General features: G+C 40.9%; 6 protein-coding genes and 2 long non-coding RNA genes across 19 annotated transcripts; 3 read left to right on the forward strand and 5 right to left on the reverse strand.

The window, feature by feature from the left end:
* The first annotated feature begins 19,656 nt into the window (after window positions 1–19,656).
* LOC146513492 (voltage-dependent calcium channel subunit alpha-2/delta-4-like) lies at window positions 19,657–128,536 on the forward strand. 5 transcript variants are annotated; one of them, XR_014875403.1, is made up of 41 exons: window positions 19,657–20,638; window positions 35,562–35,643; window positions 40,841–40,957; window positions 42,355–42,414; window positions 45,209–45,371; window positions 45,463–45,594; window positions 47,122–47,182; window positions 50,999–51,149; window positions 52,617–52,691; window positions 52,932–53,021; window positions 54,860–54,973; window positions 55,433–55,511; window positions 55,586–55,719; window positions 55,923–55,940; window positions 58,997–59,074; window positions 59,444–59,524; window positions 59,608–59,682; window positions 59,854–59,940; window positions 62,765–62,836; window positions 62,934–62,995; window positions 63,571–63,638; window positions 63,795–63,840; window positions 63,994–64,091; window positions 64,209–64,299; window positions 64,519–64,611; window positions 68,642–68,763; window positions 69,867–69,935; window positions 95,187–95,248; window positions 100,802–100,816; window positions 100,935–100,979; window positions 101,080–101,142; window positions 114,617–114,687; window positions 114,813–114,888; window positions 115,071–115,123; window positions 117,510–117,565; window positions 119,370–119,390; window positions 119,475–119,592; window positions 119,730–119,850; window positions 120,175–120,252; window positions 121,176–123,058; window positions 123,094–128,536. XR_014875403.1 is itself a non-coding variant. In XM_085168742.1 (40 exons), exons 1-40 carry the CDS (start codon window positions 20,511–20,513, stop codon window positions 121,269–121,271), a joined length of 3,321 nt encoding a protein of 1,106 aa, XP_085024868.1. In that variant the 5' UTR covers window positions 19,657–20,510; the 3' UTR covers window positions 121,272–128,536. The 5 variants fall into 5 exon arrangements, 4 of the variants coding, with proteins under 4 accessions (XP_085024868.1, XP_085024870.1, XP_085024869.1 ...); XM_085168742.1 differs by having other exon boundaries at window positions 121,176–128,536; XM_085168745.1 differs by lacking the exon at window positions 19,657–20,638 and adding an exon at window positions 20,652–21,356 and having other exon boundaries at window positions 121,176–128,536.
* LOC146513493 (leucine-rich repeat-containing protein 52-like) lies at window positions 62,715–84,903 on the reverse strand. Of its 2 annotated transcripts, XM_085168760.1 has the most exons (4): window positions 83,619–84,903; window positions 74,295–74,428; window positions 73,278–73,943; window positions 62,715–73,029 (listed from the first exon to the last, which is right to left on the reverse strand). In XM_085168760.1, exons 2-4 carry the CDS (start codon window positions 74,338–74,340, stop codon window positions 72,560–72,562), a joined length of 1,182 nt encoding a protein of 393 aa, XP_085024886.1. In that variant the 5' UTR covers window positions 74,341–74,428; window positions 83,619–84,903; the 3' UTR covers window positions 62,715–72,559. The 2 variants fall into 2 exon arrangements, with proteins under 2 accessions (XP_085024886.1, XP_085024885.1); XM_085168759.1 differs by lacking the exon at window positions 83,619–84,903 and having other exon boundaries at window positions 73,278–79,020.
* Window positions 124,328–140,436, reverse strand: afg3l1 (AFG3-like AAA ATPase 1). Its single transcript, XM_085168747.1, has 16 exons — window positions 140,180–140,436; window positions 137,541–137,625; window positions 135,850–135,929; window positions 135,430–135,579; window positions 132,724–132,795; window positions 132,015–132,139; window positions 130,257–130,524; window positions 129,356–129,493; window positions 129,128–129,281; window positions 128,937–129,044; window positions 128,588–128,713; window positions 125,999–126,109; window positions 125,780–125,895; window positions 125,469–125,669; window positions 125,179–125,373; window positions 124,328–125,047 (listed from the first exon to the last, which is right to left on the reverse strand). Exons 1-16 carry the CDS (start codon window positions 140,309–140,311, stop codon window positions 124,820–124,822), a joined length of 2,289 nt encoding a protein of 762 aa, XP_085024873.1. The 5' UTR covers window positions 140,312–140,436; the 3' UTR covers window positions 124,328–124,819.
* A 4,480-nt stretch (window positions 140,437–144,916) lies between these two features.
* Window positions 144,917–149,092, reverse strand: LOC146513495 (5-hydroxyisourate hydrolase-like). 2 transcript variants are annotated; one of them, XM_085168792.1, is made up of 4 exons: window positions 148,984–149,092; window positions 146,415–146,548; window positions 146,097–146,232; window positions 144,917–145,625 (listed from the first exon to the last, which is right to left on the reverse strand). In XM_085168792.1, exons 2-4 carry the CDS (start codon window positions 146,540–146,542, stop codon window positions 145,536–145,538), a joined length of 354 nt encoding a protein of 117 aa, XP_085024918.1. In that variant the 5' UTR covers window positions 146,543–146,548; window positions 148,984–149,092; the 3' UTR covers window positions 144,917–145,535. The 2 variants fall into 2 exon arrangements, with proteins under 2 accessions (XP_085024918.1, XP_085024919.1); XM_085168793.1 differs by having other exon boundaries at window positions 146,415–146,545; window positions 148,984–149,085.
* Window positions 149,093–149,570: 478 nt separating this feature from the next.
* On the reverse strand, window positions 149,571–240,442 carry LOC146513496 (uncharacterized). 6 transcript variants are annotated; one of them, XM_085168773.1, is made up of 8 exons: window positions 239,509–240,430; window positions 227,686–227,758; window positions 195,627–195,677; window positions 170,743–170,921; window positions 165,295–165,408; window positions 159,773–159,924; window positions 157,540–157,585; window positions 149,571–155,644 (listed from the first exon to the last, which is right to left on the reverse strand). In XM_085168773.1, exons 1-7 carry the CDS (start codon window positions 239,543–239,545, stop codon window positions 157,553–157,555), a joined length of 639 nt encoding a protein of 212 aa, XP_085024899.1. In that variant the 5' UTR covers window positions 239,546–240,430; the 3' UTR covers window positions 149,571–155,644; window positions 157,540–157,552. The 6 variants fall into 6 exon arrangements, with proteins under 6 accessions (XP_085024899.1, XP_085024898.1, XP_085024897.1 ...); XM_085168772.1 differs by having other exon boundaries at window positions 149,571–155,696; XM_085168771.1 differs by having other exon boundaries at window positions 149,571–155,647; window positions 239,509–240,428.
* On the reverse strand, window positions 187,809–194,069 carry LOC146513497 (uncharacterized). The gene is made up of 2 exons (XR_014875405.1): window positions 189,782–194,069; window positions 187,809–189,702 (listed from the first exon to the last, which is right to left on the reverse strand). It is a non-coding gene; the product is annotated as an uncharacterized LOC146513497 (long non-coding RNA).
* Window positions 199,732–200,890, forward strand: LOC146513498 (uncharacterized). The gene is made up of 2 exons (XR_014875406.1): window positions 199,732–199,816; window positions 200,817–200,890. It is a non-coding gene; the product is annotated as an uncharacterized LOC146513498 (long non-coding RNA).
* A 9,707-nt stretch (window positions 240,443–250,149) lies between the features above and the next one.
* LOC146513499 (fibulin-7-like) lies at window positions 250,150–261,489 on the forward strand. The gene is made up of 7 exons (XM_085166830.1): window positions 250,150–251,085; window positions 253,042–253,192; window positions 253,387–253,557; window positions 253,637–253,897; window positions 254,041–254,178; window positions 254,268–254,403; window positions 260,454–261,489. The coding sequence occupies exons 1-7, from the start codon at window positions 250,987–250,989 to the stop codon at window positions 260,812–260,814; spliced, it is 1,317 nt and encodes a 438-aa protein (XP_085022956.1). The 5' UTR covers window positions 250,150–250,986; the 3' UTR covers window positions 260,815–261,489.
* The last annotated feature ends 2,484 nt before the right edge of the window (window positions 261,490–263,973 follow it).

The raw sequence follows: 263,973 nt of genomic DNA on the forward strand, positions 1-263,973 counted from the left end.
CTGCCACTCTGAGAGCCTCTTGTGCGTTAATGGTCTGCTCGATCTGTAGAATCTAAGTGTTGTGCCAAGTTGGAATCCTTTTATTGATAGTTTGAAGAGGCAGAGCGGGAGGCCATGCCTGTGCCAGAGGTTTAAAGTTCAAGCTTGGTCTGAAGCCAAGATTGCTGTACTGGAAAAGACCTCTGACCTCTGAGGGGGACGATGTAGGGTTGAATCGGACTTTCCTGAGTTTGTGTATATTTATCTGTGAACTGCTTTGTGTATAGTTGTTTTCATCACAAATCTTTCATCTTATTTGTTACTGTTGAACAACAAGTTTATTAAGTCAAGTAGTAACATCATAAGCAAGGCGCGTACAGAACATCCCACCGAAGCAGGTTCTTGGAATGAGGCAACTCTTCGCCATCATCGGGTTGAGGTCACAGTTTCTTTGCAAAAACTGCATAAAAAGCACTTGCAGCAACAAAAACATAATATTCCAGAAACACGCTTTGCCGATCCGATCAGCTGTTCATAACACTTCCCACGTTGGAATAGACGTCAGCGCAAACTTGCCTGTCCACCATGACCTGCCCGAACCCGGAAGTGACGTCATTTTTCGCGGAAATGTAGTTTTTTTTACCATCAGGGCCTCATGAGCCTATACTGGTGTTTTTAAAAGTTATCTTTGACTTTATGACTTTCTGTGTCGTTTCTGGGATGCTTAGGACTCATATTGCACTGCTGGAAATAGTTTATTTTGATGCATATGCTGCTTTTTTGCAAATTTGCATTATAATATTTATTTTCGTTTTTCCTGCAGTATATAAAAATTGGTGTGTTTCAAAAATATAACTATTAAGACACTCAAAATAAATTTCCTGTGGTGGGAAACTATTTTGTGCAACTTTTTTGTATTTACAGTTTTGAGGGATAAGCCTCTTAAATTTCTCTAACTAGAAATATATGTTAAAAAAACAAAAACAAGTTTCAATTTCTTTGTAGTTTATTGCACTTTTTTGCAATTTATGTAATTACTATGCACTTAATGCAGACATATTATTAAAATTTGGGCTATAATGGTTGTATTGATGTATAGCAACTTGAAATGCTCCCAAAAATGGCTCCACAGCATGTAAAAATATAATATAAGCTCTGGCGGACTTGGTTCTATGGTAGGTCTTAAAGGGTTAAAGGTCAAAATGCATGTATGAGAAAAGACATCTTGGGGTTTTTTCAGGTGTGTACAAAGATACAAATTATACTTTGAAATAGCATTGATAATTCTCCCCCCAAAAACCTTCAACAAACTGGCATCAAACAGGCTCTACTGCATTGAAAACATTAATGTTAACATGGTGGTGATATGTCCTGCTCACAAAAAGCTGACTAAAGCATCAACTGTTACATGGCTCTGTTTGAAATACGTTAGTTAAAGAGAAATGTTATTCCATCTGCAGTATTTTTATTGTGTCTGTGGCTGTTTTGGGACCTTCCCATCCAAAAGTGCACATACATGTAGAATAAAAAGGTAAAAAAGGTGCAGGTGGCAGCAGCAGCGAAGCAGAGGACAGAGCCTGACATATCAGAAACTGCATGGAATAAATGAAGTGGGTTACAAAATAGCTTGCACAAGTAGCAGCCACCAAATGCAGATTGAAGCAGTTTAATTAAGAAGTATGGCACATATGAGACAAGCAGCAGGATGATCCAATACCAGCCTGACCTCATGGCCAGAAGAACTAATGTGATGCTTAATTTACAGCCATATTTTTCGCTCATAGCATGACAAGTTTGCTGATAAAGTGCCGCGTTCAGATGGATAAAAAAAAGAGAAAGTCCAGAGTTAGCGTCAGCTGTCACCTCTAAAAATACTTTAACATACTGAAGAGGCAAAGCTTCTCTGCCCTGATTCTAACATCACTTTTACAGTAAAATGGCACAAATGTTGCAGTTTTCTTAAAGCAGTTTGTTTCCTTGTGGAGAATAACTGCATTGGGCCCACAGCACTTTTATCAATCCTCTTCTCTAACCTGGCCCCCACTGAAAATAATACCATCCATCTTAAGTGACACTATAAAAGAAATGTTTAGCCTGGCTGAGACACAGTATGACTGTTTGTTTCCTTTAACAGGTGAGAAAAATGGTATTGATCAGCAGTGAAAGCTTTGTCTTGGGGCTAATTTGTCTTTCGAAGTTCAAAACCATCTCTGTGTGTCACCAACACACACACATGTCCAATGATAACACACTCTTTAACAAGGTGTTTTTATGCATTGGGCAAGTGGTGCCGCCACGAGGCTGAGTTTACAAGTGACCACACAAGCAAGCCACGGAGGGGCCCCAGTCGTTACTGAAAGCCTCTTGGGGGGCCTTTATACGGCCTCTGAAAACACAGAGAGGATAGGTAGATACGAGGATTAAGTAGACCAGGTGGAGTAGTGTTGGTGCCTTTAGGTAAAGGTTAAAGTTTAACAGATGCCACAATTTTACATGTTTAAACTCAGCAGATCATCATTGCTGTAATGACCTTTCCTCCTCTGTTGAGAGAAGTATATGTGACCCTTTTTCCAGCGTAGACCAGCGTAAATGTTTTCTGATAAATATCTATTTCAAATTGTCAAAACCTACAAAAATAAGTGTGCCGCACACAAAGGTTTATATAATAAAACTGCAAAGGTTAACTTGTTGCATAATCAGTTTCAATCGGCTTAAAATTGAATACCCCATATGACTCCAGTATTTCACCACAGTCATAACCCATTGTGAATATAGCAGGGTATCAGTAGCAGTGTATATGCTAATATAATATGTCAGTTTATTAAAATTATTTCAGGTTTATTTATTTGTAAAGTGCCAAATAACAACACCTGTCGCCTCAAGGTAATTTACATTGTACGGTAAAGGCCCTGCAACAATACAGAGAAAATCCCAACACTCAAATAACCCTCTGAGGGTTATCTATGGAGAAACACGGCCTCAAGACCAGACAATACTTCAAACCAGGCATTTGCATTGCACACCAAAATCATGTCTACCACTGGCGACTGGAGCTTTTTATTCGAAAATCCTTGAATGTTTAAAGAAAAATGTTTAATCGATCGTGGCTCAAGAGTTGGGAGTTCGCCTTGTAATCAGAAGGTTGCCGGTTTGAGCCCCGGCTTGGACAGTCTCGGTCGTTGTGTCCTTGGGCAAGACACTTCACCTGTTGCCTACTGGTGGTGGTCAGAGGGCCGATGGCGCGATATGGCAGCCTCGCCTCTGTCAGTGCGCCCCAGGGTGGCTGTGGCTACAATGTAGCTTGTGGCTACAATGTAGCTTACCATCACCAGTGTGTGAATGTGTGGATGACTGGATATGTAAAGTGCTTTGGGATCCTTAGGGACTAGTAAAGCGCTATATAAATACAGGCCATTTACCATTTAATATTAATAAAGCCTCTGTGGATTTGAAACGGGGATAGCCAGCATCTGAGGGAGTTCCAGCTGTAACTTATACATTAGCATGATAGGAGGAGCAATTACAAAATAACTGGAGCAAGTTTATAAAAAACCTTGCCTGGTTTAAATTTGTCTGAACTCCTACTCAAGGTTGTCTTCTTGGGCATGCCCAGGCAGCTTCCAGTGTGGCTGCTATATTCAGATCCCTTTGTGGCAGTGTTGCCAACTTAGCGACTTTGTCGCTATATTTAGCGAGTTTTCAGACCCCCTAGCAACTTTTTTTCTAAAAAAAGTCGCTAAAAAAAGACGTGAAAGCGCATATCGCTTTTACTCTCAACAAGCAGCGGGTGCTGTAACGCAGTCAGTTCTGCTTTTACTCTTATGCTGTTTTGTGGATCACAAGGTTTAAAACTACTTATAAACACACACACACACAAAGTAACTCCACCAGAGTGCCTATTTCGGGTCACTTTTGCCGGTCCAAGCCCGGGTAAAGGAGCAGGGTTGAAATTGTGACATTAAAAAAAACAATAATTGCTAAAATAAATTTAATTTGTAGTTCTAAATAAACTCTAAATGCATTTAGGACGTTTTTTGCTCACTTTATGTCTCTTCCACGATGTTATTTCTCTCTCCAACAACGTAGGTTACAATTACATTAGCATGACCAATTATGCAAATTAGGTGATGACGTCATTTAGCGACTTTTAGGACAACCAATAGCGATTTTCCTTACTGAGGAGTTGGCAACACTGCTTTGTGGAAGTCTAACATTTACTCTGTGGTTTCAGCACAGATCCCAAACTCATGCAGAGAGCAAACCAACTTCTGCTCCATTTCCAAGCCTGAAGTCGTGTCAGTTGAGACCAAGACCTTAGAAATTAAGATTACCAGAATTTTAAAGATTGTGTTTGGGAGCATGTGACATGAGACTGCATATATACTCCTAAACATTTGAATTCCATTCGTATTGCTGAAGATAGTTTGCGCCAGGCTTTGGATTTTGACTTTTAATGTAAAATCAGTGGCTAAACTTCAAAACCTGCATCAAGTTTGAATCAAATTCATGGTGTTTTTGGTTCTCTGCAGACTATCTCTGAACAGCAGAAGCAGCAGCAGAAGTGAAGTGACAGCTCCAGGTGGTCATGGGGGGCTACAGAGAGGACAAGAGGCAGAACAGCAACTGTTGGCCCAAGGCCGGCAGATAAATAATAAACCAACTGTGAGCTGAGTGTTGCTTGTCAAGACGAACAGAGAACAAGAAGCGACGCAGACGGAGGAGGAGGGCAGCAGCTTAAACCTCTGCACTTGCGGTTTGGCACAGATTGATCAGGCCGGGATTTTTGATTAAACAGATGTCACCATGAATATATCAACTTTTGAGTAACACGATATGGATGTTGGTGGTGTAATCTTTGGATCAGCCACAGTCACACTACTGCAGAAATTCTACACATAGAGAGATCTTTCCCTTTGGTGGTGCATTTGGTGCACCAATTCAATTTGCCCTCAAGGTTTGCTTTCTCCAGTGGACAATATCATGTGACTAGAGTTAGACCATTTCTGTGACCAGAGATGGGCAGTAATGCGTTACTGTAATCCAATTACTTTTTTCAAGTAACGAGTAAAGTAAGGGATTACTATTGCAAAAACGGTAATTAGATTACCGTTACTTTCCCGTAGGAACGCTGCGTTACTGCGTTACTAAAACCGTGATTTTTTTGCGAGAATGTCTCATGACAGTGACGTAAGCGAGTGCGACGTTCGTGACAACAGCTGCCTGCAGATCAACAATGGATCATATATCGAGTGCAGAGAGAGTATGAGCGTGCAGCGTTTAAAGCGTGGAAGTACTGACCTTACTTTGAGTTTGATTCCATAAAAAGTGACAAAAACATTAGTGTCCGTTGTGCGTGGGAAGAAAACTTCTTTTTACAGCGAAAAAAACCCCTAAACTTCCGAGCAAGCACCGAGTAGCTACGACGTAATGGGAAACTCACAGAGAAACTCGCGGATTCTTCCACTGACCGCGGCACACCTGCACCAGGGTAAACCTCCGCCTGCCTCACTCCTGCTTTACAGGTGAAAATAGAGCAACAGGACCGCTAGTCTTTGACTTTATTTATTTTCTGCTGTGTTTTACTTGCATCTATTTGAAAGACTGAGTGTAAACACAAAAAATATTTTATTTTATGTGCTGGAATGTGCAGAAAATAAGTTTAAATATTAAACAAATTTCTTCCAGGCAGAGAATGTTGCATATAATTATATTTTTGCTTGATGCATAAAGTTAAAAGATCAAAACTAATAAAACAAGTTTTAAAAAGAGACTTTTCCATTTGATTACATTTTGTATGATGATTATGCAGAAAAAGTAGAATTGGGCTGAAAGATCTATCACTTTATCACCTATTCAGGTTGTAAATCGTGTTTTTAAAAAGTAACTAAGTAACTAAGTAATTAATTACTTTTGAAAATAAGTAATCAGTAAAGTAACGGGATTACTTTTTTGGGGGGAAGTAATCAGTAATTAGTTACTGATTACTTTTTTCAAGTAACTTGACCAACACTGTCTGTGACTTTAAACAGTATAAAAAACAAACTAAGTGTTTCATTAGTACAGAAGATGGAAAAATAAAATCTGTTTCTTTGAGATTCAAAGCGATAAGATGCAGTCTAATCCAGATGAGCTCTGTCCTTATAGGAAAACTGGGACCTTCTCTTATACAGCAGTGTGCCAAATGAGCAAGAGACACAGTGATGGAGTGAGATGTAGTAAGAATGACATTTAGCAACAGCCAACAAGAAAAGGTGCATCTTATCAGCGATCGACTGGATCAAAGGATCGACTGACATAGACTGGGTGCGTTACCAATGCAACGAGGTGCTGGAACCTCTACTGACGACCAGCCTGCCGTCACAGAGTGATGGCTGATGTGTGTGGAACAATAGGCGCAGGTGCTAGGACCAAGCAGACCTGGGGACCGTGCCAGAAACTTTAGAGCTCCCATGGTGTCAGTGTCATGACTCGTGAGTACTTTCAGTTTTACATAGATCTACTGTGCAAAAAGGACAAAACATAATGATGAAAACAGAAATAGTGGTAATATCATAAACTTTTAATAAATGGGGGCTTTATGCAGAACCTTTGCTCAGAGAGAGATGACCAGGAAGGCCAAGCTTCTGGTTTACTGGTTGAAACGTTTTCTGGCCTCTTTTTAGAGACCAAAACAATTACACTGAGGGCAGAACAGGAGTTTAATTCATAGTTTAGCTGAGCTCATTGTCAGAGAAAGGGAAGAACTTAGAGATCCACTGGAGCAGATGTGCTGCTCTAGTAAAAAGGAGAAGGTTTAAGTTGTTTTGGGCATCAGGATGCATCCTTGGCCTTCGTTTAGAGGATTTCTGGGCCACGGTCAGCTTAGAGGAGACCTCAAGTAGTAGGAAAACCGTCTGCAGAGGTTACACACTTGCTGACCATCTCTTCAACTGCGAATCAAGGCAAATATTCAGTCAACCAATCACATGGCAGCAACTCAATGCATTTAGATGTCAAGGTTGACCTGCTGAGGTTTAAATCAAGCATCAGAATGGGGAAGAAAGGTGATTTAAGTGACTTTGAACATGGTGCGGTTGTTTGCAGATCTGAGTGTTTCAGAAACTGCTGATCTTCTAGGATTTTCCCTCGCAGCCATCTCTGTTTACAGAGAGTGTTCCAAAAAAGAGAAAATGCCAGAAAATAAGAAAAAAGAAATCTCTGGGAAATCTGTGACATTCGAATGGTAGGGTTATAATTCAGTTTTGTGTTTGTTAAATGATCTCTGCTCTGCTGTGTCACTGTGTGAGACGCATCCTATAAATATACAACTTGGATTTCCAGTTATTTTTATTCAGAACATCATCAAAGGTGCATGTGTGTGTGTCAGCTGGACAAATCCAGTCAGGAACCAGTCTGGACAGGACGGTGTCCCCACAGAGATCATGTTTTATTCATCAGGCATATTTGCTCATGTATCTTGTCGTCTCTTGTTGCACACATTAAATGCAGCACATGTTTTTTTAGTTAAAGCGTTTACTTTTATTTAGCAGGAAGTGAATAACTTAAGATTGTCAGCATCTACTACACCCACGCTGTCACAGCTTCAGTAGACGCTCACATTGTACAGCAGACTGTGGTTACTATGGAACAAACAGAACACGTTCCTAAAGAAAACCTGGAATTTTCCCTGGGAAACCTGCCATTTACGATATCTGTCCTACTCCCCATAACGTTCAAATTAATAGCCCTAGCATTAGTTCACAAGGCTTTTACTGTGAAACATTAGCAAACTGCTCGACTACCCTTTCCTCACCCCCGAAAGTTCACAGCAGATGGCCCCGCCCCTCCCTGAGCCCAGTTCTGCTGGAGGTCTTTTCCTGTTAAAAGGGAGTTTTTCCTTCCCACTGTCACCAAGTTCTTACTTGAAGGGGGTTGTCTGATTGTTAGTCATTACCTTACAATATGAATCACCTTGAGATGACTGTTGTTGTGATTTGTCATTATATGAATATTCTTTTTTTTGGGGGGGGGCATCCACTGCATGAGCAACACGTTCTCACTCCCAAAGCGTAACATTTTACGCTAGGTGACAAATCGTCAACATATTACGTTTTCGGCTACCCACCACGTTCCTAAATGACGACCTCGGAAAAATGAGGAAATATGAGAACCGTATGGACTCAATCTACACATGTTCGCCCTTTTTCTTCAAATCGCTCAGAAACACGCTATTTAACATCATTAAAGTCCTGGTTAAGATCAGGAAAAAGGTTATGGTTAGGGCTAGGGATAAGGTTAGGTTTATGGCTGGAATACAGGGCTGGAACATCTATTACCGCGGAAGCGTCATTGCACTGGATTTCGGCCATAACCCGCCACGTACTATAAGAACGCCGAATGTCTCCTTTTGCGTTCCTCAGGAACGCCGCGGGACGTGACAAAACGTCGGCATGTTACGCCTCGGGAGTGAGAACGGGCTGGCATGAGATGAGGCTTTTTTTAACTGACTGCTTTGTTTTAGTTCAGGAAATATAGTGTGTATATATTTTTGAAGTAATACGCTGAGAAAAACAACCTTCTATAAAAACGAGAGTCATCAACTAAAGAAGCGTGTCATATTTTCTCTTTCTTTGTGGCTCAGAGAAGGAGCTGTGAATCTAGGCTTCATTTTTATTGATTTGTCCTGTTTATTTACCTGCTGTTACAAAGACAGTTTATTATTATATCCCTGAAATATACAAAGTATTCCCTATAAGCTGGCAGGCATGAGTCACCTCATTTGCAAGAGAGATTGACAGCTGCTGCTTTTGAAGCTTTGATTTGACGGCCGATCACGTGTTGGTGATATAAAAGGCTTGACGCTCAAATTGTGACACGTTCCATTGAAGCAGCTGGGTGACGTGGAGCCCAGGGGTTACAGGGGAGCGTGGGGGTTCGGGCAGCTCTGTTGGTGTTATAGAGGTTGTTACCCCCACACCACCTTCCACTTTACCCCCCTTCCTCCAGATGCCCTGCGATGACAGAAGCCCCCGCCATCGGCCGCACCAGGACACTTGGCATTGATGTGAGTTGTCGGTTCTCCCCGAGACCGGAGCGTGCCAGGCGACAGCTGCAGGGCTCAGGGTCTCAGTGCATAACAACCCCCTCGACCAAAAAACATCCCCGCCATCCCCCCAAACTCCTCCATAACACTCCATCCATGCCAGGCCACGTGGGGCAATGTCCTCCTCAATGCAGCCATTGTTGTGCTCGGGGCTGGCTAAGCCCTCCGTATCACAGGGATGAAACCCCCTCCTCACATGCACACACACATAGTGTTGGTCATGAGTGTGCTGGTGTGTTAACACGAGGCCAAAGATGATGGACTGCACTTTGATAGCTCAACAGCTGCCGGGGTGGGGGGGCAGGCAATTCACTATTCAAAATACACAAAATTGTGCAGAACGATAATACGTTGACTTTAAAGTGCAGACGTTTACACGTGGAAGTCTTACATAAAGTAGAATGCGCTCTATAATGACTCATCACAGCTCATCATCTCTACCCCCACCTGGTAGAGGTTTATGGTTACCCATCCCTAAACCTGGTTCTGATGCTCTTTTCCTGTTAAAAAGGAGTTCTTCTTCCCAACTTTCACCAAGTGTTTGCTCATAATAGATCATCTGATAGTTCGTATCGTTTGGCGTTTTATTTCATTTTCAAGCTTTGTCACTTGAAAATCCATTAGCTAATGATCATAGCTTGTAATATACTTGAGAAGGCTGCTTTTTAATAATACAGCTTCTGCCCTTGAAGAATCGGACAATAAGACAGCTTTTGTATCCACATTATACTGTATACTGGCCAGGATATAGTTGGACAGCTGCGTGTGGAGAAAGCCAGCCAGCAACAACGGCCTGAAAAGGCAAAAGCACAAATAACCGAACTCTGAACCACTGCGTGTGTGTACCATGTTTACAAATCTTTTTGGGGACCAAAAATTGGAAGTTTACTATACCTGTGGGGACCAACAGCCCTTATGGGGACAAACTCCCCATCCCCACGAGTTTGAAGACAGTTTTGAGGCTCAAAATGTGCTTTTGGTGTCAGGGTATTAGGTTAGGTATTCATTTTTGATGGTTAGGGTTAAGGTAAGCGGCTAGGGAAAGCATTATGTCAATTAGATGTTCCCACAAAGATATGAAAACACGAGTGTGTATGGGGATGGGTTCGCGCAGCATGCTGGGCAGAACCAGCGACCAGCTTATGTTACAGGGATAAACAGAGCTTTTAATTATAGCACCTGTGCATTTTCTGCACGGAGAAGTAGGCTGAATTTTACGAACGTTTTTAATAAAGCTTTGGTACTATATCTAATTTTTTTACTTTTTAAAAAGGGATTTTACCAAAGCGGAATAAAATAAATGGATGGATGGGACTTCATCTCGGCACAGGATGTGCTTTCCTCGTGCCCCAGCCAACATTTTTGAGGAATATGTTGGCTGGGGAGAGAAACATGAACCCGTAACTTCGTTAAGTGGGAAAAACTACAGTTCCTCTAATATCCACCAACCTGTCCCTTGTTTTTTTTGTTTTATTGTGGGGGAGGGGGGGTCTATTGTTGCACTCTGGAGCATTTTAAAATAATTATATGACAAATGATTGTGGCTTAATGTTAACATAACTATGAGCCATGAGCCTTTCCAACACAGGAAGACTTCCTCCTCACTGGTTCAGAACGGACTTCCACAAACCAGCGGATGATGTTCGGATTACTCCTCACCCCCTACCCAACCCTGTGGCTTGTCACGTGCTCCAATGTTGTATTGTGGACATTTATGTGCTCTCTGTGCAGAGGAGTTTTTTTGTTTCCTGTTCTCATGCTGTCCTCCCATAGGTGCCCAGCATGAGTAGAGGTCTCTTTTTTTCCTCTTGTACTTTCCCATCGTTGTGTAATTTTTCAGTGTTTTTCTGTAATGCTGCCGATCTCCAACCTGTATTCCCATGTGATGTCTATGTTGTCTATGTTGTCTTTCATTCATTCAGAGTGGTTATGTTCCATGTTCGGTCAGTAATCCTCTACAGACGTTTGGAGCAAACTGCTGTTTCTTTAACCCTTTAAAGCCGGTCAGAGCGGGCACGCCGTTTTGCGTAACTATTTTTTAAATCCCGGTAGCTCTGCAACCACGTAAGCTAGCGCAATAATTTTTTTTTGCATATGAAACCGGAGGAGTTGTACTTACATCTTATGCCATCAGCTTGTCCTCGGTCACAGTTTCCTTCCACGTATAGCTTTGCAAAAACTGCATAAAAAGCACTTGCAGCAACAAAAACATAATATTCCAGAAACAGGCTTTGCCGATCCGATCAGCTGTTTGTAACACTTCCTACCTTGGAATAGACGTCAGCGCGAACTTTTGCATGTCCGCCATGACCTGCCCGAAACCGGAAGTGACGTCATTTTCGCGGAAATGTAGTTTTTTTTACCATCAGGGCCTCATGAGCCTATACTGGTGTTTTTAAAAGTTATGTTTGACTTTATGACTTTCTGTGTCGTTTCTGGGATGCTTAGGACTCATATTGCTCTGCTGGAAATAGTTTATTTTGATGCATATGCTGCTTTTTTGCAAATTTGCAGTATAATATTTATTTTCGTTTTTCCTGCAGTGTATAAAAATTGGTGTATTTCAAAAATAAAACTATGAAGACACTCAAAATAAATTTCCTGTGGTGGGAAACTATTTTGTGCAACTTTTTTGTATTTACAGTTTTGAGGGATAAGCCTCTTAAATTTCTCTAACTAGAAATATATGTTAAAAAAACAAAAACAATTTTCAATTTTTTTGTAGTTTATTGCACTTTTTTGCAATTTATGTAATTACTATGCACTTATTGCATGCATATTATTAAAATTTTGGCTATAATGGTTGTATTGATGTATAGCAACTTGAAATGCTCCCAAAAATGGCTCCACAGCATGTAAACATATAATATAAGCTCTGGCGGACTTGGTTCTATGGTAGGTCTTAAAGGGTTAAGTGAATGAAACTCACACAAAGAATCTTGACTGATCAGCACTGATCTTAAGTATGTGGGAAGGTTGTTACGCAACTGCCCTCTTCCTGAAGACACCACCTGACCTTTGACCCCAGGATAGGATTTGATGAGCCCAGTGACGCTGTGGCATGTCACACTATGTGTCACATATCTCAGGTATCACATGTCCAACTGCTGCTGGGGGGAGCACGGTTACTCTGAGCATGTGCAGATCTCTGAAATATGTCTACAGGTTTCCTTCACTGGATCCTTTATGATGTGTTTAAATTCATCAGGCATGATGAAAATGTAGGTCTCACTGTCAATTATTCAATGCCACGAAGACAGGAAAGAGTGTAGAGGTCGTTGGTCCAGATCACTTACTTTACTAGGCTGTTTAGCACAGTCTTGGAACGTGAGAGGAAGTCTGGGGAATTGGCACTGATTTTCAAGGAAAAGGTTAATGTGCAGAGCTTTAATAACAGTAAAGGGTTACACTGAATGAGCCAAAGCATCGAGATACAGGAAAGAGTTGTTGAAACTAGGTTAAGGAGAGAGGTGATGATCAGTGAGCAGTATATCTTTATGCCGAAACTTCACTTCCTGTTTGCGGCTCGAGAAAAAGCATGTGACAGTACCAAGCGAGCAACAGTGGCACTGCGTGAGGAAGAGAATTATGTGAAGACGGTGTAAGTGAGCACAGCGGGACAGTGGTACGAGTGACAGATGGGTTCAAAGTCTCTACATTTATCACTTAAAGCATTTATGACAAAGCTAACGGTAGCGAGAACCTGATCTTGTGCATTTTCTCTTGTTCTGAAGTGAATCTTTTCAACTCTGAGATGGCCGAGTGGAGGGCATCTGATGAACTGACACGGAATGTGCTGAAGTAAATTTAACGTGCATTCTTTTTAACGACCAGCAGGGGGCTGTGATTTACTCTCTGCTCTGACACTGAGAACACACTGTTACCAGATCCTCAACGCCACCCGGAGGAGCCGAAACCCACCTCATCAGCACCTTTACACACACACACACTTGCAGAGTGCTGAGGCAAGTCCCAGTGAAGAATGTGCTTATGTGAGGAATCAGTTGTTAGCCATAAAAAATGACGAAGGCAGTTTGTGTTTTAAAACCTGATCCACATCTCCACGACACCTTCATACTCTTAATATTTTGATCAGAAAATCCTCCACAAAATGAATTCAGATATGCTCAGAGGCGATCACCAGCATTCATACATATCGATTACGAGCTAGGTTACACTTCCCCTCATGCTGGTTACACATGCTTCTTAAATAATCACACAGTTGTGTTTCTGTTTGTTGTGCTTGGTCTCTCAATCTTCATCTTTACTTTACTACTTTACTTTAACAAGCTTATGATGAAGGTCCTGAGGATGATTGCAATGCAAACAGGGTATCATACAGCTGATCATGCTGTTTTCCTTTCTGGAGGCTCCACGTCATCACTTTGGTTGAAACTCAGTCGTCCTCTTTACTTTCCTCTCTGTCCCCTCACGCTCCAGCTGAGCCCAACAAGAAGCTGGACCTCCCTGAGCTTGGTGCAGCAGATCTCTTCCTTTTAGAAAGGACTTCCTCCTCACTTTCACCATACTTTCTCATAGTGGATCATTTGATTGTTGGAGTTCTGTCTTTAGCATTGAAGAGGTTTTACCTTGTAAAATATACATTTCCTTTATCTTAATACATAATAAAGGTATTTCTTTCAGTTTTGGAGTTTGTTTTAGCCATTAAAATATAATACGATGAATATTCTGTCAGAATTTGCTGTCACTTCCCAGGAGAAGCACTTTCTTTTAACACCAGTGTAAACTGTCCAGCAGATGACAACACTTCTATCTTTCTAGTGCTGCAGTTCCTACACTAGAGGGAGCTGCTGGCTCATTATTATTTCTTCTTCTTCTTAGGGTCTTACGTGCATAAGAAGAAAAACTATCTCTTGAAAATGCTGAGGCCATTTTGCATGCCTTGACCGTCTTTCAGGTTGATTATTTCAGCCGTCTCTCCCACTGCCACAACCAAAATTTCCTTCTTTTGCTTCATTTTGTTCAGACTCTGCCACCAGGGTTTGAGAAGTGACCTTGTGACCTCTTTTAGCCTCCTGTGCTGGCTCACAGCATTTTTCAGAATTGAATTTAAGACTTAATATCAACTTTAAGGCTTTTATGAGCCAGCCTGTGTGATCTGTTCCTGAGGTGAGCCCCAAAACTATGAAATTACCTGCCTGAGCAAATCCAAAACACAGTCTCAGTGACCCCTTTAAAAACTCTTCAGGTAAACGCACTTCAATCCGTCAGCCAGATTCTTGATTTTTTTCCATCTAGTTACATTTCCATCGTTTCTGTATTTAAATACCTGCTTGTGTTTATGTGTTTATCTGTAGGACTTTTTGTAGTGGTTGCCCTGAGCTTATTTAAACATGAGACTGTGCTGGGGAAAAAATTACATCCAATAACCGGCAACTAGGCAGCATGGTGGTCAGCACTGTTGCTGCACAGCAGGTCCTGAGTTCAATTCCACCATCAGGCTGCCACTGTGTGGAGTTTGCATGTTCTCCCTGTGTTTGCGTGGGTTCCCTCCGGGTACACCGGCTTCCTCCCACCGTCCAAAGTGAGTAAAGACATGCAGCTTGTGGGGATAGGTTAATTAGTCCAGGGTGTACCCCGCCTCTCACCCTATGACAGCTGGGATAGGTGGAAGCGAATGGATGGAACCGGCAACTATTTTTAATAGTTAATTAATTTTAATTGTGTGGAGACAGCAAAATGTGGATTGTGAAGTTGTTTTAACAGAATTACCCTTCATTATTTTTATCTTGCCTCTGAAAAGTTTTTACCTACAGTAAGTTGAGTCATGACGGATGCTTTAGAGATACGATCAGTGTCGTTTCTTAATGGGTTAAAAGGGTAAGACGGCGCTGGCACGGCTGGCAGCCTTAACCCAATTTCCCTCGGGATGAATAAAGTATGATCAATCAACAATAATGGATTGCATTTCTAAAGCGCTTTTCAAGGCACCCAAAGCGCTTTACAATTCCACTATTCATTCACTCTCACATTCACACACTGGTGGAGGCAGCTACAGTTGTAGCCACAGCTGCCCTGGGGCAGACTGACAGAAGCGAGGCTGCCATATCGCGCCATCGGCCCCTCTGGCCAACACCAGTAGGCGGTAGGTGAAGTGTCTTACCAAGGACACAACGACCAGGACAGAGCGAGCTGGGGGATCGAACCTTGCGGTTACAGATGAGCTTCCCAACCACCTGAACCACAGTCGCCCTCAACACAGAGTGGATGTGATGCGGTCACAGCAGTGAAGGTTTAGCTCTTCTCTGACACTCTGATCTATTGATCACTCTGTGGTTATTCTTGTGACGCTGATCAATAATTAATGGGCGTCTGGAAACTGTGAAACCACCAAACTGCTGCCAACAGACCTGCACTTACAGTTCACTTTGATTTCTCCACCTGAGCACCTGACAATTCTGCTCCTGAGGGGTTTTTAGATGATCCGAGATGACGTCTCAATGTTTTCAGGAGCATAAAACTTTCGAAGTGGAGACACTCGCCCAGAAGGGAAGTAAAAACAAGTTGCAGGACTCTTAATGTGAAAGTCAGGATGGGACAGACGTGTGCAGCAGGATGAACTGCGACTTCAGACTGACTCAAATTTCAGATTGATACGAGGCAGACAAACTATTTAGAGAGCCAACATGATGTGATATTTTTTGCCTCCCCGAAAAGTTATTTTTACTTCATGTCACCTTTCACAGGCAGGGGCACAAAATGAGTCAGGAGTTTTATTCTTAAAATAGTTTACCAGTGTTTAATAGTGTGTGTGTAACATAGATAATATTTTAGTTTAAATATCCTTAAGCATTAAGGGTGTTTGATGTAGTCTGTTTTTAAAAAATAAGGTTCAGGCTGAAGAGTTTCCTGAGAAAGCCAAACTAAATGAGCTTCACTTGAAAATAACAAATCTTACATGGAAACCGTCTGGAGCTGGTGTCTGACTGTTGCCCTAAAATCAAACTAACATGTTTTTCATCAGGTCTTTAGCGCTCTTTATTCATTTACATTTCATTCATTCATTCATTACATTCATTTATTTCATTTACATTGTTCAGGGTGTAGTTGTCTGACTGATTTTTTAGGTCGACCTGTAAAGATGCTGTTACAGTAATCAAGCCTACTAAAGATGAATGCATGGACTAGTTTTTCCAGGTCCTGGTGAGACATCAGATCTTTTATCCTTGAAATATTCTTGAGGTGATAGTAAGCTGATTTTGTTATTGTCTTAATGTGTTTTTCTAAGTTTAGGTCTGCATCCATCACTACACCCAAATTTCTCGCCTGGTTAACGTCAGGAGCTAAAAACGCCGCTATTGTCAGCCATTTTGTCGGAAAACCTGTTCAGGTATATGTATATTAAGCACTTTATTATTTTGGTTTATTATTTAGCTTTTCCTTCCACATTTATGTGCTTTTTGTGCAGAGGAGTTTTTTTGTTTCCTGTTCTCATGCTGTCCTACCATTGAAGCACAGCATGAGTAGAGGTCTCTCTTTTTCCTCTTGTACTTTCCCACTGTAGTGTATATTTCAGTGTTTTTCTGTAACGCTACCGATCTCCGACTTGTATCCCCATGTAATGTCTGTGTTGTGTGTGTAAGGTCGGGGGGGGGGGGGGGGTCCCATTTCACTGCAGGGCAACCTGCATGTGGCGAATAAAGCTTTGATTGATTGATTGATTGTGACCCCCTGGGGATTATATGAGTGAATTTGCATCCCCTTTGGACTTATGAATGCCCCTGCAGCATTTCAGCACTGTATGGAAGAGTGCGTGGATGGGCTGCGCGACAACATCTGCATCCCCTATCTGGATGACACATTAGTTTACAGCAAAACATTCAAAGATCACTTGGAGGACGTGAGAAAAGTGCTCCAGAGATTGAGAGGCTTTGGTATAAAGCTTAAGCCAAGTAAGTGTGACATGTTTAAGTCTGAGGTGCGCTATTTGGGCAGAATAGTGTCTGCAGAGGGTAGTAAAGTGGATCCTGCAGACTTTGAAGCAGTCAAAGCACTCAAAGGTATAAAACCACAAAATGTTGGTCAGCTCAGAAAAATGTTAGGCCTTCTCTCCTACTACAGACAATACATAAAAGACTTCTCCAGAAAAGCAGGTTGTTTGTATGAACTGTTAAAAGCTGACAAAACCACAGAGAACTCAAACACCACAAAAGGGACAAGGGCAAGACCAAAGAGAGCCAGTCAAGTTGTGCCCTCCTCAAAACAAATCGTGTGGACTGACCAGCATCAAAGTGCACTTGAGGAACTAATAGACTGTTTGCTCCACCCACCAGTGCTGGGATTCCCAGATTTCACACAGCCGTCGATCGTACACACAGACGCCTCACACAAAGGGCTAGGCGCCGTGTTTTACCAGAGACAAGATGGTAAGCTGCGAGTTATTGCTTATGGCTCCCGTACTCTAACAGCAGCTGAAGAAAACTACCACTTCCATGCAGGCAAACTGGAATTTTAGCTTTAAAGTGGGCCATCACGGACAAATTCAGAGACTATTTGTACTATGCCCCAACTTTTACTGTCTATAGTGACAACAACCCACTAACGTACATTTTGTCAACAGCCGAACTGAATGCAACCACATCAAGATGGGTCTTGATGTGGTGGCACATGGACATTTGCTGGACTTCAGCAAATGTAAGTTGACACTTTTTCACTTATGACTTGAAGACTGTACCTACGGACTGTCATCAAGAAAAAGACATTAACTTTTCCCATCTGTGGATTATAACCATAGACAAAAGACTTTGTGAAGACTCACATATGGACTGGTTATAGACTTTGTCTTCAGTCACCAGTGATAGACTGTGGTGTTAAACCCATAGAATTGAGGACAATGGTTCACTCTACTGTTGATACCCTGACTACAAGAGAATATAGACTGAAAAGCAATTTGTTGGTATAATGTCGGGACGACATTTTTTGAGTGGGGGACAGGATTTTAATAGTTTTGCAATTTTCATTAGTTTATTTAGTTTTGACTTCAGATTTTCAATTTTATATCAGTTTTAATTAGTTTTTACCAATTGTTTGCTAGTTTAGTTTAGTTTTTATTTTTTTGAAAATCCTTAGTTTCAGTTTAGTTTTGATTAGTTTCAGTTATAGTTTTAGTTGTGTTTGCAATAATTAAGTGTAACAAAATCCCAGTTTCATCATATCAGTCATTCTGCTCATCCTTGGGTGTGTTGCTATTCCAGCTACCATACTGCACCCTGGACAGGTCGCCTGTCTGTCGCAGGGCTAACACGCAGAGACAGACAACTCACATTCCCACCTATGGGTTCTTTAAATAAATAAATAAAGGCAGATGAACAACCATTGATACCAGGCAACTATAAAATGTATATCTTGGCCCCAATGAGACTATTAACTCTCGCAGCACCGGGTGTTCGTAATTTTGGTTCAAGTGAATTGATAAACTTTTTGAAGGTAATTGACTCACACAGTTGTGTAGATATCCCCGTCCTGTTGTCTCGGGATGCATCACGCTGCCTTGCCTGGGGTTAGCTTCTGTTTCTGGGGATGAGGGTTGAGTGTGCTCCCTTACCTTCTCAAGCTAAGCTAGGTTAGCCTTCTTGTGTGAGCTTTTCAAGTGCACTTTAAGGTTTGTGGGATTTTTTTCCCTTTAGAAATGTCCCTCATAATTTGTCTGTTTCCACTACAAGACACTTGCTTTATCCAAAACACAGTCATATTCAAAGTAATCCCAAATTGGACTCTGGCTCCCGACTTTTCCTGACATGATTCTGCGCGTGGACGGAGCAGCAACACAGATGACTCGACTAACGTGCTGCCACCTGCTGGCATAATGAGACACAGCAAGAAAAAAATCTGGAAACTAAACTTCATTTTCACCCTTGACTATTGTATGACACGCACACATCAATGAAAACTAAACATATTTTTGCTATAAATTCAGTTAATTTTAGTTAGTTTTGTGAACACTCATTCTAGTTTTAGTTAGTTTTCCTTTTTTTGTTTTTATTTTTATTTCCGTTAACGAAAATGTTTTTTCACTTCTAGTTTTCGTTATTTCGTTAGTTTTCGTTAATGATAATAACCTTGGTGGGGGAGAGTGTGACAGGTTACTGTCACAATACTAATTCATATCAGTTGATATAAGGACAAAAATAACGTTATTATGGTAAGAAAATGGTTAAGAGGTTATTATTTTTCATGTTATATTAATGGATTTCATGTTATTTAAGAGAACTGCAATCTATACATCACTGATCGGCTAGTAAGCCTTTTCTGGGATCGATTAGTAGTGTCTCTATTCTCCACTAGGGGGCTTTCGCGCGTTCTCCTCCTCTAAACGACTGCATGAGAGACGCTAGTCATAATCACTCTCGTGATTCTTTCCCCCCTGTTTTCAGGGGTGTAACATTTGCACCTCTTTTTGCCTTTTCCAGTTGTGGAGATAATGTTGTTGATGGGTTGGGATGACGATGGTGAGCCGTAATTGGTCAGCAGCTTTACCTCTAAGTGGGTTTTTATCAGCTTACTGAAGGTTTAAAGTCTTGGTTGGATCTGGATCAGACAGTAGAGTGAAACCTTGGACTGTGTGTCTCTGTGTGTGTGTCTGGTTTAGCTTCATGACTTTAAAGAGTGTCAATAAAATGTAATTTATGTGAATGCTTGAGTGTGGGGGGTTTTTGTCAATCAGCTGATTATCTGAGTGTGTGTTGGGGCATTATGCCTTGTTAGCTGCTCTCTCTCTCTTTCTCTCTTTGAGCAGCCAAACTGAGCCTGTGCTTTTTTTTCTTCTTCTTTTTTTCTCTCTACAGCAGCTGTGATTGGCTGCTGGGGAGTCTGTCTCCAGAAATTGCTCTAATCCTCTCTGATAAAACAGAGCCTGCATCCAATCCCCTGCTCCAATCCCTCCCCACTCATCTCTCTCTCTCTCTGTGACGCTCTCTTCCACGAGGAAGAGGAGTTTTTAATCCAAGTGGATTACACCACAAATTGGGCGACAGGAAAGGCAAGTGGCCGCAGTGTCTACTGCAGACAACCAAGCTTTATGTTTTCTTTAATATCTGCAAGGTGGTGAAATGAGCCCACTCACTGTTCCTGGTTCCATAAGGAGTAACCTGGAGGAACTTGCTACAGAGGTCTTTCCTGTGGACAGTAGGATGGATTTTTAACTCTTTGTCCGGGTGTGCAATGATTTTGAGTCTCTCTGGATCTCTTAGAAGTTGCTCTGATGAAGATGAGAGGCTGAAGCAAACAGACAAGATGCTGGCAGCAGGACCAGTTTATTCAGACGTGATGGAAAGAGTTCAGGGTCAAAAGTCTGTAACTGTAAATGTCACCGTTTCCTATCTTTAGCCAACATGAGGAAACCGTTTCCAAACTCTTTATCATCTTCTTGAACATTCAGAGCTTCTCCCAGTTTGAGAATCTTCCTTTAAAGTCTCTTTAAAGGAGCTCCATGTCCGGACTTCAGGGATACAGGATGGACAGCATTAATGTTTTGGGAATGAGGACCCTCTTGAGGCTAATGGGAATTTTTTGCCTTTTGATCACAGCTGAGGCTCAGATGAAGATCCCACCTGAGACGTAAGTGCACAATGTTTACGTCTCATAATCTGCAGAGGGTTAAATATGTTTTTTTAAAGGCCTGCATTATTGTAAGACTGTAGATATCGTTAGAAACCCATGGATGGGAAAGTTGAATGTCATTCGCAGTTATGGTAACATGACATGTTAATATGAACACATATAGAATATAGTAAGCGTGTAGCTTGTAGAAAATAGTCCTGAATGGGCTTATTCCAGCTTCTGATAGTCAACTCCCAGAATGCACTGCGCTTTCATGGAGGTCCCGAGAGAATAACTGTGTTTCAGCAGGCTGTTTTCCCTCAGGACTCCCTGAAATCTGTGCTCCACTGTCTTTGATATTTGCAGGTGTGACAGTTAAACGTGATGTAACACTTATAAAAACTCAGATTTAGGAAACTCAAAAGCTTATTTTAACTCAGCTGTTCAACATGGGTCACACAAACTGGAGTACAGCATCCAGTTTGGCCAAAAAAACAGTTACTTTGCAATTAGGTTCTTAGCTGTGTAGGTTTTTTGTGTGGTTTATTTTGTTAAAATAAGAAATACATTGCATTGCACATTTTTGACTACATGTTCCTGCTCTCCTGTATGTGTGGGACCTGTGGGAGGCAACTGGAAAAATGAGCAAGGAGCAGAAATAACCTTCTTTGGAAAATGCCTGGTCTCACTCTTGGAGAGAGGTTGAGGAGCTCATAATAGAACTACTTTGAAAGAAGTGAGTGGAGAAGGTTCAGACATCTGACTAGGATGCTAATTGGGTGGGTCCTAGGTAGAGATGGACCGATCCAATATTACGTATCGGTATTGGTCCGATACTGACCCAAATTACTGGATCGGATATCGGAGAGAAATAAAAAATGTAATCCGATCCATTAAACATCAAAAAAGCACCGCACAAAACTTGCTACACAGCGTAACTCGGCTCATAACCTTAGAACATCGCAGCAGTGTGCATCACGTGATAGAGCGGCTGTGTGTATTTGTAGCCTCAAACCAGCATTTCATCTCCGAGGAAGTTTTCCCAGAGAGAAGTAAAGCAAGTGTGCAAGTTCATCTCTGAATGTCTGTAAAGCATTCCCACGTTAAGCTTAACAACCGATATATGGAGCGACTGCCTCTCTCTCTCTCTCTCTCCTGCTGCTACTTCAATGTGAAACTGATCAATGATCAGCTGATCGGCTTTTCTGTCGCGAGTCCGTCTCTCTTCTTAGTTTTTGGCCCACTTCTCACCAGAAAGAGGAAACCAGCGGCTGAACAACAGCAGCACGTTTAAGCTTGATCAGCTGTTGTTAGAATTTATTTAATATTATTTCTACACCAGGATCTTTTTCTACAGCTGACGTAACTGTGCAGGGGCGGATCTAGCAAAGTTTAGCCAGGGGGGCCGATAGGCCATGAACAGGGAAAAGGGGGCACAAAGACATACTTTTCTTTCTTATTCTCATTTAAAATGTCGAGCTTTTAATAAATAATTATCTGACTCTTACACCCAAAGTTTTAATCTGATGTAAAATATATAGAAGTCCATTACTGTATATAGTAACTGTTAAGTCTAATATACCCTAGTACTTTTTAGTAGTAGTACTTTTTCCTTTGGGAAGGTACCATCTGTGCAGTCTGCAATTCTGTTGAAGAAAGATGTTGAATCTATTTAATTATTCTTGAAAAATAATTTATTTCTGTACATTTTCCTCCCTGCATCAAATTAAAGTTGATTACATTGATTAAGCATCATGAGGAAGAGGGTGGTTCCCTATTTTCTTTTGCTGGGAGTTTGCAACCCTATTAGTTAGGTTGCTTAATATTTCTGCTAAGTACTCTTTAAAATACCAGAATAGGGAGGATGGAGCAGGTTTAACTTTATTAGATTGATCAGTTTTGCTGAACTATGAAATATTTTGGCCGCAGTGTATTTTTTACATACAGGTGTAACAGAATAGCTTTAGTGTTGTTATTTATTTAAACTTGAGTATAAACTTATACAAAATGCAGCAAGATATTAAAAAAACGTTTTATTGATTAAAAAAAACACTATATCGGATTCATATCGGTATCGGCAGATATCCAAATTTATGATATCGGTATCGGACATAAAAAAGTGGTATCGTGCCATCTCTAGTCCTAGGTGAGAAGTTTCAGACATATCCAGGGCAGAACCAGGCCTTTCAGCTGATGTTTCAGCAGCTTGAAAAGGTTTGGGAATTTCTGCATTGATTGTTGCCCCTGCAACCCAGGCAAGCAGGACAATATGGATGAATCGAGGGTTTCCAGTACATTTCTATAGTTTTCATCATACGAATAATCTCCACTATGGTAGACTTCTATCCCCTGATTTTTTTCTGATTTTGACTTTCTGGTTTAAATGATTGTTAATATGTGCAGAGGAGGTCAGGAGAGAACTGCAAGACTGAGTCTACATGTGTAAAACATGCTGGAGGCTTTGTTTGGTTTGGGCCGCGTTTCAGTCAGTGGTGTCTGAGATCTTTCCAGAATTTATGGAGTTAAGAACACAGATTTTGATCGACCAACACAATCTGGAAAGTGTCTGATTGACAGTGGCTTCATTTTTTATTGTGACAATTATTCCAAACACTGCCAGCGCAATAAAAACACCGGGATAGAAAAACACACTGGAATACTTTAAGCCATGGATTGGCCTCCGCAGGGTCTGGACCTCAAGAGAGCCTGAAAAAAGGCAGCCAACATCCAAAGAGCTTTGAACACCCTTCAGAGAACAATTCCTGAAGACTACTTAAGGAAATACATAAGAAAGCTGCCTAAGAGAGTTCAGGCTGTTGAAGAATAAAGCTGGTCGTACCAAATATTGATTTTCAAGCTCATTAAAATTGTAGCAACTTTGCTTTTCTCTCATGTACTGTTTGTGACATGCAAAGCTCTTGCAGTGTGTTTATCTACCCAACATGTTTGTGGTTTTGCGTTGTCTGTTTGAAGCTCATTATCATGAACTGTGAGGCAGTTCCCTCCGCATCACCATCTGTGGGCCAGCATGGCTCGCTGGCCACGGTCACCTTTCCAAGCCTGACCCACATTCTTCACCAAACCGCCATAGGCCTGGACAAACAGGGCCACGTCACCTGGCTACAAATGCACCTAAACCCCTGCAAATCCACCTCAGCTGCTGTGACATGCAGAGCTAAAGAGGCAGGACTTTGTACCAGTGACACTCAGTGAGCGGTAACCGAGGTAACGCGATACTGTCAGACTTTCTGGCAGGCCGTCACAGATGGCAGCACCAACGAAATGAAATAAGAAGCTGCAGAGTTCACTCTGCACCTTCACTGGCAGTTCTGATGTAGAAGATCAGGCGTGTATTTCACACACAATATTAATATTTCTAGGATTTACTTTACATGAACCTTGCAAAATAAATTAAGTATCGATCTATTGAATGTTTTGTTTTTCATCCAGCCTGCTGCTGCTTGGTTGCGTGCTCATGCACCCATGCATGGATCAAAGTAGGAAGATGCTGTGCTGATGTAGTGACCAGTTCTGCCTCATTACTGGTCACATTACCACTTGACCAAAAGTGCTTCACTCGATTAAACTGACTGGTTTTTTGCCCCTTTTGTAAAGTTTGTGTTTCGTCGTTTGTTGATGTTGGTGATTAATGGTGTCTGTTGGCTGATATGAGCTAGTGTTGCTAACTGTGATTCTATAAGATGGCAGATGAGGTTCACAGAGGCAGGAGCGAGGAGAAAAGTCTTGAACCCAACCTGCACACAGTCTACAGGCTGCTAGAAGCAGCCAAGAAACTAGAGGAAAGTCTTATTTTTTGGTTGTGTTATAAACACTTAATATAAAGCAATAAAACAAATATTTAATGCAAGTGCTGCATAGTAGGGCTGGGTGATATATCGAGTTTTTAAAAAATATCGATATATTTTCATACGAGATATAAGATGTGACAATATCCTTTATATCGATATAGTCTATGTTACGTTATAATTATACTTGTGGAGCCACAAGTTTGCCTCTTTCGTCCGCTTTTGTCTCTGCGCAACATTACTCGGCCTCGCCTCTCCTTCACTGAACACAACTCCCCCTCCTCCCCCATAGCTTCACCTGCAAGCAGCGACAAGATGGACACGGCAAATCTCCGTTAGCGAGTTGTGGGGCTGGACGGCGTCAACGTGTTAGCGAGCTAACTGCGCTAACGAGCTAACCACGCTAACGAGCTAACCATGCTAACGACAGCCCACAGGGGCTGCACGGCCTAAAATCCCTTCATTTTCTCAAAAGTTGACAGCGCGCCTTACGTATGAATTCTGGTTGTGCTTACTGACCGCGAACCGATTTTAGGTGGTACACGGCGCTCAGCAATCTGTCAAAAAATGTTTTAGTACGACTTTGCTAAGCTACGGAGCTGCAGCGCTTGATGGATTGTCGGAGCATTACGGCTACCGTAGTCTGGAGCCTCGCGGAGTGATACGTACTGTGCTTCAACGTAATATTACCGTATTGTGTGTGTATAAGGGCCATAAATGGCACCTGTTAAGAGACAGTGTTACAAAGAGGATTTCAAACTCCAGGCTGTCAGTCACGCAGTAGAAGTTGGGAACAGAGCAGCTGTGAAATCTGTCTTTGTTACTATGCTCAGCGTCTTTTAGTTTACATTTTGACTGCACAATTATGAGCTCTTTGTTATGCACAAAAACAACATTGTTTTCTTTTATTTATGGAGCATTATTATTTAATAAATGCTGATAATTTCTTTTTGAGTAATTTCTTCATGTAAATCTATGCTGTATGTAAATAAAAATGCCTGTGTGACATCTGGGACACAGTGTGACTAAGAACTCTCTTTTTGTTCTTAACTTATGGCTTTAAAAAAATATCGAGATATGAATTTTGGGTCATATCGCCCAGCCCTACTGCATAGTGCACAGTTAACTGTAGCTTGTCTCCAGGCTTAATCATAAAGCTGTCTTATCGGCTGTATTAGACAGTACATTAACCCGATTTTTTGCCATACATCACCACAATGAGTTAGATAAGCAGTTAAAAAAAACCTTTGACATCGCTCCAGGTCGCTGTCTGGACTGCTGACCTTTGACCTGGTTGTGAAATGAAATGATGGCTGTGTGTTTTCTGTCAGTCAGTCTGCTGGGCAGATCACCCTCGGCACAGGGGATTAGCTGAATAGACTTCAGAGGTGATCTTGATGGAGGATTTATTTTGGGAGCATTTTTAGATTGAATTGGAGACGGATGGGAGAGCGTTGCTTTCATACATGCTGCGGCATTTTAGGACTGTTAAACCTAACAGTGAATATAAAGTGATCAGCTGGTACTGTTAGAAATGTGAGAAAATAAATTGCTCTATAGGGCTCTGCCCCCTCAGACTTATACTGGAAGCTGTTTTCACAGGTGGACTGCAGCCCAGAACATTTCTACACGTTACCCAACATCGACGCAGGCGAGAGCAAGTAACTGTCCAGTAACTGCACAGTATGGCGTGGACTCACCTGAACCGAAGAGCGTGCTTCTGGTTCTTTTTTGGACTGACCTGGTTTTGCCAACATTGCCTGGAGTTCATGAACCATACAATCAGACTTTCAGTAGCAGGAATACTAACCCAGTATCTCAGTTGCTTCCATTCATACCTCTGCACACATGAAATACACTTTAACATTCTTATTTCTATTTTAAAGGCTCCCATGCCTGGCAGTACTTATGTTAATGTATTTTTACATTTTTATTTATTTATTTATTTATTTTGGAAAAGGCTAGTAAGTAAAATTATGACGTTTTAAACAATGTGTCAGAAAAACAAGGAAACTCGGAGCAGACGAGTTTACAGGGATATAATGAGCACTACCCATTCTTTGTTATTGACAACTCCCAGATGTTTGACATTTTACGTTTACAGGCAGTGTAGGTGATTCATTTATTATTTATTTTTTCAGAACTGGCACAATTTGTATTGAAAATGAAAACATTTTTATGTTATAACAGGTAGAAAAATGTCAGAGTAATCATTGCTACCTGTTCAGTGCGAAGCTCTGGTAGGAGTGTTGAATAAATGAAGTTTATAGTTTCGATTAGGGATGCACCGATACTGATACTGGTATCGGGTATCGGGGCCGATACTGTAAAATGTGTGTGTACTCATACTCGTAAAAGTTAACCGATACCATGAACCGATACTAACTTATTTCATTAATCAGAGGGTGGCTTGTCATTTCTGTTGTAGTTTTTTAGATTGGCCACTAGGGGGCCAATTATTTTATTTATTATTTATTTTATAATTTTTTATATTTTATTATTTATATAATAATAATTATTTTGTTTGTTTACAATATGGACACTCTGCAATAATTTAAAAGTTTATTTTATTCTCAAACCTAATTTGTATTTATTTTATTCCAAACAGAAGTTTGTTTATTATTCTGAAAGCTCGAGACAATAGTTCAGTGATATTTTGTAAAATTACAATGTGGAGACTCTGCAATAATTTAACAGAAGTGCTTATTTTTCACTTGAAATTTTTTTGTGGTCATTTTTATTAAGATTTTATTTTTTATTGGCAGGGAATAAAATAAAACCTGTCTCCCAATTAATTGTATTTGTGTGTGTGTGTGGTAGAAGTATCGTTTTTTGTACTCTGTATCGGCAAGTACTCAGATCCAAGTATCGGTATCGTATCGGTTTGAAAAAATTGGTATCGTTGCATCCCTAGTTTCGATCAATGATATCAGTCAAATGATTTGGAACACAAGGGTGCTGACAAAAACACAGAAGGTGGAGATAGAGGGGGTAGAGATGAAATGGTAAGATTTTTCTTGGGAGTCACTTGGATGGACAGGCTTAGAAATGAGTATATCTGCGGGACAGCTCAGGTTAGAGACAAAGTTGAAGAGTTGGGGCTGAGATGGTTTGGATATGTGCAGAGGAGGGATAGTGGATACGGTGGAAAAAGGGTGATGTAGATAACGCTGCCAGGCAGGAAGAAAAGGGTGTTGAAGGAGGACAGGATGAGCGACTGAAGTGTTTCAAAGGCAGCAACTAAAGTCAAACGTAAATCTGCAGAGAGCTGAAGGACAGAGAGATTCATCAAGGATTGTTGCTTTAAGTTAAACCAGGGGTGTCAAACTCCAGGCCTCGAGGGCCGGTGTCCTGCAGGTTTTAGATCTCACCCTGGGTCAACACACCTGAATCAAATGATTAGTTCATTCCCAGCCTCTGGAGAACTTCAAGACATGTTGAGGAGGTCATTTAGCCATTTCAATCAGCTGTGTTGGTTCAAGGACACATCTAAAACCTGCAGGACACCGGCCCTCGAGGCCTGGAGTTCGACACCTGTGAGTTAAACCGTTTGGAAAACTAAAGGCAGATGCTTATCAAGGCATGAACACCAAAGGCATAGTGGACTCTGATGCACAACCAGAAAGAGGCTGAACTGATCAAACTCAAGACCTTTATTGATTACAAGAAGCACTGATTTTAAAACACAGAATAACTTCCATGGGGAAATTTCTCTGGGATAGAGGACACTGGCAAAAGCGGAATTCCTGAGTTTGCAGTTAGACGAAGGTTCACTGGGAGACAGCTGGGTTCGGGAGAAGTAAGGACTGAAGGTGCAGGCTTACACGTGAGGGTTGTTGGTAAGGTCCAGGAGGGGTGCCAAACACCCAGGGAAGGTCACAAGGAAGGGTTTGAATACCACACTGAAAAACAGACAATTGGGCAAAGACTGGATGTGTGAGCTGGTTTTGAAATACTTGGAGACAGGAAAATAAGCAACAGGTGTGGATGCTGGTGTGCAGGAGATGGTGGCAACTCCACCCAAAGGTAGAGCTCCACCTGCCCAACCCAGCCAAGGCCTGAGAAAGACAACAGGAGCGAGACAGAAACACAAGCAAACCAGTGCCTACCATGACTCCAGCTCAGTCTTCCAGCAGTGTTCATCATCTCTCTGAGCTCAGATTGAATGATTTGGGTTGTTTTGCTGACTGTTACGTTTTAAAATACGTAACTATAAGATGTTGTCCAGCCAGCCTACTGATAACATGTTCCGGGGTCACATTTTTATTCTATTCATGATGGTCAAAATCTGCCATTTGTGATGCGTAAAAAAGTAAAGAGAAAATGGAGAGAAGAGTTCCTTACACGGGTAAACATGATTCAAACAAAATTATTGTTATTTTTAAAATGTTATACTGTCAAGAGTTCCAGGATTAAAGAAAAAACAGATAAAAATCTAAGAAAAAAGGGCAAAGCATCGAGCACTTAACCCTGTAAAACCGGTCGGAGCTGCACGCTCCGTTTTGTGTAACTATTTTTAAATCCCGGTAGCTCTGCAACCACTTAAGCTAGCGCAATAAATTTTTTTGCATATGAAACCGGAGGAGTTGTACTTACATCTTATGCCATCAGCTTGTCCTCGGTCACAGTTTCCTTCCACATATAGCTTTGCAAAAACTGCATAAAAAGCACTTGCAGCAACAAAAACATAATATTCCAGAAACACGCTTTGCCGATCCGATCAGCTGTTCATAACACTTCCTACATCCATCAGCACGAACTATCGCATGTCCGCCATGACCTGCCCGAAACCGGAAGTGACGTCATTTCGCGGAAATGTAGTTTTTTTACTATCAGGGCCATATGAGCCTAGACTGGTGTTTTTAAAAGTTATGTTTGACTTTATGACTTTCTGTGTTGTTTCTGGGATGCTTAGGACTCATATTGCACTGCTGGAAATAGTTTATTTTGATGCATATGCTGCTTTTTTGCAAATTTGCACTATAATCTTTATTTTCGTTTTTCCTGCAGTATATAAAAATTGGTGTATTTCAAAAATAAAACTATGAAGACACTCAAAATAAATTTCCTGTGATGGGAAACTATTTTGTGCAACTTTTTTGTATTTACAGTTTTGAGGGATAAGCCTCTTAAATTTCTCTAACTAGAAATATATGTTAAAAAAACAAAAACGATTTTCAATTTTTTTGTAGTTTATTGCACTTTTTTGCAATTTATGTAATTACTATGTACTTAATGCAGACATATTATTAAAATTTAGGCTGTAATGGTTGTATTGATGTATAGCAACTTGAAATGCTCCCAAAAATGGCTCCATAGCATGTAAAAATATGATATAAGCTCTGGCGGACTTGGTTCTATGGTAGGTCTTAAAGGGTTAAATCACATGATCACTGATGATATCGGGAGTTTTAACAAACTACAGTTTTGGCAGCTCTTTGCCACTGAGAGTTGCTCATATATAATAAGACGTGTGCATGATGGTACATAGCATTTCATAGTTTAAATGATTCATCAAAGGAATCCAGCACCCAGAATTTAAATGAACAGTAATTAGTTACATCTGTAGCAGAGCAGTGTGTCTTACATGGGTTATTGTCAAACCTGTTACAAGCCCACAGTGTATTTACTGTGTGTGTGTGTGTCTGCACTGAACTTAGAGGATTAATATCCAGAACAGATGGAGCGTTACCCTCCTTTTCAACACATGCTGGGTAAACTCTCTCTCTCCTCTGTCTGTCTGTGTGAAGTGCTGTGACTGAAGCACTTCACGCTGTCTTCGTTATGTGTAATTATTCATCACCTGGACCTGGAATATTCTGATGATTTTTTCTCTCAGAATGGTTAAAGTCAAGTCAAGTCAAGTCATCTTTATTTATATAGCACATTTAAAAGACATCAAGTGTCGGCCAAAGTGCTGAACAGAGGGATAATATAATAAAAGAGTTAAAATAGAAAGAAAACATTTAAAAAAAAAAAAAAAGAATTGTAAGACATGTAATGTCAAAGAGATCCGAAAGCCTTGGAAAATAAGTAGGTCTTGAGATTCGATTTAAAGACTTCCAAGGATGAAGAGAATTTTATGAAGGGGGGGGAGACTATTCCAGAGTCTCGGGGCGGCAATGGAGAAATCTCTGTCACCTCTAGATTTGAGCTGGGAGCGTGGAACTGATAAAACCATCTGACTGGAGGAGCGCAGAGATCGAGTGGGTAAGTGCAGGCTAAGAAGATCTGAAATGTAACCTGGAGCCAAACCATGGAGGGCTATAAAAACAAATAATAAATCTTAAAATCAATTCTATGTTTAACTGGTAGCCAATGTAGAGATGCGAGTACCGGGGTAATATTCTCTCTCTTTCTAGTCCCCGTCAGGAGCCTTGCAGCTGCATTTTGAACAAGTTGCAGGCGCGACAGGCTTGAGTGACAAATGCCTAAATAGAGAGAGTTACAATAGTCAAGACGTGACGATATGAAAGCATGGATAACAGTTTCCAGGTCTTTAGATGACAGGATATTTTTGAGTTTAGAAATGCTCCTGAGTTGGAAAAAACTCCCACGAACAACTGAATTTAGTTGCTTGTCCAGCTTGAGAGTGGAATCAAAATGAAACCAAGATTTTTTACATGGGGATGTACATTAGCTGATAATGGGCCCAGATTGTCTAATAGAGTCCTGCTTACCGAAGATTATAATGTCGGTTTTGTCATGATTTAGTTTGAGAAGGTTCAGAGACATCCAGCAATGTATGTCGCTAAGACACGCTGAGACTTTCTGCAGCATACTATCAGCACCTGGTTTTAGAGAAAGGTAGAACTGTGTATCGTCTGCATAAGAGTGGTAAGAGATCTGGTGTTTCTGAAAAATGGAGCCTAATGGGAGCATGTATAAGGAGAATAAGACTGGACCCAGTGAAAGTGAACGTTGTTCTCCTAATCTCCAGATTGATATTTTTGCTTTCCAATTCCAGGGGTAACTTTGAATAATTCATAGTTCAAAACGGGCCTTCAGGTCATCCGGTGTCTGAAACAAACTGTTTAGGCTGTGTTTCTGGATCATGTGCATCTATGACATGATGGAGCTTTAACCAGCCTGTGTGCATGGTCTTAGTTCACAATCAGTGATCATCAGCTTTGAGACATGGCTGAAATGCAGAAACCACGACAAAGCTTTCACTGGTTTTTACAGATGGTTATAGTACTTCACTCGTCTACATGTCTCCTGACCTCCTCTGTACATATTTTATTATATTATATTTCTATATCATATGATAGAAACATTATAGTGTCTGTTGTGTTAATTGTGCGTTTTGCTGTTGCGACACAAACCAAAACTTTAACTTGCATCTTTGTTGCGTTGCCTCGTTGCATTGCTGTGAGTCTGTGCCGAGTGGACCCCTGCAGCTCTCTGCTGTGACCCAGATGAGGAGCAGATTATCTAAATCTCTTTCATCACTGTCATATTTAAGGGCCTTTTTCTGCTGTAACGCACCGCTGCTGAGCCAAGCGTTGTCATGGAAACACACGGGAAAGCTTACGCTAAACACCTGACAGCGCAAGAACTTTACCTGAGAATGAAAAGTTCTGTTGTTAAGTGGTGGTATAGTATCAACAAAGGGTCCCTGCCTTTCTGTTATAAAGACCGTTGATGAGAACGCTCCAAGCTCAGTACGAGTCCAGTTTGTCTGAGTGCACCGATGATTTTTCGCATGCAGTGGCTAACAGCAAATTTTAAACATGGGCTTCTTTCATGACCATTTTGCTGCGATGCTTTCCTCATCTAATATTTAAATGTTTAATCAAAGAAGTTAGAGGAGAGCGTGTATGTAACAGATGGAGATCAAAAAGTCCAGCACACTGCGTTATTCAAACCCAGCTGGCATCGATAGCAGCTCAGACAGGTGCTACAAATCAGGCCAGCCAACCCAGGTGGTCAAACGCGATCCACATGAATCAGGAAACCAAGCAGGATGAATCATATTATAAAGGAATAAAAACTGATAAACCTCATATATTCAAATCGGTAAGTACACAGTGAAGCTTAACACAAAATAATATGTGGCATGACAATATATACACACTGCTCCGACAAATTGAAAGAACACTGGAAAAAAAAAAAAATCATGCGGCCTGCATGCTTGTGTGCATGTCTGACCCGGGCCGTGCTCGTATTGAGATGATGGATGGTGTCAAACTCAAATACACAGTGGGCCAAAATTTAAAACTGGATCAAAGTCGTGGGCTAACATTAATATTCATTGAAAAAAGTCTTCCTCCAAATATTACAAGGAATCTTTTTTATGGACTCAAACAAGTTTTGCTGAAAAACTGAATATGGAACAAGCAAAGCTTAATACTAAACAATATATATAACTTATATAAACGTATATATAACTTAATATTGCACACACACAAAATCAAAATTCCAATTAAACAACACATCAGTGGAATTCATTTCTTAAATAAAAATTGTATTTGCAGCCTTGTGAATTAAATTTGATCATTTATCAAATTTTCATCATATTCTCCCACCTGTCCAGAAAGTACGGAGCCCCGCAGGGACATGGGAGAAAAAAAAATTAAGACGGACTTTCGCAAAAGTTTTGCGAGATCTCGCAAAACTAACTCGGGATCTCGCAAAACTTTTGCAAGATCTCGCAAAACAAACTCGGGATCTCGCAAAACTTTTGCGAGATCTCGCAAAACAAACTCGGGATCTCGCAAAACTTTTGCGAGATCTCGCAAAACTTTTGCGAGATCTCGCAAACGTTTTAGCCGCATTCTTTGGACGCTGGCTCGAAGCCGACCGGGAGGTCGAGGCACGATGTGCCGGGAAAGCGGTGTTCCTCCCGGCTGTAGTAGGTCTCGACCTCCCATTAGCTCGAAGTTAATGGGAGGTCGAGACCTCCCGGTAGCTTCGAGCTAATGGGAAGAATGCGGCTAAAACTTTTGCGAGATCCCGAGTTTGTTTTGCGAGATCTTGCAAAAGTTTTGCGAGATCCCGAGTTTGTTTTGCGAGATCTCGCAAAAGTTTTGCGAGATCCCGAGTTAGTTTTGCGAGATCTCGCAAAAGTTTTGCGAGATCTCGCAAAAGTTTTGCCTGCCTTTCTTTTTGCCATTTTGTTATAGGTAGCATGGCAGTATTTGCATGGTTGCTATGACTATGGTCAACAGAGGAGAGGGTGCTAATGGGTCCTGTCGTGACTGACAAAACACCAACAGAGCATTCTGGGAATTGTAGTATTAGCAGTACATGCACTTTATAACACTGGCAGGCCAGCTCTAATAGTAATTTTGTATGGCTTGCGGGCCAAATTTGGCCCGCGGGCCAGAGTTTGACACCTATGTCCTAGAGGATCTCCTCCCTCATTTTGATGGCAGCCACACGTCTCAAAAAGTTGGAATAGGGCCATGTTTCCCACTGTGTAGTATCCACACTACTTTTAACTCTACTTCTGGGAGAGGACAGTTTTCCCATTCTTGTCTGATAGCAACACGTTCTCACTCCCAAAGCGTAACATTTTAGGCTAGGTGACAAATCGTCAACATATTACGTTTTTCGGCTACCCACCACGTTCCTAAATGACGACCTCGGAAAAATGAGGAAATATGAGAACCGTATGGACTCAATCTACACATGTTCGCTCTTTCTTTGTTCTATTTTTGCTTTCTTGATGCTCCAAATGTTCTCACACAGTGAAAGGTCTGGACTGCAGGCAGGAAAGTTCAGCAACCAAACTCTTCTACGATGAAGCCATGCTGTTCGAGTAGATGAAGTATGCGGTATAAGATTATCTTTCTGAAATATACAAGGCATCTCTACGGAGCCCCGCAGGGGACATGGGAGGAAAAAAAATTAAGACGGACTTTTGCGAGATCTCGCAAAACAAACTCGGGATCTCGCAAAACTTTTGCGAGATCTCGCAAAAGTTTTGCGAGATCTCGCAAAAGTCCGTCTTAATTTTTTTTTCTCCCATGTCCCCTGAGGGGCTCCATACATCTCTGACAAAGACATCATCTGTAAAAAAGTGTATATTTCTGTCAGCATTGATTTCACCTTTCTAGATTGTTGAGCTGCCAGTTCCAGACACTAACGCACCTCCGTACCATCAGAGAGGCGGACTGAGCTGAATGCCGATAATGAGCCGGCTGGTCCGTGTCCTTGTTGCCTGCAGTGTTCTTGTTTCCAGCTAATGTTTGGCTTAATTGTTCTAAAATTCACGCTTTCCCTTGATAAACAGTTTGATTACATTCTCACATTGTTTGAAAGTTTCAGAGTCCAACAACGTTGGTGAAACTTTCTTTGAAGTGGATGTAACAGTGGCTAATAGCAAAAACAGCAGAACTTAGCAGGAGAAATCGCGGATATCCTCAACAACTCACCGATGGCTGTCATCAGACAGAAATGAGCTCCTCGGAGTCATCGGCTTGTATCAAACTCGTTTCACAATGTTTTACAGTCCAAATAGACATGGACACATTGACAGCTGAGGTAAGCAACAGCCTAAGAGCCTACACTCACTTTACAGCCAGAGCTGTTTGTCTTGGATGATCTGATATTGTCGTGTTGGTGTTGTTCCCAGATCATCATGAAAATGTTGTTCCAGGTTCAACATTGCAAGTGACCAATCGCATTATTGTGACGTTATTCTTTTGCGCACCAACCCATTCGTGCATTTATGAAATTCCAATGTTGCAAGGACAATATCAATTCTGCTTAGCGTTTATTAAAGGGTTAGGGTCCGTTGATCGGCGGACAAAGGCGGTTTCTCGCAACTTAAGTACAGTTTTTTGTTTTACGCCGGTTTTTCCCAAAGTCGCAAAAGTATGACATCACAACATTGTGATTGGTCACTTGCAATGTTGATCCTGGAACAACCTTTAGTATGATTATCTGGGAACAACACCAACACGAGGATATCAGATCGTGCGTTTGTCTTACAGCAGCCATCTGAGTTAGGATAATACATGAAGTTCATTTAACTGCAATCTACTGATATCTATTGGTGAGATTTTCTTTTCTTTTTGCTTGTTTGTTTTATTTTGTTTCCATATCTTTTGTTTGCGTCTCTTCTTGTGGTTTTCTAACAGTCTGTAATGTGAGTCCTTGATATTGTCTGTTGTCTTTCTGTCTTGCAGGGTGCAACAGTGGGCGTTGACATTCTCTGCAGAACTTCAAGAGTTTGCAACCAAATACTCTGGATCTCTGCTGCTGCAGAAGGTAAATGAAGCCAAAACTGGTAAAAGCAAATTTCAAATTCAAAAGTCGTCCTAAAAAAAAATGTTCTAGGATTTGTCATTTCGACAAGCCTCGGACTTTTCTGGTGTTGTATTCATTTGGGTTGAATTTTCTTTTAATAATTAAAACATGGCCAAAGTCTACTTTAGATATGAGTTTCTTACCATCAAACTGGTCCTGAGGCTTCTGACTGTTTGAACTGGAAACAAAGAGCAATCGGAAGAGTTTGGATGTGCATTCGTGTATGTTGGTGAGTGTGCCTATCATTGTGTGTGTGTGTGAGTCTGTGTGCACATTTATGCTTGTTTGCCAGGACAAACACACACCCAGGGATCATGATAATGCCCAGATTGAGGACTGAGCCCTCTTTACCAGCGTCAGGATTTGCGGCCTGTTCTGATTTTAGACATTCATCCATTTATCTGTCAGATTTAAAGCCGTCAGAGGCAGTCAGCAGTTTGTATGCTTTTAAACACACATCCACCTCCTGCAGAATAAACAACATGCATGTATAGGAACCAAAATAACCTCCAGATAACATTGTTTTCTGTCTTGCGGGTTTCATGTTGTTTTCATGTACGTTTTCTCTGGCCATGAATGAGAGATCAAATACAGCAATCGTTGGAGGATAGCTATATGAGCAAATCTATGAATGTATCAGACCTTCAAGATCATCCTGTATAATAACCATCCCATAAACTCTATGGCATTACTTTATGTGCCTCTTTATCCTTCTCACCTCAGTGATATTTGAAAGGTAACACAAAGAAATAAAAATAATTAAACAAAGATTCAAACCACATTTTATCCACCATAAATTTAAAAAAAACCAATGAAATGCCAGTTTCAGCAATAGTAGTGCTAAGCACATTAATAATGGTGAGTTGTGTTTGTGTGTTGTTCACACTTAAAGTCTGGTTCACTCGCAGAGACGAGTAGGGTAGAGCTACTTGAAAGGATTCAGGCCACGACTGGGACCAAAAAATGATTGAAACATCCCCAACTGGCTGATCAAGAAAACTTTTTTTCAGGGAGTTTAAGCCCACATTACATCATCAGCATCACTCTGTGCATTTCAGCAGTGTGGGGGGAAGACAGGAAGCCAGAATATCCTGAAATAAATCCAGTTTTGGAAACTAGCATTTAAAACTAAGAGCACATGCAGCTCAGTGCCCTAGCACAGATTTATTAGGAGAAGAGTGATGCTACGGGTAATTACAAGGATGTTTTTGGTAGTGTTTGCATCCATGTGTCATCATTCTGTAAACATCACAGCTTAAAAAGGTTTGAATGATCTTGTGATAAAACTGTAGGGGTGTAGAGTGGGGTCATGTTAGCAGTCCATTCAAATCTGGCTTACATCCATCGAGGTTTTCGAAGTCAACTTAATGATTTATTGGTCACAATTTAACAAAACCAATTTACAAAACTGCAATAAATGTCATACATGTAATATATCCACATAAATGATAGAAAATAATTGCACTTAAAATGTCGTCAAGTATATTTAATTTGTTTTATAAGAAGGCAAATTTTAATAAAGCCTGGACTTTGCACTGGTTTTTACTGCACTACAAACTTCTTAAAGTACATTTGGTTTGCACTCTCTGAATGCTTCTACTTTTCAACATCGTTTTAATTTTTGTGTTGGATCCCTGTTTTGTAAAGCTCGGTGCTAGGACCAGTTCTGTTAACATTATACATTAGGGGTGGGCAACTCCAGGCCTCAAGGGCCTGTGTCCCGCAGGTTTTAGATCTCACCCTGGGTCAGTACACCTGAATCAAATGATTAATTCAATACCAGGCCTCTGGAGAACTTCAAGACATGTTGAGGATGTCATTTAGCTGTTTGAATCAGCTGTGTTGGATCAAGGACACAGCTAAAACTTGCAGGACACCGGCTCTCGAGGCCTGGAGTTGCCCACCCATGTTATACATGGTTTCCCTTGGCAGGATCTTCAGAAGGCATAGCATACATGTGGCAGTATAATGTCCTCGTAAGTGGATATCAGGCCCTTGTAGAGCAAGATTTAGTATTTTGGTCTAGACAACCCAAAATGGGATGTCCACATATGTGGACACCAGGTCCTAGGAGGTTAAAGACCTCATAGTACCGTATCACACCAAAGGAAAGTACTGTTGCTGTACAGCAAGAAGGTCCTGAGTTCAATCCAACCATCAGGCCAGGGTCTTTCTGTGTGGAGTCGGCCATCTTGGATACAACTTTTGCTTTTTCAATAGCAAGAGGGCCATGTGACACATCAAACTTATTGGTAATGTCACAAGAAAAACAATGGTGTGCTTGGTTTCAACGTAACTTTATTCTTTCATGAGTTATTTACAAGCTTCTGACCACTTATAAAATGTGTTTAATGTGCTGCCCATTGTGTTGGATTGTCAATGCAACCCTCTTCTCCCACTCTTCACACACTGATAGCAACACCGCAGGAGAAATGCCAGCACAGGCATCCAGTATCCGTAGTTTCAGGTGCTGCACATCTCGTATCTTCACACCATAGACAATTGCCTTCAGATGATCCCAAAGATAAAAGTCTAAGGGGGTCAGATCGGGAGACCTTGGGGCCCATTCAACTGGTCCACAGGATGACCAATCCACTTTCCAGGAAACTGTTCATCTAGGAATGCTCAGGCCTGGCACACATAATGTGTTGGTGCACCATCTTGCTGGAAAAACTCAGGGAACGTGCCAGCTTCAGTGCACAAAGAGGGAAACACATCATCACAGCAATTTCAAATATCCAGTGGCCTTGAGGTTTCCATTGATGAAGAATGGACCCACTATCGTTGTACCCCATATACCACACCAAACCATCACTTTTGTTGTTCCAACAGTCTTGGAGAGATCCATCCAATGTGGGTTAGTGTCAGACCAATAGCCGTGGTTTTGTTTAGTTAACTTCACCACTTCACATAAAAGTTTGCCTCATCACTGAACAAAATCTTCTGCTGTTAACTGAGGGTCCTTGTTCCAGTTTTAGTTTTGCCCATTCTGCAAATTCTGTGCGCCGATCTGGGTCATCCTCGTTGAGATGCTGCAGTAGCTGGAGTTTGTAAGGGTGCCATTTGTGAGTAGCTAATATCCTCCGAGGGGATGTTCGACTAATGCCACTCTCCAGTGACATGCGGCGAGTGCTACGCTGTGGGCTCTTGCTGAATGAAGCTAGGACAGCCACTGATGTTTCTTCATTACTGACAGTTTTCTTGCGTCCACATTTTGGCAAATCCAACACTGAACCAGTTACACGAAACTTAGCAAGCAGTTTGCTAACTGTAGCATGGGAGATGGGTGGTCTCGTAGGGGGTCTTGCATTGAAATGTGCTGCAATGACCCGGTTACTGCGTTCACCAGATATCAACACAATTTCGATCCGCTCCTCATGTGTTAACCTCTTCAACATGTCAATGGCTGTGAACAAAGAGAAACTTGTAAATAACTCATGAAAGAATAAAGTTACGTTGAAACCAAGCACACCATTGTTGTTCTTGTGACATTACCAATCAGTTCGATGTGTCACATGGCCCTCTTCCTATTGAAAAAACAAAAGTTGTATCCAAGATGGCAGACTTCTAAATGGCCACCATGGTCACCACCCATCTTGAGGAGTTTGCCCCCTCACATATACTAATGTGCCACAAACAGGACTTTAATATCACCAACCATTCCCATGTTATCACGGTGTATCCATATAAATTGCCCACCCTGTACAGCAAGTGTGCAGGACTGAGATAGAAGATTTTCACAGAGGTTGGACTCAATGTTTGGCTCTGCTTGTGTATTTGCTTCAGTTTGGGCAGCTTGAACTAATTTACTAAACGAATTAGGGAGTGACTTAATGAAGAGATTCAGAGTGTAAATACCCAGACTGGGCTGACCCTCCGCACACTCAGCTGGTTGATCCACCTCGAGCTTCTTGATCCAAAGAAAGTGACCCAATAACCTCAGATATCCCCTCAGTATAAGAATACACACAAGCACACACACATACAGAGAGAGACGCCTCCATTGCAGTTGATTTAATCTGAATTATCTCATAAAAAAGGCAGCTGCACTTTATTTATACTGTAAACACAGGATAAGACATCAGACCTTGTTGGGAATATGCTGAAATGTCGTAATAACTGATGACACTCCGCAAGTTTGTCTTTCTAGAGTTAATGTTTATTTAATATACAGATTCAATGTTTTTCTTTGTTGTTACCAGAACGGTATGGGTATTTTGGTGGCTGCAGCTAGGGCTGTGCGATATGACCAAAATCTCATATCCTGATATAAGACATCTATCGTCCCGATAACGATATAAATCACAAAAATGTAGCATTTTCTGTAAATTCTGTGAATCTCGGGCAGCTCGACTGGGAAGTGTTTCCAGCTGCGCGTCATGTAGCTGGAGTCGAGTGTTTTAATCGATGCATGAAACGATACATTTTTAGACATAAGTTGTAACAGCCGCCGTTTCCTGTATTTATTACACGGCGTGCTGCGGGGAAAAGCCTGTTCTAACGTTTGAGTCTAAGGTTTATTTTTTAGCACCTGGCGGCTCTTTTTTTACTTCTCATCCATCAATAATTTGCTCTTTCACGTGATTCAGTTTATTTTAAAAAGTCTCAACAGGATCTTGAGCTTTATTGTGAAAGGTTTATGTGGAACATAAACAAGCGGACACGCGATGGTGTTACCGTTGTTGTTGCTAACGACAACGCATAAAAACATGCGCTTGTCCGTCCGTAGTGTGGTTATATTAAATATAAGAGAAAGAGAGAACTTTAAGACATTAATATAGCCACTACAGTGACCATCAAAACCATGAAAAAATATTGCAACAGTTTATTTTGCGACACCACGAAACAAACGATAGCGTAAAATGAAACGATAGACGTTTTTATATCGTCATCCGATATATATCGTTATATCTAACAGCTCTAACTGCAGCTCAGGAGCTGGAGCCTTGGCTGCTCCAAGGTGCTCTCTGATGCATTCATCTAAGTGTGGATGAGTTTAAATGTTAGATAGAAAAGCAGTTAGATGTTGAAGAAAGTGCTTGTAGGAATGTGTGTGCATGGGTGAATGGGGGATATTAAATATGTTATATGTGTTGTTATTGTATATTTTAAAAAAAAACTTCTGGTGTTTTTGACTCTGTCTTTGTTTTTCTCTCAGAAATTGAAGGATGTGGAGCCAATCATTAAGATCGTAGAGGTGGATGGACAAGACCTGGTGAAGGACTACTCTGATGAAATCGAACGAATGTTGGGAAGTAAGATGAAGTCGGTGAAGGTGAGGATCATTAAAAGGAGGTTTTTCAGGACTATTCCTGGGAGACCGAACTAATTTGAACCCATGATTTTTTAAATAATGTGATTCCTGCTTTTGCGTCTTCATTACAAGATTGTGTTTTTTAGTACATGCTGTTATAATTTGTGTCATTAGTTTGCTGCCTGACAAAATACAGCAGAATGATCCGTTAGACAGTTTTCTTTGTGGGATGAACAATATCACTGTTTGTATAAAGTGCTGCACACTTTATACAAAGTGTGCAGCTGGAGCAGTTGAAGTAGAAGTAGTTGGGTCTGACTGGTCTCATGGAAAAATGTGTGATGGTCCTAAATGTATTTCAACTGGAAGAATGTTTCATGGCTGTGCATCAAGCTGGAAGCTCAGAAAACCGAGCTTTAAAAAAGCCTCTGTTATTTATGCATTCAAATCATGATCTGTTTCTAACTGTCATGATAGGCTGTGTGGCAGGCAGGAAGGAAGAAGGACCCAAAATGCAGGACTCTCAGAGACGGGACTGGAACTGAAAACACAGCTTAAACGCTGGAAAAATCTCCTTATAAATAACTCCCACAAAAACAAAACAAAACTCAGAACAGAGGAATTGCACCACTGGAACGCTACAAACACACAGCATGTAGAACGTATGACGCAACAAAGGCCAAAGGCCAACACAGGGCTTAAATATGCAGTGGAGTAATCAGGGAATGGAAAACAGGAGGGAGACACAGCTGGGAGAAATTAGGGCTAACGAGACAGGGGGGAGTAAAACTGAATACACTGACGTAGGACTGGAACTATCAAAATAAAACAGGAAACAATTTACAAAGACGCAGACTTGACAGAAAATATAACCCGTAATACAAAATCAAACCAGCGCAACTCAAGAATCAGAACATAAATCATAATCTAGAAAAACACCAAAACATAAGAAACAGAAAAAGCTGGGTCAAAATGACCCAGAACTGTGACACTAGCCTTGATAAGTGCTTAAATGTTGCCTTTGTTGATGAATTCCTTTGTGTTGAACTCTGCGCTACAGTAACTAATTCACTTTTTCCCCAACACAGCTAAATCCAGATGTGCATATTCCTTTAAAGCCATTCACATCTGAATTTTTCTTAAAGGAAGTGCTTCTCATATTGTTGTGGCTCTAAGGAGTCCTGATAATATTGATAATAAAAATGAAAAGAATCTGCTTTTCTTTCTATACTCTTTTAAGACTGTATTATAATAATATTACTAATACTAATAATAATTTCTTAGCTCATTGTAGCTAATGAACCTTTAAAATGTGGATTTTGCACGTTTCATAATTTTTCACTGGTTTGCTTTTCTGTGCATGTGCAGTGCAGTCTTTTAGTCTCCGTTTTATTTCTCTCCTCTTTTTCTTGTGCCAGAGGTTAGCAGAATCTGCAGAAGACTCAGATTTGTACCATGAATTCAATGCAACATTAAAGGTCAGTGCAACTCTTTGGTTTTGATGATAACTGATTCACTGGCTGGTTTGGAATCACCCAGGACGTATTCTGTATTCTGCATGTTTAAATTAATGCTGATGGACGATAAAACCTCCAAGTGTGTCATGTGTCAGTGTCGGGTGCATTTGTACTTTCCTTGTCTTTAGCTGAATGCTATCATTAGCTGACTGTGTGTGGACCAGAGTTGACAGCGGGTTGTGAGGCCGGATTAAACCTCAGCTGACACCTGAAATTAGATTAGGTCAAACTTCACTGATCCTATAGGAAACTGGGTCGCAAAGAAACCCACAATAAGCATCAGGGAAGTTAAGTATTTCTGGATTCTTCCATCTGTGGGTTTGTATTTCTGATATTTTGCCGTAAACGTGTGTGAATGAAACAAATATAATTTGTTCTGCCGGTCGGAGCGGGCACGCTCCGTTTTGCGTAACTATTTTTAAATCCCGGTAACACTGCAACCACGTAAGCTAGCGCAATAATTTTTTTTGCATATGAAACTGGAAGAGTTGTACTTACATCTAATTAGAGCAGGGCGATATGACCAAAAATATTTATCACGATATACATTTGAAAATTTGCGATAACGATATAACTGACGATATAATTGACACGAGACAAAATACTTTACAACTCCACAACTTTATTAGTGCAAAAACCCCATCAATGTATTTTCACTTAAACAAACAGCTGTTTTTTAATGTGCATTAAAGTTATATAAAAATGTAACAGTGCAAATGCTAATTTCTTGCTAACAGTTTAACCAAAAGGCATTTCCAGTGGAAATTGACCGACATATCCTCAGCATAACCATGTATAATATCCACAAAACTTAAAAAGAGCTTATACACACACAATACGGTAATATTATGTTGAAGCACAGTACGTATCACTCCTCGAGGCGCCGCCTACGATAGCCGTAATGCTCCGACAATCCATCAAGCGGTGCGGCTTCGTAGCTTAGCAAAGTCGTAAACAAAAAACATCTGACAGATTTTTGAGCGCCGTGTACATAAAATCGTCTCGAGGTCAGTAAACACAACCAGAGTTCATACATAAGGCACACGGAATTATAAGGGACACTGTCGATTTTCAGAAAAATCAAAGGATTGATTTTAAGTGCGCCGTATTTTCCAAACAACACGGTAATAACGACGGCCCGCTAGCATGCTCTACCAAAAATAGTGCTTTGTTGTGTATCTGACGGACGAAAGCTAAACCAGTTCCACCACTGAAGTTGCAGCATTTTTACAAACCAGTTCTGGTTCATCGTTTCATTTAACGATCCACTTTCGCTCTTCTCATTCTGCGTTGCCGCCATGTGCGTATGTAAACAAAGGCACTGCGCATGCGCGTTTTACCCATATTCTATCGCGATATTTCATTTTCCTATCGTTGCCCAAATGACACCGGTATTACCGTGAACGGTATGATATAGCCCAGCCCTACATCTTATGCCATCAGCTTGTCCTCGGTCACAGTTTCCTTCCACATACAGCTTTACAAAAACTGCATAAAAAGCGCTTGCAGCAACAAAAACATAATATTCCAGAAACACGCTTTGCCGATCCGATGAGCTGTTTGTAACACTTCCTATCGCATGTCCGCCATGACCTGCCCGAAACTGGAAGTGACGTCATTTTGCAGAAATGTAGTGGGGGGTTTTTTTTCCCATCAGGGCCTTATGAGCCTATACTGGTGTTTCTTTTTTTTATAATTTGCACTATAATATATATTTTAGTTTTTCCTGCAGTATATAAAAATTGGTGTATTTCAAAAATAAAACTATGAAGACACTCAAAATAAATTCCTGTGGTGGGAAACTATTTTGTGCAACTTTTTTGTATTTACAGTTTTGAGGGATAAGCCTCTTAAATTTCTCTAACTAGAAATATATGTTAAAAAAACAAAAACGATTTTCAATTTTTTTTGTAGTTTATTGCACTTTTTTGCAATTTATGTAATTGCTATGCACTTAATGCAGACATATTATTAAAATTTGGACTATAATGGTTGTTTTGATGTATAGCAACTTGAAATGCTCCCAAAAATGGCTCCACAGCATGTAAAAATATAATATAAGCTCTGGCGGACTTGGTTCTATGGTAGGTCTTAAAGGGTTAAACAGTATATTCAAACACAAGCACCTAATGATAGAGTTTGTGATGTTGTACATGGTAGAAGTCCTAAGTCAATTCAGCTTCATTTAAGCAACACTAAATAAAAGTTATACCAGACCACCTTATATCATAAGGTCCAAATAATAACCCAACAATACCATTACCATCAATTGGTGACAGAAGAGGGGAAAAACTCATTTTTGACAGGAAGAGATGCAGGAAGGTCCTGTACCAGGAGAGAGAGGGCAGAAAGAAAAACCATGAGATAAAAGCTTAATGATATACAATATTGGTGAGAGAGTACACAAGAGGCACTCATGCATTATGGGACGTTTAGGACCTTAATGAGCCCATAGCGGCAGAGGCTCCCTGATCCAGTCAAACCTTATTAAAAAGGAAATGTGAGATGCAACATGTTTTTATAGCTACTGTCAACATCAAAAACGTTTTCTCAGCCTTTGTTGCCAAAAACCTGACAGTTTTCAAGCTCTGCATGCTTATGGTGGCCCTGAGGGGTCAAAAACACTGCAGACTAAGAAAACTTACCTGATAGATTAGACCAGATTCTAACTCCTCAATAATCAGAATGAGCTGAAAATCAGAATTTCTGTGTGAAAAACAAAACAAACTGAATTTCCTGTTGCTGCCTCTCCCAGTTTGATTACTACAATTCGATGATGATCAACACTGCGGATGAGGATGGGAACTATGTGGATCTGGGTGGAGAATTTCCCCTCGAGGAGAATGAACATTTTAATAAACTGTCTGTCAACACTCAGATGAGCAACATCCAGGTTCCCACCAATGTGTACAACAAAGGTCAGAGGTGCTTCATGGCTCACTCCCTCAACATAGGCCATGGCTCTTTAAAAGAAAGCTCTAAATCAGCATGTTTTTCCTCTGTGTGCAGATCCTAACATCCTCAATGCCATCTACAACACAGAGGCTTTAAACGACATCTTCATCGGTAACTTCCAGAAGGATCCGACACTCACCTGGCAGTACTTTGGCAGCTCCACGGGTTTCTTCAGGATCTACCCTGGTGAGTTCAGCCATAAAGTGGGTCTGTCCTGCTCGTTTCCAGCTCCATGATTTTATTTTTGGCTCTAATCGAGTAGCTTTGCATTATTTCACAATTTGAAATAATCCTTATGCTATAATTTACTCTTTTTCATGCATCTGTTGCCACTGATGGCGCCTCTGTTCTGTTCTGGGCTCTTGCTGTAGAAAAAAAAACAATCTTTGTTTGACCCTAATGGTCCTGACTGAAATAAAACAAGTGAAATTAGACAGTTTGACATCATTTTGGAATGATCATATAATACAATTCCATATAATCAATCAATCAATCAATCAATCTTTATTTATAAAGCACTTTTCATACAAAAAATGTAGCACAAAGTGCTTTACATGGTTAAAAGCAGCCCACCCCACCCCGCCCTCCAACTCACTCCCCACACTCTCATTAACATAAACGATCATGAATACACACATCTCCCCCCCCCTCACACACACACACACACGTAAAGAGTAAAATTGGGCTGGGTACGCATGAGCCAAGTGAGGAAACACTATCACAGGGAGCCGTCTGCACCGGGAGATATGACCCAATAGGATATATACAGGGTAAAAAGATAAAATAAATAAGAACGGGATACAATATAAATATAAATATAAATAGAGTAAGAAGATAAAAAATGAATAAGAATAAAATCAATAAATATTAGGTAAAACCTAAATTAATAAATAGAATAACAGGATAGAATAAATAAGCATAAAATAAATAAACGTTAAGTAAAAGCTAAATTAAAAAGGTGGGTCTTGAGCCTGTTCTTAAAAACATGTACGTTCTCTGCGGCCCTGAGCTACTCCAGCACACAAACTTCTAGGGGTGGGGGAAAAAATCGATACTGTGTAGCATCGTGATATTTTGTTTGCTAATAATGTATCAATACAGGGACAGCAGAAATCGATATTTTGTTACAAAAAAGGTTTTTGTGCTCTGACTTCAGAGCATGTTGATCCTTTTTCTGAGCAAGAATCCTGACATTCCTTCACTGTCCAAATGTGTTTAACTTTTTTATGGCAGCAATAAACATGACAGTTTACTTATTTTAATTTAAGACGTTTTATTTTAATTAAGTTTAAAACTTTTTTATTTAATGTCAAATTATATTTTGTTTTAATTTACTTTCAAATTCTTCAGTTGCTGAAGGGGCTGCATAGTTAAGTTGGACTAGACTGTAATACAAACCGTTCAGTTTGTCAACAATAAAACTGAAATGAGAGAAAGACTGAGTGTGAGACTTTGATATTAGAGAAAATGAATATTGATAAAGTTTACCTTTATGTACAGAATCTGAATATCGCAAAATATTTTTAAAAATTGCAATAATATCGTATCGTGCGTTAAGTATTGTGATAATATCGTATCGTGGGATGTATGGTGATTCCCACCTCTACAAACTTCCCTGTTTGTCTTTCAATATTTCTTATATCCTTGTATCCATGTTCGTTTTTTCTTACTGATATCACAGCTCTGTGAACTGCCTCCTTGTCTTTTGCTCAGGTATTAAATGGACTCCAGACTCCAACGGTGTTGTAGCCTTCGACTGCAGGAACAGAAACTGGTGAGTTTGTTCTACCAATCATTAGTCATTGCCTTCTGAGGTACAGCTCATTTAAATGTTTTTATATTTATGGTAAATGGTGAAGTTCAGTGGTGATAATCATGTGGGGGACACATTACTCCAGAACCCGAGAACCTCAAAAGCTTAATGGGCTCAGGTTTCCCTGCTTTTTATCTCTGAGAGGCTTTGAAGTGACAAAGTCACACTACTCACCGGGGCACTGCTATTTTTGGAACAGTAAAATAATCATTTCTGAGTTATGTGCTTAAGCATAACAAGGGCTATATTTCACCTTGGCTGTTTGGTTTGATGACCCACTGAAGCCTGCTTGATTAGGGTTGTGTCTCACTCGAATGATATTAAATACTTAAATGTCCTGCAGGCAAACACTGAGGCAGCTGGATTGCTAAGTTTAGCATGTTAATTTTAAAGGTGTCAACTCACCAGCAGCAGAGAAAGAGAAACACAGAATCCACTAATGAGGGAGGCTGGAAGCACCTCAGTCAAAGTGTGAATTTAATCTTTTTACAGATGCAAGAAGAAGAAGACTTCATTATATTTCACTGCCTTCAGCTCCCCACACAAATAAAGCTGCTTCAGTTAAAGACATAAATGCTTCTGCCTGAAAGTAAACCAGCCAAACATGGTGCTTACTCTTCCAGTAAGCTTCCAAAATTCAGAACACTTGTAGAATCATCATCTTTAAGAGTAAAACCTCATTATCAGGGATGTACCAACTGTGCTACTGTGTATAGACTTATCTATATAACAGCAGGAATTAGTACAATGCAAAAATGGAATAAATCCCTCCATGAGGCTGAATTCGAGTCAGTCTAAGTGGCCACTCCGCTGGCTTTGCATTGGTTGAGCAGAGGCCAGCCAGACACTGATCCTCTAGAAAAGACGATAAGCTGCTCCTTAGCCGGGTCACTGCAGCCCACATGGCACCATATGTGACTGCTCATGCATTTCTAAATAATACCAGAGAACTGCATATGTGCCTCATCACTCCACATTACTGCAGCTGAGCTGCCATACATCTGCAGGGACTTACATTGAGAGAGACTGTGAAACATGCAGATTGAGTTCGTGATGATAGATGATACGTTTTTATCTGCAGGGGCAATTCCTGGATTTTCTAAAAGCAGCTCATAAAGAACCTGTTGAGAATGTTCGCTGGAAATCAGACATTTCTGCCAGAAATTCATAACAAACTACTTACGTTGATTAGAATTCACCAAACTATGAAGATTTGATTTTTACAAATCCCCAGTTTCCCTGTCTGAAGCTAACAATCTGTTAACCATAAACATATTTTATTCTGTTCAGTGCTGGACAGTCACAGTCTAAAGGTTTAAATTCACCTTTGCAAAGTAAAGGAGTACAGGAGAACCAGATTTCTGTGAGTTATATGATGGGTCCACTTTTCTTTTCTTTCTTTCTTTTTTTCAAAAATTGGCCCAGGAGCATCCACACAGAGAAGAGAAGATCTGCAGTTCATTGTTCCCTCTAATATTTCTGTCCATGTTTGAGAGTGACAGCTTAAAGTATGATTTACTGCTCAGCTTTTAATTCAATTCAATTCAATTCAATTTTATTTATATAGCGCCAAATCACAACAAAAGTCGCCTCAAGGCGCTTCATAGATACAGAGAAAAACCCAACAATCATATGACCCCCTATGAGCAGCACTTTGGCGACAGTGGGAAGGAAAAACTCCCTTTTAACAGGAAGAAACCTCCGGCAGAACCAGGCTCAGGGAGGGGCGGGGCCATCTGCTGCAACCGGTTGGGGTGAGAGAAGGAAGACAGGATAAAGACATGCTGTGGAAGAGAGACAGAGGTTAATAACAGATATGATTCAATGCAGAGAGGTCTGTTAACACATAGTGAGTGAGAAAGGTGACTGGAAAGGAAAAACTCAATGCATCATGGGAATCCCCCGGCAGCCTACGTCTATTGCAGCATAACTAAGGGAGGATTCAGGGTCACCTGGTCCAGCCCTAACTATATGCTTTAGCAAAAAGGAAAGTTTGAAGCCTAATCTTAAAAGTAGAGATAGTGTCTGTCTCCTGAATCCAAACTGGAAGCTGGTTCCACAGAAGAGGGGCCTGAAAACTGAAGGCTCTGCCTCCCATTCTACTTTTAAATACTCTAGGAACAACAAGTAGGCCTGCAGAGCGAGAGCGAAGTGCTCTAATAGGGTGATATGGTACCACAAGGTCATTAAGATAAGATGGGGCCTGATTATTTAAGACCTTGTATGTGAGGAGCAGGATTTTGAATTCAATTCTGGATTTAACAGGACGCCAATGAAGGGAAGCCAAAACAGGAGAAATATGCTCTCTCTTTCTAGTCTGTAATTGTTATGTGTTATCATAATTAGTTAAGTTGGACATTTTGCAGACAGCTTAAAGTGGCCATTAGGGGAAGTGCAGTTTTCGGTTCTTCTATATTGGCTGTACTTTGCAGGCTCGGAGGTTGCCTGATGCTCCTTTTCACATTTGACGTTTGGCTGCTGGAACTGTTGCAGTTAGATTGTTTTAATGGATGTTGAAGGACACTCCAAGATTCCTCACAGTGTTATTGGAGGCCAGTGTAATCCAGAGTAAGTATCGGGTTAGACATCATGTCTCCAAGATTTATGGGCCGACTGCAATCATTTCAATTTTGTCTGAATTTAGAAGCAGGAAATTCGAGGTCAACCACTCCTTTGTCTTTAAGACATTCTTGTGGTTTAAGTAATTGGTGTGTGTCATCTGGCTTGGTGGATAGATAAAGCTAGGTATCATCTGCATAGCAATGGTAATGTACGCTCAAAAAAATCTGTGTTGGATGAACACAATTTAATCGTGGCACCTTTTTCCACATTTAACCAAGTACAATAACCCATTTTTGACCATGTCAAACCAACACATTTGGCATTTGGTGGTTTAATGTAATCAGATTACGTTGGATCAACGTAGTATACTTACATTGACTTGAAGTGATTTATTGAAGTATTTAAAGTGAAATTTGTTTTAATTCGTTCGACACAAGTTAAAAACTTTAGGAGAACACATTGAAATCTTGTTGTTTGAACAACAACTTTGTTAATCAAGGCAATTACTGCTAGTCTTGCTTAACGAACCAATATGGGGGTTGATGATTTCATAGAGACAAACAACCATTTGCACTTACATTCATGGATCATTTAGAATCACCAATTAACCGAACTCTACTTACACACTGCAAACCAGCCAGATTGTGGATTCGAACCCAGGCCCTTCTTGCTGTGAGGCAACAGCACTAACCATCACACCACCAAGCTGTCGCGCCAGGCTTAACAAAAGTAGGAAAGCTATGATTACAAGGCTTGATGCAGAATTTTCTGTACGTTTTTGTCCTTGACAGGTTAAACCACAATAAATAGCGATAGCATACACATGGTGTGGGTGTAGCTGTCTGCCTCTTAAAACTCCTGCAGTTTGACTTCTAACATGATCTTGTGAATTTCATGATTCCAGACAACTAACCACTCTTACTAGATTGTATCCTGTCATCTCGACAAGAACAAATTAAGTTGCTGAATTTCATGCAGGTGCTACATGATTTAATTACGTTCACCATAGAAACATGAAATTATTTAGTTCAAATTACAAGTTTGAATCTTGTACATGTAACAACCAACCAATTTCATTTTTTTGAGTGTATGCTAATAATATATAATATATGTATACAGGTATAATGTCAATGGCACTGCTCCACTACTCTGTGGAGTTTGGACCAATGTTATTGATCCCAACAGCCATTGGCTGTCTCCACTTCCTGTGTACAGGTACATCCAGGCTGCCACGTCTCCCAAAGACATCATCATCATGGTGGACGTTAGCGGCAGCATGAAGGGCCTGAAGATGACCATTGCCAAACACACCATCAACACCATTCTGGATACACTGGGAGAGAACGACTTTGTCAACGTCATTGCTGTGAGACATGCGCACATCTACTTAAAACTATTACAGTGTTGTGACTCTGAGCAGTGTTTAAGTGAAAAATGGCAGGAAAACAACAGTCATGACGTCTGTGAAGGTTCTCAGTCATCCAGGTCAGTCATCCAGTCGTCTCCAGTCATCCATCTGTCCTCTCTGTCAGAGAGAGGAGTGAAAGAAGCCATCTATGTCCACTGTGAGCGACCATCTTTGAACAGAGGCAGTGGTTTACGACACCAACTCTCTGCCATCTATAATCCAGTTTTGAGTTCCCTCCCCAGACGCCTTAACGCCCACTCACATCCTGGGCCATCTGACCTCAGGAAATCACATGATAAGGTGGGGCCAGGTTTCACAATGAACTCACCCGAAACTCTGTCTGATTGGGACCCACACCCTCTGTGGGGGGAAACTCCCACTAGGTTTAAATCTGGGACTCTCCACCATTTGACCTTAGAACTGAAGAAGCTTCTCGGATGAGAGGTGAAACGTCTTCAAGCAACTTAAAGAAGTCCAGACGCTTTTCTTTGCGAGATCCTTTGACAACAGTCATGACCAAAAATTTCAGAAGTGGCATAAATTTGGAGTTTCATACATTTTTTTCAATTTAAATTATTTTTACTGGTATCTAGAGTTAAAAAATAACCATAATTATTTCCTTTCTTTTTAAGACTTATTGGATAATAAATCACATTTATGCAAATCCATGCCTGCTTCATTAGCGCTACAAGCTCATAAGTTATCATATCGTGCATATCCTGAAGCCCCGAAAGGATTCAGAGCCAGTACTTCGGGGCGACCGTGGCTCAGGGGGTTGGGAAGCGTATCTGTAACCGGAAGGTCGCCAGTTTGATCCCCGGTTGTGTCCTTGGGCAAGACACTTTACCCTACCCTACCTACTGGTGTTGGCCAGAGGGGCCGATGGCGCGATATGGCAGCCTCGCTTCTGTCAATCTGCCCAGGGCAGCTGTGGCTACAACTGTAGCTTGCCTCCACCAGTGTGTGAATGCGAGAGTGAATGAATAGTGGCATTGTAAAGCGCTTTGGGTGCCTTGAAAAGCGCTATATAAATGCAATCCATTATTATTATTATTATTACTCAGAAAACTAAATACAAAGTACGAGAGACAAACACAATCCAAATGAAATGGAAAGGAACTAAACAAGAACAAGGAAGAACTGCTAACATAGAAATGTCACAAGTTATAACCAAATAACTATAAGATCATCAAATTAACGTGTTGGAACCAACACGTTAATGAAACTTCTCAGTTTCATTATGAAAAGCATGTGTTGTGCTGGTGTGAGTACTTTTTAAGTCTGGGTAACATCAACATCATTGTGAATTCACAGCTTTATCACTAAAACAATAAAGGTTCAATTACTGGATTAGTTAATGGAACCACTGACTGCCTTTTTTCGCTCATGAGCCTGCCTCGTCTGTGTTTCTTTCCCTGTCTGCAGTACACAGACTACGTTCGCTACGTGGAGCCGTGTTTCAGGGGAACTCTGGTCCAGGCCGACTTGGACAACAGAGAGGTGAGACCATTATCTGCTTCGTGGAAGCCTAAAGAGCCCAGGAGGCATCTTAGCAGCCATCACACATACGCAAACACAGAGGAAAAACCCGAGTGTCATTATCAGATCAGCCTCTTAGCCTACTTCTTAAAGTGGCATCAGAAACCACAGCAGGTCAAGCTGGAGCTAGAAAGAATCTGGGCAATAAAAATGAATGTCTGTCTGTATACAAAGCCTCTTTGTATTCGTTTCCTGTCTCAGCACTTTAAGGTGTTGGTGGAGGAGCTGCATGTCAAAGGCGAAGCAAAGCTCAAGAATGCCATGAAGGAGTCCTTCAAAATCCTGAACGAGGTTAGTGTCCGCTCAGCCCGCCTCTCCTAACTTATATTGATTTTATCTGCTCCATCTTGGCCTGATTTCTAAATAGCATGGCCGTGTCTACCATTTCTTTACAACACTTACATTTACCTACCAATGAAAATATCAACTCCCCTAAACCACAGGTGGAGTTTCTAAAGAACATCAAAGTAAACATTCGTCAAAGGCTCGTGGGGTATTTTTGTCACCCCGCCGAGTAATTCTGAGGTCAGAGGTCAAGTCTTCTGACAATCACCTTGGATTTTTCACATTTTTACCTTTGGTGCATTGAGTGACACTGCTGCCTGCTGCTGTTTGTTTTTTATTATTTCACTGAGAGTAACCTGAGGTGTTCAGACCCAGCAGAAAACTGTGGTGCCAAACTGGACTGTGAATCTAAGATAAGGAGATAAATTCTCTTATTAAAACTAGTTTTTTAATAGTTGAGTAGGGATGGGTATTGTTTAGGTTTTATCCGATACCGGTGCCAAACCGGTACTTTTGAAACGGTGCCGGTGCTTAAACGGTGCTTAAACGGTGCTTAAAGAATGGAGAACACAAAATTGGTCCAAAAACCTCTCATGTTCAGCTGTTTTTTTGTAAAAAGATAACAATGTTAGCCTTTTCTGCAGCTATGGGGCATATATGGCATCACTCTGGGCTGGAAGCAGCTTAAACAATGGAAAAAACACAAACTTTGTCCAAAAACCTCTCATGTTTAACTGTTTTCCACTTTTTCTTTGGTCATTTTAGCCTTTTTGTCCAGGGTGAAGGGAGTATCTGCCATCAAACAAGAAGACAGCCACATGTATCTATGATGATGTTTGCTAGTTCACCTTACATGCATTAATGTAATAACGTGGTTAGCCTACTCAACGTAAATTACACACGAACAACATTAAGCTACTCACGCAGAGAAGAACAGCTGCTGCTGCATCATCCTCATCATTTCTGCTACACTGGCAGGGCTAGGGGCCAGGACTCTACTCTTCGGGTTTTTGGAGGATGTTGCTAACTCCGGGTCCGATAACAGGCACCACACCCGCAGTAGATGTGCTCGGTGTGAGGTCTCGCAGCAAGCTATCAAATACGGCGCATTTCTCGGCTTTTAAAAAAACGCTATGCGTCGCCAGGTGTTTCATCGGATTTGAGGTGTTACCTCCTTTGACAGTATCACAGTATCAGCTTAAAGCACTTGTTGCAGCTGCTGAGTTTGCATCTTTTGCTGTGAAGTACAGCCAGACTTTTGACCGCTTCGCCTTGGGCATTTTTAATCTGTAGCTCTGCTCTAAAAGAACGTACGTACCTGGACCCGCCTACTATCCTCGGAAACGTAAAATGATTGGCTAGAATCCAAAGTGTATGACATCTCAGGGAAAAAAGCACCGAAATGTGCGCTGCTCTTCGGTCTGGTTACTACCGTTTATGTCAGAACCGGTGCCATCCCTATAGTTGAGGCTTTTAGTGAGTTTACTTTATCTTTTTAATTTTTTTAACATCTTGTCCATGCTTTTATGACAAGATGTTTGGACTACTGTAATGCACTTAATGTTTTCTCTGTTGGGTGTTTTTGCTGCTCTGCACAATACTTTGTTGTTTGGATACTCATGGTTTAAAACAATTTTAAGCTGGTTTAATGTTCACAACAAGCTTCCTGGAGAGCGGAAAGACTCAAAAAGATTTTTTTTACAGTAAAGTTGTTGTTTCCTTGGCTTAAAAGGGGCTTAAATCTAAAAAATCTAGCATCACAAAGTGCTTTTTTATTCTCTTTTCAAAGAGTAGAGATCGATGATGGAGTTGTTGCTGTGTCTAAGTTGTGCATTTGTGTGCAGGTGAGGGCGAACGGTCAGGGCAGCATGTGTAACCAGGCCATCATGCTGATCACAGACGGCGCCATGGAGGACTTTGAGTCCGTCTTTGAGGAGTTCAACTGGCCTGAGCGCAGGGTGAGGACCGCGAGCTGAGAGCTTTTTCCATATTAGAAATGAATTAACTCAATTAATTCACCTCATTACTTACTATTATTACACCATTAATATCACCATATTTGTTTTTTAAAAAGTTACTGTTACAATAATATGTAAATATATGAATGTATTTTATAGTAACGTCACTTAAATGTCACTATATACTGTAACCTTTGAATGTATTTTGTCTGTTGTTAGACAGTTCTATATACAATTGTTATATCAGCGTATTACTTGTGTATTACTTTGGTCATTTATTGATTATTACCTCTTTATTGTCAAAGTATCACCTCATTCTTACTCAAACTGAGTAAAAGTGAGGTAAACCACCCGACTTCCTGTGTTTAGCTACAGTTGCCTGCACAAAAACATTGAAAAGCCAATCAGAAGCTGAATTTTTGTAAACACGGACATAAACAGGTGTGCCACTGTGTTCAGGTGCGAGTCTTCACCTACCTGATTGGCAGAGAGATGACCTTTGCTCAAAACACCAAGTGGATCGCCTGCAACAACAAAGGTCGGTCCTGTGTGTGATACTTTCCTGCTTTTTCTTCATGCAGACACTAATATGCTCACGTGTGCTTTTTCCAGGTTATTACACACACATCTCCACACTGGCAGATGTGCAGGAGAACGTCATGGAGTACCTGCACGTGCTCAGTCGGCCAATGGTCATCAACCATGACCACGACATCATCTGGACAGAGGCCTACATGGACACTGTGGTGAGTCTGCCTGGCCAATCAAAGGGCTTAAAGAAGCCATTCAACATATTTACAGTATACACCAGCCATTCTATTTAAATCTGTTGTGAAGGTCTCATTTAAATCAGAACAATGTCATTATTGTCATGTGTGTTTTTTCTCCTCGTCTCCATGAACCCATTATCCCATGATCCTCTGGGCCTTCATCTCCATCACCCCAACAGCTTCCAAACACAGAGGAGGTAAAAAAGAAGTTGCAGTTTTAGATTAATAGTTAGTTCTTCATCTGTTGGACTTGTGTGAAGCTCCTACAGGTTCTACCATCAGTAGATAACATGGAGTTTAATTTGGCAGCTTAAAAGCAGAATTAGGCTACGTCCACTCTGCAGGTCTTGATGCTCAATTCCGATTTTTTGATCAAATTCGATTTTTTTTTTTCTGCTCGTTCACACTACAAATAAAATGCGACAGCAAACGCGCTCTAGTGTGAACGCTCAAAGCGCCCGCATGTGCAAAAGAAGACGTCACACACAACGCGCTCTGTTTAGACCCAGAGCAACAGTATTGTTTGACTGATGGACCTTAATATAAAGACTTCGGACTTCACGTTTCCCAATTTTTGCTTTAAGTTATTTTGTTATTTACATAATAATGTAAATAACCTAATAATGATCCTTATTGCTGTTTTAGAGGAGCGCTGCTTCAAAGGATAGTTGCAGATTTCTGTCAGAATCTGCAGATTATACAGAACAAATAAAATGTTCACATTTCTCCAACGTTGTCTTCCCAGCAGTTTCACTAACATCTACACGGGATGGCCAGGAAGCGATCGCGATGTCTTCTCCGGCGCTGATAATTGGCGTCTGTCTTGTGTCGGTGACATAAAAGACGGATTTAATGCGACATGACCATCAAACAGAAGTCGCTTTCTAAAACATTGGATATGTATCGGATTCAGTACCACATACGAAAGTGACCCAGATCGGATTTGAAAATATCGGCTTTGTGCCGTTCACACTGTCATACCATGATCGGATAGATGGGTCGTAAAGGGTCAAAAAAATCAGATTTGATGCGCTTTCGCCTGCAGTGTGAACGTAGCCTTACTTATCAAATTAAATGCCTTAGTAAAAGTAAAAAAACTTTTCACCTTATTTTATTTTTGGCATTTCTTTTATCAGAAGATCCAAAGGAAGCAGCGCAAAGTTCAGCTTTTTAAGCTGCAATGGTTCAGAGCTGCAGAAACACAGCTTACAAATACTACGACACACCTGTGTGAAGATATCTGAGAAATGCATGGACATGTTTGGATCTCAGGTTTTAGGCCATGTTCTTCCTCCTGTGCAACAGGAGAAGCCTTTCAAATAGCCATTAGCTGCCATGCCTGAGCATGAAATGCGCTGTAGGTAAGGGTGAGGATTTTAAACAGCATTGTAAGTGCTACAGGGAGCTTGTGAAGTGGCATCAAAGTGGAGTTATATGAGACGGTCTGTTTGATGTAGTAAATTAGCATTTTTAAAATTGCGTGCAGGCAACCCAAGGTGTAGACTTACTGAGTGCAGAAAAAGAGAGTTACAAAAGTCTAGACAAAACACAAACAAGCACCTTTCCTTGATGATTTTAGTGAGTCGGAAAAAACAGCATTTGGAGCAACACGTTCTCACTCCCAAAGCGTAACATTTTACGCTAGGTGACAAATCGTCAACATATTACGTTTTCGGCTACCCACCACGTTCCTAAATGACGTCCTCGGAAAAATGAGGAAATATGAGAACTGTCTGGACTCAATCTACACATGTGCGCTCTTTTTCTTCAAATCGCTTAGAAACACGCTATTTAACATCATTAAAGTCCTGGTTAAGGTCACGAATAAGGTTATGGTTAGGGCTGGGGATAAGGTTATGGTTAGGGCTGGAATACAGGGCTGGAACGTCTATTCCCGCGGGAGCGTCATTGCACTGGATTTCAGCCATAACCCGCCGCGTACCATAAGAACGCCGAAGGTCTCCTTATGCGTTCCTCAGGAACGCAGCGGGACGTGACAAAACGTCGGCATGTTACGCCTCGGGAGTGAGAACGGGCTGTTTGGAGAACTCTGGGTGTTGAAGGACAAGGACTGATCAACACGAAGTCTTAGATTAGGTCCACTAACAGGAACAGTTGAGGGCAAAGGCCTAGATTATTCTAGATCAGGACGAAACTAGAACCTCTGTCTTATCAGCTCTGAGCTTCAGAAAATTAGACTTTTTAGATTCTTTTATCTTTATTTTGTTAATGTAGAAGATCATCCATCCATCCATCCTAGGGATGCAACGATACCAATTTTTTCAAACCGATACGATACCGATACTTGGATCTGAGTACTTGCCGATACAGAGTACAAAAACCGATACTTCTACCACACACACACAAATGCAATGAATTGGAAGACAGGTTTTATTATATTCTCTGCCGATAAAAAATAAAATCTTAATAAAAATGACCACAAAAAAACAAAAAAAATTTCTTCGCTTTTCCAAAACCTGAGTTAAAGTTGGCTGTTCCGGTCCACACTGCTGACATTTTGTTTAGCCTAGCTACAGCAGCCTCCAGTTTCTCTTTTTTATCTGGAGCCGCCAGTCTCACTCGTCTAACCCTGTGCCTGTTTAGCGCGGGATGTCCCCCTAGTGGCCAATCTAAAAAACTACAACAGAAATGACAAGCCACCCTCTGATTAATGAAATAAGTTAGTATCGGTTCATGGTATCGGTTAACTTTTACGAGTATGAGTACACACACATTTTACAGTATCGGCCCCGATACCCGATACCAGTATCGGTATCGGTGCATCCCTAATCCATCCCATATTCCCACATTCAAATAAATAGATATATGGGTTGACTTTTAAAAAGGCGACTTTTTCTCATAGTTTCCTGAAAGTTGCTTGATGACTCCCTGAAGTGTCTCAAACTGATTGTAGTGCTCATATCATCATGGCAGGTCCGCATCAGGACCACACCACCACCTGGAGTTCAACCTCAGATGTGCACATAATGTGAAATCAACACACCGACAAATAACATTGTCTGCAAAACACCTTTAAAATTAAGAAATGACCCAAAATGCCAGCATATTATATAAAAACAAAAATTTAAAACCTGTACGGTCCCGTCTGTCATAGTCTATCCAGCGACGCGTTGTGTAATGTGGACAGTAATACTGTGTGCACCTGTTACAGATTTGTTGTTCATTATATTGAGTGTTTGTCTGTGTACGTCAGATAATCACACTTTGTGCCCAATGTTCTCCCGTCTCTCAGCTTTTCGCCACCAAGGCTCAGAGTCTGCTGCTCATGACCTCAGTGGCCATGCCGGTCTTCAGCAAGAAGAAGGAGACGGTCAGTGTCAGCTCTGATACACGTCAGCCTGACGAACTGTACAGTCAATGAAAACAGAAATAAATCGATAAATAGTTCAGATGACTTGTCATGCCGTGCATTTACTATGGAAAATGTGAAAGAGAGCAAATATTTTGTACTTTTGAACACTAAAAACTGCTGCAGAAATAGCCTGCTGTTGAAACTGCATATCTTTTGTTATATTAAAATTGCACAGGCATTAAAAGTGTAGTTAAACTTCTTCACAGTGACAGAAAAGGAAGTTTCACTGGGACTGAATGTAAAAAGAGCTTCATCCTTGCTCTGAAAGAAGCACAAACCAAAAGGCTGGTGCTTGATTATAACGTTTGACTGTGCGTCTGTCTCCAGCTGTCACATGGCATCCTGCTCGGCGTGGTCGGCTCCGACATCCCGCTGGTGGAGGTGATGAAGCTGGCACCCCGATACATGGTGAGCTCTGGGCGGTTTACTCTGTTTCTGCTTTATTTTATTTCCAAAATAAACAGTTTAAATATTTTCTGCTCTCCTCTCAGCTGGGAGCTCACGGCTACGCCTTCCTCATCAACAACAACGGCTACATCCTGTCTCACCCCGACCTTCGACCTCTGGTGAGCTGTGCTTCAAGGTCACTTTGCAAAACACATTTAGCTCACGGGCTCCGTGGCAGCTGCTCTGATTTACTTGAGCTAAATTTAAAGTAATGAAAGTTTAGCAAATCTCCTGAAGGCTGCGTTAAGAGGGAACACACATTCAGTAACAGGGCCTCTTCTGTCCTGCAGTACAAAGACGGAAAGAAACTGAAGCCGAAGCCAAACTACAACAGTGTGGATCTGTCAGAGGTGGAGTGGGAGGACACAGACGAGCTGGTAAACACAAACAGACTATTTCAGGACACAATTATTGATGGGTTTGTTCGGATATCATCATGTGAACGTCAAAACTTCCAAAAGCAGGAAAAGGGAAACATCAATAATGTCACACGTGCAGCATATTGTCAACTCCGTAACATCAATCGCCTCCACCCCTTCCTCACTCCTCATGCCACTGCCATTCTCATCCATAATCTCGTTATCTCTCGAATTGATTACTGTAACTCAGCGGTCCCCAACCCCTGGGCCTCGGACCGGTACCGGTCCGTGAGTCGTTTGGTACCGGGCCGCGAGAGTTGAGGCTCAGGTGTGAAATGTATAGTTTTCAGGGTTTTTATCGGTTTTCAGCGTTATTTTGTTATCGTTTTTATCGTTAACTCGGTTTTCCTGGGTCTTTTCACGTATGTTATGAATAAATCTTCTTTTTTTCGGTACCAGTACTAGTTTTATTTTGTTGTATTTATCCGTGACACCTTAAAGGCCGGTCCGTGAAAATATTGTCGGGCATAAACCGATCCGTGGCGCAAAAAAGGTTGGAGACCGCTGCTGTAACTCACTATTATTTGGCCTTACACAAAAATCCATTAACAAGCTCCAAACTCTGCTGCCCGTATTATTACTAGGACTTCCTCTACCCACCACATCTCCCCAATCCTGAAGCAGCTTCACTGGCTCCCGGTTAGATTTCACATTCATTTTAAAATAATTCTTTATACATTTAAGGCTATTCATTCTCTCTCCCCACCTTACCTTTCTGATTTAGTACAGATGAACTTCCCATCCCGGTGCCTCAGATCTTCTCTTTCTCTCTCTGTTCCTTCTGCTCGTGCAACACGTTCTCACTCCCAAAGCGTAATATTTTAGGCTAGGTGACAAATCGTCAACATATTACGTTTTCGGCTACCCAACCACGTTCCTAAATGACGACCTCAGAAAAATGAGGAAAAATGAGAACCGTATGGACTCAATCTACACATGTTCGCTCTTTTTCTTCAAATCGCTTAGAAACACGCTATTTAACATCATTAAAGTCTTGGTTAAGATCAGGAAAAAGGTTATGGTTAGGGCTAGGGATAAGGTTAGGTTTAGGGCTGGAATACAGGGCTGGAACGTCTATTACCGCGGGAGCATCATTGCACTGGATTTCGCCCATAACCCGCCGCGTACCATAACAACGCCGAAGGTCTCCTTTCGCGTTCCTCAGGAACGCCGCGGGACGTGACAAAACGTCGGCATGTTACGCCTCGGGAGTGAGAACGGGCTGGCTCGTCTGATTACAGTGGGGGGCGGGGCTTTTAGTTGCCCTGCCCCTCGACTCTGGAATATTTTACCCCCCGACCTCAGAAACATTACTTCATTCCCTCTTTTTAAGTCCAGCCTCAAAACTCACCTGTTTAAAATTGCTTATGTTTAAACCTCTGCATGCTTTTAACTTTTATCTGTTACTCTTATTATTGTGTATATTGTGTATTTGTTGTACAGTAGGGGTGGGGGAAAAAATCGATACTGTGTAGCATGGTGATATTTTGTTTGCTAATAATGTATCGATACAGGGACAGCAGAAATCGATATTTTGTTACAAAAAGGTTTTTGTGCTCTGACTTCAGAGCATGTTGATCCTTTTTCTGAGCAAGAATCCTGACATTCCTTCACTGTCCAAATGTGTTTAACTTTTTTTATGGCAGCAATAAACATGACAGTTTACTTATTTTAATTTAAGACATGTTTTATTTTAATTAAGTTTAAAACTTTTTTATTTAATGTAAAATTATATTTTGTTTTAATTTGCTTTCAAATTCTTCAGTTGCTGAAGGGGCTGCATAGTTTTCATAAACTGCATAGTTCAGAATAGCTATAATTGTACCAGATGGTTGATTCAGTTAAGTTGGACTAGACTGTAATACAAACCATTCAGTTTGTCAACAATAAAACTGAAATGAGAGAAAGACTGAGTGTGAGACTTTGATATTAGATAAAATGAATATTGATAAAGTTTACCTTTATGTACAGAATCTGAATATCGCAAAATATTTTTTAAAAATTGCAATAATATCGTATCGTGCGTTAAGTATCGTGATAATATCGTATCGTGGGATGTACGGTGATTCCCACCTCTACTGTATATCAAAAAACACAAATCAGTAGTTGCAATAAAAAGTGGTTACCAAGAGGTTCAGGTTGTTGCACAGCCAAGAGAATAGACTTTAAAGCAAATTATTACAAAACAAATACACAAAACAACAACAAAGAAACAAAGACTGAACAACTACAAACTCTGATCAATTGCAAAAAGAAAAAAATCGCTACAAAGTGACTCTAAACAACTATAAAGAGATTCAAAGAGCTGCAAATAAACTCTGAACACCTGCAAAGACTCAAAATAATGCAATCCAAATGCACCCAAAACACTTGGTGAGACTCAAAAGGATGCTAAACAGAACATCTCGAAACAGAAATGAGAGAAAGACTGAGTGTGAGACTTTGATATTAGATAAAATGAATATTGATAAAGTTTACCTTTATGTACAGAATCTGAATATCGCAAAATATATTTAAAAATTGCAATAATATCATATCGTGGGATGTATGGTGATTCCCACCTCTATTGTACAGTGTCCTTGGGTGCTCTGAAAGGCGCTATTTTTAAATAAAATGTGTTATTATTATTATTATTATTAAATCCCTTCGCATTTAGTAATCCCTGATTTCTCTCTGCATGAGAGAATTTCTAGATTGGTTCAGTAGCATCAGTGTCTTTTTTTTCTTCAGACAGAAAAACATTTAAAATATATCTCAGAGTTTATTCTTTCTCTACTTTCAGCTGAGGACGGCCATGGTGAAAGGAGAGACGGGCACTCTCAGCCTGAACATCAGAGCGTCGGTGGATAAAGGGGTAATACTGAAGTCTCAGTCAGTCGATCGTAGAGTTTGTTTATTAAACGTGCCGATAAACTGCAGCATCACTGAGAAAATGATTCTTTGTGCCACAGAAAAGGCCGCTGTACCTCACCAACGAATACTTCTACACCAACATTGACGACACGCCTTTCAGGTAAACGCGCGGTCCGTCAGTCCTCTTGTGCCCCGTCTGACAGTTTGTTCTTCCGGTTGTTCACGAGTAGCACGGTGACATCATCGCTCGCTGGATTTTCAGTCAAACTTGTCAGTCAGCTGTGAAAGCATGTAGGGTCTAGCTGTACGCTGTTCATGCATCCTGACTTAATGTTTAGTCAGGGTAAAAAAAGGAAAACTTATCATAATGTATCACATAATTTACACAACATAAAATTTAGGTCGTGGGAATTCAATTCAATTCAATTTTATTTATATAGCTCCAAATCACAACAAAAGTCGCCTCAAGGCGCTTCCTCAAGGACCAACGAAGAAGATAGCAGCATAAATTCATCTCACAAGCCTGTAGTATGTGCTTATGGTCTTTAAAGAAAAGAAGAGATCATCAAAAATACAGAGGAATGGATCAAAACGTTTTTTATTGTATATTAGTACAGAAAATATAATGTCCTGTAATGTTTGAGCTTCATCCAGGAGGCCTCTAGAGGGCAGCATGGCACGCTGTACGGTGCAGAAATCAAATTAGTGTCACCGTCTCCCCGCCTGTCTCCGCAGCTTCGGCATGGCGCTCACCAAAGGTCACGGGAAGCTCATGTTTATGGGAAATGTATCTGTGGAAGAAGGTGAGGTTTCCCACAACTGCCCTCAGCACAGACTTGAAATCGTGTGCTGTGTGGACTGTTAACTACATGCTCTGCAACTCATTTCTTAAACTAACGTGAAGTAAACTTCTGTGTTTTCATTTGAACCGACTGAACTTTTTCTACCTTCCTTCTCAGGGCTGCATGATCTGACCTCACCAGATCTCACCATCGCCTCTGAGTGGTAAAAACCGTCCTTGATGATGATTTAAGACAAACGTTTTCAGCCAATTCATTTATCTGTTCTGACACTGACACAAATATATTAATGTTATTGGCCTGAAACCGTGTCAAACGTCCTGCAGAATACCTGGTTTAATAGATCTGTTTTCCTCAGGACTTACTGTGAGACGGACATCGACCCTGCTCACCGAAAGTACTCACAGCTGCAGGCCGCCATCCGCTACCTGCTGGGGAAGGAGCCTGACCTCGAGTGTAGGTTTTTGACACTCAAGCTTTAGTTTGTTCCCCTTTTCTGCGTTCAGTTAGAAGCTTTGGTCCAGGTTGACCTTGAATCTGCTTTCATTCAACTGAAGCTTTCCCATTAACCAGGTGACGAGGTGCTGCTGTCGCAGACGCTGTTCGACGCCGTGGTCACAGCTCCGCTTGAGGCCTACTGGAACACCCTGATGCTGAGCGACAGGTCAGGCAGGAGACATGACATGCCCTGACGTTTTATTGGTTATGAGATGTCCTAAAACCTAAACAGATAAAACCAAAAATATCTAGAAGATCAATTGAGGTGTTTTACTTGTAAAAACTTTTGGGGCTTTTCTTGGAACGTGTGACGTTCGTCCGATTTTTGCTCCTGATAAAGAGCTGATTTCCCTTTCAATCTTGTGTTACTGTTGTTTGCATGCAGGGTGGAGCCAGGGGTTGAGACGGCTTTCCTCGGTACTCGAACCGGCCTGATGAGGGTTGTGAGATATGCAGGAGTGGAGACCAGAGTGGCAAAGTAAGACCCAAAATGAACAGAAGCACAAAAAATACCTGAATACTGGAAAACATGATGGCAATTTACTTTATTTTTTAATGGCAGCAACTCGGTTCTGTAATGTGCAAGCATAGTAGTGATGGGATTTCCGGCTATTTTTAGAGAACCGGCTCTTCAGGTTGTTTTGTTGCTTTAATTAATTTATTATTAACAATAATATAAAATTATGCACAAAAGGAATTACTAATGTAAAAAACAAAAGTGGTTTTATTTATATATGTTTATATATAAATATATGCGGTGGCCCTTAGAGACAAAGCACGTACAAACTCCAAAACACATTTCTAGCTTTAACTGAACTTCCAAAACAGCTACCTAGATCACTTAAATTACACAATTGAAAGCATGTGTGTATTGTTTGTGTATTTATACACAAGCACTCATATATATTCAAATAATTTAAAAAAAGTTCATTTACCTGTTACTACCACACACCAAATCTGGTCGTTGGTACTTGCTGGCTTGTGTAGCCACGAGGTAACAAAAGCTCAACACTGCCCCCTAGCATCCTGGAGCACTTCTGTTGTGTTTTGTACGTGTTTTGAAGTTTGTATGTGTTTTGGAGTTTGCACGTGTTTTTACGTGTTTTGGAGTTTTTACGTGTTTTGGAGTTTGTACATGTTTTTACGTGTTTTGGAGTTTTTACGTGTTTTGGAGTTTTTACGTGTTTTGGAGTTTTTACGTGTTTTTACGTGTTTTGGAGTTTGTACGTGTTTTGGAGTTTTTACATGTTTTTACGTGTTTTGTTGTTTTTACGTGTTTTGGAGTTTTAACGTGTTTTGTAGTTTTTACGTGTTTTGGAGTTTTTACGTGTTTTTACGTGTTTTGGAGTTTGTATGTGTTTTGGAGTTTGTACGTGTTTTTACCTGTTTTGGAGTTTTTACGTGTTTTGGAGTTTGTACGTGTTTTTACGTGTTTTGGAGTTTTTACGTGTTTTGGAGTTTGTACGTGTTTTTACGTGTTTTGGAGTTTGTACGTGTTTTGGAGTTTGTATGTGCTTTGTCTGTAGGGGCCACCGTAAATATACTTTTATTTATTCACTCCACATAAAATGTAATAAATAAAATATATAATACAAAAACCAACTATTCACATTTCAAATTTTAACTATTTAAATTTTCAGCTTTTTTCTTTTAAACAAATTTAAAGTGAAACAACACAAAACACTGCAAACCACAACACAATTAAATATAAATTATAATATGAAAACAAAAAGAAGATGCATATTCTTTGTCATATGGGCCTGCATGAATAAACTTTCTGTATCCTTTATCATCTGCAACTGAAAATAGTTGTGGATGATTGCTATACCTTTCTAATGTGACGTTGTTGTCCCTGGCTCTCTTTCTCTCTCTCTCCCTCCCGCTCTGTTCCTGTGCTACTGAGTGTAACTACCGCCCCGGCTCTAAGAGCCATTTCGTTCGCGACCGACACATCACTAAAGCATAGGGTTTACCTAAACACAGATTCCCTACTTTTCCTGCTCCCAGGAGTTTTGAGCAACAGATTATTTGCTGCAGAGATGAGCCGTTCCCAAAATCATGAACAGAATACTAATGTCTCCCCATTTGCCCTACCAGAAAGGAAAAAGCAAAATATTGAGATTTCTGTGACCAAGAATATGAGAAAAAGGTGTTCAGCAAATCTCACTCCCACTAACCTGACACTAAGTGCTCTTATTTACAGTGCATAATCACTGGTTTAATTTACTATTTACAGAATATTTACAAGTGTCTCACAGCTATATAGAAGCCTGATTCCAGCATCTACAAACTCCAGTTCTGATTTCCACTCAGTCCATTTCCTCCAAACTCGCAGTTTAAACAGGAAACTTGATGCTGGCTGATTGTTGGGTGCAGATAGGGGTGAAGAGAGGAAAGAGGTGGATGTGACCCGTGTCACCATCAAACACACAAACTCTGCTAGAAGTGTTTCCTTAGCTGATGCAATCTTCTGCGTGATATTAAAGGATTAGACAATCAGTCAAGCTCTGTGTTCAGGCAGGGCCTGAGCTTCATAAACACGGATTATGTCACCGCAGTGCTGCAGTCCACAGCTTCAGATGTTCCCATGCAGGTTATAACTGTATATTTCTCTCCTTTTCCACAGTGGGACGTTTTTAGGTTTTTAGAGCACTTTTATCCTAACTCAGACAGCAGACATGAAACTAATATCTCACATTATCAGCGTCTTTTACTGTTAGGCCGCTATGTGGACTCTTCCCTTCTGTCTGCATGGTTCTGTTCGTGCAGATATTCCAGCGATTTTCCTGTTTTAAGCAGCCGTGTTTGTATTACAGTTCAAACTTATCTTGCATCTGCAGTTTTACACTGGCCTGAGCACGCACTTGTGGCTCATTCGGATGCTTTATAGCTGCACTCAAACCTGCATCTAACCTCCTGCGCCATCACTCATTTTAAATTGGTCGTATAGCTCATCTCACTGCACAGCTGCTATCATTAACCTGCACGTTTGCGCAGTTTGTTAGAACGTATATTGATCGACTTTCTCTGCAATAACTCGAATGATAATAACTGTAAGGTTAATCAGAGCCTTTTTTACAAGCTCTGTAATGATCACAGTTATCTCCAATGAGAGAAACAAAAGTAAAATAAATAAAAACAAAACAAAGCATTATAACATCTTCAAGGTGATACTGCTTTTCTGCAGGTGTGCTGCATCGGTGCCTTTTGAGAAACAGCCAACATCTCCACATTTCCAATATTTGCTATTAATTATTTAAATCTATTAAAATTCATTTGTCACATTAAGAGTATTTCATGCAAGAAAGTTAATAAAGATAAACTGAGTGGACCGGATTATTAACGTCTACGTCATCAAACCTTCTCCTGGTGTCAAAAAGCTGCTGTTGGGTTTACCAAAGAGGCTCAGGGGCAGTTTTGGAACTGATAGCCCACGACAAACAGACGCCTGATGCATGCTCATTCATATACGAAGATGCAGTCGTTCATTTCAATAATTAGCACAACGCAGTGAGGGACTCAGATTGTTGAGGGACTCAGATTGTTGAGGGAGTGATTGATATCCTAACAAAAATATTCCAGTGTAGGTTTGACTCGTGCTTCTCTCTGAAAACAGTGCAGCAGTTCAGATACATGAGAGGAAAAGGGGACTGAAGAAGAAAAATCTAGAAGCCCAGACCTGTTGTAGTGTAACTAAGGGAGCATTCAGAGTCACCTGATTAAAACCTAACAGGTCCTAGCAGGTCATAAGGTTGGGGTTCGATTCCTGTCTGCTCTAGTGCTTGTGCAATGGATGAATGAGGCAAGTTGTGTAAATCCTTGAGTGCTCATCTAGAGAAGAAAAATCCAATATAAAAATCAGTCCATTTACCTTTTACATGGTGTAAATAATAACAAAATGACTGGCAATGTGCACATTTACTCACGTGACACAGTTATGGTGTAACTCCAACAGGTGGTCTGGACCTGACAGCAAATATATCTTATGTGCTTCTGCAAAGAGTTCAGGTTTATGTGGCGAAATACTTTCTGCTTTCAGAACAGCACCTTTTGTGTTGCTCTCCTAGCTGCAGCTTTTCAACACTGTTTGTGCTCATTATTAGCTAGACAATTCCTCTGTACTATTAGCATAAAGAAAATTGTGTTATAACACTAACTGCTGGAACCATATCTTCTCCCTCCCTCCTTCTTTCTTTAAAAATAATAATGTCACATAATAATCAGCACGATCCCAGCTGATACAATCCAGCTGGTTTAAGAATTGTTGTTATAGCTGCTTCCTGCTGTGGACTATCAGAGTTTGTAACCTTTGTGAGTTCTTTGAAGTGAGTGAAGTAAAAAAATGTTCATCAGTAGCACAAAGAACAGGTTTGTGTTTGAAACAGTAGATGATTAGAAATAAATAGTAAAATTAGAGCTTCCAGTTGCACACTGACCAGTTCAGTCAACGAGCCTAGGAGTGAATTTCAAAGTAAAATGTTGTCTGAGGATGATTGCTCACTTTGCAGGAAGTTCCTGACTCCAGGTGATAAACATAATCTGTTCACCATCGATCACTTCCCGCTGTGGTACCGCCTGGCTGTAGAAAACACTCCTGGAAAATTCTACTACTACCCAGTGAATGACAAAGGTTTGTTTGTGACGAACCCCTGAACACATCTGCAGTAGGGCTGCCACGATTAGTCGACTAGTCACGATTACGTCGACTATCAAAATCGTCGACGACTGATTTAATAGTTGACGCCTCGTTTGAAGCTTTGTAAGATCACAAAAGCCGCAGGAATAAGTAGTAGGATTTAAGAGTGTAATAACGGACTGAAACAGGAGATGGCAGCACTGCATGTACAAGGATGCCAGCTGCCGTTAAACCCCAAAGAATAAGAAGCTGTGTCCCAGAATTCATAGCGCGGCCCAGCTCAGTTTCCAACAATGGCGGCAGCTAGTTAGTTTTAATGTTACTCTTATTATTCTTTCTGGGTCACAAAATAAACGTTAAACATATTTTCAGGCGAGAATGTAGCTGTGTAAACCTCAAATATCTGCTCAGTTTATCAAGACACCACATATTTTCAAAAGCGCTCCGACGCTTTCGGAGACGTCTGTTAGCCACTAGCTGGATAGCTAGCCGGGGGCTAGGCTCACTAGAGCCCGTGAGAACACCTGTCTTTCGCTACTCAGGTTAAACATGATATATAAGTCACTTAGATAACTTTAAAATGTTATTGTTTGGCTTTGTTCCGTGTTTTATTTGTTTCTGAGTAAATCGGTTTGGCTAAGTTAGCTAAGTTATAGTTTTTACACAGCTGAATAAACGTCAAGCAGACAACTGATTATCAGAAGTGTGAGATGCTCGAGAATATACTCCAGTGTCCTGTTATATTTTAGATAGCAAGGAGTTTATTAAACCGAAACAATCTGCAGATTTCATTAAAATTTAATAAACTATCATTTTGTCTTTATTTTTAGTTAGCACATACCTTAAACACTTAAAGCTGTAAGCTAATGATAGTTATATAAGAGCAGATGCTGCTGGTGCAATAAGTTGTACGTTTTACGTTCAATGGATGATGATCTGATTAGTCGACTAATCGCAAAAATAATCGGTGACTAGTCGACTATCAAAATAATCGTTTGTGGCAGCCCTAATCTGCAGAACAAAAAGTAACTCGTTATCATTGAATAACTGATAAGGTGATCTGTAGTTAATGTTGGGCGAAATGTTTTGCCCCTCAGGAGTGAAGTACATCATAGCGACGACATCGGTGACCGTGTCAACTGAAGGAAAGACGGCCGTGGCTGGAGGTGAGTTTCAAACAAGTGGTGGAAGAGCTATGATGTTCACCTTCTTCATCTTCATCACAAAAACACAGCATGCACTGTCATTATCGCGTTTTCCTCTTGCTTTAGTTGCTTACTGTTTCCTTTATTAATCCGTGACAGCCAAAGCAAATCAGCATCTAAAAGGGAGCTGGAGTTAGCTGTGGAGACCAAACATTAGGGGTGCAACGATACACAAAATTCACGTTCGATACTTTGGTGTCACGGTTCGATATTTTTTCAATACAAAAAAAATGTTCATGCCTTTTTAATTTGTCATTTATTAAAATTATAAATATATATTTAACTCAAAAGTACAGTTTTTAAATTTAATGTTGCTGAAACAACAAAGTAATAAAATAAATCTATCTGATTGAGAAATCCCTCATCTTTGGAAAAGAGAGTTTATTACAGAGAAATGTCTCTTTCCAAAATAAAAGCTCTACTATACGCTTCTTCTGGGCTATATTCTCAGCAGCATATTAAACATATCAGGTCCCCATAAGGAGAATCATGTGCTAACGGCTGTCTAAATGACTCGGGTAAAGTTTGTAGCATGCGTGCTTGTTGTTTTTGTCTGCTTCCACTTGTCTTTGCACGAGGATGATGTCGGAGTAAATGTGCAGTCATATTCGTTGTGTTCCCACTAGTGCTGTCAGCGTTAATCTCGTTGAAATGACGTTAACGAGCTACCGCAGATCGCCCTGTGCGTGGGGCTGGACGGCGCTAACTGCGCTAACACGCTAGTTCCCACCAATGTAATTGAGCATTGCGTGGCAAATCCAACATACTGTTTTACTTTAGTCCCTGACGCGCTTACCTTCAGGGTCATACGTCACATGAAAACCAATATAGTTCCAAACGCCAGATCTGAATGAGGGAGGGGGAGGTTCAATTTGCCATGTTGCAACGAGAGCTTAGCTTCTGTCTTGCTAGCTTGCCCTGCGCTCAGTGAATCTGCGTTCGTCTACTCCGCCTAGGCTGCACTGTTGAGCGCAGATCCACTGAGCGCTCAACACAGACAGCATCGTCAGAAGGAAAGTTGATCAAATAAATTAATAATTTTGTATTGTTCATACATATGCGTACCAAACCGAAAGCACTGTATTGAACGGTTCAATATAAATACGAGTATCGTTGCACCTCTACCAAACATGTTTATTTCTGTTGGAAAATAAGACATTTTAACATGGGAGTCTATGTGGGTGGAGTCACTTTAGAAGTCAGCTCTGAGTGGCACTTTGAGGAACAGCAGTGGCCATATGCTGACCATTTTCAGTTGTTCTTCTTGAGTCGGGCAAGAGCAAAAGATAATGAAGATATTGAAGGTCATACAGTGGTCAGCAAGAATCCTCACTCAAATCGCTTCGTGTGGGATTTTTACACCACGTGACATGAAGCATGTGGTGAAGCTGCCTGCAACAGCAGCGGCTATCGTCGAATTAAACTGTAACATGCAGTGGAAATGAAGTTCAAGGTAACTTCTCCTCCCCGGTCAAAAGCAAAGGAGAACACGACTCTCAGAACTCTGTAAGGAAGTAGTCCTCTCACTCACATTTAAGAACAGCGATTTAGAGGTTGTGAAATGGACCAAAAACACTCCATCATGTTTGCAAGTTTGACGGTAGAACCTACACTAGACGCCACATTTCTTAAATATTTTCAGATGAAACAAGAAAACTGACTGATTCAAGTATCATAACACTCAGGTGTGTAATAATGAATGTGATGAGGCTGTTTGTCACTGGTTAACTTTGGTTACTGGTCTTGTTTTGTGGTTGCAAGGTAATTTAAAAAGAAAAAATACCCAGTTTAGATAAATAAAGAGTTTATTACCTTCAGCATGATTAACAGTCCTTGAGTTCAATTACACATGTGAGCTGATCTCCTCACGCTCTTTCTTTACTTCACAATGTTGGAGATAATAGTCATCGCTGTTTCGTTGTGCTGGATTAGAAGCTGTTGCAGCTCTAAGCTCGCCCTCTAGGTGGCAGTACAGCTCTAGTATTGTTTGAATGCAGTTAACCTGTGATGAAGCTTAAAGCAGCATTTACCTGACAGCGGCAGAACTCTGATGTGGTTCAAAGTGTTTGTTATTCTGAGGAGATTCAGCGGGGGCATCCACCTAACACAGGTACAAAGAATTACTCTGCAGAACGGGGACTGTAAAACACGCACAGCTGATTAAGAGAAAAGTAATTTTTTGCAGGACGCATCAACAGAAATGTCACACATTCACAGACGTTTGTACTTTTTGACTTTGTGCTTCTTGGGCTCAGATCCAAAGACGGGAACTAAACGTAGATTCATATTTCTAAAGAAGAAACACACATGAAGGGAAAGTCAAGGTGCGGAAGTGCCAAACAGCAGCTCGAGAGAAGTTTCAAAGCTGGCTGAGGGATGCAGCGCAGGGAATAACAATTCACAGAGCATCCATACATTAAAAGAAGTACTGCAGAATCACAGCTTCACTGGATTTAGTCCGCTCCATTAAGCTGCACGATCAGTCCCCACCCGGAGAGTTTCGCCCAGTGAGCTGCAGGCTTTCTCTCTGCAGACCTCGTCTCATCAGCGATGAGAGCTGAAGTACAGAGGCAGAAATCAGCGTGTTAGAAACTGCTGATTCGATAACTGTGCACGAAGCCGCAGGCCTCTTTGGGCGGCGTTTCCTCCAGTGAGGTCGGGGATGACGTCTGCCCATCCTCCAGGTCGGTGTCGGCTCCAGACTCAGCCATCAGGGGCTGCCCGCGGCTCTTCATCTCTTTCTGGTAGCGTGCTACCAGCGAGGCGTACACGCACCCGTAAGTCGCTGCCACAACCATCATGACGCACACTGTGCCGCACACAACGGCCGCAACTACCTGCGTGCCCTGCGCCCGGCGGACGCTCGCGGGTCTGTAGCGCTGACGGATGCAATCGTCGGCGCTTCCGACCCGGCCGGGCGGGCAAAGAGGCCGGGTGGCGCCTTCCTTGGTTGAAGTCTGGAGGCAGTAGCTGAACATCTCTGCTGGCACGCTGCGGATGTCCCTGCCCTTCAAATCCTCCGGGAGGCTGCACTGCATCACATCTACCTGCCCATCTATAAAACAGATGGAGAGGGGACACAAAAACAAGGGGAGAGAAGGAGGAAGGGAGAAAGAAGGGAACCAGGAGAGACAGGGAAGGATTGAAAGATATAGAGGTCATTGTACTCTTAGATGTCTGTGCTCAGCATACATCCATCCTGCAGAGCGGAGATTAATTGCTTAGATTATACAGCCCAGACTCGCTCCGGTACAGTCTTAAAGTATTTGAGATATGGAGAGGCCTGCTAATAGCCCTGCTCACCCCTGTAAATCAACCACTCCATCCAGTGCTTGAAGTCTCTCAGCTTGCAATCGCATTTCCAAGGGTTTCCTACCAGCAGGAGGTGCTGTAGCCCCACCAGGGGTTCAAATGTGACTCTGTCCAGGGTGACAAGCCGGTTGCTGGCCAGAGACAGCCAGGTGAGTCTCTGAAGCCCATCCAGCAGGCCCTTGGGCAGCCACAGGAGGCCGTTGGAGGACAGATCGAGTTCCTGCAGCCGCCACAGCCCCTTGAAAACCTCCTTGCTCAATCCATTACTCCCCTGACTTCCATTGAAGGCCTCGACTGTCACTGTGCCGCTATTGAGTTTACTGAGGTAGTTGGTGGACAGGTTTAAGCGGCGCAGGCTGTTCAGGCCTAGGAAAGCTCCTGGCTGCACGGTTGAAAAGTGGTTCTTGGAAAGATCCAGTACCTCCAGGCTGCTGAGGTTGGACAGCTCAGCTTTGCCCAGGAAGGTGAGATTGTTCTGGGGTAGGTGGAGTGCCAGAGAGTCCTGGGCGAGCAGCCCAAGGATAGGCGTCAGAGAGAGGAGTCCAACAGCGGTGCAGTCAGTCGTATTGCCGTAGCAGGTGCAGACACCAGGACAGCCTGTGACCGAACCCAGAAGTCCCAGCAGAACCAACGCCAGAGCGGACAGAGCCACGCAGACTGGAAGACACGAGAAACAAACAGAATAAACTATCAGTACATATTTTAGAAACATTTAAACCTCATGCATTAACTCTGTGAAGCTATATTCAGTTTAATGTTGTAAACTTGCAAGCCTACTTCCCTCAGTTTACCTAAATTTGCTTTTTAATGAATCATGGTAGATTTTCCTCTGTTATAAGCAGATCACTGCAGATTAATTCCTGCAGCGACTCATGTTGACGTCTCAGTCACCAGCGCTGGAGTCTCTCAGGTTTGTCGGCACACTTAATTTTAGCTTACTGGTAGGTAAACTATACATTATATTTAGGTGAAGATATAGGTTTTGTATAGTATATGAATTGGACTCACCCAGTCTCTCCAGATGACTTCGTCCATACTGGTGCTGGTTCTTCATGTCTGCCACATCAAATCCACTGAAACCTCAGGCTGCCATCCAGCTGTTCTTTCTCTCGGCACGCAAACTTTCAGCTTTGGAGAGTGTCCTGAAAAAAAATGTACATGCAGAGCTAAACATGAATTTGTCAAACGCTGAGTTGCAAATTGTTCCCCAATGTGAACTACTATTGAGATCTTTTACAAAAAATAGTTGCAAATATTATTAATCAGCACAAGACTGTAGCCTAAAGGATAAGGTACTTAATTAGTTTCATAAACACAAAAAATATATTTTATGATATGAGTAAAAGAGTATAAGTAAAAGTTATAATACTACCATTAATACTGTATAATGTTTAGTTTCAAAATGTACTTAAAGAACTTCATGTAACTTAAGTTCATAAGAATTTCTTTAATGCTGAAACATGAAGATGAACTAAATCTTTACAATAAATAGTTTAACAAGTCTGATATTTCCATCCAAAAGTAAAGTAAAAGTGCAAAGAAATACTGGAGTATAAGTATTGTATGTATATAGTATATGGGCATTGTAATAGTACCATTACTAAGGCTACGTCCACACGTACCCGGGTATTTTTGAAAACGCAGATTTTTCTATGCGTTTGCACCTTTCGTCCACACGTAAACGGCGTTTTTGGTCACTGAAAACTGAGATTTTTAAAAACTCAAGGCCAGGGTGGATATTTTCTAAAACTTTCTAAAACAAGAAAAACGCAGAAAACGCAGCGTCAAAGATGTCCGCCTTTTTTGACGTCACACTGTGCGCCACGTTATTGTTTCGGTGAAATGAATTTCTACAATACTGTTACTGTTAATTGTTCTCTCTGCAGTGTTTAAATGCTTACATATACACACACAGTTACTGTCCCTCCACACATACGACTCGGTTCTGCTTCTATGCCCCAGCTTTGTTTACTTTTTCCCACCGAGGCTTCTAGACTTCTGATTGGCCAACATTTCTGCACAGTTAGGAATATATCGCCACCTGCTGCTTTAGCATGTTCCTAGCAGCGTTTTCCTTCATTTCTGCCTTTACGTGTGGACGGGATTATTTTTTTAAAACGAAAACGGAAAATCTCAGTTTTCAAAAATACCCGTGTACGTGTGGACGTAGCCTAAGGCTACTGAAACGAATGTAGGGTTCAGAGGGAAAGGAAAAGGTTCATGTATACTGTGTGTATGCGCCCCTCCCCCTAACGAACAAATTTTATCCAAAATATGAAAATCTGTCATGTTCCTGGGTCTTTTGACCCAGCGTTTTAAGTTTTAGTTTATTTGAATGTTATTTATGTTTAAGTTCATTAGATTAGCGAAGTTCATTTGGTTATTAGACTCCTTGTGTTTTCTTCCCCTGTATTTAAGTTTCCCTCACCCTTTGTGTTTCATGCTGCGTGTCTTATGTTATCAAGTTTGTATTATCATGTTCGTCTCATGTTTCCTGTTTTATTTTGAAGGAGTCGTGTGTTCTTTGTTCATTGTATTTAGTTTCACTTCCCTTGTCCTGTCATTAGGCTCATGTCAGTCAGCTGTTCCTCCATGTGTTCCCACTTCCCCTAATCACTTCCTGTGTATTTAAGTCCTCTGTTTTCAGTGTGTCATTGTCAGGTTGTTCTGTCACAGTCTGGCGAGGGCAGACTGTAGGGGTTGACAAAAGGACCCAAAACGCAGACTCCAGGGAACAGGGAACTGTTGAAATGTTAACAAAAAGCGAGCCGTTTAATATGGCTGGTAAAAAAGGTACAAACAAAGGGCAAACTGAAGCAAAATTAACACAAACCTAAACTGGGAAATCTAAACAAACAATAAGAAAAACCTAGACAAGAAACTTGGAAGCATGGCATAGCATAGGAAACATGGCGTGGACAACAGACGACCTGACCATGACACACTGAAAACAGAGGACATAAATACACAGGAGGTGATTAGGGGAAGTGGGAACACGAGGAACAGCTGACTGACATGAGCCTAATGACAAGACAAGGGAAGTGAAACTAAATACAATGAACAAAGAACACACGACTCCTTCAAAATAAAACAGGAAACATGAGACAGACATGATAATACAAACTTAAATACAGGGGAAGAAAACACAAGGAGTCTAATAACCAAATGAACTTCGCTAATCTAATGAACTTAAACATAAACAACATCCAAAAAAACTAAAACTTCAAACGCTGGGTCAAAAGACCAAGGAACATGACAAAATCACTCATTCAAACGACTTCAAACTCGGCACTCCACTTACTCGGGCTCCCAGCTGCACACACAGATAGTTTGAAGAGGATTGATGAATGTTTTTGGAACTAGATAAAGAAAATATAGAATAGAATAATCCTTTAATTGTCCCACAAGGGGAAATTTGGTTGTAACAGCAGCCAAAAAGACAAATATACTACAAACAGTACACAGGACACGGAACAGAAACATACACAGTTTTTCTTACATATTTACATTAAGGACAATGGTTACTATAAACCAAAATATATGAAACTACATACAGACATACTCATAGCGTCCAGTGACCGTCCTAGCCATGTCTGTTAGGTAAGACGAGAAGGTGAACTGGACTTTAATTTGGGGATTTTGGACGACTGGGGAAAAAAGCCTCCCTTTTAGAATAACAGGTCATCTTTGTGATGCTTTATCTTTATTCAGGTTCACATTTATCCACTCACTGCTGTCTTTTCCTTCTGGTCCAGGGCTTCAAACTGATTGTTTCCTTTCTACAAGCCTGTTTTTAATTTAAATCACAAAGAGTGCAGCTCAGTATGGAAGATTAAGTGGAGTATGTCAGATTAAAAACTACAGACTTGTGCTGTAATGGGCAGCTTTTTTGCACGCCCTCAATCCTTTTCATTCTTCTCCTTTCTTGCTCAGAGAAAACGCACAATGCGCTTCATGCTGAAGTGGAATAATCCTCTGTGTTTTCATCCACCAACATCAGAGGAAAAGTCATTGCCAACTTTTGTCTTCTTAACGCCCACTCGCAGTTCCTGTACGCTGTGGATACAGTACAGCATTGTTTCACACATGCAATCGAGAAAACTGTTTAAATTTTTTGACGATTCTCTCTTTTTTATATAAAAAAAAATCGCTGACTTTACTTCTCTTGATATCTTTGGATGTTTGGGGCACTTCTGATATGCAGAGGAAAGCGTGCAGGGGGAGATGAAGCTGCAGTGGAAAAAGAAAAGTGCTGTCACTCCACCATCCATCTTTAACTGCTGTAAAGAGCTGGAGAAACGCTGCCTCAAGGTCTTTCTTTTGTTGCAGGTCCTTCTTTTGTTAACTTGGCACAAAGATGTCCGTCACTCTGCTGCGAACTGTGCGAGGCAGAAAGTCGCCTTCGGGGCACAACTGACATTAGAAAACAGGGGAAATTACAATGCAGGTATAGAAGCGAGATAATGGCTCCCTCAAAGAATATTTGACGTCACTTTACAGCATCAAGAGACCAGGGGAAAAAAATCAGGGCCTTCATCCCTGGATGATATTGACAGGCACATCCTCTGTGTATGAATAGAAGATAATGTACTGTAAGTACTGGTGCTCAGAGTGTCTGCAGGATTAGACCGTCCTCATCAGAAGCCGTCACCTCAACAGAACCAAAGCAGAGGCAGAGTAACCCCTTTGGCTTTTGTGTTCTGCACACTGAATCCTGCAACGAGACTTTGAGGGACAGCTGTCGTTTGCATTTGATCTTCAGAGTTGCCCTTAAGAGGATGAGCATGCAGAATCACCTCTGATGCTTTCTGATGTTGGTGCTGGATCCGAAGTATTTGTAGAAAGAACAAAATCTCACATTGTATAAATCCTTCAGGCAGAGCTGAACTCGATGTCCTTATCCAGATCCCTTTACTTTGGGATTAAAGTACCAGTGAGCACCCTCGGTGCTCTACACCCGCCCGCCGCTGCACACTCAAACACATGCGCAGCCGCGAGCCGAGGACCAAAAACAAACGTAGGGGCTGGTGTGTCATCTTCTGTTTATCAATCTGTGAAGTTGCTCCTGGCTTTCTATCCTCAGTCGTTCGCTCCTTGTAGCTCGCCCTCCTCTCTGCCCTACTTGGCGTCTCCTTCTTTGGACTTTTAAGGACACCCCCGAGAGCGCAGAGGCTGCTGGGTGTAGGTCGAGGACGCTAGGTCCAAAATCAAATTTTCCCAGTGGGTTTATTCATAAAAGAATACAGTCAAGGAAAGACTGCTGGGTTTTTTCTGATGGAGGCTTTTGATGCTAGCTCTGGTAAATACCTGAGTTAGTCTATTGTATGACTCAAAATGGAAGCAAATATTTAAAATATAAATAGGATAAAGCTTTAGTTGCATGTTATTTTGCAGATTTTAAACTCCAAATCAGCGGTCCCCAACCTTTTTTGCGCCACGGGCCGGTTTATGTCGGACGATATATTCACGGACCGGCCTTTAAGGTGTCACAGATAAATACAACAAATGAAACCAGTATTGGTACCAAAAAAGGAAGATTTATTCATAACACACGGGAAAAGACCCAGGGAAACCGAGTTAACGATATAAAAGATTAAAAAATAACAATAAAAACTTCACACCGAGCCTCAAATCTTGCAGCCCGGTACCAAACGACTCATGGTCCAGTACTGGTCCATGGCCCAGGGGTTGGAGACTGCTGCTCTAAATTAAAAAATAAATAAATAAATACTAATCAGCAGTGTACAATGAGTTAGAGTCATGTTAAACCGATGAATATATTATTATATTATATATTAATGGATCAAAATTGATGTGTAATAAAGTCTACGCTTATTTCTTCCATGGGAAGTGAGAGGGTAAGTAGCAGCAAGGTGCTGCTAATCAAATTACTTGATTAACTGATCATCAGCAAGTGTGAGCAGCACAAGTTTTGTCACTTTGTCACCTGATTTAAAGTATTTAAGTATTCTGTGTTAACACATTCTCAGCAAATTCACCCGGTGCAATGGTCAGAGAACTACGGAGCCCCGCAGGGGACATGGGAGAAAAAAAAATTAAGACGGACTTTTGCAAGATCTCGCAAAACAAACTCGGGATCTCGCAAAACTTTTGTGAGATCTCGCAAAAGTTTTAGCCGCATTCTTCCCATTAGCTTGAAGCTAACGGGAGGTCGAGACCTGCTACAGCCGGGAGGAACACCGCTTTCCCGGCACATCGTGCCTCGACCTCCCGGTCGGCTTCGAGCCAGCGTCCGAAGAATGCGGCTAAAACGTTTGCGAGATCTCGCAAAAGTTTTGCGAGATCCCGAGTTTGTTTTGCGAAATCTCGCAAAAGTTTTGCGAGATCCCGAGTTTGTTTTGCGAGATCTCGCAAAAGTTTTGCGAGATCCCGAGTTAGTTTTGCGAGATCTCGCAAAAGTCCGTCTTAATTTTTTTTTCTCCCATGTCCCCTGCGGGCCTCCGTAGAGAACAACCCAAAAGCTCCATCTCAGACTCTACAGGTTAGCTCAGGGAGCATATGTAGTAAACAAGCATGGCTTGTTTGGAAAGGTTGCCAGGAGAAAACCTCTTCTCTCTAAAAAGGACAGCACAGCTTAGGTTTGCAAAGCTGCATCTCAACAAACGAAAAGACTTTGGGAAAGATGTTCTTTGGACCAAAGTGGAGCTGTTTGGCAGTAATGCACAAACGGCTTATACTAACTGTCCACGTGGTGATAAGGGCCTGATGATTTGGGTTTGTTGTGCAGCCACAGGATCCAGGCACCTTGAGTCAGGTGTTCTCAAGCTAAACGTGAGGCCAACTGCCCAACAGCTAAAGCTTTGTCCAAAATGGATCATCTCGGATGCTGAGGTGGGCCCTTCAGAGAGCTGTGCATAAATAAATGTGGCAAACCTCAGTGAACTGAAGAGTGGACCAAATTCCTCCACAGTGATGTGAGAGATTGATAAAGTCGTCCAGAAAACAGTTTCTGTCCTGTGAAATCCTCCTTTTCACATGACTACTACTGATTCTATCAGGATGCTAAAACATCTTCCTTATTATGACTTTTTCTTAAGTACAGAGTAAATATTTGTTTCCCCACTTTGTTTGACTTTGAAACCATATTTTACAATCTTTAGTCTCCGGTGTAGTGCTACTAGTGCTATTTCTTTCAGAGCAAATATTCTGATTTCCTGTGGGACATCTCTGCCTTGTTCTTGGTCTCCTTCTCTTTAACCATTTAAAAAATCCTGGAGACGCCCCAGAGACCGAGACTTGCAGTGCCAGTATGGCCTCTGAGGATCTGCAGAGAAAGTATTTCATCCTATCCTGTGCTTTCCTACGTTCTGATAGGTTAGAAGTGTAAAAGTGCACTTTGCATGCTCTTCTACACGAGCATGTTTTTGATATATATGTGTATATATTTTCTGGGGCCATAAAGTACTAAAGTTTAATATCCAGCTCTACTAATCACACAGTATTGGGTTGTAGAACTCTTTGAAATAATTGCCTTCCTGTGGTTTGAGCTATACTGTAATATTCTTTGTGGGTTTTATGTCTCTTCAACGTTCAAACGTTTCCCACTCCAGAAGCCCATATTCCTCCTCATTCTGCAGGGCACAGCATGGATCCTCCCACAGTGACGTCCCAGTAAAAGCTTTCCCAGTTACAAAAACTGAAGCAAAATGTTCCTCCTGTGTTTCAACTTTATGGAGGTTTTGTGAGCAAACGGCTGTTGAGTCGAAGCAGCTTGTCAAATGCACCATCAGCCAGATTAGACGCCACCCACGCAGATGCGACGGGTCGCAGATTAAAACCCCAGTTTCAATCCCTGAGCAGGGCAGATGCCTGTGCAGGAGTCCAGATGTCGTTTAAACATCTGATCCCAGAAAACACCTCCTCCCGCCCCGCCCCCCGACCCGATCAGCCTCTGACCCGCGCTGTCTCGTTTTTTTTTATCGTACTGTTACCACACACACATCTGCTGTTTTGTTTGGCCTGTCAGTTGTAAACAATATAGAGCCGATCTCCTCATACACACTGAGCCACTCTGGTAAGAGCTAGCATCATGCAGCCATGATTTTCTTTTGGAGAATGTCACCTTGTTGGTTGTTGCTCTGCAGCAGTCTAAGTTCCACGCTGAGTGGGTCTTCCTATGTGTATATCAAGGAAGTGAGTTCCTTGGTTTATTTACGTTGATGCACGAGCTCAGTTATTATAATATTAAATGGTTGCTTTGTAGTCGGGTTAATTTAATCAGACATACTGGCGATTGGTAGCTGTAATACAACCAGTTTTATACCCATTTATTTGTATAAAGTGACACAAAAATCCAAATATTTACTTAATGTTTGTGAATAACAGTGTAATTGTCTTTATTTCAGCACCATGGTTAGCTCCTGGGGTAGATTAGCAACAAGCACTGTAGCCTCTGCCGGTCTTTTGCTGTGAATCGCTGCTCGCTAACACATTCATGTGCTGTCCTAGGGTCATTTTTGAACCCTGAGGACAACAGGTGTATGGCAATCGGGAGGACATTATGAGGGTTAATTAACTGCTTTTTATCACTAGTTTAAACAAGAAACAGACAAATAGTGACTAGTAAACACCCTGGAGTTCTACCTGGGCTTTAATAGGTTAATTCCAGTGTGTCAAAATAAATCCTTCTCATTTAGCAGGTTACATTTGTATTAATGGACCGACCTTAAAACCATTCCCCCTGACTCTGAGGTTAGTGGGGTTCAAGAAGCGAGCGTCAGTGAGGTTTGAATTAGGTGACGTCTGTGAATTATTGGGGATAATTCAGAGGATTTTGCTTTGTTTCAACCATTACTGAATGAAAGTCACTTGAATGAGTGACTGAAAGCATTATGTTATATGCATGTGCTAAATTACTGGGTGAAATTGATGTTTCAGTTATCCTTCCTCACATCTGCTGAAGGTAAAAGGCTGCAGGGCTCTGTGACATTTTACCTTTAGTTATTAACTCATCCCCAAGCTGTAACGCCACAGTGTTTCTTACACACTCCAAAAATCTGTTGTTGAATTGAGGCGAACTGGAGTTTCCCCCTCAGCTCCACGTCTCTCTGATCAAATTAGGTTTTTGTCCCGCTGTAACTGCCAGCAGTGGTTCTGGTCATTAAATCAGACCTCGAGGCTTCAAAAACATTTCCTCAAAAACCTCTCGATCGTTAATGCCGCTCTTATTTCTTTATATCATCTTTTTATTGACTGTGCGGTGATTCTAACAACAGCCTTCTCACTTAAAGTTCTCTCTTTAAGCCTTTCATTATCTGCTCAGGCTGAAATGGCGTAAGACAAATCAGCAAACAGCTTTCCACTTATGTGGAAAAGTGGAGGGTTATTATCTCAATTTAAAACTCCACTGTTCGGATTTTGTCATTGAAGTGCTGCCGTGTGACGTTCCCCGCTTCATCTGCAGTGCATCGCCGTGCTTTTCTGGGCTCTAACTTGGCATCCGGCGAGCTGCTTAATGGCCTCTGACAGGCAGTCTCCCCCCCCCCCCCCGTGGCTGCACTTTTCCTCCAAACAGCCTGAGAATGAGGCATCCGAGCGTTGGGTCCAAAAGGCCGAGAGCACAAACACACTGCAGCATCCACACTGAGGCGGGCAGGGAGACAACAGGGAGCAAGTAAACAACACACACATACACACTGAATACAAGCCAAACACACACACACAAGCTCACTCCCACACGCTTTTAGACTCTCTTTCTATTAAAAGCATCAGCTTGTACTCTGCATGGCCTGAAGTATGTGGACACCCAACGATTTCAGCCGTGTGTGTTGGATGAACGGGAGACTCCAAAGTCTGGACATTAACGGGCGTCACTAACAGCCCGGGTTCAGTCGAACACTGATGCATGGCGATGAGGTCTGGCTCACAGGCAGGATTCTGTGCAGATCTCCACACCACACTGGAAAAATCTTTCCTTTATGGCAATTTCCCGGGGCGTGGGGGGAGATGTCATGTTGAAACAGGAATAGGGGCAAACTGTGGAAACCCAAAGTACTCATTGCATGCCCTACAGCTGCAACAGTAAGTCAATATGCTATTTGAATCTACGGGACACGTTTGTCCAGTTTCACAATGGATTAAAAATGCAAATAATCGTCATGAATGAAATGAAAAGTTGCAGGTGTGGCAGAGAGATGAAACAGGCTGAAACAAACACTAAGTTAAAGTTACAGTGGATGAGTGTCCACTTATTTCTGCTCACCTATTGTTCACCCTCATGCACAGGTGTATAGACAAAAACACACACTTTCAAAGGCATGTTATTGAGCATGCACCCCCCCCCACACACACACACACACAATAGCCGCTCACCATCTGCTGCAGTTTCAGCCTCCAAAGAGAGAAAGAGGAGAGGAACTGTTCTTCTTCTCCTTCATCTGCAGCATTCGGTCAAGGCAGCGATTTCTGGATTCTGATTGAACCAGCTTTCTCTCTTCAAGGGCACAAAGTGGTTTCGCTTTAAAAGCCAGAAGCTCGAGTCTTTGTTCAAACCAGAATCTGGAGTTTTATTCCGGATCAAACGCGGCTCACATTTGTTCTCATCTTCGTTCACGTCGCTCGCTGTCTCGGCTTCCTCTGATCGTTGTGCGCTCTGTCCGGCACACACCCAGCCCACCGACTGAGGACGGGCGAGCCTCTGTGTGTAAAAAAAGAGGGGGAGAGAGAGAGGGCTAGGGAAGCCACATGCTGCTGCTAATGCTGCGTGTGCGCGCGTGGGTGTGTGTCGGTGCGCTGGAGCACCCGTCCTCTCTGCATCGAGTGTGTAACGTGCATTAAAGCTGTTTGACAGAAATAGTAACAGCAGAGTGCGTTGCAGCTGCAGGCTGAGCTCTGAATGAAGCGAGTCGGAGAGAAAGTAATCGGTAGTATTTCTTCACAGTGCCTTAACTGCTGCGTGTGCCAGGGCGGCAAATTTACAACGTGCTAGAGAGACTGAAACAATCGAATTTGTCAGAAGTATTAGTGTTTATATGAGACATCATGAGATGGATTTATGGAGACGATACAAAAACTTTGACTTCAGGTAACTGCTGATGCAGAGCACTGATCCCATATCAGTGTTAAATTAATAAGGCAGACCCCAATCTGGTCCACTGGACGGCTTTGGAAATGTGTGTGAGGGCATCAACTTTTAACTGTTTTATGGCAATTCCTGCTGATAAGGAAGTAAATAAGAACTAGATGAATAATTAAATGACAGAAAATTCTTGTGTTTCACAATCTACAAGATAGATTTCTTAGATGATGTGATCTTTTGCTTTTAAGTGTACCAAGGTCGAGGCTGGTTCATAGAGGTGATCGAGCATTTGCAGTCGTAGCGCCCAAGCTGTGGAATAATTTACCCCTACACATCAGACAGGCTCCCACTGTCAATCTTTTTAAATCTTATCTTAAAACGCATTTTTATTTATTGGCTTTTAATACAGCATGAGAGTTATTTGTTAATTCATATTTGGTGTTTGTTGTTTTATTAGGTTGTATTGTTGTACAGCACTTTGGTCAACGCTCCTGTTGTAATTAAATGTGCTATATAAATGATTAAACTATTAAACTATTAAATTTCTGATTTTAACAGTGTGGTTTCAGTAAAAAATGGACAATGGGCTGTGAAAAAAAGCAAAATGTTCCATTTTATAATTACAAGAAAGTCTGTGCAATGAGCTAACAGGACCTTGTCTGTAATTTTACACATTCATTTATTACAATTTATGCCCAAAGAGTCATGCTTGACAGACTTTTAATGTACTACAGCAGCATTTCTTTGTCATGTAGGGGAAAAAAATTAGATTTATTATTGAAATTGCACTTTTTTCCCTTCAATTTAAATATATCAGGGATTTACTGTGCAGTGAGTTTGACGTCCCTGGAATAAACCTGGAAAATGCTGGGACTCATCCTTTTATGTTTGAGGCAACGTTAGGCTCGACTTAAACACTTCTCTCCTCACTTAGCAACAAAGCATACCAAACGTGTATCACATTCAAGAATATAAATGTACTGAATTTCTCTTTGTTAGTAAAAGAAAAAAGAAAAGAAAGGAAAATTACTTAATAATTAGACAATCATACACAGGTGGCATAAAATAATGTGTCGATGACAACTTGTTACATCAGCTTAATTAAAGTTTTGTGGTTACATGGGACATAATGAGTTAACGAGCTAAGTCAAAACCTTTCGTACACATTCAGAGAGAAGCTCTTGGTGTATGTGACGATGTGCAATACCTCCAAACTGTTGATCCTTGCACTTAGCATCCTCCGTGCTACGTTAGCTCTCCGATGCCAGATGCTGAAATATGCATTTCTAAAAACATGTCAGTTTTCTGTTAATCTCCAACCTCTGCGAGGGAAAATATGTATGACCCGACCAGTTGGTGCTGGCTGATTGCACTTGTCTAAATGCACTTGCTAACTAACCACCAAGGATTAACTTTAAAAACAGTGATACCAACCAAAAATTGAGAATGTTCACCTTTTAATATAAAATTTTAAGCTGAAACTAGTGCATTTTAAATGGAGTCTTTAATACAAACTACAATCAACCACAGCAACCTGTTAGCAATAAAAGCAATCACAAGGAGCAGGCACTCAGGTCTCACCTCTGATTGGTTGTCTCTGTTTGTCTCGGGCCATAGCCTGACTGTTACTGGGGCTCTGCAGCCTGCTTTGCAACCCAGCTCCCCCTTTTCAAGCTGTGTGACTTCATCAGTGTTATATCTGCTGCTGCTATCAGTGCCTGCTGTGGTCTGTGTAGCGGGGTTTGCCTCTCTGTGGACGAGCAGGGAGGTCTCTGAACAGAGACATGCTGACAAGTATAAATTAGTGAAATGGAAAGAGAAGGAAATAACCCCCCTCTTTGTACTAACGTAGTCCTGACTGAACTAAAAATAATGAGTCTTACTGAAGCACAGTGAAAGATGAAATAGCAGATGCACAGAGGCTGAACTACACAAGCATCGGCCAGGAAAATAAAACACATATTTTCTAAGTAAAGATAAAGAAAACAGAGCAGGCCACTCGGGGCTCTTACTGCATCGTCAGATTTGCATTTCACATTCATAAAAACGGGTTAGATAAACTATATTGATCACCGTGGTGAAATCATCTTACCTCAGCAACACTGTAGCACGATCCAGAAACTACAAATGCAGTTATCAAAAACAATAAGAGGAATTTTCAAAGATTGCTACTGTAGGTAGAAATTTATATATACAGGCCAGTAAAGGTATGCATAAGTATATGGAATATTAAAGAATAAGATTAACACTATAAACAGAGCTGACAATAAATTGGATCATAAAAATTTTATGCGAGTGGAGCTCTCACTTTTTCAGCACACTCAACACAAATGTTGGTGGTCTATTAAAATAAAATGCAGGCTTCAGCTACAGATTAAAATACTCCGAGACAAATGGAGAATAACTGTTACCTGAATCCCTCGGTATTTGTGTGTATTTTTACTTTACGTCAAGAAGCATGAATAAATGTGGTGCTTGTTTTGTCCCGTCCTTGCAGACTGCAGCAGAAACAGTTCAGCTGCAGCTCTGAAGGGCGGCGATAAGGACGCTGCTGACAGGAAAGGAGAAAAAACCGGAGAAATGAAATCAAACGGCCGAGCAAAGCCGCAGACCACTGAGTCTGCAGAGAGGTTATTTTAGAGGAATGACTGAGAGTGATGCCTTAAGAGGTTTAAAAGACCCAAAGGTCAGGACACTCCCCAAACACAAATGCAGTGTCACATTTCCCCCTTCTGCTACGAGCCTGCTATTACACACTGAGCTCGGGGGGGCGTCCCAGTACTGTACTCTCTTAAAGTACAGACAGAATTTCCTCGCTGTCCAAAGGCTGCATCATCAACCTGCAGCCAGCAACCTTTGAACTGGCAGAAGCTGATTGTTTTTGGGACTAGCAGAAACAAATTTTAGGCACAATATTGATGTGACATCATCTTTTAATCCCTTAAGATTACAGTTATGTTCACATCTGTGCCTTTATATGGATACTTTCACATATTTATCTAGCCAAATGTGACATTTTAGTGTAAAATGCATGTAAGAAATATCATCTTATCCCTATTAGGAGCTGTTGTTGTTTAGCCTGTGGCTAAATGAAGTCTAACGTTACGCCTATCTGCAATTTTCTCTTTATCAGCAGGGCTCTGTTCATTATTAGCTTGCTGGTGCCTGTTTCCCCATCCAACAGTGACAGATCAACTTCATCCGTCCAATAATTCTTCTCTTTTGCTGCTGTTTTTGGACGGATGTTCACATTTTGGACAGAGAGGACAGATGGTTTGAAAGAGGAGTGAAAGAAGCATCTATGTCCACTGTGAGCGACCATCTTTGAACAGAGGCGGTGGTTTACGACACCAACTCTCTGCCATCTATAATCCGCCCACTCAGATCCTGGGCTATCTGACCTCAGTAAGTCACGTGATAGAGGAGGGCACCCGAAACCTTGACTGATTGTGACCTACACCCGTTTTCACACCTTGGCTTGTTTGATTAAGAGAGGATCAATAGGGGGTTCGTGACCCTCTTGGGGACACTCCCATAGGGCTTAAAATCTGGGACTCTCCACCATTTGACCCTAGAACTGAAGAAGCTTCTAGGATGAGAGGTGAAACGTCTTCAAGCAACTTAAAGAAGTCCAGACACTTTTGCTGGTCATGATATCGGTTTGGATATGTGGTGAGAGGGAAACATGAAGATGAAACCAGGAGATGTCCTTACTGAATCATCAGAGCTGAGCAGGTGATGGAGAAACAGGTTTACCTTTTAGGAGACATGAATGAGTTGAAGGGAAGTTATGAACTGTTTCTGAGAGACAGATAACACCAGGATCCTTTTCTAAGTAGCTGACAGCTGGTAACTGTGCAGGGGCGGATCTAGCAAAGTTTTGCCAGGGGGGCCAGGTAGGGCATTAACAGGGAGAGGGGGGCACAAAGAAATACTTTTCTTTCTTATTCTCATTTAAAATGTCTAGCTTTTAAAAAATAATTATCTGAATCTTACAACAAACGATTGATAGATTGATGCATATATACCATCAAAACAGCGTTTGTTTTGATTCAAAGGCTTTATGATTTTTCCTATAATGGTGGGCAAAATGCCCGGGACTATTTTTTGTCCCAGTCCAGCCCTGTATGCAGCTCATCTGCAGTCTGGTGTTACCTACATCTTCCTATTCAGAAGGCAGAATTTCCGAGTTCTGAGTACAATCAAAGCACCACGACTGCAGTTTTTGTGTTGGATGTAAAAAGCGCACATGACGCTGTGACGTAGGCTAGAATCATGGCGGCGGTCGACGACGGTCCAGGCGTGGGATTTCTCTCGTGGAAATATGCACATTACTTTTTCCTTTCTATTGGTAGGTGGCACAGTGCACTTGTGGCAAGTAAGCAAGCTAGAAGACTGGCAAAGTTATGGAAGCAACACATTAACAAGAGAATTCTGAGTAAAACCAAAGTTACTTTCCCTAGTAACTAGTTACTTTGAAAGTAACGAGTAACTTGAAGTAACTGAGTTACTTTTGATAGAAGTAACTAGTAATGTAACTAAGTTACTAATTTAAAGTAACTTACCCAACACTGCTCTTTAGACTACGATGACCTGGATGACTGAGAATCTTCACAGACACACTACCAAAGATACTTCTGTCAGTCAGATTATTCTGAAGAGGTCAATGATTCATTTGCCAGCAGCTGCAGAGTCTGGAGTTAAGATTAGGGATGCAATGATACCAATTTTTTCAAACCGATACGATACCGATACTTGGATCTGAGTACTTGCCGATACAGAGTACAAAAACCGATACTTCTACCACACACACACACACACACACACACACAAATGTAATGAATTGGAAGACAGGTTTTATTTTATTCTCTGCCGATAAAAAATAAAATCTTAATAAAAATGACCACAAAAAAATTTCAAGTGAAAAATAAGCACTTCTGTTAAATTATTGCAGAGTCTCCACTTTGTAATTTTACAAAATATCACTGAACTATTGGCACTGTCTCGAGCTTTCAGAATAATAAATAAACACTTCTGTTTGGAATAAAATAAATACAAATTAGGTTTGAGAATAAAATAAACTTTTAAATTGTTGCAGAGTGTCCATATTGTAAACAAAATAACGAAAGTATTTGGCATTGACAAACGAACTCCTCATCTGCCCGTGGATCATCAGTCCACTGTGCCGTTAAACCAAGGACTGACATCGCGCACACACTGCTTGTATTTACCTCTTCAGAAAGTTTTGGCACCATTATCTCCCTGATGTGTGGGCGGTTGGTCATATCGCAGCTCGAGTGTACTGAGAAGACGGTGCAATCCTATGTTTTCCACGACCGGCATTGGCTGGTCATCCAGAGCGATAAAATGAGTCAGAGCCTCTGTTATTTTAACTGCACGTGGATTTTCTCTTGACATTTTTCATCGCTTTTCCAAAACCTGAGTTAAAGTTGGCTGTTCCACACTGCTGACATTTTGTTTAGCCTAGCTACAGCACCCTCCAGTTTCTCTTTTTTATCTGGAGCCGCCAGTCTCAATCGTCTAACCCTGTGCCTGTTTAGCGCGGGATGTCCCCCTAGTGGCCAATCTAAAAAACTACAACAAAAATGACAAGCCACCCTCTGATTAATGAAATAAGTTAGTATCGGTTCATGGTATCGGTTAACTTTTACGAGTATGAGTACACACACATTTTACAGTATCGGCCCCGATACCCGATACCAGTATCGGCCCCGATACCGATACCAGTATCGGTATCGGCCCCGATACCCGATACCAGTATCGGTATCAGTGCATCCCTAGTTAAGATACTTAGCAAGTCCACTGGCAACATTACCTGTAACATGAAAAACCAAACAGCCTTCCTGCACATGACTTCTTTGAGCTCTGTTTTCAGTCTCCACCACTCTCTGTGGGGAATATCTAAATCAGCTTTTTATCTGCAAAATACTAGTTTCATTCTAGTCTTTCCATTTCTGGCTGCCAAGAGAGTGTAAAGGGGCTTTTTATGCCTCTTACTCTGGAAACTAATAAGAGCAAAAATGAGGGTAAAATGGTGTCCAGACAGCTAATCAATGTGCTCACTATAGCACGCCTTAAAACTGAGCAGAACCACCAAATGAGCTGAAAACACTTCGTCAGGTCCAATGCTGCCAGAGACAGTTTCCACTTAGGTTTATACAGATATTTCTTGAATTGTTAGGAAGCTCTTAGAGTACTTTATGCTGGGTATTTGTATTGAACGAGGTGAGAATGAATGAACAAACAATCAGTTCCTGTGAGGGAGGCAAATGCATTTCTTCCCACAGGATGGACTAGCATCTTTCAGCTTGAAGACATCAAAAGCTCAAAGTCGAAAGATCTTTAATCAACCCGAACAAAACGGAGAGAGTCTCTGGATCACAAACTGCACAGTTCTCAGCAGCACAGCAGAACCAGGAGCAAAAATGTGGCTCAAAGTAAAACGTTGGAGGTCAGTGTGTCAGAGATCGTTAATGATGAGTTGCGGTTCGGTATTAAAAGCGCGGCGAGGTGCCTCATTGCCTCTGCACAGCCAATTAGACTGAGTATTCTCTGTTCTTCAGAAACTAGACTAATGTGTAGGAATGGAGATGAAACTCTCTGCAGCAACCAAACGGACAAAAGTGTATTATTTTCTCTTCGTACTGCAGCATCAGAGCAGAGTCTGCAGCCAGTGGAAGGCTCAATAACTAGCAGCTCGATAACAAGCAATGACCACAAATAAAAGGTTTTACGGCTGCTCGGCTTTTCCAATAATACCAGAACACAAGAGGCTCGACGTGCCGCCTCGTATCTCTCATCTGTAGGGTGCAGACCAGCTGCCTGCGTGAAGAAGAGTTTTCATTATGAAAGTGACAAACACAGTTTCAGATATTAAGTTGCTGCGAGGTGAAACGACTCCCACAGGTCCTGTAACGGGGAGGTTACCAAGTAATATACGGAGGGCGGAGATGCTTGCTTCAATTTTTGTCAAATCCAGTATTGACTGGGTTTATTTATCAGAATAAATAAGGGAGGGTTCAGGACCACCTATCCAGCCCTAAATGTATCAAAAAGGAAAACTTTGATCTTAAGAGTAGAGAGGGTGTGTGTCTCCTGAAAGCAAGCTGGGAGCTGGCCTCCCATTCTACTTTGAAATGCCCCGTGGTGGCACGAATGGTAACGAGATCATTCACTCTGACGACAAAGCAGAAGTTGATCCAGTTTTCTTTTCCTAATTTTCGATGTTGTTGTTTCGATTGATTTCCTTTGTTTCCCGTGTCCATCTGTTCCCGTCCACTATAACGTGTTCCTCCTGTCCACCTTGTAGACACTCATTCATTACTGCTCATTAACCCTTTAAAGCTGGTCAGAGCGGGCACGCTCTGTTTTGCGTAACTATTTTTAAATCCCGGTAGCTCTGCAACCACGTGAGCTAGCGCAATAATTTTTTTTGCATATGAAACCGGAGGAATTGTACTTACATCTTATGCCATCAGCTTGTCCTCGGTCACAGTTTCCTTCCACATATAGCTTTGTAAAAACTGCATAAAAAGCACTTGCAGCAACAAAAACATAATATTCCAGAAACACGCTTTGCCGATCCGATCAGCTGTTTGTAACACTTCCTAGTCCATCAGCGCGAACTATCGCATGTCCGCCATGACCTGCCCGAAACCGGAAGTGACGTCATTTTGCGGAAATGTCGTTTTTTACCATCAGGGCCTCATGAGCCTATACTGGTGTTTTTAAAAGTTATCTTTGACTTTATGACTTTCTGTGTGGTTTCTGGGATGCTTAGGACTCATATTGCACTGCTGGAAATAGTTTATTTTGATGCATATGCTGCTTTTTTGCAAATTTGCATTATAATATTTATTTTCGTTTTTCCTGCAGTATATAAAAATTGGTGTATTTCAAAAATAAAACTATGAAGACACTCAAAATAAATTTCCTGTGGTGGGAAACTATTTTGTGCAACTTTTTTGTATTTACAGTTTTGAGGGTTAAGCGTCTTAAATTTCTCTAACTAGAAATATATGTTAAAAAAACAAAAACGATTTTCAATTTTTTTGTAGTTTATTGCACTTTTTTGCAATTTATGTAAGACATATTATTAAAATTTAGACTTTAATGGTTGTATTGATGTATAGCAACTTGAAGTGCTCCCAAAAATGGCTCCACAGCATGTAAAAATATAATATAAGCTCTGGCGGACTTGGTTCTATGGTAGGTCTTAAAGGGTTAAAGGCCTTCAGCAGTGCCTCTCTCGGCGCCTCCGGTGAACTTCCGATCACCTTTTTTGTTGCAATGTTAGACTTTGTTTGAAATATCTTCACAATAACCCAGCATGTGAGCTTAAATCCATTCAGATCTGTCCACACTTACTGACTCTCATTTACGGTGACGGTAACATCTTCAAGTGTCCTTGTTGTTAGTTATAGAGCACTAAGAAGAATATTTTGCAGGTTGATAGTGTTTTTGTTCAAGTCTTATTCTCACTTTCCTTGTCCATTAGCTGTGTAATTGTTCTCATCCATCAAGCTTTTTCTTCTCACACAGCACTTTTACCTTTGAAATGGATGGTGGTAATTAAAACATAGACCAAGAGTTTAAGACAGATGAAAGCAGCTTTTTAATTAGTTATCAGCTTTAACTTTCACCATAAAAATGACGATTCCTGGAAAAGTATTTTTTAAAAATAACCTATAGTTAAAGCACTGAAAAGATGACGGGTAAAGCGATATGAAATGTCATGACTCACAAAAAGTAATTTTTCAAAAGAAGGGTTTAAAAGTGTTTTCAGTGATGGCAGGGTTTGAAACTTTCATCTCTTCAGTCATAACAAAGGAACTCTTTCAGATCAGTTTGTACCAGTTTTAACCTCAAAACAAAAAGGAACGAGTCACCCTGGAGACTCGTGCTGAGAGAGGAGGCAGATCTGATTAATAACTTTGGGTTAGAAATCTCTGGGCTTAATTAATAATATTTGAAATCAATTCTGCAGGGAACAAACAATCAGTGCAAAATGCATTCATTGCCTCATACTTTTAGATTAGCTGAAGGTCTTAGAGGGATGTTTTACCGATGCCAAAGAACAAATTACCTCAGACTACCTACAATTTAGCCTTACATACACCATGTAAGGCTTTACCTGCTTTAGATGCTTTGGTTTGTTTCTACAGTGTGACAGAAATGAAGAAACATCAGCTTAAACCAGCTCAAAAGCAAACAAACACAAACTAAATTACAGTGCATTATATGACTACTGTACTTATATGTACTTACAGGGATGGCTACAGTGTCCTGATCTTGTCAAACCAAGATCAGTGATTGGCTGTCAGGTTGGCACATTTTTAACTCACTCACACTTCAATTCAATTCAATTTTATTCATATAGCGCCAAATCACAACAAAAGTCACCTCAAGGCGCTTCATAGATACAGAGAAAAACCCAACAATCATATGACCCCCTATGAGCAGCACTTTGGCGACAGTGGGAAGGAAAAACTCCCTTTTAACAGGAAGAAACCTCCAGCAGAACCAGGCTCAGGGAGGGGCGGGGCCATCTGCTGTGATTGGTTGGGGTGAGAGAAGGAAGACAGGATAAAAGACATGCTGTGGAAGAGAGACAGAGGTTAATAACAGATATGATTCAGTGCAGAGAGGTCTGTTAACACATAGTGAGTGAGAAAGGTGACTGGAAAGGAAAAACTCAATGCATCATGGGAATCCCCCGGCAGCCTACGTCTATTGCAGCATAACTAAGGGAGGATTCAGGGTCACCTGGTCCAGCCCTAACTATATGCTTTAGCAAAAAGGAAAGTTTGAAGCCTAATCTTAAAAGTAGAGATAGTGTCTGTCTCCCGAATCCAAACTGGAAGCTGGTTCCACAGAAGAGGGGCCTGAAAACTGAAGGCTCTGCCTCCCATTCTACTTTTAAATACTCTAGGAACAACAAGTAGGCCTGCAGAGCGAGAGCGAAGTGCTCTGATAGGGTGATATGGTACTACAAGGTCATTAAGATAAGATGGGGCCTGATTATTTAAGACCTTGTATGTGAGGAGCAGGATTTTGAATTCTGGATTTAACAGGAAGCCAATGAAGGGAAGCCAAAACAGGAGAAATCTGCTCTTTCTTTCTAGTCCCTGTCAGGACTCTTGCTGCTTTTCAGGGAGTTTTTAGGACTTCCTGATAATAATGAATTACAGTCGTCCAGCCTGGAAGTAATAAATAAATGAAATTATTTTTCAGCATCACTCTGACTTTAGCAATACTGCAAAAATTAAAGAAAGCAGTCCCGCATATTTGTTTAATATACATGTTGAAAGATAAAGGATTCATTTAAACTATGAATCATGTAGAGCTACTCTAGAAAAACACTCGATGAATCTGCTTTGAGTTACAGTTCGTACACACTAATTGAACCAATGTTATTCAGGCGAAGGTTTCAGCAAGTGGTCAACTGGGTTTTAGTGAAGTCTTTAGACACATCAGCCCAGATTTAACTCGACACGGATTCTCAGCGGAGTATAAACTGTTCCCCATTCAACTTGCTCCTAAATGCTTGCTGTGTACTACAGTCTGATGCTCACAGTAATGAAGCTGCTACAGAGCATTACCGAGAGACGTGTCATTACCCAGCCTGCAGGGAGCACACACACCATCAGGCTCATCAGTGTTTACATCCCTTCATTGGCGTCAGGACACGACAGAGGTGAACCGAGGGTCGAATCGATTTCCTGTCCACCTCCCTTTCCTCCACAAACACAGCAAAATGTTCAGCGCCGCCTCTGCAGAGTCCATCTTACCCTGTGTCTGTCTTAATGCTGCGCGTGTCTCTGTGTGTTTTCTATTTTTAGCTGTCGGGCTGCAGATGTCCTTGGATTGGCTGGAAAAGCGGTTCTGGGCCATCGCCAAGCAGGTGACCGCAGGACTCACTTTCACACAAACACACATTGTCTGATTTCTTTCATTTTTGGGGTCATTTCATTGACCTGTGTTTATTGTCTAGAGGTTGACAGGAAGTTTAAGTGACTTTTCCCTTAAAAGGTGGCCTGAAGCTGACTACAGAAACACAAACCAGTTAAAGGTGGAGATTGTGTTTTAAGTGTACCTTTATGGGCCATCACAGCCAGGCATTTGCTTACTTCCCAAAACCTTTGAAATGTTTCTAATTCCTTATTTTGTAACCGTTGCTGTTTGCATGTAGAGATTTTCTCTCATAATCTCTCAGTTAGGGATCACCATATGAATTTGTCAGAATAATGTGACAGGCAGCAGCATCTGTTCAAATCAAGCACTTTAAGTTACGAGTTAATTTCAAACCAAATGCAGGGTCCGCTTAGAGAGGCCATCCACCTTGCAGTGGTTCTTCTGAGCAGAAATAGAAACTGCAACAGTTCAAGATACTGGATTTGATGTCTGTCAGACTGCAGGATGACAAATGCCACACCGGGGCTGAGGATTTCTTAATATCAGAGATGGAACTTTCAAAATAAGAGCATGGAGGACAGCAGAGCGTATTGGAGGAGTGAAAAAGACAAAGAAAAAAGACACTAAAATCAGTTGCTAAATATATTTGAGTTTCATGCCAGCCCACATCCTACCACACATTTAACTGGTATATCTGATATACCAGTATATGGTATAGTTAGCTGCTTTATTTGTTGCACATGTGCAACCCTCTTTGCAACCCACTTTTTCCTTTTGTGCAGCTTCTAAATAAAGGGTTAAGTGCTCTAGCTCTGTTTTTAATTTATATTTAACATAGCATTCTGACTTCGAATGGGCTTTGTATTTGACTTTTATTAATTAATTAAATATCTCTAAAAAAAGAAAACAGTTGGCTTATGAAACTGGTATTTGTAAATGTGTGTGTATGAGAAAGATGAACTGGAGCAACAAACTGCAAAGACAAACACCTGCCAGTCAAGACTGAGGGCCCAGCAGCTCAACTCAAGCTGACGTTGGCATTAGCTCAACTCAAGCTGACGTTGGCATTAGCTCAACTCAAGCTGACGTTGGCATTAGCTCAACTCAAGCTGACGTTAGCATTAGCTCAACTCAAGCTGACGTTAGCATTAGCTCAACTCAAGCTGACGTTAGCATTAGCTCAACTCAAGCTGACGTTAGCATTAGCTCAACTCAAGCTGACGTTGCCATTATCTCAAAGGCTTTAATGGCCTTTTTTCTAAAATGGATAAAATATGCGGATGTATTTTAATTTCTTTGATTCTTTCTTATTTCCTGCCCTGATTTGGTGAAATGAAACATGCACTTCCTGTTACAGAACTCTCATTCACACCATCATTTTCAATGGATGGAGCTGGGATTTCAAAGACCACGGCACTAGTTTTCTGTCAAATTCTGCTAAATTGACCCTGAACACAGAGACTTCCTCAACATGCACCTGGTGGGAGTCTGGCATTGATCGGATATTGATGTTACAGCACTGATAACTTCATTGCAGAACAGAATTGAAGAGTAACCGATTCACAGTTGTGTTACTTTTCTATGTCCTCCGATATAAAAACTAAGATCTGACTGAATATACAGTATCAGAGGACAAACAGAGGCTTGTTTTTAGCATCCTAATTCCCTGCTGAACTGTATTCTGGCTGTGACCTTGTACAAACTGTCTGCTGTTGCAGGTTTGATCTGAAACAGTGCAGACTTTTGAGAATATCTTAAGCTAGAGGTGCTAAAATGTAAACAAGCTTTCAAGCCATCCAAGTTTTATATCTCCGCTCCCTGTGGGATCATAAACGTCTTCGTGGTGGAGATGCAGCTTCGTCTGCAGTTGGGCCAGAGTCTTCCAGGTAGTTAACAAGCAGCACCAAATGTCACCAAGTTTCCAAGGACACAGAAGAGATTCTTGCTTGTGACTGTTCAGTTATAATCCTCCAGATTCAGAGGTCATTTTCTCAATTTTCCTTTTTGTTCATTAGAGAGCAGAAATCATTAAGTGTAGGCGATTATTCTCTCAGACCTTTCATTAAGATTAAAGCAAAATGTGCATATAGAATAAAGTCAATAAGGTCAGAAGCAAGTGGATTTCATTCTTAATAATACATCAGAAATGGATTGTGCTCTTTAGTTTGTCCTGTTGGGTCATTTAGTCTAAAGAGGTCCCATTTTTGACATTTCCTTCTCTATGTGTCTCTTCTTGGACTTATTAAGCTTTTGCACAGAAATATCAGAAAGTGGGTGATGTTGGTACGACAGCAGACCACCATCGTAAATCACGTCTGTTTATCCCAACACAAAACAGAGTGTTGATTTCTTTTAAGTAAATTATAACAATGAGCTTTGGTTGTAATGAACTGTGGTGCAGATGATCCCTCAGATGGTTGAACCAAACAGTCTGGCCCTCCAACCTCTCCCTGAGCTGTGAAAAGGACTGAACATTAAATGTTTCAAAGCAACCAGCATTGTGGAAATGAGCTGTAAAGCGCTCCAACACCAAGTCTGAAGGTGCTGCAGCCTTTTCATGTAAAATATCAAGGTGTGATTAGTTCAGGATTGTGACAGAAGTAAATAAAAGTGGCTTTCTTTTCAACTTGATTATTCATCTGGTTTCTGACTTTATTTATCCTGTAGCTTTGAGAAAATCCCCACAAAAAATTGACCTGACAGCACCTGGTGAGGAATAGTGTCTCCAATCAGAGGAACAGGAGCTACATGAGATAACAGGACCAAATCCCAGCTAGGGCTGCCACAAACGATTATTTTGATAGTCGACTAGTCACCGATTATTTCGACTAATCAGATCATCCATTGTACATAAAACTACAGCTTATTGCCCCAGCAGCATCTGCTCTTATATAACTATCATTAGCTTACAGCTTGAAGTGTTTAAGGTATGTGCTAACTAAAAATAAAGACAAGATGGTCGTTTATTAAATTTTAATGTGCAGATTGTTTCGGTGGAGTTTAATAAACTCAGCCGATTTACTCAGAAACAAATAAAACACGGAACAAAACCAAACAATAACATTTTTAAGTTATCTAAGTGACTTATATATCATGTTTAACCTGAGTAGTGAAAGACGGCGGTGGGTTTGAAAACGATTTGCCGGGAGTCCGGTGTTCTCACGGCTCTAGTGAGCCTAGCCCCCGGCTAGCTATCGAGCTAGTGGGTAACAGACGTCTCCGAAAACGTCGGAGCGCTTTTGAAAATATGTGGTGTCTTGATAAACTGAGCAGATATTTGAGGTTTACACAGCTACATTCTCGCCTGAAAATATGTTAAACGTTTATTTTGTGACCCAGAAAGAATAATAAGAGTAATATTAAAACTAACTAGCTGCCGCCATTGTTGGAAACTGAGCTGGGCTCAGTGTTGCCAACTCCTCAGTAAGGAAAATCGCTATTGGCTGTCCTAAAAGTCGCTAGAAGTCGCTAAATGATGTCATCACCTAATTTGCATAATTGGTCATGCTAATGTAATTGTAATCTATGTTGTTGGAGAGAGAAATAACATCGTGGAAGAGACATAAAGTGAGTAAAAAACGTCCTAAATGCATTTAGAATTTATTTAGAACTACAAATTAAATTTATTTTAGCAATTATTGTTTTTTTAATGTCACAATTCCAACCCTGCTCCTTTACCCGGGCTTGGACCGGCAAAAGTGACCCGAAATAGGCACTCTGGTGGAGTTACTTTGTGTGTGTGTGGTTATAAGTAGTTTTAAACCTTGTGATCCACAAAACAGCATAAGAGTAAAAGAAGAACTGACTGCATTACAGCATCCACTGCTTGTTGAGAGTAAAAGCGATATGCGCTTTCACGTCTTTTTTTAGCGACTTTTTTTAGAAAAAAAGTCGCTAGGGGGTCTGAAAACTTGCTAAATATAGCGACAAAGTCGCTAAGTTGGCAACACTGTTCGGCTCTAGTTAGCCTAGCCCCCGGCTAGCTATCGAGCTAGTGGGTAACAGACGTCTCCGAAAACTTCGGAGCGCTTTTGAAAATATGTGGTGTCTTGATAAACTGAGCAGATATTTGAGGTTTACACAGATACATTCTCGCCTGAAAATATGTTAAACGTTTATTTTGTGACCCAGAAAGAATAATAAGAGTAATATTAAAACTAACTAGCTGCCGCCATTGTTGGAAACTGAGCTGGGCTGCGCTGCTTCTTCTTCTTCGGGGTTTAACGGCAGCTGGCATCCTTGTACATGCAGTGCTGCCATCTTCTGTTTCAGTCCGTTATTACACTCTTAAATCCTACTACTTATTCCTGCGTCTTTTGTGATCTTACAAAGCTTCAAACGACGCGTCGACTATTAAATCAGTCGTCGACGATTTTGATAGTCGACATAATCGTGACTAGTCGACTAATCGTGGCAGCCCTAATCCCAGCCACACATTATCTAATAGTTAATGGTTTTGATCTTGATCGTCTCTGTAATAGATGTAAGAAGGTGCTAATTACAAAACCTTTTTCCCCATCTGATAAAGAGAAGGAACGATTGCTGCTGTATTTCTACCTAGTGACTCCAAGCAGAGGTATCTTTGTCATGGACTGGAACGACTGCAGAGCACAAGAAGAGCCCGTATAATTTAGGAAACAGACTTTATTTTTTCCCCCCTGATGGTGAAGATCTAATAGAAGCAAACTGAGCTCTGCAGTTTTCCTTCCTGCTGTGTAATAAGCTGAAAATTGGCTACAAACTTTTGATCCTGTTGAAAAAGTTGTCCCCAGAAGGCCGGCTGGTGTTACACTCTCTCCGCAGGTCTTTGACCTTGCAAACGTCCCCCCCCTGCAGTTAATTGAAGCAGAAGCAGAGCTGCAGATGTCCCGTGGAGGTTGATGGTGTAGATAATGTTATTAATAGGAGCTGACAGCTGTGACGGGCTGGATTAATGTATTTACAGGATAGCTTCAGTGCCGACACTAACTCATCCGACCGACTCAACACATTTACATTCTCTTGCAGCTGATTTACAGTTTCTGAGCTTCGTAACGTGTCATTCCCTTACAGTAAAAACCTCTCAGCCTCGGTGGACTTTAAAGTTTGGGGATTAGAGGTTCTCGCCTTCAAAACAGGATGTAAAAGTATGCCTTCTTGCATTTTTATAGCAGAAAAGTGATCCTGGCGAGTGGAAACTGAAGCTGTCGGTGCTCTTAAACCAAATGATGGTGTGCGACCCAAAATAAAACCACATTTTATGCAAATAGATGCTCTTTGTGACAGTTTAAGCAGATTAAAGGGATCATTTAAGGAAGCTCGATTCAAAAATCTGAATTTAAAAACTGCAGCAGCGTGAGGGTGAAAACTGCTGTCATCCATCCTCACCTGCATCTTATACATTTTCTGTGTTTATCGCAGAAACTGATTCACAGCCGAGCTTTAGTTTTCTGCAGGATGCCAACATAAATGTTGCTTAATGTTTCTTATTATCTCTGATTTGTTATAATAATTACATTTTAATTCATGCATCACTCTTTTCACTGTCTGTTTCATCTTGCAGCCCAACGACACAGATGTAAGTAAACATTAATTATATGAATTATGTTGTTTTTACTGTTTTATTACTTTTCATAAAAAGAAGCATTCAGACTAAATTCTCTCAAATCTCCACACTTTCCTTTCCCTTCCTCCAGTGTTCAGACATTGAAGGTGTGTGTCCTCTCAGCTGTGACAGTGCTGTAAGTACACAGCAGTTGTTTCTTGTTTGTTGCTCATCACCAAAAATCATCCTCTGTGTTAGAAGAGCCTAAAGAGATCTTTCTGCTTCTTCCTGTTCAGGATCTGAGCTGTTACCTGGTCGACAACAACGGCTTTGTCGTGCTGTCCAAAGAGAGGAGAGAGGTAAGATCCACCAGTCTTTACCACTATGCTTGTGGGGCAGTTCATTCACCTCTGAATCAAATCTCTATTTATCCATCTGGATCATTTTGTTCTGGAGCCATCAGTCTGCTTTGTGATGCTCAAAGTCCACCAAAGAAGTACACAGACTAAAACGTCAGCAGCAGAAACTATAATCCAAATAAAATAAACCTTCTTGTGATGAATTTCATGGATCAAACTTTTCTCTGATTGCTCTGTCAACCAAACTTTACATCCTTTCACAAAGTCACATCCACACTTCAGTTTACTTCAGCAGAAAAAGATGGAAAATATCAAATGACCGCATCAGTTCCCTGTTTCCCTGTTCCGGGTCGGGGATGAGTTCCTGCCCCAAGTGGAGGAGTTCAAGTATCTCGGGGTCTTGTTCGCGAGTGATGGGAGAAGGGAGCCGGAGATCGACAGACGGATTGGGGCTGCAGCTGCAGTAATGCGGACGCTGCACCGGTCCGTCGTGGTGAAGAGGGAGCTGAGTGTAAAAGCGAAGCTCTCAATTTACCGGTCGATCTACGTCCCTACCCTCACCTATGGCCACGAGCTGTGGGTAGTGACCGAAAGAACGAGATCGCGGATACAAGCGGCGGAAATGAGCTTCCTCCGAAGGGTGGCTGGCCTCTCCCTTAGAGATAGGGTGAGAAGTTCGGCCATCCGGGAGGGGCTCAGAGTAGAGCCGCTGCTGCTCCACATCGAAAGGAGCCAGCTGAGGTGGTTCGGGCATCTGACAAGGATGCCCCCTGGGCGCCTCCTGGGTGAGGTGTTCCAGGCATGTCCCACCGGGAGGAGGCCCCGGGGCAGACCCAGGACACGCTGGAGAGATTATATCTCTCGGCTGGCCTGGGAACGCCTTGGTGTTCCCCCGGACGAGCTGGAGGAGGTGGCTGGGGAGAGGGAGGTCTGGGCCTCTCTGCTTAGGCTGCTGCCCCTGCGACCCGGCCCCGGATAAAGCGGATGAAGATGGATGGATGGATGGAGTTCCCTGTTTTCTAAATGAATCTAAATGACATTGTTTGGATATATAAAAATTGTTGGTGGGTATTTTGAAGTCAGAATTGTGTCTGCTTAAAATTTAAATATACTCAGCAACTGTATCTGTGCCCTTGCCTACAGTTTTAGATCTGCACTGCAGAGTCGTTTTGGCCTGCGATGATTTCGAGCAGTGACTTTATAATAGCAGGGATGACATCTGAGGATGCACTGTCACTCTCTCCTATAGACTGTATGCTTTCACAATGACGTTTGGAGCACGAGTACTCTCTCTCTCTCTCTCTCTCTCTCTCTCTGTCTCTCTCTCAGTAATAGTGCCTACCTGCTTCTCAACAGACAGTTAAAGGGAGGGTGAAAGACAGGACGCTGGGGGCAGCTAAATGCTGCATTGCCTGAGAAGCCTGAGTCGTGTACGATATTCAGTATAGTATAGTGTTGGTTTGTTTGTTTTAATAATAATAATAATAAAAATAATAATAATAATAATAATACATTTTATTTATGAGCACCTTTCAAGTCGCCCAAGGACACTTTACAATAGGATAAAACACTTAGTAAAACAATGGCAGAATAAGAACAATAAAACAAAAGCACAAGATAAAATGAACAAACAGTGGATTCACAGTGAATATGCAGATTTGAACAGATGAGTTTTGAGTTGGGATTTAAACTGTGGGAGAGAACCAATGTTTCTTATTTCTGGGAGCAGAGCAGCTGAAAGCTCTGCTTCCCATGGTGGTGAGGCGGAAGGAAGGTACAGCAAGCTGGATAGAAGAAGAAGAACGAAGTGAATGGGCAGAACAGGTGGTGGTTAACAGGTCAGAAAGGTAAGGAGGAGCGAGGTTATGAAGGGCCTTGAAGGTGAGCAGAAGAAGTTTGAAAATTATCCGGAATTTCACAGGGAGCCAGTGAAGTTCCTGGAGAACAGGTGAGGTGCTGGTAGGAGGGCTTCTGGTGATAATGCGAGCAGCAGAGTTCTGAACCAGTTAAAGCAGTTTTTTAACCTCCTAAGACCCAAGCTCTTTCATGGCATGCATTTTTCATTTTTCTTTGCTATTTGGGCTGATTGGGACCTAAAGAATGTAAAAACAAAGAATTACGAGATTTAATTTTTGTTTTTGAGAAAAATGTGATGTCCACATATGTAGACACAAGGTCCTAGGAGGTAAAATACCACCAAATCACAACATTTGCTCCAAGGCACTTTATACTTTAAGGTAAAGACCCTACAGTAATACAGAGAAAACCCCAATAATGCCCCCTCCCCCTGTGAGCGAGTGCTTGGCAACAGTGGGAAGGAAAAACTCCTTTTTAACAGGAAGGAAACTCCAGCAGACAGCTTGAAGGTTTGAGGAGGAAGATGAGTATGTGAAAAAAGTATCAAAAAGTATCTTTACGCCGAATTTATCGAGGCTGTAAATATGTAGTGTGTTTGCTATAAGAGTATTTGAAATAATCCCCAAGGACATTTTTTGAAACAGATTTTTGTTTGTTTGTTTGTTCTAAACCTTGTTTCCTATCTTGTTTTTCTAATGTTGACTTTAAATCCTGTTGTTGTGGCTCTTCAAGGGGTTTCTTGCTGTTAAATGGGAGTTCTTCCTTCCCACTGTCACCAAGTGCTAATATTGAGTCGTTTGATTGTTGGAGTTTCTCTCTATTTTTGTAGTGTCTTTATTTTACAATACAAAGCACCTTGAGGTGACCATTATTATAGATTTGGAGTTGAATTGAACTGATCAAGAAAAACTGGGTTTTGAATCCTCTGTTTAACCTGTTTGGAGTCAAAAAGTTGTGTTTATTTTTTATTCTTTAATTAAAAAATGCGATCGTGGATGTCGTGGATGTGTTGTCCGTCTGTCAGGCCTGCAGTCAGAGTCAAGAGGTGATTTCTCAGTTTTGTGGCAGCTCTCTGGACCATTTAATGTGCTCATAAACAACATCTGGACGCCTCACAGGATTTGAGGACAGTTTGGGTCTTAATCTGTGTGCGTGTGTGATGCATTAACAGTAAACATCACAGCTGCTGCGCCTGCCTCCTTCATCTGACCGACTGTGAAGCAGGATAGATCTGACTTCACCAGGTTGAGATCACACTTGTGTTTACGAGTCGGTTTAAGTCCATCACATCTCTTCTCAGAGAAAAGCCCTGCAAGTAGAATTTTCTTGCAAACAAGGAAAACTTCCCTGAAAACTTCCCCTCGCTGTGTTTTCTCTGTCATAAGTCATTAAAACTCAAACTTCCACTTCCATCAAGGCCAGTGTTAAAGTAGGTGGGAAAAACTCTTGGATCAGCCCTTTATGGTTGCACCATGAGTGCACACTTGCATCATCACAAACTTGCAGAAGAGGAACAGTAAGACAATCACACATATTTACAGTATTGATGAAAAACATTAGAGGAAAAGGGAGGGGTGGAAATTGTACTTCATGTTTCTCAAATGAGAATGACTGCAATCTTTGCCTTGAGTGATTGTGCTGCAGATATTTCAGCTCCAGTTGTGTTTTAAGGACAACACTTTATTTAACACAAAGGATTTTTTTTAATGTTGACAGTTTAGTTTTAAAAGGAAGTTTTACCACTCGACAGGCCTATGGCCAGTCGTTTTAATATCTCTGTCTAAATTAGTGGTTAACTTATGTATGGAATTGCTTTTCAAATCTGATATTTTTTAAACTGCATCAAGACTTTTGAGTTTGTCCTAAAATAAGTTTTAAAAGTTTTTTTTTTTTCCACAAGCCACAAGACTTGGTGGCATCATGGCGGCATTAATGGTACAACCCAGAGTGCTAATGCAATCGGCATCTCTACTAATCCCACAAGAACATAACAGTCGCTCTGCTAATTCACACAAAGATTGCAGCAAATTAAGAAATGCAAAAAATAAAGAGTAGATTCGTCTGCAACCACACAGCTGAAAGTCTCATGGACCTCTGCAGTGTTACTGCATCAGCACAGCTGCCTTTTTTTTTAGCTTTTTCAAAATTACTCCACAGATTGATGGCAGCAGACATTTATTATATTTTTATATAGTTTTTGGTTGTGTTTCAGTTTTAAAATCTGTAGCAGTAATATTTATTTATATAACAGAACCAAAACATTAGAACTGTTACATAATGATGTGATGTGGTCATTTGCAGACCTCATCTTGGTGCAACTTCATTACAGGTTGGAAAATCTGGTGGTTGCTCGTTGATTGCAATGAATTTTTGTTGTTGTTATAAACTGATTGCAAGTAGTTGCAATGCCCAGCAGTTGAATGTGCAGCAGCCTCAACCTCTGGGTGATCACTTTTAATCAATCAGCAATTTCACAGGTTGAGGGCAATAACCTTTCTTCAGACAATCACAGTCCAGCTCGAACTGACTGCAATCAGTCTCAGATAGATTGGCAACAAATAATTGCTGTCTTCATTATAAATGCAATCATATTGACATGACTTGTTTGTGTTGTGTCTCTTTGCAACTGGGGATTTCACTCTGGTTGTATTTTGGTTATACAGTATTGTGTGAAACGTATGTCTGCGAAGGTTCTCAGTCATCCAGGTCATCGTAGTCTAAGGAGCTTGGAAAGAAAAGCGTCTGGACTCTTTTTTTCTTGAAGGCGTTTCATCCGAGAAGCTTCAGGTCTAAGAGCAAATGGTGGCAAGTCCCAGATTTTTAAGCCCCATGGGAGTGTCCTCCAAGGGGGTCATGGACTCCCTATTGATCCTCTACCTAATCACACGAGCCAAGGTGTGAAAACGGGTGTGGGTCACAATCAGCCAAGGTTTCAGGTGAGCCCACTGGGCCATTTCCTGAGGTCAAATGGCCCAAGATGTGAGTGGGCGTTACTGTTAAGCCACTCCTCATTTCTTTATATTTTGCTGGGAAAATGGGATGTGGAATTAGGTTTATTGCTCCCTGGAATGGTGACCAGTTTGGGCAGCATGGCTGGTAGCCCTGTTATCTCACAGTAGGAAGGTCCTGGGTGCAAATCCATCACCTGGCTGAAGCCTTTCTGTTTGGAGTTTGCATGTTCTCCACGTGTTGGTTCTCTCTGGGTACTCCTGCTTCCTCCTCGGAGAGTTATTGCTTAAGACCATTTCAAAAATGTACCAAGAAGTCTGGCTCCTTGGAAGCAAAATATAAAGAAATGAGGGGCAAGACTTTTGCACAGTACTGTATTGCTATGTGAAAGTGAAGTTTTAAAACTTGTTTAGAAAGGACAAGGCAGCTGAGCCTCACTCCTGAAAAACAACCCCACATCATAATCTCCTCTCCATGAAAATGTACACTTGGCACAGTGCAGTTAGATAAGTTTCGTTCTCCTAGCAACCGTCCATCGGATTGCCAAATGGAGAAGCATGAGTCTTCACTCCAGAGAACACTGTTTTACATCACTGCATCCAACACTTTGGTAAATGGTAAATGGCCTGCATTTGTATAGCGCTTTTCTAGTCCTTAAGGACCCCAAAGCGCTTTACACTACATTCAGTCATTCACCCATTCACACTCACATTCACACACTGGCGATGGCAAGCTACATTGTAGCCACAGCTGCCCTGGGGCGCACTGACAGAGGCGAGGCCCTCTGACCACCTCCAACACTTTGCATTGCACTTGGTGATGAATGGCTTGGATGCAGCTGCTCAGCCATGGAAAGGTATTCCATAAAGCTCTATCCACACTATTCTTAAACTAATCTCATGAAGTTTGGAGGGTTGTAGTGACTGGCTCTGCAGAAAGTTGGCGACCGCTGAGCACTATCCGGTCGTTAAGTCTGACGTCACTAGCCGTGTCTGGGCCTAAACTCCGCTGCAGGTCCAAACGATCACTATGGCATTACTGAGAGTTGAAAAACTGTCTAAAGTCTTTCATCTTTAATAAAATGATCAGTGTTTTGCTCTACCAGGTGTAACAATTGAGTTTAACATCCAGGCATCCATGAAAACTGAATTTATGACATTTAACGGAGTTAGAAGTTAGCAGGAAGTTAGCTCGCTAGCTAGCTAGCTCGCTAGCTAGCTTCTATCTTAATACAATATAGCATGTCCTGACTGCGGGCTTTGGAAACAAATTCAAACGTACAGCTCTGTTATCACTTCCAACACAAATAAAGACAGAAAACTAAACAGCAGTGACGTTTGTAGGCTTACTGAAGTTTGGCTAGCTGGTATATAATGATGTGCTACGTGACCGCTAGCGACACAGCTATGTTAGCATAATATAAACAAGCTAACTTTTTTTCCACTCGATAAAAGTTAACGTGAGTGTTCTTGGTGGTCAGGAACAAATGTAATCGCATGGCAGGATGCTGTAAAAGGACTAAACTTCAGCCAGGAGAACAACTGAGATAATCCATCCACAATATGAGGTTAGTCATTCATATACTGCTGCATGGGCTGGGCTGTAGTTACATCCTAAGGTTTTAAAAACTGAGCTTAAATAAATGATTAGCGGTAATAAAAGCCGAGGGAGGTCAACAGTGATCACTGACTGTTTTAGGAGCTTTTTGAGATTAAATAGAAGAAAATACAAAACATTAAACATGTTAACAACACAAAAGCCATATTAAAGGCAGACTACTTTAGGCCCGGAAGTAGGATTCGTCACGTCATCACTTAACAACCGGATACACTTCAGCACCTTTCATGAATGTTTGTAGTCTGCCTAGGTACTTGATTTTAAAAACCTGTGGCCATGGAAGATATTGGAACACCTGAATTTAATTATTTGGAGTGAGTCAATACTTTTGGCAATATAGTGCATGTCACCATAAGGTGATGTCATCCAGTAAAGAAATGTGAGGACTGCGAGGTTGCTGTCCATCTGACAGCTGCTCGTTAACTCTGGATTAACCCAGCCTGTTAAGAGCCACATTACTGGATTAATCCTGAACCTACCAAACCTCCATACATGCACAAACTCAACATATACACACTCTGGTACAGAGCGGCCATGTTCCAATCCCACATCTGCTGCTTCGCTTAAAGTATTTCAGCTTTTTAACTTGCCTCCAATACAGCTTGGCACGCCTGATGTTTGTGTTACATGACAGTCTTAGTGACCTTAAGGCCAGATGATCCGTACTTAATGTATGCTGACCTTCTGGCTGCCAGAAGCACTTTGAGTTTGAGGTTACAGGGGACAAAATTTTCTATGTGTGCTGCAATAAGAGAAATAATTTAAGGTTACCTTTAGCGCCTTGACTTAAATGAGATCAGTCAGCTTGCAGTGTGTTTGGATCACTTCAGTAACTTAGTCAGCAGTCCAACTGATGTTAAAAGGATTTCATAACCTATGTTTATTTAGTCTCTACTCCAAACAAGCTTCACCCTAGCTCCCTCTTTAGAAACATTAGTCAAACTGAAAGGTGACACTTTAAGTAATCACCAGACCCTGTGAGTCCCTGCTGCAAGACATTCCCTACTGATAAATTCAAACGAACCATATTTCAATAATAAAAACCCAATCCAGCCTTCAGCTTTTCCCCTAATTTCTCAATATTCACTCAAAATACCCAAATATTTGTAAGATTATACTCTTGAACATAACATCTATTTAAAGGGTATGAAAACCTGAGATCTAAGATCTGGGAGTGATTTGTGGAAAACAACATAAATTTGGTTTAGTCAGCATTGCGTAGATATGTCTGTGTAGGTTCTCAGTCATCCTGATCATGTTAGTCTAAAGCACAGGTGTCGAACTCCAGGCCTCGAGGGCTGGTGTCCTGCAGGTTTTAGATGTGTCCTTGATCCAACACAGCTGATTTAAATGGCTAAATTACCTCCTCAACATGTCTTGTCGGCTGTATCCCAATTCAGGGTCTGCAGCCTTAAAGTACGCAGCCTTAACGGTCCACAAGGGCCACGTACTCAAAGACCATTAAGGCCGGAAGTGCGAAGCTTGTGAAATGGGACGGTCTAGCCTCTGTCGCTGCCCAGGTTGCCTAGCAACCATGATACTAACAGCTGGAAACGTTTCATACAGCTTTGTTTGACAGAAATGAAGGAGAAAATCTTTTGTTCATTTGTTTGTTTGTTTCTACATGAGCTTTGATCATTCTCTGTAAGATTAAGCTCAGCTATTGAACGGCGTATATTTTAAAGTAAAGGCTTTAAAACCAAGTTAGTACAAACGTCACTAATGTCACATGACTTTGCTGACATGTGGCCAACAGTAATGTTTTAATGTTCTTCGTTATTAAACATTTGCACATAAATAAGTGACATAATATTCAGTTCTTACTTAAAGTTTACTCTTCGGGCGCCCCTCATCCACTGTTTTTGTTTCGGCAAAATTATCCACACCCACCGCCGCGCTATGCATTCTGGGATATGTTGGGCCACGAAGTCTACACCGCCACATCCTTAAAATTCAGGGAAATGAAGGACGCATTTGAGGGCCGCATTTCGAGCAGCCTTTGGATTGGGACAGCCTTCATCGCGTCGCTGTGACGTAATCGGCCTTAAAATGCGGCCTTTAAGGCTGCAGACCCTGAATTGGGATACAGCCGTAGTTCTCCAGAGGCCTGGTAATGAACTAATCATTTCATTCAGGTGTGTTGACCCAGGGTGAGATCTAAAACCTGCAGGACACCGGCCCTCGAGGCCTGGACTTCGACACTCCTGGAAAGGCTTGAAAAAAGAAGGCGACTGGATGTCTTTAGGTTTGGAAAGATTTCTCATTTAAAAGGCTTCACAAGTCCAGACATCTACTTTTTTCAAGCTCTTAAGATTACCATTAAGAACCCATTTTAAATTTCAAAATAATACCCTCAGCTGCTGAAAGGCAACTTGTAGCTCCTCAGCAGTTTCATTCAGAGAAGAGCCAACTAAGCAACGTATGGTGTCATCAGCATAAAGGTGCTCTTTTTATCTGTAGGCATATTATTTCCTATTTTATTAATAAAAAAAATTAAATGGGGCCTAAAATTAAGCCTTGGGACACTATTTAAAATCTGTGTGATCACGATTGGTCAGTGAAGTCTCTTAATGAAGCAAGATGTCTACAAATCGAGCCTGTAATCTCACAGACGTAAGTCTTGTTGCAGCCAGAGTAGTCGGCCACTGCTGGTCATTAGAAAGAATGCAGATTTCATGCCTTTTCCACCTTGGCTGCACTTTTCAGACCTGAAAGGTGTGTCACTCCCTTATACTATCTTTATAAAGCCTGCACAAAGAATAAAGGTGGTATCTCGGTCATGCTGCAGGAGATCTTTGAAAGCAAAATGGAGATGCAGAGCGAGTGTGAGGGCAGAAGCATGTGCCTTGTTGTTTAATTCTAAACCTCTAAAAATGGTTATATCACACAGCCTGTGATGTTTGGATTCAGATAGGACAGTGATGGAGAAATTGTCTTGTTATGTTTATTAAAGGGTGCTGTTAGGCTAATTATTACATCATTCTATTTGTGTTTAATGCCCTCTGTATATGTATATGTGTGTATTTGTATTATACTGTTCTACATTCCTGTCCAGGAAGTGCAGATGGAAGCTGACTACTAGCTAAACATGAGATTAATGTTTTTGTGGATTGTCCCTCACAAAAAGAACGGAACTAAAACACATAATGAACAAGTGCCCATGGAGGTGAGAAGCTTTCAGGTTGAACTGTTGCAAATGCAATGCCACTGGATGTTTTTGTTCAACTGGTGCAATATCTGATGAGCAGCAGTGAGATATTTGCTGCTAAATGAAAACTAGACGTTCAAGTATGATTAAAAGGAGAAACATCAGCTACATGCAGCAGCAAAATATTCTGTAACCCTAAAGCCAGAATCAGCTCATTCTTCATTATTTGCATGCCTCCTGCATTCCCAGTGGTCTTACTAAGCAGATATTATGATGAAGCACTTCCTCGATGTTTTGCTGAGCTCTGGGATTTGCAGGAAGTTTGCGGAAACGCCCCGAATCCACCCCGATGCCGAAGCCGCTGTGCAGGGCATGGTAAATATTTAATCAGCAGAGAAATTAAGTCAGTGCTGACTATAAGAAATGGGTCAGCAAGAGAAGGTGTAGTGAGCAGGGTGACAAAGCAAAACAGAAGGCTTGTTTTGGGTGGTGCTGGCCGTGTGTGGAGGAAACGTCCGAGTGATGATCAATGATCCTGTCTGAGAACCTGCTGTGAGAGTACAGTGTTCAACCTCGGGGCTGCAAGCAGGTTAGACTGAAAAGTACAACTATAAGGTCATCACATTACACTTCCTGTGTAATATGATGAAATGAACACGTCTTGGAGTCCGTAGCCTGCTAGCGACCCTGTAAGGGGAAACATAATTACTGGAAACTACTTACAACTAAAAAAGTAGAAACTGACTGAATGAAACTGTTGGACTGCACATACTTTGGACATTTTAGAACATTAGTCTCTCAGAATTAAACTTTATGACACCAAAACAGCCCAAATACCTCAGGACCTCAGAAGACCTCAAAGGTCCTGGGATATTAGTCACGCACGATCTGATATCCTCGTGTCGGTGTTGTTCACACATCATCAATCACATTGTTGTGATGTCATACTTTTGCGACTTCAGAAAAAAACGCCTTAAAAAATCTACATAAATTGCGAGAAACCACCTCTGTCCGCCAATCCAGCAATTTGAGTTCTTTGCATTTCAGGATACTGTTCTTTAATAAACTTACAACATTGGAATTTCATAAATGAATGAATCGCTTGGCTTGCAAAAGTATGATGTCACAACAATGTGATTGGTCACTTGCAATGTTGAACCTGGAACAACATTTATTATGATGATGTGGGAACAACACCGACACGAGGATATCAGATCATCCTATTAGGTCACCGAGACATGACATATGAGATATTGGATACTAGGCTTGTTTTTACAGCTCATCTCAAGCTGGATTGCATTGAATAAAGAATTCGATTAAGGAATTTGGAGGCCAAGTCATACACCTGTTGTTTCATTTTGGCAGGTTTTAGTATTCCTAACTGCTTCCTGTGTTTTCCTCTGTTTGGAAGCTTCTCATATATCCGTACATTTTCTTCCAAATATCTGAGGCCAAGCATACATTTGAGATTATACTGTGTTTCTCTTTTTTACGGAGCCCCGCAGGGGACATGGGAGAAAAAAAAATTAAGATGGACTTTTGCGAGATCTTGCAAAAGTTTTGCGAGATCTCGCAAAAGTTTTAGCCACATTCTTCGGCCTTCGACCTCCCGTTAGCTCGAAGCTAACAGGAGGTCGAGACCTACTACAGCCGGGAGGAACACCGCTTTCCCGGCACATCGTGCCTCGACCTCCCGGTCGGCTTCGAGCCGGCGTTCGAAGAATGCGGCTAAAACTTTTGCGAGATCCCGAGTTAGTTTCGTTAGTCCGTCTTAATGTTTTTTCTCCCATGTCCCTTGCGGGGTTCCGTACTTGAACTAAACTGTTTTTATGTGTTGATTTTTAATGCTATAAAGTTGGACCGTTTAACATGGGAGTCTGTGGGGACTGACTCAGTTTAGGTTCCAGCCTCTAGTGGACATTAAAGGAACTGTAGTTTTGACACTTTTCACATTGGGTTCATTTTTTCGTCATGTAGGTTGTTCCTTAGTTTTCACACATTTTCAAATTTAATACCATGTTCTTATCTGACTTTTTTCATATATATATATATATATATATATATATGTATATGTATGTATGTATATATATATATGTGTGTGTGTGTGTGTGTATATATATGTATGTGTATGTATATATATATATACATATACATACATATATATACATATATATACATATATATATATGTATATGTATTGTCTGAAAAACATTTCATTTTGCTTTAAATCAAAGTTTCTGCTTTTTTGTTTAGACAATGATTTCATGAATCCTGATCTTTACTGGTGGATGTTTTCTCAGCCTGTTAAATATAATGAGCCAGTTTTGGTTGAAACCCTTCAGAGGCAGCATGGAAACCTGAACCTGCCTGGTTGCCTTTGCTGCTGCACGCCCGCTGAGCTCCTGGCACTCGTTGTGCTTTTGTTTAGTTCAGTGTGTTTACACTCTGCTGCAACTGCTGCTGCCAGGAAAACAGAGGGTCAACTTTGGTGTGTAAGCAGCATCCAACTGCTAACACTCAGCAACCTGTGAATCCTCCGAGGCTGCTGGGAGAATCCGTCCAGACAGAGATGAAGTGTGGGCAGAGAGCAGCTTGTAAACGTGAACAGAGCCGCTGAGACAAAATGCTCTGAATAATTCAGAGACTCTGGTCCTGCTGCTGCTGCTGAGGGCCGGAAAGAGCCGACACACTGCAGACTCTCAGGCTGAACGCAGCGGTGACTTTAAATCTGTCTGAAACATTCCTTATCTTCATGTAAACCTGCTGACTGATCATGTTCTATTTGCATGCTATCTTAGAATAGATGCGACTGCTAAGAGAGTAATGTTTTCCACAAACCCAGGAAAAAGAAGTGTAGGAAATTTAATTTGAGGCTACTTTTTAAGGATGTGCATGCACTTAGATTACCAGCTAAATGGCTACTGGTCGACATTTATGTAGAGTCATTTGGCCTGAGCACATGATTATGACCAAGAATTTCATTTTATGGCAACAGCGCCCTCTGGTGACTATAGTAATAATAACAGGAGTAACAGAGGAGGGAAGGGTGGATGGATGGGTCAGCATGATAACTTTACCATTTAACCCAAGTAAGTTATTGTGTAATTTTGGCTGCAAGATTACAAAAATAATTCTCATTTTTAGGAACCATTTTTATTTTCTGTCCAGCCCACAGTGGTCTGGGAGTTATGGTACTATATTTTTCTACCTGTGTTCAAACAGCAGTACCCAGTGAATGTTTTGTGCTACAGGGATACAAAAAAGATAAAAATATACATAACGTTTAATTTCTATTCTTACCAGAATAGCTAGAATTTCAGCAAAAACTGTCATGGAGTTAAAGTCATTTAAAAGGTGCTTGTCAAGAGACTGTAGTTCCCTCATTTCCTCTTTCAAACCAATGTAGCTGTTTGAGATTCACGATCACTTATTATTATGAAACAGCAGCTTGCACATAGACATGGTAGTGTTGTTTCACCAAATGAAACTAACAAAAAAAAACCAAAATAAAATAATCAAAACTGAATCTCAACATTAAAACAAAGTGTGAAAGATGATTCAGTGGTCTCACGGCCTGAGGAAAGAAACTGTTCTGAAGTTTTGCAATAAAGCAGAAACTGTATTTCTTGACCAATGGCAGCAAGAGGAGCAGGCTCTGGCTGCTGTGGGTTTTACCTTTTAGCGTCCTTTGGGTCCTGCAGAGATGCCTCACAGGTATCACTGGCGCTCAGCAGAGGGGTGACAGTTTTATTACCATCCAGTTTTAGTCCATGAACACCCCATTCCAGTTTGCTGTTAGTTTTACAGCTCTGTAAAAGTCCTCCACACCGTAAATGATCCTTAATTTTCATGTTGCTGAATTCTAATAACAAAAGCCTGCTGGCTTCATGTTGTCTTTCACAGATTGGTCGCTTCTTTGGCGAGGTAGACGGGTCCATCATGGCTTCATTGCTCAAGATGGGAATGTTTAAAAAGTATGACTGACTCAAGACATATTTTCCACTCATGTTTCTTTTTATTTTGAAATATGTTGGTAACTATGAAGAATAGAACACGCTTTTCTCCTGTCACAATTCAAACTGAGCTTTCTTTTTTCCAGAGTGTCGTTGTTCGACTACCAGGCAATGTGCAAGACCGGCCACCATCACGCCAGCAGCGCGCGACCTCTGCTCAGCGTGAGTCTCATTACTATTTAGCTACTGATGACAACAGAGGCTTGCTTCTTATATTATTGATATTATCTGTTGTACATTTCTATACCAACACATGGGTAACATCAGAAGATTAAAGAAATCTTCGGATGTTTTTTAAGATTTTATTCTACCAAAGTTCTCATTTCTTGTTTTCCCTTTTGCAGCCATTCTACGTCATCATGGCTTTGATGAGATGGTTCTTCTCCAACGCGCTGATGTAAGTGCTAAAGAGCAACATCACATTATCACAATGTCCTACGCTGACGGGATTGTGCAAACAAATGTAAATCAATGCTTAGAATCAAAGAAAGGATTATTTTGAACTTTTGATCATGCAAAGCTGCTCTGGTAGAGTACAAGAATAAAAGAAGGAGCTGGAAACGGACAGAATAGGCACACAAATCAGTGGCGTCACTCAATCTGTGACAGTGTTACGTTCCCCTAAAAGCTCAGCTGGACACTCACCTAACTTAACTGGGAAGGTGTATTTCTACTCTTCTCAAAAAGCAACACAACCGTCACACAAAAGCCAAAAAAACCCAAACACCACTAATTTCAAACTCCCTTTTCAGATCCCGGACGAGCCCCCACTTGTTACGTTCCCCTAAAAGCTCAGCTGGATACTCACCTGACTTAACTGGGAAGGTGTATTTCTACTCTTCTCAAAAAGCAACACAACCGTCACACAAAAGCCAAAAAAACCCAAACACCACTAATTTCAAACTCCCTTTCCAGATCCCGGACAAGCCCCCAATTGTTACGGTCCCCTAAAAGGGTCCAGGCGATGAGGGGGGAAGTAACAAAAAGTGTCCGGGTCAGAAAAAGGAGTCAAGGAGGCAAAAGGGTTAAATTAAAGAGTTTTATTAAAGTTTCTATTAATACTAACTAAAAGAGACAGACAAGCCGCTATCACCATTTAAAGAAAACAAACACAACTCAAGCGGTGGTCAATAAAGTAAAAAGTAAGTCAAAAAGAAAGAGAGCAGCTCACTAGCTGCAAACACACTAATGGCACTCTGGCCCAGAGCTCACCTTTCCCTGGGCTTAACCCTTTAAAACCGGTGGGAGCGGGCACGCTCTGTTTTGCGTAACTATTTTTAAATCCCGGTAGCTCTGCAACCACGTCAGCTAGCGCAATAATTTTTTTTGCATATGAAACCGGAGGAGTTGTACTTACATCTTATGCCATCAGCTTGTCCTCGGTCACAGTTTCCTTCCACATATAGCTTTGCAAAAACTGCATAAAAAGCGCTTGCAGCAACAAAAACATAATATTCCAGAAACACACTTTGCCGATCCGATCAGCTGTTCATAACACTTCCTACGTTGGAATAGACGTCAGCGTGAACTTTTGCATGTCCTCCATGACCTGCCCGAAACCGGAAGTGACGTCATTTTCGCGGAAATGTAGTTTTTTTTACTATCAGGGCCTCATGAGCCTATACTGGTGTTTTTAAAAGTTATGTTTGACTTTATGACTTTCTGTGTGGTTTCTGGGATGCTTAGGACTCATATTGCACTGCTGGAAATAGTTTATTTTGATGCATATGCTGCTTTTTTGCAAATAATATTTAATTTCGCTTTTCCTGCAGTATATAAAAATTGGTGTATTTCAAAAATAAAACTATGAAGACACTCAAAATAAATTTCCTGTGGTGGGAAACTATTTTGTGCAACTTTTTTGTATTTACAGTTTTGAGGGATAAGCCTCTTAAATTTCTCTAACTAGAAATATATGTAAAAAAACAAAAACGATTTTCAATTTCTTAGTAGTTTATTGCACTTTTTTGCAATTTATGTAATTACTATGCACTTAATGCAGACATATTATTAAAATTTGGGCTATAATGGTTGTATTGATGTATAGCAACTTGAAATGCTCCCAAAAATGGCTCCACAACATGTAAAAATATAATATAAGCTCTGGCGGACTTGATTCTATGGTAATTCTTAAAGGGTTAAATCTCCTTGATTACTGACGAGAGTCAGCTGCACAAAAGGGAAAGGTGACACCTCAGGCAGAAGAGGTGGTGGGACACGCCCACACAGGCACCTTCAGGAGGAGGCCCTCGTAGGGCCGTAACAAGACAAAAAAATATATTATCGTATATTTTGTACTGTATGCAGTTTCCAACTTCATTGTAGTTGTAAAGGTATAACATAGGATAAAATCGACATCTCTCAGTCACTATTAATGTGCTTCTGTTCTTCTTATATTAGAAACGTCTTCATAATGATGTTAACAGCAAACACACTGCAAGTCCAGGGAGACTTCTGTCCGCTTCATGTCTTCAGGGTGTGAAATACAACGTGTGGATAATGAGCCAGTGTGCGTGGTTCACATTTTTAATATGCATAAATCATTTTAACTGCAAACTGAACCTCTCCACCACTGAGAGATTTTTAAAGCTTAAAGATAAATCATAAAGACTGCTGGACTCAAACTTTTAAATCACCGAACCAAAAGACTTTTACTGACTGAAACCTGCAGAGTTAAGTTTTGCTTTGTGCCTCAGTTGTTTCACAGTTTACCTCACAGCACTGCTGCTGGATGTCAGGTGCTTTTTTTTGTCTTTAACGAGGTGTTTTTGTGTCTCCGTCAGGTTCCTGCTGGACTTTAACCTCTGTGGTCTCTGGCACTCTGATTATTTTGTGGATGGTAAGCTCAGACTGACCTGACTGGTCAAGTTCTCTGACAGTGCACTTAATCACCATCAAACCTGGGAAGTCTTTGCATCTCGGGAAGTTAAATCTTATGAGGAGCGCTGGTTTGGGATCGCCTCTTTTTTCAAGAGGTCATTAGTGGAGCTGCACGTTTTAGCATATTGGTTTTCAGTCCCACAGGTCGATGCTTGCTCAGGACATTACAGTAGAGATCAGTCTGATTACAGTGGCTCTAACATGGCACAACCCCGTGAAGGGGAACAACAACCACTCTCGATGTATCCCTACAACCAGTACTGGTAACTGGGGATCACAGCACCATGAGCTCCACCTCTGACTGCTGCCTGAAAGTAACGGCAGACCATGGGAGCCAAAGGAAGGCAGGGCCATTTGGGTTAGGCCGGATACAGTCTGCTTGGTTAGAACAGACCCTTGTTATTCTCCTCATAGGGAATCACATCCTGACCTCCTGCTCAATCGATAGTTTGGACCTTACTAGGGACCATGACCTGACCAAAAGAGTAATCCATGTGATGGGTGTCTGGGCTCTGGAGCTCTGTCTCCTCTCAATTAACCCGAGTCCATTCAGGTGGTTCAGCCTCTGACCAGGATTTTCCTGGATGCCTCGTGGCTGAGGAAGCGTGTCCAGCTAAGTGGAGGAACTATGTCTCTCAGCTGGCTCAGCAGCACCTCAGCATTTACCCCAAAAAGCTACAGGAGGTGGCTGGATACATTTTCTGTTGTTTCTATAGCGTTATGTGCGTAACTTTATCATTGCACCTCATATTAGTGGAGGAATATTTGTAGGTGGCAGCATGCTGTAGCTGTCTGGATAAATATGTAGAGCAATTCAAGAGGTTTTCGTGCTCCTCTCAGGATGAACTCGGTATCTTTGGTGATCCATCGTTATCACATCAGTGAGCACAGGTGTCAGTGTCGTGTCTCCAGAGGCTGAAACTTTACAGAACAAAATTATTCAATTCAATTTTATTTATATAGCGCCAAATCACAACAAAAGTCGCCTCAAGGCTCTTCATAGATACAGAGAAAAACCCAACAATCATATGACCCCCTATGAGCAGCACTTTGGCGACAGTGGGAAGGAAAAACTCCCTTTTAACAGGAAGAAACCTCCGGCAGAACCAGGCTCAGGGAGGGGCGGGGCCATCTGCTGTGATTGGTTGGGGTGAGAGAAGGAAGACAGGATAAAAGACATGCTGTGGAAGAGAGACAGAGATTAATAACAGATATGATTCAACACAGAGAGGTCTGTTAACACATAGTGAGTGAGAAAGGTGACTGGAAAGGAAAAACTCAATGCATCATGGGAATCCCCCAGCAGCCTACGTCTATTGCAGCATCACTAAGGGAGGATTCAGGGTCACCTGGTCCAGCCCTAACTATATGCTTTAGCAAAAAGGAAAGTTTGAAGCCTAATCTTAAAAGTAGAGATAGTGTCTGTCTCCTGAATCCAAACTGGAAGCTGGTTCCACAGAAGAGGGGCCTGAAAACTGAAGGCTCTGCCTCCCATTCTACTTTTAAATACTCTAGGAACAACAAGTAGGCCTGCAGAGCGAGAGCGAAGTGCTCTAATAGGGTGATATGGTACTACAAGGTCATTAAGATAAGATGGGGCCTGATTATTATTTTCCTAAGTATGAAAGGAAAACGATTAGACAAGTTTTGTTTTCTTTTGGTCTCATTAATAAATTACTCATCTTCATCATCATCTCTCCATCACCATCCTCACCTCCGTGTGCCGTCTGTGTCGTCACTGTGATCCATCTTCATCTGTTCAGCCAAAGCTGGCTATCACACATGTGAGTACAGCACATCTGTGGGCATCTTGTGCTCATCAGGTGTAGCGATGTTGTGTAACGCGTGTGTGTGTGTGGTTTCCACAGCTCATAAGCAGAAGAAGGTGGAGGCGATGCAGCCCTGCGACACAGCGTACCCAGGCTTCATGTACGACCCGTCTGTCAGAGAGGCCAACAGCCTCAACAAGTGTGGACGCTGCCAGAAGTATGACAACACACACTTTAAAAATCAAAACAAGCTTCAGTCATAGTTTGTTAATCTGGTCTTAAATCGAGGAAGTTTCGACTTAAGCATAATTGAATGATTGGCAGCGACTGACTGCGGCCTCCTTTGCGTTTCAGGATGTTTGTGGTGCAGCAGATTCCTGACACTAACCTGGTTCTGGTCGTGACTCAGGCCTACTGTGACTGCTCCCATCAGTATGGAGCCATTCTGCTGGAGCCCAAAGAGATCAAATATATCCTTCGCATACTCAGCAGCAAAACGCTGCCCCCTGCTGGATGCTTACAGCCACAAATACTGCAGGGAGGGCAAGACTGCGTTCAGCCTGGAAAATCACATTTGTGCTGTAATCTCCTCATTTTCCCTCAGATCAGTGATGCACTCCACAGCCAATGATGAGAACATTAATAGATTATCTGAGCAGTCTCGCAGCATCTGTTTGCTCTTAGCTGAGGCTTTGAAACTTCAGATTTACGTCATGCTTTGTTTCTACAAAATTTCGTCCCCATTATATATTTATTCCACAGCGAGCTTCCAGTTTTCCTTAATGTCTGTGAACATAACGCCACAGTGAAGTGCAACAGGATGAAATCCCAGAAGGTACGGCGGCGTCCTGAGTCATGCCACGCCTACCACCCGAAGGTCAGTGCTGAGCCCCGCTGCTGACTGTGAACGCAAAAGAACTGCGAGACTATTTAACAAACACAAACATGGTGATTTTAAAGGCAAATAAAGAATCTCACACAGAAAACTAGCAACAACACATAAGGTGTGTGTGTCTGTGAAATAAATAAAGGCGAAGCAGGTCTCTGGATGCACCGCTGTCCTGCAGCACATTGCAGTCAGCTGAAAAGCAGAACATCACCTCTTTTGTTATGAGTGATTTTTTTAAGGGATTCAAATTCTTCACTTTAAACGTTCCACTAATCATTTAACAGTTGTTGTTGCAGCTCGTGTATAATCTCTAACATCAGTCCCGTCACACTGTTCAAAGCAGATGTATTGGGCACATTTCCAGCTCCTTATTTTTATTCTTGGACTCCCCTAGAAGAGCTTTGCATGATGGGTCATAGCTTGTAATAATCTACATTTGGCTTACACTGGACTGTGGTGCATCATTTATCAGGATGATTTCCAAAGGAACACTCAGACTGTGGGTTAAATATCTCATATCATCAGTTGGTTCAGAACTAAAGAAGCCAAACCAAAAATATGTCGCCTTATTTTCTAGCACTCAAGTCTGAAGTAAGCTTTTTTTTAGCTCCTCCTCCCTTTAACCCAGCTGTCGTTTGATTGGCTGCCCCATGTAAATAGAAGGTTTGAGTGCATCTAAGAAAAGCAGAGAGAAACTGTGATACTGTAGGTCTACTCGCTTTAAGTATGCACGAGTTAGAATATAATTTATGCTAAAATGAGTCCAGAGTCTGGACCGTTCATACATCAGGTCATCCATGATCTGCTGTTCACTCTGTAAAGCTAACTAATGATTGTGTGGTGAAACAGGCTGATGTACTCAGGGAAACTGCTATGACAGGACTGAGCATCACATTTGTTTCGTCCTACAGGAGAACGCTAAGGACTGCGGCGGGGCGGCAGCCATCTCCCTGTCGCTCTCTCTCTTCTCTGCCTCTCTGCTCGTCTCATTGGTCGCTGAGTTCTAAACCAAAACGAACCCACCAATCAAGATGAACACGACAGTGAGGCGGAGACTTAAACATCCAGCAGGTAGCCAAAGGATTTTTTTTTTTTTTTTTAACTTGAATAAGAGAAACGTGGACAGAGAAACTGTCTCAGCTGCTGATCGGCCTCACTTTGCAGCACAAATAAAGGGCTACACAAGGTTTTCTTTAAAACCTGTAATAGACTAAACTGACTCTGGCTCTGCAGCTGGAGGAGACTCCTGGGGGGGGACCCCCTCCTGGACAGCGCAGCCTGTGCGTGGAGACGCGTTGCCATTACACCGGAACAAGAATGTAGCAACTTTGTAGCTTTTTGATACAGAACTGATGTGTACATGTAGAGTTTTACAGCCTCGATTTACCAAAACTCTCAAATTCGGACAAAAAAAGCTGAACTTTAAACACTCAAAGACTTTCTCAGCAGCTTTAAGGGTCAAATGTTAACAGAAGATGCCGCACGCCATATGCAAGGAAACGCTGTGACTCACTGAGGAGCGTGACGCCAGCCTGTTAAAGATGAAGATGGAGAGAAAGTCTCGCTGATTTTGTTGGCTGAGATAGAAGCGGTGTCGCGGCTTTAGGTGGAAATGAAGCGACAGCATTCAGGGATTCGTTTTTATAAAGATGTGCTGGGACTGTTCGGAATGTCAACACAATAAAAAAAAACATTTTTCACTTTACACAGCAGCATATTTGTGTTTTTTTCACATTTACAAAGAAAACGAAAGCGCCTCGAGGCGACTGTTGTTGTGATTTGGCTCTATAAATAAAATAAAATTGAACTTGTGTTTTCATCTTCAGGGGCTCGACTGTCTGAGCTCGTACAAGAGTCACCGTCGTTGTATATTTTCTGTCATTAACAGGAAATTCCAACCTTGATCTTCTTCCCAAAACTGGTGTAACTGATTAAAACAACACTGGTGAAATGGAAACCGGAGCTCATGGGCTTCACTGCTCTGTTACCTCTGCACCGCTGCTATGTGAAGCAGGTGTAAATGCACAACAGCGCTGCAAGAGATCATGTTACGCTCATGTTAGCTTCTCTTCATTGGTTCCCTGTTAAATTCTGGATTTCACATCCTTCTCAAACACAAAGTCCTGACTGATCAGACTCACATCTTAAAGACCTCAGAGCGCCTCGTTATCAGGACAGAGCGCGTTGCTACTACACTCTTCAAGTTTTTAAAAGTAGGATGGGAGGCAGAGCCTTCAGCTGTCCCACTTTGGGTTTGGATGACAGACACTCAACTCTACTTTTAAGATTAGACTTACAATATTCATCTGTGACAGAGAGTAGTTAGGGCTGATCAGGTGACCCTGAATCATCTCCTAGCTACACACTTCCACTGGCTCCCAGTGAAAGCCCGTATGTCCTATAAAATCCTCCTCGCATGCAAATCCCTTCATGCTCTTGCTCTCCAGGACTCATCAGACATTCTTCTTCTCCCCACGCTGGACTCTACCTTCCTCAGTACAAATGCTCACTCTCCATCAAGCACTCCAGACAGCGGTCCTTTGGGAGCAGGGCTTTCACTCTGACACATGCTCCCCTCTGAGATCTGTGATCCTCCATCTCAGAAAGCAGCTGAACTGTCACATGCTCACTGAAGCCTTTCTTCTGTGTCTAAAGAAACCTCGGGTACTTTGACGGGTGCTCTATTACGGAGCCCCGCAGGGGACATGGGAGAAAAAAAAATTAAGACGGACTTTTGCGAGATCTCGCAAAAGTTTTAGCCGCATTCTTCCCATTAGCTCAAAGCTAACGGGAGGTCGAGACCTCCCGTTAGCTTCGAGCTAACGGGAGGTCGAGACCCACTACAGCCGGGAGGAACACCGCTTTCCCGGCACATCGTGCCTCGACCGCCCGGTCGGCTTCGAGCCAGCGTCCGAAGAATGCGGATAAAACGTTTGCGAGATCTCGCAAAAGTTTTGCGAGATCCCGAGTTTGTTTTGCGAGATCTCGCAAAAGTCCGTCTTAATTTTTTTTTTCTCCCATGTCCCCTGCGGGGCTCCGTACTCTATAAAGTTATGATTCTCGTTACTACTCTAGGCTCATTGCAATAGGCTCAGTACTTCTTATCCACTCCCCATGTGTTTATATACAAGGCTGCCTTTCCGTTTGCCCGACACCGGCGAGTTCTTCCTCGCTGGAGCTGTATGAGTTCCCCCTCTAACGTTGTAGGGGCTCCAAATTCCAATATAAAGCTTATTAATAACCTGAAAATCCATCTTAAAAATGAAAAATCAGTTTACACAAATCAGGACATGAAGTATCTCCTGTGCTGGGAGACTTCCAGGAGGCGCTCGTCTCATTTGGATGCTAACAGGCTTCAAAGTATTCGTTAGCGAGATAAGTTTAATTAGTTTCAGTCCCTTCAGGGATGCTGCTGATGAAAATTTAAAACATAAAATAAGACGAGCCTTTAACTCTGAGGGGAACGGCTCGCGTTGGGGCTGAAATGCGACGCCTGCAGCCATCACTGACGGTCTGTTTCAGTGTTTTAGGGGGATTTTTACTTTAAATCAGCAGAACTTACGCGAAATGTTTCATTTTTTATTTTCTGTTAACATCACACAAAAATCAACATGATCAAAACGTTTGTACAAAAAGAAATCCGAAGCGACGGATGCTGCTGAGGTGTTTCGGTCCGACTCTTCGTGTCAGTATGAAGAGTAACTGCTGTCCACAAAAAGAATATTTAAAAACGATCCAGTGTTTTTAGTCTGGACACACAAAATAATCTTCCTCATTATCAGCAAGGCATCAGTCAGGGAGGGGTCTCCCCTTTAGAAGAATAAATAAAGGAAGAGTCAGTCTGTATGCACCGTTTAAATGCGCATCTTCTACATTCGAGCTGCCTGTTTGAGTCTTAAAGGCATTCTGGAGCAAATTCCTGCCCAGATGTTGGAAAGAAGAAACCTCTGGACAAATTCTACAAGCAGCGACTGACCAGAGACCGGTGGATCTGAGGAGGAGGTATCCGAGGTGCTCCCAACATTGCCCGTTTGCCCACTTCCTCACTTTATTTTACATCGAATTAAAATCAAATGCACGTGGACGTGATGCCAGAGCAGAATATCAATGCAGTTATATATTAAAATACAATTTTTAATACGTAGTAGGAAATTATAACCACCAACCTTCATTTTTCTTCATAGCAGTTATACAGGTCACCAACTATTTACATTTTAAAGACAGAGCACTAACGAGCAGTGCAGCTGTCTCAGATTGTGCGTATTGATCCTCTGCAGGACGGACACGTAAAGTTAAAGTTGACTGAATAAAAAGTATAATTTTATTGAAATCTGTGAGATCACCTGGTGAAATCTTTTTATGTTTAAGTTCATGAACGTGCACGTGCTAATTTCACCTTATCTTAAACGTGTTAAACTAGAAAGATTCTTGAAGGTAGAACAAATCGGGGTGAATGGCCGCGTGCTCTTCCTAAACCCAGCACCTCCCCCAGACCTCCAGACTCTGTCAGACCTTTTGTTTTTGCAGCTGGTACGTGTTGGGTGTTTTTTGGACTCTACATGGCCTGCCGTTTGTCCTGAGTTGAATTTTTGTCCTCCGCCTCCCCTCCTCTCTCCTGGTTCCAGTCTCGGAGGCCCTGCGGCAGGCTCGTGTCCTCCTCGAAGCTGCCTGTTCCCTCCACAAACTCCTCATACGTCGACTTCTCCTCAAACGGCCGAGGGCCCAGCAGCTCCAACATGTCAGCCTTGTTCAACACCTCCCTTTCTAGCAGGCGCTTCCCCACCTGAGGATCACAGCAGAGGTGGAGCTGAACTGGTTTGTTTCAGACAGAGGATGAACTGAAGCCCAGATGTGGAGCTTCAGTTCATCCAGCGTTTATCTGAGGTTGTGTTTTTGCGTATTAGACCGTCTCACCAGCTCCACCAGGTCCTTCTTGTCCTGGATGAGCTGCAGGGTGCGCTCGTACGCTCGATTTACCAGCTCTCTGACCTCCTCGTCAATGATCTCCGCTGTCGCCTCGCTGTACGGCTTCTCCATGACTACCTCGCCCTGTCGGGGGAGGTCAAACGACACCTGTCCCACCTTCTCGCTCATCCCAAACTGCACCACCTGCAAATCAGGGTGCAGAGCGATGCATCATAAAACAGCACTCTTCTGCTGGTGGGAATCAAACAGGAAGTGTGCTTTTAGTCACGTGTGCGTACCTGAGCGTAGGCAGACTGCGTGACCTTCTTCAGGTCGTCCTGAGCTCCGGTGGTGATCCGTCCGAAGAAAACCTGCTCAGCCACACGCCCCCCCAGCATCATGCACATCCTGTCGAACAGCTGCTCTTTGGTGTACAGGTACTGCTCTCTGGGCAGGTACTGAGCGTAACCCAGACCCTTCCCCCGCGGGATGATCGACACCTGGATACAAACCACGTGTGGTTAACCCACAGCTTCCATCTACACCTGTAACAGGTGGAGATGGAGTCATAACAGAAACGACACAGCCCGAGCACGGACAGAGCTCCTACCTTGAGCAGAGGGTCAGCGTGCTGCAGGAACCACCCGACGATGGCGTGACCGGCCTCGTGATAGGCGACGGTCTTCTTTTCCGTGGGCTGCAGGACTTGAGTCTTCTTCTCCAGACCTGAAAACAAACGTCCGATACAAACTGTCCTGTTTACCACACAAAGACCATCACAAGAAACAACCGTACGCAGCCGCCACGTTCTAGGTGATGTCACACTCGCCTCCAATGACCCGGTCGATGGCTTGTTCAAAGTGTTTGCTGTTGACGGATGGGTTCAGGTGCCTGGCTGCGATCAGAGCTGCTTCGTTGCAGACATTAGCGATGTCAGCTCCTGATTCGTTCAGACGGGAAAAAACAGTCATCAAATTAGAGCGATATGAGATTTTTTCATATCACGATATGTTTTTTTCATTTCAGGCGATAACGATATATATCACGATATAAGCCAAATAACTATATTTGTAAGATTTAAATGTGCCGTTACTCACAAGTAAAATGTGAAATAATCAGCAGCTTGTTTTGATTTAAATATTTATTTCCTATAATAAGTTCAACAGGGTAGATGTACTTAACCCTTTAAGACCTACCATAGAACCAAGTCCGCCAGAGCTTATATTATATTTTTACATGCTGTGGAGCCATTTGTGGGAACATTTCAAGTTGATATACATCAATACAACCATTATAGCCCAAATTTTAATAATATGTCTGCATTAAGTGCATAGTAATTACATAAATTGCAAAAAAGTGCAATAAACTACAAAAAAAAATTGAAAATCGTTTTTGTTTTTTTAACATATATTTCTAGTTAGAGAAATTTAAGAGGCTTATCCCTCAAAACTGTAAATACAAAAAAGTTGCACAAAATAGCTTCCCACCACAGGAAATTTATTTTGAGTGTCTTCATAGTTTTATTTTTGAAATACACCAATTTTCATATACTGCAGGAAAAACAAAAATAAATATTATAATGCAAATTTGCAAAAAAGCAGCATGTGCATCAAAATAAACTATTTCCAGCAGTGCAATATGAGTCCTAAGCATCCCAGAAACCACACAGAAAGTCATAAAGTCAAAGATAACTTTTAAAAACACCAGTATAGGCTCATGAGGCTATATGGTAAAAAAAAAAAACCCTACATTTCCGCGAAAATGACGTCACTTCCAGTTTCGGGCAGGTCATGGCGGACATGCAAAGGTTTGCGCTGATGTCTATTTCAACGTAGGAAGTGTTATGAACAGCTGATCAGATCGGCAAAGCGTGTTTCTGGAATATTATGTTGTTGTTGCTGCAAGTGCTTTTTATGCAGTTTTTGCAAAGTTATATGTGGAAGGAAACTGTGACCGAGGACAAGCTGATGGCATAAGATGTAAGTACAACTCCTCCGGTTTCATATGCAAAAAAAATTTATTGCGCTAGCTCACGTGGTTGCAGAGCTACCGGGATTTAAAAGTAGTTACGCAAAACAGAGCGTGCTGCTCTGACCGGCTTTAAAGGGTTAAGGAACATGAGACTGTTTCAGATAAATAAAGGCAAATATTGCAAACTACACAAAAGGCAGCCGCTAAAGCGTTTAAGTTTCAAAATAGAACAAACAAAACAGACTAAATTGTCAATTCCACTTAGAAACAAAATATTAATTCTAAAAATAAATCTTAGTTTGTTTTACAGAAGAACAGACAAAATTGACTAACTTTTGTCAATATCAAATAAACTGAGAACTAAAAGGAAATTCTCGATCTCTCCTTGTTGTATAGCTGAGCTTTGCAAACAGTTTTAACAGTTACTTTAGTCTGACAGAAGCCGAATGACAAATTAGCGCTTCCAGTCAGAGACTGAGCATGCACCGCTTTATTGTATTTCCAGACTTGCTTTTGGCACATTTACAGTGCGCGCTACTCTGTTTTTGTCAGACTTGAAATAGCCGAAATACCCTCACACTACAGAACTTCTGTGGCTCTTCCGTTCGACAATCTCTCCGGCATTGGAACCATCATCTGTTTTCTCTTCGGTAACCTTCGCTCGCGCTCTCGGTTGATTTTTCTCTAGTCGCCACACTCATTTCCTCCATTACCCGGGCAGCATGGCAGCTGGCTGCTTCCCAAACAAATACTGTAGGAGCCATAATTGAATGTATTGAATTTTTTGATGATCACTGGGTTTTCATTTGTATTGGTTGCTATGGTGATGTGTAACGGGAGTCACGTGGGTGCTAGCGGTGACATTAAGAGGGCGCTGTCAGTCTGTCATTCACTGGTTTTGATTTTGACAGAGAGGAGGGCTGGGTAGCCGGAGTTTTTGTCGACCGCTGCACAACATGTTTCGTCTTGTTACATTAGAGCCTGTGACGTTGTAAGAGTCCAAATCGCGAGATGACATTACTCTGTAAACACTTTAATAAACAAGCAAACAATTCCACCTCTCACATTATTGCTCTCACTTTTTTCTCACATATTTGCTATCACTCATTTCCTCCATTACTCGGCGGCACGGCGGCTGGCTGCTTCCCAAACAAATACACATGTGCGACTTGGCACTTCTGCTGTACGTAACAAGTCACGTGACGCGACGCTGCGGCTGTGATTGGTTCGGCTCTGCGCTACTTCATTTGGATTGGCTGTTCTTCTTTTTCTTTTTTAAAGAGGACAAGAGCGGCGAGGCCTATTGAAATAGTTTAACTTTACTATCGAGAAAAAGTTATTTCGCAATACATATCCTTATCGTTCTATCGCCCAGCTCTACATCAAATATAATGTTTTTTGCTTTAGGGGCGTTACATTGTTGTTATTCGATCCAACTGTTACAAACCAGTGAATCCCGGTGTGGAAGCTGCCATCTTCCTTGAAAGAGCGTCTTTGTCCAGATTGGGATCCAGTTTGATTGGTCGCAGGTGGACTTTAAAGATGGACGCCCTGCCTTTGATGTCTGGCGGACCTGACAGGAGACAGGAGAGAATTCTTCCTCTGCATTACAATGAAGCTTCAACATGAGCATGATTTTACACGGCACAGCATGCGTCCTCCAGCAGGTACATTTCGCTGCCATGTTTACACTTAATCAGGTTTCTAAATGGCACGTTTGGAGAATGCAAACAGCAAATCAACACCTCACACCAACTGGCAGCGCTGTGGTTAGTGGCAGTAAAGACTCTGCTTACCTATGTAGATCTGTCTGTCGAAGCGTCCTGGCCTCAGCAGCGCAGGATCCAGGATGTCCGGTCTGTTAGTTCCAGCCAGGACCACCACGTTCGTGGCGGTGTTAAAACCTGTACACAAAGATGAAGACACTTAAATCTAATGGGGAGCTGGGGGGATAGTATGTTCCACTGCAAAAATGCAGCTTGCCTACCATCCATCTCCACCAGCAGCTGGTTCAGGGTGTTCTCCTGCTCACTCTGACCCCCAAAGTTCCCCCCTCCTCTCTTCCTCCCCACTGCGTCGATCTCATCAATGAAGAGGATGCAGGGGGCGTTCTTCCTCGCCATGGCAAACATGTCCCTCACCTTCATGAGGAGAGAGAACAGTCAGTGTCTGAACAGTCATCTCAGATGACTCTGCTCTGGGTTCGTTCGCTTACTCGGGCCGGACCGACGCCCACAAACATCTCGAGGAACTCGGAGCCGTTGACAGTGATGAAGGGAACGTTGGCCTCTCCAGCTGTAGCTTTGGCCAGCAGAGTCTTTCCTGTACCAGGAGGTCCGGACAGCACGGCTCCCTGAGATAAAAGTGATTGAGAGCAGTTCACATAGTTCACGTCTTTAGCCTGTATCTTTACGAATAATGACTGATTTCATTTCAGGTTTTGTTTTTGGATCCTACTACAGGATTAAAACTGTTAGTCCAGAATTTCCAACACACAGCAGGAAAAACAGCTCAGTGTTTTTACACTAATGTGCTCAAATAAAAAGTACTTTATCTTCAGAATGGAACAAAACTCTGAAAAATTGGCTACAGTAAAAGCTTTATTAATAAAACGTGCAGCAGGGACTCATCAATGTGAAATAAACTCCTCATAAGCATTTCTACACGTATCTGAGCAAAGCAATGCACACAAACAAGATTGTAAGCAAAGATAAATAAAACAGATGATCAAATGCAGTCGAAGTAAGTTATTGGTATCACAGAAACTAGGGGGGGAGATCTATTGCATATACTTGATGTATCGAGAGGTTAAAACGACTTTATTGTAACCATCAAATAAAGGCTGCCATGGAAACATTAAGTTGTACGTTGTTACGCTGCAAATGCATCATTAATCGCCCCTCCCAACCGGAAAATTTCCTACCCAGCACACTGCGCTGAGCATGCATGTTTATATATTACAAGATAGGGGAAAATATGGTGATAGTGGGAGTTTCACAGGGAGGATGTCTGTGAATATTTTCCAAAACATGCTGTAAAACTCTGCAAAAGGCAGCAGTACCACAAAATTATTCCACCAGATGAAAAGTCCTCGTCTGCAAAACTCGGATTTTTACCTTGGGGATCTTAGCTCCGAGGTCCTGGTACTGCTGCGGGTTCTTCAGGAAGTTCACAAACTCCATTATCTCCAGCTTGGCCTCCTCACAACCAGCCACATCCTTGAACTTCACCTCGATGTTGTCCTTCATCATCTTGGCTGTTGACTCGCTCATGCTAAATGGATTCCTACCACCTCCGGCGCCTCCTCCCATTGGTCCCCGCCGCAGCGTGACGAGCAGGAAGCCAATCAGCAGCAGGGTCGGGATCATGCTCAACAGGAAAGAGCTGAAGGAAGAAAAAGCAGCGTTAGGAAAGCTACTTTTTCACAAATGTTATTATAGAAACTGATGTTGTTAGGCCCTTTTTAACCTCTTAAGCCCCAAGGGGGTTTCTGAGCTTCCTGCTCGAAAATGTAATGCCCAAATTTAATTGATTATTTCTCTGCAATTACAAACTCTGTCCTTACAATCTTGGTATCAAAATAAAGCTAACACTTGGGAAATTTCATCAGAGGTGTAAATATTCAATCAGATATTACTGTGTCAAAGTTACTGAGAGTGGAACACAGAAAAAGTAAGTAGATTTTATCCTCGCCTAATTATTTTTTTTAATTTTTAGCATATAACCCTTTGAAAAATATGCCTCAGATCACATTTGGTTCCAGAAAGTCAGTAACCAACATATAAACATCATCTGTGCAAAGATTTATGTTTCTAAAGTGAAACAGTGAAAAATTACAGCGCTGTCTATACATGAATATCCAGACATTGTACAAAAATGTCCAATTTTGGCACACAATTGGACACCATGCCAGTTGATTTTTTAGGTATTAAAGAGCAGAAATTAATAAATTTTATTAACAGGCCTAAACATGCTTTTTTTTTTTAAATATATGTTTGAAGAATTAACCACACATTTACATGGTAACGGCCCTTTTCTGCCATGCAGAGCATTTGATTGGCCTCTGGCCCTTTAAACTCCGAGGGGCTGTAACTTTGGTTTCTTTTGGTCAATTTGCGTGATTGACACCTCTTTTTAATCGTTTGAGCCAATAGATTCACAGTGACGATGCCACGTTCACAGCACTTCAACCAATCAGACGTTGTGATGCCAAAACCCACGTGGGCCCAAATTTACTGCATGTGGCGTCTGTTCAGTCACGTGTCTGTAGGTGGGTCTAAAATGGAGGTTGTTGACGGAAAACGGCTCTGATGCGGCTAGGTAGGCATGGTAACTACTGTTAGTCACGTGGCTACCGGCGAAAATAACGGAGGAAATCGGGACGGTAAGACAATTTCTGTCTTAGCGCATTTGCGCCGCTGTGTGTTTTTGTGATCTTCTTTTGCGGCTCATTCAGTGAATTTTGGTCTGATCGTGGTGAAACTTGGTGTGTGGAGTCAGTGATAGCTCTGGAAGCTAACCAGCCCATCTTTAGCCGGTTACACGAAGTCTGAAGAATTTCTGGTTCGGTTTTGTTTGTGCGGACTTCTGCGCATTTACGTAACTGCTCGTTTAATCACGGCTTGTTTTCGGTGTGTTTGGTGGTTGTAGAAATGGTTTATATGACATTTTAGCTGAGATTCTGAGGTTTCTGTGGATACCACACATGTCTGGACTTATATTTCTCAACCCGCGTTATAACCGATTAAACGTGATCGCCTCCTTTTTGCCCCCGGTACCGGGGGCGTGGGGCTTAAGTGGTTAATAAAGATTTTACCCCTGATTAAAGCCTCTGTCTGACATAATGCATGCTGCGTTTGTGTGTCCGAACCCACCCATCACTCTCAGAGCTGTAGATGACGGCAGGTCGGTGCGTCGACTCCATTCCGAGTTCCAGAACTGCCGTCTCGAGGTTTCTCTCAAATGAGTCGACGCTGCCGATGTTGAACCAGACGTAACTCTGAGGGACAAAAAACATCATGCATCATTCAACTAGAGAAAGGTAGCCTGAACTGTGCGACTTACCTGTTCCTAGGCCATTTGTGTTTTTAATCTATGCAAAATAAAAATAGTCTTTGTGCAACTTTGAGTAAAAAACCTCAGGGAATGTCTGACAGAGTAATTAATATTAACTTGTACTGTATGTAACAGCACCTCACTGTGACACTTTAAACATCTCCACTTTAGTCTACACTGGACGGTCGGATGATGGGGCGAATTTGATGGTTGTTTTCACATGACTACTAGTGGTCAATGGTTACTCTGGTTACATTTGTTTTACTTTTTAAACTTCTCTAGCTGCCCAAACTCTGTCAGGCTTTCTCTAAACGTACATAACACCCAGATTGTGCCTTTAAAAAAAAAAAAAAAAAATCCTTAAACAAGAAACTTTTAGTTTTTTAATGTAAACATGGAAAGAAATTTAACTGAATTTGGTTAATTAAACAAATTAATTAACTGACCACAAGCAATACTTTGAAGAGCCACTAGGGGTTGTGACAGCTGGATAAAAATCAGTTTGAGCATTGCTTTGCTTTGCCTTACCGCATCGGTGTCGGCTCCCGGCACCAGAATGACTCTGACGTACTGCTTGTTGACGACCTCCAGTCGATCCACCTGGAAAGAGCATGAAACTGTTAACCTGCAGAAACATTAGTACGGGGCTCTAGACTGCGACCAATTTGACCACATTTTTCAATGGTGCGACCAAAATAAGAACTCTGAAACTCTGAAAAGTCTCCGTGGTCAACAACAGACACACATTATGCCCATATCGTGGTCTAAACCAATCAGAGATAGTCAGGGGCGGGACCTGTCTGATTGGCCGTGGTCCAGATATTACTGTGGTCCTTCGTGTGTACGTTTGAAAGTGCAGGCAGATAGAGGGAGGCGAGTAGCTTGAATAAAGCGATATCGATTCATTAAATATAAATGTATTTTGCCAGAATCTCAGGTTAAAGCTCACAAAACTATTTCAACAACTACCAAACAGTAAATGAGAGCAGCTAACGGATTCCACACAAAGACGTAAACACAGAGCGGACCGACGCATCAGAATCAGCTTTCTTTTTCTCGGCTTTCTCACCCGACGGCCCGAACACGGACACGCCGTCGTGGCTGAAAGCCGACAGCTCACTGATTCTGATACGTCGGGTCCGCGCTTTGTGTTTACGTCTTTTTTGCGCTCGATTCGGAGCTGCAGGGTTTGTCTCTCTCCAACCAAAATTCACAGAACCAGCAGCAAAAGAAGATCAAAACTACGCTTCACATTTGATAAATGTCATCATTACTTCCCCTCTTACTTTGCTGTTTTGCTCCCACCATGATAAAAATCACACTTCATGCACAGCTCTCTCTCTCTCTGTACTTCAAGAACAGTTTCCCGTCTCAAATCTCTGTTTTCTGCAATATTCACTTGCTTATTACCCACCAGTCTACCGTTGTTTACAGCGCTGTCGGCCAATGTCTTTCTTTCTTTTCTTTTTTACTTAAATGACCTCAGACAAGAAAGCCTAATTTCTGCTGTTCAACACCAAGGTTATTATCGTTAACGAAAACTAACGAAATAACGAAAACTAGAAGTGAAAAAACATTTTCGTTAACGGAAATAAAAATAAACACAAAAAAAGGAAAACTAACTAAAACTATAATGAGTGTTCACAAAACTAACTAAAATTAACTGAATTTATAGCAAAAATGTGTTTAGTTTTCATTGATGTGTGCGTGTCATACAATAGTCAAGGGTGAAAATGAAGTTTAGTTTACAGATTTTTTTCTTGCTGTGTCTCATTATGCCAGCAGGTGGCAGCACGTTAGTCGAGTCGTCTGTGTTGCTGCTCCGTCCACGCGCAGAATCATGTCAAGAAAAGTCAGAAGAAAGCGCCAGAGTCCAATTTGGGATTACTTTGAATATGACTGTGTTTTGGATAAAGCAAGTGTCTTGTAGTGGAAACAGACAAATTATGAGGGACATTTCTAAAGGGAAAAAAATCCCACAAACCTTAAAGTGCACTTGAAAAGCTCACACAAGAAGGCTAACCTAGCTTACCTTGAGAAGGTAAGGGAGCACACTCAACCCTCATCCCCAGAAAACAGAAGCTAACCCCAGGCAAGGCAGCGTGATGCATCCCGAGACAACAGGACGGGGATATCTACACAACTGTGTGAGTCAATTACCTTCAAAAAGTTTATCAATTCACTTGAACCAAAATTACGAACACCCGGTGCTGCGAGAGTTAATAGTCTCATTGGGGCCAAGATATACATTTTATAGTTGCCTGGTATCAATGGTTGTTCATCTGCCTTTATTTATTTATTTAAAGAACCCATAGGTGGGAATGTGAGTTGTCTGTCTCTGCGTGTTAGCCCTGCGACAGACAGGCGACCTGTCCAGGGTGCAGTATGGTAGCTGGAATAGCAACATACCCAAGGATGAGCAGAATGACTGATATGATGAAACTGGGATTTTGTTACACTTAATTATTGCAAACACAACTAAAACTATAACTGAAACTAATCAAAACTAAACTGAAACTAAGGATTTTCAAAAAATTAAAAACTAAACTAAACTAGCAAACAATTGGTAAAAACTAATTAAAATGATATAAAATTGAAAATCTGAAGTCAAAACTAAATAAAAATAAAAACTAATGAAAATTGCAAAACTATTAAAACCCTGTTCAACACTAAAGAAATTTAAACTTTTTAAAATTATGCAAAATTGCAGAATATTTTTAAGGTCATCTGCTATAAAAAGCCCAGCCAGGAAAATCTCCTTCATGTTTTTCTGTTTTATTCTCAGTTACTTTGTCACAAAGGCATCTGCTGTGATGCTGACACCTCTGATGAAGTCTCACAAGTGTCAGTACTGATAAATGATCAGAATTATAATATTTCTGATATTAAGCCACCTTTTCATTTCATCACACAGACAGAGGACTGGAGGCAATGTTTGAGTTTGAGCGCCGAGTCACCTTACAAAGATGCACTCTGATAATAGGGGTTCACCAAATTCAACTTGACTCTCAAACTTAACTTAAACTCTCTGCTTTGGATTGAACAGGCCAGTGTTTACTGAAATGTAATGTTGTCTGTGTGAACACTTGGTTAAAGGGACGCGAGTAAAAACAGCTTCCTTCATGTTAATGGCTGGTCAGAGCCACTCTGTGACTGACTGGTACCATGTCATCTGTCAGCAACCACTACAATCAGGACTAAATATCCCTGCAGTCTGGGAGCAAACATCCTCACCTTGCCTCTGCCCAGGTAGCGGTGGACAAAGTCCTTCCAGCTGATCTCTCTGCCGGTGTCTCTGAAGAAGAAATACAGCAGAGCCGAGCTCACTCCGGCCACCGTGATCGCCACGTAACGGAAATCCTTCTCATCCCAGGGGATGTCGCCCTGCAGACCAACACAGGCACAGGAGGAAAGTTACCTGCAGGTTATTATCTGTTAATGCGATGGCATGCTAATGACAGGAAAGGATGATGCTGATTTGAGGAAAAATTGGTCAGCTGCAAGAAATAAGAGATGAGTAAGAACAGCGTTGGGCTGCTCACCCCTTACGTAAAATAAATATATTGAAAAATTGAGGCTGTATTCATAATTCTGTTACACTTATGTTGTAAAATAAAAACTGAATGGTTGTTTCAACGTTTACATACAACATACCTTCTGCATTCGCCTCCACCAGTCCTTTCCTCCTCCTCCTCTCTTCCCTCCTCCTCCTCCGGTTGGTCCGTTTTTTCCATCTGAAATTCAGAAATGTCATTTTAGCTACAGTTCCTTTTCTAGTTTCTCAGTTTTTATCCATGAAATATCAGGATATTATTATATTATTATATTTCTAAACTGGATTAATTATTTCAGTTTGACATGCATTTGATCTGAAGTTGCAGCTCCATCCCTGCTCCTGTGATCCACGCTCACTGGCTCAAGTTGAGGACGCTACTCAGGTTAATTTTTAGGGTCTTTTCATATCAAAAACAAAAATTCTGATGGCCACCAAACACATTTTGGCCTTGCAAAGAAGGATGACCAGCAGGGGGTGCTGAAGTTGATTCTAGCTGTCACAAGGCAAGAGGCAGGGTACACCTGTACAGTAGGGGTGCAACGATACTCGTATCGATATCGAACCGTTCGATACAGTGCTTTCGGTTCGGTACGCATATGTATCGAACAATACAACATTTTTAATTTATTTGATCAACTTTCCTTCTGACGGTGCTGTCTGTGTTGAGCGCTCAGTGGATCTGCGCTCGACAGTGCAGCCTAGGCGGAGTAGTGGAACACAGATTCACTGAGCGCAGGACAAGCTAGCAAGATAGAAGCTAAGCTCTCGTTGCAACATGGCAAATTGAACCTCCTCCACCCTCATTCAGATCTGGCGTTTGGAACTATTTTGGTTTTCATGTGACGTATGACCCTGAAGGTAAGCGCGTCATGGACTAAAGTAAAACAGTATGTTGGATGTGCCACGCAATGCTCAATTACATGGGTGGGAACTAGTGTGTTAGTGCAGTTAGCTCGTTAACGTGTTGGCCGTCCAGCCCCACGCACAGGGCGATCCGCCGTAGCTCGTTAACAGAGATTTGCCGTGTTGTGGCGTTAACGTCATTTCAGATTAACGCTGACAGCTCTAGTGGGAACACAACGAATATGACTGCACATTTACTCCGACATCATCCTAGTGCAAAGACAAGTGGAAGCAGACAAAAACAACAAGCACGCATGCTACAAACTTTACCCGAGTCATTTAGACAGCCGTTAGCACATGATTCTCCTTATGGGGACCTGATATGTTTAATATGCTGCTGAGAATATAGCCCAGAAGAAGCGTATAGTATAGCTTTTATTTTGGAAAGACATTTCTCTGTAATAAACTCTCTTTTCCAAAGATGAGGGATTCCTCGATCAGATAGATTTATTTTTTATTACTTTGTTGTTTCAGCAACATTAAATTTAAAAACTGTACTTTTGAGTTAAAATATATATTTATAATTTTAATAAATGACAAATTAAAAAGGCATGAACATTTTTTGTATCGAAAAAATATCGAACCGTGACACCAAAGTATCGAACCGAACAGTGAATTTTGTGTATTGTTGCACCCCTACTGTACAGGTCATCAACCTGTCACAGGTTTGCGTGAGTCTCGAGAAGCTGATTCCTCATACTGAACATCAGCATTTGAAATGTCTAATTTAAAATGCGTTATACCGCTAGTGTATTTAGCCATTTAGTTTAGTTTTTCACATTCTTGGTAAAAAAACATTTGTGAATAACTATTCACAATAATATCAAATGAAATAAACTGTGAGTTTTTTAAATAGTTATTGATGTTTGAGAAAAACAGATCTCACCTTTGGGCTCTGTGGCGTAGAGTCGTCGCTGAGCTAACTGGAATCTGCGACAGGACAGGAAGTTAGCTGGAGTCTGAGTTATGTTCTGAAAAAGACCACACAGTCACCGCTGGTTCACTGGACACCATCTACAAACAACAACCTGCTGAAGAATGGCTTTTAGCAACTATAAACTAGGGCTGCCACAAACGATTATTTTGATAGTCGACTAGTCACCGATTATTTTTGCGATTAGTCGACTAATCAGATCATCATCCACTGGACGTAAAACGTACAGCTTATTGCACCAGCAGTATCTGCTCTTATATAACTATCATTAGCTTACAGCTTTAAGTGTTTAAGGTATGTGCTAACTAAAAATAAAGACAAGATGATAGTTTATTAAATTTTAATGAAATTTGCAGATTGTTTCGGTGAAGTTTAATAAACTCCTTGCTATCTAAAATATAACAGGACACCGGAGTATATTCTCGAGCATCTCACACTTCTGATAATCAGTTGTCTGCTTGACGTTTATTCAGCTGTGTAAAAACTATAACTTTAATCTCAGCCAAACCGATTTACTCAGGAACAAATAAAATACTAAAAAAAAAGAGCCAAACAATAACATTTTTAAGTTATCTAAGTCACTTATATATGTTTAACCTGAGTAGCGAAAGACGGCGGTGGGTTTGAAAATGATTAGCCGGGAGTCCGGTGTTCTCACGGCTCTAGTTAGCCTAGCCCCCGGCTAGCTATTGAGCTAGTTGGTAACAGACATCTCCGAAAACGTCAGAGCGCTTTTGAAAATATGTGGCGTCTTGATAAACTGAGCCGGTATTTGAGGTTTACACAGCTACATTCTCGCCTGAAAATATGTTAAACGTTTATTTTGTGACCCAGAAAGAATAATAAGAGTAATATTAAAACTAACTAGCTGCTCCATTGTTGGAAACTGAGCTGGGCTGCGCTATGAGTTCTGGGACAGAGCTTCTTCTTCTTCGGGGTTTAACGGCAGCTGGCATCCTTGAACATGCAATGCTGCCATCTTCTGTTTCAGTCCGTTATTACACTCTTAAATTCTACTACTTATTCCTGCGTCTTTTGGGATCTTACAAAGCTTCAAACGACGTGTCGACTATTAAATCAGTTGTCAACGATTTTGATAGTCGATGTAATCGTGACTAGTCAACTAATCGTGGCAGCCCTACTATAAACCTCTAATCAGTTGAGGTCACATTCATTCAGTGGGTCCATCCCTGACTCATTAGGGAATGAGTCAAGGACAAATACTATATATATATATTTGTATTATATATTATAGCTAACTAATACATTCCTGGTTCTTGGTGAGAAAATGTAACAGTAACTCAAATAACCACTCTTTACAACCAACATTCAGTATGCAGAAGGGTATCTCTGAACGCACAACATGTTGAAGCCGCAGCAACAGAAGACCACACCAGGTGCCACTCCTGTCATCTAACAATAGGAAACTAAGGCTTTAATTCGGGATTTACGGGGTGGCTGTAGCTTAAGTGGTAGAGCAGATCACCTTCTGATTGGAAGGTTGGTGGTTCGATCCTTGGCTTCAGTCTGCTTGCCAAATATCCTTGGGAAAGATACTAACCCCAAGTTGCCCTCAGATTCGTTCATCAGACTGTGAATGTGAGTGAATGTTTATTAGTTTGCACTTGAGTTTAGAAGTGCTTGTGTGAATGAGACATGTTGTATATATAGTTACTTTGAGTACTCCAGGAGTATACAAGCATATAAGAATCAGACCATTTAATTCACACAGGCTCACCAAAACTGGATAACAGAAGACTACAAAAATGTTGGCTGATGAGCCACGGTTTCTGCTGTGACATTCAGACGGTAGGGCCAGAATCTAATTCAAACAACATGAAAACTTGGATCTATCCTCGCTTGTATCAATGACTCAGGCTGCTGGTGGAGTAACAGAGTGGAGAATATGTTGTTGGCAGACTTTGGGTACCAACTGACTACAACTTTGCCTGAGTATTGCTGCTGACCATATCATCGCTTTATGACCACCGTGTACTCATCTTCTCACGGCTGTTTCCAAGCACCACGTCACGAAACTCAAACCATCTCATGCTAATTTCTTAAGTTCACCCGGCAGGTCTAACCCAGTGGCAGCAAGATGTACCGAATGAAGTGCCCGTGAGCGAATAAATGTTAAACTCATGAGGTTTTTCTTTTCTTTACTCTCTCCTGCATAGTAAGGCTATTGAGCTCACAAGCGCTAACTTTTGCCCCTGCACAGGCTTCCAGAAGTTGGCCAATTAGAAGACAGTGAGCTCATATGACGTTTAGCTGCTGAAATGGCTTTTCTCAGGGACTAACAAAAAATGTACAAGTATAAGATAAATATGACTTCACGATCAAAGCTTGAACTAATTTGCTTTTAAGCAAAAAAAGAAAAAAAAACTTTAAACAATTGTTTCAACTAAACTTGGCAGGCAGTCGTCCTCGCTAGTAGCTACTCATGTCTCGTGTTTATTTAGTTAATTAAATTTCTAAAACACACAGAAAGGAAACTTGCGTTGACTAGGTTTCTGGTGGATTTTTATATTTCTGTAAAAAAAAAAATGATAATTTTAAAAACTCTTTCGCAGACACCTGCCGTCACTTACCGGGCCGATGGAGTTTCTGTATCCGGATCTGAAGAGCTGTCCTGCGGTCACAGCTGAGAGCCTGGCCCGGGCTCCCCCAGCACGGCAGAGAGGCAGAGCGGCCGCCGAGAGAAGCCTCAGTAGCTGAGACATTCCCGCTGTGCCGCGTGCCCAGATTTTCAGGCCACAAAACAAAACTTTTTTATTTAGTTCTGTCCCTGGAATCCTTCATGTAACGCCTGCAAGTTTTATTGAGTAACAGCGTGAGATGTCAACGGGAGGATGATGTAAAGGCCCTTGAGGCGTCCCATAAAATGCCTGTCAAAAATTGTTACTGAAGGAAATATATTTAGCAATAATGAAATAGTCATATTCCTCATTTTCAAATGTATTACAGCAATATTACTATTTTGAATTTATTCAACAAAATCACATTTATTTGTGTTAAATATAAATTTATTACAATCAGGCATCATACAGGTCCTCAAAGCACAGCCTGTCACTTATTGGCTTAGAGAGAAAGCCTGGCTCGAGTGCTGTTACCAAAACATGCAATGACTTCGCTTCTTTCCGAGCCCTCTGACTGTGGAGGAAGTTTGTAATTCCATTTCTGCACTTAAGGCCAATAAATCTCCCGGCACAGATGGTTTGACTGCAGAGTTTTATAAATCATTTTCTAATCTCCTGGCTCCGTTTTTACTGCAGGTTTTTACAGAAAGTATAGAGAATAACACCCTCCCTCCTTCTCTTACTCAAGGTCTCATAACACTTATTCCAAAACCAAACAAATACTTACTCTTTATTGATAATTGGAGACCCATCTCCCTGCTCAATAATGACTATAAGATTATGGCTATAATACTTGCTAACAGAATTAAAGAGGTCTTGGAAACAATTATTGATGAGACACAATCAGGCTTTATGAGAAACAGGCACATTTCTAATAACATTAGACTGGTTTTGGATTTACTTGATTACTCTGATTTGGTACTTGACAATAGCTTCATTCTCTTCCTGGATTTTTATAAGGCTTTTGATACAATTGAACATCAATTTATTTTCCACTCTTTGGAAAAATTTGGCTTTGGAGAGTTTTTCTGTAAAGCTGTCAAAACCTTATACACAAATGGCAATAGTTCTATTAAAATGATTAACGGCTCCACCCCGAGATTTGACCTGAAACGTGGTATTCGCCAAGGATGTCCTATTTCACCATATTTATTTTTACTTTGTACACAAATTCTTGCAACTAATATTTCAAACAGTGTTGTACAAGGAATCACCATAGCTGATAAGGAGCTTGTCATCAGCCAGTTAGCCGATGACACCACACTCTTCTTGAAGAATGCAAACCAAATCCCTCCAGCTCTTACTGTGATTAGGGATTTCTCTGAGGCCTCTGGTTTATGCCTAAATCTAAAAAAGTGTGAGTTACTAGCAATTAAAGACTGCCCTGCAAATACTATCTGTAATATTTCTGTTAAACAAGAAGTCACATACTTGGGACTGTTAATATCCAAAGACCAAAAATCAAGATGCTCTTCAAACTTCACTCCAATTATACAGAAAACCCTAAAAAAGTTCAACCAGTGGCTGCAAAGGGACTTGTCGTTGAAAGGTAGAGTGTTAATTGCTAAAGCTGAAGGGATATTCCGATTAACATATGCTGCTCTCTCCTTACATCTGGATAAGAAAATTAGTAACGATATTGACCGTATGCTCTTTGATTTTATATGGAAAAACCGTACGCATTATATTAGAAAAACTGTTGTGATGAATAAGTACGAATCAGGTGGGCTTAACGTCTTAGACTTTTCTACTTTAAATAACACTTTCAAAATTAATTGGGCTAAACATTTTCTTAAAAACCCTACCTCTATCTGGAACTTTATACCATATCATATTTTCTCTCGTTTTGGTGGCTTTAATTTTATTTTAAATTGTAATTACAATGTTGAGAAACTCCCTGTAAAGCTTTCATCCTTCCATAAGCAGGTCCTCTTAGCGTGGACCCTCATTTATAAACACAACTTCTCACCTCACAAATACCTTATCTGGAACAACAGAGATATTTTATATAAAAATAAATCACTTTTCCTGGAAACATGGGTCCAAAATGGGATCCTATTGGTGGCTCAGCTGGTTAATAAAGAGGGACAACTACTTACTTACAACGACTTTATTGCACTATATAATTTTCCAATCAGTGTTCAGGAATTCTCAATGGTGCTTGGTGCCATACCCTCAGGGACTTTAATGTTATATAAAAACACTGACAGCTCAATATCTACCTCAGTCACTCTCCCTGATCCAGCTGAGTCACCAATAGGAAAAATCTGCTTTTCACAGGAACTTGGTAACAGCAATAAGAGAATACGTAGTTTATTCCAAGAAGATATCGTCTCTCTCCCATATATAATATCTTATTGGAACTGATATGTTCCAGATATCAAGTGGAAGACAGTCTGGATGATCCCCCATAAATATTTGATTGTAAATAAGGTGAAAGAAGTCTCCTTTAAAATTCTACATAAATGTTATCCAGCCAGTCACTACATGGTAAAATTTAAAAGGGACATAAATACTAATTGTACTTTCTGTGGGGATCATCCAGAAACTGTGACACATCTTTTTTGGTACTGTTCTTTTACACAGAGATTCTGGAAGGAATTTAGCAGGTTTGTTATTGTCCATATTTTAAGGGAGTTTTCTTTACGATGGGAAAATGTTTTATTCTGTTTCTATAAGTTTTCCAGAAAGAATGATAAATGGTTTTTTTATGATAAATTTGTTAATACTTTTAGCTAAATTTTTTATCCATAAATGTAAGTTTACTAACAAAACTGTCATTTTTTTAAGGATGTGGAAATGTACATTCAATCAATATCAGACTCCACCAACAAAAAGGCTCTCAAAACAATATATGTATGTGAATTTTTGCTAACATGCTGACGTTTTGTCACGTCCCGCGGCGTTCCTGAGGAACACGAAAGGAGACCTTCGGCGTTCTTATGGTACGCGGCGGGTTATGGCCGAAATCCAGTGCAATGATGCTCCCGCGGTAATAGACGTTCCAGCCCTGTATTCCAGCCCTAACCATAACCTTTTTCCTGACCTTAACCAGGACTTTAATGATGTTAAATAGCGTGTTTCTAAGCGATTTGAAGAAAAAGAGCGAACATGTGTAGATTGAGTCCATACGGTTCTCATATTTCCTCATTTTTCCGAGGTCGTCATTTAGGAACGTGGTGGGTAGCCGAAAACGTAATATGTTGACGATTTGTCACCTAGCGTAAAATGTTACGCTTTGGGAGTGAGAACGTGTTGCATGATACTTCATATGTTCGTATGTTGTATACTCATTGTTTGTTAAATAAAGTTTAAAAAAAAAATGACTTTGCTTCTTTCCTCGTGACATTCATTAATACAGTCCCAATCAAAGGTTTAGGACCACATGTCTTTAAAAAGCCAAAATGTGGATTCATTGTCATTTTGTGTCAGGTAGTCACACTGTCATGAGTCATGACTGATGGCAAAGGAGAAAGAAACGTTCCCTTTTTGAATGTGGTCGGCTTGTTGAACTGCATAAGCGGGGTCTTTTGCAGCGTGCTTTAGCTGCTGAGGTGGGACGCAGTAAGACAGTCATTTGCAATTTCTTAAATGATCCTGAGGGTTATGGAACAAAAAAAATCAAGTGGAAGACCCAAAATTTCACCAGCCCTGAGCCGGAGGATGCAATTGGCTGTCCGTGAAGACAGTGGACGATCCTCGATCCAAATTAAGGCCGTTACTGATGCTGACTGCATCCCCATAACCATCAGACGGCATCTGAGACTGAAGGGCTTCAAAAACAAAAACGTCTTCAAAGGTGTCGTCTCCTTGAACGCCACGTTTGGACTTTGCAAGAGAGCACCAAATATGGGACACTGAAAAGTGGAAGAAAGTTTTATTCACTGATAAGAAGACATTTAACCTTGATGGTCCTGATGGCAGATGTTTTCTACGCGCAGCGGTGGAGGGGGCACCATAGTGGTCTGGGGTGCTTTTACTTTCAGTAGAACAATGGAGCTTCAGGAGATGCAGGGGCGTCAAACGGCCGCTGGGTATGTCCAGATGTTGCAGAGACCATCCCTCATGACTGAGGGCCCTCGTCTGTGTGGTAACGATTGGGTTTTTCAACATGACAATGCGCCAGTACACAATGCCTGCAGAACAAGGGACACTTCCAGGAGAATAACATCACAGTTTTGGACCATCCTGCTTGTTCCCCTGATCTAAATCCAGCTGAGAACGTTTGGGGAAGGATGGCAAGGGAAGTTCACAAAGATGGACAACAGTTCCAGACAGTAGATGCCCTTCGTGCGGCCGTCATCACCACTTGGAAAAATGTTCCCAATCACCTCATGGAAATGCTTGCAACAAGCATGCCGCAATGAATTATTGAAGTGATCAACAACAACAGTGGAGCTACTTATTACTGAGTTCATGTTTGGAACCCGTTTACAGGGTTTTTTGATGGTGTGGTCCTAAACCTTTGATCAGCTGTAAAACAGCCTGTTTCAGTTTAAGCATTTTTTTCAATAAATTGCAGGCTCAAAAAATGTTTGGTCTCTCTCCATTTCTTCTTATTGCATGTTGAAGCTCTACTTGGAACCTTGTTAAGAGCCAGCCATGCAAAATAAGATTTATTTGCCATTTTTCAAGTTGTCTTAGACTTTTGTTTTGTTTAATTTGAAATCAATCTAAATAAAATGTTTGGTCACTTTAAGCAAAAAGCTGTGCTTCTGTTAATTTGAAAAAAGTGTTAAGTTTCAGTTGCAACTAACTATTAATTGATCTTGTTATTCAAAGTGTTAATAAGTTACTGTTCGGTATATTAAATATTAGAAAAAGGGACACATATTGCTCTTTAGCCACTGATTTTAAGAAAAGCAGCAAATACAAAGAAAAAACTAAAACCAGCAAATGTTTTGTTTGCCTTCTTTTAAAATAATTTTAAATTATTGCCTAATAGAAATGGACTTTTCGCTATACTTAAGGAACACTTAAAGAATAATAATAAATAGAGCAAGTGTGTGTGTACTATTGCTTTAAACATAATTCATGGAGATATTAAAGATAAAGAAAAATTAAATTCATTCAATTCACACAATAAGAAGAAGTGGGACACCCGCAGAGAATCATCAGGTATTTGTACAGAGTGGCAAGTGACCTATAATGCAGACTGTAATGGAGGTTTTAATGTTGTTTTGGATTGGTGTAAATACACTCATGAGGTGAAACTCAACAAATAACAAATGTAGCACACAATAACACCTGAGTAAAATATACCTAAACCTAAGTCATGAATCTATAAAACAGCATCTCTCTGCAGCTTTCAGCTTCCTCTGTAAGTGCTGTAGGAGAAGCGACTCATCAGTAGAGGGATGTGAAACCTCTGCTCCGGCTCACTGATGGTGAACACAACCTGGAAACACACAAACGCACACACAAATGATTACAGCAGGATGAAAAATGCCTTTTAATGTTTGATACAAAACCGATTTCAACAAAAACGTTGGTTGTTGTAAACCCCACTGTCTTTGATGTCACAGTTTTTATTGGACATGAAGATGTGAATAATGCTGTGACATTATTACAAACACTTTGTTGAAGTAAGTATAAGTAAGTAAGAATGTTTTTAAAACTTCATTTAAATTTTCCTGTTGCTCATTTGTCGATAAGGACATTTGTGTGTTTTAGGAGATCTGGCGACCCCTTGTGGTGAACAAACTAACTGCTACCAAACTGTTTCTGTTCCCAAATAAATGTGTTGTCTCTACATCTTGTCCTACCCGTGATACTTATAAGGATCTTTTCACATGTGTGGGTTACTATATACCTAAATCAGACCAGTTTATTTCTTTCAGATCTAGGATAGTGACACCTCATGACTCACCTCCACATAGGGGTAGAAAGAGGGCTGACCAAGGCCCTCCCAGTATGAACCCGTCTCAAAGCGGAGCTTGTACATGCCAGGAGTGAAAGTTTCTTGGTTGATGAGTCCTGGGCAGCGGCCATCTTGGTTAGTTGTCCTAAAAATTAATAATTAATAAATTATTAATTAGTTCTGAGTGCAGGTTTTCGTCAGCTCACCTGGAAGAAAAGCCCCCCATTTTTGGCCTTTTCAGTTTTTGATTTTATCAGGCTTCAGGCTTTGAATAATAAACACATTAACAGGAGATTAAGCTACGTGTAAGAATGTATGAAAGCCTACCCGACACTCAGCATGGCCCAGATCATCAGCTTGGAGTCCAGTCGGTGCAGGCTGAGGGCCATCCTGGCTGCCGGGATGCCGTCGGTAGCGTTCAGCACGTGAGTAGTCAGAGGGCTGGACTCCGCCATGATCTGCTGGATGGCAGGGGACAGGTCAGATTTAAATGTGGGACCTTTAGTTACAGTAATCGACGTCATGACACCACCGTATGGAAGAATGTTCAATCTGTGAGGCCGTTCTGAAGGCAAAAGGGGATCCAAGCCAGTACCCAGTAGCAAATTGTGACCAGTGAAGGTATAGAAACAATGATTTCCCTCTTAATACCAGTCTATGGTGGCCATCTGATGCTCATCTACTTCTAACACCTCCATGTACAGCAATCACAGGCCTCTCGGCACCAAACAGGACAGAAAAAAAGAGCAATGCAACAATAAACATAAGCTTTATTAATATGGTCAATGATATTATGTCTGCTAACTAAAAAAAGAAACTATCAGGAATCCTCCTCTGTCTAACATAACTGTTTGTGTCTTTTGTTTTTTTAGATTAATAAAAGTACAAGGATAAAAACCTTTTTGTCTCTTCAGAGGTGCTTTCATGATCGCTGCCCACCACTTATGCAATAGTTTGCAACTGGTCACAGAGTGAAAGAGCAGGATTGTTAGCAGTGAGTCTGCACTTAGTGATCTGTCCGACAGGGATCTCTGTTCAGAGACAGGTTGGCTCCCACCAGGCAATGCGCACAATCGGCTTGCGATCAGAAGCAGCTACCTCGGTCAGCCTCTGCGTGTGCAGTGATTACCAAAATTATTTTCAAAAAAGAAAAAAGAAATCAATCACCCAGCAATGCTCCCATCTTATTTTTATAGTGTGGCTGGAGCACAAAGCAGCGTTTTCTAAACTGCAGCCAGACACCAAAGGGAGATGACGATGCTTTAGCTTCACTTTTGAGAAGCTGTGACATTCTCATCTTTATTTACGGCGATTCAGACTGAATTTACGCTTCAGCTCTTCGAAATCAGAGTGTTTAATGTAGCAGTCCAACGTTTGAGTGTCACACCTACACTTTCTCAATATTTCCCATCTTAGCGAATGATCATAAGGACAGATTTGGCCATAGACTCTGGTCTGACACCTGCAGATTAATAAACAAGTTTAATAAACTACTCAGAAAACAAGGATTATGATGTCATGACATTACCTGTCAGCAGTGTTGGGGAGTAACGGAATACATGTACCGCCGTTACGTATTTAAAATACAAAATATGAGTAACTGTATTCCGTTACAGTTACCGTTTAAAAAGGTGGTATTTAGAATACAGTTACTTTGTTGAAATAAATGGATTACACGGCGGTACTTCCCTGTTTCATATTGTGGCGGGTCAGGACTGTTTGGGTTTTGTTTGACAGCTACGTTCTGTTGTTCCAGGTGCAGCGTTACGGTTGCCATGGTTACAGGGTGACGCTCTCTCTCTGCGTGTTTCCTGGGTGAGAGAGCGCCTGTTGTTGTTATGCTAAGCTAATAGGCAGAATGCTACAGGTATAGCTCTAAAGAATGTAGCATCATGGGCAGTGTAGTCCGTGCTGCAGGGAGAATGGACTGCCATACACGTTATGTGTCTGTGAGCGAGGGAGGGAGAAAAAGGAAAAGTACGAGCTGTCATCGAGCAAAAACGGGAGCTGGAAGCATGTAAATATAATAATAACCACTGCAGCCAAGAAGAGAGCCTGACGAGCCCAGTTGTAAGTAAGCTATTAAGACTCGACTGTACACCGTGTTCGTGTTTTCCTCTGAAACAATAAGTTCTGTTGGAGCAGCCTTTCAACGCCTCTCTCTGTCTCTCACTAGCAAAGTTGACCCAGACAACAAAGTAAAGCTAGTTTTCAGCTACGAGCCCGACACAGAACCCACCGTATTAGCCAGAGGTCCCTTTACTACGGTTCGGAGCCGCGGACCTTCAGTAACAGTAATAAATCACAGCAATAGTACATTCATGTAGTTGTAAACAGCATGATAATATATTAAGTAATCCAAAGTATTCAGAATACGTTACTCTCATTGAGTAACGTAACGGAATACGTTACAGAATACATTTTGGGGCATGTAATCTGTATTCTGTAGTGGAATACATTTTAAAAGTAACCTTCCCAACACTGCCTGTCAGTCATGTGACCATGTACCTCGTGTTTATTTTCCTCAGCGATCACTTTAATGTAAACAAAAATGACTAATATACAAGTCTCTGAAGTTTCATGTGACACCTTCTGTGTGTTAAGACACTGAGTCCATATCAAGAGGTCTCAACACAAACAATTATTGGAAACTTTCTTGAGGAATTAACGATAAATATGCTTCAAAATAGGAATAAAGAAAATTATAAGCCTAAAGAGTTCACGTATGAAGCTTACATATCATTATAAGATGACCAGAGGACACATACCACTTCTAAGTGGAGACAACAGCAGCACATACATGCACTGGTGACACTTTAAAACACTGAAGTGCATCAGTGTGAAACAGAAACACCTCAGGCCTCATTGCTGTAGTCTATAATAGGAGAAGCCTTACCTGTGTGAGAGCTCTCCCCTCTGCTGCAGCCGGGTCATTCAGTATTCCAAACTCCTCCAACCAGCTGTGGTATCACTGCACACTCCTCCCTCATACACCTACCCAGCATGCACTTTAAACAGACCCAGTCTCAAAGGTTGTCCTGATTCTAATAAATCATTAAAACCAGCCAAGAGAGTGCAGCTTTCCTTCAGTCAACAACATGTGATTCATTTAATCACTGGGATTGTTTTGCATGATTAGGCTCACTGTAATGTCAGACATCCCCTACTGTGCACCTCTGACTACGTTTTCTTCTGATACCATTTGACTGGAAGAGACTGGAACAATCCCCACTGTCAGCTAGCATTTTAGTTCACAGGCAGAGATTAAATGTAGAAGCTTTAGTTGCTATTGTTACTGGCAGGTTAGGAATAACAGCTACTGGGTGAGGCATGGGTAAATTCACAAGTTTGAATACAGTGTTTACCCACATAAAAGATGGATGTAAAGCAGGCTGTTCAATGCTGCAGGTTTTGGTATCGATCAAATGCTAATCACATACAGAGCGATATCGATGCCGATATCAATTCTTTTAGCCTATAAAGGAAAATCATGTTAGAGCAGAGCTTCCCAAAGTGTGGGGCCCGCCCCCTAGAGGGGGCGCAGAGCCATTGCAGGGGGGGCGCAGCATGAAAAGGGTGGAGGGGGGGGAAACAAAACGCTTGGACACTGCTAGCACGGACTCCCACACAAACGCAAAGCAGCAGATGAAGCATTGCTGAATATGTTTCCAAACAAACTTCATTCTAAGCCAAAGACTAGAAAGTATGGTGAAGCAAATCTTCCCTTTGGCTTCACAAGTGCTGAGGTAGGTCTCCCCTGCATAATTGGTTTTCCCTTCGTCGGGAGCAGCGCTGGGCTCTCCAGATCACGGACACGAACATTTTTCTTGTAAAACAAAGGGGGGTCCAGCAAAAAAAGTTTGGGAACCACTGTGTTAGAGGATGAACTGCGTCATGATTTACACGTATGAAATGATGATTCATCATCAGTTTGCAAATTCTAAATACATTTTAATGATCACAAAATCACTGAGATTTTTACTCTCCACAATGTTAAGTTAATACAACAAATCATAGCTTTCAACTTTCCGCGTGTTTTCAAACTGTCCTCTAAGTCAGCGGTCTCCAACCTTTTTTGCGCCACGGACCGGTTTATGCCCGACAATATTTTCATGGACCAGCCTTTAAGGTGTCGCGAATAAATACAACAAAATAAAACTAGTACCGGTACCGAAAAAAAGAAAATTTATTCATAACACACGTGAAAAGACCAAGGAAAACCGAGTAAACGATAAAAACGATAACAAAATAACGCTGAAAACCAATAAAAACCCTGAAAACTATACATTTCACACCTGAGCCTCAACTCTCGCGGCCCGGTACCAAACGACTCACGGACCAGTACCGGTCCGAGGCCCGGGGGTTGGGGACCACTGCTCTAAGTTCAGTACGAGCTACGATCGTCCAGGATATGCTCGCTAGCTAGCAACTTGTCAGACCCAGTTTCAATATGATATTGGTATTGTTCAATATGACCTGTAAGGTCAACTTAGAGGACAGAAACAGAGTATTGATCCTTTTGCACTAGTTTCCGCCTGATACCAATACCAGCATTGGCATTAATGCTATCGACATTTGGATCAATCCGCCCACCTCTAGCTTTTGCTTCTTTTGTTTTGAAACTGGATCTGACAAGTTGCTAGCTAGCGAGCATGTCACTACCCGATCTGTACCGGAAACCCGATCGGTACCCCGCATGCGCGAAAGGTGTCTACTTCCGGTCGAAGCGTTTTACAATAGTTACAGGTCAGAGTATCTGTTAAGATGTTAAGAATAATAAGTATCTCTTAAAATGTTTCCGATAATGAAACATTTAATATAATGTAGACAAAAACAAAAAAGATAATGACAGATCAGGACTCCCCGATCCTTACTGCGCATGTGCAAAGTCGGACCGTACAAATCGGGTCTACCCGATCCGTACCGCGCATGTGCAGGGGTTTTCTTCTTCTTCTGCTCATTTAATGGCAGTTTACTCCCCAGTGTACGAGGATACTGCCACCTGCTGACCGAGCGAATGAACCCTATTGTAAACTGAATTGGCGTCATTACAAACGTGTGTTAAATTTGATTTAGTGATAGTCGAGTGTGTTTATGCTTGTCTGTGAGGAGAGGATTGACTGGAATAGTGATGATGATGTCCGCAATCACTGTTAATTGTCAGTAAACACTTCATCTGGCTGCTGAATCTTCACGTGACATATTACAAAGTCTGTATTATTAACTCTGTAATTAGGCGCCATTCTTCTTATTTTACGGCGCTGTTGTTCAATCGGGGGACGCTCTCTGTTGAGGAGAAAAGCATGAATTTGTTTGTATACGGATTATCCATTGTTTAAATGTCCCGGTAGTCGAAAAGGAGGCAGAGCTGTTGAGAAATGCTAGGAGCTAACTGGGCGCTAACCGTATCATTCAAATATATTGAATGTCGCAATGTTGGCAAAGAGAGGAAGTGACGTAAGATTCGCGCATGCGGGGTACCGATCGGGTTTCCGGTACGGATCGGGTAGCGACAGAGCATATCCTGCACAATCATAGCTCCTTTCACAACCACCAGAGTCTCCCCCTGCAGGACACGAAGAAGAATGCAGCTTTAAATTCCACTTCCATGATGGTTTTACCTTTCAGACCTGTCTTTGTGTCTAACATGGATGAAGGATTCATTTTTTACATTGCTGCAGTGAGTCGTCCAATGAAATATGGTATATCCTTTCATCCAACTCTGCCAAAGGTTTGGATTATTCCCTATGGATAAAATTTGGGAGGTGCTTACCTTTGATTCTTGTTGTTTTTATTTTAATGTCATGCCGTTCAAAATGATTGTCTTTTCTTAAGAGTTCCTGTAGGTGGCGCTTAATGTTTCTGCCTCTACTTATGCAGTTACCCTCGTTTTTCCAAAGATTTTCCATGAAGCTCATTTTTAAAATTGACCTCAAGTACTCTCGTTGTTTATTAGCAGCATCAGATTCAGAGAGCAACTGGTTTTGTCCAGCTATGTTGAACTGTTTCTGATTTTAGCTGGCTAAATGGTAAAACTGATCTCCAAATGATTTGATATGTTGAATTACTACAGATAAAATTCATAAACTCATAAAAAAAAGAATCACACCAGGTCCAAACACACCTCGTTTATGAAAAATACCTTTATTACACTCACAGTTAAATAGGTTACATTCAGCACTGAACAAACACAAAAGCACTGACAGGAGAAGCTACAGCGACGTCAAATCAAGGATTTCCAAAATGAGTCTGCGTCCTAACTCGCTGGAATTCTTATTAAAACATTTAGTGTCACTTTGCTTTTAAAGTCTGAAATAAGGTTTCAGTATAAAGAGCTACTACTGTACACATGAATATGTTCAAGTGTCACTTTTTAAACTGACAAATATTTAGAGCGTATTTACACTGACGGCTGTTCCTTTTAAAAGGTTCAGCAACTGTTTGGTGTCTGTGCTCGCCATTAAACCAATGATAAACATTATTTCATAAAATGAAAGCCACAACAGAAACCAGCAACACTGTAGTGGGAACAACAGTAATGTGTTATATATTGAATATTTTATGTGTAACTGGTCTGTCTTATTTGGCAGTGGTGTATCAAATTGTAAAAATGGACCATCAAATGTTCAGTAGCATGTATTTTCAGTAGGGTCATCTATTTTTTTCTATTACCAGTTGAGTCTTTTAAAAATTCTTATTAGCATCAAAAGTACAGTTTCTGTAGCTGTAGGTGTGTCTGTCACTTCTTAGGTTTCATGTATCAATCTGGTCCTTATCAGGTCTTAAAATGACTTAAACACAACCTAAGACGAACACCAACATATGACATATTACACTGTGTCATTATTTACTGATAAAAATTGAAGCCAAACTGCAAAAGCAGTGTGTGTACCCTACTAAGTTGCTTTTAGGACCTAATTTAGGAGCAAAATGTTGCAGCAATGGTTTTCTGGGCGACTCGTGTCTCACATCATTGTGGAGGAACTCGTCTTTACAGCGCTGCTGTTGTTCATTCATGCACAGCTCTCTTAAACCAACCACAGCGTTTCAGTTGAGTTGAGGTCTGGACTTTGGGCCACTGCAGTACCTTGATTTTTTTTGCTTCTTCAGCCAATCTGTTGGCGATTTGCTGCTGTGTGTGGAATCATCGTCCAGTTACATGACCCAGTTTGGGCAAAGCTTTAGCTGCGGGACACACGGCCGCATGTTTGACTCAGTTTGGTGTACAGAGGATTTCATGGTCGACTCAGTGACTGCAAGCTTCCCAAATCATCGTCCCTCCACCACCGTGCTGACAGTTGGTTTAAGGTGTTTGTGCTGATGTGCTGTTTGGTTTTCTCCAAATGTGCTGCTGTATATTATGAATAAACAAAGCAACTTAGAGGGAAGAAGTAGCCTCCTAGGAACCCTTCATAGTCGCACTTGTTCAGTCTTTTTTTAATTGATCTGACTTTGGGGTAAATTTGCTGGAATATTTCCTCCTGAGAAGTCTGGCAGCTGTCTTGAATGTTTTCCACTTTCTCGCTGTGGAATGATGTTGTGCTTTCTTTTTACCAGGACTGTAAGTTAAACTTAACTTTTTCATTCAGCTAGATATCTTAGCAAACATGAACCCAACAGTTTTAGTTCACGTGAAGCATATTGTTACCCACACCTGCCAAACTAATCCATGAAATAAACTGAACTCGAACTGTTTTTCAGTTTATTTAACCCAAGCTAAACTGAAACAAGCACATGAAACCAACCATCACTCATGATCATAGAAAAAGTACATTTCCCTATTCGTATCTACTACATGGAGTTATTACTCAAAGCTAATGCTCATTTCAGGAAATTGTCTGGGCCGATATATAACTTTATAAGTGATTTCCTGAGTGGACTGAACAGTGAAATTTACCCAGAAAGTCATAAAGCCGTGCTCACTGAGCCTGTACCGCAGAAGCATTATGTGGTCACACAGCTGGTTACACATAATGAAAACAGGCCTGATGAAAATAAACTGTGCGATAAGGAGCCGCCAGCTGGTGCCACACAGACTTTAATAACAGTGATGAGTCTGACATGAGAAGCAAGGTTAGGGTGATGAAACAGGCTCAAACGTTAAGGAAATAATCCAACAGGCTCATGAGTCGGCTCTTGCCTGTGTAGCCCACTAATGCAGTGTTTTCTGGCGGTGCAGAGGTGTCGGCCCAGAGGCCAAAATAAAATAATCTGCTGTGAGGAGGTATTTAGCTGCAGAACCATCAGTATGTTTTATTAAACTTTTCTATGATGCTCAGATATTGTCTAATGTGTCAACATGTGAATGTGGATCACTGGAATCAGTAAAGTGTCAATGTTGATTTTACCGGCATTCTATGCTGGAAAACATAGGTGAGGGCAGTGCAACATACGGTGGCCCCGGGAGGTCAACTTAAGAAAACACCATTAATTAGAAAAACGCTGCAAAAGCACACGAAACACAACGGAAATAGGAAAAAACAGATTTCCAAAAGCACAAGGGAAGTGTTTCTGGGGCGACAATAACCTGTTGCAGGAACCAAAATATGCTAAGAATTGCACTGGGAGACACTTAAAAGAAGTTGAGGATCTATCGGTTTTATGATGAAAGAAAAGATGACAGGTAAGTGTGTTAGCCTAACTATTATACGGAGCCCCGCAGGGGACATGGGAGAAAAAAAAATTAAGACGGACTTTTGCGAGATCTCGCAAAAGTTTTGCGAGATCTCGCAAAAGTAACTCGGGATCTCGCAAAACAAACTCGGGATCTCGCAAAACTTTTGCGAGATCTCGCAAAACAAACTCAGGATCTTGCAAAACTTTTGCGAGATCTCGCAAAACAAACTCGAGATCTCGCAAAACTTTTGCGAGATCTCGCAAAACAAACTCGAGATCTCGCAAAAGTTTTGCGAGATCTCGCAAAACAAACTCGGGATCTCGCAAAACTTTTGCGAGATCTCGCAAACGTTTTAGCCGCATTCTTAGGACGCTGGCTCGAAGCTGACCGGGAGGTCGAGGCACGATGTGCCGGGAAAGCGGTGTTCCTCCCGGCTGTAGTAGGTCTCGACCTCCCGTTAGCTTCAAGCTAATGGGAAGAATGCGGCTAAAACTTTTGCGAGATCCCGAGTTAGTTTTGCGAGATCTCGCAAAAGTCCGTCTTAATTTTTTTTTCTCCCATGTCCCCTGCGGGGCTTCGTACTATTATCTTAAAAATCCAGCAAAAAAAGTTTGGGAACCACTGCATTAGGTTATTGTCTCCCCAGAAACTTCCCTTGGCTTTTTTCCTATTTCTGTTTTCTTTTTCATATTTATATTTTGTTTTTCCTGTTTCCGTTGTGTTTTGTGTGCTTTTGCAGCGTTTTTTATATTGCTGGTGTTTTCTTAAGTTGCAGTTCGTTTGGCCGCTCAGGGCCACCGTAGAAACATAATAAAAATGTCAGAGATATGTGAAAAAATCAAAAATCAGGGGTGGAGGAGAGTCAGTCCAAATGCAGGTCGTGTTGCCAGGGTCGTCTTGAAGCTTCATCCATCCCAGCTGTTACAGATCTGAGCGTCTGCTTCTGGAAGGAAGTGAACATGAGAGGAATCTGAAGCAAGACTTCTAAGGATCTTCAGGACACAAACAGAGAGTAAAACATGCAAAAAACTCATAAGTTGGCATGAAATACACTTTAAGGTCAATATCAGTGGAGCCTGATGATTTTAAAGATTTGGTTTAAACTACAATAAGGTTTATGTGTCCTTCTTATCCATCAAAATGACTAATCATGAAGTGACTTAAATCTAAATGACCAGCAGGGGGCGACTCCTCTTGCTGCAAAAATATGGTTGTTCCATAGAAGTACAAGGAAAAAGTGTGATCTGTTCCCAGGATTTGTACCTTGGTGAAACACTTTGCTGTTGAGTTTACAGTCGTAATATTTGATTTGAAGTCTTACTAAAAACAATATGATGTTAATTTTGGCCACCATTAATATTCTCGTTGCTATTTTTTGAGTGTTAACTATCCCTCAATTTCTCAGCTCCACCCACCACCGGCTTGTTTCGAAAAATTAAGATGGTGAGAAAAGTCAGCACGAGGCTTCAAAAATAAGATTTGTCAAACTGATGGGTGAGATTACCGTGTCTACAATTATCTTTTATAGTCCATTAACTATGTGCTGTAGGTATTGGGCAGTAAAGGAAAGAGAAAGCAGATCTATCTTCATTATAGGGTTGGATACTTAATGCGCAAATGTCCAACTTCCCATTACTGCTGACCACTGCCGAATGTGTTTCCATGTGTTTTACCACCAAAACAGTCATTGGCTTTAGTTTGTTTCACAGAGGATAAACTTACAAAGACTCAGAAACACACAGGAAACAGTCCGTTTTTTGCATTCTTTGAGCAAACACACGTTAACTGCAAAAATCAACTGATGTAAGAGCTAGCTGAAGTCTTCCACAGCAAAGTAAGTGCTACGTTACGGTAGAGGAAAGATCTGGAAATAGTTTAAATGATTCTACAATAAAAGAATATTTAAAGTTATGTCATATCATATTATTATTACGTCATACTGCTCTTCCTTCTGAGCTCCATTTTTGTCCAAAACCTATTAAAGAGGACGTATTCTGTTCATTTCCATCTCCATCTCATGCTATAAAGATCGTAGTATATTTATATTTGTACGTCCCCTATCGCCTCCTAAGCCAGTGAACAAATCTTGATAAAAACTTCTAGAAACATGGCTTAATGCACAGCGAGTGCAAACATCTGTATGTTTATATGCACATGTACACATGGCACTTATTCTTTATTGACCTAACATTAAAGTGTAGGTTTGCACATTTTTATTAATGGACTCTACCAGAGTAGCTCTGCATGATTTATTTTTAACCCATCTTCCTTCAGATTGGCTGCTCCTTGGAAACAGAAGGATTAAACTGTATGTAGGCGGGGCTTCTGTGCTCAGAGCTAGAGCTGTGCGCCTGAGATGACCGATATTATGGATAATCTCTATCTTTGACATGATGCAACTCCAAGAATAGGAACAAATGTCCAAAACTAAGTTTCATAAGGAATACTCGTACAAATGCTGGATCCTTTATTTGAAAGTTTGGCCCTGCTTAATAAAAAGACAGCTGTTACAGAACACATTACTTTTGGACTGAGTGCATTAGCATTATTGAGCCTGAAGTGGTTAACAAGCTGTATTCATAAACTGTAAGGGTGTAATCCTTCACAGTTATTATTATTTCCCAAATAATTTCAATGCAGATGCTCAAAAATGCACAGACAGCTCAGTTATGTCTACAGCCATAAATTAAAGCACAACACCCTCCAAACCCAAACCCAATTTTCAGTTTGTGTTTAATTTGAGCATCCACCATTAGCAAGACACACCTGAAAGAAAACAAAAGAAAAGCAAAACAGGTTCATTTCAAAGGAACAGGCAGATTGCCACCTTTATACCTGAACTGCAGCATCACAGGTCCTCCTCCTGATCAGACGGCTTTATCTGAAAACAGAAAGAGAAAGTTACTCTTAACAGGACAGTGGGTTAATTAAAACACTGCTTTAGCCTCTATTTGCACATTGCCTCATGTTCACTGCAGCCGGAAGTCCTTTATCCTCGCAGTCCACGTAAATGCTCATTTCCTGTTCATAATAACACATTGTGTTTCACACAAAAACACACACACACACACACACAAAGAGGTAAATGGTAATTAGCCTGCTAAAACACTCTTTTATTCATGTACACTCGGCTTCTTCCTGTCAGAGGAACAATGCGACAGATTAAGGGCCGGTCTGTTCTCTGCCTCCTCTCAGATTAATGAGGCAGCTTCGCTCTGTCAGGCAGGTATAGGAAGCCTGCAGGCTAATTCTATGTCATTATGTTTCCCTGTAAAGAAACAGAAACACTGAAAGCATCGCTCCTCCGCTCGGCCGATCTGCTCCACTCCGGTGAGATCCTGAATCAAAAGACCTGCGAGGCGACTGGTAAACACATCTTCCACCAGGAATAATACAGATGGTCTCTCTGCAGTGTGGGTGAGTCACAGATTTACTGCTGGTAAGTCTATATGACTGAGAGATTTATGAAGACAGGTGAAGGGATGGACTGGGACAGATGAACTGTTTGTTTTTTCAAACTCTAACTGGATATATGGAAATCGTGGCGGGCATTATTTTTTACTTCTTACTTTCTCTTTGGCAAAAGAAATGTTTGACTGATTATTAAAATAATCTCCATAATAACTAGTGAAACACTGAAAAATAATTCTGAGAGTTTTGACAGTTTTGTTAACGCAGTTAGCCAATTCTCCACAAGAGGGCAGCATTGCATTAGCTGCTATTGCAGAGCTGAGCACCCCAGAGGTTGTTGAGGTTACCCTGTGGGAGGTACATCATCTTGTTTGACTAGCTTAGTGTGTAATAGGGATACTTATGCATTCTGTGGGATAGTGATTGAGTATTAAAAGGGTTTAACTTGTTTGGGTAGTAGTAAAACATCTGTACTAGCAGTGATGGTAGCAGGCATGTAAAATTACACTATGGGTAGCTAAATTCATCCTATAAAGTAACTGAAAGGGAAAAACATACGTGTGTTTACCCTATGAGGGTGTATTTATCCTGTGTAGTAGAATGGGTGAGTAATAGTGATACATATTCCATGGAGGAGCCTATATATTAATTGTCAGGACCGCTATTGTCCAAAGAAGCTATCACTGGCAGACATTTATAATGGTGGTATATCTCTGAGGGGAGCAGCAAGACCTCAGCACAGAATAGAGAGGGCAGCCATAACAACAGCTCCATAAATGATTAAGTTAGGAAAGCATGAATGGATCTGGAGGTCGGTTGCAAAGAGGCTTGCAGATTGGATTGAGACTTTCTAAACAAGTCACTATAAATCAGTGAATGTCGACAGGTCTGTAGGAGATTGTTCTATTTGCCAGGATGATGGCTGAGCTTTATTTTGTGAACTGTCTGTACTGAAACGATGCTCCATTTACTCCATATTTACTCTGCAGTAGTGGCAACAGTGGGAGTGGTGGTATACTGAGTGAGTAGTATGTTTATCCAGTACTGTTGTGCCATGGAAAAGGGTTTAATTTGGAATTTGTGACAAGGGAACATTCCCCAGCAGACTACAGGCAGAAGAAAAAGGAATAAAAATAAATAAAAAAGTTGGAGAACCACTGAGCAAATGTATTACTGTAATTACTTTTTATTAGGCTTACCATCTGCTGTCTTATTTTCATTTACTTAGGCAATTAGATGAGTTCAGTGAATGCAATGTCACACCATTACTGCAAATATTAGCGCACTGAAGAAGAATCGCTGTGTGTAAGCACAGCACGTCAGCTGCTGTACTGAAACCCGTTCAAGCTGGTTTTGTGAGACCACAGTGAAACGTCAGGAAAGTAACTGATGGAGTCCCTGCTGCCGTAACACCTGCGTAAACTGCTTCCTGCTGCTGTGTGATGCCACAGCTGTTTAATATCATTAAAAGAAGAAAACAAACTCCTATTTATTCAGCGTGAGACTGTGTCTGAAAGCTGGGAGCGATTTGAAGATCGGGAGGCAAAGCTAAAATTTGGCTGTATGTGAAATGGATACGAACATCTTCAGTACTATTGATTCTGTAAGTCAATGGTAGCATGGGTGTAGCTGTGGGGAAGCAGTGGCGTATATTTACCCTGTGGGTGTAGCTGTAGGGGTAGTAGTGCTGGTAGTGCAGCGGCTCGTCCTCGCTGGCCTCCCCTGGCTCCGGACTCTCTCGCTCCAGACTGCTGACTGAACCTCGGCGAGAGGAATCCGACACACTGGGCTCCCTGCTCTCAGGACACTCTTAGACACACACACACACACATACACTTCTTCTTATGGTGTGTTTAGACTAAACCTTTTTGTAAAGAGCTTTAAACACCAAGTTCTGCAAAAAAAAAATGACACAAAATTCAAAATTGTTCGTGTGTGAATACAGGAACATTTTGAGTGGAAACAATGACTATGATGGCCTGGTCCTGATGTTTCTAAAGAAGGCAAGGATTAAAAAGAAAGTTTCCAGATGGATTCGATTCTCAGGAGAAGACATCTACCACTTTTGTGGTAGATGTCAGGATGTCAGTGTGGCTGTTTGAGCTCTTGTTGGCAGAGTTGGGACCACGTCTGGTTGGTGTGAAGAGCTGCGTTAAGAATATTTGAGTGTCCAAAATATTTGCACTAATTTCACTCGTCTGGTGTATAAAGGCCTTAATACTAAAACCAAGCATCAAGCCTCGAAAAGCAGTTTTCTCCTGTGCTGGTAGGGCCTTAAATGTTGCCTTGGTGCTGTTGTGCTGTTTGGGGCTTTTTAAATGAAACACAACACTGCATGGACAAAAATATCATGCCCCCTAAATGCTACATCTATTCTTGGGTATTAATATGGAGTTGGTTCCCCTTTGCAGCTACAAAGCTCCTTTGAGAAGACTTTGAAGTGCGTGTGGGGACTTTTGCACATTTAGAAGAACATTTGAAAAGACAAACACTGATTTTCGAGTTGATCCTAAAGGTGTGTCTTTGTGAGCCTCTGTTTTGCACTGGGGCAGAGTCAAAGGCGGTCCATCCCTGAATTATTCACACACAGTTAGAAGCACAAAATTGTCCAAAAAGTTTCGGTAAGTGGAGGCATTACGATTTCCTTTCACTGAAACTAAGAGACCCAGGTCAACCCCAGAAGAACACCCCGCAGCGTTATCTCTCCTCCACCAAACTTTATAGTTGGCACAGTCTTTCAGGTAATGTTCTCCATTCACCTAACCCAGACTCGTCCATCAGATTTGTCACATCACAGAACACGTTTCAATAGCACACCTCATTTCTAGGGGTGCAACAATACTCGTATCGATATTGAACCGTTCGATACAGAGCTTTCGGTTCGGTACGCATATGTATGAACAATACAAAATTTTAAATTTATTTTATCAACTTTTCTTCTGACGATGCTGTCTGTGTTGAGCGCTCAGTGGATCAGCGCTCGACAGTGCAGCCTAGGCGGAGTAGTCGAACGCAGATTCACTGAGCGCAGGACAAGCTAGCAAGACAGAAGCTAAGCTCGTTGCAACATGGCAAATTGAACCTCCCCCACCCTCATTCAGATCTGGCGTTTGGAACTATTTTGGTTTTCATGTGACGTATGACCCTGAAGGTAAGCGTTTCATGGACAAAAGTAAAACAGTATGTCGGATGTGCCACGCAATGCTCAATTACATGGGTGGGAACTAGTGTGTTAGCGCAGTTAGCTCGTTAACGTGTTGACGCCGTCCAGCCCCACGCATGGGGCGATCCGCGGTAGCTTGTTAACGGAGATTTGCCGTGTTGTGGCGTTAACGTCATTTCAACGAGATTAACGCTGACAGCACTAGTGGGAACACAACGAATATGACTGCACATTTACTCCGACATCATCCTCATGCAAAGACAAGTGGAAGCAGACAAAAACAACAAGCACGCATGCTGCAAACTTTACCCGAGTCATTTAGACAGCCGTTAGCACATGATTCTCCTTATGGGGACCTGATATGTTTAATATGCTGCTGAGAATATAGCCCAGAAGAAGCGTATAGTATAGCTTTTATTTTGGAAAGAGACATTTCTCTGTAATAAACTCTCTTTTCCAAAGATGAGTGATTCCTCAATCAGATAGATTTATTATTTTATTACTTTGTTGTTTCAGCAACATTACATTTAAAAACTGTACTTTTGAGTTAAAATATATATTTATAATTTTAATAAATTACAAATTAAAAAGGCATGAACATTTTTTTTTGTATCGAAAAAATATCGAACCGTGACACCAAAGTATCGAACTGAACCGAACCGTGAATTTTGTGTATCGTTGCACCCCTACTCATTTCATATGATCGCTTTTGGTGGAAGATGTCAAAATGCTAACACTGATACTTCAAAGTCCAGAAACCAAATGCGGCGTTGCCGTGGCTACATCCATCTTTTAAATATACTCCTTTTCTAACAATTTTTTCTTTAAGCCTTTAATTTCTCCTCATTATATAGAGAGTAGTCACTGTGACGGTTCTCTGCCGATAAATAAGTGGACGTCCAACAGTGTAGAGACGTGGTTATGGATGATTTTAGGTCTCATTAAAGCAAAATCACAAGTCATGTCACAACAAAATATTGTAATTTCAATTTTTATTTGAAACATTTTCAGATCTAATGCAAACCTCTAAAAATGTCAGTTTTGTAGTGAATCTGAACCCTCATAACTCGAATACCCGCAGTATTACCTCCCTCTTCGACGACTCGCTGCATGTGTGCGAGAGAAGTTCTCATTTGAGTGTTGGAACACATTTCTAGGAAATAATCGCAAAAAACTGAAGACCGTCAACGTGTCACATCGGATAATTTCCTCATCTATTTATCAACCCGAGGAGATAAAACCCAAACACACAAACACACACACATGCACGGAGACGACACGATAACTGAAGCGCTGAAGGGTAGCTTATGAAAGGTTATGAGGACCGTGTTTATCGCTGTTTACCTCACTGTCATAATCCACGCTCCACTGGTGGCAGTTTTGTCATTGAACCATTACTCACAGATGCAGTATGATAGCTGGCTCACATCTGATGGTAAACACAGCGACTCTCTCTGCATCACCGAACGCTCCGACGGATCATTTGCCGTAATAAACTCAAATTTAGAGTTCAGGAAGGATTAGACCTGGATCGGTCTGATGTTTGAGGTTGATATAGGCATTTAATAAAAACGGGATGCGTGTCAGTGTCGAACATCTCTAAAGTAATGACCGAGACTGAATACGTTAGATGTTTCTCATTCGTTTGTAAACAGAAATGTAGTCCTGAATATATTTCAAAGCCTGATTTTACATTCCTGCTAACAGGCCTTTTCATATTCTGGCAAAGCACCAAAGACAACAACTAGACTGTCATGGGCTTAGGAGATTGATTTCATTGATTTCAAACAGGCAGAAAAAGCCAGCCTGACTTCTTGAAGGTACGCTGTCTGACCTTGGGGTGAATTTTCTGGGACATCCAGTCCTGGGAAGATTGTGACATTACATCAACACCTGAATGCTGCAGACCAGCAAACTACCAAAGACGTGTTCGCCCTTACTGATGTTTAGTTAATCAAGTACATTTGATTGGAAACACCTGACTGCTACTTATATACAGTCTATAGTTACTAGAGATGGACCGATCCGATATTACGCATCGGTATCGGTCTGATACTGACGTAAATTACTGGATTGGATATCGGAGATAAATAAAAAATGTAATCCGATCGGATCGGATCTCACAAAACTTGTGACATGGCGTAACTCCTTCATAACCTTAGCACGTTGGAGCAGTGTGCTCGCGTGATAGAGCGGCTGTGTGTATTTGTAGCTTTGCTACCAAACCAGCATTTCATCTCTGAAGTTATCCCAGAGAGAAGTAAAGCAAGTGTGTAAGTTCATCTCTGAATGTTTGTAAAGCGTTACCACGTTAAGCTTAACAACCGATATATGGAGTGACTGTCTCTCTCTTCCTCTCTCTCCTGCTGCTACTTCAATCATGAAACTGATCAATGATCGGCTGATCGGCTTTTCTGTCGCGAGTCAGTCTCTCTTGTTTGTTTTTCTACGTAGCTGACGGCTGGTAACTGTGCAGGGGCGGATCTAGCAAAGTTTAGCCAGGAGGGCCGATAGGGCATGAACAGGGAAAAGGGGGCACAAAGACATACTTTTCTTTCTTATTCTCATTTAAAATGTCGAGCTTTTAATAAATAATTATCTGAATCTTACACCCAAAGTTTTAATCTGATGTAAAATATATAGAAGTCCATTACTGTATATAGTAACTGTTAAGTCTAATATACCCTAGTAAGCTATAGTACTTTTTCCTTTGGGAAGATACCATCTGTGCAGTCTGCAATTCTGTTGAAGAAAGATGTTGAATCTATTTAATTATTCTTGAAAAATAATTTATTTCTGTACATTTTTCCCCCTGCATCAAATTAAAGTTGATTACGTCAATTAAGCATCATGAGGTGGAGGGTGGTTCCCTATTTTTTTTTTGCTGGGATTTTGCAACCCTATTAGTTAGGTTGCTTAATATTTCTGCTAAGTACTCTTTAAAATACCAGAACAGGGAGGATGGAGCAGGTTTAAGTTTATTAGATTGATCAGTTTTGCTGAACTATGAAATATTTTGGGCGCAGTGTATTTTTTACATACAGGTATAACAGAATAGCTTTAGTGTTGTTATTTATTTAAACTTGAGTATGAACTTGTAAAAAATGCAGCAAGATATTAAAAAAAGAGTTTTATTGATTAAAAAACACACTATATCGGATTCATATCGGTATCGGCAGATATCCAAATTTATGATATCGGTATCAGACATAAAAAAAAGTGGTATCGTGCCATCTCTAATAGTTACTGTAGATCAGTACTGACTGATCTATTGAATCCACTGTGCAGCCAGGGCCTCCTGTGTGGAGCTTGCATGTTCTCCCTGTGTCTGTGGGGGTTCTCTCCAGCTTCCTCCCGCAGACCAAAGACATGCACTTAGTAGTGCTAGGCTAACTGGTGATTCTAAATCGACCATATGAATGTGGGTGTGAATGGTTGTCTGTGTCTCTGTCCAGGGTGTACCCCGCTTCTTGCCCTGTGGGAGCTGGGATAAGTTCCAGCACCATCGGGGGGATTGAAGAAAATAGATGGATAGATCGTACCACTACAGCACCTTGACAAATTTTATCTATGATGTGCGGTCTGGGGGTCAGTTGATGCATTTCAAAATGGAAGCAATACGTGTAGCAGTCAAGTGAAAAGTCAAGGTCTTCAGTAGCAGATGACTCATGCGGAAGACATGGAAGTAGGGGTGAAGCTAATTATCCGTCCATTCATTCTCTTCTCCTTATCTTTATCAGGGTCGCAGAGGGGCTGGAGCCTATCTTAGGCTTAGGTCACCTGGCATTCACACTTTTGTGCAATACAGAATCACCAATTAACCTAACCCCACTAACTGATGTCTTTGGATTGTGAGTGGCAGTTGGAGTATCTAGACAGAACCCATGCAAACACAGGCTGCGTATACAAACTCCACACACAGACTAAATACAGCAGCTCTAATTTTGAAAATTGCAATTAATGCGTTAGGATTAAATTTTATTATTATTATTGTCAGCACAGTTCTTTGTCTCTACCTGAGCCATCCTTCCTCTGTCTGTCCATCTTGTCTACGCAGTCCAGCAGGCCATCGATCTGAACCTTGATCACTGTCAGCTCCCTTTTGATGGAAAGAAGCTCTGCCATTCTCACTGCAGAGACAGGGAGAGATGTAAGAAAGAGAGGGGATTAATCTGACTCATGATGCATAAAATAAAATAAAGACTAACGCATGAGGCTATAACGACTACTCTGGTTAAAAAGTATTCTATGTTAAAATTATTGGATAAAGTTATGTGAATGTGACCGGCTAATGCATGGCTTTATTTACATGTTGTCAAGTGTTGAGAAGATGAGGCTTTACTAGGTTTACTAACAACGTGACCTAAACCTAAACGTAGAAGTTGTCTGCACCAACCACTCAGTGAAGCTAATGGGGTAAGAACATTAAACAAGCAAATAAACCGTTGAAAAAACAGACAACCAGAACATTCATGTCAAAAGCAGAGGAAGTAAATCTCCACAAAGAGGCAGGGATCGATCTGAGGAAGCCGAAGAGCTGCTTGGTCTGGGAGAGGGAAAGAGACCCTTTTCTCAGCCTCCTTTACAAAGAGGCAGGACAGTTTATAAATTACTCTGTTACACTGTGAGAAAGGAAAAAGGAAATGAGGAAACAAACACAAGAGGAGGGTGCATAACATAGACAGTGTTGGGAAGGTTACTTTTAAAATGTATTCCATTACAGATTACAGAATACATGTCCCAAAATGTATTCTGTAACGTATTCCGTTACGTTACTCAATGAGAGTAACGTATTCTGAATACTTTGGATTACTTAATATATTATCATGCTGTTTACAACTACATGAATGTACTATTGCTGTGATTTATTACTGTTACTGAAGGTCCGCGGCTCTGAACCGTAGTAAAGGGACCTCTGACTAATACGGTGGGTTCTGTGTCGGCTCGTAGCCGAAAACTAGCTTTACTTTGTTGTCTGGGTCAACTTTGCTAGCAGAGACAGAGAGAGGCGTTGAAAGGCTGCTCCAACAGAACTTATTGTTTTTGGAGGAAAACACGAACACGGTGTACAGTCGAGTCTTAATAGCTTACTTACAACTGGGCTCGTCAGGCTCTCTTCTTGGCTGCAGTGGTTATTATTATATTTACATGCTTCCAGCTCCCGTTTTTGCTCGATGACAGCTCGTACTTTTCCTTTTTCTCCCTCCCTCGCTCACAGACACATAACGTGTGTGGCAGTCCATTCTCCCTGCAGCACGGACTACACTGCCCATGATGCTACATTCTTTAGAGCTATACCTGTAGCATTCTGCCTGTTAGCTTAGCACAACAACAACAAAAAGGCCTCTCTCACCCAGGAAACACAGAAAGCGAGAGAGCGTCTCCCTGTAACCATGGCGACCGTAACGCTGCCGCCTGGAACAACAGAACGTAGCTGTCAAACAAAACCCAAACAGGCCTGACCCGCCACAATATGAAACAGGGAAGTACCGCCGTGTAATCCATTTATTTCAACAAAGTAACTGTATTCTAAATACCACCTTTTTAAACGGTAACTGTAACGGAATACAGTTACTCATATTTTGTATTTTAATGTATGCAAATGAATGCATGTAAAAACCTATAAGCAACAAATGTGCAGTTTAGAACATAAAGCTAAATCTGGGTTTGAATCCTGGACCTGCAGTTTAATGTCAAACCTGCATTTGAAATTTATGTGGTGTACAGATAAGACATAACACGTGGACAGTGGCACTAGTTATTAAAAACATGGGTTTAATTATATTATTTGATATCCTAGCGCTGACACACATGGAAAGTTCAGCGAGGGCTTAGAGAAGGGTGTAAAAAGGGAAATTAAAGAAAAATAGATGGCACACCCCTTTGTCTTGCCATGTTTTAGGGCATCTTAGTGCCAGTCTAGACAAATCTGCAGCAGACAAAAACATTTTAGTCTGTTTCAATATCAGCGTGCAGAAATCCAGCGACATAAAGAAATGTTTTTTGCAGCTGGGTGTGGAAGAAAATCTCAAATCTCATCAGCAACAGTTTTAATGAACCTCTGTGATCCACATTCCCACAGAGAGAATCAACAACCGGTAGATGGTCTGAGCCCACAAATGACAGCAGAAACCAACATGTAATGTAAAACAACTCTGAGCAGTTCTGTCTTCTTCTTCTGTCTTTGCAGCGCTGATGTGTTTCAGGGTCATTTTCTGTTCATAAGTGGGCCGATGCAAACTCGAAAGTCAGCGCTGACCGCAGTAGGATTTTACAGCTCCATGCAGATTCGTGTCATTCAGTGACCCGTGCAGTCGTCAAGGCCGCGCTCCTGCACCATCAGTTACTCTTAGCGCTGCGCTGCCGCCTTCTTCAGCTGCACGAGCCCTCGCCCTCGCTGTGCTCCATAATGGACTGACGCCGCTGCACACAGCTCTCCAAATGACCCTGAAAACTACTTCAATCCTGAAAGCTTTTCGACCTCTGAAGCTTGCAAAGGCAATCTAATTTCCTTGTGATGGGGCGCAGTAAAAACTATTAAGGCTTGTAATAAACTAGTATAAACAATTCTTATTTTCCATGCACTATTAACTCGGTCTAATTGTGAGAGCTGATAGGCTCGGCTGGGTTATAGCAGGAGAGGAGAGCCCTGCGGTACAGAAGCTTTTAATGAAGAGACCATCTGGAGCGCCCTCCCTCACCCGCCTTCTCTCCAGCACCCTGGGGCCTTACCACCGAGATGAGCTGTCACACAGGCGGGAGATAACACGAAACAGGGTTTTGGAGAGGAAATATCCTCAGAGTGCAGCAGGTTTCCACAGGAACTGCAGATTTAAAGGGGGGAAAAAAACAGGCTGAACATCACAACTGTGTACAAATGCGAACATCAAGGCCGAGGCTCATGTGTGGGTCTGAAATTTAAAAGCCGTTAATTGGTGAGGGATGTGGCGTTAAACACCCCTGCGTATCGTCCTCTGACAGCAGCGGGGAGTTGGTGTCTCTGGCCTTTTTCGATAAAAGCCTTTTAACAGCCGAACTTCCTGAACTTCTCGTGCCACAGCATTTCCCTTCGTCCTTTACCCTCGGCAGAGTTACAGCCACGACTCTGGATTTAATGTTTGCTGATGTTTTCATTAGGTTTAACGGTCATGTAGCTCTCAGTGGATGGATAAAGTGCACGTCTCTCTGGGACATGAAAAACTGTTTACTGGAAAAGCGAGAGAAGAAGACTCGGAACAACTAGGCGCTGTGAAGGTAAAAGAATAAAACGTATATGTACAGTTAACAGGCAAGTGCTGAACACAGTATTATTTTACTTTATTTATTTATATATTTTATATATATATATTATATATTTATATATATATATATTTATATATATATATATATAAAAATTTTATATATATATTTTATATATATTATTATTATTATTATTATATTATATATTATTATTATTATTATTTTTTTATATTTATATATATATTTATATATTTATAAGGGATTTCAAAAATCCACACGTTTGATGGAGACTTTCTGTCTTTGGTTAACAGAAACTGCCATGACGAGCTTACTGAGCTCACTCTCTGAAAGTGCAATATGAAGGACTCTCCACGTATAGATATGAGGGCCACGTGATTATTTCAGGAGTGTCTAAATGATACATCAAAAAGACCATGTTTTTACACAAAAAAGGAAAAGAATAAAGACAATTAAATCAAACAAGGATTCAACTTGATCATAGGAATCATAGGATCGTAGTAATTGGTCAAACATGCTGATTATAAGTTTCTGTATCTGAACATGGTGGGAAAGGGGGTTGATTGTTTGGATTTTCACTAGGGATGCACCGATACCGATACTGGTATCGGGTATCGGGACCGATACTGTAAAATGTGTGTGTACTCATACTCGTAAAAGTTAACCGATACCATGAACCGATACTAACTTATTTCATTAATCAGAGGGTGGCTTGTCATTTCTGTTGTAGTTTTTAGATTGGCCACTAGGGGGACATCCCGCGCTAAACAGGCACAGGGTTAGGCGAGTGAGACTGGCAGCTCCAGATAAAAAAAGAGAAACTGGAGGCTGCTGTAGCTAGGCTAAACAAAATGTCAGCAGTGTGGAACAGCCAACTTTAACTCAGGTTTTGGAAAAGCGATGAAAAATGTCAAGAGAAAACCCACGGGCAGTTAAAATAACAGAGGCTCGACTCATTTTATCGCTCTGGATGACCAGCCAATGCCGGTCGTGGAAAACATAGGATTGAACCGTCTTCTCAGCATACTCGAGCCGCAATATGAAATTGGACACTCTGCAATAATTTAAAAGTTTATTTTATTCTCAAACCTAATTTGTATTTATTTTATTCCCAACAGAAGTGTTTATTTATTATTCTGAAAGCTCGAGACAGTGCCAATAGTTCAGTGATATTTTGTTAAATTACAATGTGGAGACTCTGCAATAATTTAACAGAAGTGCTTATTTTTCACTTGAAATTTTTTTGTGGTCATTTTTATTACGATTTTATTTTTTATCGGCAGAGAATAAAATAAAACCTGTCTTCCAATTCATTGCATTTGTGTGTGTGTGTGTGTGGTAGAAGTATCGGTTTTTGTACTCAGTATCGGCAAGTACTCAGATCCAAGTATCGGTATCGTATCGGTTTGAAAAAATTGGTATTGTTGCATCCCTAGTTTTCACTATATTATTCTCGGGTCTTTACTTTACAGGAAAAAGCACCTTGAGGGCACTGTTGTTGTGATTTGATGATATATAAATAAAATTGAATAAATTGAACATCACTCTTTCACTACCAGCAAACAGCCTCCTGCAACCACTCGCTGATCAGGGAATACTCATTTTTCCCTAGCGACGGATGGTTGCCAGGCAGTTGGCAGTAGGCGTGTGACTGGAGCCTTTTCTCAGCACCTGTGCTATTAACCATCTTTCCTTTCTGAATTTAAGCTGAATGAAGGTGAAAGATCACTGTGATCACTGCCACTCAACTACACATGTGCAGGCCTTCAACAGAGTTTAAAAATAGCCGACGAAGAGGAAGCGATGTGCGGCCGCCCAAGGCTACAAACAAATGAAAAACTGGGTTTTTATGTTGCTAAACACAAACATAGAGGTTAAACACACATCTCCACCACTTCCAAGCAAATGCTGGACTTCAGTTGATGAGGTGACTAATTTTCTTTGTTTTTGCAGGATATGAAAATGTGCATAAATATCAAAATAGTGAAATAAATGAAATGTTACCACTTTAAATATAGAAAATTAAGCATGTCCACTGCCAGTATTGGAGTTAAGTTTTGTACCATTTACTTAGAGCTAATATCCACAGCTGCATCACCCTATAACTGACCTATAATATAAATAATACCAGAAATATAAACCTTGTAATTTTGTATCTGAAATTGTTTAAACTAAGTCATTTTTCTATCAGCACAGCATCCTCTTACATTTGCTGCTGGAGGCGGAGGTGTGTGCGTTGCTCCTTCTGGACGGCCTGCTGCTCCTCATTCTCAGAGCCGCTGTGGACAATGAAGAGGAGGAGGAGGATGAAGACGAAGGGCGGGGCTGTTTTACAGGACTGGGATCCGCTGGGACCGAAGAGGGAACTCGCTGATAGTCAAACACGCTGAAAATAAACACACACACACGCAAGCTTTAAATACTCACACCCTCGCAGACAGAGTCCCATGATGCACCAGGGCCTGAGGCGGTAGCGTCATGCTGCTCGTTTCCATCTCGACTGCTTTATTGTTACGATGAAATGAAGGCAAATTTATGTCGTGAGCAGAGTTCGTCTTTATGAAGAGCAGCTTGTTTGAAGTCATTTTTATACGCAAAAATCTTTGTTATTAAAGTTTTAAAAGCAGAAAGCGGAGAAGAAACAAAGAATCTTTTTATTTTTAAAGCCTTTTATTTCTCTGAACTTTCCCTGCAATGTTTCTGGCTTGCAACTCCAAACACAAATCTTTAGAATGAACTTAAATATATACCTTCATTTAAAAACAACAGTCAAAAATTTCCCAATGCAGCTATTTTTCTTAATCTGGAGGAATCAGTGAATTTAAGTGGTGGGTTAATCCACGTTTGATGCTTCAGTATTGCGTCAGTAAGATGTCTGAGTGACCGAGAGATTTCTGTTATGATCTGCAGAAAAAAAGACTCTTAATTTAAATATCTGACGACCAAAATCAAAGACAAACCAAAAACTCAACAGAACAAATAGGAGAATAGTTTTGGAGTCGGTGCGTGTGGTTGAGGTCATAAACCTCCATCTTTGCTCATTGGTGGTCGTCCAGGTAGACAGAGCTGGCCTCTTCTACACCTCTCTCAAAGCATTTGCGTGAACACCTCAGTGCTCTAAAAAATGTCCCTCTGCACAGCTGACTCTACGAGAAGATATGACTCTACTACTGTGCACCGTGCATCTGTAGAGTACCTGATGTGGTCTCTCCTTGATATATGCCCATGCACTCACATGAGGAAGCCTGTGCTCAAGTTTTGGTGACTCAAAGTCCAAGATTTTATTCTGTTATTTAGCCCTAATTAGCAGCTATCTGTGTCTTTATGTTTGTCAGACTGCTTTCGAGTCTGCGAAAGCATTACTGTGCAGTTCCCCTGTTCTTACGGCACCTAACTTCATGTCCCCTTTCAAGCTCGAGGTTGACGCTAGTGCGTCTGGTGCAGGAGCTGTCCTTATGCAGAAAAACCATCGCGGCGTGGATCGCCCAATTTGTTATTTTTCAAAAAAGTTCAACAAACATCAGATTAACTACAGCACTATTGAAAAGGAAGCCCTTGCCTTGTTGTTAGCCCTGCAGCATTTCGAGCTGTATATCGGATCCAGCTCTATCCCTGTTCAAGTATTCACTGACCACAATCCATTGGTGTTTCTCTCCCAGATGCAAAACTCAAATCAGAGACTTATGCGTTGGTCCCTTCTTTTGCAAGATTTTAACCTGCATATCAAACATAAGAAAGGGACGGAAAATGTCATCGCCGACGCCCTGTCGAGAGCAATTTCATAGTTTGGGAATTAAACAATGGGAGGGTTGTTTAATTCTTATGGAAGGGGGTGTTACGACCTTGCATGTTCATGTGTTTGTTTTGTGCAGGTGTTATGTCTTTTTATGTTAATTTAGCTGTGCCAGGGCCCTGCTCCGATTGGTGCGTGGATACACTGCACCGACGTGACTGGTTCCAGCTGGAGGACCCGCCCATTAAAAGGAGGCTGGAGCGCTACAGCGGGAGAGGTCTTCGCGTTTCTCCTCACGACCCAGCAGTATTCCTGTGGCAGCCGCTGGCTGCGGTGCGCTTGAAAGTTGTGGAAGTGGAGTGGGTAGGGGTGAGCTGCCGTTTCTTTTGATCACCCGTTTTTCTCCTGTTTTGAGTTAGTTAAGGAGGTCAGACTCTGTCTTTATTTTTGACTTTGTTTTGGTAAGGTCAGGGGTGCGGGATTTGTGTAGATTTGTTTTGTTTATTGTTTTGGCCTGAAGTGTTGACACTCCCGTTTTGGTTCCTTTTTTTCACATTGTAAATAAATCACGTTGAAACTAAAGGATTTGTTTCTTGTGGCTGCTTGGGTCTTGGGGGGGAAGCGAGTGCCTCACTCATGTTATTGCCTGGCCCTAGACGGGTCGTAACAATACAGACTGCGTCAGTAACCAACAAAGTCATCCTTTGTCCAGATTTGATAACTTCTGCCTCCAATAACCCAAAACATTGGTGACCAAAGTGTTAATGTTGAGGCCTTGTGGTCTACAACAAAGCTGCCTGTGTACCTATTTGTTGCAAATACGAAAGGCAAACATAAGGAAAACACGGGGAATACATGCAACAAGGGTGCATGGAAAGTAGATTTAATACATTTCCTGACTAAATATTTGCAGGCGGTCTGATGTTACCGTCACACTGCTCCCTCCATTCAGAGGTTGAATATATGCCAATCAAACTAATAGAGGAAGAGGTTTAATATGAGGATGACATGCAGCTCGTAGAGCATCACTGTGGATGTGAACCAATTACAGGCCTGAATACTAAAGAGCAGAGACAACAGGACAGTCTGCTCAAGCGGACAGGTCATGAGTCGTCCTTCAGCTCCTCTCGTTCATCTTCTCGCAAGAATGCTTCATTCCTGATATGAGAAACCAAACCATGAGGCACTAATGTGCTCTATTAATCTGCATTGAGAAGCTGAACCAATGACTACTTCTTTTTTTATGATGCTTTAATGATTTTGTGATCTTTGAGTTTAATTCCCAACTAAAAACCAAAACTTTTAATACTTTCAGATGCAAACGCGTATAGAAGGCTGAGGTTAGGTTGCATGAATAAAAAAGTATTTAAAGGTTAAGAGTCTTTGCAAATAAATCTCACACACAGAGACAAACCAACACTGAATGCATCCAAGTGAAACTGTTTGAGTACATTGCATTGCTTTATGCCAAAGAGCTGCATCATTACTCCAAACTACTAAAACCCCATTAATGAGGCATGTTCCATATTCCTTCGTCACCATAAACACAAAATGTTCCCGTCGTGCTTAACTCGCTGCTTTAGCAGGATATTAATTAGATTTTTAGAGAACCAAAGTTGAAGTAATATCCTGCTAAAAACATTACCTACACCTTCTCCTCCTGTTTGTTAAAAGCGACGCTGTCCAGCAGTTTGTAAAATACAAATCCATACAGGCTATACTGTAAATATCTGGACTGGTACATGTTCTAAAAGTTGCATATTTTATGGTTTATTTTTCATGCATGTACTCATGCAGTTCTTTCTGAACTGTATGTGAAATACAGACTGAAGGAAAGGAAGCCTGGTTTCTTTTCGGTTTTGTTTTTTTACTTTTTTATTATTTTAATGATTGATAATTGTAACAGGAGCGATGAAGCTCAACAGTAAGACTGATGTTTGTAAAAACAAGCAGAAATAGCTTATTGGATAACTTGATGCGAACTTGACATTCATGTAAGAGTCATTTAATGCAAAGCATTCCTCGCGGCTGCTCTTCGTTTGCATCCAAATCAGCTGATGAGATTAGAACTTGTAGCTTTTTCCAGTTTGATTTGAAAGTTCTTGTTTATTAAAGTGTTCCCTGTTTAGCTCTTACGCTAGTTTTTGGGTCCATTTTGAGTTTTATCAACTAGTCCTTAATTACAGTTTCTGAGTTCATTCAGTCTTTCTAGTTTATTCTGCATTTCCCTTTTCTTCAAAAAGATTCGGCACGAGCCCCCGCATCCTCAGGACCTTCTATCGCTGTGCCATTGAGAGCATCCTCACTGGATGCATCACCACCTGGTACGGCAACAGCACCGCTTACAACCGCAAAGCTCTCCAGAGAGTAGTGCGGTGCTCTGAACGGATAATTGGAGGTGAGCTTCCCTCCAGGACATATACAGGAAGCGGTGGCTGAGGAAAGCGGGGAGGATCATCAAGGACTCGAGTCACCCCAGCCATAAACTGTTCAGACTACTTCCATCAGGAAGGAGGTTCTGCAGCATCCGGTCCCGAACCAGCAGACTGAGAGAAGCTTTTTCCATCAGGCCATCAGACTGCTGAACACTTCATAGACACCTCACCTCCACTACTGGAACTTCAACATTATGCACTACATACTGTACATTAATGCCACTTGTTTTGCACAATATCCAACTACCAACCTCTGTATATTTTATATATTTATTTTATTTTTACTCTATTTAATTTGTAAAATATGTACACACACACACACACACACGTAGACATACATATTTAGTATACACATTCAGAAACATGCATACACTCTTATATCTTACATATATTTATTCATATAATTCTCAGATTTAGCCATTCTTATATTTGCTTGTTCTTATCTTATTGTACTTTGCACACCTCTGTTGCTTGTGAAGCTCGCACACAAGAATTTCACTCACATGTACTGTACCAGTGTACCTGCACATGTGATGTGACAATAAAAGTGATTTGATTTGATTTCTTGCTTCTTACGTCCTGCTGTAGGTAGTTATTTAGCTCCGGTGTCGCGTTTTTACTTTTACTTTTCCCTTCTCTGTCTTGACTGTCCACAGCTGTGTCTTGTTACCCTCCTATTCCTCTTATACCCTCTCAAATAAGGAAAATAAACCAGAGTTCAGGTGCAGCTGTGAAAACACTCTTAAACTGACAGCAAGTATGCAGAACATACTAACCAGCATTTACAGGGTGTTTCAATTTTAAAATACGTTTTCCCCCCAAAATGTCCAAACTAATTGTTGTGCATCACCCAGAGAACCAACGTTTTTCTCATGACACAGCATAACCGCTTCTGTTTATAAAATGTTTTGCTTATGAGTTTCTAAATTTGGGAAATTCAAAACCGTGACTATTTTAGATGGTACGCCATTATTTATTTTGGTGTGTGTGTTAACAACCGTTACCTTGGAAACTATTAAGTAAAATATATAGTAATGCAACACCTATTTATCAAAGGGAACTCTTGGACTTTACCAGCATAGCTTTGCATTGATCAGACTTCAAAATCATACATATGTAGGTCGTCTTGTGGTGCTAACTTCCTTCTGATTGGCTGTCTCTTGCAAACCGTAGGTTAGGACAGCAGCTGTAATGACCATATAAGGGATAGCCCTTGCCTATGACTTCATGCAGAGCCAAGAGTAAAAAAGAAAGAAGAAAAAAGTGAATTTGAGCATTTAGAGTGATTGGCTCACACTTACTTGTACATATGCTGGCCTCGTTATTTAAAATATGAGACACGTCTGTCATATTCCAGGATATATATGGTAGAAAATAAAGAAAAACTTCAATTTAAGGCTGTATTTTAAGACACAGCAGGATAACACAAGTGTTTAAAACTTCCCCCTGAAGGAAGTTTTCATACAGCCGAGTTTTTCTCCTTACTTGTAATGAAAGTATCAAATTGATTTATAAGGAAATTAATTGAGAATGAAAGCTGTGCCATTTGTATGTAGCTGCAGTTGAAAGTCAGCTGAAAGTGAATTTGGTCTTAAATCAGTTGCAGCTGCTCCCTCTGTCGGGCCGCGTTACCTGCTGGAGGTGAGATGAAACTTTCTAAAGGACAGAGTGATTTATCTTCTATAAGCGGATAACCAGCACTGATTTCATTTCATCAAATAATCCCAGATGCCCTCCTTTCAGCACTCGCTGCACCTTCTCCCTTTTGGTGTTATGTCGCCGCTCGCTGATGCCGTGTTTTTTCCCGCGGTTGTTGCGGTCTGATAGAGTGCGCCGTGCTGCGGGTGAGAGCTGACTGACAGCTCCAATTTGATGCAGGGAACGATAGAGGAGGCGACTGCGAGGATGAGGAGAAGCCTTTCCTCTCGCTGCCAACCTCTGCTGCCTATCACAGCAGCCATCTACAGCTGGAGGAGCAATGACTGCAGGGGGAACATGAATACACTTCATCTCTTTCACTGTCACACAAATAGAAATGCGTACGCACACACACACACATGCACACGCACGCACACACGCATATGTCTGCTCGGTACATTTTAAAAGGTTCTTCTGTGACATGGGAAAAAAAATCATTTGCACTTTAAAGGCCGGGGAAAGAAGCCGTGCGCACCTACAAACATGCAGAGATATTCAGGTTCAGAATTTAACTCCATCTAGAGCCTGTTTTCTTCAAGTTTTGAGGATTTCATGCTAAATTAGGAAGCCATGAATGACTGAAGGCCACACACATCAGCACATTTAGTGTTTGTAACGTGTCACAGGATGGCAGCGTATGTTGGGAATAATGGTTGCTGCTTTTTGAGAGACAAGTGTACATTAGTTTACAATGACAATACAATCTGTTCCCCCTCATATATTTTTTAGTTTTTCTTACACAAACAGATACGATAATACACACCCACACACACACGCTTAAATAAAATTGAAAAAACAAACAAACAAAACAAAACCTAAGAAGAAACCCAAAACAAACACAAACAACAAACCCCAAAACATACACCAAAAAAAAAAAAAAAAAAAAAGGGGGGGGGGGGGGAGATATGATATCAATCAGCTGGTAGAGCGTTTAATGACTTGCAATAGTTTACGGGGCCCCAGATACGATAAAATTCTCTGTATTTGCCCTTCGCCACAAGGCCTATCTTTTGCAATTTAAGAAATGACATCACATCTCTAAACCAAAAAGAAACTGAAGGTGGCTTTGAAGATTTCCAAAGGAGTAAGATGCAACGTCTAGCCAAAAGTGATGTAAAGGCTAATATTTTGAAGTGTGTAGGGTCGGTTAGACCAGTGTTGACTGGAAGCCCAAAAACAGCTAGAAAAGGGTCCATGCAGATTTGGGTCCCAAGAGCCTTGGAAAGAATAACTGAATACTGACTCCAGAAGCCATGGAGTCTTGGGCACAGAAAGAACATATGGCCTAGATCACATGGGGTGGCATGACATCTCTCACACTGATCCATTACTTGTGGGTAAATCTCAGACAGACGAGACTTTGAATAGCAAACCCTGTACAACACCTTGAACTGGATAAGTTGTAACCTGGCACAGGACGTACTATAACGGACATTGGATACTGCTTTCTCCCATTGCTGATCCGAAAAAATTACTCCTAACTCCCGCTCCCAAGCCCCCCTAATCTTAGCAACTGAATGGACATTTAAATCCATAAGTTGTTTATATATTAAAGATAGGGTTGCTGCTTTTTAACAGTTAGTGAGGTGCCATTTCTTGACACCAATGCTGAAAATGTACGTCTGCTATGATGGCCAGAACAGAAGTAGTGAAACTGAAGCAAAGCTGCATGAAGCTACGGAATCCAATGACCACAAGCAGCGTGTACTGCTGCCGAATTTATACACATTCATAGCTTTGTAAATTAAAATGGGAAAAATAAATGCACCCAAGAACCCAAGAAGCAAAAAAGCACCTGGAGGTGACTGTTGCTGTGATTTGGCGCGCTACTAATAAAGCTGAATTACTGAGTCAGCAGTGTGTTGGTGACTTTTAATCACTCTGGGTCTCAGTACTCGGCAACCCAACTTTATGTGGTCTGACGTTTCATGGCTGAGATGAAACAGCCGAAGGAGAAATAACTGTTGCAACAGTTGCATCCTATTACAGCACCACCCTCCAATTCACCAGCTCTTTACAACAACCCAAATATTTCACAAATGTTTCTAAGGGCAGAATGAATGGCTAGGTGCTTCATTTTATATACCTGTAGCAAATGGATTGAAAACACTTGAATTCAAAGACTAAGAGGTGTGACCCAATACTTTTGTCCATACCTGCCTCTTAAGTCAAGTCTTAAGTTGATGTCTTTAGCCGTTTCCAGGTCAAAACTCTTCAGTTCCCAAACTCAAAAATACTCTACAGCATGACTGAGAGTTAAAAACTGTCTGAATTCTCTCACAATTGCAACAACTGGGCGATTGTGGCTCAAGAGTTGGGAGTTCGCCTTGTAATCGGAAGGTTGCTGGTTCGAGCCCCGGCTCGGAGAGTCTCGGTCGTTGTGTCCTTGGGCAAGACACTTCACCCGTTGTTATGTTACTACTTAGTTAATTTCATGTTTTGAATTTTAGTAATTTGCCACCCTGTGGCCCCTTTAAGTCGATGTTTTATGACAGTAGAAGAAGAGTTAAACAGGAAGTGGATGTTTTCTTGCTATGCTGTTTCAAGATGGCCGCGCCACATTCATGTTCTTCTTTTGGGTGTTTGTTAAAGCATTGTCTGTAAGTATTTAATGGTGAAAAGCAATGAGACACTCCAAGGACTGTCTTTATGTGTGATGGACCACAGTTAACAAGTTTTCTATGTGCTATTCATATGTAAATTAGATCGCCAATTCATATGCTAATTAGCGGTGCTAATCGTCATGCTAGCTTCTCAAATGCACTGTTAGGTAATTGGTTTAAGGCACATGTTGTTGTTAACAGTACAGATGAGTAATGTACAATTCCACATATGCTTTATTGTTACAGTTTCACAAAATGAAAGAACCAGTAAACTTCATAAGCTCTCATCTATTGTCTGGAGTTCCTGGGTTCATGTTTAGCTGTTTGGATAGCTAGTCAGACTTCTAGCGAGGCCATTTACACCCGTTGCCTACTGGTGTTGGCCAGAAGGGCCGATGGCGCAATATGGCAGCCTCGCTTCTGTCAGTCTGCCCCAGGGCAGCTGTGGCTACAACTGTAGCTGCCTCCACCAGTGTGTGAATGGGTGGATGACTGGGTGTGTAAAGCGCTTTGGGGTCCCTAGGGGGGACTAGTAAAAGCGCTATACAAATACAGGCCATTTACCATTTACCATATTTAATAAAATGATCAGTGTGGCTGCTCTACCAGATGTGACCATCCAGGCATCCATGAAAAACAAGACATAAAGTTTCTGAAAAATTAAAACCAACAGCTCTGCTATCACTTCGGACATAAATGAAGACAAAAAACGAAACAACAGCAACAGTATGGTTACTGACGTTAGGATAGCTGGTATATAATTGTGTGCCACATGGTCAGCTACAAAGCTATGGTTACGGGAGAACCCTTGAGATGATCCATGCGCACCATCAGCTTCGTCATAATACACTGTCATTAATCTACTGCTGCATGGTTGAGATTACTCACTATAATAAAATTCCTGGTTCTTGTACCCATTCATATCTTTGTTAGCCTCAGAGTAATTCTTTTCTGACCCGTTCAAATATTTGGTGTCTTGTAATCTGTGAGGTAATGGGGTGTAGTTACATTGTAAGGTTTTAAAAACTAAGCTTTAAGATGTCCTGCAGACAACTAGTGGTAATAAAAACCCAGAGAGGCCGGCACTGATCACTGAATATTTTTTGGCAGGGCTTCAGATTAAATAAAACAACAAAGCATTAAAACACTACGCTAAAATGACAACAGCTTTAATGAACCAGGGTTTACATGTCATCACTTAACAACCGGATACTGTATTATTGTATTAACTTCAGTTTTATACTGACTGTTACATTGATAAGTACGCAAATAAAGGTTAAAAAGCAATATAAGTGATGACTTATTTTGTGAATCTTGTGTTTAATGCTCATGTCTATGGAAACCGCCTGAGAGGGCACCTGATAGTTTTAATTTATTAGAATTCAATAGAGTTTAAGGTTGATGGGGAAGGTAAAAGAGAAGCTAAAAATATCAAGCAGCCCTCGTGCAAAGAGGGCTGGAACATCGTGTCGTTAAACAGAAACTTTACTGCCTGCGTCGCTGACGGTGCCTGACAGACCTGACATCTCCTCAAAGAGACTTTATTTTTATCTCCTAATAAAGTTCAGCATTTTGGTTTTTATTTTGTGTCACACAAACAGTTCAGTGCAGTGAAAGCAAAGTTCAGGCATACAGCAGATGTGTTAGGGCATTATCAGCACCCTTGATTTGTGGGTTTGTGTGATCGGCACGCTCACAGAAACACACTCAGACGTCCCGCTGTGTTTGTCCCTGCAGTCACAACACATCAGGTAACAGGTGAACGTGTTGTGTTTGTGTTGGTCGGGGGGCTACTGTACCACACTAAGCTGATAATCCGCAGCCCAGCAGATAAACGCCTATAAATATTTACAGGGCAGCAGTGTTGACACAGCTTTGCATCCTGCCTAGCTTCCTACAGAGTGAGGCAGGGCGGACTAACATTGAAAAACTTCAGTAAATCTTCAGGAAGCTAAACAAATGAATACATTACTTCTGATCATTGTGGGGGGATCTTCACAGAATGCAGCACGGGTCGTATTTTGTTCTTCAACTGACTGAAAGGCTCAAATATTCTAATGCTGGACAGTTTTGTACAAAATGACATCTGATCCATGGGTAAAGCATAAAAACAAGGTGCTCAGTCTTGGCAGGAAGACCACAGACTGTATATGAAAGATGTACACAGAGAATGTGAACTTGACTAGCACTGTAATCCTGGTCTGTTAAATATGAAGGCTCATGCTGAGTGCTATTACTGTTGCCAGGTTAGTGTTTTAAAACCAGGTGTGAGAAGCGAGGGGCGGATCTGTGAAATTGCACATTTTGTGATTGACAGGTTGTTAGCAAATGAGCAAATCCTGGAAAATCATCCTTATAAACTTTCCTGGATAAAACCTTCCCATTGGTAAACGATCCACTCTACCTCCACAGCCACAAAAACACAGAAACATTTTCTGCAACCAAAAGTATCACCCCCTACTGGCCATTAAGAAAAATGCAAATTTAAGGGGTTTCAGCTTTTCAGATCAGAAAGCTTTTATTATTTTATGGATTTGGAGCCTGATCCTTAATTTTTGGCTGCGCCTGTGTCGGATTTCTAGTGTCAGAAAAGGCTACAGCTGCTAAGGTACTCATTCTAGCCAGCTAGGTTAGCATAAACTGTATACGTGTAAAATAGATGCAGATCAAAGCTGCTTTTTGGATGGTCTGTTATTACAACTAAATCTACAGGAGGCCATATTATTACTCAAAAGGCACCAGGCAAAAGGCAGTCCAGACATCCAGATAAGAGACTCCAACTAGCTGCAACAAAGCCTAACAGACAGTAAACAGCTACAGCCGCCTGTGTGACCCTCCATTAGGACATCAACCTTCAAGCCTCATGTTATTAAAATGGATGTGTTTAAAAAAAAGTATATCCACAAAAATTAAAAACATTTTTGTCGCAGTCTGTAAACATGGCTGGTTGGACATGGAAGTCTACACGGACTGACTCACTTTCGTAGACAGTCTCAAGTGGACATTAGAGGAACTGCAGGTTGGATTAATTTCTGTCCTTTTTTTTAGCCTTAAAATTGTCCTTTTTTCAGATCAGGTGTACTTTTTCACCTTGGACGGAGTGACTGGCTTTAGCTCTGCACAAACTGGGAACTATCAGAGTTCTTAACCCTTTAAAGCTGGTTGGAGTGGACCGCTCCATTTTGCGTAACTATTTTTAAATCCCTGTAGAACTGCAACCACGTAAGCTAGCGCAATATTTTTTTTTTGCATATGAAACCGGAGGAGTTGTACTTGCATCTTATGCCATCAGCTTGTCCTCGGTCACAGTTTCCTTCCACATGTAGCTTTTCAAAAACTGCATAAAAAGCACTTGCAGCAACAAAAACATAATATTCCCGAAACACGCTTTACCGATCCGATCAACTGTAACACTTCCTATGTCCATCAGCGTGAACTATCGCATGTCCGCCATGACCTGGCCGAAACCAGAAGTGACGTCATTTTGCAGAAATGTAGTTTTTTACCATCAGGGCCTCATGAGCCTATACTGGTGTTTTTAAAAGTTATGTTTGACTTTATGACTTTCTGTGTCGTTTCTGGGATGCTTAGGACTCAAATTGCACTGCTGGAAATAGTTTATTTTGATGCATATGCTGCTTTCTTGCAAATTTGCATTTATAATATTTACTTTTTTTTTAACTTGTTTTTCCTGCAGTGTATGAAAATTGGTGTATTTCAAAAATAAAACTATGAAGACACTTAAAATAAATTTCCTGTGGTGGGAAACTATTTTGTGCAACTTTTTTGTATTTACAGTTTTGAGGGATAAGCCTCTTAAATTTCTCTAACTAGAAATATATGTTAAAAAAACAAAAACGATTTTCAATTTTCTTTAGTTTATTGCACTTTTTTGCAATTTATGTAATTACTATGCACTTAATGCATACATATTATTAAAATTTGGGCTATAATGGTTGTATTGATGTATAGCAACTTGAAATGCTCCCAAAAATGGCTCCACAGCATGTAAAAATATAATATAAGCTCTGGCAGACTTGGTTCTATGGTAGGTCTTAAAGGGTTAATTAGTCTTTATACCTCCTTTTCTGATCCTGAAATTGTAGCTAAAAAGACTCTGGCACAGGGCAAACCCCTGAGAGGCACAAGTGTACATAATTGCAATGCATGAAGCACAACCAGAGCTGCCCCACACAAACAAATCATGTGGAAATCGGGCCACGAGTGAGGAGACGTGTGAAGGAAAGACAAAAGGATGATGCAAACTAGTGAACAGAGATAGGATAAGGCTGAGGGAGGTAAACAGTAGATGAGAGAGAGAGCGTGTGGATGTAAAGTGAGTGGAGCGTTTATCTGCCGGCTGCCAACAGATTTGTTTTTAATGCCGTCAGCCTCTTTCTCTCTCCATCTCCTGTTCCTCCCTTTCATCTTCTTCCTCTTAGTCTACAGCCTCCATACAGTCATCCTCCTCCTCCTCCACCTGTCCTTGGCTGCCTGCAGTGATCTGTGTTTTCAGCCCATGGCGGTGAGGTCAGACGCTGTCAGTCCACTGCTGTTCAGGTTTTTTATTTTTTATTTTTTTATTTTAGTCTTTATTTAACCTTTAACTGGGGAAAGTCAAGACAGGAAATGAGGTTGCTAGTTTTCAGAATCACCTTTTTTCACCAAAGACGGGAGGAAGGCGTCTGAACAAGTGCACAAATCAGGCTTTAATGCAATTATTAAAGCTCCTAATGCAACGCTAACAGGTAATAAGTAACAACAACCTTAAACCATTTTATTTTTTTTTCAGCAAAAGCTAAGCAAAAGCAGTCTGTGAAAGCCTAAGTACACCTTATGGTTCAGTAACTTGAGGCAACGACTGCAGAACCTTGATTCTTTCATTTTTCAACCATTCAATTGTAGATTTGCTGCTGTGCTTTTCATCAGTGCTGCATTGCACGACTCAGTTTAGACTAAGCTTCAGCTGTTGCACAGATGAGCTCACATTTGACTCTAGAAAACTCTGGTACACAGAGGAGTTTGTGGTGTCGGCCTTGAAAGGCAAACACACATTCAAGGCAGCCTGAGGTCATTCACGCTTCGCTTTTGTTCACGTTGCATTTATGTCCTCGTTTGAACTATCTGTTTATTTGAAATCCGCTGTTTGACTCTCACTGCCTCTCAGTGTGTGATCTGGTTCATTTGCACCCTTGCTGTGAGTTGAGCTTTCCACAGCCGGCAGCTCAGGTGAGTTCATAGCAGGCGATGGAGGGAGGAAGGATAACTGACCGAGTGAGGGGAGATGATTTATACGCAGCCCGACTCCTGCTTTGCACTCAATTGTAGACTCTGTCACGCTGAATTGCCGTAGTTGCAATTTTTTCCAACAAACACGGGCGCAGTGTTTGTTAGTTTCCCTCTGTTGTCCAGAATTTGCTGTGCACACACAAATAAGTCACCTTCAGCAGTGTCAGGCTTTTACAGGCTGCAGATATCCTGTAAAAATGTATCTGGAGCAAAGCAAATTAACTTGTGCCACTCCCGTGTTTGCTGATTTGTGAGCTGCTGGTACTGAGAATAATACGATGAACCGTGGCCTAACCTGAGACTGACAAATGTGCAGATGAAAAGAAACACCTCAATAAAGAAAAGTACAACTCAAAATTACATTTTCAGGAGGCACAGCACCACTTGAGCTTGTCTGCTCTCCAGTTTTTACTGAATAAATAACGCAATTTCTTTTAAATTGAATTTGCTCCAGACATTCGGCAACAACAAGCACTGAGACATTTCATTTGTTTTTAAAATCAATTCTATTCTTTGAAAACAAGTCAGTGAAGTAGAGCTGTGTCCAAGCAGATTTTCATTTAGCATTAAGGTCAGAGAAAAGGAATTGCTCTGTGTCTTTAACATCCATGTAAACTATTAGTTGCAGTCACAGTGTAAAAACCACAGGGCTACTCATGATCCTGTGTGAGTTTGGCTAACTTTAGCGCTGCTGTCTTCTCTAACACATCCACACCCTGGTGGGTGGTCACCAGTGTTGGTCAAGTTACTTGAAAAAAGTAATCAGTAACTAATTACTGATTACTTCCCCAAAAAAGTAATCCCGTTACTTTACTGATTACTTATTTTCAAAAGTAATTAATTACTTAGTTACTTAGTTACTTTTTAAAAACACAATTTACAACCTGAATAGGTGATAAAGTGATAGATCTTTCAGCCCAATTCTACTTTTTCTGCATAATCCATCATACAAAATGTAATCAAATGGAAAAGTCTCTTTTTAAAACTTGTTTTATTAGTTTTAATCTTTTAACTTTATGCATCAAGCAAAAATTAAATTATATGCAACATTCTCTGACTGGAAGAAATTTGTTTAATATTTAAACCTATTTTCTGCACATTCCAGCACATAAAATAAAATATTTTTTGTGTTTACACTCAGTCTTTCAAATAGATGCAAGTAAAACACAGCAGAAAATAAATAAAGTCAAAGACTAGCGGTCCTGTTGCTCTATTTTCACCTGTAAAGCAGGAGTGGGGTAGGCGGAGGTTTACCCTGGTGCAGGTGTGCAGCGGTCAGTGGAAGAATCCGCGAGTTTCTCTGTGAGTTTCCCATTACGTCGTAGCTACTCGGTGCTTGTTTGGAAGTTTAGGGTTTTTTCGCTGTAAAAAGAAGTTTTCTTCCCACGCACAACGGACACTAATGTTTTTGTCACTTTTTATGGAATCAAACTCAAAGTAAGGTCAGTACTTCCACGCTTTAAACGCTGCACGCTCATACTCTCTCTGCACTCGATATATGATCCATTGTTGATCTGCACACAGCTGTTGTCACGAACGTCGCACTCGCTTACGTCACTGTCATGAGACATTCTCGCAAAAAATCACGGTTTTAGTAACGCAGTAACGCAGCGTTCCTACGGGAAAGTAACGGTAGTCTAATTACCGTTTTTGCAGTAGTAATCACTTACTTTACTCGTTACTTGAAAAAAGTAATCGGATTACAGTAACGCGTTACTGCCCATCTCTGGTGGTCACACATGGCTTTGGTTACCTGGTTATATTTCACTTTAATCTGACAAAGTCAACATACAGATAGTAATTTTTAACATCAAAGCACAACAGCACTAGTTAGCTATGGAACGCCAGGACTGCCATAATGAATTAATTAAATACACCATTAAATAATTAATTAAATGTGTCAATAATTAATTAAAATGTGAAATACATAAATAATTAATTAAATGTGTCAATAAATAATTAATTAAATGTGTCAATAATTAATTAAATGTGTCAATAATTAATTAAAATGTGAAATACATAAATAATTAATTAAATGTGTCAATAATTAATTAATTACATGTGTCTAAACTATTTATTTAATTAATTAATTCCAATTTTAATTAATTATTGCCACATTTAATTAATTATTTCATGGTGTATTTAATTAATTCATTATGGCAGTCCTGGCGTTCCATAGTTAGCAAGGCTTTTGTCTGTTATCCTTTTCCTCCTTTTCCCTTTAAAGTTTTTCCATTAAAAACAAGAGCTTCTTTTTTTAAATCAGTCAATCTCAGCATAGCCAGCCAGATCTAAAATCTCGATGTTATGAAAAAAATGAGAGATTGATTGAATTTAAATAAAAAAACAAGCAAAAATAAGTACAAATGAACTGAAGAAGAAACAGGCACTTACAAGACGACACTTCTATTTTCCCATTTTCCACATCACTGCCATTTTAATTGAATGTAACTTCACGAGAAAGAAAACCTTAGCGGTGAATTTAGTTCCTAAATCACAGCAAATGTGATCTCGTTTAATGAGGTTGCTTTTTTGTTTAAACTGATGCTTTTATTTTCAGTTTTCCTTCACCCAGATCTCGAAACTTTTAGTGTTCTTATTTTCCCATTTTAGAGACGATTAACCTGATTATTACAGAATAATAAAATACTAGCATCTCACTCAACAACACTGTAGTGCAGTAGAACACTTCATATTAAACAAGTACTATAATATTAATATGTATTCATATACTTAAATTTCAGTATGATTTATGTCTTTAATATTTTGTGTGTGTATGTAGAGAGATGAAGACATCTGGGTATATCATTGTCCTTCCCAGAGGCTCACGATGTTAAAGCTTATCCTCATCACTGGTAATTATGAGGATTTTCAAGTATAGAAAAAAGTGGGCAGAAACAGTAAAAACAGTTTTTGTTTCTGTGCAAACTACAAGAGCAACAGCCTCTCCGTGTTTGTGTGACTAAAGACAGCTGATGATGTTATTAGACAGTGTGTAACTCACAGTCTATTTTATCATTTGTAAGATAATTTTAATAAGAGTGCTTAAGATACCGAATTCAGTTACCACTGGGTGAACCTTAGTACCAAGCAACTCTAGCGGCCTTTGCAGCCACACCTACTTTAATTCATCTATCATTGGGGATTGGGGGTGGAGCCTATGCCAGCCTATCCTACAGGGCTCCAGACTGAAATCCCTAAAGTTGAACTGAGTAAAACTTTTACTGTTAGATGTCAGGAGATTGCAGTCAACTGAGCTCTGTTTTAATAACCTGCCCAGATAAAGTGCATAATCCTACTTACAGTGGTTTATCTCAGCGTCAGTATGCAGAGGGAGAAGCATCCACATCTATTTACTCTGGAAGAGGCTGTAAAACTTTGTCTGATATGGGTCAGTGATTCAGAGTAGCACACTTCTGACCTATGACGGTCAGAAGTGTGACCGTCATATCCTCAACAAGGTGAGTTGTTGAGGATATGCTGAACTTTTCTGTCATTAAGACCATTTTTGTTTGTTTGTTTTTTGCCAGTGTTAGCTGCTGTTAGCGAAACTGTCTTTGAAGTGGATGTAACCTTTATTAACTCTGACATTTAGTTAATGAATTCTCATATGATGTGAGAATACAAGCAACACTGTTTATCAGAGAAAAAGTGACATTTTTAGCACACACAAGGCTAACATTAGCTGGCATAATGTTTGTCTATAACCAGCTGTTGTTGCTGTCTCTAAGTAACAATATCAGAAATAAATGACACAAACAAAAAGAAGCATGTTTGTGCTTCATTTTGTGTGTTAGAGCCCTGACTTCAGTTCTGAGGTTGTTGTCTGAGGCAAAGAGGAAAAAGATAATATTTTATTAATGTAGCCGGATGGACTACTGGCCTTTCTATACCGCCCTCACTCTCTCCTGCGCTCGCTCTTGGCTACGCAACTAGGTTAATTGTGAATCCACCTGCATATTGATTGCAGGGCAGCGTCGGTCTGTATAAAAGGAAGCCAGTTTTCTCTTGGTTCATTCCTCCCGTGTTTTGGGTGAAAAGCAGTAGTAAATGCTGGTACACTGCTACGCATCGATTAGCACGTGAGCAGATTGCATGACAGCTACAGGTAGGCTCTCGCTTAACCTCCAATTCCCTCCGAGTATTTTCCCGCCTCTGGTCCTGGGGTAACCTGCTCAAACTACATTTTTTAACATTCACAATTACAGGAGGCTAAGGTTACATTTATCCTTTGTTTAAGGGTTTGATTGCTGCCTTTACCTCTCCGTGGCAAACCGCCCGACCTTAATTGGAAGAGTGAAACGCCTTCCCAGCCGCTGTTGTGAGGGCTCCTCCTCGGTGGAGCTGCTGTCTTGTCTGGTGTCGTCTTTTATTTTCGTGGAACTGTTTTTATTAACCCTTTAAGACCTACCATAGAACCAAGTCCGCCAGAGCTTATATTATATTTTTACATGCTGTGGAGCCATTTTTGGGAGCATTTCAAGTTGCTATACATCAATACAACCATTACAGCCCAAATTTTAATAATATGTCTGCATTAAGTGCATAGTAATTACATAAATTGCAAAAAGGTGCAATAAACTACAAAAAAATTGAAAATTGTTTTTGTTTTTTTAACATATATTTCTAGTTAGAGAAATTTAAGAGGCTTATCCCTCAAAACTGTAAATACAAAAAAGTTGCACAGAATAGTTTCCCACCACAGGAAATTTATTTTGAGTGTCTTCATAGTTTTATTTTTGAGATACACCAATTTTTATATACTGCAGGAAAAACGAAAATAAATATTATAATGCAAAATTGCAAAAAAGCAGCATGTGCATCAAAATAAACTATTTCCAGCAGTGCAATATGAGTCCTAAGCATCCCAGAAACCACACAGAAAGTCATAAAGTCAAAGATAACTTTTAAAAACACCAGTATAGGCTCATGAGGCCCTGATGGTAAAAACCTATATTTCCGCGAAAATGACGTCACTTCCGGTTTCGGGCAGGTCATGGCGGACATGTGAAAGTTCGCGCTGATGGATGTAGGAAGTGTTACGAACAGCTGATCGGATCGGCAAAGCGTGTTTCTGGAATATTATGTTTTTGTTGCTGCAAGTGCTTTTTATGCAGTTTTTGCAAAGCTATATGTGGAAGGAAACTGTGACCGAGGACAAGCTGATGGCATAAGATGTAAGTACAACTCCTCCGGTTTCATATGCAAAAAAAATTATTGCGCTAGCTTACGTGGTTGCAGAGCTACCGGGATTTAAAAGTAGTTACGCAAAACAGGTTTTAAAGGGTTAAGTGGCTTACCTTTTTTTGGTTCGCCTGGTTTTATTCGATTTCATTCTGGCCTGCTGCTTGCTCCCACGCCTCTGTGATCGGGCTAGAGCGATCCTCTGCCCGAGTGTCGTGCTGAGAACTTTAAACCGCCTCAGTTGCCAGGTTCCAGTCTGTGGGGAGCCAGACCGGCCTGTGATCGAGGCTTGGGCAATTACAACCAGCACAAGCTGACTCGTGGGGTGTAAGCCTACCAGTTGGCGTGTGTGTGCGCACGCATTTTTATTAGAGCTATTAAAGATTGAAGTTGGTTTTAGTTTTTATGATATGTAGTGAGCTTAACGCTCAGTGTCCTTTTATTCTTTTAACTCGCTTTTCTGTGTTTTTTATTCCAGTCAACAGAGGACGTGCCAGTGGCCCTGGGACCTTAGGTGGTGGCTCGTTTTCACACTTTCCTTTGTACAGCACTGGGTGCCGGCTGCCGTGATTTTCTTTTCGTGTGGTTTTCTTTTGGGTCCACGGCTGCTGGTAAGTCCCGGTTCCATGGTTGTTTTATTGTACGTTTAGGACACTGTCAACTACGACGCTACATTCAGCATTTTCTTAATGTTTCATTTTATTTTTGTCAGCATAAATAAAACTGTATTAATATTGGAGCCAACCTGCCTCGGTTGTGCATCTCTTTCGTTTTTATCTATTTTTCTTAAATATATATTTCCTGGGGGTGAAATTCCTCTAGGCGGCGTTGTTGTTTTTATTAGTTTTTATATAACCCTGCCGACCACTTGGTCACATTAAGATACCTTTGGTGCTGTCTCTTTCCTTCGCATTCTTGTTTCTTTGGTTAAGATACCCTCAGACGATAAAACAAAGCTTTGATCCTTCATATCTGGAGAATGAAAGTGCACACAATGCCTTTTGATTCAAATTGAAATGGCACGCGAACGCCTACAACTCCTCTTATCCTCCTTTGACCTACTGCATACGTAGCTTGTTTCTAGCTACCGTATTTTCGCAACTATAAGGCGCACATAAAAGCCTTAGATTTTCTTTAAAAAAGTGCAGTGCGCCCTTTGTGTGTTGTAAGGAGGACGTAGTAGAGAACACCATGAGAACGCTAAAGGGTGAAGTGTGGGCGTTGATTGTATATACCGGGACAATCGCTCATACCTGTATAAAAGGACAGGTATGTGCGTTATGCGGAACATCGTTGTTTTAACAACCCTGAAAATGGCAAAGAGACACGCTTATGAAGCACAGTTTAAACTGAAGGCCATCAGCTACGCGCAGGAACATGGAAATCGAGCAGCCGCGAGAGAATTTAAGATTAATGAATTGATGGTTCGCAAGTGAAGGAAGCTGGAAAACGAGCTCCGACAGGTCAAGAAGACGCAGCTGAGTTTCCACGGACATAAGGCGAGATGGCCCGAGTTGGAGGAAAAACTCAAGCAGTGGATCATCGAGCAAAGAACGAGTGGGAGAAGCGTTTCGACTTCACCATTCGACTAAAAGCAGTTTCGCTAGCAGAAGAAATGAAAATTGAACATTTCCAAGGAGGTCCGTCTTGGTGCTTTCGTTTCATGAAACGGTGCCATTTTTCCATCCGGACCAGGACTACGGTAGCGCAGCAACTTCCAGTGGATTATAATGAAAAGCTGGCCATCTTCCGCTCCTACTGCAGCAAACACATCGCCGACAAACACATCCAGCCCAGCCACATCACTAACATGGACGAGGTGCCGCTCACTTTCGACATCCCGGTGAGTCACACTGTGGAGAAGAAGGGGACCAGCACGGTAGCGATACGCACAACGGGGCACGAAAAGTCTTCTTTTACTGTTGTGCTTGGCTGCCATGCTAATGGACAGAAACTGCCGCCTATGGTGATTTTTAAGAGAAAGACTTTGCCTAAAGAGAAGTTTCCAGCAGGAATCATTATTAAGGCAAATGAAAAGGGCTGGATGGATGAGGAAATGATGAAAGAGTGACTGAGGGAGGTGTATGTAAGGAAACCAGGTGTTTTTTTCCACGCATCACCATCGCTGTTGATCTGTGACTCTATGTGTGCCCATCTCACAGCCGATGTGAAAAAACAAGTGAAACAAATGAACTGTGAGCTTGCTGTCATTCCGGGAAGCCTGACAAAGGAACTCCAACCGCTGGACATCGGTGTGAACCGGCCGTTCAAAGTAAGGCTGCGAGCAGCGTGGGAGCGATGGATGACCAATGGAGACCACAGTTTCACTAAGAGTGGAAGGCAGCGCCGGGCGAGTTACGCCACAATTTGCAAATGGATTGTAGATGCTTGGGCTAACATGTCTGCTGGCACTGTTGTTCGAGCTTTTGCAAAAGCCGGCATCATTTCCGAGGAGCCGCACGGCACGGAAAGTGACTCTGACGGTGAAGAAAGTGAACCTGGAATGTTTGGTGGAGATTTAGCGCAGCTGTTCAATTCAGACACAGAGGATGAGGACTTCGATGGGTTTGATTGATGACACTTACCGGTAATAAAAATGTGAGTACCAAACTCAGTTTTGCTCCCGCTTCATTTTTAAATACGCATACTTGTATGCGCCCTATAATCAGGTGCACCTTATGTGTGTGTTAAATACAGTAATGGCACACATAACTGAGACTGCGCCTTTTAGTACGGTGCGTCTTATGGTCGTGAAAATACGGTACATATGTAAAACACGATTACTTCAGAATACAGATGGCTTCCACAAACCCGCTCCTATGTATCTTTTAATACATTAATTATAAGTGAGTGCATCAATCTGTTAGATGGCATTATTACACAGTATCTATGTATATTTATGATTATAGTATCCTGTTTTTAAGTGCTAACATCTGTGAACTGCAGATGTTAGCACTTAGTACTATAACAATTTCCTGATGAGCAGTTTTCCTGACATTATCTATAATTTGCATGTCAGATCATAACATAATTTTCACTTAAATTTGAGACAAGTGAACAAAAACACATTTCTTTTTGAAGTTTTCAGACAGTTAAGTTTTTAACTGTGGTCCATTTTTCAGCTCGATAGTGTAATCTGTCATGTTGTAGAGAGAGGCAGCCATTTATCTTGTTTTTGATTGTCTCTTTTTATGAGTCATTTAATCATATTTCTGTTTTTTATATTTCTTTTCATTCTCTTCATTTTCTTGACATGCATCTGTCTGAGCTTTCTGTCTCTTTTCCATCTCTCTCATTCTTGCTTTTCTCTCTTTCAATAATCCTGCTTGATTTTAATCTTCCCAGCTTAGCTCTGTCATTTCCTCCTCTCTGTCTGTTTGGTGCCTGATATTTGGTTCTTTATGACTGTATTGTGTTGCTGAATGTGTGCCCCTTTCTGTTTTTATCATAGAGCAAAATATTCTGAGCTGGTTTGGTGGTTTGGTGGATGGGAGGCCAACAGCTGCACTCCTCTTCACAAAATGCCTCTTCAAACTGGCTGAAGTCTGAGCACAACAAGGTCAAACGGAGATTTTTATCTTTTCCCAGAGCCACGAAACAGCTTTCTGAGACAAGCAAATCCTCTCCTAACCTCACAGTCTTGTGTTGGCTACCAACCAACAGGAAATCACTTTGCCACTTTGCAAGAGTCGAGACAATTCATGTTCTCAGAGGGTGACCAATTTTCACCTCTCAGCTGTAAATGTGCAGTCTGAGTCACTCTGAAAATAACTTTTAGAAGATGCTGAAAAGCTGCAAACCTGAGATTGGAGGTGGTTCAGTCCTGATGAGCAAATTGTTTGGGGGACATCAAAACAAAAATATCAGCTCAATTGTTGTGTGGAGCGTCATTTTCATTCTCAGGGTGTCAAATGCTGCCATTAGGTCAGAATCTGCCGGGCTGTCAGAGAAAACCTGTTACACCACATCAGCATTGGTGCAGTGGTGGTAGTTACACTCGCAGCAGCACAGAAACAGAGCAGGGGGAAAAGAGAGAGAAAGAGAGCCAGGGACAACAACAAGAGACAACATCGTCACATTAGAAAGGTATAGCAATCATCCACAATTATTTTCAGTTGCGGGTGATAAAGGATTCAGAAAGTTTATTCATGCAGTGAATCCTATGTATGCAATTCCAAACACAAAAACACTCTCCCAAAAAATCTTCCCAGGCCCATATGACAGAATGTGCATCCTCTTTTTGTTTTCATATTTTCATTTATATTTAATTGTGTTGTGGTTTGCAGTGTTTTGTGTTGTTTCACTTTACATTTGTTTAAAAGGAGAAAGCTGAAAATTTAAATAGTTAGAAGTTGAAATGTAAATAGTTGGTTTTTGTATTTTATAGTTTATTTATTACATTTAATGTGGAGTGCATAAATAAAAGTATATTTACGGTGGCCCCTACAGACGAAGTGCGTACAAACTCCGAAGCGCAACAGAAGTGCTCCAGGATGCTAGGGGGCAGTGTTGAGCTTTTCTCACCTAGTAGTTACACGAGCCAGGAAGTACCAACGACCGGATTTGATGTGTGGTAGTAACAGGTAAATGAACATGATATATATATATATATATATATATATATATATCATCAGGCACAACAGAAACTGCAAACTCTTCAGGTTCACCAACAGCATCTCCACCAGAGAAAAAGTCGGCCATGAAGGAGTTGTTTGGAGAACTGTTCATGGCACAGGAGCCAAGGACCAGGTCTGCAGCCGAAGTGGCAGAGGAGGAAATTAACTTGTACAGGTTAGCAGATGATAACCCACTGAGATGGTGGAAGGAACATCACAGCTTCTACCCTCATCTTTCCAAGTTGGCACAGTGTTACTTGGTTGCACCTGGAACCTCTGTCCCAAATGAGAGGGTGTTTTCCACAGCAGGTGACATTGTCACAGCAAGCAGATCTGTACTGTCAGCAGAACACGTGGACATCCTAATTTTTCTGAAGAAGAACATGGACATTTTGTAAACTATGTTTTGGTTTGTATTTAAGTGGATCTTTTATTTAAGTTGTTTATGTTGTATATGCAGCTAAGTGCTAGCACTCCAAAAGATGAGTGTAAGGGGAGGTGGTTCATTTTATGGGGACCTGATTTGTTTAAAATGCTGCTAAGAATATACCCCAGAAGAAGGGTATAGCATAGCTTTTATTTTGAAAGGACATTTCTCTGTAATAAACTCATTTCCAAACTCTTTTATTTTTTCTCTTTTATTTATTTTTTATTATTTTGTTGTTTCAGCAACATTTAATTTAAAAACTGTATTTTTGAGTTAAAAGAAATATTTATGATCTTAATAAATTACAAATTAAAAAAGGCATGAACACTTTTTTGTATCGAAAAAATATCGAACCGTGACACCAAAGTATCGAACCGAACCGTGAATTTTGTGTATCGTTGCACCCCTAATATATATCTATAGATACACACACACACACACACACACGTTGTGTTTTGGAGTTTGTACATGCTTTGTCTCTAAGGGCCCCCGTATATATTTATATATAAACGAAAGAGCCGTCTCTTTTTAGTGAGCCGAGCCCAAAGAGCCGATTCTGGTCATCCAGAAGTTGGACATGCAACAACCTTCACCTCTGAAGGGCAATCAGTGTCAACCACCATGTGACTGCACGGATTACCTGCTAAGAAGCAACCTGTCTCCAAACAGTTGCAGTCCCTCCCAGTCTGACTGCACACACAGAAAGATTGGCGAGTGTCTGCAGATAACTGCCGTATTTATAAATGCAGACAAATTGTTTCTTTAAAGCAAACATTTCGAAAGCAACAAGGTCACAAGTTCATTCCATATGGTAATCATTTTTGGTCATGTCACAAGCTCCAGCCGCTGTTTTCCATAGTTGATTGCGATTGTTTGGGCTGAGTTTGGGGCACCAAAACTACTTGGACAGGTTTAGAAAAAGACTCAGTTTTGAGTTAAAATTTGAAAATGCAGAGTTTTTTGTTTGAGTGGCAACAAACCAAACTGAACTTTACCAAAGTGCCAGAGCAACTGAACAACGCACATTTAACTTTATATAGATCATTGATCCTTCTTGGGCTCTCCCCCATTTAAAAAACAGTTCTGTGAACCATTCATGGACTTACCGGTTATAGCAGTCATCCGGGTACTTGTCATACTCCATGTCATAATCAGATCTGAGGAGAGAGCAAGAATATAGAGCTTAGAAATGATTGGAGGAGGATATTCGTCCAACCTGATGTTGGAAAACTATTTGTATTCATTACATGAAATGTGAAAGATTGGACACGTGCTGTCTTTTTGGGACAAACTGGGTCATTTGTTCATGTTTTAATTATTCTGAATCAAATAAAAGAGAATGTCAGGTTAATGTTGGAAGGTGGATGGATGGCTCAGCAGACTTTGAAACAGAAGAGCGTTTGTTTCCTGTTTCCAGTCACTAAAGGTTTTCCTTTAACCATAACCAACAAAATGATACAGTTGCACTAAACATGTGATTTTGTGCCAGGCTTTGTCAGCATTGTCACCAAATAGGTGTATTTTTGAATTGTGAGAGACAAATGAATCAGTCCTGCTCATTGGGATGTCCTAGATGTAGTGGGAAACAACTACACTACTTTTGAGATGCACACACTAGTTCGAGGTAACTGCTGATTCTGTTCAAATGTACACACGGTTTAAGGTAGTTTTATGTTCAGATCTGACACACAGTCCTCCTTCAGTCCGAGCTTCATGAAGCTGCTCAACAGGCTGAGCAGACCAGATGGCATCCAGACCTACTTATCCCAAAGAGCCTCTGGGCAGGGCTGCACTAGCTTCATTACATCAACAAAGCCACAGGCTGCTTGTACATGTTCTCATTTTCATACTTCTAGGCTGTGCTGGCCCAAATCCCCTAAAATAGTCCAAATGAAGCCGTGGCATGTGACACGAAGCAGCTCAGATTTGGGCAGAACGTTTTTGCAAACAAAGGGCAAATGTTCGGTCACCCCTGCCTCATCCTGACCACATCAGAGTTACATTAACTGACTATGATCCAGCACTGATGGAGTCTTTTCAACAGAGAAACCTCAACGCTGAACTGATTGTGGCTCTTAAATGCAGCACTATGAAGAACAGTGTCAGTGTTGATGGTTTGCAGGGTTAATTTCGAGAGCAAATTTTGATTTAGCTTCAGTTAGAATGTGGGTATTATTTTAGTTGACTGAATATCACAAGATTATAGTAGATCAATGATACAGTTGACCAAAAAGTGTAAAGAATTTAGTGTGTTCCCTGGAGGGGCTCAGAGAGTTTAAACAGCATCTGTATATGTATCCATGTGTCTACTGTTCTCTTCCTCCCAAGGATTGAAAAAGAAAACTGAAGGGCGAGAGACTGGCGAGCATGTACCCTGCCTCTCATCCTACAGCTGGGATAGTGGAAGAGAATGGATGGATGTTTCAAATGTGATCAGCTGTACGAATTTAACCTCTATTGTTCCCTGATTGCACCGTATTTGAATTACTGTGCAGAGGTGTGGGGCAATACTTACAAATGTTCGCTATCATCAATCTTTATATTACAAAAAAGGGCCATAAGGATAATCCATAAAACTGGTTACAGAGATCATACAAATCCACTATTCTTAAAATCAAAAATTCTAAAATTCACAGATCTGGTTCATTTTCTCACTGCACAAATTATATATAAAGCAATAAATAACCTGCTTCCTGACAATATTCTAAAAATGTTTTCTAAAAGGGAACGGGGATACAATTTGAGGGGGGAATTAAATTTAAAACATCCTCGTATCCGTACAACATTAAAAAGTTTTTGCATCTCTGTGTGTGGAGTGAAACTGTGGAACAGACTAAGTAAAGATATAAAGCCGAGCATGGCGCAGTTTAAAAAGCGGTTTAAGGAGATGGTTTTTACAGGGTACAGGGAAGAGGTAGAGATTTGATAGGGTGTTCTTGTCCAATATTTTCATGTGTGTGCGGGTGCACGGGTATGTTGGTATGGGTATATATATATCTGTAGGTTGTGTATCCTTTGAGGTGTTAATGGGGTTATTGAAAATGTGTATATGTGCGTATGTGTATATACGTATCTATGGATAGATAGAAACATATATGTATATATATAAAAAAATAAATAAAAAAAATACACATGACATATAATGTAAATGCAAGGAGGTATTTCTGTAGTCTATAGATTACTAGATAGTGGAAAAGGGGTGGGATTAAATAAGCTTATGCTTCTTCCTGCTCCTTTTTGAACATGAAAGTTATTTGTAGTTGTGGTTGCTCGTTTTCTTTTTGTTTTGCTTTGTTTATTTGTCTCCTTTAATTCTATGTTGTTGTACTTTTTTAACATGTTCAAAATAAAGATTCAATCGATCAATCAAACCTTACTGTACAAGGAAATCACTTCTGATTGGATCACTTCTAAAGTTGGATCTGAATATTTTATAGTTTTTATTCGTTGATGAAAGTAGCGATTTTATCATAATTTTGCCTTTGTGCATTTGTTTTTATTTAATCACTTTAAAAAGGTTATTAATGAAAACTAGTTAACCATGTCACAGAGTGCTTGAGCCTTTGGATTCAGCTGCAACATTCAGCAGTAATATTTATCAGTAAAACCCTGATTGGCAACAAATTGCTGCACAAAGATTATTTTTAGTTTTGATACTTTACCTACAGTTTGTGAATAATACAGTTTTATGTATAGTGAGGTGTTTTAATAGTGTTTCATTGCTTCCTTCGCTAAAGGAATTTTTTTTTTAAACAGCATTTTTTTGGTAACATAGTAGCTATTTATTTAGTTATACAGTTAATAATATTTGTGCAGAAAGATGAAGAAATCCACACAGAGTGAAGCCAACTGCAGGAGGCTGTCAGCATATTTAAAAGAATAAAAGACAGGCGGCACAAAATGGCACGTTAGCTTTCTGTAAAAGTCACTGCACGCCACTGCTTTCATAACATTAACCCTACGCCGCTGAATCCTCCATCACAATCTTGGATCTTCTGCGATCACTACAGGGACAGAGGCGTAGGTGCTCCTGGGTGCAGAAGCAGCGCACACGACCGGATTATCTGTCAGTGAAGTGAGATGCTTCCTGGTTTAGCAAGCTCCTTATTGGGAGACTTTTGATCGCAGTCTGAAATGACACCGGTAACTTCAGCACCCACTGCGGCAAAGAGGGGCGAGCCATCAGAATAAAATAAACAGGAAAAGTTATCTACACGCAGAAATGCATAAAACAGAAAAATATATCACCTCTGCATCAACCTGCCTTGATGCATCTGATTGTGCTCAAACAGCGATTTAAGTCCATTTAGCTTTTATTTCACCTCTTTAAATGCACCGACTGCAATGTTTTAGAGCAGGGGTGTCAAACTCAAATACACAGTGGGCCAAAATTCAAAACTGGAACAAAGTCGCGGGCTAACGTTAATATTTATTGAAATATATTTATTCCTCCAGATATAAGAATGAATCTTTAATTTTTTTTAATTGACATTTTAGAATCACTATACAATACCATCAACTTCAGCTATCTGTCAGTACATATATTTTTTTCTTTTTTTTTCTATATTTAAACAACTAAAATATCCATACAATAAGAATGAAAGAAAAAGAAGAAAAGAAAAAGAAGCAAAACAGGAAACAACAAACAAAATAAATAAAAAATACATAAGGAAAAAGAAAAAGGAAAGAAAAATAAATAAATAAATGTAGGGAGTGTGTTTTTGTTTCCATTAATGTAACTAATATTTCCTCTAGTCTTCTAGTAGTTAACAAAGTCAAAATCTAAAGCAAAAGCAAAAACTGGCCTGCGTTTTTTAATGTAGTCCATCCATTTCTTCCATCGTGATACAAACAGGTCCCTCTTGTATGAATCTTTTTTATGGACTCAAACACGTTTTGCTGAAAAACTGAATATGGAACAAGCAAAGCTTAATACTAAACAATATATATATTAGCTGTATAATACCAGTAGGCCAGCTCTAATAGTAATTTGGTATGGCTTTGCGGGCCAAATGTAATTAGGCTGCGGGTCAAATTTGGCCCGCGGGCCAGAGTTTGACACCTATGTTTTAGAGGCTGTTTTAAATGCAGAAAAGCAAAAACTGGTGGTTTTGAGTTTCTTTACTTTTCATCATAAATGTCTCACTGTCATAAAAATAGTAAAATTTAAATAATTGTTAAAATGTCGTTATGAATTATTTGTGGGACACTGAGTCCAGTCATGCAAAAATCCCAAAAGGTAACAGACATGGAAACTCTGAAGTGATAACAGTCAGAGAGAATCATCGAGACCAGTGTTGGTCAAGTTACTTGAAAAAAGTAATCAGTAACTAATTACCGATTACTTCCCCAAAAAAGTAATCCCGTTACTTTACTGATTACTTATTTTCAAAAGTAATTAATTACTTAGTTACTTTTTAAAAACACGATTTACAACCTGAATAGGTGATAAAGTGATAGATCTTTCAGCCCAATTCTACTTTTTCTGCATAATCATCATACAAAATGTAATCAAATGGAAAAGTCTCTTTTTAAAACTTGTTTTATTAGTTTTAATCTTTTAACTTTATGCATCAAGCAAAAATTTAATTATATGCACCATTCACTGACTGGAAGAAATTTGTTTAACATTTAAACCTATTTTCTGCACATTCCAGCACATAAAATATATTTTTTTGTGTGTGTTTACACTCAGTCTTTCAAATAGATGCAAGTAAAACACAGCAGAAAATAAATAAAGTCAAAGACTAGCAGTCCTGTTGCTCTATTTTCACCTGTAAAGCAGGAGTTGGGTAGGCGGAGGTTTACCCTGGTGCAGGTGTGCCGCGGTCAGTGGAAGAATCCGCGAGTTTCTCTGTGAGTTTCCCATTACGTCGTAGCTACTCAGTGCTTGCTTGGAGGTTTAGGGGTTTTTTCGCTGTAAAAAGAAGTTTTCTTCCCACGCACAACGGACACTAATGTTTTTGTCACTTTTTAAGGAATCAAACTCAAAGTAAGGTCAGTACTTCCACGCTTTAAACGCTGCACGCTCATACTCTCTCTGCACTCGATATATGATCCATTGTTGATCTGCACACAGCTGTTGTCACAAACGTCGCACTCGCTTACGTCACTGTCATGAGACACTCTCGCAAAAAATCACGGTTTTAGTAACGCAGTAACGCAGCGTTCCTACGGGAAAGTAACGGTAATCTAATTACAGTTTTTGCAATAGTAATCCCTTACTTTACTCGTTACTTGAAAAAAGTAATCGGATTACAGTAACGCGTTACTGCCCATCTCTGATCGTGACAAAGGAGAGAAGAAACCTGTGTAATGTGTAAACTACTCTGAAAACAGGTGGCACAACTGGACCTGATAACAACACAGAGAAGAAAAGTGCAGCCCGGACTTGTGGCACTATTCATCCATCCAGCTGTAAAATCAATAACCGTCTCACACAAACACAGCAGAGATGAACCTCTGTAACCGAGGACCGAGCTTAATAAAGATAGGACAGGAGGAGACGCAGCGAGGCGTCCAGAGAGCCGCACAGGGATGAACAGACAGAAAGGGGAAGGCTAATAGGAAAACAGGAGATTTGGAGCAAAATCCATGTCCTTCCACCATCACTCTGGCTGCTGCCATCATTCATCTTCATCAGCAGCTATGGGTATTAATCAGCATTTAACAGCGGTATCGATCAGGCGCCACCTTAGAGCTGCGGCTCAGTCGTGCATCTCCTATCGAGCTTTGTAAGAGCAAAGCTCTAAACGTGACTATTGATCTGTGGGGCAGCTCTGCTCCTCTGCGCCGGGATCACACTAAACAACTCTGTTACGGAGCACACTGCTGGTTTATCTGTGCAATTAGTTTTGATGTTACAGCCCACCGCAGAGGATGTGCGCCGCTTTGATCAGCACATAACAGGCCATATAACTAGCTACAAACTCCTCTTAATCCCTGTAAAAAGTATCCTTCATGCTGTTCTGCATTTTATATGTGCGCTCAGGCCGACTGTGGCATGTTTAGAAAAATGATTTTTTCTTCCTCGTGACTCCTGGAGGTGTCAGAGCACTTTTCACCTGACTGATTTCACAGCAGCTTCACGAGCATTTAAACGACTCCAGTAAAAGGAATGAAGTGAAGATGTTGTTTAACTCTGATCTAGTTTGAGTGGGCACATTTAAAGTTAATGTATTTCCAAAACCCAATTCTACAGGCACTTTAAGAAAAAATTATTATCATGGGGTTCACATGCTTTATGATTATCTGGTATATATTTATCATGTTCACCATCTATTCCCAACTGAGGTCATTCAAATTTTACCTTCATACTCTGAATATTTTTATAGGAGGTTGTAACTTGGAGCTTTTTTATTTACCTCATTTTTTTTATAGAATATTGACCCGTTATAAAAATTCAGAAGTACAAAACACGCACGGAAAATTTCCAGAATGAAAAACACATTTGTGTAACAGTGTTGCAGCTGTTAAAGAGAACCTGGGGGGCCTGTGAGTGCTGGACTGCTCAATAGGACAGGAGAAGAGATGTGAAATGAAATGGACTGGAACTGAAGAGGACACAGTTTATCACTGCAACCGTTAGTTCAGATGCCTCTCTAACTAACTTGACACCCTTGGACTAAACTTCACCCCGAAGCCCTGGAATAATGCACTTAAACCTAATGTCTCACTATGTTATACTTGTTTTTTTTTCTGGAGCACTATCTGTTAACCCTTGTTTTTTTTGGTTGTTTTTTTGCTTGTGTTTTTTTTATTTATTTTTTTTACTTTTTTTGGGGGGAGGGGGGGTTATTTTGTTTTGTTTTGTTTTATTTATCTATAATTAATTAATATTAATTAATATTAATATAAATAATATAATTTATTTATCTATCTTTTTTTTGCTTGTTTTTTTTTATTTTATTATTTTTTTTTATTTTACTTTTTTTGGGGGGGGTTATTTTGTTTAATTTATCTATAATTAATTAATATTAATTAATATTAATATAAATAATATAATTTATTTATCTTTTTTTGCTTGTTTTTTTGCTTGTGGTTTTTTTATTTTATTTTATTATTTTTATTTTTTTACTTTTTTTGGGGGGGGGGGTTATTTTGTTTTGTTTTGTTTTATTTATCTATATACATATATGTATATTTTTTTCCTGTAATAATATCTGAATGATCTACATGGGAGAGTATGTATAACTATATCTATGTGTTCCCCTAACACTATTCATATATGATGTACATACATTACAATTATACACTCAAATTTTTTTTTTATTAATTTTCTCCTTTATTTTATTTGAACTCTCTCTTCCTGTTGCTTAAAATGTTGTTGGAAAAGCAATAAATAAATCTTTGAAATATTTCTTCATACATTCTTATATATTTCTATACTGTGTATTGTGTATTTTGTTGTACAGTTATTTAATTTTCAACTTTAATTTATATATTTTATCTTATTCTTTCCCAGTTAAATTTACCCTTCATTCTAATTTGTGTTGTACAGTTATCTCATTCTTAACTTAATTTTTATATTTTATTTTATTTTATTCCTTCCTGGTTTTTTATTTTCATATTTATTTCCTATCTTATTCATAGCCTTTTTTTTTTTCTTTAGGTCACGAGCAGTTGTCTAAGCATTTCACTGCATATCGTACTGTGTATGACTGTGTATGTGACAAATAAAAATTTGAATTTGAATTTGAAAAAAAACCACAAAAAAAAACACACATTTGAGCATTTCTACGACGTAAATGTTACTGAGATGATGGAAGCTGAGTGAGAACTTTCACATGCTCTGTCTTATCCACGGTGCCGGCGCTTGTTTCTCCTCCTCTGTCACAGACCGTGAGTCGCTGCAGTTTTCCTACTGAAACGATGATACCTCATGAAAAAAATAAGCTGAAAAAGGGCAGATTTCAGCCTTAGAACTTAAACAGTGCTATTTTTTAACTCACCCACATGTTCAAGGCCTGGACTCGAAAAATATTCATAGCATGAAGGTAAAATTTTGCATAACTGGCACAAAAACAAATCAACCAGCTGGAATAGAACATGACTTAAAAATGAAACCATATGCACAGTAAAGTGATGTCCTTGTAGATGACAGCGGGAGGAGGAAGAAAGTGTGTGTGCACCTCAGAAATAGTTCAGACTTTGACTAACCGGGTCACGAATTCTCTCCAGAAATGGCTGATGAGCTTTCAGATGTATTTCGTGGCAGTTTGAGTAAGTGCCATTTAGTTAAATTATATTCAAGAGAACATAGATGTCTACAGCTAAGTAATATATTCAATGCTGTGCAACACACACCAAAATATGCATAAACAGCACTGTGGCCCAGAGAAGTAATTTAAACTCAGACCTCTTCAAAAATAAATGTTCTGCACTCATATAGCACGTTCGAACTTTAGCGTTTCTGTAAGTACTTTGCAGTGTAAAACACACACACACATGCACAGCTGACAGGCTGCAGGACAGACGAGCTACAGTCACTACACAAACATGCATGAACTTTGATCATCTGGACAAATGCTCTGAAAGCAGTCCAACACAGACTGTGCATGTGTTTTATTTCAATATTTCATTGGCTAATCAAGATCAGGAAGAATTTACAGATTGGAAATTTCGGTTCATTCAGGACTTTTTGCAGCTCATCACAGATTAACACAACCTCTGCAGCCGTTCCAGATTGGAGGATTGGAAGTAATCCCATGACATACATCACAGCTGGCAGTGTTCCTGATGAAATTACTCAAATCCACCTAATCGGTCCACAGTATTTAAAGATAGAAAGCTTTTATTCAGCAGTTTTAACACTTATATTGTGGAGTATCTTGGTCCTTTCAGGGGCATTTCACAACCTCTGCCACAGAGGTTAAGCTGCAGTCTCTCCGTCAGCAGCTTTCACTGAGGTTTAGCGGACAGGATCAGCCTCAGGCTGCGACAAGCTAATTAGATCAGGAATATCCAGATTTGAGTCCCGAGGGGGTAAAAGTGGGGTCAGGCGCTGAATTCAAATTAATTTAAAAGTGCCAAAACACTTTCCACAGCCCTCAGGGTGGATTCTAAAATATTAATTTGCCACTCTCTACAAAGAAAACACCTCATTTGAAGCACTAATTGCTTTTTAAAAACAAAAAGTTCAGCAGTGTAACACACATGTGACGCCCTGAAATAATAAACATAATTAATGAAATCAGGGGGATATGTTTAAAACAAGTTTTAAAGTAACCCTGAAGCCTATGAAGTCATGAAATTAACGGTGTTTCCAAAGGTCAGGGTGGCGTCTTCCTAGCAACCTACCTGCTCCCATTTGGGAAAAGCACAGGGTGCAAGTGATGGACTTGCCAATTCTCATATTCTGTGGCAAATGCCAATCCATGGTGCTGCGCAGTGAGCACAGGGATCACTACAGGATGTTGGGCCCTAAGGCCATCCTCATGAAGTCTGGTTCTGGTTGTTGGGTCACACTGGTGGCCTGCTGGAAGTGATTTTGTAGCTCTGGCAGTGCTCATCCCGTTTCTCCTTGCACAAAGAAACAGATACTGGTCCTGCTGATGAGTTAATTGCGTTCTACTGCCCTGCCCAGTTGTTCTGGGATCGCCTCCATGCTCTTCAGACTGTGCTGGGAGACACAGCAAATGCTCTGGCAGTGACACGTATTATGTGCTATTGTGGAGCAGTTAGGCTGCCTGTGCAACCTCTGAAGGGTCTAGGTATGGCCTCATGCTACCAGTAGTGACACTGACCCTAGCCAAGTGCAAAACTAGTTTCAAAAAAAATTGTCTGAAAAGATGAGGTGGAAAGAAATGTCAGTAGCCTCCGTCTGTACACTCAAAAAAAATAACTCTTTGAATGAACATAAAAAAATCATGGAAAGAATTTCCATGATATTAAATTGCTTTATTTTAGCATTATGCAATTCTGTTATTCCAACTTAATGTATTTGAGTTGGACTAACTTGATTAATTAATGATGGATCAACTGTTTTACTACAGTTGAGTCCAACTTAATTTAATTGATATGATCCATGCAAATTACGTTAATGCAACAAAACATGTTTATTCGTAATAGACAAGGTTATTATCGTTAACGAAAACTAACGAAATAACGAAAACTAGAAGTAAAAAAACATTTTCGTTAACGGAAATAAAAATAAAAACAAAAAAGGAAAACTAACTAAAACTATAATGAGTGTTCACAAAACTAACTAAAATTAACTGAATTTATAGCAAAATGTGTTTAGTTTTCATTGATGTGTGCGTGTCATACAGTAGTCAAGGGTGAAAATGAAGTTTAGTTTCCAGATTTTTTTCTTGCTGTGTCTCATTATGCCAGCAGGTGGCAGCACGTTAGTCGAGTCGTCTGTGTTGCTGCTCCGTCCACGCGCAGAATCATGTCAGGAAAAGTCAGGAGAAAGCACCAGAGTCCAATTTGGGATTACTTTGAATATGACTGTGTTTTGGATAAAGCAAGTGTCTTGTAGTGGAAACAGACAAATTATGAGGGACATTTCTAAAGGGAAAAAAATCCCACAAACCTTAAAGTGCACTTGAAAAGCTCACACAAGAAGGCTAACCTAGCTTAGCTTGAGAAGGTAAGGGAGCACACTCAACCCTCATCCCCAGAAACAGAAGCTAACCCCAGGCAAGGCAGCGTGATGCATCCCGAGACAACAGGACGGGGATATCTACACAACTGTGTGAGTCAATTACCTTCAAAAAGTTTATCAATTCACTTGAACCAAAATTACGAACACCCGGTGCTGCGAGAGTTAATAGTCTCATTGGGGCCAAGATATACATTTTATAGTTGCCTGGTATCAATGGTTGTTCATCTGCCTTTATTTATTTATTTAAAGAACCCATAGGTGGGAATGTGAGTTGTCTGTCTCTGCGTGTTAGCCCTGCGACAGACAGGCGACCTGTCCAGGGTGCAGTATGGTAGCTGGAATAGCAACATACCCAAGGATGAGCAGAATGACTGATATGATGAAACTGGGATTTTGTTACACTTAATTATTGCAAACACAACTAAAACTATAACTGAAACGAATCAAAACTAAACTGAAACTAAGGATTTTCAAAAAAATAAAAACTAAACTAAACTAGCAAACAATTGGTAAAAACTAATTAAAACTGATATAAAATTGAAAATTGAAGTCAAAACTAAATAAAAATAAAAACTAATGAAAATTGCAAAACTATTAAAACCCTGGTAATAGAAATCAATTTATTAATCCATTTATTTCAAGTTCATTTAAAGAGTTATTTTTTTTGGAGTGTTCAACAAAGTCTAGAGTCTGGTTAACATAAAATGTTAATGGATTTATAATAACTTGCGCTCCATCCATCCTCTTATCTTTACCAGGGTTGCAGTGAGGCTGGGACCAGATGTGGTAGGGTGGGAGTCAGAATACTGGACAGGTCACCAGTCTATCACAGAGAGACAGACAACCATTTGCCCTCATGTTCACAGATATTTTAGAAACACCAATTAACTTAACCCTAATTACTGCATGACTTTAACTGTGGTAGGACACCAGAGTACCCAGAGAGAACCCACTGCACACTTGGCCAGATTGCAGATTTGAACCCAAGACCTTCTTGCTGCAAAGCAACAGTGCTAATGTGCCACCGAGCTGTCAATCTAGACTTCAAAAAAAAATAGGGAAACTATGATTACAAGACTTTATATAGAATATAAAAAACCACAATAAATAGCTGAGGCATATACGTAGTGTGTGTATGGTTGTCTGTCTCTTCTAACCTCAGTGATTTTTCCAGGCAACTAACCACTCTTACTAGATTGTATCCTGTCATCTCAACAAGAATAAATTAAGTTGCTGGATTTCATGCAGATCCTACACGATTTAATTACGTTCACCACAGAAACATGAAATTATTTTGTTCACATTACAAGTTTGAATTTTGTAAATTTAACAACCAGCCAATTTCATTTTTTCGAGTGTAAAACCATTCCTGTTGTGGGGGCTGCATCATTTTTGCCCTTCATGTGCATAGATTTGCATGAACAAGTGCATCACGCAGAAGTGATTAACTCTTGATTTTAATTTAGGAGCTTTTAAGTTTGCTTTTATCAAACAGGACAAAATTAAACTTATTTGTGTCACATCTCCGCAAATATCAAACCGTAACAAGAAAAAATATGATACATGATTTTGATTTTCTCAAGAAAATATCACAAAGCCGTCTGGATCCAGGGACTTTTCCTTGGTGTCCATGTCATTTGGTATTAAATTAAGTAATCTTAGTGTATTTATCAAAGACACTGAAAATGTTTACCTCAATATTAAGAATATTTCCAGATGAGCAGGAACAAGCATTTGCACTACTTGCTTCATCACAGACGTTACAATGATGAGACTATTTCCCGTGATATCACTGCTCAAAGTTAATGTTAGAAAAAAATGATCCTGAAGAGAAACATAATGGTGAGATGCAGATGCTTGGAGCTGGTGCATTGATGTTGTCGGAGTCTTTAACAGAGCTTAAATTTGTTTTTCAGCCCTGAACATTTAATGTGTGTGTCTGCTGTACTTTTGCTGTACAGGTGAAGACGGAGCTGTGTGTCTATTACACTTTTTAGAGCAATACTGGATTGGGAAGCCGCTGTAAAATTCACACTGCAGCTCAACAGAACTATAAATGAAACAACTCATTGAAACAACACTTAAAACTATTGAAAACATTTATAAAAGAAGTTTAAAACTACTTGACAAAAAACCGACTTCCCACCACCACTGTCATGTGTTAAAAAAACATAAATTACTGAACTTCATGTCACGGCAAGTGAGATGAGCCGTGTGGAAAATAAAGGAGGATCCAAACGCAGGCACTTGTAAAGGTGTGATGGTGGTTTATTAAACACAAAATAAAAATGGACAAAAGGCGAACTGAACAAAGACTAAACTATACTGGGAACAAACTGAGTACAGAACCTGAACATGAACGAGAGCGAGCAGAAACAGATTGACAGCAGGGAAACACACAGATGAAGCAGGGTGGATACACAGACGGACCAGCAACTACAAACACAGAAGACACGACTTAAATACACTCAGAAAATCACAGGGAGATTACACACAGGTGGGAGACACAGCTGGGAGTCATTAACGAGACGAGAGGTAAAACTGAACACACTCACATGAGACGCAGACCTTCACAATAAAACAGGAACAAGAAACCATCACACTAAGATGCAGACTCGACATTGAGAGACAGACAGAAAATGACACATGGAACTAGACATACTAAGCAGACACAACCAAAGAACAAATCCTAAACACAAATAAACAGAAACGTGAAACTCTAATAATAAACATCATAATCGTCATCATCAACACAACAAGAAAACAATCCCTGATGGAAAATTAAACCAAAACATTATAAACTCAAAATACTGGGTAGAAACTGACCCAGAACCGTGACACTTCAATAACTTGGTGAAACTTAAAAGAGTGTGTTTAATATATAAAGTCTTACACTCCCTTGCTCCACCACCACTAAAGCAGTTCATTAGGCATAAAGAAAGCTCAGACTGGACCACTCGAGCTACAATTCGAGGAGACTTGTTTATACCCCACAGACGGACAGCATTTGGGCAGAACGTCCTCTCTGTCCAGGGTGGCCATCTGTGGAACAGTCTTCCTCAACCCATTAGAGATGCTCTACACTCAGTTTGTTTAAGGCAAAGGTTAAAAACTGGTTATGGACAAATCAAGTGTGTGATCATGTATGAGTTGTATGGTTTTAATGTTTTATTTGGGAACAGAATGGTGTGTATGTGCAAGTTTGGTGATGGAGTTTTTATTATGAATGAATGATGAATTTTTATGAATTATTATGTCTATTTTTTATGCTTAAGGACAACAGATGGAAATTAGCCCTTGGCTATAATCTGGTATGTTTACATTCATGTAATTTTTTTTTTACATTTATGTTCATTAACATGCACTGTCCTAAATAAATAAATAAATAAAAATAAATTTTGATTCAAAGTTCGTTCATTAACTGAATTCTCCGACCACTTCATTAGTAAAACAAACCAATACAATCGTGCCCGTCACTGGCTCGGCCAACAGAGTGCTGCAGGAATGAGTCTGAAAACCCAGAAATGAGTTAGTATTTTTGGCTTTTTGGCTCCCTGGTCAGTGGGTTACGTGGATACGGAGCCCCGCAGGGGACATGGGAGAAAAAAAAATTAAGACGGACTTTTGCGAGATCTCGCAAAACTAACTCGGGATCTCGCAAAACTTTTGCAAGATCTCGCAAAACAAACTCGGGATCTCGCAAAACTTTTGCGAGATCTCGCAAAAGTTTTAGCCGCATTCTTCCCATTAGCTCGAAGCTAACGGGAGGACCTCCCGTTAACTTCGAGCTAATGGGAGGTCGAGACCCACTACAGCCGGGAGGAACACCGCTTTCCCGGCACATCGTGCCTCGACCGCCCGGTCGGCTTCGAGCCAGCGTCCGAAGAATGCGGCTAAAACGTTTGCGAGATCTCGCAAAAGTTTTGCGAGATCCCGAGTTTGTTTTGCGAGATCTCGCAAAAGTCCGTCTTAATTTTTTTTTCTCCCATGTCCCCTGCGGGGCTCCGTACGTGGATGGCTTTTTGGTTAGATGCCTGAAGTGTGTTTAAGATGAGCTTTAAACATAACACAGAGTTTATCTTCTGCATTAATCCAAAAGCTGTTGGAAAACCCCCACTCACAGGTTTGCCTGTTTTCCATGTCGCACTGACTGATTGCTGATGTATTCACTGACTCCCATTTATCATTTCCCACCAGCTAAGAGGAGAGGTCTAAATTCAAGAGCTCAAATATTCTCAAATGTGATAATAATTAATGGTGTGCTGATTCTTAGCGGTAAATTGTTATTTTACAAAGCTCTTCGCTATTATTGTTTTTTTATTGTAATTTAATTTCTTTGTAAATGTCTCCTCAATAGTAGATCACTACACGCGTTGGTGCTGTGGTATAAAATCCAGGACGCTATAAAAGTGTAGAACTGAGCTCCTAATCACACAGAAAAGCCGTTTCAGGTGTTAATAAGGGCTTTAATTTGCTCTGCACTGCACTGCTGTAGACCCTAATGGTGTTATTATCGAGCTCCGTGGCTTTTCTCCTGATGGGAATAATTACACAGCAGCGAGGAACGTCAATGAACATCGTGGACAAACACACTGAGAGAGAGCGTTTGTCGAGAGCGGGAGAAATCAATGATGTGTTCAAACATCCCTCCCCCTCTCCACAGAGGGGGATGAGGATCTGCTCGCCGTTTTGTGAAGAAAAACGTGGAGAGAGAAAAAAGCATTTGAGTGTTTACAAAGTGAGCAAACATGGCTGAACTAAAACGAACAATGGGAGGTGACACGGCGAGGAAACGGCGAAGAATTTGCATTTTACCAACCACCACTTAATGCTAACCCTCCTCCGACGCTAATGATAGCATTCAGCATCGGGAACCCCCCTCCGCTGCTTGCGCTCTCACGCGCTGAACATCAAATCAGTGCGTGCGTGCGTGCGCGCTCATCAATATTCATGTGCTGCTGAGTGAGTGTCAGACGGCAGGTGAGACCACGCTGTGCACTTCCAACGGTTCCATTTATTCTGATTTACCGCTCACCCTCAGCAGCCCGCCGCAGTGTCATAAATCAGGCGGCGTACCGTAGCTTGGCGAGGAGGAGGTTAATGGGCCATTCAGCCGTACTCGGTCCAAGCAGAAAGCCAGGGTAGGGGGGAGACGTGGCTCGGCTGGTGAGCGCTGTGAGCGTTGAGGTCACCGTGAGCTGGCTGCAGGAGCACTAATATTGTTTTACAAATACAGCTTATGTCAACATCTGAGAAAACCTACAGTTCAGCAAATACAACTTTTAAAAAGTGTCTCAAAAAGTAAAAGAAAGCAGTTTAATCTGTATAATTAAACCAGATTTAACAGGGCTATGAATTTTGAGTCCCCTATGGATCTGAAAGTACAAATCCATTCACTCATCCAAAGACTCACAGCTGAAGCACTTTGACTCCTCCAACTCTAACACATTGCTGTACATTCGGAAAAATCCCCCAGTACAGCACTCCAATCAAATTATTTGGATACATAATGAATGTTTCACACCATCAAATTGAACAATTTCTATGAAACTTGAAAAATTCTGCTAACCTCCATGTTCTTCTTACTGGGCACTACCAGAGCTGCTTTGCAATAGTCACAGTTATAAATAATCCCTGTTTAGCCTAACCTGACCTTAACCCTTTAAGACCTACCATAGAACCAAGTCCGCCAGAGCTTATATTATATTTTTACATGCTGTGGAGCCATTTTTGGGAGCATTTCAAGTTGCTATACATCAATACAACCATTACAGCCTACATTTTAATAATATGTCTGCATTAAGTGCATAGTAATTACATAAATTGCAAAAAAGTGCAATAAACTACAAAAAAATTGAAAATCGTTTTTGTTTTTTAACATATATTTCTAGTTAGAGAAATTTAAGAGGCTTATCCCTCAAAACTGTAAATACAAAAAAGTTGCACAAAATAGTTTCCCACCACAGGAAATTTATTTTGAGTGTCTTCATAGTTTTATTTTTGAAATACACCAATTTTTATATACTGCAGGAAAAACGAAAATAAATATTATAATGCAAATTTGCAAAAAAAAAAACAGCATATGCATCAAAATAAACTATTTCCAGCAGTGCAATATGAGTCCTAAGCATCCCAGAAACGACACAGAAAGTCAGAAAGTCAAAGATAACTTTTAAAAACACCAGTATAGGCTCATAAGGCCCTGATAGTAAAAATCTACATTTCTGCAAAATGATGTCACTTCCGGTTTCAGGCAGGACATGGAGGACATGCAATAGTTTGCGCTGATGGACGTAGGAAGTGTTACAAACAGCTGATCGGATCGGCAAAGCGTGTTTCTGGAATATTATGTTTTTGTTGCTGCAAGTGCTTTTTATGCAGTTTTTGCAAAGTTATATGTGGAAGGAAACTGTGACCGAGGACAAGCTGATGGCATAAGATGTAAGTACAACTCCTCCTGGTTTCATATGCAAAAAAAATTATTGCGCTAGCTTACATGGTTGCAGAGCTACCGAGATTTAAAAATAGTTACGCAAAACAGAGCGTGCTGCTCCGACCGGCTTTAAAGGGTTAATGTAGCCCCTCAGTACATCCTGTGCCAACTTTCTCCTCCGAAAAGATTGTGAGGCTTCTGTGCACACCACCAGTTGTGTGCGTAATATGAGCATATTAGTGATATCCACTTTCCACAATATCCAAAACTGAGTGTTTAAAACTGTAGAGCTGAGCTCATCAACAGTCTGTGGTTCAGTCCACAGCTATTTGGAGAATAACACACGTTTGCTAATTTTCTGCTTCCCTCTGTATACCACGGTGCATTTTAAATCAGTGAAGACGTGGCTCAAGTACACATTTCCAGCTTTAAGTCAGAGTATTTAACAAACGTTTTGCATTAACTCTTTAGGAATTAAAGCCGTTTTTAAACACAGCTCTCCATTTTCATAGGCTCAAAATGTACTGGACAATTCACAAATTTAGTAAATAAAAGATCACAATCACAAGATAACCGTTATGATTCCAAGTGTTTGATTGTTAGCTGTTCACTGGAACTGTGAGGTCCAGAGAAATGAGGATGCCAGTGATGGAGGCGGTAGGCTGAAACGTTCAGAAAGACAGCAAAAAGTGACAAAATCAACAATCTGATTCACTGAACAGCTCAGCAACACCCAAAGGCCTCGAAGACCACGAAAGCAGAAGATTGCAGAATTATTTCCACGATTAAGACAAAGTCTTCCTCAATAACTCGCTCAGTGAAGAATACTCTCAAGGAGGTAGGTGTCTTCTTGTGAAGATCTACAATCAAAAAGCTCCTTTATGAATGGAAATAGACTTTATTTAACTGTGCAAACCACTGGTTAGGTCAGATTAGCTCTTAAAAACATCTAAAAGCACCTGCAGAGTCCAGGAAAAAAGATCTTTGGGCAGATGGAACCAAGGTGAGTGATGGGAAGAGAAAAGGATGGAGACGGTGAGAAACGTAACATTTACCCTGTCATTTCGTAGCTCAAATGGCTCACACTCCATCACTCTTTACATCTTATTGCCTGAAAACTGACAAATGTGACTTTGATCTTGAGCACAACTTGACTGAAAACAGATGAGTTGATCAACATGTGTAAGATTGCCTTCCTCTCCCTGAGCCTGGTTCTACTGGAGGTTTCTTCCTGTTAAAAGGGAGTTTTTATTTCCCACTGTCGCCAAAGCGCTCACTCATAGAGGATCATCTGATTGTTGGGGTCTTCTCTGTTTTCTCTGTATTGTTGTAGGGTCTTTAAATTTGGTACTTGGAGGCAATGCGATACTTTTGTTAAACTCTTTGCAACACTGTGCACAAACCTGTTGTTCCAGGCAGCAGCGTTACGGTTGCCATGGTTACAGGGTGACACTCTCTCTGCGTGTTTCCTGGGTGAGAGAGCGCCTGTTGTTGTTGTGCTAAGCTAATAGGCAGAATGCTACAGGTATAGCTCTAAAGAATGTAGCATCATGGGCAGTGTAGTCCGTGCTGCAGGGAGAATGGACTGCCATACACGTTATGTGTCTGTGAGCGAGGGAGGGAGAAAAAGGAAAAGTACGAGCTGTCATCGAGCAGAAACGGGAGCTGGAAGCATGTAAATATAATAATAACCACTGCAGCCAAGAAGAGAGCCTGACGAGCCCAGTTGTAAGTAAGCTATTAAGACTCGACTGTACACCGTGTTCGTGTTTTCCTCTGAAACAATAAGTCCCGTTGGAGCAGCCTTTCAATGCCTCTCTCTGTCTCTCTGCTAGCAAAGTTGACCCAGACAACAAAGTAAAGCTAGTTTTCCGCTACGAGCCGACACAGAACCCACCGTATTAGCCAGAGGTCCCTTTACTACGGTTCAGAGCTGCGGACCTTCAGTAACAGTAATAAATCACAGCAATAGTACATTCATGTAGTTGTAAACAGCATGATAATATATTAAGTAATCCAAAGTATTCAGAATACGTTACTCTCATTGAGAATACATTTTGGGGCATGTAATCTGTAATCTGTAATGGAATACATTTTAAAAGTAACCTTCCCAACACTGGTAGTACATAAACTACCACAAGCAGCATTCAGAAATGTGTGGTAATAATCCCAAAGACAAGTTTCAGGCAGAATATATCCACGGCTCAAACTTCTAAAGCTATTTATTCTGACGCTATATATGCAGAGCACGCATGCAGATGAGAGGAAGGAAGGCTGTAGTTCAAGGAGAAAGACAAAGCACAATCGGAGGCGAGAACAGGACAATGTACGGCCTGTGCTTAAACCCAAAAGGTGTAGAAATCCCGGGAAGTATTCAAAGTGGGAATTCAGACTAATTATGAAATATGAATTACACATCCTGCATTGTGGTTTCTGCACTTTGCTAGATAAATGCTTTAACACAAAAGCGCCAAAAACACATTTTAAAGTGAAAAATAATTTGTTTCACTGCATAATAAAGGACGATGTGGGGATTAACATTTTGACAGATGTAAACAGTTTTAAATCTTTTCTCACTGTGAGCTCCAAACAGGACCTGCCGGCCAACCTGCATCCTCAGTCTTATCTTAATTATATTTAAACTGCGTGTTTTGTTTGCATGTAAACACACTCGGCCATTTCAGAGTCGATGAGGTGAAACCGGCAGCCGGCAGCACAGCTCCATCAAAGGCGACATTTAAATTTAAACAAGGAGGCTGTTTAGTTTCCTCTCTTTATCTTCCCTCCGAGTGCGAGTGTGTGTGTGTTAAATGGTTTTTGTTTTCTTGGGAGTTTTTTGTGCCGCCTCTTTATCGAGCTGTTATTTTTCTCCTCAAAAGAAACGCTGATTCATCTCTTTACGCTAAGCGCTCATCTCAGCAGGGCGATCGAGGGACAAGAAGACATAATTACAGAGTTCTGCTCGGTGCCCTCGCTCCGTGTCTCTCCCATCATCGCTATCTCTCTCTCCATCTCACCCTCGTCCTCTGTCTCTCCTTTGATTTCTTTTTTTTTTTGCCCCCGCTTAGTTGATGTGAAGTTAATCAGGAGGTAGGAAAAAACACTTTGCAGTCTGAAGGTCTGCCTCCAACAAAAGCGCAGATCAATGTGAGGACTGTACAACCCCAGAGCTGCTGGGAACCTGAGAGGCCTCCCATCGGTTAATTAAATGCTGATTCACATGGATTCAGGAGGCACCGACCTGCAGGCAGCCCTGCACGTGGAAGGAGGAGGCAAAAGTTCGAAGATTTTTGCAGCTGATAGAAAAAAAAGAAACAAAATAACGTCTCAATAAGAAAATGAGACAGACAGCTATGGAGCTTTGCATCATTCACAGTTCTGCACATTCGTATGTCTCATCCACGTTACGCCACGAACCATTTTAACGTGAGGAGCAGCGAAAAATCTGTAGCTTCTTGTGAAAGTGTTTTTATTTAACTTTATTTAACTCCCAGGTATGGCACGAAAACATCGAGGGAATGTGTCCTGTCATCAGTCCTAAATAGACCAACCGCCTGCCTGCAGAAGAAGAACGCTGGAATTTGATGTTTTATGTGTAATTTAATGGACGCTGGTAGCAATGCACATCCTCAAGTCTACCTTGTGGACTCACACACACACACCACTCATTTCATACAATAAAACTGTGCATTCATTTAAATATTGTGCATATTGTAATTGGGTTGTATTTATATATGTGTGTGTTGTATATATCTGTATATGTATCCATATTGATTGCACTTTGGTCATTGTTTGACTCGTTTACATTTCAATGACAATAAATTGAATCTAATCTAAAATTTCTTTCTCTCTAAGGAAAAACTAGAGAATTAAAGTGACACTTTATTTAACTACAGAGATACAGTCCTGTGGAAAATGAAGTACGCCCTGAGATTCAGTCGCTTGTCGAACCTCCTTTGGCAGCAATAACTTGAAGTAATGGTTTTCTACTTGACTTTATCGCCCTCTCACATCACATCACATTTTGGCTCACTCTTTACAGAGCTGCTTCAGTTCACTGAGGTTTGCAGGATTCATTAACAGCTCTCTGAAGGTCCCACCACAGTTTCGGTCAGTTTGAGGTATGGATTCGTTGGCTTTACATTATTGTCCAGTTGGTTTGGTCTGAGCTTTAGCTGTCAGACATATGTCCTCAGATCTGACTCTGATATACAGAGGAGTTAATGGTCAACTCAGTGACCCCCAGGTGCCCGAATTATCACCTCTCCATCATTGTGCTGATATGCTATTTTTGTTGTTGTTGTTGTATTTTTCTAATGTCCTGCTGTTTATTCTGGACAAATGTCTCCACTTTCAGTCTCATCTGTACAAAGGACATTGTTGTGGTGGGTTTTTCAGATACAGCTTGCAAACCTAAGTCATGCAGCCTTTCTGGAGAGAAACAAGCAACACTCGTTCAGTGTTTTATGAATTTCACTGTCAAGAACATTTAAACTGCCGTCCGAGGCCTGTAGAGGCTGAGATGGAGCTCTTGGGTTTTTTGCAGTTTTTCTGCTTGGATGAAGATTGTGGCACAACTGAATGCTCCAGACCAGCGGTCTCCAACCTTTTTTGCACCACGGACCGGTTTATGTCCGATAATATTTTCACAGACCGGCCTTTAAGGTGTCGCGGATAAATACAACAAAATAAAACTAGTACCGGTACCGAAAAAAAGAAGATTTATTCATAACACATGTGAAAAGACCCAGGAAAACCGAGTTAACGATAAAAACGATAACAAAATAACGCTGAAAACCGATAAAAACCCTGAAAACTATACATTTCACACCTGAGCCTCAACTCTTGCGGCCCGGTACCAAACGACTCACGGACCGGTACCGGTCCGAGGCCCGGGGGTTGGGGACCGCTGCTCCAGACCACCAAAGTGCCAAAAGGTGCTCACTCTTACTGGTCATCAGTTAATCAAGTGCATTTGAGTAGCAGCACCTGACTACTACTTAACATCTTAATTCTTATGTAAGCAATGAGGGTGTACTTAATTTTTCACACGACTATATATCTGTGTCAGGGCAAGGGGCTGAACATGAGCCTAAAATGTTTGCCTAATATTTTCCCCCATTATATTACAAAATACAAATGACAAATATTCTTGATTTCCTGTGACCCTCCTCCCGTCAGCAGACAGGTTAAAAAGAAAATCATGGAAACAGCGCTGTGCCAAACTGGCACATCGCACGAGTGTGGGTCTGTCATTGTGTGCTTGGGTCGTGAGCAGAGGACTGGCTGCAGAGACTAAAGCGTTGAGCCCGGATCAGTTTGGAAACACCATCTGTCTGTACATCAGTAATCACATTCCTCCAGCATTAGAAAGCACAACCATAACATTGATGATGCTTTTGGAAAGTGACGCCTTTTTTTGGAGACCTAAAATTTTTCAGGAGACTTGATTTTAGAAGAAGTTTGAGGTTGCTGATTAGCCAATAGGATTTAGCGAAAGTGCTAAACAGGCCGAAGTGCAGGACATCGACAGAACACAAAGAGAAGAGAAAAGTTACCATTTTAGGAAGAATATTAGCTCATTTTGACTAAATAAAATAAATAAATGGGTTTGTGAGATTTGCAAATCGATGTTTTCTGTTTTTATTTACATCTTACAGCCTGTCCCCACTTTCTAAGAGGTGGAGTTATGAAGAACAGCACTGAGAACACACTCAGCATTAAGGATAATTAACACATATCGTTTGGCACAAGAGTTGCACGAAAAAGCTAACAACCATGATCCATCCGTTCTCTTCCACTTATCCAATCTTAAAAACCGTAAAACCCTCAAGCAGTCAGCAACAAATTCAGTCTGAATTGTTTTTTTTCTCGTCCAACACCAAAGTGAATGTTATTGACTGGCCTGCACAAAGCCGGACTTGAATCCCATTGAAAATCTGAGGGGTGAACTGAAGCCAGACGACCATCAAATCTGGAGAAGCTCAAAAAGATTTCCAAAGAAGAATCCGCTGGGATTGCTCAGGAGACGCGTGAGAGACTCGCTGAAAACTACAACAAATGACTGCAGGCTGTTATCCATTCAATTCAGCTTTATTAATATAGTGCCAAAATTACAACAACAGTTGCCTCCAGGTGCTATTAAATTTTAAGGTAAAGGCCCTAAAATAATAGACAGAAAACACCACGAGGAAACACCTGGTGACAATAGGATGGAAAAACTCCAATTTAACAGGAAGAACCGAGCTCAGGGATGAGTGGCCAACTTCCATGACTGGTGGCTTTTTTTATCCCACAAAAAGGATACAAAAAGGTTAAGTACTGACATCAGAGGATATAACCGTTTTACCCTGGTGGTTCTTGTTTTTTGTGAAAAGTAAAATAATGCAAGCTTTCAAAATAAAACTGGGATGTTTGGAATAGACATCAGGTTTCTGATATTCCACTTAGTAGTTTTGGGCTTACTGGAAAAAAGTCACAATAGGAAGAAGTGACCAAAAAAATTCAGGGTCCAGTACAAACGTATTTGTGTGTCTGCATGAGTCCCAAACACAGAGGATGCAGCCATCGATCATATCTGAGAGATTCAGTAAAGCTTCTGTGAGAGGCGGCGTAATCGCACAACAGTCCCTGTGTGTGTGTGTGTGTGTGTGTGTGTGTGTGTGTGTGTGTGTGTGTGTGTGACTGAAGTCATCATGTCATGTAAGCCAGCAGCTGCTGGACTTTGTCACACGGCTCATCCAGCATGATGGCAAACACCCTCGCCTCACACTGACATGCGCTCAAAATAAACAAAGATTTGGAGCGTGAATAAAAAACTAGAGCAATTACAGTTCATTTGGGTTTTCCACAGCTGTGGAAGTTTCCACAGCTACTTTTAGAACTATTAACACAGAATTAACGCATCAAAAAATGTGGCAGTCCAATAGAAACGGACTAAGTACAAAGCAGCAAGAAGAAGGTGAATGAAAAACCCAAACGGCATCACTTCTCCACCTGTTTTCTAATCATATCATCTTTTATTTGAGTTACATTCAAGCAGAAACCTCCTTATGGGAACGATGATGTCAGTGCAGTTCCTCTAATGTCCACTAGAGGCTCCAGCAGTAAGTCAGACGTCAATGTTACAGCACAAATAACCAGTGTTGGTCAAGTTACTTGAAAAAATTACTGATTACTTCCCCAAAAAAGTAATCCCATTACTTTACTTATTACTTATTTTCAAAAGTAATTAATTACTTAGTTACTTAGTTACTTTTTAAAAACACGATTTACAACCTGAATAGGTGATAAAGTGATAGATCTTTCAGCCCAATTCTACTTTTTCTACATAAACCATCATACAAAATGTAATCAAATGGAAAAGTCTCTTTTTAAAACTTGTTTTATTAGTTTTAATCTTTTAACTTTATGCATCAAGCAAAAATATAATTATATGCAACATCCTCTGCCTGGAAGAAATTTGTTTAATATTTAAACCTATTTTCTGCACATTCCAGCACATAATTTTTTTTTTTTTTTTGTGTTTACACTCAGTCTTTCAAATAGATGCAAGTAAAACACAGCAGAAAATAAATAAAGTCAAAGACTAGCGGTCCTGTTGCTCTATTTTCACCTGTAAAGCAGGAGTGGGGTAGGCGGAGGTTTACCCTGGTGCAGGTGTGCAGCGGTCAGTGGAAGAATCCGCGAGTTTCTCTGTGAGTTTCCCATTACGGTGTAGCTACTCGGTGCTTGCTCGGAAGTTTAGGGGTTTTTTTCGCTGTAAAAAGAAGTTTTCTTCCCACGCACAACGGACACTAATGTTTTTGTCACTTTTTATGGAATCAAACTCAAAGTAAGGTCAGTACTTCCACGCTTTAAACGCTGCACGCTCATACTCTCTCTGCACTCGATATATGATCCATTGTTGATCTGCACACAGCTGTTGTCATGAACGTCGCACTCGCTTACGTCACTGTCATGAGACATTCTCGCAAAAAAATCACGGTTTTAGTAAAGCAGTAACGCAGCGTTCCTACGGGAAAGTAACGGTAATCTAATTACCGTTTTTGCAATAGTAATCCCTTACTTTACTCGTTACTTGAAAAAAGTAATCGCATTACAAGTAACGCGTTACTGCCCATCTCTGCAAATAACCATGTTTACAGCCTTCTGCAAAAAACAAAATAGATTTTTATAGATAATGTTGCAGTTTTACACATTTATCTCTTGCATTTAAACTGCGTGAGGTAAATAAAAGTTGCAGTAGGTGGGCTCACTTACGATCACACTGAATTAGGGACTCACTTTCCTAACCCAGCTAATCAGCTCCGGTGCTAGAATTAGCTGATGACTCTCTAGCTGAGCCCACCAGTCCCACATCATTCCTCACCCTGTCATCCTCTCAGCTCCCAACAATCAGCCGTGCTTTCCACCTCTATCACCAGCCAGTCCTCTCAATACTTTCCAGTCATTTACCCACATCGGCCAACTTGCACCGTCCACAAGCCTTGATCCCTACAGAAGCACCATGAACCGTGCTGAGCGATGCTTCTTCCAGTTCTTTGCAGTAATAACAGGTGACACGTAGTATTTTTGGTATTATTTTTGCCAGCATCTCCCTTATGACAACACAAACAGCGTGTTAGGCTATCATAACAATGTCAACAACAACCACTTGGCAAAATCAGGATGTCCTATAGGTTACAGTGAGCTTTCTGATGCAGATCAAAGAGTAACTGGATTTGAATCAATCCTGTATTACTGATATAAGAGTAAACTGTGCACTACACTGTGTGGAGGCATCTGAGCAGTTAATCGTGCCCTTTGATTAACGATCATCAAACAATTAAAAAACACAATGCCACCTGCGGTCGTGCTCAGCTGTCAGCATCCCAGAGAGAGCCATGTTTTTTTCTCTGCACTGTTTAACATCACCGGTGCAGTGAAGTATTGATAATGTATAAGTCACGCCACACAGCCCTGCTTCCTTCACCTCAGACTGGAGCTCAGAGCCTTCCCCCAGAGTCTCGGTCTCTGAAGCTTAGAGATGCATACGCTGCTTTTAAAAAGTCTTTCTTGCTAACATGAAAGGACGTCTGCAGCGAGGAAAGAGATTTAAAATGCAGGATGGAGCAACCAGAACTTCTCACAGGGCTTCAAACTGTGAGACAGACCTTTAGAGGATGAGGGACAGAGCTGAGAATCAGAGCTTGAATAATTATTCAGACGATCACACATTTATCACCTAAGCATCGCAGTTAGGAAGTTTATTTTTCTAATGTTTTTTACGTTATCTTGCAAGAAAACTGTCATAATATTTCAATTTTTCAAAAAGAAAACCCAAAAGTAACAAAATTATAAATTTTGAAACTAGGATAATGATAGATTGAGCTACGGAGAAGCAACGTGTGGCATCATTCAGTTAGCCAAAAACCTCAGACACAAGTTTACCTCGTATCCAGGGCAACAGAGCTGGAAACTAAAACAAGAAAAAACATGCTAAAGCACGGCATGTTTTTAATTAACCTGAAAATACTTTCACTATGGGCAACATTTAAAACAGTTTAAGTATGATGATTAATCTACGTGTAGCTTTTGATTACTGTTAAATCAAAGTACCTTTAGAGAAAACTCAAATATTCTTAGTCACCCTGTCATCATATTGTAATGAAGTTTCTTTTCTCGGGATGCTTCCTGCACTGGGGTCGGTGCGCTGATGCGCTCCAAAATTGGCTGCTGCGAGATGACGCTGCCATTTCAGAGATGTGCAAAGCGACAGTGTAATTTGGAGGGTTAACAGCCTGGAAAACATTGTTTGCCTTCCATTGAGACATTTGTGTTTTGCGCTTTGCTTGGATTTTTACTTTCAGCCTGAATGCTGCATTTTTATTTCATTTGACTCAACTTTGTACTTTGAAACGTGCAGTACCTGCAGTACTTTTGTCTTGCAAAACTTGAGTGTAAAGAATTTGAAGTCCACTTTGCGGGTGTTTCTTGACTCTGAACTCTCCTATCGGTGCTAACAGTCTGATTACAATGTTAGACAGAAGACACTTTCTCCAAGGAACTGTTCCAAACAAGCTTGCCTTGTTCAGTCTTTAATTGTACTAAAATTCTAACTGAAGCCTGTAGAGTCTGAGATGTAGCTTTGTGTTTGGAAATGGTCTGCATGTGCTGCAGACAGTGATGAAAAATAACAAATTCCATGTAAAAACCAAAAATATTTCTAAAATAGTTGAAGTTTGCATTGTGTTCTTAACCTCTTAAGCCCCAAGCCTAACTAATCTCCTGCCTTTTGCCCCCGTATCAGGGGGCGTTGGGGCTTAAGAGGTTAAGAAAATGTTTTCTTATGCCAGATAGCACAAATTAATATTGATATATCTGCTATAGTCCAATATGGGCATCAGTTGGCTGTACTGCGTTTTCCATTCTGTTCTGTACTTAATAGTAAGTGGACTGCAGATAATTTTCTTTCACCAGCCCAGGCAATTCATAATTGTCTGGGCATAATTGTGGCATAACCGTGGTTCAGGGGGTTGGGAAGCTCATCTGTAACCGGAAGGTTACCGGTTCGATCCCCCAGCTCTCTCTGTCGTGGTCGCTGTGGCAAGACACTTCACCTACCGCCTACTGGTGTTGGCCAGAGGGGCCGATGGCGCGATATGGCAGCCTCGCTTCTGTCAGTCTGCCCCAGGGCAGCTGTGGCTACAACTGTAGCTGCCTCCACCAGTGTGTGAATGTGAGAGTGCATGAATAGTGGTATTGTAAAGCGCTTTGGGTGCCTTGAAAAGCGCTATATGAATGCAATCCATTATTATCATTATCATTAGTTTCAATTACTTATCCAACACTGAGATGGTAGGCTCAGACTTTTTATGTAAACATCATGACACCATGAATCTGTCCTGCTTTGTATCAGTGGTTCAGGTGCTGCTGGCTGTGTATTGGTGGTGGGGATATTTTCAGCCTACCTGAGGATTGTTACTGACCGTGTCCATCGTAACACAACACAGTACGATCAAGGTGTACCTAATAAAGTGCCCAGTGAGTGTAAATCTTCTTTTAAAAAAATTATTCATTCATTTCAAGTAGTCTCTGAAATTTCAAGCAAAATGTGAGACGTGTGACAGTCGACTCCTGCTCTGCCCTATATACTTATGCAAATGGGGATACTGTTTTTAGGCACTGCAAGCTAATGAGACAGTTGTGCACATGGTTCCCATTAAGACTCCTTGTAAAACCCCTCCAAGACCCCCTGAAATTACACCCCGTTTTTGATTACAGAAATGCTTCTCAGGAAGTTTGGGGCTTCCGCAGCAGCTGTGACAGACTCGCCAAACTACTATTTTCCTCTGATGAGTAAACATTGCTGAACTTGGGTCGACACGCTGCCGGTTTTTGCATCATCACGTGAACTTTCTTGGCTTGCTACCTGTGAATACTTCTGTCAGTGATAAATGTTGTAGCTACAATGAGCTGCTGTGTGTTTGTACCTCAGGCGAGAGCTCTGCTGCTCAAAGCAGGTTTGGTGTCGTTAGTTTTGATTAGGACACGGAGAAGGAGGCCGAACCCATCTGGAAGACAAGCTGGGGTGTTCAGACGGAAAAATGCAGCAGAAAACACGCACTGATGAATAAAAGTCTGTGTACCTGCTCTCCATGTGGCAAAAAGGCTGACATTTTTTAAAAACAATTAGCACATTTGAAAGAAAAATTAAACGTAATTTGGCGGGAGATTTCTCGAGGTCAAATTATATAAAAAAAGCCAAAGTGGGGACAAGCTTTGTCCATTTTTCTGTGTTTGTGGACGTATTGTTAATTCTAGCATCCGCAAACATTCTCTGGATGTTTGGGCTGAGCTCTGACTCTCCACCTTAGTCTCTCATGCTGGTAGAGGTTTAAGAAGTAAAGCTTATTTAAGCCTGCCGCCTTTTGCAGGCTGTGGTAAGTGAATTATGTGAAATCCTGAGCAACGAGGGTTCACGCACAGTGAACCTTTCCCACTGGCTCCCTCCACAGATCCTCACAGCCTCTCTGGGGGTTGGCCGTGCGGCTGCCTGGCTGTAAATCCCAACTCTGGCCGTCGCTGAGTCGTGTTCGTCCCGGCTTTAATCCGTCCAGCGGCGTGCGGCGGTGGGATTTGGAGGACAGTTTGGCTTTAGCTTCCATGTAAGCAGAGAATGAGGTTAAAGCTGGGGACAGCTGGACCGTCATTCACTTTCAGCCTCAAACAAAATGCCAACTGCAGCACTGACAACCACAGAAAACCAGCATTGATAGAGCTGCTGTTCTGGTGGTACTACTATAAAAACACAAGTTTAACATGTAATGTTAGCAAAATTACTCCAAAGAATTTAAACGACATAAAGGATCTCGAACACTCAAAGATTCAAATACATGTCTCTGTCTCTGTGAACCGCTCATGGATGTCTCCTAATGTAAATGGATTTACTGACTTGTTTTTTGATAATTTGAATAATGGTATAATTCCCTGTAACTAAATGGAATTATAATTTAATTAAGTTTAAATTACAATTATATTTACCTACAAATACTTAAAGGTTGGTTCACTAGAATAAGGGGGTAGGGAGTCACGTTTTTACAGGAAACAAAGAAATATTTATACTCTAAATACATTTATGTAGTGTGTAACTTCAGATATTTGACAGGAAAGCAGACAGAAATTATTCTGTACATAATTTTAACTGCAGTGTAAATAAATTAAAGTCTGTAATTTCATGGTAATTTTGCAGAAAAACAATGTTTCTCCATCTCACCTCATAAGTCTGCTGTAGCTTTTGGTCAGGGGCCATATCATGCACTAGACCAGACCTTCCCAAAGTGTGGGGCCCGCCCATTGCGGGGGGGGGGGGGGGGGGGCGCAGTATGTAAAGGAAAAAAACAAACAAAGGAGTTTGAAAATAATCTCAATCTCAGTTTTCGGTGATTCGAAACGCCGTTTACATGTGGCCGAAACAGCTGCATTGTCAAAAATACCCGTGTAGGTGTGGACGTAGCGTAAAAGAGTTAGTAGTTTATTTTCTTACTACCTGTAATTTATTGCAGATTACTTGTATTTGCTTAATTGTTTACTAAATGTTTGAGGTGTGAAATAAACCACAATGGACCAAAATATGTGTGGTGGGGGATGTGTTTGTGTGTGTGCTTTGTAAAACAAAGTGGGGCCTAGCAAAAAAAGTTTGGGAACCACTGCACTAGACTAATGTTTATTTATTTATTTTAACTTTAACCAAACTTCATTAACTAAATTATCAATAAACTGTTTCAAATCACTGCTAAATAATTACTAAAAAAGTGAGGGAAATTGAATAATAGAACATCATGTACATAAACATAATGATATGACATGAAAATATAGAGATGTAAAAGTGCAAGAACACTCAGTAATACGGACCTCGCTCCTCCTATTGTTTGTTTTTCCACAAAATTCCTATTAAATTGTGCACTACCTAAAGGTACGCATTGCTTTACTTAGTGTAGTGTTTATCTATATCCATACTATGAAGTAATAGCCTTAAATAACATTAAGCATTAAATACATTTAATTTGATAATAATTCTTTCGTTGATTCCTGTAAAAATCAGACTTGTTAGCCCCTCATTCTAGTGTACCTACCTTTAAGTATTTGTAGGTAAATGTAATTACATTGTAATTCAAAATAAAACACCTTTATAATTATAAATGAAATGCAGGGGAGTCCCATGTCGTATTGTAAAGTTTTAACAGTTTCTGTGTCAAAGCTATTTTGATAGAATGATACAAGGCTGAAAAACGGGGCCTCAGCAAAGGCTCATCAACACAACACAAAACACTATTACTGGCCTTCTTCCTTCCCTGGATTACACTTCTAAAAACAGGGAAGTTTGGTCTGAATTTCCTGAATTACAAAACACAAGTTTGCACTTATGGAGACACTGGGAACAGCACATTTTCTTAGATACAGATTTTCCTCCAAATAGACTTTTCAGGTGTCATATTTAAACAGTCAGGTAGGTTGTGTGTATAAGCATCACCTTGATTTGTTATGCTGTCTACTCAGCAAACGTGTCTGACAGATATTAATGTTTCTATGTGTAATAAAGGTTCAATATCCATCCGATTACTGCAGTGAAGGAAATTAAGTAAGTAAGCAAAATGTATCTACATATACGTCTCTTTTAGTTTTCATTCTAGAACAAAGAACCATTGAAAGGTTTTAGTTGGATGACCTCAATGACCTGTATGATATTTATTAATGCAGGAGTTCACTAATGTCAGCAGTAGGGATGGGTACCGGTATCCGGTGCCATGATGGCACCGGTTCTGACATAAACGGTAGTAACCAGTCCGAAAAGCAGCGCACATTTCGGTGCTTTTTTTTCCTGAGCTGTGATACACTTTAGATTCTAGCCAATCATTTTACGTTTCGAGGATTGTAGGCGGGTCCAGGTACGTACGTTCTTTTAGAGCAGAGCTACAGATTAAAATGTCCAAGGCGAAGCGGTCAAAAGTCTGGCTGTACTTCACAGCAAAATAAGCAAACTCAGCAGCCTGCAACAAGTGCTTTAAGGTGATACTGTGATACTGTCAAAGGAGGTAACACCTCAAATCCGATCCGATGAAACACCTGGCGATGCATAGTGTTTTTTTTAATGTATTCCGTTACTCCCCAACACTGAAGATAATGTACAAACGTGCAAACTTTCTACTCCAAAGCAATCAAAGTGTCTTCCTAAAACCGCCTTTTCTCTACCTTGATGATGTACCACTTCCACCAGATGCTACTGCTTCTCTTCATCTTATCATGTCTCTAACGCAGATCTCTAAATTATCAACAATGCATAGTGACAACTGCAAAGCCCATTTCCAAGCAATCCCTAAACTTCATGCTGGAAGTTTCCTCCAAGTTTTCCCTCCAAATGTGTTTAAATGTCAACAGAACCACCATAAAACAATTTCCAGCTGAGGATAGTGAGTAGAATTCCTCTTTAGGATACTCTTTAGTCAAACTTTAATTATTTTTAAGCTTATTTGATAGTGTTGTGAGGGTCATGATCTTTTTCATTATTTTTAAATTGAAGTTTATAAATGTCACCACAGAAGCAATATCTGTAACAGGTGGAGTTGTAGATATTCAGACGCACCTGTCAATGGCGCTGCTTCCTCTCTTGGCTGTCGTGGTACGACCGGCTCTCAGTTCACCGTTCATCCTGGCGTCTGGAAAACAAACCGTCAAATTAAGTTAGACACTGAGGCCTGGTGTCTCAGCACCTGACGCGAGGAAGACGGTAATGGAGTTAGACATAAAACACTGCCTGAACCAACAGCTGACACACACACACACACCTGTATTACTGACAGTACACTATCCATCACGTTACGTGGCATCACACTGACATACTTTCCTAGAGACTCACTCTTACTTTGGCCTTAAAGCAAGTCTACAAACACTAACTAAAGCCATAAGCCGCACACAGCTCTCACACAGCACTTGCACGACTCCCAAAAGTAAATTAATAAAGAAAAACTGTACCACAAACAAAGTGCACAGCTACACACCCTCCCTGTACACAAACACACACAGCCCCAGCGGGCTCAGCCGGCGGCCCTAACGAGTGGCCAGAGCGACTAATTGACTTCCACCTGTCAGACTGGAGTTAATTTTCTCTCACATTCATGCTGCTTTCCTCCTATCAACAACAAGCATGTCTGTCAGCCAAAGAGAGCACAAAAATGGGGTATGCCCTCACAAAAGGGAAGCAGAAAATTTGATTTCAGAAACTATTATAAACTCTTGTGCTGGGTTGTTACGTCACGCTGCCGTGATAAATCTCTGAGGTTGTGTCTGGAAGTTACAGTAAAGAGAACGGGCTCCAGGAAAAAACTGAAACCTTATCCTGGGGCAAAGTGTTTTTCATGGATTTGTTTCTTCATACACACAGGACACGCACAGTTATGTCGCTCTGACCACAGAAGTTGATACTGAGGCTCTGTCTTCATCCATTTAGATGGGAGCTCCCCAAACAGCTGCCCAGACTTATTACCAAGATGGCCAGTACGACTTTGAGTTAAAAAGTTGCAATCTCTGGGGTCACTGAAGGTTTCACTTCCATCTTAACATCCAAAAAGCTATCTGTAACCATGCAGGTATGCTTTGGTTTACATCTACCTCATGAGAGAAAGTTTCTCAAACAAGACTCGCTGGCTGAAAAGATGCTAAAATATACCCGACTAGCATTTATTTTATCTAGTCGGGTATATTTTACTTTATTTATCTCAAAGTTTGATTCTTTGAGGTTCATCACTAACTGTAAATTTCAGACTCACCACTGTGAGTTATACTCTCAGGTAGGATGGCCTGCTGAGAGTCGGAGGAACTCTCATTTATACAGTTTTATATATAAGGCGATACTTGGGTTGCTGCCTTCTTATCTATGTTCCCTGCTTGTAATGAAACATGCTGGTCGGTATTCTCTTCGTCCGCATGGTTACTTGTTGCTTTCTGTTCCATTTGCCCGAACTGAACTTGGTAAAAGAGCTTTTGTCCATTTAGCACCCTTGGCTTGGAACAAACTGCAGAAGGAAAATGACTGAATTTATTTCATTAAGTGCTTTTAAAGCTAAACTACGAATCCTTGAGGCCAAGTCCATAACATGCAACTGTTTCAATTAGATTGATTGTCATTTTAACTGACTTTTTTATTTTTATTTGAATTTTATTGAATTTTATTTTATTTTATTTTATTTGTATTCTTTCACTTATTGTTGCATGTGTGTTGTTGCTGCCTGTGTTTGAGTAATTTCTGTAACTGTGAGACACCTGCTGCTGCCTATCTTGGCCAGGTCTCCCTTGAAAAAGAGGTTTTTAATCTCAATGGGATCTTCCTGGTTAAATAAATGTTAATAATAATAATAATAATAATAATAATAATAATAATAATAAAGTTGCAGATGCAGCATTGTCATCATCTAGACCAGGGGTGGGGAACTCCAGGCCTCGAGGGCAGGTTTTAGATCTCACCCTGGGTCAAAACACCTGAATCAAAGGATTAGTTCATTACCAGGCCTCTGGAGAACATCAAGACAAGTTGAGGAGGTAATCAGCTGTGCTGAGAACAATTTAAACTCCAATCCTCGTCCGCTGAAACCCATTTCACATCTGAATGCTAAGCTAACTCAGAAACCACAAGTTTATAATGCATCAGAACAAGCAAGCTAATGTACGACAAGTTCACCATAACGAAATTGACATGTATACACCAAAATGGTTCAAACTCTATATATTAGATGCATTTTGTGGCCATATATATTTATTACCACACAATGCATTCACATAGTAACTCAATTATTGAGCTTATGCTCTTTGCATAAATGCCTTTTTTTTTCTGCAAACGTGCTACAGTCAGCTGGCTTTTTGTTCATGTGCTGTGAGGTGATTTACAACTTAGAGATGTGGACTTTTATTATATATTGCACGACAGGACACTAACGAGAAGCTAAATTGCAGAGACAGCTGCAAAGCACACAAAGCTGGTTGTGAAGAACCCAGAGTGGCGTGTGCAGTCTCCAGCCCAGGAGCCAGAGCCTGATTTTCAGTAGGTAACAAAGCAGTGATGAGCAGCCTTATTTCTACAGTAGAATCAGTGTGGTGATCACAGTGGAGTGCTCTTTGGATTAATATTAGAATGAGCAGTATAATAAATAACCTTTTGTCTAAGGCAGTACATGACCCTAACCCTATGTTTGTGAGAAAGGCACAACTAGCATTTTGAAACAAATGTGAAGTTTTTGATGTGTCACTTGGGGTTTTTTTTAATTATATTTTTATTGAAGAAAAAAAAAGGGACTTGTTACAATAAAGTGCATTGACATTATTTAGTCAAAAGAAAAAAAAACAAAAAAAACTTTTTCTTAGTCCTTTTGTTTTACATTCTGATAGCAAAAAAAAATGAGATTAACTCATTGGCTTGACAGTGTGTTACATAATGCAGCATGTTTAACTTGTTTACAAAGACTACATTAGGTACATATTATGAAGTTGAGGGTCAACCTGACATTGTACGATACATGGGAGATACACCAATTCAGGGCTGGTCTTACCTAAATTCAGGGCGGATGGGGGACACAAAGCTAATCCATTTATTCCATATTTTGTAGAATTTGTCTTTTCGAATTTTTAAAAAGAATGTCAATTTTTCCATTTTAAATATTTCAAAAACCACATTAAACCAATCCTCAAGAGTTGGATTTAACCACTTTCTGATTATTGATTTTTTGCTGGTCACTAATAGCGCTTGTAAGAGTTTTGTGTCCCCTCCCCGGACCGAGCCAGATGTGTTGTGTCACTTGGAATTAATATTTTTTTCATTCCCCCCAAGTTCAGATTTGGTCTTGGCATTTATGATGAGGTGGTGACCATCTGGCAATCACTGATCAGGAGAGAAAAATGTGTGTTCCCCAGCCAGTTGGCAGCTAACATGAAATTAAGTGCTAAAGCCACATTTACTGTATATTCTTATTTAGGCCTAGACAATGTTCAGTGACCCCCTGAAAACCACCAGTCTTGGGGAAAATGTATATTCTAAGACTGGTTGGTGATTGGTTGCAAGAGGTTGCTGGCAGTCGATAGCGTGATATTAGTTGCAAAGAAGTAAAGTTTGCTACACTGAACGCCTCCTTGCACTTGCATTGGTCGCTAGCAGATATGGAAGACAAACTTTCTTTGAAAGCAGGCATCAGTCTGTCAAATCCTATTCAGAATGTAAATATTCTGCTAGACGAGGCAATGGCTCATGTAGTTTGGCATTAAAATCTAGGAGAAGCTAGCTGTTTTATATGAACAGACAGTAGCATGGAGGCAGCTTGGCTCATGCTAACTGCTAACGGAATCTTATCTTTCCATGATTAGTTGCTGTTGTCATGACAATTAACTAAAGACACCTAAGTGTGAATCTAGTCTAAGTTGTTAGATGCAAGATATTAATTGTTGAGATTTTTCAAACTAAACTGAAGAGGTGGTCAGCTCGACCAACATTAGCATACATGGAGCTACGCCATTGTTTCTACGCCATTGTTTCTACACCATTGTCAAGCTAATATCTGTTGCTGTATTTTTGTAAAGTATCTTCCTTCCAAAGTATTCCTCTGGGTTTCTTTCTGTCCTCTTTCCTTCAGATTTGAACCATTCGGGCACCATTTGGGTTTTGTAATTGAAAGCTGAGAGCAGACTGTCTCTCACGACCTCCATCAGCGCTCCATATTCGGCTCCGAGGACCCCCCGCATGTCAAACCATGTTTGGTGGGACAGCAGGTGGCCCATCGCCTCCCTTCATCCCTCTCTCCCTGCTCGTATCGCTGACAGTCTGCGGCAGGGTTGTTTATTGCTGGCACGCCGGATGCAGCTTGTAGGACATTAGTCTTTTAGTGCGAGGTTTATGAGTGCCGTCACTCACCATCTGTTAACTGCCGGGGTGCCTTTAATCGTCCCCGCCACCAGAGATCGATAAGGCTGCCAGGTCGCCACAGTGCCTGCAGCGCGCTGAACGGGTGACTGAGTGATTACAGCTGTTTCATTGCTTATATTGCATTGCATTGTTTGGCACATAAGCTTTATAGGGTGGAGACAGAGAAGAAGAGGAGAAATGCGAGACGAGGGATAGAAGAGAGCGATGACAAGATAATTTCACACCCTCCTGGTTATTGGTTTTAAGGGACGAGCTTTTCAGAGTTTGGCAGGAAATCCAGAGCAGAGCAGAGGGCGGGTGCTGGCGTTTGGATGAGGCCAATAAGGCTACTTCTCTCTGTCTGTCTAAGTTTTTAAAGAACTGTCAGAGAGCGTCCGTTCGCTCTGCAGTGATGATGATGGTCTGTCCGCCTCCATCAGAGTCATGAAAAACACAACATTTATCAAAATAGCAACAGCAAAAAGGGCTGTGAAAAATGTATACTAGGCTAACTAACGCCGACATTTTCTGTGGGATGTGGACGGCTGCTTCAGCAGTTCAATCGGTTTATGACCCTTTATCAGCAGAATACCTGCATCTGCATTTTGCACTGATGAATCAACTGGCCACTTGTATTGCACTCAACATTAATCAGAAGCTTGAGTGTTGCTTTTAAAACACTCTGAGGCAAAAACACAACTTAATACTTTTTATAAAATGCTTCAAACTTAGTAATAAAAGGTTTTAATATAATTCTAAGAGAAAAAAATGAGGATTACAGACGTGATTTTTGGTGAGGAAAAGCGCATAAAATTACTTTTTAAAGTTGGAATGAAATTCACATCGTTGAACTCTTGGGATCAATAGCCACTTTTAATATTATTATTATTATTTTACTCATTTTCACTCACTTTGTGTTTATACATCTCTCTGCATTTAATCATTATTTATTCTTAATCTCTGGTTCTCTTCCACAGCATGCCTGCTGCAGCTGGTTGGGGCCTAGGGAAGCCAGATGTTTCTTCCTGTTAAAAGGTAGTTCTTCCCTTCCACTGTTGCCAAACTGTTTGCTCATAGGGGTCATCTGATTGTTGGGGTTTTCTCTACTTTCTTTCTTGTGTTTACGATGTAAATGTAACAAATTTCCCACATGTGGGACTAATAAACGTTAACTTATCTTAACCTCCTAAGACCCGAACTCTTCCACGGCATGCATTTTTAATTTCTCTTTGATATTTGGGCTGATTGGGACCCGATGAATGTAAAAACAAAGGATTAGCAGGTTTATTTTTTTACCTAATTTTTGTTTTTAAGAAAAATGACAGCCACATATGAGGATATTCATTTAAAATTTCGATAGAACAGTAGCAGCATAATGTCCTCATAAGTGGATATCAGGCCCTTGTGGAGCAAAATTGAGTATTTTGGTCTAAATAACCCAAAATGTGATGTCCACATATGTGGACGCCAGGTCCTAGGACAGGGGTGGGCAATCTCAGTCCACGAGGGCCGGTGTCCTGCAGGTTTTAGATCTCACCTTGGGTCAACACACCTGAATCACATGATTAGTTCGTTACCAGGCCTCTGGAGAACTTCAGGACATGTTGAGGAGCTAATTTAGCCATTTAAATCAGCTGTGTTGGTTCGAGGACACATCTAAAACCTGCAGGGACACCAGCCCTCGTGGACTGAGATTGCCCACCCCTGTCCTAGGAGGATAAAGCACCTTGAGGCAACTGTTGTTGTGATTTGGTTTTATATAAATAAAATTGGAACTGTTTCTGCCTTAAAACTTTACTCATCAGGTCGAATCAAGTCTTTAAAGGGGACCTATTGCTTCTGGTTATTTCCTGTCATATATCACAAGTTCCAGCGCTGTTCTCTTCTTTGTCTTTCGATTGCTGCCTTTAGTGGTTGCCAGAGCCAATTCATCTGTCTCTGTCTCATCCTATCCCTAGCATCCTCCTCTGCCTCACCACCCTCTACATGTCCTCCTTCACTACATCCATAAATCTTCTCTGTGGTTTTCCTCATCCATTGTCCAACACTTCCGCTGTCCCTCCTCTCCAACTTTGTCTGGAAACCGCTCAACCTCAGCTGTCCCTCTGATGTGCTCATTTTTAATCTTGTCCATCCTGATCATCCCAGTGAAGATCTTAACATCTCCAGCTTGAGCCATATATCCTTGTAGATCTCACTGTCATCTTGTAAAACTACAAGTTGGCTGTTCATATTAAATATGACCAATGAGGTCAGTGTATGTAGAGTGATCTCTCTGAGTCAAAAGCTCGGGCTGCAGACTGGTATTTTATTTAACTGACTCTGGGATGTCACAAAAAGGGGAAGTACCTAATATGGTCATCTCAGGAGCAGAGCTTTGGCTCCAAGCAGAGAGACCCCACCCACTAAATGTCCAAACCTTTAATCTGCAAGGGTCAGCCAATCAAAAGATTAAAGAGAAGATGGTACCCCAGGATGCAATGTTTCTGAGATACTTTTTTCTTCACTTTAAATCACACCAAGAGCATTTCTAAAGTGCCGTGTTTAGTCTGCACGGGGTCTTTTATTTTGTTTTATTTTGTGACTTGATGAAGCTTCTGTTCATATTTTTAGTGACTGGAAGTGAAGAGCCTCTTCTGCCTGCACCGAGGCCCAGCATAAAGACAAGTGTGAATCCAGTGAAGCAACTCGTGTTTTAGGACAAAAAACGGAGCTGGTTTTTGGTTTTAGTTGACCTCATCTGTGGACAGTGTTGGGAAGGTTACTTTTAAAATGTATTCCATTACAGATTACAGAATACATGCCCCAAAATGTATTCTGTAACGTATTCCGTTACGTTACTCAATGAGAGTAACGTATTCTGAATACTTTGGATTACTTAATATATTATCATGCTGTTTACAACTACATGAATGTACTATTGCTGTGATTTATTACTGTTACTGAAGGTCCGCGGCTCCGAACCGTAGTAAAGGGACCTCTGGCTAATACGGTGGGTTCTGTGTCGGGCTCGTAGCTGAAAACTAGCTTTACTTTGTTGTCTGGGTCAACTTTGCTAGCGAGAGACAGAGAGAGGCGTTGAAAGGCTGCTCCAACAGAACTTATTGTTTCGGAGGAAAACACGAACACGGTGTACAGTCGAGTCTTAATAGCTTACTTACAACTGGGCTCGTCAGGCTCTCTTCTTGGCTGCAGTGGTTATTATTATATTTACCTGCTTCCAGCTCCCGTTTTTGCTCGATGACAGCTCGTACTTTTCCTTTTTCTCCCTCCCTCGCTCACAGACACATAACGTGTATGGCAGTCCATTCTCCCTGCAGCATGGACTACACTGCCTATGATGCTACATTCTTTAGAGCTATGCCTGTAGCATTCTGCCTATTAGCTTAGCACAACAACAAAAAGGCCGTCACCCTGTAACCATGGCAACCGTGACGCTGCCGCCTGGAACAACAGAACGTAGCTGTCAAACAAAACCCAAACAGTCCTGACCCGCCACAATATGAAACAGGGAAGTACCGCCGTGTAATCCATTTATTTCAACAAAGTAACTGTATTCTAAATACCACCTTTTTAAACCGTAACTGTAACGGAATACAGTTACTCATATTTTGTATTTTAAATACGTAACGGCGGTACATGTATTCCGTTACTCCCCAACACTATTTGTGGATGCACCCACTGCAAACATTTATAACTCAGGGTAACTCCTTGAAATATATCAAACTTTAGATAGTTTCATATTTTCAGTGTATTTAGTTTTTCACACCTTTCAAGCCACTGGAAGAAGATGAACTGATTTCAAATAGAAGTAAATCAATTTATGTAACTGTTATCCGTCATAAAGATATCAGTTTATGAGAGATTAGGAAAATGTGGTGGGAATGGCTGACACATACCAAGCTGACTTTGATGTTTAGTGTAATCTGTGTGATCATATACAGTGTTGGATTGCTGACTATTCTGCAGTATATTGCTATCGTACTGCCACATGAATTACCTTAAAGTGACAATATACGTACATTACTGTCTACCTACATTAGAAAAACATCCTCATTCTATACGTGACAGACAAACGCAGCCGTCAGCGCCCATCTGTCAGCTCCTTAATGTCTTCCAGGAAGAAATAAAACAGGAGCTTCTCATCCACAGCGTCGGTCTGGATGATCGGTGTGCCGATTACAGATCCATTCAGTTTCCTGTTGCAGCGATCTCCTCATCTCCTCTGCATCCTGCTTTCATTAGTTTGTGACTTTATGTCTCTGATGTTCATCCTGCTGCACTAAAAATTCAGTGTCACAGCTCAGGCTTTCAGAGGATGGTTGACGTCTTAAAATCATTTATCAAAACCGAAAAAGTCACATTGTCGTCATGTTCTCCAACCTGTGTTAAACTTAAACTTCATGTGTCCTGACTTCTGCTTTATTTTGGGATTTCTTTTTTTATTCAATGCCTTCAGCATCTGTTTAAAAGTGTTACTGAGTCACAAATATTTTAGAGATGATCACAGCCTCTTCAGCCATGTTCACACCACTTTTACAAACCGTGACTCTGATCTGTCAGTGTGGATGGTGAGGATGTTACGTGTTTTGGATGCATAAACAAAACCATGAGCTTCACTCTCATGAATTAGTTTTGAGTCCCAAGAGGAGACAACATGATTGGATCTGTTATGATTAGATGAGTGTTTAACAGTGTTGGTCAAGTTACTTGAAAAAAGTAATCAGTAACTAATTACTGATTACTGAGTAATCCCGTTACTTTACTGATTACTTATTTTCAAAAGTAATTAATTACTTAGTTACTTAGTTACTTAGTTCCTTTTTAAAAACACAATTTACAACCTGAATAGGTGATAAAGTGATAGATCTTTCAGCCCAATTCTACTTTTTCTGCATAATCCATCATACAAAATGTAATCAAATGAAAAAGTTTTTTTTTTTTTTAACTTATTTTATTAGTTTTAATCTTTTAACTTTATGCATCAAGCAAAAATTTAATTATCCGCAACATTCTCTGACTGGAAGAAATTTGTTTAATATTTAAACCTATTTTCTGCACATTCCAGCACATAAAATATATATTTTTTGTGTGTTTACACTCAGTCTTTCAAATAGATGCAAGTAAAACACAGCAGAAAATAAATAAAGTCAAAGACTAGCGGTCCTGTTGCTCTATTTTCACCTGTAAAGCAGGAGTGGGGTAGGCGGAGGGTTACCCTGGTGCAGGTGTGCAGCGGTCAGTGGAAGAATCCGCGAGTTTCTCTGTGAGTTTCCCATTACGTCGTAGCTACTCGGTGCTTGCTCGGAAGTTTAGGGTTTTTTCGCTGTAAAAAGAAGTTTTCTTCCCACGCACAACGGACACTAATGTTTTTGTCACTTTTTATGGAATCAAACTCAAAGTAAGGTCAGTACTTCCACGCTTTAAACGCTGCACGCTCATACTCTCTCCGGCACTCGATATATGATCCATTGTTGATCTGCACACAGCTGTTGTCACCAACGTCGCACTCGCTTACGTCACTGTCATGAGACATTCTCGCAAAAAATCACGGTTTTAGTAACGCAGTAACGCAGCGTTCCTACGGGAAAGTAACGGTAATCTAATTACCGTTTTTGCAATAGTAATCCCTTACTTTACTCGTTACGTGAAAAAAGTAATCGGATTACCGTTACTGCCCATCTCTGGTGTCTAACAAAGAAAAGGACCTCAGAGTCACTGCCCCTGTGCTGCTGTAGTCAGAGCTTTGTTCTTATTGCTGGAAAGAAGTCAGAAAAACAAAGACTCAAAGGGGACCCACAAGGACCAGACAGAGGTGCAGCTCAGGGGCGTAATTTCCAGGGGGATTAGGGGGTTTATGACCCCCGCAATAATCAGACCCAACCAATATAACCCCCCCAATAAAATGATAAATTATCTTGCATAAATAGGCTGTTGATTTTCTTTACTCGTTTCAGGTATTACCTGCAAAATAGTTGCACGTTTAATCATCTGGGAATTTACCCAGATTTATTTATTTATTTAGACAGACATCTTGACCCCACCCCCCAATGTTCAGCACAAAGTTACGCCGATGGTGCAGCTCCACCAGAGTGAACTGTTGTTTTAGCCCACTCTCACTCTCAGGGCGTCACAACACTTTGTTTATGTCAAAACTGCTGGAATCTCCAATTAAAGCATCAGGCATCCATTTATGCCTGACACACCAACATGCATGGTTAATGCTGAGAAGGAGAACATTTTAACCCAAACAGTGACCATTTCCTGAATCTAACCAAGTAGTTTTCAGGTCTTAAACCTAGCCAAAAGTCCGATTATAAACAAGAAAGTTTGATTTAATCCCTCTTAATATAAATGAACCTGTTATCTCTGGGTGGGTGTGTCAAAGCAGAAACACCAAAGGACGCCTTACCTGTGAGTCAGAGACACCAGAGACATCTGAGGTCCTGAGATCAGAACATGTCGGTCATTTTCATGTCTTTTTGTGTCTCTTCTAAGGTGAATGTTAATACTATTTGATATATTTTAGACTCACACAAACACTTTGAGTACCATCAGGAGGTATTTGAGTTTGTTTTCTTTGACATGTGGACAAGAAGAGGCTCAGACAAGCTGAGATTCGTCACTGTTGTGCCGCCTTTAGTCATACCAATCCTTAAAGATTATGATGCTTACATAAAAAAATGTTATTTTTAACATGTTCACGTTATTTTAACAGTAACATAGTTTCTGTCTGCGCTGTGTCAAAAACGTTCTGCACCAACAAAGCATGTTCGGAAGCAGAAATCAGCAGCAGACCATTTCCACGATACTTCTTGAAGAAGTTCACATGGGCACAAAAAACACATCCTGGCTTAAAAAAGCTGTAAATGACTGATTGCTGATTTTGAGACACAGCACTGTTTCTGAATGCTGTCTAACACCTGCACAGACACCGATTCAAGTGATGTGACAGCATCTCACTTTAGAGCGATGAAGAGGCACAATTTAGTCTTTCAGTGAAGAATGAGATCAAACACACGTATTTCATGTCCATCAACACGCTGAGACCACTGTTCCTCATGGTTTTTACATGTCACTTTTCTGCTCGAGCACTCAAAGCACTTTTATACAACATGTCACATTCCCATTCATGTCTAAGTGCTTTATTTCTATCTATCATTCACACACATTCACACTCCAATGACTCAGGTTTCAGTATCTTACCCACGGATACTTTAACATGCAGACCGAAGCAGACAGGAATCAAACCTTCAACCTTCTGATCAGTAGATGATCTGCTAAACCTCCTGAGCCACAGCTAAAGCTCTTTCAGCCCACTCCTCACATCAGTGTAAAGGGCAAAGCATCTAGTTTCAGCCCAGCTCTTGCTCCATGAGTTGTTTCCATCACATGAACACTTGGTCACACCTGAGATGCACACCTGCACATCGCTGCACTCCCGGTGAACCCTAACCACATCGTTCTTCTCGCTCTCAAAAACACACTCGTGTAACTCTGTGTCTGCGTGCGTCTGTTACTCACATCGGTCTTGGTGGCAGCCGCTCGTCAAATGGGTCATAGCAAGAGGAGAAGGAGAGGAGGAGAGAAATAAAACCAGAGTGTGAATCCTCCTCCTCCGAGAGAGAGGCTGACTGCTGAGTATGGCAGTGGGCTGTACCACCTAACGGCAGAGGGATGGAGGAGGCAGGACCAAATTGTTTGTCTGCGGGAAAGCGGGGAGGAAGAGTGAGTGTGCATGCAAAAGAGAAAGATGTGAAATCACCGCTTCAAGTGTTGTAGAGAAGGACACGCAGAATCAGGAACAAAATATTATTCACACATTTCACTTAACTTGTACTTTAAGTTTAAGATGTATTTCCATTTGTTTAGCTGTAACAGCAGGCAGGTGAGCCTCAGTGTTTGGCTGATGGAGATGTCACGCCACCTAGTGGATGAAAGCAAGGTTGTTGAAGGCTAGCAGAAATTGAAGTGCATGTTTTTCTGCCTGTTAAAGCAAAACCCACTGTTCTGCAACACTACTGCATTCTGGGAGGAGGTGATCGCAAACCAAAAGGGAGAATTGTTATTTGAGTTTTGTAATTATTCCCCCACATATATAGAGAATTCATTTTCTAGACAGAACAAATGTGATTATCCTGAGCCAGAGTGCAGCTGGAGAGCTGTATTAATTACAGTTTGATAGTAAACTGAAAGATATTCAATTCAATTTATTTATACAGCACCAAATCACAACATAAGTCACCTCAAGGTGAGAAAAACCCAACAATCAAATGACCCCCTATGAGCAAGCACTTTGGCGACAGTGGGAAGGAAAAACTCCCTTTTAACAGGAAGAAACCTCCAGCAGAACCAGGCTCAGGGAGGGGCGGGGCCATCTGCTGCAACCGGTTGGGGTGGGAGAAGGAAGACAGGATAAAGACATGCTGTGGAAGAGAGACAGAGGTTAATAACAAGTATGATTCAATGCAGAGAGCTCTGTTAATACATAGTGGGTGAAAAGAAATACTCGAATCCCCCAGCAGCCTACACCTATTGCAGCATAACGAAGGGAGGATTCAGGGACTAATAAATGTAACATCACCCATTTTTCAACATCAGCGTTTTGGCTGACATCATGTTTTGTGTTTGGAAACCAGAAGTCACTATTTTAACCTCCAGATGATATCCACATAAAAAGATGTTCCAGAGGTTCCGGGGGCTCCAATTAGCTGAGGTGAAGCCTTGCAGTTAGCAGCTGGGTCACCATCCACCTGTCAATCAAAGAGGCCACACCCCTAATAATGCAAACTAAGCTGTTTTTTGTAGCCAGGTTAAAGATGGTTAATGGGAGTCTAGGGGAACAACCCACTGCTGGAGCTTCAAGTGGAAATTAGAGGAACTGCAGTTTTTGCTTCTTCCAATGTTCTTCTGAATTAATGTTTCAAGCCATAAACCATCTCAGAGTTCAATGTCTTTAAATTCCTAACAGGATGATATTTATCCAAGAAAATAAATAGGAGATTTAACTCTAATGTGTTGATGAAATCAAAGCCTGCTTCTGTTTCAGCGGCCCTGCTGGCCCAACCCAGCAGTCGCCATCTAACTCGTCTTTAATTACAAAATACATTAAATGGTTTCATTTTAATTAAAGCTGTCCTTTCCAATTAAGATATGATGATGAGGAGAGCAGGGCTGTCTCCTGGGCTGCTTTATTTATCTTGGAGTCAGCCTCATGTCAGCAGCTGGCTAACGGCCTCCCCACATGCATTTCAATGAGCAATTACCCATCAGACCACAAGAGGTGTGGGATAACACACAAGAAAGGCTCATTTTATGGGCTAATTTTAAAAATTAAATGTGTTTGTCAGTATTGAAGCTGCAGATTTTTAAAAAATCTGTTGGTTTGACGCTCAGCTGGAGCAGTTTTCTTCATTTTGTAGCTGTGATTCTTGGCCGGAATGGGATGAAGCCACTATAGGCTAGAGATGAGTTGCTGTCCCAAGTGGAGGAGTTCAAGTAGCTCAAGGTCGAAGGTTGGCGGAGTAAAAACTGATTCTACCTTCCTACACTCAGCTTTAGACAGAAACTCTGGGCAGTGAATGAAGGAACGAGACACTTTCAGAAACAAGCAGCGGAAATGAGCTCGCTCTGAAGGGTGGCCAGGCTCGGGGTGAGGAGCTCAGTCAATGAGGAGGACCTCTGAGTGGAGGTGCTCCTACACTGAAAGGATTAAGTTCAGCTGCTTCTTCATCTGACTAGACTGTCTTCCAGGTGAGGTGTTTCAGGTATGTTAAAATGGAAGTGAATCAGGGGCAGAACCAGGCAGATGATGTCTCTCAGCTGGCTTTGGAAAACCTCAGTGCTCTGCCAGAAGAGCCGGAGGAGGCAGCCGGGAAAGCCAGAGCTGGGCATTTCTTATAAACTGTTGCTCCTTTGGATAAGCAGCAGAAAATGGATGCATGGATAGATGTGTAAAATTTTCCATCCATCCATTGAGACTGGTGCGCCCAGGATGGATGGATGGATGGATGATGGAAGGATGGTTGGATGAATGGATGGATGGATGGATGGATGGATGGATGGATGGATGGATGGATGGATGGATGGATAGATGGATGGATGGTTGGATGGATGGATGGATGGATGGATGGATGGTTGGATGGATGGATGGATGGTTGGATGGATGGATGGATGGATGGATGGATGGATGAATGGATGGATGGATGGTTGGATGGATGGATGGATGGATGGATGGATGGATGGATGGATGAATGGATGGATGGATGGATGGATGGTTGGATGGATGGATGGATGGATGGATGGATGGACAAGCCAAAATATATAATCTTTCCAGCATTTCTGGAACTGCCTCATAGTCTTCCTTCCAGTAGGAAATACCTGGAACACTTCAATTTAAGTTTTTGTTTTTCATTTCATTTAAAGTTTCATTTAATATTTTGCTGTCTAATAACGGCATTTATTGCAGTTAATAGCATGAACACAACAACATCAACACAGGAGTTAAACCATCAGCACTGCTGCAGTGACAATTCAAGTAACTGCTCTGTAATGAAGGTCTAATTAATATTTATTTTTTTACTCGAGCCAGAGATGCAGTCCATTTTAATCCACCTGTCACTCTACCTGCTGCTAATCTCTCTGCTGAGTGGAGCCAAATAGAAAATATGCAAAATCACACCTGCAAACTCTCTCTCTCTCACACACACACACTGTCAGCATGCAGGAGGGAATCTGCAACAGAAGATAAAGTATCCAAAAAAAAAACTAAATCCATAAATTATTTGATTCTACTTACAGGGTTTAGAAATGTTTTTAGAAATCTGAAATGTTACAGAAATAAACCAAAATGTACAGAGAGATCATAACATGTTTTCATCTGTGAAGGGTTAGACTTCACAGGTATCAATGATGGGGTAGTGTTAGGTTTATCAAAATTAACACAAATTATTGTGTATTAGTATTATTATTGTCCCCAGCCATTAACATCTCTCGAATCATTACCAACCCATCTATTTAAGGTTTGTTTTGCTTGTTTGGAGCCCCCATAATGGAAAAACTGTAATCTTAATTGAATTAATGAAAAGTCATTTGCGAGCTAATATTATCCAGTTTTTGAAAACGTACCTATTTAGGCTTGTGGCAAACAGAAGCCATTACCAACCTCTGGTAGATTGATGGGAACCTGGTAGATGTCCAACAAACTTACTCCACCATTCATGTAAAAATTTTAAAAGAAATGTTGGTGGGGCTGGTTTGTTTCTTTTCATGGCACAATGTTTTATGAGTTGGCATTTAACTACAAAAATGGCAAAAAGAAACTATGTGTTTGGATTCCTTGATTAGTGTATGTATTCTGGGCTGCATTCCCCACTGATTTATCTGAAGGCCACTGTGACATCGTGTGGGTCAACACTTCTGGAGTTTAATCACCACTTTGGCACTGGTGGGTGAACCGTATCTTATGTCTTGAAACTTAAATAAGGAGCCGTGAAGCTGAATTTTAATTTACAGTCCCAACTTTAGGGGGTAAAAACAGAACTGAGCAAGAGTTGGTTTTCAGGGTTTTTATCGTTAACTTGGTTGCCGTGGGTCTTTTCCCGTGTTGTAGTTGTGTGTCTTACTTTGAAAGAAATATTTACGCGTTACTATAGTGACCAGAGAGCATTAAGGGGCAGAGAGGAGGATGTTACTCTCAATATCGTTGGCGCATTTCAGGTGGATGCTGCTAATAAAGTTGCACAATTACACAGTGAATTCATGTTTATTGTTGTACTTACAAAATACTACAGTTTTTGTCTTGTCATCATTTTATTTTGTTGCATTTATCCGCGACACCTTAAAGGCCGGTCCGTGGAAATATTGTCTGACATTAAACCGGTCTGTGGCGCAACAAAGTTGGGGACCACTGGCCTAATCCCATCAATTTCTTTTGACCTTTTTGAGGAGGAACTTCCAAAATCCCAGTGCACTTCAGACCCAGCAACAACTCAGACAAAAATCCAAGGATGAAACATCCAAAAACAAGCTGAACAATGTAGTGCAGTAAGTAGTACTAAGACGTTTGCAAAGGAGAAACCAAACAACCACTCCACGAGCACGTGGCACAACACAGGAGATCCACCTCAGCAGGATAAGACCCAGCTCTGCATCTGCACCTATCCTGACCCATGTGACCTTAACAGTGTTGGTCAAGTTACTTGAAAAAAGTAATCAGTAACTAATTATTGATTACTTCCCCAAAAAAGTAATCCTGTTACTTTACTGATTACTTATTTTCAAAAGTAATTAATTACTTAGTTACTTAGTTATTTAGTTACTTTTTAAAAACACAATTTACAACCTGAATAGGTGATAAAGTGATAGATCTTTCAGCCCAATTCTACTTTTTCTGCATAATCCATCATACAAAATGTAATCAAATGGAAAAGTCTCTTTTTAAAACTTGTTTTATTAGTTTTAATCTTTTAACTTCATGCATCAAGCAAAAATTTAATTATATGCAACATTCACTGACTTGAAGAAATTAGTTTAATATTTAAACCTATTTTCTGCACATTCCAGCACATAAAATAAAATATTTTTTTTTTGTGTGTTTACACTCAGTCTTTCAAATAGATGCGAGTAAAACACAGCAGAAAATAAATAAAGTCAAAGACTAGCGGTCCTGTTGCTCTATTTTCACCTGTAAAGCAGGAGTGGGGTAGGCGGAGGTTTACCCTGGTGCAGGTGTGCAGCGGTCAGTTGAAGAATCTGCGAGTTTCTCTGGAAATTTCCCATTACGTCGTTGCGCACTCGGAGCTTGTTCAGGGGGTTTTTTTCGCTGTAAAAATAAGTTTTCTTCCCACGTACAACGGACACTAATGTTTTTGTCACTTTTTATGGAATCAAACTCAAAGTAAGGTCAGTACTTCCACGCTTTAAACGCTGCACGCTCATACTCTCTCTGCACTCGATATATGATCCATTGTTGATCTGCACACAGCTGTTGTCACGAACGTCGCACTCGCTTACGTCACTGTCATGAGACATTCTTGCAAAAAAATCACGGTTTTAGTAACACAGTAACGCAGCGTTCCTACGGGAAAGTAACGGTAATCTAATTACCGTTTTTGCAATAGTAATCCCTTACTTTACTCGTTACTTTAAAAAAGTAATCAGATTACTGTAACGCGTTACCCATCTCTGGACCTCAATAACTCACATGATGTCAGGGTAAAGAGATGTCTCACAAATATTTAACGTCTTGGCTCATGATGTGACCCTTAATGACTCACATCATTACAGTGTGGATCAAGACCCTCAGGACCACCTCCAAAGGCACAGCCCAGCCTAGACGTTTTTAAAATGGAACAAGATTCAGGTCTAAGTACCAGGTAGCTTCAAACACATAAAAACAATCTCTAGCCTCAAATCAAAAACAATTCTCAATTACATTCCCTCATTTGAATGGATGTAATTCCTTCAAATGAGGAATTACATTTGAATTACGTTTTTGTATCTTACTCTTTTAGTCATCCACATCTGTAAACTCATTACGTGTGAATTTCTGTTCATATAATTCACCACTGTTTCCTGTCTTTGGCAGGACACACTTGGAAAGCAGATGTCATAACTCATATAATCCTAGTTAAACACAATTTATTTCCACTGAGTCCCTGCAAGCTGTATTAAAAAATTACAGGCCAGAAACTGACTGATTGCAAAATGTATCCAGAAACAATAAGCAAACAACAGCAAAAACCTCAAACAAACATCAGAAACACAGAAAACCATCCGTCAGTTTGCTTCTGCCTGAAAAGACAAACGTGAGTAAATCATCTTTGTTTTCAGAACTCTCAGTTCTCATGTGGTTTGGATCAAAGCTTCAAACTATAATCAGCAACTTCGCCAAAGTAAATTATCATTTTCCAAAGTGCGGTGGTGCCACATGTTTGTGAAGAGACCTGAATTCTTTGGTTTTCTGAAAAGACTCAAGCTCCACCTGGTGGACACCAACCAACATCCATAATTTGTCAAGCCTCTTGTTTTAGCTGTTCCAGTTAAGGATTACCACATTGGATCATCTGCCTCCATCTCACTCCATCTGTACCATCATCCTCTGTCACACCAACCCTCTGCGTATCCTCCATCAAAACATGCATCAATCTTCTCTGTGGTCTTCTTCTCTTCCTTCTGCACGGCAGATTGTCCTCCACCACCACTCCCGACTTCCTGATGCAGCACCACATCTTTCTTGGCACCCAATTAGGGATGCACCGATACCGATACTGGTATCGGGTATCAGGGCCAATACTGTAAAATGTGTGTGTACTCATACTCGTAAAAGTTAACCGATACCATGAACCGATACTAACTTATTTCATTAATCAGAGGGTGGCTTGTCATTTCTGTTGTAGTTTTTTAGATTGGCCACTAGGGGGACATCCCGCGCTAAACAGGCACAGGGTTAGGCGAGTGAGACTGGCAGCTCCAGATAAAAAAGAGAAACTGGAGGCTGCTGCAGCTAGGCTAAACAAAATGTCAGCAGTGTGGAACAGCCAACTTTAACTCAGGTTTTGGAAAAGCGATGAAAAATGTCAAGAGAAAATCCACGGGCAGTTAAAATAACAGAGGCTCTGACTCATTTTATCGCTCTGGATGACCAGCCAATGCCGGTCGTGGAAAACATAGGATTGCACCGTCTTCTCAGCATACTCGAGCCGCAATATGAAATATAATAAATAAACAGAAGTGTTTATTTATTATTCTGAAAGCTCGGGACAGTGCCAATAGTTCAGTGATATTTTGTTAAATTACAATGTGGAGACTCTGCAATAATTTAAGAGAAGTGCTTATTTTTCACGTGAAATTTTTTTGTGGTCATTTTTATTAAGATTTTATTTTTTATCGGCAGGGAATATAATAAAACCTGTCTTCCAATTCATTGCATTTGTGTGTGTGGTAGAAGTATCGGTTTTTGTACTCTGTATCGGCAAGTACTCAGATCCAAGTATCGGTATCGTATCGGTTTGAAAAAATTGGTATCGTTGCATCCCTGCACCCAATAATATGTATGCAAACATGGCATCTCTTCTCAGCATGAAGCCATACTACTGCTCACTGATCATCACTTTCACTTTACTTTCGCTTTCACTTTATTTCTAAAGCACTTTAAAAACAACATAACAGCTGACCGCAGTGCTGCCCTTTCTTATTTGTCTGAAGCAGATCAAACAAATAAGAAAGGGCAAGACCATTAAGAGACTTAAAAACAAATAAAAGAATTTTAAAATGGATCACATCTCTTCTTAACCTAACCTCAACAACTCTTTTCCTTCCACATACCATGGCTCATCAGCTTTATCCCTCTGTAGCTACCACAGCTCTGCACATCACGCTTGTCTCTGAAAATCAGTACGAGTACACTTCTACATTCCTCAGACATCCTCTCGTACTCCAAGGTTGTTTTAAACAATCAGGTCAAAAATATGATTCCCCTCTCTCCTAGATTTCTCCAATACTCCACAGGTATGTCATATGGATCATTTTCCACTCTTTATCCTCTCCATAGCCGTCCTCATTTCCTTGTTACTAACCCTCTGCAGTTCCTGATTCTCTAACTGTCTTCCACCCATCTACTTTCTTCTCTTCTCTCGTTAGCACATTTCTGTCTCTATCATTAACCACCCTAACCTGCTGCCACCTCCCAGTACTCCTGTCTACTTTCTTTGAATTCCCGACTATCCTGCTCTTTCTCTGCTAACTTCTTCCTAAGTGATCCTGTATGTCCTCAGTCCAAAACCAATTCTCCTTGTCCCCTTTCCTCTGTCCAAAGGTCACATCAGACACCTTCTTTGCAGTTTCCCTCATCACTACAGCCATTCTTATCCAGCCATCTAGCAATTCTTCCCCACCACCCAGAGCCTGTATCAGCTACTACACAACATCTCCTTATCACCTGTTCCCTTCAGCTACATGTCCAATGAAGTATGCGCCAATATAATATGAGCCAGCTCTCTCCCTTTACTGCTCATAGACGATACATCAAGTCCCTACTCTCACTGCACTTTCCTGCTCTCTCGCTGCCTTCTAACATGCCTTCCCCCCTCTCCTCTTCCTTTGTCTTTTGCCAACAGTAGCAAAGTTTTCATTGGCACAAGCACAACATTTAGGATAACTTACTTTGTGTCACTCTTCTTTACTTTACTTTCTGTCATAAAGTGTAACCAAGGTGAATCCTGATATTAAACAATTAGAGGAATGATATATTATTAACAGAGAAAGGTGCAAATTAGGGATGCAACGATACCAATTTTTTCAAACCGATACGATACCGATACTTGGATCTGAGGACTTGCCGATACAGAGTACGAAAACCGATACTTCTACCACACACACACACACACACACACACACAAATGCAATGAAATGGAAGACAGGTTTTATTTTATTCTCTGCCGATAAAAAATAAAATCTTAATAAAAATGACCACAAAAAAATTTCAAGTGAAAAATAAGCACTTCTGTTAAATTATTGCAGAGTCTCCACATTGTAATTTAACAAAATATCACTGAACTATTGGCACTGTCTCGAGCTTTCAGAATAATAAATAAACACTTCTGTTTATTTATTATATTTCATATCGCAGCTCGAGTATGCTGAGAAGACGGTGCAATCCTGTGTTTTCCACGACCGGCATTGGCTGGTCATCCAGAGCGATAAAATGAGTCAGAGCCTCTGTTATTTTAACTGCCCGTGGATTTTCTCTTGACATTTTTCATCACTTTTCCAGAACCTGAGTTAAAGTTGGCTGTTCCACACTGCTGACATTTTGTTTAGCCTAGCTACAGCAGCCTCCAGTTTCTCTTTTTTATCTGGAGCTGCCAGTCTCACTCGCCTAACCCTGTGCCTGTTTAGCGCGGGATGTCCCCCTAGTGGCCAATCTAAAAAACTACAACAGAAATGACAAGCCACCCTCTGACTAATGAAATAAGTTAGTATCGGTTCATGGTATCGGTTAACTTTTACGAGTATGAGTACACACACATTTTACAGTATCGGCCCCGATACCCAATACCAGTATCGGTATCGGTGCAGCCCTAGTGCAAATGTTTTTTCAGCTAATGTGAAAAAACTGAGGGACTGCTTTAAAGCCCAATAAAAGATGTAGGATTATTTATAATTATAAGAATCAAGCTGTTCTAGAAAAGTCCCAGAATAAAAGCATGTATTTCCTGTGGTGTCAGAAATATAACACTTTGATGGTGTTGCATGATGATGGCTCAAGTATGAGCACAGCATCATTTGTTCTAGTCGAAAATGCCAACATATGTTTAGTTTTTAAAAGCTTAAGATTATAACGCTTAAGAACTGAAGTCACAGCTACATCAGGATCACAAAACACCTAAAAGACAGACAAATTACAAAACAACACCTCTCCACTCAGATGCTCCATTTTGTGAGAGCAGTTCAGAAAACCAATGAAATTAATATTTTAACAAATTTTTTGCTGTAATAAAAAAAATCTGTTAAAAGTTTTAAAACCTGAAAAAAAGATGGCAGTATGAGCCTTTCACATCATTCCGGTGAGTGCTTCACAGCTCCACCTGTTTTCCAGGAGGTCTGTCTATCGTTGTTCCCGCATAATCAAACTTAATCTTGGTCCACATTGCAAGTGACCACTCACATTTCTGTGATGTCATACTTTTGTGATGTGGACACACCGTTACACCACACACTAAACCCTAACCCAAAGAGCTTAACCCTAACTATAGCGCTATAACCCTAACCACGATCACATCCCAAACCCCAGCCCCAATCCTAACAGCCTTTTATTTTCAATGTTTTCCTGAGTGCTCATTGGCTGTTTTTGGGGGTTTTTTTTACACGTCACAAAACTATGACATCATAACAATATGCTCACTTGGACCAACATTAATGATGATAATTCAAGAATAACTAAAGAGAATAAAACTAAAGCATCTCTATTTCATACCAGCTGGCATCTGGTATGAATACCCAACCCCCTTTTTGGGGTTTGTATTCTGTTAGTTTACTTATGATGACATATCTGTTATTAAACACATATCTTGTGTTCTAATTTTAGACATGTTAAAAATCAAAATGTGCTTCTTTTTGTTTTTCCAATAATCTTCCATAATGTGCAAATGGTTCTTTTGTGTTTTTAACAAATGCGTGAAAGGCTCTTCAAGGAAATTCAAGGCCTTGTTTGATGGAGTTTGGTTCAATCATCTTTTTTATTTACTTCCAATTAAACGTTATAATTCCAAATTCAGCAGATGTGTTTTTCCTTTTGGGGATTTTCATGTGTTTAGAGTGCTGTATAGGAGATTATAGTGTGCATGCATACTCTGCCATTATCATACCTTATATATGACTCTGAGTTTAAGTTGAAGTTTGGACTTGTAGCAGCTGCAGGGTCTTTTCTAAAATCTCTTCCAGGATCTCTACACCTCTTTTTTTTCCTCTTTCTGAGTGGGGGATAACCGAGGCGGGGGCTTCTGCCTCAGATATCGCTGCCTTGTCATTTAGGAGCAACATGACATTATGCTGCAACGAGGCGAGTTTGGGGTTTCAAAAAAAGTGGGGCTTTATAGTGACTGTAATTGGAGCAGGAGCCACATTCCTGAGCTGGAGAGCGAATCTGAAATACTCCCCAACAACGGGGGATGATTAAAAGACACCACTGCCAGCTGACTTCTCCTTATAATTTAAGTCTATTTCTGGATTTGCTGATGGTTTATAAAAAAAAAGAAAAAAAAAAGAAGGGACAGCATATTCCAGATGTGGGCCCTCCTTCTTCTCCTCCTCCTCCTCTTCTGGCTTCAGCTTCCACCTCCAACATGCTTGACAGGGAGGTGGGTGGAGGTGAAGGTGGAGGTGGAGGGAGGGTTGTGAGGGAGCGCAGGAGAAATTTGGCAAGTGCCCTCGAAAAGAAAGAGCAGGAGAAGAGATGGTTCAGTTCTGAGGACGCAGCAGAGGAGCTGAAGACGGATCATCATGAGGATGGAGCTTTTATCCAGGATGAAGGCTGCTGGGGTCGTTACGCTGACGATGATGATGATCAGCCTTCATCAGATTTATTCTTCTTCTGCTCAGGTTGGTACCGGTGTCTGACCTGGTCATGCTTTTTAAAAAAATAAGAAAAACATGAAATCATCTATATTTGGACCAAAGGTCTTATAAGACTAATTCAATATAATGTATGTAATCGAATTTAATGTAATAAAAAAAATAAATTACGACTGTTTTTCTTAAATAAAATACAAAAGAATAGTTCTTATCGTGTTTGCATTTTACTTTTATAGCTTTTAGGCTGTAACACTTTAATGTTCCCAGTCTTGGAGATGATATTCCTGCAAAAAGCTGACCCCTCTCTAATTAGTAGGACACTGAAAAAATAATAATTTTTGATCCTGATAATGATGAAGGAACAATTTTGAGTAAAATGCAAATGAAATATATGAAATCAAAAGTTCATATAAAGTTCAAATAAAAAATCATCAAGTTTATTTATTTTTTTTACACTCATTTTTGTACTCATGTAACAAAATTACATGGTAGATTCACATGTAATCTAATTACTTAAGTCAGCATTTTGGGTCTAAATGTTTTTTGAGTAAAAGTTGACACCAAAATGATTTTATATCCAAGTTTTATTTCTTAGAGAGTCAAAAAAGTTGGAACATGATCTGATCAAGAGAAAGATCGTGATCTTTTTTAGATTAAAAATATGTTTGAGATTATTTATTGAAACATAGTGCAGTACCACACACTGTGATTATAGATATAACAAAGAAAAATCCATTTAGCTCTGTAAATGTGGCCATATGATGTTCATAATCATCTTCTCTTGCATGTCCTGAGAGCTTCAAGCATGGCTGATATTTTTAGATTCTTCTATGCTAAACACAAACATCAACTCGTTTTTCAAACTGAACATTTATGCAGACAATCATCGCTGATGATGAGAGCTCGGTCTCCAACTAAGACCGAGCAGTTTTCAAGAATCCAGTTTTCCAACCTGAAGGCAAAGAGCAGCAGGGACACACGTTTCTCAGCATCTGTAATATCCAGATGTTTCTGAGTCAGGACATTCAGCAGAAATGACCTTACCTGGACTTTCAGGCATCACAAACACATATCTTCAAACTGTAGCTTTGTGTGCTTCAAAAAATTAAGATCAAATTGAAGATTCATCTTCCTGACATGTTGGAGAAGATCCAGCTAGAAGCAGAAAGTATAAGACGACACATTAGGAGTTCTGCTCAGAGCAAAGGTGCGCAGGAGCATGACCTTCAATTTGATTCAGGTAAATTTAAATCAAGTTGAGATCTTTGAACTTTTCAATCTTGTGTACCGTTAAATGTCCAAAAAACTAAGATTAAAAAAAGAAAATCAACGACTATGACACACACTTAGCCCTGGTCAAATCAATCAAAGTGCAGGAATGAATTCTTGTTTTTATTGTCATTAGAGTTTGATTACTCATACCAACACCAAAGTCTGTTTAAATACATAGTAGCTGCAGCTGCAGGTTCACCCTCCTCCTCACTGCCTGTAAGAAACCAAAGGAACGCCTCCAAACACCGAAAACACAAACCACAGGTTCGCTGTGTGGCAGCAGCGCCGGGTTAAGCTGTGTTTCAACAGTGATTGTGAGGCGAGCGGCCGCTTCTGGTTCAGTTTTCACCCAGGCTTAAATGCAGCTCTGAAAAACCTCACCTCTGTGTGCAGACCTCAAACCCGCAAACAGAATGTGATGGTCATCTTCTGCCTCTAGCCAAACAAATTATTACAACCTTGGAAAAACTTCGTGTTTTCATTATAATTTGAGCCTAAAGATAGAATTTATAGTAAATAATGAATATTTATTGTGATAGGAGGCATTTAGAAGTATACATCCACATCCACCGTGCACGTTTGAGCTTGAGTCAGCTCATGGTATTGGTGTTCTGGCCCCAGAATTTACTCGGCTTATTATAAAAGTGCCAAAAAGACAAAGATTAGATGGAGGAAGGCCTTCTCTAACCCCTCCTCGTCCCGCCCCCACAGGAGTGTCCACCCACTCACGATCTGCTGAACTCGCTGCGGCAGGTGGAGAAGATGCTGGCGGTCCATGAGACGTCCTACCAGCAGGGCCTGCGCTCCCTAAAGAAGAAGATTAGCGCCCTGCACAACAGCACCATGGCCGTCTTTAAAATAGGTAAAGAATAAATGGTAAAAGTGGGAGGGGTTTGTGGTGTAGTGTCCCTGTGGCGGTGGTTTGTGGCGCAGCTGCAGGGGAGGCTGACACACTGGAGCTCCGTCAGTTCCTGGTGTCTGTTCCAGATGACCACAGGGTTTGAGGTCCAGCAGGTGGATTAAGATTATCTCAGACAGAAATGTTTTGCCTTGCAGCATCCTGCCCCAAACCGGATCCCCCCGCTCACGGCCGCAGACTGGGCAGGGTGTTTGGCATCGGACACGAGGTCCACTTCCTGTGCAAGTCCGGCTATGAGCTGATTGGTCCTCGAACCCGAGTGTGTCTGGAGTCTCTGAAGTGGAGCGGTCAGCAGCCCATGTGCAGACGTGAGTCTCCGGAGGTCAATCGCAGTTCTGCTTCAAAGTTTTGTGCTTCTGTTTTTTTAAACCTGGCTTTTCTTTTCAGGCCTCAACAGCACCGCCATCTCCCTCCCCTCCTTCTCTCCCGCTTCTCCCTCCTCCTCCGCCTCCTCTTCGTCATCGTTTCCTGCTTCCGCTGCTCTGTCAGCATCCTCTTCAGCAACTTCACTTTCTCACCAGTCGCCCACGTCATCCTCTCCCTCCTCTTCAGTACGACCCTCTCACTGCACACACTTCCTGGGCTCCACCCGCTGCACCTGTGACGTGGGCTTCACCATATCAGGCCGTGACAACAACATCTGCACAGGTGATCAGTCCATAGCAATAACTACCACATTAACGAAACGCTGTTTCGATATTTTCGCTTGAGAACCAAAATTGTTGGATGTAAGTTTTCTTTCAATCAAGCGACCGATTAATCGACTCGAATTTTGCTCGTGTCTGTTTCAGATATCGACGAGTGCCATCTGTTTCCCCTCGGTCAGCCTGGCCGGCTCTGCGTCCATCAGTGCGTGAACACACCCGGCAGCTTCCACTGCATCTGTCCGTCCGGGTACGACCTGACCAGAGACGGCCGCGGCTGCGCAGGTCAGAGGTCGTCCTGTTCTATTTGGGGAATGCTTAAGATCTCTGCGCCCTTGTAGTTGTACCTCTCACCTTTGACCTTTCACATTCAGACATTGACGAGTGTGAAAACCGGATGCACAACTGCACAGCGGACCAGCTGTGTGTGAACACCTACGGAGGTTTCCAGTGCGTGACGGTGGAGTGTCCTCGCATGAAAAACGCCACGTACATCAAAACGTCGTCCATGTAAGAGTACTTACCGCCCTTTTTCTCCTCAACCTTCCTCTGAGCTGTTCTCTTCTATCTTACCTTCTGTGTCCTGTTTGTGTCTCCACATAAACATTTAGTTTGTACAATCTGAAAGTTTGCGAATCTCACTATTTACTTTAAAGGCAAACAGTCTGAGTTTCCAGTTTGCAGCTCACTTTTCAGTTTCAGCACCACTTGGCAAGTAGTTTTTGATGGTGGACAGACAAACTGGCATCTTCCATGCAAACTACTGGTGACCATGGCAACCTGTGGCGCCTTAACAATAATAAAAAGGTTTTTGGTACAGCACCAAATACCTGTTTGCAACCAGTTTCGCACTAGAAGCAACCACTCAGCAGTGGGTTGAGGGCTAGACACTTTTTCCTATCAACCGATGGTTGCCAAATGATTGCCAACCAGTCTCTAAGTCTGTGTGAGTGGGACTCACTAATATTAACTCGACTAAAGAAAGGTTAGAGTGTGATTTGATCCCAAAAACCAAAACAATCTGTCTGTGATTCAAATGAGCTCAGTGGTGTGATATTTGTCCCATTGGTCAAAAATCAGTCCACATGCTTTTTGAGGCAATCCAGAGAGTTGCAAAACATCTGGAAACTCTCCAAGTTCTACGGACTTTGTCTGTTTGCCCAACAACTGTGGATGAAAACAAAACTGACAGTCTGAATTTGAAACTAGCGAACAAGCAGTCAAAAGAATGACTGCCCTGAACTACACTCAATTTAAATCACACATCGAGAGTGCAGTTAAACAGCACCCAGAAACACGAAGACACAATCAAAACCATAAACCTGTCACCTCAGAAGAAAAAGAATCAGACATAAAGTCAATGACAGGGACAGCGATAAAGAAATATTTGACAAACAATGACCTCAACCTCACAGTTAACCACTTCCCTCCTCCACCCATCTCTTAGCTCTGGCAAAATCTGGGCTGAGAGTCAGCCTGAGGTTTGGCCTCAGATGAACTGTTTTTTTCAGGCTACAGTTAGCTGATCGGTCAAGAACCTTGAAACGTGTTTACAGCACTGGACGTGTTTACCACAGCAGATTGTTCAAGTACTTCAAATCTTTTCCACACCTGGAATCACGGAGGTGCCAAATTGCAAAAATTCCCCCAGTCGAACCCAAGAAACTGCAAGCCAAATACAGTCAACACAGATCAGACTGATCTGATCACTTCTTTGTGGGGAAAACCACCAAAAGAAAAAATAAACTATTGGGAGAACTTACTGTAAAAGTTGCCCATCATTCATCTTCGATTTGAAAGAGGATGTCAAAGGCATGTAATCTGAGCGAGCCTTTTGTTGGACACACTAGCTAAAGAGGGACTTGGATAAAGATGATTTAGCAAGCCGCAAATTCAAGAGAAACGTTTGCAGAGAACAGCTGTTGTATCATCTGTTTCCTGTATTTTGGTCACAAAAAACATGAAGATTGCAGCCACACGGGATCTGCAGGGTGTTTGGCTTAGTTCAAGGGTTCTGCAAAATGTTTTCTGAGAAGATTTGCAGTGGAAACGTTACTCTGAAGTATTTTAACTATAACATTTTAACACATCAATTAAAAACTAAGAATCATTTTGCATAAGACTAGAACAAATGGCAGCAGAAGAAGACTGTATGTAGTGAAATTCCTCACATTAGTGCCATCACAAAAGAATTTCTAACTTTGATACAAAACCTTTAAAAAATATCAACAATTTTACAAATGCGTCAAATATTTGAGGTAGAATCTTGTTTAAAATATTTTTTTAAGATTTGCATGATTCACAGTTCAAAATAAACCTTTCATTCATTCATGCTCTGTCTGAAATGAGCTGTTTTAACTCACCCCAACCGGCTGCAGAAGATGGCCCCGCCCCTTCCTGAGCCTATTCCTGCCGGAGGTTTCTTCCTGTTAAAAGGGAGTTTTTCCTTCCCACTGTCACCAAAGCGCTTGCTCATAGGGTCATATGATTGTTGGTGTTTTCTCTGTATGTATTATTGTAGAGTCTTTACCTTTACAATATAAAGCGCATTAAGGCAATTGTTTTTGTGATTTGGCGCTCTATAAAAATATAATTGAAAAATTGAACTCCTAGTAAAGGTTTTGAACTGCATGTGGGTTCCATAACTGAGATGACCGTATGAAGGATAACTGACCACTTAGAGAAAAAATATACATGTAAACTGAGTTTAGTGGCAGTCCATGTTTCAGACCATGAAGCTTTTGGCTCACAGAGGTTACTTGTACATATACTGAGTTATTATCACTCAACTTTTGTTATGTTTAATATGAATGTTCACTACTGGGACTGAAGATATATGACAGAAAACACTAACTTTGTCAAACATTTCAGCCATGCATGTCTGAAAAACACCGTCCCAAACCTAACTCTGAATCTGGGAGAGTGCAGAGTACGCCTGCACTCTCTCCAGCATATAACAAACAAAATCACATGTTCACTTTCAGTGTTTGTGTCAATTTCTGAGAAAAGCAGGTCCTTACCCATGAGTACAAGAGCAGGGTATCATTTCAGGAGACTAGGATCATTTCAGGATTTTAACAGCTTACTCTGGGGGTGACTGAACAATCATGGCGTCTCTGGAGAACCATAAACAATCAGACTGGATTCTACTGTAGAGGAGACAGGAAGTCGATGAAGATGAAGAATACAAGAATGCGTTCCAACCCGCAACCACACTTTGTTGGAGATGTAGAAGTTTTTGACCCAAGACTGACCTCAGATGTTTTTCTGCTAACTATGACTCACAAGCTAACCATGAAGTGTAGCTTTACATGCATTAGCATGCTGAAGCTAATCAGATTAAACTGGATTAAAAATATATACGTCACAGAGTGATGAATATAAAAGCATTTTACAGGAAGTGAAAAGAGTTATTCAAAACCAATGGGTGCCCTCAAAAGAGTCGTCACAAAGACAGAACGATAGCTTGAAAAGTTTAATTAATGTTCTCTAACTATTAATCTGCACTTCTCTCAAATTACAGCTAAATCACCTTTTTCAGATCATGTCAAGCATCCAAACAGGTTTCTTCTCTCTCGCTCTAATCATCATGTTTTGTCTGGTTTGCTGTATCAGCGAACTTATCTTTTTTTTGTTTTTCGAACTTTATTTAAAATTATAAAGCAAACAGTCAGTCATTCCAGTTCAGTTTGTGCAGTAGACATACAGGGCAAATAACAGTAACAATATACAGTACAATGAAATAAGGAGGATAAATAAATAAAGGGGAAAAAAAGTCGAAAGTTGTATCTGTGACAGCTCATTCGTTAAACATTTCTGAATGAATTTCAATCAATGATAAACCTTTTTTATTGGAAGTCAATTTAAGAGAGTTTAAGTAATATTCGATTTCAATCAAAAACAAATTAAATGATGAGTTTTGAAATTTGTATCAGCTAACTTATCCCTCCAGTGATGCTCCACTAACATGCCTCACAGCTGGAGTTCATTTTGCTAAATCCAAATGCCAAAAAGTCCAGTGCTTAAAAATAAATAAAAGTAGCACTAACACATAACACTTTATTAGAGTTTAGCATCAAGTCCTTCTGTGAGCTCGATCTAGTCAGTTAAGAAACGCTGGTTGCTTTGGTGTAAAAAGTTAACGACAGGTACAGTAGAGGGGCAACCACGAGAAAACTCGAAAACAGGAATGGTTCAGCTTGAGGCGAAACGTGGACCTCACAGAGGTTTCAGAGGTAATCCGACTCCTTCAGGAAGCCACATCAGGACATTCCTGGGTTTTCATGCATTTTAAAGACCCGTTTTTACTCCTTGGCTTTTAATTCTGTATGAGTCTGTCATTATTTTATCCTTATTATTTTCCTTTCCTTTTAAATGTTAATAATAATAATAATAATGATGATAATAACTTTATTTATAAAGCGCTTTCAAACAAAGTGCTGTACAACTATTTGAAACTAAAAAGATAAAAAAGAAATAAAAGCAATACAGGTAAAAGACACAATACAAGTTAAAAACAGTAAGAATTTAAAAACTAAAAGCCATAGAATTAAGACATGTAAGATAAGGTGAACAAATGTGTCTTCAGCTTAGTTTTAAAAACCTCCACAGAGCAGCCTGCCTAACATCTTGAGGGAGGGTGTTCCACAGAAACGGGGCACGAAAAGAAAAAGCTCTCCAATTGTCTTTTTTCTCTAGGAACCTTTAGAAGGCCAGAGTCCTGAGATCGGAGAGCACGGGGTGGAACGTAAAGATGTAAAAGGTCGGAGATGTATGAAGGTGCCAGTCCGTTTAAAGCCTTGTAGGTGAGCAGCAGGACCTTAAAATCTGCTCGAACCTGACCAGGTAGCCAATGAAGAGAGTTCAGTACAGGCTAATGTGCTCAAATTTCCTAGTTCTTGTTAAAATGCGAGCAGCTGCATTTTGCACCATCTGTAGACCTCTGAAACTTTTCTTTGGTAGCCCAGAAAGAAGAGCGTTACAATAGTCAATGTGTGAGGACCAGAGATGGGCAGTAACGCGTTACTGTAATCTGATTACTTTTTTCATGTAACGAGTAAAGTAAGGGATTACTATTGCAAAAACGGTAATTGGATTACTGTTACTTTCCCGTAGGAACGCTGCGTTACTGCGTTACTAAAACCGTGATTTTTTTTGCGAGAATGTCTCATGACAGTGACGTAAGCGAGTGCGACGTTCGTGACAACAGCTGTGTACAGATCAACAATGGATCATATATCGAGTGCAGAGAGAGTATGAGTGTGCAGCGTTTAAAGCGTGGAAGTACTGACCTTACTTTGAGTTTGATTCCATAAAAAGTGACAAAAACATTAGTGTCCGTTGTGCGTGGGAAGAAAACTTCTTTTTACAGCGAAAAAAACCCCTAAACTTCCAAGCAAGCACCGAGTAGCTACGACGTAATGGGAAACTCAGAGAGAAACTGCCGTATCCTTCCACTGACCGCTGCGGCACACCTGCACCAGGGTAAACCTCCGCCTACCCCACTCCTGCTTTACAGGTGAAAATAGAGCAACAGGACCACTAGTCTTTGACTTTATTTATTTTCTGCTGTGTTTTACTTGCATCTATTTGAAAGACTGAGTGTAAACACACAAAATATTTTATTTTATGTGCTGGAATGTGCAGAAAATAAGTTTAAATATTAAACAAATTTCTTCCAGTCAGAGAATGTTGCAGATAATTAAATTTTTGCTTGATGCATAAAGTTAAAAGATTAAAACTAATAAAACAAGTTTTAAAAAGAGACTTTTCCATTTGATTACATTTTGTATGATGATTATGCAGAAAAAGTAGAATTGGGCTGAAAGATCTATCGCTTTATCACCTATTCAGGTTGTAAATCGTGTTTTTAAAAAGTAACTAAGTAATTAATTACTTTTGAAAATAAGTAATCAGTAAAGTAACAGGATTACTTTTTGGGGGAAGTAATCGGTAATTAGTTACTGATTACTTTTTTCAAGTAACTTGACCAACACTGGTGAGGACACAAAAGCATGGACAAGAACCTCTGCAGTGTCGCTTGTTACCTGATTTTTCTATTGTACAGTACTTTTAAAAACAACAACTGTTGACCAAAGCGCTATATAAATAAAACTGATTTGATTTGATCTTTGATTTTTTTAAGCAGTGCATGTGAATGTATGAGGCCACATTCAGGCTTGGGAACGGTGGACTCTTTATGATTGCAATAACCCTCAAGTGTGAGGTGACATCACAGGGTCCATGTAGCGCTTTAAAAGTAGACGCTATTCTGAACGCTGTCTGGACAGGTCCAAAAAGATGGTCTTAAGGAGAAGTGAGCCCGTTTTAGAAAATCTTTTTGATCACATGTTAGTTAGTTGTCCTTCTGTAATTGAGTATGTTGAAATCTTCTTTTTCATTTATCCAATTCAGTGCTGCTGAGGGCAGCTGAAGCCCTGAGGCCTCGTACTCGTTCATCTTAGATTAGGACAGAAAGCAGGCCGGTTGTTCCATAACAATGACTGAAACCTGTGAATAACTAAAAACCAATCATGTTTACCCTCTTTGTGTTCCTTCAGGCGGTGTGAGAGGAACCCGTGCATGCTGGGAGACAAGCAATGCTCTCAGGCGCCAAACTCCATCTCCTTCCACTTCCTCTCTGTAGTGTCCAACATGTCCGCCCCGCGCATCCTCTTCCGGGTGTCTGCCGCTCGCGTGCTGGGCGACACGCTGCGATTCGGCCTCGCCGGCGGTCGCGGCCGGGGCCACTTTAGCGTGCAGCGCTCGGGCAGACAGACGGGCACCCTCCTCCTGGTGACGCCCATCAAGGGGCCGGCCGCGCTAGAAGCCGAGGTGGAGATGAGCGAGCTGGAGGACAACACCCTGCTGGGCCGCTACCTCACCAAGGTCACCCTGTTCGTGTCTCCGTACGAGTTTTAGAAAGGAAGTGATGACGGTTACCCGGGGTTTGTAGAAGGAGATGAGCTGAACTCTGACTGTACTGATGAAGACGTTTCAGGGCAGGATGAAGAGTGGACGTGGAACCACTGAGTGTTTTTGACCTCGTTGTAGGTGACTGTAATTTTCTAGTTCTTTTCAAAAATATGAATTTTGTATATAGAGCATAACATAGCCAGATTCAGGAAGACCTAATATTAAGTATTTAGGATTTTGAAGTGGGCCTGCTCTGCCTTACATCATTTTCTTGACATATATATGTGTAATATGATGTTTTTGAACACAACCAGATAAGTTTCAGATAATGAAGTGAGCACATGTAGAAGTAAACCTCGTGAGACAAAAGCTCAGGCTTCACAAAGTTTTTTTTCTACTGTTGGAATTATGATGTCACCGAGAGTAGATATTCCTAATATGGTCATCTTAAGTCCCTCCCACACACTTTTGTTTTCGGGAAGGACAGCCAATCAGAGATAGTTGCCTTAATAAGAAAGATGAACTGACAGGAATAAATTAAAGTTGTTGTTTGTTTGTTTTTATAAAGACCTTCACTCTGTTGGGTCCCACCTAGCATCACATTCTTCAATTTGACGTATATTTTAAATTATTTTGTATTGAAAAACAATCTTTCAAATAAAAACATTCTAACTAATCTAATGTTTGTTACATGTTCGTTTTTAAGAGTCTGCTCTCTACCAAAGTCACTTCTGTAGAAAGCTAACACTAACTTGGACTTAGATTGCTAGGATGCTACGCTACACTGGCACTACCAACACGTTCTCACTCCCAAAGCGTAACACAACAACGCTAGGTGACAAATCGTCAACATATTACGTTTTCGGCTACCCACCACGTTCCTGAATGACGACCTCAGAAAAATGAGGAAATATGAGAACCGTATGGACTCAATCTACACATGTTCACTCTTTTTCTTCAAATCACTTAGAAACACGCTATTTAACATAATTAAACTCTTGGTTAAGGTCAGGAAAAAGGTTATGGTTAGGGCTAGGGATAGGGTTAGGTTTAGGGCTGGAATACAGAGCTGGAACGTCTATTCCCGCGGGAGCGTCATTGCACTGGATTTCAGCCATAACCCGCCGCGTACCATAAGAACGCCGAAGGTCTCCTTTCACGTTCCTCGGGAACGCCGCGGGACGTGACAAAACGTTGGCATGTTACGCCTCGGGAGTGAGAACGGGCTGGCACTACTTAGTGCACCATTCTAAGTATGGATGTTAGAGCACAACCTGTACATTCTCCTTATTGGTTTAGTTCATATTAAAAGGTTTAATACTGCTTTTTACACACATGTTTATACAAAACCTTCCTTCAGTCATATAGAGCAGCGTTCCCCAACCTTTTTTGCGCCACGGACCGGTTTATGCCCGACAATATTTTCATGGACCGGCCTTTAAGGTGTCGCGGATAAATACAACAAAATAAAACTAGTACTGGTATAGAAAAAAAGAACATTTATTCATAACACACGTGAAAAGACCCAGGAAAACCGAGTTAACGATAAAAACGATAACAAAATAACGCTGAAAACCGATTAAAAACCCTGAAAACTATACATTTCACACCTGAGCCTCAACTCTCGCGGCCCGGTACCAAACGACTCACGGACCGGTACCAGTCCGAGGCCCGGGGGTTGGGGACCGCTGCTATAGAGCTACTGTACGGATGCCATCATTAAAATATGAAGCTGGAAATGAGGAAATTCATTGACCCTGGAGGCAAAACAAAAGTCAGCAAACTGGAGCACAAATTCAGCCAAACCAGTTAATTAAAGGTTGCGCAAATTATATGTTTGAGAAAGTCCTTCCATCACCTCTGAAAAACTACAGGTCAAAGTTCATGTCACTTTAAATTTTTAAACACATCTATAGAGAATGCAGGGATGTGTCGCCCACATGTTTTTTATGTTTACAACTGTGGTTCTTGTTTTCCAGTCCATTCACTGGAACAATAAAAACCATAAACAACACATCCACTCAACCATCCATCATCTTACTTCCACTGATTCAGGTCAGGAGCCTAACCCAGCTAGTTGAGCTAAATGAACATGAAAGGAAGCACAAAGGTTTCTGGAACATGTTCAAACAACTGAAGCTGATATCGTCACTTATTCAAAAGTTCTGTTTCCTCAAACTCTGTAAAAAAAAATGAGGCATTTTGTGTTTTAATATTTTCTTGTGCTGAGGATGTTGTGGATCTCATGAAAACAGTGACTGTTTCCTAACTTTAACCACATGTAGCAACCTTGACTTCAGCGATGACAAACTAAACTTCAACCTTCACTCGTGTGCAGAAATCAAACTACTTCTGGGAACCAGCTGTGCGCAGGAGATAAGAAACTTTTATCCGCCATTCAAACAAGTTAAATGAATTCCAGGAACAAGTTTATTATCTTGTTCTCAGGAGGTGTTGGTGTGATTTTGTTTTTAATTATTGCCCAGGGTAATTGTATTGTGAAAAGAAGTTATTCTCTTGTGGGAAATGTGAACACCTGGAACGAGATATTGTCTTTTGGGAACGAGTTGGTTAAATGTTCCCTTCATAAAGCATTTTTGAAGCTCTGTAAGACCATAAAAATGTATCCAGCATAATGAAAAGACATCATTTAACACAGCTTAGCACATCTGTCTGTAAATTGTCTAAGCAATTGTTTTATTGGATTTTCCAATTATTCAAATACTGAGAAGCATTTAACCCTGTAACGTATTTGACACGAGTTTTTGAGACCTCTACATCATCAGTGTGACGATTCTTGTTCCTAAATAAATTGCCCCAAAACGCTGAATGCATCCATCCATCTTCATCCGCTTTATCCGAGGCCGGGTCGCGGGGGCAGCAGCCTAAGCAGAGAGGCCCAGACCTCCCTCTCCCCAGCCACCTCCTCCAGCTTATCCAGGGGAACACCAAGGCGTTCCCAGGCCAGCCGAGAGATATAATCTCTCCAGCGTGTCCTGGGTCTGCCCCGGGGCCTCCTCCCGGTGGGACATGCCTGGAACACCTCACCCAGGAGGCGCCCAGGAGGCATCCTTGTCAGATGCCCAAACCACCTCAGCTGGCTCCTTTCGATGTGGAGCAGCAGCGGCTCTACTCTGAGCCCCTCCCAGATGGCCGAACGTCTCA

This window comes from Neolamprologus multifasciatus, chromosome 7 (genome assembly GCF_963576455.1).
Source record: "Neolamprologus multifasciatus chromosome 7, fNeoMul1.2, whole genome shotgun sequence".
Taxonomy (NCBI): domain Eukaryota; kingdom Metazoa; phylum Chordata; class Actinopteri; order Cichliformes; family Cichlidae; genus Neolamprologus; species Neolamprologus multifasciatus.

Coding starts and splice junctions, on each gene's coding strand:
- LOC146513495 (XM_085168792.1), bottom strand. CDS start 146,542: ATGGCGGAGTCCAGCCCTCTGACTACTCACGTGCTGAACGCTACCGAC. Junction 146,233..146,414: donor TGGGCCATGCTGAGTGTCGG/GTAGGCTTTCAT, acceptor ATTAATTTTTAG/GACAACTAACCAAGATGGCC. Junction 145,626..146,096: donor CTTTCTACCCCTATGTGGAG/GTGAGTCATGAG, acceptor GTGTGTTTCCAG/GTTGTGTTCACCATCAGTGA.
- LOC146513499 (XM_085166830.1), top strand. CDS start 250,987: ATGAGGATGGAGCTTTTATCCAGGATGAAGGCTGCTGGGGTCGTTACG. Junction 253,193..253,386: donor CATGGCCGTCTTTAAAATAG/GTAAAGAATAAA, acceptor TTTGCCTTGCAG/CATCCTGCCCCAAACCGGAT. Junction 254,404..260,453: donor TACATCAAAACGTCGTCCAT/GTAAGAGTACTT, acceptor GTGTTCCTTCAG/GCGGTGTGAGAGGAACCCGT.
- LOC146513492 (XM_085168742.1), top strand. CDS start 20,511: ATGTCCGGACTTCAGGGATACAGGATGGACAGCATTAATGTTTTGGGA. Junction 59,525..59,607: donor AGCTGGCACCCCGATACATG/GTGAGCTCTGGG, acceptor CTCTCCTCTCAG/CTGGGAGCTCACGGCTACGC. Junction 64,092..64,208: donor GAAGGAGCCTGACCTCGAGT/GTAGGTTTTTGA, acceptor CCCATTAACCAG/GTGACGAGGTGCTGCTGTCG.
- afg3l1 (XM_085168747.1), bottom strand. CDS start 140,311: ATGTCTCAGCTACTGAGGCTTCTCTCGGCGGCCGCTCTGCCTCTCTGC. Junction 125,896..125,998: donor CATCGACCGGGTCATTGGAG/GCGAGTGTGACA, acceptor GTTTGTTTTCAG/GTCTGGAGAAGAAGACTCAA. Junction 125,374..125,468: donor CGCAGTCTGCCTACGCTCAG/GTACGCACACGT, acceptor CCTGATTTGCAG/GTGGTGCAGTTTGGGATGAG.
- LOC146513496 (XM_085168768.1), bottom strand. CDS start 239,545: ATGACCCATTTGACGAGCGGCTGCCACCAAGACCGAT. Junction 227,759..239,508: donor CGGCTGCCACCAAGACCGAT/GTGAGTAACAGA, acceptor TTTGTTTTCCAG/ACGCCAGGATGAACGGTGAA. Junction 195,678..227,685: donor GGAAGCAGCGCCATTGACAG/GTGCGTCTGAAT, acceptor CTCTCTCCTCAG/ATCTGATTATGACATGGAGT.
- LOC146513493 (XM_085168759.1), bottom strand. CDS start 73,998: ATGTTTCTAAAATATGTACTGATAGTTTATTCTGTTTGTTTCTCGTGT. Junction 73,030..73,277: donor GGAGTGGTTGATTTACAGGG/GTGAGCAGGGCT, acceptor TCTGTTTTATAG/ATGGGCAGGTAGATGTGATG.